This window comes from Rhinolophus hipposideros, assembly GCF_964194185.1.
Source record: "Rhinolophus hipposideros genome assembly, chromosome: 2".
In the NCBI taxonomy this organism is placed as follows: domain Eukaryota; kingdom Metazoa; phylum Chordata; class Mammalia; order Chiroptera; family Rhinolophidae; genus Rhinolophus; species Rhinolophus hipposideros.
Window position 1 is genome coordinate 109844745 of NC_138048.1, and position 257989 is coordinate 110102733.

Genomic DNA, 257989 nt, shown 5'->3' on the forward strand with positions numbered 1-257989 from the left:
GTGACAGGGCGCCTGACCTCAAAGTAGGAGGCTCTCCTGGAGTCTCCGGGGGGCTGGCGGGATCCCGTCAGACTCTCCATGCAGAGGTGGGAGGGGAGGGCAGTCACGTGGGAGAACCGACACGCCGTGGCTGGATTGGAAGAGGTGAGGGGACATGGTGACGAGGACTTCTGACTGCCAGACACCGTGCAGCTGAAAGCCCGAGGTGCGTGATGGTCCACAGCACTCGGGGGCTTGGGGAAGCCCCCTCTTCTGAAAGACAGCTGTCCCCATGCTGGGCTTACATCACCGTCAACAGAGGGATCTGGAGACGAAGGGCAGGGCCCACACAGGACGGCGCAGGCCGCCCACCTTGCCCGCCCAGCCCGCATCGAATCACGTCTTGTAACCGGAAGTTTTGGCTGCTGACATTTATTGGGATCGGATATATTGGACTTGCCGACACTTTTCTCTGTTGTGTTTTCTCATTTGTCCTTTTCCCGTGTTTTCTTCTCCTTTCTTACCTTCCTTTGGTTTGATTCACTCTTTTTCCTCATTCGACTGACTTCTCTTCAAACTATGTTGAGCTAGACTCTACTGCGGTCATTCAGGGGGAAATCAAACCTTTGAATCTGCTGCTTACCTCACAGGCCTGAAGGCCGTCAGTCTCTTGCTTCTCCAACCTCCTGTGGTCCTTAAGACACTATCTCTGGCCACTGCTGGCCCCTGCTTGTTCCATCTTGGCTCTCAGCCCCACAAAGTACACGTTTCATTGTTCTCAGTTGTGGAATCAATGGTTTAATTTTGCTCTGTGTATGGCCGCCGTCCTTCCATGTCTCCGTTTGCACCTTAAACTTTGTGATTATTTTCTACCTTTAGAGTCTTTATAATGTCCATCAGCTCCTTCAGTGCGGTCCATTTGTGGTTTTGTTTTGTTTTGCTTTGTTTTCTGCCTGGAAATAGTCTACATTTTGCTCTAATTTTGAGAGTTTTGCTGGTAATGCGAATCCCGGCTGACAGTCGCCGTCCCCAGGTTTGAAGCCGTCACTCCCTGTCTCCAGGCCTCCAGAGCTGTGAAGACACCAGCTACGGTGTTACGGGTCACCAGGAAAGTCCCTGACTCTTGTGGACTCTTTGTACTTCTGCAATGCCATTGTCACCATCCAGGGCCTCTTGTGCGTAAGCTGCCTGAGGGGCTCACGGGCCCCTGAATATGAGGATCGCGTCTGCCAAATCCCTGCCATGAACAGCTCCTTGGACACGATGTGCCTGCGCGGCCCGTCTGTCCTTCTAGAACACCGTACGTGGAGATGAGACCGTGCTCTCTCCCATGTCCCTTTTTGTCGCCTTCATTTTCTCTCTGGCTCCTGATCCCTTTCTGGGGCTGGTGAACCCAGGACTGCGACCTGCAGGCCCAGAGGCGCCGGTCAGAGCATTCGGCCGTCAGGCGCCCATGGACTCACACTTCTTGGTGGTCTCTGGCCTCCGGGGCTCCCCTTACACGCTCCTCGGCTCCGCCTGCATCCAAGAGACGCCCCAGGACTGTGCACTGGCGTCCACAGGGTGAGCAGCTGTCTTGGGCAGCTCCCCCACGTCCTGCCCTTTGCAGCCCCCAGTGCTCCCAGCGGGGCCCACAAGGCCTGGCTGTCCTTTCCAGGTCCACCCTCTTCCCTCTGGCCATTTGCTGCAGCCCCGCCAACGAGCTGTGCGTCTGCTCACTGGGACCCCCCACTCATCCTGGCAGCAAAATGTCGCTTGTTCTACAAACACCATGTGCAGAGGCTTCTGGGTCCCTCTGTGACCTACTGCCCCATCACTGTCACTGCATCCCTCGTGTCCTTGCCACCCCCAAGGAGCTGAGGGTCCGAGAGGCAGTGGGAGGGGCCCTCACGCCCCAGCCACCACCGTCCAGCCTGTGCCGGGCACCGGTGGGCCCTGTGCTGACAGCGCCGGCCTGGGGACTGGCTGGGTGAGGGCGGCTCACAGCTTCTCGCGTGCGGGTGTTGGGGCTTTCATTTCGCTGCCTCGGGGGACACGTGTGGATGACCCTGCAGGGTCCGCATGCCTGTCCACCAATCCCAGGGCCCAGCCAGGAGGGGCATGGAACCACCCTGGTGTGTCCTGAAAAGGGGAAATGAGAGATTTAATTTGTCACAGGCCATTTCTTACGGCATCAGCCTTCATTAGTCAGCTAATGTGGCCGTGAGGAGCGATGGGACGACCGTGGGGAGCAGATGGCGCTCGGTGTGACTGCAGTGCCGCTGGCTGCCCCAGGACACAGAAACTGGGTTACTGCCCACAGCCCGTCTGCTGACTTCTCAGGGGCCCTGGGCCAGTCCTGTCCTCCCTGTGGGCCCTCGTCCTCCTCCTTTTGGGTGGCCGGCCTCTGCGTGCCACCCTCGTGCTCATGGCCAGCACTCAGGGTCCAGATGTGGTTCCCACTGTCCTGCCGAGGACCAGGGAGGACAGTGACAAGCCAGAGCACACCGGGCTGCCCACGTGGTAGCGAGTGGGGGCTCACGGCTGCCCATTTGGGGGGGGTGGAGGCACCAAGAATGTCCTGGGCTCCCGCCTGGGTGACACAGTGCTCTGCATCCTGAGGCCTGGAGCACTGCCACGGTCACCCCAGCCGGAAGGTTATCTCCAGGTCAAATCCAGTGAGCCCGAACCTTCACTGTGTTTTCAGGGAGGGACACGGGATGGTCACCTGGCTCAGGACATGAGTCCCAGGTCATGCTGGTCAGCACGCAGCAGCTCTGGGATTACAGCCACGGCCACAGGGGAGGACATGGGGTTGGGGGCTCTGGCGCCCAGCGACGAGGGCACCGGATGTGCTGGGTGGTGCCTCAGGGGAGACAGAGCCCCAGCGCAGGCTGGCCCCAGTGTCGGAGGGAGGGGAGCCATGCCTGTCCCCTCCAGTACTGCTGCTCTGGGGTTCTGTGCCCAGGAAGCTTCTGGTTCTCCAGGCTGGGGCCGGGGGCGATGCCAGCTGGACCCCCAGGCCCTCAGCAGCCTCTTCAAGTGACCTCCCTGCCCCATCACCCCTCGAAACCTCAATGGTTCCCTGTACCCCGGGGCTGCTAAGTGGGTTTGATGTGGGGACAGAGCCAGGAGTGCAGTTTCCAGGCTCTCGGCCTCACGTGGAAAGGTGTTGGCTCAGGTAGTAAATGGCCATCAACTGTGACTGGATGGCCATCAGCTGTGGCTAGTTGGCCGTCAGCTGTAACCAGAGAGCCACTGGCCACTAATATAACTGCCGTGGCTACGCTAGCAGAAAATGGGGGCTAGCAAGAAGATGGTGGCTGAGCCTGCAAGCGCAGATTGCAGTTAGCAAGTGAGGTTGGTTGGCTCACAGAGAGAAGTGGACGGCAGGTTGTGGATAGTGTGGCTCCTGCCTCCTGTGTCTCCAGCCCAGCTGCCAGCGAGAATATAGTGGTGTGACTCCCCTGTCTATGGCTCCGTGGATGTTCCTTTTTGACCTCACCGTGTCCTGCGTTCTTATGTGGGGAGCAGGACCAGAGACCCTGCATGACACCCTGCATGACAATGGGCTGGTGGAAACTGCCGTCTGCAGCTTTTCCTTCTGCCCAGTGCTTAAAAAAACATGCAGACTCATTTAAAACCACACACACACAGACACACATGCTGGGTGGGTGTGGGAGTGGGAGCTGATGCTCCCTGCTGGAGGGAGGAAGGGGCTGATACTGACGGAAGGCCTGGGGCTGAGGGGCCGTCTGGGGCTGCAGCTCCACGGGCCTGAACCCCAGGGAGCACGCAGGGCGGGCCCTGCGGTCACAGCAGTGAGTCCCAGCACTGGGGCGAGGCCCCCACGAGCGAGCAGACTGAGCCCAGACCCGGGCCTGACCTCCCTCAGCAGGTGCGCCCACGTCGCGTCCAGCGGTACCCTGCCCTGGAGGGCCGGCCGTGACCTCCCTTCAAGGTCCTTCTGGCTGGAGGTCAGGACAGTGAGGTTTGCCCACGCCCCACAGTCCTTCGTCCTTGGCTGTCCTGCACGGAGGACCCCCAAACACCTCAATAGCGGGGGGTGCAGACAGACCAGCGACAGGAGCCAGCAGCTGAGTCATCACCAACAGAGCCGCTCCCTTCACTGCAGCCCCAGGAAACGTCACCTGCTGACTCTCTGGGGGCCTCCGAGCCTGAGCCGGGCAGACTGGTCATCAGAGAATCATCCTTCCGCCCCGCCCCATCCTCCACGCAAGAATGGGGACAAGGACGCCACTCACAGGTACCACCACCACCACGGGCAGTCCTCGCCCCAGGTGGTCCCCCTGGGGTCCCTCCCGGGTTCGGCCAGGGCCCCTGAAGGGCCACCTCACCCCAGCAAAGCGGCCAGCTGGTCAGCAGGACTTGTTGCGGGCGACTCCTAACCATTGGCTGGCATGCTGGGCCCCACACTGCGCGGTCACGGCCTGGCCTCTTGGGGGACTCGGGGCTGGGCTCCCAAGCTCCCCACATTCCCCGCGCCCCCACCCCTTCCCAGCAGGACACACACAGCTCAGGGCCATGCTGCCTGCTGGGCCTGAGGCTGGCAGTTCTCACAGCTGCTGCTCCGACCTTCCGATGGCGGGACAGTGGGACTTCGGCCGCCTCAGCTCTGGCCCACGGCACCCAGCACATCCCCACGTGCGGGCGAGCCTGCACGCCCACCTCGCACACTTCCCTCATCGCTCTGCAGGGCTCTCGGCCAACAGAAAATTCAAGAGTAAGACGAGGCACCACTTCCAACATCCTGCTTTCTAGAAAATTCACTTTATTAATACTATCTGCGCGTACAAACGGAAATAGAATAAATATCTCGTTACTTCACTCTGCACAGCTGACAGCATGGGACACCAGCACACTCACGTCGAGTCTGCAAGCTCGGGAGGACACAGAGAAGACCCCCAGGCTCTGGGCTGCGGCCTCGCGTGGCCAGGCACAGCCGGAGGGCCCCGTGGCCACACTCACCACCCGCGGCTGGACACCGCGTGTCCCTGTAAAGTCAGGGTCCCTGTCAGAGGAGACAGGGCCCGTGGCCGCACTGCACAGCTGACAGGTGGCCCTGGTGGCCCCTTGGTGGAGGCAGTGCTGAAGGCCTAGAGGGATCCTAGAGATACAGGGCCGAGGTGCCCCTGCTGCGAGGGGAGCACACGGGCGCTTCTCAGACAAGCAATCAGCACGATCACAGACAGAGGCAGCCAGCCGGACACAGACGTGACGATGGACGGCAGCTTCCGCAGCCGCGGGGGGTTTCCGTGTGAGCAAGAGAAGTCACTGAAGATCTGCCGTGGAACTTTCTGGCACTCGGTTAAGGGGAGGAGAGAGAGAACGGCTTCACAGGCCCCGAAGGCCTCGACCGGCTCTGCGAGACCGCAGGCCCCGTGCCCTCCAACTCACACCAAGTCTCAGTCAGGACAGAGGCCACCACGGAGTCACGACGGCCGCACCAGGCTCCAACCACACCATGTCCCAAGGCACAGCCAGCTCTGCGAGGGGAGCCGTTCGCAGGCCACACCTGCCCGTGATACACGCACCAGGGGAAACAACCACGGGCCCTGCTGGCGGGTCACACACAGGGTCACATCCCAACAGGAGACACAAGCAGGGGCCCCAGGAAGCGGCAGCTTTTTCACAGGTGGCAGGCAGCTGGCAGAGACACAGAGCGGACGCAACTCCAGACACAACGGGGCCCCCGCCGTGGCTCACGTGGCCGTGAGCTGTGCCCACATGTGGCCTATGGGCCTGACACCCGAGAAGTGACAGTCTGACTGCCCAGCCACGGGCCGGGAGCAGGGGCGACCCCACGGTGACACGTTATCAGTCCATTGCATGTAAAACGGGTCCAGGCAGTGGCCCACGGGCCTGCTCAGTACGCGATCCTCCAGTGTGTGGGCTGCTCGCACACTGTCTCCTGGTCCCCACAAAACCGGTTGTACGTCGTGCTGGGGTCCAGGCCCAGGATCTCTCTCTCCTCGTGAATCCGGAAAGAAAATGTGGACACAGACGTGCCGATGAAGAACCTGCAAAGCGACACCAGAAGTCACACGAGTTGCTCGCGCCCACACACCTCTGGGCCCGGCTCCCAGCGGCTGGCACCACCGCCGAGTGGCCTGGGCAGGCAGCACGGATCAGAAACCGGGAGAGCGCCAACAGGGCAGGGGGGCCCCCAGCTGCGAGTCTCAGGAGACAGACAGGTTCTGCGTGGGGGCAGACTCCAGACGTCGGGAAGAAATGGCCTGCAGCCCCCTCCAGATGGCGGTCTTGCAATAAATGCAACAGAATCTGTCCCCAAGGACGTCCGCCAGAGCTGGGTCTACCTAAGGCAGGCAGCAGAGCCAAGCTCACAACCTCCACGGAACCCAGGGGCCCAGAGCACAGCTGCCAGGCTCTCACTCCAAGGCCCAGGGTGCCCGGCGGGGGCACAGGCTGTCAGCCGACCCGCCTCCATCCCCGCGGGCTGAGCCCGCCCCTCACCCCGCAGGCAGCCCCTGGGGCCGTCCCCGCAGCTCCCAGCACACAGACCCTTGTGCAAGGGCAGATGTATACGTCTACGTCGAGCCGTTAAAACCAAACGCGCGCCCCGCCCAGAGCACCTGGCGTGCGAGCAGACCCACTGATCGATGATAGCCACGCCGCCATCCTTGTAGAGCTCCAGCTCTTCCCACGTGGGCTCAAACCTCACCATCTCGGGTAACAGCCTCTTGAGCTCCTCATACTCTGCAAAGCAAAAGGAGAGGCCGTCCAAATGGGAGGTGCAGGCGCCAACAGACAGGCGTGTGCCTAACGGGTGACGTGCGTGCCCTGTGCCATGCCAGCTCTTCATTCCTCCCGCACCCAGCTCCGCGGGGTCCCCACGTCCGGGTCTGCCCAGAAGCCCAGCAGGAGGGAAGGGACACACAGCAGCCCAAGGGGCGGCCGACCTGTCCTGACGGCGTCGGTGGCCACGAACACCTTGCCCAGCCCGTGGGTCTCCATGAGGCTGCGGATCTTCTCCACAGCTCCACCCAGACTGGGCACGTCCTCACGGTGTCCCCAGATGAAATCCTTCCTTCTCAGGTGAACGCCGAGGTACGGGCCCCCCAGCGAGGAGCCCAGCTTGACCTGGCAAAGCAGGACCACACACACTGACATGGACCTTCGAGCTGGGTCAGCGCCCAGGCCCAGAACAGCAGCAGGACGGGGGACGCAGAGCGGATGAGCGTGCCACACGCAGCGTCCAGCACCGGGGACGCTCAGGGGACAGGATGTGTTTCTAGGGCTGCGGAGCAGTTAAATACCACACTCTTCAATCTGAGTGCAATAAAAAACACCAAAGAAACACTAGGAAAAAACACAAGTGGGATAAAAGACAAAACCCTGCTATTTCATATTGTATCTTCCCAGTAACGACCGCCCAAACACCTAATCGTCTTGGCTGGAACGATGCCATTCCACCGGCCAACAGTCTAGTGAAAGAACAGGGAGGCTGGTGCTCTCTACGGAACAGTTTGCTGGTAAAATCCACACTACAAGGAGACCCTTAGAACCACATGGCGCTGGAAATGCGTAAAGACAATGCCAATTTGAAAAAGCAGTGTGTATTTGTTGAAATTAAACTACAGGAAAACCTTTCCTTGCAGAAAAGATTTTTAAAAAGGATGACGCTAGGCCAAACGTGACGGGGAGAGCTCGTGAGTCGCCTTTTCTTTCTCCAGTGCTCGTGTAGCATGAGGAAAAACACACGGACGTGACTCTCTCGCTTTCTGCTCTGGCATCTGTTACTGGGCTTTACTCTAAGAGCAGCCAGACCTCTGCGCTGCCCGACCTGCAGTATTTCTCCGTGAACCAAAGGGAAAGCTGAATGGAGCGATTCCCCAGGAGCCGCCTCCACGGTAATCATGGTAACACTGACTGTGTAAGGGAGGTGACACCTTCCGTAAATTCATTATTCGGTTCAGTATTATGCAACTGAAGAGACCATTTCCTGTGCTCTGATCAGAAAGTGGACTCTACCTTCATCTTGGTCCAGTCCTCCTGGAAGGGGATCCTGTCGGCCTCGTCGGTGGAGTTAAGGTATCTGCTTCTGAACTCGTCACCCACAGCCCGCAGCTGCTTGGCAAACACCATGCTCCTCCGAGTCTGGGCAGAGACAGGCTGCTGAGCGCCCTGCACCCCGCGCTCTGCACCAAGCCCCTGGGGACCAGCCGCCTCCCAGTCCAGCCAGGGAATCTGATGGAAATGCCCAGGACGACAAGCGGGCTCTCGGGAGGGCGGTTACTTTTAAAGCAGTTACTTTACCATTAAGAAGCATACAGATCACAGAACACAGACTGCAGTTTCCTGAACGCAAAATACTGTGTTTTCCTTTTTAAAAAATTAGCCCATGAAACCATTTGTGGCTCAGTCAACACACCTTGGAGCCGTGAGGACGACAAAAATCAAGCCAACTATGTGGTGGAAACCATGCTGCCGCGGGGCAGCCGGGGGACAGGGCGCCCGCATGCAGAGGGGTCTGGGAACCAGTCTGCAGGCGGGGCCTCTGGGCGGCAGCCGGGGGAGGGCGCAGGCCCGGGCGGGACAGGCACACAAATCCAACTGTGAGCACAGAAACAGCTGCTTTGGGGGTGGGCCCAGTGCGAGTCAATTCCAGCAGGAATTTACCTAAAAAGGTCTATTTCTCTTCAGCAGCAAATAACGCACCTTCTAAGCGTGTTTCTCTCCACAGACTAAGACCTGGGTGAGGCTGGGAGTCGAGTGGGGCTGGGCTGATCTGAAGGGGCACGTGCCCCCGCCCCCCAGGGTCCCTTGTCCCCATCCTTGCAGAGGCTGTGCTCCCCTCGTCCACAGAGCCCCCTGCAGGCCGGGCCCCCAGCTCACAGCCGTAGGACACATTTCATGCTTTGGTCCCACCAGCAAGGACCGCGCCTCTTTTCCCAACCAGACGCCAGGCGCACCCGCCACCACCCACACCAGGGCGTCAGCGGCATGCCATAGCCGGGAAGCCGTTTTCCAGGGCTGTGCCACCGCTCCCTCTGATGACGTGGCAGCAGGTCACCCAGAGCCAGCTCCCCATCAAGGCGGAGGTGGAGCCCAACAGGAAGGGGTCGGGGCAGGAAATGCCCCACCTATCTTTCCAAGCTGGGGTGAAACGAGCAGGAAGAGCCCTAAATCCAGCCACTGGAAGCGGCAGCGGGAAAAGACTGCCCGATGCAGGGACAGCCGAGGCCGGGGCTGGCGGGCACCGAGGTGCCCTGCGTGCGGTGGGCAGAAATCTCCGCGGTGCCCACGCCCGCTCAGCCCTTGCGGTCTCAGCCAGCGAGGCTGAAAACAAGAGTTCTCGACGGCCTCACGCTTTCACACGCGAAACAAACTACGGAAGTGGCTCGGGAGGCGCCGGTGACACTCACGTCCCAGTACTCCTTCCCTCCGTAGTGGTCGTGCAGGAGGTTCTCGGCTCTGTCCAGCATCACCGACCTGCGCACAGCATGGAAGAGAGGCTCCCTTTAGAAATGGCGCCAGCCCCTCGCTGCGGAAGACGTCAGAGTGGGGGGCCCTGGGCCAGGGAGCCACAGGATGACCTGGTAGGGTCAGCAGCGTGCACGGGGGCAAGTTACTGCCCAGCCTGGGAGGCAGCGGCCTGGCCCCACACACATTCGGAGGCTTCTGGGCTCCCCGTGTGCTGCCTTTCCCTTAGCCATGGTGCCTTCCGATGGACAGAAACCCGAAATCCTAATGTAACTGAATGCTGATCTTTTCTCTTTTGGTTCGTGCTTTCCACGCCTGGTTTAAGAACTCTCCCCACCCGTGGTCTTGAGGCTTTTCTCTCTTCAAAGCTTCGGGGTTTTGCGTCCACACCAGCTTTCTCCTCCTGGAGCGGAGTCTGCTGTGTGGTGGGGTGAGCCCCTCCCTGTCTCTGGCTGCTGCCCCCCCCACCGCTCGCAGGGGCCTTGCTCCTGACCCGAGGCTGCTTCCAGGCACGAGTCCTCCTCTGGGCTCAGCTCCATTATGATCCATAAATGAGACCCAGGGAAAGTGACCGGCGAGCTTACACATCCCACAGGCCCACACTTCAGGCCGATCTGCTTCTGAAACCCAAAGGTGTCTCGTGAGGACGCTGCCCTGGGCACCAGTAAAGCCAGAGCTCAACAACTGGGGCCTCGGCTTCTCCGCGAGTGCCAATCTGATTCCTTGAGCAGAGGTGGACTAGCCTCTGACGCACCCACGTGCATCTGTTTCCAAAGGCCCAGCATGCCCCACGCTGGTCCTAACACGGAAAAAACGGGCTAAGGGGACGGGGGGGGGGGGCATGCCCAGAGCCCTGGCACCAGGGGCAGTGCCGTGACCCTGCCCGTCATCTGCAGACACTCACGCGGGCCTTCGAGACGCACAGTAGGCGGCACTGGGCTCCCGGGAGTCCCAGGGGCATGAGCGGGGCGGTCGGAAGCCTGCCCTGTGCACCTCCTTCAAACTCGGAGGGGGCCTGAGGGTCGCTAGCAGAAGGGGCTCCTATTTCAGGGTCCCCATGGCCCCAAGCACCTCCACCTACAGAAGAACTAAGAACATGGCTGCCTGGCTGCCAAGCCGGTGTCGCCCTCCTGTCAATGTCACAAACCAAGCCATTCCACTGTCCCTTCCCGCTGAGCCCTCGGTGCCACCTAGTGGCGAGGGAGGGAAACTGCGTCCCAAGACGGGGCTGGGACTTCCCGGGGGGGGCTGGGAGCAGCCGCGCTCCTCTGACCCTCCAGGGTCAGGCTTTAGGGGTTCATGGGAACACCTCATTTCCGAAGTGACCCTGACGGAAAGTGTGTGCTCATCCCCTGTGGAGCCCTCACCATGGAGCCAGCTGTCAGTCATTTTAAACACCCACTGGCCCTGCTCGTCCCACTCCTATCGTTGCCCTCACCTGCCTCAGCCCCACGACCCCACAGCCATGGGTGCACTTTGCCATTATCCAGGCAGGAATGAAGTAACTAAATGAGAAGGGTGCCCCCTTCCATTCAACCTACTTCCTTCATCCTCGTGCCTACCTCCCCCAGGCTCCCCGCACACCCACTGCACCCAGCTGGGCCCTGCTGGCCACCATCATCTCACACAGGGACCCTGGCGCAAACCGAGTTTGACAACGGTCACCAGCAGTGTGACCCCTGAGGACAGCAGGCTGCGCTGGTCAACCTGGGACCCCCTGGCCTCGCCCCAAGAACAATGCCAGGCCGCCTCGCTGTGGCGTGGCTGTGGGGCAGGGGACGAGGTCACACAGGCCCCCGCCAGGTGTTCCGACGCCAGCAGGACAGCGCACGTGCGCACACCGTGGCCCCAGGCTGGTCCCTGGGCCCTGCAGGCACCTACCGTGCCGACGTGTTCCTCAGAAGCACAGGTGCAATGACAGAAGCCGATCCCTGAACAGACAGACAGGAGACGTTCAGACCCCTCGTTTCTTCATATCCCCAAAACCATCCCCTGGAAAAGAAGAGCCAGAAAGCCCTGTTACTGCAGCTCGTTTCACTCGGGCAGTGAGGAGCACCCAGAGGCCTGTGCAGCCTGGCCCCGGATGAGCAGCTGGTCCTTAGTGAGACCTCCGGGCTGTGACTAAGGTACTGATAGTCCTGGGAGATTTTTAAAGCATCCATGCACTTCACTTCAGGGCCACTGAAGCGCTTCTGAGGAACAGACGGCACAGTGGTGGGGAGAGGGGCAGTCCGGAAGGAACCTGCTGGAACCGACACACGCTTGGGTGCCAGAGCCGTGATGGCGACGGTCCCTAAAACCACGCTCTTCCAAAGAGCTGTCCCTCGAGTCGTGAGAGCTGCTGAGGTGGCAGCCCTTCCACAGGAAGGCTCCTGACAGCAACTTACTACTGGGGTGACAAGAGCGCCGTCCCCAGGGCCTCAGCAACACAGTCACCATGTGGGGAGAGGTGAACGTGTCTCAGGTGTTTCACACGCCCGGACCCGGGACGAGGCCGCTGCTGGCAGCAGACCGCAGACCCAGCACGGCACAGGTGCCCCGCAGCCGCACCTGTAGTACTCGTGCTTGTCCTGTGAGTACAGTGGTGGGTCGATGCAGGACCGGTCGTCAACCTTCTCCTCCCAGGTGCCCTCTTTCCACCCTTCTGCGTAACCTTGCAGAACATAAACCTGGTCGATGAAGGGCCCGCCGGACTCTAGAAGAGACCAAGAATCGAGAGTGTTAACAGTACCCGAAGCGCATGGGTGGCACCTGTCAGACTGCCACAGACACAGAGAACTGTCACTTTATGTAATGCTACTTCCTCCCAAAAAAGACGAGAAAGCTTATGAAAATGGAGACAGGACAGAATAAATGGTATCAGGGCACAGGGTCCCTGTAGCAGGTGAGTGGGTCAGCCCGGGGGGTGGAGGAGCAGCTTGTCCAGGCCCTGGCTCGGCCATGGGCTCCCCACCCTGGGCTTGCCCTCTGTCCTCGCCTCTTCCTGCCTGCGCCCCACTTCCCTCCGACAGGGCTGGGCCTCCCGATGGCCATCCTTCTCCTGGGCAGGCCTCCATGGGGCCCCCACGGCATCAGCATGCTCCCAGCCAGGACTGTCCCTCCCGGGGTCCCAGGGCTGTGCCCGCCTTCACCGTCCCCTCTAGGGTTTGCTCTGGATCTGTGTGGCCATTCACACTTCCCCTCCCTGGGACACCTTCCCGGGCCATGGTCTCCCACCCCTCTAACACTCCACACCCCTTCCCACTTTTCTTTTGCTCCTTGGCATCCAGCACCTGGACACTGCACATTTCCATCACTTGCTTATATTCTTGCTTTCTGCTCCCACAGCCCACAGGAGCCCCAGAAGATCAGGGTCTGTGTCCCTCTCACCCAGCACTCCTGCCCACACCTACATGGCGGCCACGTCTGTGGGGGTCAAAGATTTGTCCAAAGATGGAATGAACGAGCCCAGTGACAAGAGAGCCACAGCAAGTGAAACTTGGTCTTTCCCACATTCGCTCTTGCACAGGCACTGACATCCGCACTAAGGATGGTACCTGATGCCATCCTCGAACGGTAGGGGACAGTAATGGGACACTTGAGAGGCTGGCCAGGTGCCCTGCTGCACACATCCCAGGATGGGCACCCATGTCTGTCCCCCTTTGTCGGGGAGGAAATAGCTGAGCAGTCAGCTGGTCAGACAGGTGGAGGCAAAGCCCATCTGCTGTCGCCCAAGGCGTTCCGTCCTCCCTGCCCCCAGCAGATACGGCTCCAGGGGTCAAGTCTGGACAGCAGCAGGAAGGACACCTGTCTCCCATCCCCACACACCCTAAGCACTATTTCAGGTGGCTAAGGCCCTGACCTGTCCCATGCCCACTTGTCAGGAATGTATGGCCCACCCCGCAGGGAGGAGCCATAACCAGGCTTCAGAAGGGCAGACAGCTTCCCAGAAGGCAGGCCGACTACACACCCAGCTACAAGCTCGTCTAGGGCCGGGCGCGTCTAGGATCAGGCGACAAAGAGTTCCCAGAATGCTTCGTACAGTCTCAGAGTTTGCCCGTAAGCCTGAATGAGATGTGAGAAGGTACACTCCTCTGCCATTCTAGGCCTGCAGCGTTCACAGGGCCGATTCTGACACCGAAACATTTCAGAGACAGGGACAAAGGTGCAGCAAAAAGAGAACTTGAAAAACAAAGTTGTGTAAGCCACCGTCCTCATTGGGAGCACAGGTCTGAGGGGCCCAGGCCCTTAGACTCAATCTACGTCACAGAGTATCTGCCACTTGGAGACAGGGACCCATCGACTGTTACAGAGTATCGGCCCCTGATAGACAGGACCCAACACTGGATGTCAGAGTATCCTCTGCTTAGACACAGGACCCATCAATCAGTGTTCCAGAGTGTGGGCCACTTAGAGACTGGGACCCACCATCAATAAGGGATACAGAGCCTCTGCCTCTTGGAGACTGGGACTCTTCTCAGGAAGCAGAAAAGAAGTTCCAGTGACTTTTTAAGTTTATGTCTCCTAAACAAAACAACGGTAAACTCTGCATGCCGTTCCTCTAAGAAAAGTCTTTAACTATTCACTCTTGAAAGAATTAGAAAGGGAAGGGTAAGCTGGACTAAATGACACAATGCATCATTACAAGTCCTCCCTGCGGTGACGTAGCACAAGGTCAGTGTCACACACGCCGTGTTTTCCTTCAGGTGAAAACGGCCTTTTCTACGCAGGAAGCCAGCGGTCTTGCTAGGACGGCCGGCCTCGTGGCAGCGGCTGTGTCGCGGCGGCTCTAACTGCACGTCCCGATGCACCAGGCTGCCACGGGTGCCAGAGGCAGGGGGCAGGGCCCTGACACTTGAGATCTACTTCCCTGGGGGGTTACACAGACCGACTGCGGGTCGTGTGGGAGTAGAAGCGGCGCCCCTCTGCAGACAAGGCTACCATCACAGCCAGGGACAGGCCGCCAGCCGACCCGCCTTACCCGCAATGAACTGCTCGTACTCGATGACCGGGATGTTTCTGTTGAGACTCGGAAGATCGAAAAAGTCGGCCCAGGGAATCCGGACCTGGTGGATGTCGGGGCTCTGCCAGTGGTAGAGGCGGCCCCAGGGCGGCAGCACGAGCACCCAGTCCTCAGTCTTCAGCAGCGTCTTCAGCAGGGAGGCAACGCGGATGTACACGTCCCTGCGCAGGTTGAAGCCCTCGGGGGGGTTGACGTCGTACAGCAGGTACCTGCCAGGGGACAGGGGGGCCCCGCGTCGGCCGGGCCACGAGCGGACGCGTCGGCACAGAGGCTTAGAACCGTTCTCATTTCCCTTCAGAACAACACCAACCCTGCTGTGCCGGTGCTCATTTCTAAGTGAAGAGTGAGTGTGTGTCTTCAACATAGAGAGACAGGAGTGACAGTGCGTCACTTTGGAAACAAACGTCCTTTCGGGGGCGCGGGCGCCGCCTTCCGCGTGCCGCGCCGGGTGTGCGTGTGGCGGGCGGGGGCGGGGGGGGCGCGGGGGCGGGGGCGGGGGGGGGCGGGGGGGGGGCGGGAACCGGCACGTGGCGCCCCGGGCCCCGGGCCCCGAGAACCGCCGCCCGAGCCCCCCAGGCGCGGGCCTCCCCCGCACAGCTCTCCGCACGCCTCCTCCGCAGCCCCAGCCGCCCGGGGCCCGTCCTGCCCCCGACGGCCAGCCCGACCCCGGCTGAGGCCGGCGCCCCCGCCCCCCCCGCGTCCCCGCCCCCCCCCGCGTCCCCGCCCCCCCCGCCCTCGGCCCCGCCGCCCCGCCTTCCCGCCGGCGCTCGGGCGCGCGTTTACCGCCTGCGGGACGCCGCCCCCGACAGGATGTCCGCCGCCGACTGGCCGGGCCAGAACTCCTCGCCCGAGGCCGAGGCCGACGGCCAGGACGCCGCCCCGAGCAGCAGACAGACGACGCCGAGCGCCGCCATGGCCCCGGGCGGCCACGCACTTCCGTCAACCGCGCCCCGCCCCGGAAGCGCCCTCCCGCTTGTCCCCACGGAGCGCGTCACCCGTAGCCACGGCAACGCCGCGGGCCCCGCCCCGCGCATGCGTCGTGCGTCTTCCCGAGCCCGCTGGTCTCCGGGGCGGGTTGCGCAGGGAAGCCTGGGGCCTGGGACGAGCCTGTGGGCGGGGCCGGGTGGGCGGGGTCTGGGCGGGGCCGGGCGGGCGGGCCCGGACCTGGGGGAGGGCGGGGCCGCGCGTAGGGAGCACGGAACCCCACGGCCCGAGGCTGGGAGCGCGGCCTCGGGTCGGTAGCTCCTCCCGGCCGGTGAGGCGGGAACGCGGCGGTGCCGGGCCTTGCTCCAGACCCGACGCCCGCATGGTGCCGACTCCCGCCTGCCTACTCCAGGCGTCGAGGGGCGCTCTGCGGCCCCCGCAATGGTGTCTTCCGGGAACACCCCCGGGGAAAGAGGCCCGGGAACGGGCGAGCCCCGCGGGCCGCCGGCGGCCCGGTCCGTCCCCCGAGGGGGGCGCCTCCGCTGATGGACGCGTGGGTCGTGGCGCTTCACGAGGAGGCACCGGAGAGGCTTCGCGCATTTCGTTACGAGGACGAGGACGCCTTCACACCACTCGGGGAATGGCCGCCTCCGCGTCGGGACCTGCCGCGCCCGCCGCGCCCGCCGCCAGAGGGCAGCGCGGCCCTTCCCCGCTCCTCCGCGGGGCGCAGGCTGCCCGGCGCGGGCTCCCAGAGCCGCCCTCCGGCCCGGCCCACCCGGCCCCTCGAGGGGGACGGGAACCTCGTTGGCCTGCGGTCTTCAATCCCGAGGCCACACCGCCTAAAGCCGGTGCCCTGGGGGCCCCGCGTCTCGTCCCCCCACGCGTCTCAGGACTGGGGCGGGGGACACACGGGAACAACTGCGTCCGGTGGGAGGGAGGGCCGTGTCCCAGCGGAGCACAGGCAGGGCGAGGGGATAAGGACTCGCAGGGGTTCCTCGGCAGAAGGGACACACGGTGACCAGAGGAGCCCAGCGCTCGGCCCCTCGGCTCGGTCCAGTCCAGTCGTGTCCCCAGGTTGCTGCCACATTCACAGACACCCCCCAGCACAACCTGGGGTGTCCCCAGGGGTGGGACAGAGTCAGGGAGAGAAGGGGCAACCTTAGGACTGCCTGGGCAGCAGTCACAATGCTTGAGGGTGGTGACAGGGAGGATAGTCAGCCGGCATCACCATCACCCCTCTGACAACACTGCAAAGTTGCAGTGAATCAGCACAAAGCCGTGATATTTGACCATGAGGCACAGGCTGGCGGCCACCACGGAGGGAGACCCGACAGTGGAAGAGGACGCAGCTGTGGCCAGGCTGAGAGTGTCGGAGGCCAGGCCCCCTGAGTGGCTGTCCTGGGCACAGACACCCCAAATGCACATATCAGGGTACAAAGTGAGTTTCCTGGATCCATGTGGTACGGCTTCTGGGCTGGGTGTGGGATTTCACCCCCTTGCTTGTCACAGACCCCTGGCCAGAAAGTCCTGGCTTGTGTCCCTGGAAATGCACAGGGGAGCTGACCGCTATGTGAGTCACCATAAGGGCGAGGGACTTCTGGTTTGGATTCTGTGGCCACGGACCATGCACCAGAAAGTGTTCTTAACAGGAGCATCTGGGGGCCACCTGCCAGGACACATCATGAAGGCTGCCTGGTTTCCTGGAGGCATGCCAATTCCTGTGGCCAGCGTGTGGGTACAGCACCCACAGGTGACCTGCCGTCTAGGATACTGGTTTGCCAGGACCTGCAGGAAGTCTATTCCCAGGGTCCCAGGGGTCCACAGCAAGTGTGACACGTGGTGTCCTGACGACCACAGCAGGCCACCTTCCCCCGAAGCAGACAGGACATAGCTTTTCTCTTTGGGGTGCACATGGGCACCTGGACACGTCCGTCAGTCGGCCTACGTGGGGTGTGGTTGGTGTGGGCAGGGAAGGCCTGGGGTGGGGGCTCATTCAGGGACAGGCCAGCTGCAGGGATGCTGGATCTGGGGGCACGGCCTCGGAAGTCCCCTGCCTGTGTTCCCCAGCCTGACCTCCTCTCCTGCGATGTGAGGGCCTCTCCCTCCTGGGGGCAGTGGGGAAAGCTGGACTCAGAGTGTTGGGGGGTGAACTGTAGTTGTGGGAAAGCTGTGAGTGTGAGCGACAGAGCACGTGGGGGTGAGACTGCCCACAGCCTTTCCGGAGTCAGGACACTGGCAAATGTCAGTGTGCACTTTGTTTTATTAAACAGGCTGCTTATTTATGTTTGGAGGCCGGTTTCAAGGACTAGTCTTCAGCCCTCTCAAATGCTAGCATCAACAGAACCACAAGCAGACGGTGGGGGGCCTGGGGGCCCTCCTTGGAATGAAGCACAGAACAGGGACTCTGTATGGATTTGCAAGAAGATGCCGCCACAGGACTCCTGCCCTCTTTGCTTTGGGCGCTGCCTCTGCCTAGGATTGCAGATTCTTCTAGCTGAGTCCCCAAAACTGCAGCGGTGGAATTTGGGGGGCTGCTTCAGACCCAGCCCATGAGAACCCGGGAAGGGGTGGAGGGATAAAGGTGCAAATTCCCCCAGACCCCCAGAACAGGCCTGGCTGGGGACTCAGGCAGCACCTACAAGCACCTATAAGTGGGGTACAGCCTGCCCATCTTCAGGGCTCTCAGAGAAGCCGCAGCCACGTGGAAGGGACAGTGAGGGGCAGGTCTCCACATGTTGGTGGGTTTAACGTTTTCTTTTTCAAACGCACAGTCAACTGTCACATCACCATTTATTGAAAAAGGTATACTTTTTTATTATTATTAGTTTCAGGTGTACAAAGCAATGTAATAGTTAGACATTTACACCCCTCACAAAGTGATAACCCCCCAATCTACTGCCCCTGTGACATCGTATATAGCTATTACAATACCATTGACTATTTCCCTATACTGTACTCCACATAATGTGAATATATGTATTAAGCTATAGTTGACATTCAGTATTATTCACCTTCAGCTCTTCAAGTGTACAGTGCACTGGTCAGGCATCTACACCGTCTATGAAGTGAGCCCCTGATAAGTCCAGTGCCCATCTGGCACCTTACATAATCCTTACAACATTATTGATTATATTCCCCAAACTGTATTTCATATCCCCGTGACTATATTGTGTCTACTAATTTGTACTTTCTAATCCTTTCACCTTCTTCCCCCTCCCCGCCCCCTCCCATCTAGCAACCATCAGTTTTTGTCCCCCATATCTCTGAGTCTATCTCTGTTTTGTTTGCTCATTTACTCTGTTCTTTAGATTCCACGTAGAAGTGAGATCATATGGTATTTGTCTTTCTCAGTCTGAAAAAAGAAAAAGGCATCGTTTCTTCCCTGACGTGAAATGCTACTTCACCATAAATTAAATTCCCAGGAATGGACAGGTGGCGCTGCCCTTGCTCTTTCAGTGCTGAGCTGTCACCTGTTTGTCAATTCTACCCAGGAGCAGCGCATTCACGGTGATGGCCTCACAGCGCGGTCCCTCTCCATCCTTCGAGAAGTCTGTCCCAGCTCCTCTGGCTACTTTCCTCTCTCACATGGCGTTTGGAATCTGTTGTTTCAAAGCAGCCGTGTTAGGAATCTCACCGGATCGCAGCGACGCTGACGGGGTGTGGGGTCCTGCGTGGGGGTGGGCCTGTCTCAGCTTATTTAGAACGTCAGTAGTTTTCTGGTTTTCTTTTATGATGTCAGATTTGCTTATTTATTCATTTATTCTTGTGTTTTATTGCTATCATGAATGGGACCTTTTTCTTCATAAAACGTTATGTATGTTTTCATAAATGCTATTGTTTTTGTAGATTGATCTTGAAGTTGGCTACTTTTCATTCTAATGGTTTTCCAGTTAATTATTTTAATTTTCTAGGCAAATAGTCATATAATTATGCAAATAATTGTATTTTTACCTTTGCCTTTTTAGTATTTATACTTCACATATATTTCCTGGTACTACAACATTCGCTTGGATTCAAGCATAAAATCAGGCATCTTTCTCTTGTTTCTGCCTATAATGTGAATGGTTCTAGTGCAGGGCTCTGCAAACCATGGCTGGGTGCCAAGTCCTGCCCCTGGTGGTCTTTACGAATAAAGTTTTATTGGCACGCAGCCAGGCCCATTCCTTTATGTAGTCTAATGGCTACTTTCATATGGTAACATCGGTGTTAAGTGGTTGGGACAGAGACCATATGGCTCGAAAAACCTAAAGTATTTGCTATCTGACCCTTTCCAGAAGTTTGCTCACCCCTGTTTTCATGTATTAAGTACGATGTTTGTTAGCAGTTGAGGAATTTTCCCACTGTTCTCAGCTTCCTGGAGACCCTGTGCTGTGTGTGCTCCTTCAGTAATAAGCATTCCGCTGACCAGATGCTTTCTGGGGACTGGCCGTCTGGGAGGATGGAGGATTTCCCTCCTAATCTCAAGAGAGCTGTGCGAACGGATTTTACAGTGTTGACTCATCCAGCGTCCCTGAGCAGGGCTTCACTGGCTCCTGGTGCACTGGGCTGCTGGTCAGCGCCTCTGTTTAGAGTGATTCTGTTCCTGTTATAAATTATATGCGGATGTCTGCATCGCGCCACCCTGGTTTTGCAGCTTTTTGACTCGCTGTGTAGAGTGAGTTGTGATGCTTCTGTCTTTTTCTGGGCTTGGGAACAATAGCAACACTCCATGACAAATCCGCTGTTCCCACTTCTTACTATGCAGTGGGCCCAGTTCTGTATCTTTTACATGAGTTAGGCCTTTAAACTTCAGATCATCCCTGTGAGTTACGGACTACTTTCGCACCCACTTGATGGATGAGGAAACAGGCACAGAGGGTTAACGGAGCCTGCCCAAGGTCGCGTGAGGGTGAGAGGTGGATGTGGGATCTGAACTCAGCACTGGTCTCCAGAGGCCCTGCTGCTAACCGCAGGCCATCCTGTCTCTCCCTGGCACACAGATTGTCTCTGACAGGTTGTGCAAACACGCATGGAACTACAATAACTGCCTATGCTTGGTGCCTTCTTAAGGCTAAACCTTTGGCCCCTTCCCACCATTTCACTAATCAGATTTTCTATTTCTACTTGAGTCAATTTTTAAAATTAAATGTGGTGGGGTGATACAGGTTACTAAGATTATATAAGTTTCAAGTGTGCAATTCCTCAATACATCATCTGTGTTTTCCATTGTGTGCTCGGCACCCAAAGCCTGGTGTCCTGTCACCACGTATCTGACCCCCTTTACCCTCTTCATCCTCCCCCTTCCGCTTCCCCTCTGGTCACCACCATTCTGATGTGTGTGTCTATGAGGTTTGTTGGTTGGTTTCTTTTGTTTGTTCATTAGTTGCTTTCTGTTTTATACCCCACACATGAGTGAATTTGTACTTTGTATTTTCCAAGAAAGCCATCCATTTAAGCTAGCTTTTAAAATTGATCGTTATAAACTAAAACATGATAGTTTCATAATTTTTAAATCCCCATTCTCTTCTCCTTTTTCCCTTTTTTGGGGGGTGGGGAGACAGCGGGTGTGTCCCTGACGTGGGCCTCTGTCACACCGGGTCTCCTGGGTGAGGCTGGGGAGCAGGGAGCCAGCTGAGAACTGCAGGCCTCGAGTGTGGTCTGTGCTGCCCGGGTGGTGCCTGCCCACCTGCAGGACGTGCTGGGGAAATTGCTGCAGTCCCGGAGGCTCTCTGGCCCTCAGCATTTATGCACGTCTCATTTATCGCAGAGACTGGTGCATAACTGGGCTTGCGGACACCCCGCAGGGAATGCGCCTGATGGCCCAGGGAAAACAATGGTCAGCAAGAAGTTACCGAACATTTGTCAGTGAGGACACATATGCAGTTTTAAAAACAACCCATTTAAAGTTACTTGAAGTGTCTCCTTCTCCGAGTTTTGTTAATCGGTGGAAATGCACGGAGGAAGGCACTTATCATAAGATGTGTGTGACACCTACTAGTCCCAGTTCAAACTCTGGGAACCATCTAGTTAAGCGGTGAGGCACACATGCTGCAACCCCACGGCACAGACAAGGTCTCGAAGGATGAAAGGGAGTGACGGGAGCCTGTGGTCAGCTGTGGCCGGAGGGCCTGGCTGACTCAGCATTGCAGACCACACCGGCTGGCCCACTGCCCTTTGGGAAAGATAACGTGGTTTAACGTAGTCTGGGGGAAGCTGCTGCAGCAGAGTGAGGGCTGGAGAGGCTGCAGAGGCTGGCCGGGGTGGGGGCTGGGATGGGGGGCTGCTTATCACAGTCCTCTGTGTGGGAACCTTCCCAACCAGAGAGTCACATCTGGGCAAATGTCTCCAAAGGGGCTTAGACTCAGAGCCAAAACAGTGCCTGGAGATATGAGATGCTGGGTGATTTCACAATCAAACGGACTTGCTGTCAAATATCAACTATTAAAGCACAAAAATGAAAGCCAACATGTGCTGAAGTCTTGCCCAGTGACCCCTGGGCTGCTGCCCACGTGCGCGCAGTGGCTTCTCTGAGCTCCTTGGACCCCTTGGTGCCCTTGGGCTGCAAGCACGGAGCTGAACTCCAAGGGGCTTGGGCTAAGAGAAGAATGCTCTGGAGTTTAGAGGTAAATAGCAGTGGGGGAGAGACTAACGAAATCTGGGCGCTCTGATGCTCCCTAGTCCTCAATATACTAATATCTGCCTCTGTCCCCTCCTCGCTCCTCCCCCTCATCTCTCGTCTCTCCATCTCTCTCTCTCTGTCTCTCCCCCATGTCTCCCCTCCCCACCCTCCGTCTCTGTCTATCCCTCCTCTCCTCTCCCCTCCCCTCGCTCCCCTCCCTGTCTCTCGCCTCCCCTCCCTTCCTCTCTCTCCCTTCCCCTCTCTCCCTCCATCTCTCTCCCTGCACACATAGACACGCACTGCTCAGGGGACAGCCACATGAGAAGTTGGCAGGACACACCTCTGGGAAGATGGGCTGGGGCACAGGGCACGAGGCACCAGGGAAAGCCTGGAGCCACCCATACGTCGATGACAGGTGGCAGAGACACTCGAATTAGGGGCTGTGGGAAAGTGTCTGGTTTTGCAGACACAGAATATTATAAAACAATCAGGCCCTGCTACACCTGACCGTCCAGTGACCCACGCCGCAGGCCCCTGAGCAAGTGCGAGTCCACACTTGTACCGGCACCACCCAACCCCCCGCTGGTCCCCGAAAGGTGCAGACCCCCGTCTGGGGGAGGTTTCCCAGAGCTGGCCCGTCCATGCAAACCCCTGCAGGCAAGTGTGATCCTGTCACAGGGCAGGATGGAATGTCCATCGTCTCAGTGGACAGCTTACTGCAAACCACAACTTTCTATCTTAATCTCACCGAACTGGGAAAGCCCATGTCATGAGAACATCAGAAAAATTCCTTTGACAGCTAGCGGACGCTGGGAGCGGCTGAGGGATGTCAGGGTCCTGGGAACCTCCTCTGTCCCAGAACCCCTCTGCCCCTGGCCCCTGGGAGAGGCGGGCGCTCAAGGCCCCATCCATCTGCCCCCGTGCGGCCCCCATCCTCACCCAGACTCTCCGCCTCGCTGCCTCCCAGGGAGCCGCACCCCGACACCCCCCATCTTGCAGCTGATACCCTGAGGAATCTCACTGAGCACTGTCCCAGTGTCACCCGCACCCACGCCTGTCCCAGACACCTGACACCCCGGGTCCCATTCCCTGGGCCACTCCCTCATAAGTGACCCTTCCCTATGATTCACGCCAGCATAAGTATACCCTACAGTACTTCTCACCCCAAACAAAGCAAACCACACAGGAGGCTGTGCTGGGGGGAGCCGGGGTCTCGTGTGCCCTCTGTGCTGTCTCTCCCCCAGGTCCTCACGGCCCACCCCTGCCGCCCTGAACTCGGTGAGCGGCCAGTTCCACATTTTAAATCCGGGTGACTGTGACCTCACCACAACTAAACCCGATGGTCTCCGTTGTCTCTGCTGTTGTATTTGGTTTCCCAGGAAGGGGTGCTCTTCGTCGCCGTGCGTTGGTGTCTTTCCCCATGGCTTCCCTCTCGTGTCACATGCCAGGTCCTCTGTAGATTTTGTGGAAACTGGGGAAGGGAGCATCCCGGCCCCAGTGTACCGTGGGATCTGTGGGTCCTGCCTCCCAGGGCCCTGTCCTCCTGCCCTGGAGGAGGGGTCAGGCAGGGTCACACGTGGGGTCACCCGCCATGCTTGTCTCACCTGACCGTGTGTCCTTCACTCCCCAGGGCAGCCTGGGGAGTCGCCCTCCCCAGGTCATGGGGACCCACAGGAGGTAGGAGATACCCCCTGTGCCTGTCTCCCTGGGGTCCCCACGCCCAGCCTCCCACCCCCCGGGGTCCTCAGGGCAGACATGGGACCCAGATCTGACTGACCAATTGGAATGACAGCCTCTGGGCACTGAGGAGCTCGGCTCTGGCCAGGACCCAGGCCTGGGAGTTAAGGGCCGTGGTCGGTGCTGATTCTGCCTCTCACGAGTGTGCAGCTTTGGGCAGTCTGGTTGCCTTCTCCGGGACTCAGTTTCTTCTCAGTGGGACGAGGGACCAAGCCAGTGTGTTCCCAGTGTGGCGACTCACTGTCATTTGGGGGCTTGGACAAAATCAGAGTCCTGGGCCTGGCCTGGGCTTCCTGGGGTGACCAGGAGACATCTGACAGTGGAGGCCAGACAGTGCTGACCTGCAGGGGCGGGCCCTGGCTCAAGTGGCCACCACGCCTGCACTGACCATGAACCCAGGGACAGGGCCTGTGGCAGCGGGCAGCCGAGTCCTGTGGTTGGTGGGAGGGCGCCCTGATTCCCGCCCGCTTGTGGCGTGCTCCCGAGACGAGGCTGCCGGCTCACGCACCCAGGACAGGCTCACGCACCCTCCTCTGGCGTCCGCTGACGCTGGCAGCCGTTCACACAGCCAGGACCATCGTGGGTGCTGCCCACCACGTTCTGAGTCACGCTGTCAGCCAACTGCCCCAGGGCTGTGACACTGGCTCGACCCAGAGGAACCAGGCTTCTCTGGGCAGCCTCCAGGACCGGGACCCCCATGGCCGGGCAGCTCGGACACACGCCGATGAGGCCAATGTGCGCCTTGTGGACGCTGGGCCTCGTCTGGCCGCTGGTGTTTGCCATGGAGATGGTCCGATGTGCCTGGGGCGGGGGGGGGCAAGACTGACCGGCGGGGGTGGGCGGGAAGTGAGGATGTCGACATGACTCCTAATGAATGATTTCAGAATCAGCCCTTGCGTCCCTGCACTCAGCAGTTAAAATATTTACTTAGAGACGCTGGCGCGTTTTGAAGCCCAACTTCCCAGCAGCTGGGGGAAGGGGCGGGAGGAGGGGCTAGGAGCGTTTGTAGGTGGTTTTACCCCCAAAATATTCAGTGCAGCAGCCACCCTCCCACACAAAGGAAGTAGCCCAGCCCTCAGCAGGTCGACAGGGGAACTGTCCCCCCAGCCTCGCTCAGTTGCCGTAATAAGGCCGCAGGGGTTGTCCCCAAATGCTGGCCTCACACCCTGGAGTGTGGATGGGTCCTGAGCGTCTTGAGGGAGACTGTCATGGCTCAGATCAGGGCCGGATGGAAGGAGCAGGGCTGCCCACGCCAAAGTCTGCTGCACCCAGGGCCCCAGGCGTGCGGGGGAACCATCAGCTTGTGTGTGGGGGCTGGAGGCTGGCCTCCTTTGCCTTCTGTTCCTGTAAACTCGTCTCCATGGGACTGGCCAGCGCCGGTGAGGCCAGTGGCTGTTTGTGGAGCACTGGGCACCCAGCTCCGGGCCAGCTGCACCCACAGAACAGACCCCACGGAAAGGGCCGTTGGGCACACTGCTGGGGGCACAGAGTGCTGGCATGTGAACCCACGTCTGCCCTGTGGCCGTATTATTGGGCAACCTCACCTGGCTTCTCAGGGCCTCGCTGTTTCGTGTCCCCTAAGCAGGAGAAAAGACGATGCTGGGGGCCCAAGGGTGGCAGTCCTTGAGTGGAAGATGGGGACCTCACTCTGCACCACCCCTGGGGGCAAAGGGGCGGGTTCTGCTGGTCCTAGGGGAGCCCCGTGGTCAGGCCGGGCAACAGAGGAGGGGAAGCAGAGGCACTTGGTGGGGGGCGACCCTGTTCTGCCCTCGCTATCCCCGCCTCACATGAGGCCATGGGGGCCACACAGGTGCTTGCTGGTCTGTAGTCCCTCACAATTTATTCCCAACTCAGACCCTGGGACGGGGCCTCAGCCAAAGCCACTCAGACCATCCATTTGCAAGTGTGGGAGCCTCTCTGAGCACCCAGCACAGTGACCACATCTAGGAAGACTGTAGCCTGGAACTGTCCCCCTGGGGACTAAGTGCCCTGACTGCAGCCAGTGTCTCGGGCTCCCCTGCAGCCTGGGGACAGGGCTCAGCCTGTTGGGGGGGGCCGCAGACACTGATGTGACAAGTGGGAGAACTGTCCTCCCCAGGGCAGGCCAGGCGGCCAGAGGCCCAGCTGCCCCAGCAGCACACAAAGGGACCTTGTTCGCAGGCATGTGCACTGCCCACTCCCGACCTCTCTGGACGTGATTAGGTATGGGAACCACTTTCCCTGGGCTGCCTTTGACATTTGCCATTCACCCTGGAGGAGGCATGTGGACTGAAGGGGGTTCCCCAGCCCCCACCCGCAGTTAGCTCACTGCAGAGGGTCCAGGAGCAGGTGGCCCTGAGCTCCTGCTGACCCCCCAGCACCATCGAGGGGTGGCCTTGCCTGCTACTTCAGAATGGGAAAGGCTGGTCTGGGGGCAGAGAGTGAGAGAAGGGGAGAAATATAGAGCTAGGGCACAAGCACACACACACACACACATACACACACACACGTGCACACACACGCATACACACCCAGAAATATGGAGCAATCCACGGAGTGGTGAGAGGAAATGGGCACACGGACGCCCACTCTCTGGCCCCAGCTCCAGCACAGCCACAATCTCAATGAAATCAGGGGGCCTGGTGTCCCCAGGAGCAGGGGGAGAGGTGGAGCTGGGGGGAGTGCCGCGCTCCCCTCTGTGCGATTCTAGCACCGTCCAGGATGACCGTGGGCCAGAGCTGTTGGAACTGCCCACCCAAACCGCAACTGCACAGCCTGCATGTTTACAGGGCCTGGGGTAACAGAAGAGCCTCTTGTAAACATTACAGGGGAATTGCAACATCCCGCTTTCAGTCCCAAATGCAAAGCGGGCGTCATTGTGGCGTGCAAGGGTCCTGGGCACCGGGGCCATGCGGTAGCCTGTGTTCAGGCTGGCCGGCCAGCGGCCCTCAGGACCCCACAGGCCACTGACCTGCAGACAGCTGCCAGGCAGGTGAAGAGCTGAGCCCAGTGGGCAGGGATGGCTGGCCACCTAGCTCGTCCTGCTGTCTGGCCCTCCTGAGCGGTGGCCCCAGCAGCCCCAGCCACGCCCCTCCCTCCAGGTGGCCTCGGCAGGACCTTTCCCCTGCCCTCTGCACAAGGGCTATGACCACCCACAGCAAGGTGTCCCCCAAGGCACATGTCCAACCCCTGGAGCCCATGAACGTGACCTAATAAGGACAAGGCATAGTTTAGGCTCCTGGGGTGAGGCTGTCCTGGGGGGTCCGGTGGACCCCACACACCTACAGAGAGAAGACAGGACAGACACTCAGGCAGAGGCCACAGGTCCACAAACACTGAGCTGGAGCCACCAGGAGCTGGGTGGCAGGGGGGACCCTGACCTCAGAGGACTTCCAGCCCCTGCACTGTTTCTGTTGCTGGAGACCCAGGCTGAGGTGTTCTGTTTCAGCCGCCCTGGGACACTGAGGCAGACTCTCACCTCAGAACCACAGGGGCACTTTTGTTCAAATTCCTCCAGAACGAAGGGTGACAGGCTGTTCAGAGAAATGCTCATCCAGCTCTTCTCCAAGGAAATTCCCTGTGGACAATGAGTTACGACTTTTGAAATTTCCAAAATTATCTTTTTCCTGGACTTTTAGTCCTCTCTACATGGATCAGAAAAATTACAATAAAACAGCCACGCCCGAGCAGCCAGCAGCCACCCTCTACTGTGGCTGGGCCGGCCCCAGAGGGGCGCCCGGGACGGGGGGCCTGGTCGGGACGCCGGGACCGGCCTGTGACTCCAGCCTGACTTGTGTGTCGGGCCTCTGCAGCTCCAGGGGCCAGGCTGGCGAGCCTTGCTTGCTGAGAGCTCAGTGCCGATGGCACACCTGCCCTGGCCAGCAGCACACCCAGAGCCTGCCTGCCCATAAGCTGGGAGGAAACATTCCTGAAACCGGGCAGTGACTGTGCTGAGGTCCAACGGCTGCTCCAGAGGAGCCAGTCCTTCCCACGCACAGGGCCACCTGCCCAGGTGCTTGAACTCCTAGACACACCCGGGAATCCCAGTGTCTCTAATGCTGGCATTGGACATGGCAGGAGGGTGCTGTCCCCAGCTAGAGATAGACGGGGCACCCATGGCCGCACTGTCCTGGGTGATGGGCTTATAGCGGGAACATACATGTACACACCTGCACACCTGCTCATGCACAAACAACCTGCTCACACACCACACACACACCTACCTGCACACCAGCTCACACCTGCTCACACATGTTTACACACAACCATACACACCTGCACACCAGCTCACACACACCTGCAGTTGCACACACACAGTATGTCCGTACATAGAAGTGAGTGGGGAAGACGTCCCAGTCGGAGTGATAATAAGAGCGCAGGTGTGCCCGGGGACAGCTGTGCAGGCAGCGGTGGCATGTGTTTGCTTTCGGATACCCAGGGTGCCTGAGATTGTCCAGACCGCTGACTCCCTGGCTGCTCCCGGCCGAGGTGAAGTGGGCTAAGTGCTCGGAGGAGAAAGGGCAACCCTGAGTCCGGGTGAAGCTCCCCATGCACCGGAAGCTCCCTTCCCGGCAGCCCAGCTGACCCCAACACCAGGGCTGGGCACCCTGGTCTTTCCCAGAGCCAGTAGAATGATGGAAGACTAAACAATTTCATCCACTTCTCATTTCCCGAAAAATCCTTTCAGCTAAAATAAATAGACGTCAATCAGCTGCCGGGTCGGCCATAGAAACACTGGTCGTCTCCAGAGACAGAAGCAGAAGAGCCAAATGGTGGAAGAATCCGGAATGGCTCAAGGCTCCTGCGACACTTGCCTTTGCCTGTGGAGCAGGTGGGCAGCTGCTTCTTCATCCTTGGGCACAGGAAACCCAGCTCAACCGGAGGTGCAGCTGCACAACCCCCTGAAAAGCGCAGGGCAGGGCTTTTGCACCCAGCCCCCCTCAGTGACAAGGCCATCTGAGCACGCCCAGCTTGGGCTCAGAGACCTGGCCTCCACGTGCCAACCCCCTCAGAGGCCCTACGCACCTTCCCCCAGGTGGAGCGTGGGAATGCAACCTGGGTCCCCACCCCTCATGGACCCTGCCATTCTTAACCAATGTGCAGCTCTGGGGGGTCCTGCCCAGGTCGGAGGTTTCACCCTGTCAGCTCGGAACACTAGCCCCCACCTTCCCCCAAACTTGGTTCTCCGCGATCCCCTCTGTGGGCTGTTTCCTTCAACGGGGGGTGGGTCAGAACAGCAGACTCATATGCATTTCGAAACTCCAAACTGAGAAAATGTCTCTTCTCCTCACACTGACACCTGTGTGAGAAGCAATCGTAGCCAAATCCACAAAGATTTTGATGGAACCTGACAGTAGGAGACAATCAGTGTGTAAGGAGAACCAAGGCAGTTCTGAAAAACATCGAGGAAGCCAACTCAGCACTGAAGGAGGAGAACCAAATTGGAAGACCGACACTGCCCGACATTGACTTACTGTCAAACTACCGTGATCAGGAGAGTGCGGTATTGGTGACAGACAAGTCTATCGATGGCGCAGAACAGAGAGCCCAGGAGGAGACCGACTTGGACACAGTAACTGACCTTGACGAAGGAGCAACGGCAACACGATGGAGCCAGAAGGTCTCTCCAACAAACGGTGCTGGAACCACTGGCGCCCACGTGCAAGATGCGAACCCAGACACAGATCCTACACCCGCCACAGAAACTAACTCAAAGTGGATCACGGGCCTAAATGTGAAATGCAAACCTCTAAAACTCATAGAAGAAAACACAGGAGAAAACCTAGACGACCTTGGGTTTGGTAATGATGACGTTTTAGGTACAACACCAAAGGCAGGATCCACGACAGAAAGGACTGATAAGGTGGCCGCATTACAATGAAAACCTTCGCTCTGTGAAAGACAGTGTCAAGAGAACGAGAAGAAAAACTACTGACAGAGAAAATATCTGCAAAATGCATCTGATAAAGGACCGTTACCAAAATATACAAAACACGACACCCTAAGAAAACAGACAACCGATGAAACACTGAGCCGCAGACCTTCACAGACACCTCACCGAAGAAGGCACGCAGATGGCAGACAAGCACATGAAGATGCCCCCGTCACGTGTCACCAGGAAAACGCAAGTACAAACGACGGGACAGCAGCACACCCCCAGCAGAACGGCCCCCACCCGGGACACTGACAGCACCAGGCGCGGCAGGACGAGGACCCACAGAAGTCTCCCTCACTGCCGGTGGGACGGCAGGGGGTGCAGCCACAGGAGGACAGTGGCTGGTTTCTTCCCACAGTGGACGTCCTCTCACCATAGGACCCAGCGATCACACTACTTGGTATTGACCCAAAGGAGCTGCAAACTTACGTCCACACAAAACCTGCCCACGGACGTTTACCGCAGCTTTATTCATGACGGCCAAACCTGGAGCCGCCCAGACGCCCGTCCGTGGGCGATGGACAAACTGTGGTCCATCCAGGCGATGGGCTGTTATTCAGTGAGAAAGCGCAATGAGCCACGAAGCCCTGAACAGACGCGGGGCACCGTAAGTGCATACGCCTGCGTGAAAGACGCCCATCTGAGAAGGCGTCCAGTTCTGTGACATTCTGGAAAAGGCAGAACTGTGGAGACAGTGAGAGGTCAGGGGTCGCCAGGGGACAGAGGGAGGGGTGAGTAGGAGGAGCACAGGGGGTGCTCAGGGCAGTGACACGCTCTGTAGGACACTGACAGTGGACACATGTCACTGTACATCTGTCCAAACCCAGGGGAGGCACAGCACCAAGAGTGACCGAACGTAAATTGCATAATGATGATGTGCCAGAGTTGGTTTATCGAGTGTAACCAGCACACCCTCTGGTGGGAGTGTGACAGGGGGCAGCTGGCTGAATTTGGGGACACTCTGTACCTTCTGCTCAATTCTGCTGTGAACCTATAACTGCCCTGGAAGGCTATAAAGAAATAGCTGAGAAGTGCCGTGATAGACATTTAGACACATAAGAAAAGCAGAGTAAATAGAAGAGGGTTTTCTGGCTGCAGGAATAGAGAGAAGACGATGGAGCAGAGCACTGCACGGTGGGCGCTCTGTACAGGACAGGGACAGCTCCCTCCCTCACTGGGACCTCCAGGGCCCCCCAACTACTGACCTCCACCAACGAGAGGGAGGCCTTGGCTCTGGCAGGGTGGGGTGCTGTCCTCTTAGCGAGAGCCCCACCCAAGGGGAATGTGTCAGGGAGCAGAAGGGCTCAGGTCTGAGGCGAGCCAGTCTGGTGGGCCAGGCAGCCTGGGGTGGAGTCCTGGGGTGGGCAGCCACGGCCAGGGTTACAAGAGGTCCCCTTCAGGCCTCACTCCTGCCCCCTCAGCCACGCCCCTGCCCCCCAGGCCTCACCGCTGCCCCTAGGCCCTCACTCTTGCAGTTTTCGGCACTACACTGGCTATGGGACCTTTCCAGGTCTCAGTGCACCCTGGCAGTTCTCCTGGGCTGGGCTCCAGGATTTGGGGCGCCTCCTGGCCTGGAGGTGGAGTCACTGCCACCCTGTCCCAAAAGGCCATCTGGATGGGAGGTGGCCAGACATCCTGCAGACCCCGGGCACTGAGTGCCTTCCCTGGATGGAAGGGCTTTGGATGACTCATTTCTGAGTCAGGCCAGGGTCAGAGGGCACCAGATGCTTGTTCCACAGACACAGGGAGCTGGGTGGGGCACTGGGTACCGAGTGGGAGGGGCTGTGTCGGGGTAGGGAGAGTGTGTGACCGTACAAGTGTGTGTGTGTGAGAATGTGAGCTTGTGAGCATGTCAGAGCAAATGAGTGGTCCTGTGTCAGCGTGTGAGTGTGTCAGTGCAAATGTGTGAGCGTGGGAGCTATTGTCCTGGCCCCACTTGTGTAAATGTGTGAGCGTGTGTGTGTGTGTGTGTGTGTGCAGATGGAAAGTTAGGTGGAGAAACAGACAGGAAATGGGCTTATTTCTTACTGGTGACAAAACCCTGTGAGGTGTCAGATCTGAAAGCCCCCAAGACAAGTTCCCGCCCGGGCCCTGGGGGAGTCTGAGGGTTTGTGACACTGGGTGGGAGAGGACTGGCAGCCACCAGACTCAAGCCTGACACTACTGTTCAGCGTCCCCACAGAGAGCACGTGCACTCACCCACACACCAGGAAGCACTTTGTGGGTGTATGTCCACAGGTTTTCATTCTTTGTTTTTATTCTCTGCGTTCTGAAACAACATTCTAAGAATCTGCCGTCTTCACAGATGGCCAGAGGGACCACAGCACATGAAAAGGTTAAGCAGCCCTGGGGTGGCCCCCGTGGGCAGTGACGGGCCCAGGGGCCAGGACAATAGCCCGGGTCAAGCAGCCAGCTCTTCCCCTCTGCCCGCTTCCTGTGGCCGCCAGGAGGAAGGAAGCCAGTCTGAGTGGGCCTGGCCAGCCTCCGGCCTCGCTGCCCTGGCGCTCTCCTCGGGACCCTGGCGCCGGCCCGGCCATAGGCCAAGCGAGGCTATTCTGGGAGCCTATGTGGAGGCCCCGGGAGGCCCTTATAAGGCTCTGCCCAGCAGCTCAGTGCTGTCCAGATCTGAGGTCCACCCGCCATTTGGCCTGCAACTGGACCTGAGGCCTGCAGAGGCCCCACTGCTGTCAGTCCACCTCCGGAGGTTTAATGAGTTGACCTCTGGTCTTGGGGCACCTGGGAGAGCCGTGGGGAGCAGAGCTCAGGGCAGCTCAGCCTTCCACGTCCTTATATGATGAAGCGTCTGGTCCGAGCTTAGTCACAAGTATGGAGAGGTTGGCCGTGGGAGCCAGTGATCCACTTATTTTTAGAGCCTCTTACCAGAACACCTGGGTTGAGCCCAAATTATACAAGCGTTTTAGCAGTTCCACAAAATAACTTTATGACAAGTCATCCAATGGGGAGACCATCGGGGAGAACAACACAGCGGTTCCTGAAACTCACGGGCCTATTTCCTCCCCTCACAGCTCTCCAGGGACCGAAGTGGACACAACTCTGTCCAGGTGTATTCCAGGAGGACACACAGCTGCACCTCAACACACCATCATTTCTGTTCCTCTCACAAGGAATCGGGAGAAGGAGCAGACAGTAGACATGAAACCAGCAGCAAGCTGTTTTTTTTTTTTTTTTTTTTAAAGATTTTATTGGGGAAGGGGAACAGGACTTTATCAGGGAACAGTGTGTACTTCCAGGACTTTTCCAAGTCAAGTTGTTGTCCTTTCAGTCTTAGTTGTGGAGGGCGCAGCTCAGCTCCAGGTCCAGTTGCCGTTGCTAGTTGCAGGGGGCACAGCCCACCGTCCCTTGTGGGAGTTGAGGAATCGAACTGTCAACCTTGTGGTTGACAGCCCACTGGCCCATGTGGGAATCGGACCGGCAAGAGTTAGGAGAACAGAGCTCTAACCGCCTGAGCCACCGGGCCGGCCCCCAGGAGTAGATTTTAACTGTTTTCCACGAGAAGGTTTACGGCTCGACCCCTGCCACCTAGTGTTGAACCTGGCACCTGAGGGTGTTCTGATGACACTGGGAATGGAATGAACAAAGAATGGACGAGAGGAGCGAGCAGGCATCTTCAGAGCCCTGTGCGAGGTGGCTCTACACAGCAGCTGCTCCAGGTCCTGTTGGGTGGTGCCCAGGGCCGTCCTGCAGGGGCTGACAGGCAGCAGGCTGTGCTTACTGCCCAGGCGTGCGGCAGTCATACCACCTCCCCAGGTGCCCCCAGGTGTTTTCACAGGACTGAACGAGGCAGGCATTGCTAGGAAGTGCCCAGGACACATCAGTGACAAGGAACTGTTGGTCCTCCCCTTGCCACTGTGAAAAGCATGTGCCCCCAATTTTAGGCTGAGCCCTTTGGATGCCGCCATGGTGGTGCCTGGCCAGCCTCGGTGGCACCTTCCCAGAGCTCCCGAAAGGCAGCCTTGCGCCCAAGCCGATGTGCTGCTCTTCCTGCGGCGCCCTGGAAGGTTCAGCGGGCGGCTGTGGCCCTTTGCTGCCCACCCAGGCCCCTCCTGTAGGCCTGTCCTCTCGCCCCTTCAGCCGATGGCCCCTTCCAATCAGCGCCTCAGACACATCGAGTGCCAGCTTCCCAGTAACCGGAGAGTCCACCCCAAGCTCCCGGGGCCCTGCTGTCTGTGCTCATTTGTGTCCCACCTGCAGAGCTGAACCGCTCCGCCAGCCGCCTCCCGCCTTCGCCCGTGGGTCCCACCTGCCTCGTGGGCCCCACACACTCGGACGCCATCTCTACTTTTGCTTTCTGCACACCTGTCCCCTTCCACACACACGACGTGCGTCGGCTCTTTATGAGGTGTTACTCATGGCTTGGCCCGCTGTGAGACACTTGCAGGGTGGTGGGAGGTGTGTCTGCTTCGCTCCTGACGTGTCCCTAGGGCCAGGACAGAGAAGCCAACACGTGGAGGACTCCACAAACCCTCGTGGGACGAGTGAAGGCCATGTGACATCCTCCACGGGACTTTGAGGGTTGAGGCGGGGATTTGCCCTTCAGATGCCCTTTAGCCACTGCACGTCTGGCTGCGTTGTCTGTACAGCACCTGTGGGCTCCAGGCGGCCGCTTCTCCATCTGCAGTCCTGACAGGTGGAAGCTGCCCAGCCAGATGTCAGCCGTGGACAGAAGCTGGCCTGGCGCTCGTTCACTTGTCCCTGAAACAACCAGGGAAGAGACAGGATAGGAGGTCCGGCCCCCCCCTCAGGAAGGTCCGGAGTTACTGCCCAGGAGGACCTCCCAAGCCACCCGGGGTCCCGACAGGGCCCTCGGGGATAAGGTGCCAGCTTGCTTCTGTGTCACTGGCTGCCTGGCGCTAGCTGGAGCCACTGGAGCCACGGGCCTTGTCTGCTCTGCAGAGAAGCACTTCAGTCATCCTTTCCCGAGACCACGGCTGGGCTGGGCTGGGCTGGGGCAGCGTGTCTCCCACCCCAGGGCACCCTCCAGGGCCTGCACCAGCCTCACCCGCTGGTCCCTGGCCTGCCCGCCCTCCACCCACCCCACACACACCAGAAAGAGCCCTCCCGCCCCCCTTCCCCTTCTTCCCAAACCTGGTCTTACCTCACCAACCCCACTAGGCCCTGACCTACTGCAGGCCCGAGACAGGAGAGCCAGGGAACCGAAGCTCAGGAGCCTCCATGTGGGGGGTGGGAGTCCCACAACAGAGGGGAAAAATGGAGGTTCAGGCAGGGAGGAGTGCAGCCAGGGCACTGTCGTATGCGGGGACACCCACATAACGAGGTAGGGGGCAGGCCCTGGACGAATGATGGGGAGCAGGCTGGCAGACATTGGGAAACAGTTCACCCTGGACAGGAAAATCACGGACCCCGGCTGTGTCCCTACAAGCGGACTCAGTGCTTCGCAGGTTTCCTGTCAGGGGAGGGGACCATGAGGATGCTGTGAGCACAGCTGAGTGGTCAGCTGCCTTGAACAATCAAGGAAGGCTCACTAAGCTGCCTGTGGAAAAGCCAGGAGAGCCGGGGGAGGACCGGGCATGAGACTGGGGGGAAGGGCTCAGGAGAAAGGTCCCGGGGCCAGACTGCTGGCGGGGATGGTGGGGCAGTCGGATTGGGAAGATGCCTGGGGACTGACGGTGGATTGAATGGAGTGTAGGGAAAGGTGGGAGGGAGGACGGGGTGTGGACAGAGGGGGACGGGGTGTGGACAGGGGGGGACGGGGTGTGGACAGAGGGGGATGGGGTGTGAACAGAGGGGGACGGGGTGTGGACAGAGGGGGACGGGGTGTGGACCGAGGGGGACGGGGTGTGGACAGAGGGGGACGGGGTGTGGACAGGGGGAGGAAGATGGGGTGTGGACAGAGGGGGACGGGGTGTGGACAGGGGGAGGAAGATGGGGTGTGGGTAGCTGGAGACAGCTAAGATTAGATAAAGCAGAGGCCATTCCCTAAGATGTCCTCTGGCCATGGGTGTCCTGTGAATGACTGGGTTGTGGCCACCACGTCAGCCTATCCCCAGGAGCCAGGAGACCACGCTGGCCTAGGAAGTGGAAGTACTGGCATTGAAAGGGGCTCTGTCCTCCACAGGGGCCTCGCCTGGAACGGCACAGAAGGGCTTTGTCCTCCAGCCTGGGCCCAGGAAGACCCCTCCTCCAGGGCCCTTGGGGCTGTCTGGCAGGACAGGACACTTCTCCACAGGGCCCGTGCAGGCTGCTGGGGTCCCTCAGAGTCACTGCCTGACTGGTGGCACATTCACCTTCTTCCCTGGGACCTGGCCCAGGCCATGCCGTCTCATAATTTCTGCACAGACCCAGCACCCCAGTCAGCAGGCGACACACCAGAAACAACACTGCACAGGACATGCACACAGACAACTCAGAACTTGCTGGAAGGAGGCTCAGAGGCCACCTTGACCCCCAGGATCCCCACGACCCTTCCTGGGAGGGACCAGGGCTCCAATCCTCTCTCCTGGGCCCGGTTGTCAGTATTTTCTAACTTTTCTTCACGACACCTGTGGTGCTTTGAAATAAACATAGGGCTAAAACATTAGCAGATGGGCCCTGTCCATCACGTCTGAATCCCAGGTCACCCAGCGCCTGCTGCCCTTGGTCCCACCTGATTCTGTCACTTTGGCTCAGAAATGGCCCAGCTGCGACATTCAGGGCCCCGGGACCCTGACCGCCATCCCACACTGGCCTTATTCATAAGCTTCCCCCCAAAACACAGGTCATGTCTTCTCTCTCAGTCATCGCTGCTGACTCTCATCTCTGTGTGGTTGGGCACCAAGGTCCCCACGGTCCTTCCTAGCTCATTTTGTTCCCTCCCTTTCTTCTCTTCTCCTCTCCACCACCCCCTACGTAGCTACAGTTGGCCACAGAATGTGTGGACTCTTGTTTGCAGACGGCTTCCTTATGCTTTGCACTTGGAGAGGTTAGTTCAGCCTTCGAAGCCCGGTTCGCGTGGCACTTCTTCCAGAAAGCCTCCCCTGACTGCCTGGAGGAAAATCAATCCTCCCCATCGAGGTGTAATGGAAGAGCAAGGATTTCGGAGTCCAATGCACAGAGAGCCCCTCAAGGTTGCAGCCGGCCCCCTGCACCCCTCAGATGTCAGCCCCAGAGAGGCTCCCTGAGCCATGGCACCGATGCCACCGAGTGGCCGGTGGCCCCTCAGACTTCGGGGGCAAGGCAGACCCCCTGGGTGTGGCCAGGGAGTGGGAGGGTTGAATTTGGGGAGATGGTGCATCTTCAAGGAACAGGAGATCAAGAAAGCCACGTGTTGCCCATGTATAAGGCCCCAGGGAAGACCCACGGAGGTGTTTTGCTCCTGGAAGGACGTTCCTGATGCTAGAGAAACGTTCGCTCCAGGACGCAGGCCTTTTCAGCGGGGGAGAAAAAGTTTTCAGGTACAGCTGGCCAGATTATGGCACACAGAGTGAAACGGGAATCTTCTTGGTCTGTTTAAAATGGCCTCAGTCCCTAGAAGTGCCACGGGGTCCCTTCCAAGTTTCTGTCCCAATTTTGCAAGAACAGCTGACTGCCCACATTTCCCTAAAAGTGTCATTTGACAGATTGGAAAAAAGCTTTGCCTTGAATGTCGTTCGCTTCTCAGAAGAACTGCAAGGACAGCAGCGTTCAGGTCCCGCCCGCCAGTTTCCCGCGTGGGAACATTTACGTGACCACTGGCAGCACAGCACATGGGCCCACACCAGAGAACTGTCACCTGCGTGTCACTATGGGTAAACACCGGCCTCTGTTGGCATCTCAGCAGCCTTTTCCCAGTGCCCCTTTGTGGTGCAGGGTCTTGCCCAGGACCCACAGTGCGTGATGCAGTCCCTCCGTCTTTCCCGGCGCCCTGGCAGCCCTGCTCGGGCACTCTGTGGAACGTCTGCACATTATACTTGTCTCACGTTTCCTCACAACTAGACGGAAGTTGTGGATGGATGTTCAGCCAGAATGCCCCAGAGGTGAGGTACCCCGCCCGACATGTCACACCAGGGGCTCACGATATCCTCCTACAGGTATCGCGGACCTTGATCGTGGGGTCAGGTGCTGCCTGCCGGGTCTCCCCACAAAGTACCCATTTTCCCTTTTCCCCACTTTATTCGTTGGAAGCTGTCACTAACTCCAGCCCCCGGGAGGGGCGGGGAAGGGGTCCACCTCCTGAAAGGAGCAGTGTCAAAGAACGACGGACACATGTCAGAACCAGGAGCAGGTCACAGCACTGGCAGGCGTTTGCAGGCTGTGCGACCACCTGCTTCTCCCCAGAGGGTCCCTGTGGCTTGGGCAGCGGCGATGACTGCTGAGGGGGTTGGATGCTGATTTCCGGCGTCCCCACTCCTGGACGCTCCCCTCTGGGGTGCTCGGTGAGGAAGGAGGCCTCTTCCTTCTCCTGCCCTTACACACTGGTCACGACTCATTCACATCAGCGTGTGCTGTGAGCATGTATTTCACCCTCGAGTTGCCGCCCAGTAGTTTGCGAGCCTTCACGATTACCTCTATCATGTTGCTTATGGCGTCCCACTGATGGAAGACATGAGGGAATGTGCATAAACACCCCACAATCAGGGTCCTGAACCAAACACTCCTCTCACTCGTAACCCTGGCAACCGCTGACCTCTTCCTCACTGTAATTTTGTCTTTTCAAGCATGACCATAATAACTGCAGTCACACAGCACATACTTTTGTCCCTGTCATTCAGCAACATACTCTGGCCCGTGCAGGCAGGTCAAGTGCGTTCCTTTCCTTACTGAGCAGCGTCCATGGTGCAGCTGGGCCACAGTTTGCTGAGCCCCTCACTGTGGAAGGACACTGGTGGTTTCCAGTCTGGGGCAGCTGCCAACCCAGCTGCTGTGAGAGCCCGCCGGGTGCTGTGTGCAGACACGAGCGTTGGCCCCATCTTCGTCCCTCTGGGTGCCCCCAAGTACGACAGTGGTTGTGTGGGAGCTGCGTGTTTAGTGTTATGAGAAAGTGCCAGACCGTTTCCTGACATGGCTGCCCTGTCACGTTCCCATGTTTGGGAGGTACACAGATCCTGCGCTACAGGGAGTCCCTCCCACTGTGGGTGCTGCTCCCATGGAAAGCTCCAAACGCCTGCGGCCTTACCTGGGTTTGTCCCCCACCCCCACCCCGTAGCCTTGGGGCCTTGCTCTCTGAGTGTCCACTCGTTCAGCCTTACCCACAGGGGATGGGAAGGTCGTTTTCTGATGTTCCATCTGCCTCAGCCTTAGGTACTAGGATTAGGTACTAGGAACCTGGTCTCAGGTGTGCCTTCTCCAGCCGTCCTGCCCCCTCCAGGGGCCCCTGCCTCAGACCTTCAGGAACAAGAAACGGGAACTTCAGCAAAGACCCTCCCTTGGATATCAATGCCCACTGATCAGCCTTAAAACCTGTGATGTGATCATGGCTTTTGGACAAATCTCCTAGAATACAAGGAATATGCTTGCCTCCGTTTGAGGCACAAAATTTAGAAAGTTCTGTGGTTTTCACACCTGGGAGAAAAAAGGAAAATCTCCCAGGTGTGTTCATTGTTCCAAAAAAGGAGCACTCCCGGGCCACAGGTATGTCTGGAAACCCTGCGGCCTGCACAGGCCGCCTGCGGGATCGTGAGGAATGTTCCCAGGACACAGGAGCCGCCCGCTCTTCTCCCTGGAGGCAGCAGAAGGGTGAGAGCCCGGATGTGAGAGCTGACATCACCCCCGTGCGTGGGCGGAAACCCAGCCGCCAGGCACGCAGTGGACCTCCCACCAGTGCCAGCCCCAACCTGCGAGCCCCAGGAGTGAGTCACCCCCACTCTGCAGCCCCGGTGAACCCCGAATGAGGCACCAGGGACAACCTGCCGCGACCTGCGCGAGCTGAGCCGGGAGCACCCAGCTGGCCGCTGAGGACAGAGAAGGTGACTGCCGGTCACCTTGTTCTGCAGCTTGCTCTGCTAGCACACCACGCGGAAGGCAGTCTCCCGGCTGGGGCACAAAGTCCTTTCCAAGTCCTTGCTCAGCCCTCGCTCACAGAGACGTTTTCCTGTAGGTTGCACTGCGTCTCCCCAAAACGATGTCTTGTAGTCGTGGCCCCAGCACCTGTGCATGTGGCCTGACTTGGACAGAGAGCTTTGGCAGACGCCCAGGTCAAGATGAGGTCATGGTGGGGCCTAGGCCAATCGGCCTGTGTCCTTATAAAAGGGAAAATGGACACAGAGACCGACAAATACGGGCGAAGATGAGGCAGAGACTGGAGGGGTGTGGCCACAGCCTAGGGACGCCTGGGGTCGCAGGGGCTCGACGGCACAGGAAGGAACCTCCCTGGAGCCTCTGAGGGGCGCTGCCCCGGGACACCTGGACCTCGGACTCTTGGCCTCCAGACCTGTGGGAGGACGAACGTCTGGTGTTTTAAGCCCCCGAGTTTGTGGCATTTTGTTGCAGCCGCCTCAGGGCACTCACACCGATTTGTACACCTTCTGAGAGTAAATATAAAATCCAAATAAACTGAACAGCCCTTTTTGTGGAGTAAACCATCGCTGACGTAGTTCTCGCCATCTGACAAGGAGAAGGGCCGTAGTCTGAGAACCTTAAACGCTTGCAGCGTTTAGAGAGTAAACTTACTCTCAGTGGCCGCAGGTTGTTTACTGTCCACGTTCAGGTTGTCTCTACCAGACCAGTATGAGCTTCTTGAACTGGCACCACCTCCACCTGAAAGACCCGGGAGGCTTCTGCACCTGTTGTTCCGGGTCACCACCAGGCCGGCCTCGAGACGCCTCCGGTCCTGACACCCCAGCGGCAGACCCTGAACACGGCCTTGAACTCATGAGTACCCCCAAGAGGTGTAATGCAGCTGCCGCGCCATATATGACAGCGGCCTGAGGACCCATGCTGGCGTGTTACCCTGCTGGGGAATAATTTTAGGATGTTACAAGTTTTTCTCCAACTAAACACCTTGATTCCGGTGAACACGATTGCCTGTTGGTTGTGTTGTTGGCAGAACAAATGAGTGTGAAACGATAGAAACATCCATAGTAACACGAAAGTAGTGGAGAAGGAGATTTATGTTACAGATGGCTGTGTGATCTGCGGTGGAGTAGATTTCTTCAATAATATACAGTCCCATTGCTTTGTGTGTGCATGATATTTTGCGGTGATTGTGGCTGTTTAAGCCCTTCTGTGGCTTAAGCTTCTGCCCGGTTATTAAATGTTGCATTTGGTGGTGCTGGCGTTTTAGGATCAGGAGCGCCTGCCCACAAGCAGCTTTCAGTCGCGAGCTCTCCCTGGGCCCTGGGAGCGGCTCTGTCTCGTCCCCTGTGAGGCGGCAGGCTCACTGCACATTCAGAGTGCTGGGCGGGGTTCCTGGGGCCCAGGGCCACCTGGGACGGACAGGTACAAGGTGCACACATGCAAGGGTTACGCTAGACAAACCCACTCCGTTTTCCTGCTCACAGGAATAAAACGTGTAGTAGAACTGTGGGGAGATATAAAGGGAGGTGCCACGCTGCGGGTTATAAACGGCGGGCAGCAAGCGAGGCCCAGGAACTGTCCGTTCTTTCCTCATCTGTTTTCACATAGAAGCCTTTAAATGGATTGCTCTGACTTTTCTGGTTAACCAGTCTTTTCCTCCCCCGTCCCACTGAGCTGTTTTCTCAGTCATGTTCATACACCACCTTATACTTACATGGTCCGCCTGACATTACACCCTGAAGTGGTCGATAAGCCTCCACTTAAAATGCAACTGAACCTCATTTAAACACATTCAGAGGTGACGCTTTGGATATCAGTTGTGTTGCCACTTCATTCTGAATTTAGGAAAAGCCCCCGTGCCTGACGCAGAGAAGGACAGGGTCTGGTTCCCCAGGGACACTGTGGTGACGCCTGGCCTTCTCCCTTTTTTCCTTTTGCCCGAGTATCTTGGGATTGGACTCAGAGCGATACGGGAGGTGGTTATCCCTGGGAGTGCTATTTAAAACAACACAGCTCTCTGAGAAGAGAAAAGGCGTCTTTATCTTCAGACAGCCAGGGAGGGTCCCGTGTTTCAGTAGAATGTGAAACCTCAACACCGAGGGGGCTGGACGTGCAGGCTGGCATTTGCCTGGAATTTGTCTTTCTTTTTTTTTTCCAAATAACCTACAGTTTGGTGTTGAATGCTAATACTTTAAAGAAACTCAGGCATTTATGTCTTAATGTGGGATTTGTACAACGGCCGTCTGAGAATGCCGAGGACCATAAGAAGCCACATGAAAGCAGCACGATTCCCATTCACGCCATCGGAGAGTTTACACTGCGCCCTGGACATCGTGGTGTGGGCTGAAAGTCTGCGTCCCCCCGAATTCACATGTGCATTCTTCACCCCCAGGGTGGCGGTGTGAGGAGGCAGGGCCTTTGGGAGGTGACTCCAGAATGGGATCAGTGCCCAAATCTCTCCCTGACCCTTCCCCATCAGAGGACACGGGGAGAGTGCCCTGGCACCCTCATCTCAGATGTCCAGCGTCCAGGGCTGTGAGCAATAAATTTCTGTTGTTTATAAGCTACCCCATGTGTGTTATTTTACTACAGCAGCCTGAACAGACTAAGATAATTCAGGTGAAGCAATTGCATAGATCTTTATAATATCATAACACAATCTGTGCTCCTACAAATTCCTGTTTCTAAATGAAAGAAAAGGGAGCAGTTGCGTATGTTACAAGTCACTTACAGGCATTTACTTTGTAACATTAGGTAATGAAATGACTAAACAAAGAATTACTAAAATGCCCAGTCTTCTTATACCCTATGTTTCAAAAAGTTGACATGAAAGACTCCACATTTGACAACTAAATTGATTAATATTACCATTAGGAAAAAACATATCGGGTTTAGCAAAGAAGGAGTCTGAGGTTTGGCTCCCTTTAAACATTTTTTAAAAAATTATTAAACTTTATTTTTCAGGGCAGTTTTGGGTTTATAGAAAAGCTGAGTGGAAAATGCTGTGTCCCCACGTACCCCTGTCCCATACACTGGGCTTCCACCCTTACTAACATCTTGCATTCGTTCGCATGCTACCTTGTTACAATGAAGAGGCCTATTGCTACATGATTATAAGAGAAAATCCATGGTTTACATTAGGGTTTACTCTTTGTGTCAAACATTCAATGGGTTTTGACAAAAGTGCAGTGACACGTGTGCACGAGTTTGGCTCCTTCTTATTTGGTTAAAAATAAATGGGGCTTTCTAGAGATTTAAATGTGGTGGTAATAACCTTTGTTATATTTCTCCTTCTGAAAATATTGGCCTTGGAAGGAAATGTTGTAACACCTGGCCACTGTTCCGCGTTTTGGGCACAAATCCAGAGGCATGTTATCTTATCTGTTTTGTGGCATGTTGCCAGTTTACAGACGAGTAGCTCAGAGGCTGTTTTTCTCTTCTGAGTGTGAGCTTATGTTCAAAACAGCATCTTTGATTCAAAATACAGTTTAGTTTCATGAGAATATTTTGTTTTACTGGTTGGAATTCGTATGGAAACTGATGAAACTTATAATCTCTTCCTTTGTAAACAGCCACCCACTCACCCACTTATTCGCTCATTTGTTCGTGCTTTTCTGCCAGGAGTCCATCAGTCTTTCATACTGAGATTCCAACATCAATTCTTCCTCTTAGGAAGCCCCTGCTTTGTTGAAACAGACCAAAGCCCAGGAGAGCTCTCACAGCCAGGTGGGACTCAGAGCAGGCCCTGGCCACCTTTGCCCCTCAGCCTATTGTTCCAGAAACCCCAAGATAGGAAGGGAGAGGACAGTGAGGGGAAGGGAGAAATCAGCAAAGGGGATGTCGCTCTCATTGGAGGAGTTTGTTTGCTCAGTCTTCCCTGGAAATTTAATTTTAGCTCTTAAAACTTGCCACTTGATACAATTGTGTGTAGCAAAATTATAACACGTGCAAACTTGTCCACGTGAAAATTCCTGCGTTGTTACTGACAATATTTCTCCTGAAAGACGCGAGCTCTGTGACTTGCTGTGTACCCTGCGGACGCAGAAATTCTCTTAGAGTTTCTTGCTCCCAGTGTACCCGAGGTAGACACAGAAACAACACTTCAGCACAGAGAGGCTCTCTTCCTCTTACCTGTTCAAGGCACCTGGAGGTTGGGAGCAGCCCCAGAGCTGAGGGCACATGCTTTCCCTCTCCAAGGACCACTGGGAATGACCCCTGGCCGGCCATTGCCTATGCCTCTTCTGGGAGGAGGCTTGCGTGCATCTGCTCCAGGTGACCCGCGTGGCAGCTCCCCAGAGCACAGCTGCCAGAAGCTAAGGTTTGCCTGGGGACCCTTGGCCTGCCAGCAGCGCACGTGGGAGGACAGCTTGGCCACCTCATCCCATCTCTAGCTCTGCCCTTGGGGACCTGCGCATTTAAACTCTGGGCAGGGAAGGAGATGCACTTGGAGAGGCAGGGCCCTCGGGAGCTCGCACTGGGGTCCCCTACCCCGCCCAAAGCTTTGACACTGTTGATGTCCGGCAGAATATTGACCCATACCTAGGATCAGAAGGCACACTTCAGTGAGCCTGCCTGGAGCACGTACGCACACGCACGCACGTGCACACGCACACACGCTTGCACCGTGCCCCCACTCTGTCTGCAAAGGGGCACATGTAAACTGAGCCTCTCCTTTCTAAGCTCAATTTGTTTCCATCACCAGCAGACACACGTTTTATTGACATTCTATGGGTCCTTGCAGGTTTCGCACAGAGGAGTGTGTAGAAAAGCCGGAAGCATCTGCAGATAAATGCTCAGTGAGTTTGGCACAGGCAGAGGTTGGGGGAGGAGGACATGTTCTAAAATTGGTTGTGCGGCTGCGGAAAATCCCGTGAAAATGCTAAAGACATTGAGCTGTACACCTTGAAGTAGTGAATTATATGGCTTGCAAGTTATATCTCAATAAAGCCATTACTTTTAAAAGTAAATTTAGCAAGTACACTGGATACACGATAATATAAACAGTGACTTGTATTTATATAGACCTGCAACGAATAATTAGGAAAATGAGAATTTTAAAATGATAGCATTTCAATAGGATAAAAATATCAACTGCCCAGTAATAAATCTGACAGAAGATTCTGACCCCTCTGAAACATTTATTCAGGTGGATTAGCAAGGCCCAAGTACATGAAGGCAGATGACATTTACAGACTAGAAGACCAATGTGACAAAGACATACAAGTTGATCTATAGATTCAAGGTAACCCCAGTGAGAGTCCCAGCAGATGTGCATGTCTGTGGCAGGAAATGCAAAGGGACAGGAGTCGCTAAGACAACCTTGCTGCCAGGGACAGGGTGGGGTCAGGAAAGGCTGATCTGGGACAAAACCGGCAGGAGGAGGCAGCTCAGGGCAGCTCCGCAGCCGCCCTTTCACACTCGGAGGAAGGCACTGCTGCTGAGCAACAGCCGAGTTCAGCACACTGGCCTGAGTGGTGGGCAGAGGCCCGCAGCCTGGGTGGGATCTGAGGCCCCAGCCAGGTGTGCGTCCAGCTCCCACCGGCGCCCAACTGAGCATCTTGGGTCTGAGGCCAGGCCTCCCGCCTCCCCACCTGCAACACAGCCAGACAGCGCTGGGGGCAGGGAGGGGAGCCCCTGCTTTCAGAGTACACTTGGTCTGTGTGCGGCCTTGGTGGGCCGGACTCCCTCCCCACCTGACCCCACAGGTCCCTGGGGTCAACCTGCGCCCATGGTTTCTAGGGAAAGAAGGGTCCAGACGAATCAGTGTGGCCCACCCTTCCTGTGGGGGCCAGAGGGCTCGTCTGCCCCTCCCAGGACTGCTTCCTTCTTCCCACACTAGTGACCCCAGGGGCACAGCCTGGAAAATCTGACCAGCCACTGCAGCTGACCTTGTCTTTCCATACATTGCAAGGCTCATGCCTGGTCCCCCTCTCCAGCATCTGGCCCCCATTTCCTGCTGGTTGCTCACTGTCCGTCCTGCGCCGGGGCTCGCTGGCCGGTCTGCATGCCCTTTGCTGCCAGTCAGCCCGGCAGCCAACAGCCCACACAGAAACCGCCCGAGGCCAGGCATCTCCTTCTCCTCAGAGTGGCCACCGGTGTCTGGGGGCCCAAGAAGTAAAAGGGGCTGTGAGGGGCTGAGTGACACCTGAAATGAACACACCAGAACCGGTGCTGCCCGCAGGGCCTTGTGGGAAAGGAGGGCGGACCCCACACTCTGGTCCTGCTGTCCCCCTCCTGCCCCCCCAGGACTGCGTGGGGCCCCTCACCACCCCATCTGGCTCTCGGCTTCGCAGCTCTGTCCTGGAGCTGGGCAGTCACCTTTGGCCAACCACATGTGGTGCTAGTTCAAGTCTCTGTGTCATCGTCACACTCCTGCCCTGTCACACAGGGCTTCTCGGCACATGGCTGGAGGAACGAGTGGCCCGAAGGAAAGTCAGCCCTGGGGGAGGGGGGGCAGTGCGAGGGGAGGCCATTTGCTTGGCCTCTGAGTTCCCTGGTAGGTGCTCTTTCTTCACGTGTGTCCTTTCCAGAGTTGTATGGTTTACGCACACAAATACACACACGTGCACATGTCACATATATATACGTGTCCCCCTCAAATTCACATGTGAAGTCCTGACCCCCAGCAGCACATAAAGGGGTGCTAGTCAGAGATAAGGTCTTTATAGAGTGTGGTCGTGTCTTGGGGTGACTGTAATACCAGGAATCGGCTTACACAGCAGACATTCCTTCCCCCCAGGCCTGGAGGCCAGAGTCCGAGTCTCTGCATAAGACAAAGACTAAGGCTAAATTGGAACTTACTCTTCCGACATGGGCCACTCATGACACGTCCACAGCTAAAATCACATTTCATGGTGAAGTAGGGAGTGTTTACCCCCACGTTTGGGAATAAGGGCAGGCTGTGTGCTCTGACCATGTCCACTTAGCACAGTGCTGGAGACTGTAGCCAATGCAATACAGCAGGACCGGGAAGCCCGAGACAGGTGGCGTGCAGAGTGGGCCTGCCTGTCAACAGGGTTGCCTTTCAGCCAGACCTGACCTCGGATCTCAGCTCTGGGTGCAGACTCTGCAAACAGATCCACTGGTTCCCTCTCACACTCCACACACTTATATTCAGAAGCGGGTGCTAGAGAGATTGCCACAGCCCCAAAGGACAAAAAGGCCAAGCGACTGAAGGAGACGTTATGATTCCACTCAGTGTATACTCCCGGACAGCACCCTTGACAGGAGGGAACGTGATTGGGACCAGTGACAAAAACTGAATGTGGACGTCAGTGAGATGAGTGTATTATGCCATTTGGCAATTGTACAAGGATTTGTAGGAGAATGTCTGTGCCCCTAGGAGATGCACCCTGAAGTATTTAGGGGTGAAGGGACATGATGTCTCCCCCCTACTTTCCATCGGTTTTAAAAACACTTCAGAGAGAGGGCGAGGGAGAGAGCTGAAGGAAATGGCACATGATCTAGGCTATATAGAAGTCTGAAATTATTTCAAAATAAAACACTAAAACAACACAAAAGCATCTAAGTCAGGAAAACAACGACTGTTTCTTTCAAAAGGAACTGGCCGTAGGTTTGTAACCACAACAGAGAGGCTCCGACTCCCAGCTCACTGCTTTAGTGTCAGAAGTGCTGAGGCTGCACGTTTCAAAGCCGGCCTCCGCTCGCCGCAGGCCCGTTCCCGTCAGGTGTGCTGCACAGAGCAGGAATGTTCAGTTTTCGCGTTGCTCTCGCTGTCAGCGATGCTTTCCTGTGGGGCACACCTGCACACCCACCACCTGTTTCTGTACGGTTTGGAAGTCCCACGCCACGCAAGGCATCAGGCTTGGGCATGCCTTGAGGGGGACGATGAGCTCTGGAGCCTGGCGCAGCTCTGGGCTGCTGGGTGGAGAGACCGAGTTCATCTCCTGTCAAGCACAGAAGGAGCAGCCCAGGTCTCCCAGTAATGTGCTTTTCAAACTTCTCAATCTGTTTGCCCACAGCAGCATCGACGTAATGAAGGTAAAGAAACAACGGTCCCGGCTTAACAGGGGGCTGGCCGGAGCCCTGCCCCTAGGAGGGAGGGCCCCACTGGCAGCCAGGGACCGGCCCAGTGTCACAGAGTGGCGTCTCCTTTGCCCAGGGCGGCCGACAAATGCCACCCAGGGACACAGCCTGTCCTGAGCCATCCGTCAGCACACCTCCCGCCCGGCCCTTCATCATCTTGCTTGTGTCTTGTGGGCACCAGCAAGTTCCTCCCACTGGGAGATCTGACTGGCGGGGACAATGGCTGTCCAGGCTCTCGGTGACCAGGGCCCCTTGCACATCACCCTGAGTAAGGCAAGGGCGCGGACCCACAACCAGCTCCAGGACAGAGGTGGGTGCTCAGAACCCACGGTCAGCCGTCTGCACTCCTCTACACAGGACAGAGCTGGGCGCAGGGCTGGGGGAGAGGGGCTGGGGTCATTATTTGATTCCAATGTGGCCATGACGGTGAGCCTTTAGTCAGCACTGTCTGGGTGCCAGCTCTATGTGCTAACTCACCCATCCTCTCAGAAGGAGGGACTGCAGGAGAGTGGGGCGCAGGGAGGCCACGTAGCTGGGTGGCATGGCGCCTGGAGCTGAAGCCCTAAACCACCCGCAGCAAGGGCCGCTGAGGACCACGCAGGACACTGTGCCTGAGGTTCCCGGTGGTTGGGGGCCTGGGCAGCGCAGGAACGAGGAACTGACGAGTGGGCGTCCTGGGGGCTGTGCTCAGAGGCCGCTAGGAGCGCAGGGTCAAACACACAGGGACCTCCCCCAGAACCCAGGCCCCACGGGGCGCCTTCCTTAGCACTGTGGTTACAGCCAGGCTGGCCCCCACTCCCGCTCTGCCCCGGAACCGCAGGCTCCGTCTCCCACACCAGCCAGAAAATGTGAGAAACAAACAGGCCCTACCCACAACTGCAATCACCATCCCAGCTTTAGGAAGGGAGAGTCACAACGTGTGTGGCCCGAGAAAGGAGACTTTCAAACTGCATCACTGGCTGGACAAGGAGATTTCAGCCTGCAGAGCCTTTGTCCTTGGGGAGGGGGTGGTGTTCTCCCTACTCCATTCACCCATAATTATGGGGACTGCGGGGTGCCAGCCACACGAGGCTCTGGGGGGTCCTGCCAGACCCCCACGTCCTGGTAAGTGACAGGACGTGAGACCATAGTGACAGCTAGCTTAGGGTAGGAAGGAGATAAACAGGGGCCACTCCAGTGTGGGTGGGAGGCCCCTCTGGGGCGCTGTCTTTCTCAGGAGACCCAGACAATGACAAGCCATGGGTCGTTTGAAGATGGGACAGTGACTTTCTTGGCTGAGGGGACAGTAGAGGCACAGGACTTTCTTTATCATGATGATAATCCCAGAAGGACTCCTGTAGAAGCTTAAAGTGAGAGTAAAATGCATTTTATACCTAAAATTAAAGAATATAGGAGTATTTTAATGAACAGAACAGTGAGGGGCGAGAAGCCTTACTGGAAAGACAAACACCCCAACATTAGGGTAAGGGATGGCATCTCGGGGGATGGTTACAGGTTCATCCCCCAATCTGTGGCCCAGGGCACGTGGCACTGCACCAGCCATCACCTGGGGAGGGGAGGGGCTTCCAGCACGATGGCACCGTGTTGGAAATGTCACCCTTCCAGGGGTTAGTGATGGTGTCAGCTCTGAGAAGGAGACGGGGCAGCAGCCTTTGAAAGCTGGAGAAGGCAAGGGGAGGGGTCCCCCGGAGCCAGTGGCTCCCTACCTACCGCCCCGTGACTCGGACTCCGGGACTGTCAGGGAGTAACTTTGTGTGGTCATTTGTCTTCGTGGCCACAGGAAACTACTACAAACATTGAAAGCAAATCACTTGGGGGGAATTGAAAATAAATTACAAAGAGGAAAACGTCAGGAGCAAAAGGCCTTAATTCCGTAAATACCGCATAGATGGATAGATAAACTGCTACCATCTGTAAAACACAGTAGTGGTGGGTCTGCAGTCCTCAGGAGTTGTCCCATTTCCACACTGCAGCTGGGCACACGGTTGGGCCAGAGCTGGGGACATCCCAACAGGTGCCAGGATTGGACTCCTGGTGTGTCGGGGGTGAGGGGCCCGGGCACACAGCCTCTGCGTGTCCTCCCTCTGCTGGGCCAGGAGCCTTCAGGCTGCGGGAAGTCAGAGCTGGGGGCGGGGCGGGGCGCTGAGGAGCCTGGGGACTTCAGTGAGTCTCAGAGCCCCATGGTGGCATGAGAGGCCAGCTCCTCTGAGCAGGACGATGGGGACGGAGCTGAGCCTGCCGCCAGGAGAGTGGAGTGGAGGCTGCCACAGGCTCCTTCTCAAGTGAGGTCCGGCCAGGACTGGGCAGCAGGGGACAGGCCAAGGGATGGAGGCCCAGAGTTTGGTGTCTGATCTGGAGTTGGGCAGGAGAGAAGCTGAGTTTGGGCGCTGGCCAGGGATTGGGGTGGCACGCTCTGCCATCTGGGGCGCAGGGCGCTCCTCCCAGAGCCAGGACTGTGTGAGGGGTGACAGGCCAGAGAGTGGACAAGAACAGTCATGGACCCGGCATGGGGGCTGGAGGGTGGAGAGGCCGGGAAGCTCCGGGAACGCTGCCTGAGCTGAGGATGCACCCCGGCTCCTGGAGCAGGGTGGCCCCTGCCAGCCAGCAGCAAGGGCGGCCTGGCCTTTGGCCCCAAAACATTGCATGGGTGTCCAGGTTCTCTGGGACATTTGAACTGAGAGCCAGGCTGGGGCGTGAGAAGGAAACTGAGTCTCTGGGCTTCACGGACAGGTAGAGAGGGAGCTGGGGGAGCCCTGCCTGCTGCCGGCCATGGTCCTGTGTGGTCCTGCTCCCATCAGGCCCCGCCCCTCCCTCCTTCTTCCTTCTGCACAGCGGCTCCTGGCCCCCGGCCCTCCTGTGTGGGCCTCCTGCATGGCAGTCATAAACAAGGCCAAGTGGGGGCCCCAGGTGGGGGCCCAGCAGGGTCCCGTCTCTCCTGTGGGGCGGAGGTGGTGAAAGCAGAGTGAGCCCCTCAGAGCCACACGCAATGCCCCGGAACACCCCGTGTTCCACCGCCTTCTACGCAAGGCTGACTCAACGGGCCCACGAGCAGCCAGCGGCCCTGCCCAGGGTGGTGAGCGCCAGCAGGTGTGAGGGTGGTGAAGAGGGGGGGTTGAGCTCATGTGACTCCCCTGTGGGCGTCCCAGGGCTCCTGGGCTGGGCTCTTTGAGCTTAAGTGGGGGTGGCTGGCCCCGGAGGCCCCCCAGCTGTCCGACTCACCCATCCCATCCTGTACCTCTCACCATTGGTGCCTTTGGGGTGAGGTCAGGGCTTTGGGGACACAGTAGGACAGATGAGGGATGTGTAGGGGACTCTTCAGTGTGAGAAGGAGGAGAACCTCAGTGACCTCATTCTGGGAGGAGAGGCCACTGGGAATGACAGCCAGCTGGGTCCCTCCCGCTGCTGGGGGCCCAGGGCTCTGCAGGTGGCTGGGGACAGTGACTGGGGAGTGAGACAGAGCGTCTGGCCAACCGTCTGGCCAACGGAGCTGTGGAGTTTTGTTCATCAGCATTTCTTTAAACTGATTTTTCCTTAAAAATCCCTGATCTGGTTTTGGATTAAAGGGGATCAGAACATGCCACCCCTAAACATGTCACTTCGGCTTGAAAATTATTTAGAGCTGAAGACAATTAGGAAACAGCAGACACGGGAGGAGCTTCCTGCCCCCTTCCTCTGCCTAAAAGCTGAGCGTCCAGGGCGTTTGCACAGGTACCCCCAGGAGACCGCAGAAGGGGTGTCACTAATCTACCCTCAGCGCCCGCATTTCCCACCCAGAGCCCCCAACCCTCTCCTTTCCTGCCTCTTCTCCATGCCTCACCCTTTGTTAAAACAGTGAGTGACCCTTCCGGGGTCTAGCCATTTGTTTGGAGTTTTCACTTCTTGTCTGTGAGGCCGCCCTGTGCATATGAAATAAATCTTTTCTTCCATTAATCTGGCTTTAGTCAGTTTAATTCGCAGACTTCAGTCACTGAAAGCAAGAGTGTAGACGAAGGGTTCCCTCCCCTGCAGTTGTTTGCAGGACAATACACCTCCACCCCTCTCAGCCCTTGGTACCCACCCAGAGTCCTTGTGACTTTAAACTCTGAGAGGAAACCCTCAAGGATGTTTCCTTTTCTTTTAAAAATAAGTGTAGTGCACCCCTTACCCCCAGGCAGGCAGCGTGTCCCACAGGCGACATGGTGACCAGGAGGTGAGAGGACGGCCACTGCCCCCAGGGGTGTCTGCACAGATGTCCTGACTCCCAGACCCTCCACACGAGAGCTAGAGGCCATGCCATCACCCCAAGCACATCACGTCACGTGTCTGGAAGCTCAGTTTGAACTTTTACAGGAAATGATTCCGTAGGGCTGGGGTGCAGCGTGTGAGTGGACACTTCCCCGCGTATGCAGCCTGCCTGCGACCCTCCAGCCTGAGTCACCGGTGGCTCGCTGGGTGTCCTCGGTCCTGGGCTCAGTGAGAACTCCCCACACAGGGCTGTGATTTGGGGGGTGTTGGACTCTTACCAGGAACCCCGTCAGCCTTTTCTCCTGCCAGAGAACGGGTTGGGAAGGCAGCTGTGATATGGGCCAAGTGAGTAGCCCTCCCTGCCCACTAAAAAACTTTAAGTTTTCTTTCCTATAGAGATTTTAAGTTCCCTTTTCCTTAAGTTTTCTTTTCCCTAGTTTCTTATCTCCTACCCCCTGTTTTAAATAATTAACCTAAAACTTGTGATTTATACTTCTTCATTGTAATCATTGAAGCCTAATGTTCTTTCCAACACATTCTGGGCCCAGATCCTGGACAATTGACACCACCTGAGTGACCGGCTGAATGGCCACAGGCTCCATGGAGCTGACAGACTTTCCATCACATGGCCACCTCGCATCAATGGTGTGGGGACAGAGCCAGGACTGCAGTTTCCAGGCTCTCGGCCTCACGTGGAAAGGTGCTGGCTCAGGTAGTAGATGGTCATCAGCTGTGATTGGATGGCCGTCAGCTGTGGCTAGTTGGCCGTCTACGCTAGCAGAAAATCGGGGCTAGCAGGAAGATGGTGGTTGGGCTGGCAAGAGGCGGAGTGTGGATCGCGGATTGCAGTTAGCAAGCGAGGTTGGTTGGCAGAGAGAAGTGGACAGCAGGTTGCAGATCCTGTGGCTCCTGCTTCCTGTGTCTCCAGCCCAGCCGCCAGCGAGACTCTAGTGGGATGACTCCCCTTTCTGTGGCTCCGTGGGTGTTCCTTTTTGGCCTCACCATGTCCTGCGTTCTTATGTGGGGAGTGGGAGCAGAGACCTCGCCTTACACCCTGCACGACACATGGTTTTAAGCTTTCCTCATTAAGCCGACACTTTTAAATTTATTAATTGAAATCTGTTTTTCCTCATTCAGGGGCCTTGGGGACGCAGGATGCCCCAGCAAGATTGCCAGTCCCAACCAAAGACGCCAACGCCATCTTCCAAGCAGATCTGTCTTCCGGGCGGATGTTGAGACCCCTTCTCATCTGAGATCAGATAGGGCGAGAGTTCTGTGAATCCCCCAATAGGCAGGGACAGCTCTACGCCCCTGCCCAGCAGGAAGCAGATACAGAAAAAAAGACCTTCTGACCCTCAACTGCCCATAGAGCTTTTATGAGGATCACGTCTCTCAAGGGGAAAACTAGGCAGGCAGTTAGACAGGCATCGGGACTCTGCATTCCTGCACCACCACAGGATGTGACTTCCCAAAAGACCTCCCCTCTCCGCCCAAAACTTGCCCTTTTCATTGTAATTATCTACCCCTAATGGGAACAAATGGGAAACAAAATACCCAACTAGATTAAACCGGCCACTCACACCTGCGCAGTAAAGGCCACAATGATCTTCATTTCACCTGGGCCTCATTATACCGTCATTATAATATCATACATATGCCCGGAAGTTCATTAATATCATTACGACAGACTGAATTCTGGGAAGGAACATGCGCAGTTTACAAAGATGGGATAATAGCCTCTTGTCAATCATAGGTGTCAGTCAAGTGGTCCCACGCCTGGAGAGGAACAGCCCATCCCAGAGAAAGAAAGAGAACCCCAGACTCCTGTGAGCTGCTGCCCCTCTTGAGCCTTGCCTTTGCTTGGACCCACTCCAAACCCTTTGGAGTGTACTTTTTCTTCTAATAAACTGTTCTTTCACGACATTACCTTGGTATCTCGTTCAATTCTTTGCTCAAGATGCCAAGAACCTGGACACCACGCTGAAGAGGGCCCACCCTCCGGCAGCCAGTTTTGCTTAAAGGCCCAGTTTTGCTTAAAGGCCCAGGTTTGATTCCCCAGTCTGGGAACCTAGCCGGGGAACCGCCGGGGTTCGACCCCCGGTGTGAAAGCCAAGCCTGGACACAGCTCAGAGAAGGGCCCACTTTCTGGTAACAGCTGGGCAGTGACCCAGACTTGCCCTTTACCAACCTTCTCACAAAGTGGAGTGGGGGTCAGCCCCAGGGCTTCATCCTCTCCCTGCTGGCTCTGCTCCTGCTGGCTCTGCTCATCCTACAAACCTCTCACTCCTGCACCCCTGCCTGCTGGGGGCCACCCTTGGGTCACCAGTGGGGAACTCTAGGGAAATACAATTTCTTCCCTGTTGAAAATAGCAGAAGGGACTCCCCACCCTTCCTTCTTTCAGGATTGCTTTCTCTGTTCTTTGTGCATAAATCTTAATGGCCCCATAAGCCCCGGCCAGTCTCGGCATTCAGGAATGTTTCCTGAAGCCTGGAGCCAGCTCTTTGAACTGTAATCAGCAGTGAGGGGGAGCCCTCCCCAGTTTCCTGGGAGGACTGGGCTAATGTGTCACCTGACTCCAAACTGCAAGACCTATTTGAAAGTCAAGATCCCTTATGTTTTCATCACTTTAGCGGGCCGTACCCCATTCGGGTTTAATGCTTATTCCAGAACAGAATTGTGTTCATTTTTTCATCCCCTTCTTCCCCCAGAGCTCTGGTGGGCCATGGCAGTGGGAGGAGAGATGGCTTGAGGCAACCCCTCTCTGGGCCAGGTAACTGCTCACTGCCTCACCCTGCAGGCCTCTGCTGTTGCTGATCCTGGCTACTGCAACAGTCCTTGTAAACAGCCCTTTGTCAAACTTTCCCCCCATTCTGGGTTGTCTCCCTTGGCCAGGTCTCCCACCCCAAACAGGAGGCCACCTTTTCAGAGCTGGTCTCTGTGTTAGCTGCATTTGGTGGTCAGGAACGGCCCAGCAGATGGAAGGCCACACGGTGTCTCAGGTTCCAAGGCTGGAACTCACCACGGACCCACCCCCTGCCTGCTTGTCTCGTGTGCTGTGCCTGGTGTCAGGCGATGGGACCCTGGGCACCAGGACTCTGCCCTGTGCTTTTCTGTCAGGACGAGTGTGGACCTTTCCTCTTCTGTCTAAGAGCTCTTTATCACACTGGTGGGTCGACAATTTAGACTAGCTGTCCCCACTCTGGGGGGGACAGTCCCAGGTAAACCCAGTCACGCTAGTCACCGGCCAGAGCACCAGCTGCCTCTCAGCTCCATCAACCCAAACCCCCCACCCCCAGACTGGCCGCCCTTCCCACCTTAGGGGCACCCTGTAAGGAATGCTGTCCCCAGCGCCACTCCCTCCCTCAGGTCTCTGGTTGTGGGGGAGTTCTGGGACAGAAGATGGCAAGGAGCATCTTCAGTGGCAGAAGGACAGCCCACAGCCTGGTCTGGGGAGCCCACGTGGGTGCAGCCAGCCTCACACATGCACGCGCCCAGGCAGGCTTCCTCACACGCACGCTCATGCATGACACACATGTTCATGCACTCACACACTCATGACCACACACACCGCCATATGTTCATTCACATACACATGCTCACACAGTTATACATGCATGTGCCCACACACATGGACCTGGAATGAGTGGCTGGGGCAGGGTGCCCACCAGGCCAGGTGTCTCAGGAGCTGGCACAGAGGTCCTTGAGGGCCCAGCTATGGGAGGAGGGCCCCTTGGCACCACCCTAGGCCGGAAGTGCCCTTGAGAACAGAAGCCTGGAGATTTAGCAGCTGTCTTGGGTGGGCCTGGGATTCCCACGGAACTGGGATATAGGCAGAGAGCCAGACTGGTTTTTCATCTCAAAGGCCCAAGGCCGGGACGGTGCGGCCATCTGGGTAGCAGCTCCCCCTTCTCCTCCCACCAGTGCAGAGAGGGCCTGCGCTGCACCTCAGAAGCTGCTCCTGTTCCCAGGCCCCCTGACCCATCCGCCGACTCAGCTCTGAGCCTGGAGGGCTGCCCAGTGCACAGACCTTCCTTCCCTGACCTCCAGCCCCGAGCCCAGTGCCTTCTGCTCTCACCCACCCTCGGGGAAATAGATGACGGGTACCCTGAGGACCAGGCTGGGGTGCAGCGTCTGGCTTTTGACTTCTCCCTTCCATCTGGTGAGCTCTCTCTCAACGTGCAGCTAACACATCCGAGGTCCCTGTTGTGCCTAACCAGCCCCAGGCCTGAGGGAAGGACCTCACTCAGCAGGAAGGAGGTCCCACAAGTGACCAGGCCTCGCCCATCTCCCCACCTCTCAGTGGGAACAACCTCCCCAAAAGTAACTGGCTATCCGTCAACTCTCGTGTCCCCAGGGTCCTTGAAGTTTGTACATGTCAAAGGGGACTGGCTGGAAGGCTGTCCCACGGCCTGTGCCACCTCAGTCCTCGTCGAGTCTGTGGGCATCAGGGATGACAGAGGTGAACGATGCATGGCCCCCTCATCCCCAATCAACCACGCCTTGAGGTTTTCTTATTTAGTCAAAGCACAGGTAAAAGAAAGCTGCAAAGAGGCAAACCAATGTGCCCGGAACTTTAATTTCTTTTGTGGGGGCTAGCCCCCAAATGTCAGGAAAGAGGCACAAGCCGACAGAATTGGGAAGTCGGTTTGATTTGATGAGAGAGGCGGTGCTTCCAGACCCCCCAGGCTCTGTGCCTGAGGACCACGCAGGGGGAGAGGAATGGCAAAGGAGCCCCTCTCCCTGCCGGTCCCGAACCAGTCGTCACAGATGCTGAGCATCTCAGGCATACACGGAAACTAGGCTAAAGGACAGCGGATGGTGGAAACAGTGCTACTCTGTCTCTGGTCACCGTGCCAGGGATCTCACACTGAAAGGGGCTTCCTAGGACCCGGGACAATGGGCTGATTCCGCTGAGGTGGCTGCAATGGCCCCACGCTGGGCCAGACGTGCACCAGGAGACCCTGGCACCATTCAGGGTGATCTGGTCTCTCCTGGGCCAACACCGGCCTCTCTCCAGCTGGCACACTCTGTCACTGCCGCTCCGCTCCCTGCAGGCGGGACAGCAAGCCCGACTGTCCCATCTGTGGGTCGATGCACGTGGTCCACTGGGCTCCACATGGCCCAGTCTCTGCGAGAAGTGCCCTTGGGGACACGATTTCTCTGCCAAAGCCAGTCCCGACCTCCCCAAGCCTCATGAAGGATGTTGTTGGGGGTCAAAATCCTTCACTCACTTCTCAAACTCCCGTTTGCTCCCTGAGGCAGCTCGTCCAAACCCCAAACTATTCCAACGAAGCCCTTTTGGCTTCCACGACCTTGGACCGCTGATCACTAGCTCCTGACTCTCGCCATGTCCTTCTCTCTCATCCTCTCTCCCTGTGCTTTCTCTATAGCACATCCAGGCCTGGCTCCCCTTCCCTGGGCCATCTAATTGATTGTTAAGGCAAATGTTGACAGGGTGATTTTGTCAGCCCATCTCCCCGGGTCATTCCACATTACAAGAGTCACGGGATCCCCGTGTGATGGGAAAAACCTAGAACTAGGCCGTTCAGAGTCGGCTGGTCTCCACCCCCCTGTTCACACCCCAGCTCCCAACTTTCTTTGGTGCTAAATGAGCAGAAATTGTTGAAGGCTGTTTACCCCATCAGAGCTCACAGGGCCTGTGTGACTCATCCTTCAGACACTTCCTTCTGGTTGCATTTACCAAATACCCACTGTTTCAGTCCTGGAGGCCAAGAAATGTCCATCTGTTCAGAGCACATAGTCAAGAATATGTCCAAACCCATCCACATGCAAGGAACCTGTGAGTCAGCAGGATCCGCGGCACTGAATAAACCTGGCCGTGACGCTGCTGGCCGAAACTTCCTGTTCACTCCCTAGGCCCCTGACAAGCTGCCTCCAGGCCAGGAGCTCAGGGTCCAGTGAGGGGAGAAGCCTAATCAAAGATACTTTTAGAGAAAAGATCTTCACCTAGGACGGTGCTCACACAAGTGGAGCTGTGCCTGGGCCAGCCAGGACCAGGGACAGGGAGTGAGGGCCAGCACAGCACTTCAGGGCTCCCTTTTGGGCTCTGGCTGCCCCTGCGCCACTCTCGTGCATCAGCTCCCCACCTGGCTGCAGGTCCGTGAGATACGCCACACTGCTGCATGGAACTGGCCCCATGGCTGCCGTGTCCCACTGCATGATTAGGCCACAATCATCCCACCCTCACGTGTCCCATGTAGGGCACAGTGCACAGGCAGCTGTGAATGCCCCTAAGCAAACCTTTGTGTGAACGAGCATGAACAGGTGCTTCTGCAGCCACACACCAGGGAGCAGAGCCACTGTCACACTGTGAGAAGGTGAAGCTTTAGTCAGTAGTGACAGTGGCTTTCCAGAGTGGTTGTCCCAATCTGCCCGTCTGCCAGCGCCGTGTGAGGGCTCCAGTGTGTCATGACCTGGCGACAGCTGGCGCTGCCCATCCCCCACGTGGTCGTCTGAGGGCACGGAACCTCGTTTCCCTGATGAAATGGGGTGGAGCTCTGCCCCACATGTTTACTAGGTCTTCCCACCGTGAGGAACTGTTTTATTCTCCGGCCATGTTTAGTCTACAACCCAAGTCCACGGGGCTGTGTACTTCATTCTTCTCGATCTGAGTTCTTCCTAATTCTCTAGACAAACCTCTTATGAATTCTACGCCGTGATGTGCACAGAACCCCACTCTCTCTCAGCTCACACCTTCCATCTTTCCAGACAGTCTTTATGGACTGTTTACATCATGATTACGTATTTCTTTGTGTCATATTCCAAATCTTTTTTGTTTCACTTTTCACCATTAGGGCAACAATCCACGATGTGAGGTGGGGTCGAGCTTCCTTGTTTCTGGGATGGACATCCAATCAAGTCCGCAGCAGGCCCCACCCCACCCCCGCCCCCGCCCCTCGCACAGTGGGCCATCCTCATCATTTGTGTAGTTGCACTGCTCTCTTTCCGCTCGTGTTTGGACGGTATGTTTTTGCATCTCTTACTGTGATCCCTTCTGTGTGTTTTCTGTGGTATCCCTCATAAGCAGAATAGTATTAGTTTCATTTGCTATTTCAATCCAGTCTGACAGTCTTTGAGAGTACTTGGTTAATTTGCCATCAATGTAATTTCCATTGTATTAGGGGTGACAACCCTCATCTCACAATTTATTTCCTTTCTTCCCGCCTGTTCTGTGTTCCTTCTCCTCTCCTTAATTATCCTCTTTTTAACTTTATCAACTATCTTTTTAGTTATTCCATATTCTTCCTCCATTAGCTTGCCTGTTATACCTTTTAATTGTTCTGTCAGTGGTTACTTTAGAAATTACAAAAAGCACATTTGACTTTTAAGAGTCTGATAGAAGTCGGTCCTTTTAGTGAGTGCCCGGACGCTGTCAAGACCTTGGAGCCCTTGTCGTCCCTTTATGACCCATGGAAGGTAGAATGCCTGCCCCCACCCCAAGACGTCCACGTTTTAATAGCAAAGAACCCATGAATATGTTATGTCACATAGAAAAGAGACGTTCCAGGTGTAATTAGGGTACGGACCTTAAAATACAGACATTACCCGGATTATCCAGTGGCCCAATCTAAGCACAAGAGCCCTTAGGATGAACTTTCGGTGGCTTCCATCAGAGATTCCGAGCAGTGAGCAGCAGAAGGTCTCGATGTGTGCTGCCAGTTCACGATGGAAGGAACAATAAGGAATGCAGCAGCCTTCAGGAGCAGAAGCCCCAGCTGACAGCCGCACAGGAAAGAGAACATCAGCCCTACAATGGTGAGAACAGGAAGTCCGCCAACAATGGGGACGCTGGGACCTGGGTTCCCCCAGGCCTGCCGGCAGGAGCGGCCCAGCTGGCTCCTCGACTCTGGCTGTGTGCGACCCCAAGCAGAGACCCCAGTCCAGCCCCCCAGATCTAGGACCTTCAGAGCTGTGAGATAATAAATTCATGTTGTTTGAAGCCACTAAATCTGTGGTAATTTCTTATTCAGCAATGGAAACCTTCCCCTCCTGCCTTTTGTGCTACTGTAACCACCAAGTTCAGTCCCACCTACGCTGTGTCCTACCAGACATTCTTATTGGATGGATTCAGTCGCCATTCACTGCCACCACCTCTGTGTGCTGCCTCAGGCTGCCTGCATTTGGGTCACATGTATGCAGGGCTACCTTCATCAGAACAACATTGCCCTCTGCAATTCCCCTTTAGTGCCGGTTTGTTGGGGGCAAATTCCCTCTGTTTTTGTTTATCTGAAAGTACCTTTATTTTGCCTGGTTTTTGCAAGTATTTTTGCAGATTTATTGTACTTGGAGCAAAAACATACGTGATGATATTATTGACTTAGAGCTCAAAGAATGAGATAAATATCCACGAGTCCCTATTGACTTAAATGATGATTGAATATGTAAATAAATAAGAGAGAATGAGCAACTACTCCTTACAGTAAATTCCAATTAATATACGTAGGAGGCATGAGGGAACCAGGAAAATTATTATGACACTACAGAAATTATTGCCGTAGCCAAGATCCCCTGATAAACACTAAGATTGATGGGCTTGCGCCAAGCGCGGAGTGTGGAGGATAAAAAAAAGTAGGGGAGAACTTTGAAGGAAACCAGGATATTTGCTCAAATATAGCTCAAAATAGTCATTGTGGTGGTGGTTCTAGCAGGAGCCACAGATTCCGTCAGCCGGCCGTCTGCCGGAGGCGGACACAACTTACTGGCCCTGTCCCCCAGTGTGAACTGCACTGAGCGATTTGCTTCCAATGAACAGAGCAGCAGGGGAAACTCATCACCTCGTGTGGAGGGCGCAGAAGCTGCCACATGGCCCAGGCGGTGAAGATTAACCTGCCATCCGGCCCACTGTGCCCTTCCTCCGTGGGGGTCCTTCCCAAAGCCTGGGACCCCACTGTAATGGCAAGGCAGCATCAAACCAACCCCAACTGACAGTTATTCTACGAAATGCCCTTGCTTGTCAAGAATGTCCCGGTCGTGAAAGACAAGGAAAGGCTGAGAAACTGTCCGATTGGAGGAGACTAAGGAGATCTGACAGTAAATGCAGCAGGGGGTCCTAGAGCAGACAGAGGACATCAGTGAAAGCTGGTGAGACCCTCACGAAGTCCGTTGTCTAGTTAATAGTGTTATTGCCTCAGCGATGGTTTCCGGGTTCTGATCACTGTCCTGTGGTTACGTAACGTGTTAACGTTAGGGACACTCAGTGAGGGCCTGTGAGGAGCTTTGTGACGCTCTCTACGAATAAAGCTACCTTGTCTCAAAATGGAAGTTAAATTAATTAAAACGTCATGAAATCCTTGCTTGGAACTTACATTCTTTCGGCACTTGAAGGATCTTGTTCCATCATGCCCTCACCTCCATTGTTTCCTTAGGAAAGTTAGCTGTAGTCTTGGTTCCCTCTGAAAGAAGTTGCCTTTTCTCCTGCTTCTAAGATTACCTCTTTGTCTTTATTTCCGGTGGTCTGGCTGTGATGTGCATAGGTGTGTTTACCTTGGTCTTGTCTGGGCGTGCTCACCTGCAGGGGCTGGATGGCTGAGCACTGAGCCCTGCAGCACAGGCTCCCGCGCCCAGCAGACAAGCCCGGGCACGGTCTGATGGTGGTGGCACACCCATGGGCACACGCCCAGCTGCACATGCGTTCCTCAGGCCTCTGCTGACACCCCATTGGCTGGAGGGTCACATGGCTGGGCCAGGGCACAACAGACCCCAACTCGCACGGCAAATGTGGGGACCTAGGATCATTGCTTCAATCTATATATGCACCTGATCACAGCCAATGAGAGGCCTGTTCCCACGGGTGGAGTGCTGTCAGGGAACACATAAATGACAGGCACTCAGTTAGACTGATTGGGTGAGGGGCACCCCCGTGAGGCAGGGTTATCACACGTTCCCATCTGACAGAGCAGTCAGGTCTCTTGCCCACGTCACACACCAGTTTGGACCGTCCAGCTCCAGAGCTGCTGGGTTGGCCACCACAGTCTTCTGGGCACTTAGTAGACAGGTGCCCCTGCCCCACGGCCCTCTGTGTGGGTAACACCCAAGCTGACCAATTGAGAAGGGCCACCCTACTTCATTCAACTCCAGGCAACACCCCATCACCCCACTTCCACCATTCTTTTTCACACTCAGAGAATGACAGTACTGTGCAAAACCTGTGGGTGGCCCACCTCAAGGGAACCATCCCCTTAGCTGCCAGGAGCCCGTGGCCTGCCATGTTCTTGGCCTGACGGTCAGGGTCAGCATGTCAAGGAGGACAAGGCCCCTGTCAACCCCCCTCCAGTTCACACCGGGCCTGGACCAGTCCTCAGGCAGGACCCTCAGGGTGGTGTGGCTGTGGACCCATCTCCACAAAGCCCACCTGAAAGGTGAGGATCTCGAGGAGGGCCTGGGGGTCTGTGTGGTGAGCAAGCGGCCGGAGCCCCTGGCAGCTGAATCCAGAGAGGCTTGTGGGAATCCAGGAGGTTAGGCCGGAGCCTGAGGCTGGGCCTTCGTGAGGTGAGGGCGTTTGTGAGCCGTCGGTCACCCTGCACACTGTCCCCTGCTGCTTGCAGAGGGCCCAGCCCAGGCTGGGGCAGCTCCTTGGTACATCAAGAAGAATCCGCCTTAGGAGGGTGCGAGGCGGATGGGCAGCTTTGGGGAAACTGAGTAACCCAGCAGGTGCACCCAACCCCAGCCTGGAGTGGGTCCACCATGAGGTTCCCAGCACTGCCCAAAGCAGAAGGACCCCCTGGAAGTGGGTGCCGTCCAGAGCACAGCCCACCCAGGAGGGCTGCCCGGGGAAGCAGAACCGGCGACCCAGACACAGTGTCCACCCTCTGGTGGACGCCTCCAGCCACAGCCCAGGCTCTTGAATCAGTGATAACAGCAGAAGCTCCCAAAGGTCCTGGAGACTCCGCGGGACCAGGGAGGCCTCCGGGCAGCCAGCTGCTTGCACACAGCATCAGACAGGTGTTTTGACTACTTTGTTTCTTCCAAGGAGGAGAGCTGGCTGTGCGGGCGGCACCTGCCTGGGGGGCAGGTGTGCGTGGAACCCTGGTCACAGCCATGTGTCCTTTGTCTGTGGTAGTTGGCCCCAACTGTTGGAACGTTTTCTGTTTTCCCTCCCGTTACATGGCCTTGGCACGGAGGGGAGGGGTGGCCTCCTGGAAATGTGTGCTGCCTTTATTGTTGCAGAGGCCCAACTGACGCGGCCGTGGTTATGAGTCAGGGGGCCGCGTCATCCTTTCCCTATCACAAACCTGACTTTCCACACCAGCCTCCGTGTCTCGTGACACAAGTGAACGAGGTCTGGAGAAGCTGGGGCACACAGAGGCTGTGTGTGTGTGTGTGTGTGTGTGTGTGAGTGTGTGTGAGTGAGTGTAAGAGGGAGTGTGATTCTTCTTGGACACCCTCCTTTGCTCTTGTTCAGGCAGTTTCTCCTGTCAGAAACCCAGATTAGCGGTCACACTAGCTGGGGGAGGACGCAGGACCGTGTTTAGGTGCGTCCCCCACAGGCTCTGAGGCCAACGTGTGCCTGGCCACCTGGCAGGCCTTCGTGGAGGGCTGTGGGTGTTGGCGGCTGCCACTCGCCCTTGGCGGGCATGGAGTCTAAGGACTGAACCTCTGATGGGGGCTACTTGGAAGGACCGTCCCAGACCCAGGGGTCAGAGGGCAATGAGCCAGCCGTCTTATACTTTCTAAGACGCAAATGTGACATCAGCACTGGCGAGTACAGGGCCTTCCCTTGGAGGTCAGGGGTCCCAGCCTCTCAGTACGGCTGGGAAACAGTAGGTCAAGGGCTTTGGGACAGGGGCCACCCCAAGCCAGAGTGTGGAAACCCACCCAGTCCTGAAGGGCCCAGGACAGGATAGAAGCCCTGGGGTGTGACTTCCCTGGACAAGCCACCCTGGGGACCTGTGCTGTGAGGGAAAGTGCCTCAGAGAGCCGTTTTCTCCCTCCATGCATTGGAAGCCTTGGGTTTATTTTTGTAGCCTGTCTCTGACATTTGTTGGAGCCAATATTTATTTGCTAAAGGAAAACAAACATTAAAACATTTGCTTTGTTACAAGTAAAAGCCACATTCCAGGAAGCAGACAAGGGTTTTATCCACAGAGATGACTTTAAAAGCCTGCCTTGTGACCACAGCCCGTGACACGCCTCCACACAGAAGAGATTCCAGCGAGCCCCAGAGTCTCCTGACTCCTCCTTCAAAGACCCAAAGGGAACACAAGCTTCAGGAACAAACAAACACTCACCGAGCGGGATTCAGAATGTACACAAGCCTCCTGGAGGGTCCTGGGCACGCTCACTGGGGTTTCAGGCCCAGAGGCTCTGCTGGTGCTTGGGGCAACGGGGGGGGGGGGCTGCCTGGCTCCCCAGCCCCCCTGCAGGACAGCCAGGCTGTGGTCTCAGGCCCACGCGGGCCTGACCGCTGAATCCTCCCAGGTCCTCCCCCTGGCTTGGGCTGCCCCCCTTCAGGGCACCGATGTGAGGGAGCCCTGCCACTCAGGAAATGGGAGACTGGTGGTGATGTCACCACCAGTCGGTTCCCGGACTTCTGTGCGTGTAGGTGAGAAAGATAACTCTTTAGTCCTGGATCAGAGTCTGGTCTGTGTCTCCAGCTTGAGGCTTGCCTGTGCCTCCCCACCCAGGACACTGTCGTCCCCGCCTCTACACCCATGTCCCTGTGCCCCTTTGCTGAGCCCGCCTGTCTAGCCCTTAGACCAGCAGTCCCAGACTGAACCCTCGCCTCTGCCCTAAGCCACATCTGCGCACCTTGACCCCACGGGCACGGCTACGGCACAGCCAGCATGCAGCCAGGCTCTGAGCCCAGGAGCTTGCCCAGAGCTCTCTCAACAAGCTCCTCAAACAACCACCCAATGCCACCACAGTGGTGGGTATTCTTCTCAGGAAAAACACACACTCCTTTTCCGTTCCTCCTGCCTCCATTTTTCCTTTTGGCATCTAACTCCAGGGTCGTTGTGCCTGCATTGGCATAGAAATGTCACTGTGCTTCATAGATTTCAGACGCCATCCCAGCTTCAACCTCTCCGTATAGCGACGTATTACCTATCTATCCATCTATCTAATCTGCCATCATCTGTCATCTATCTATCCACCCATCCAGCTATACACACACATACACCCCCTGCCACGCACAATCACTTGCCCTCTTTGCACCTTTACTCTGTTGTGACACAAGAAGACAGCAGGAGCTCCGGTATTTCCTCCTAAACACACAGCCCTGCAGTCTTGGGGACACATTTGACAGGCACAAGCTGACCCTTTCGCTGTGTCTCAGGAACTGCTCTGTGTTCTGCTAGCCCCAAACTCCCCCATCTTCCCACTGCTCCCCCCCTCCCCATCTGCCCCTCCTTCAGACACATCCAGTGGCCCCTGTCCTTCCACTGTGCCCATCTCTGCCACCTTGGCCTGGGTCTCCAGAACACTGGAAGGGAGGCCTATATGCAGAAGCTTTTTGGGGTGCAATCTCGCAGGAGGGAGATGGAAGAAACGGGAAGTAGAACAGCGTGGGACAAAAAAGGAGCAGAAAGAAGTGACAAATGCAGGAACCAGGGTGTCCCCCCAGGAGACAAAGACACCAGCCTGAGAGGACGCATCAGGGGGCCTCGGCCATCTGCCACATGATGACAGAGCCTCATTTCCTGCAGGGCCAGGGCTGGCCACCCTCCACGGACCTCGACCAGCTGGTCATGGCCAGGCTGCTGTGCTACCATGAGGTCCCTGAAGGCAGGCACCGGTCAGCAGAGAAGAATGAGGCAGGTCCACAGGAACATGTGCCCTCCCTGTTGGGGGACGGGAAATGGCCAGACCTGCAGGGAGCACCCTGACACTCCAGTGTAGGTATAAAGAGCGTGATCAGTGAAAAGTAGCCCCCAAAGATAGCAAGGCCTAACCTGTGGACCCGTGAATGTGACCTCATTTAAAGAAGGGTCTTAGCTGATGAGATTAAGTTAAGGGTCTTGAGATGGGGAGACCATCCTGGATTTCCCACGGGGTCCCTAAATGCCATCATCTGTCCTTATAAGAGGAAGTCAGAGAGAGATGTGACACGGACGGAGAGGCCGTGTGACCAGACAGACAGAGGTGGAGAGATGTGAAGACGCTGCCCTTTAAGACTGGACGTGGCGAAACAGACAAGAGGTGCCCGGAGCTGTCAGGACCTGGGAGAGGCAGGAGGAAGCCTGCCGCCCCTGGGGCCTCTGGAGGGAGCATGGCCTGCCCTTACCATGGGCTTGGACACCCAGCCTCCAGAACTGAGACGATACATTTCTGTGGTTTCAAGTCACCCAGTTGGTAGTGATGAGTTCAGGCCACCCCAAGACACTCACAGAGAGGGCAGGTGTGAAGAGGAAGGGGTCTTGGCAGAGCTGTCAGTGGGAGGGGCGCCTGGAAAAGGGAGCTGGGGAGGGGCTGCCAGTATGTGTGAGTGAGGCAGAGATTTCCCACTGAGGGGCTGCTGGCTTCCACTCTGTGAGAGCAGCGCCTGCTGAAGGAGCTGTCAGCCCACCATTGCACATGCCTGTGCCCGTCACTTCTCCCCTGGGAGGGACCCACCGACTCCAGCCTTACACACTCCCATGTCCCGTCTCCCAGATGAGTGCTATCCTGCTAACATAGTACTGGCTTGATCTGCTCTTTGTAGAAGGGGAGCTGCGGAGTGTGGGGGCTCTGTCACTCCAGTAGGTATTGCCCAGTGGGGCACACCCCACTGTCCTCTGACCCACACTCCCCCAGGCCCCTGGGGTAGGGTTGGCAGAAATGCTGGGCTGATCACTGGTCACTTGTGGGAATGGAACAGGACAGTCCCTTCAATGGCACAGAGGCTGGGCACCCAGCACCCCAGGAGTAGATGCTGAGGGGGCAGCAGGACTGTGTTATGAGGGTGACAGCAGTCGTTCTGGTGCTCCATGCTGCGCCCACACTAGGGTGCACCACTTGCTCTTAGGTAAGGCACTCTCTCCCTCCCTGTGCCATCTTCAGGCACACTCCCTCTGGTCCAGGGTCCTCAGCCCTGGCCACACATTTGCATCAGAGCAAATTGTCAAACACACTGATGCCCAGTCCCGCCACCCAACACCTGGCCCCTGGTCCCTGCAGGTGGGGCCTGGCATCGGGATGGAGTGGGGGTCAGTTCCCAGGGGACTTTCCACTGATTCCCAGGCCTGAGCAACATGGCCACGTTGCTCCCAGCTTCAGTAGAGAGGGACTCTGTCAACCCCAGTCAGACAAGGACCCTGGTGTGGCAGGGACACAACCGCAGAGGGCACGCAGCCCGCAATGTCATTGCCCAGATAGCGGCCCCAGCTTCCTGCATCCTTTCTCTGTGTGAAGGCAGCTACGTCCTCTCAGAGTTCCCAGGAGAGTCAGTGAGGGGCAGCCTACACCCAGCACAAGCAGAAGGTCCAAGAATCAAAGCAGCTGGTATCATGCCTAGGAGGTAAATTTTTTAGATGAACTAAAATAAGAAAACCATACGGGTCAGAAATAGAGGAGTCTGATTTCTCTAACTCAGTTAACAGCAGTGCCAATAGAAACACAGTTAGTGATGTCAATATTAGAAAGCCCGGAAATGCTCAGCGATGAAGGAAGGGTGCTTTGGGACCCGACCTTACTTTGAGGTGGTTGGACTGGGGGTAAAAGAAAACTTCTGTTCACCCGGGGCTCAGACCCGCAGAGCCGGGCAGACACACTGCTATCAATAATTTCCAACTCCTGCAGGAAACTCTGTCCCCACGTTCATTATTCCTCACCAGAAGCTTTTACTGGAGCCACTGCCAATTCTCGCTCCCTATCCTCTGCCACCAGAGCCAAGTATGAAGCCACAAAAGTCAGCATGGGAAGCTCAGTAGTTGGGAGACCTGGGACTGGCCTGCGCTCATGGTGACAGGATCTCAGTTTCCTTGTGTGCAGCCTGGGTTGGTCACCATAACCATTTCCAGGGGCTTTCAGCCCCAAAGGGTTTGTGGCCCCCTTGGAGGCTACTTATTTATTGATAAAGATAGGTGGAGCCACACTTAGGAATAGAGATGGAGAAAAAGATGAAGTTGGAGATGATGTGGAAATGAGATGAGATGGGGTGAGATGAGATGAGATGAGGTGAGATGAGGTGAGATGAGATAAGATGAGGTGAGGTAAGGTGAGATGAGATGAGATGAGATGAGATGAGGTGAGGTGAGGTGAGGTGAGGTGAGGTGAGGTGAGATGAGGTGAGGTGAGGTGAGGTGAGGTGAGGTGAGGTGAGGTGAGATGAGATGAGATGAGGTGAGATGAGATGAGATGAGGTGAGGTGAGGTGAGGTGAGGTGAGATGAGGTGAGATGAGATGAGATGAGGTGAGATGAGATGAGATGAGGTGAGGTGAGGTGAGATGAGGTGAGATGAGATGAGATGAGGTGAGATGAGATGAGGTAAGATGAGATGAGATGAGGTGAGGTGAGGTGAGGTGAGGTGAGATGAGATGAGATGAGATGAGATGATAAGATGGAGATGCGATGAGATGGAATGAGAAGAGATGGAATGAGATGGGAATAGAGATGGACATAGGTATAGGAGTAACGATGGAGTTGGAGGTAGAGGTGGAGAGAGGGAGAGGGATTGGGGTGGGGTATGGTGGACACAGGGGTGGATCCATGCCCAGTGGACTGTGGGAGTCCCAGTGGGGAGGGCTCAGAGAAGGGGAAGTGAGATTCCGCCTCTGTGCTGCCCAAGGCAGGGCCCTTCTTGTTGCTGAGGGGTGCTGTCAGGCAGGTGTCCTAGCCAGGAGCCCTTGTAGGTTAGAGGGAGTAGGCTTTGACCCCTCCCCCCACCCAGTAGCTGCTTTAAGGTCCAGTGGGGCGCAGGGCCACTCAGACCATGCTCTTGAGGGAACCCCCTTCAGATGTGCTCTGCCTTCTCCAGAGGTGCCTGTGGGTGTCCCTCAATGCCTTGCTGGGCATGGCAGACATGCCAGACGCTCCATGGGGCAGCAGAGCCTACTGGGACAGGGCGGCCTCACTGTGCTCTGACTTGTGCACACAGATGTGACTTTATCAATGGGAAGGGGCAATTTTATTTAAAAAATAACAACGGAAACCTATAGATGATGTAAAAATCTATGTAATTTTACTAACAATTGTCACCCCAATAAGTTAAAAAAAGAAATAAAAATGTAGAAAGTGGAAAAGGTTCAAGATGATGGAATAGGTAAATGCTATGCATGTCACCTCCCATGATCACATTAAAATAAAAACAAACAAACAAACAAAAAAACCAAACCGGAAACCGTACTTGAGGGACTACTTCCTACATAGAGCCTAGTTCCCCCAGATTGTAGCAATTCCTGCATGTCAGTCCCCTTGGACTGTGACGCTGCCCTGAGGTGACCTGGGGCACAGGAGCCAGTTTGAAATGCACAGGCATGTTCTCCAAGGAGCCCTTTCTTTGCGGAAGCAAATTCCAAGCGTGGCCCTGCTCTGGGCTCCCCCCCCCAGGGATCCTCGGCTATGTGAGGAATCCTGTCCCGGCAGCCCCCACACGAATAGTCTGGCTGTCCCTGGGAACTGCACGGTTGGGGTCGGGTGGGGTGTATCCCTCCCATTAGGAATTCCCCGGCCAGCGGTCAGGCCTTCCAGGCAGGCTCATGGCTTGGGCGGCCACCTGAGTTGGCCCTGGCCTGCCGCTCAGAGCTGCGGGCTGCATCAGGTCTGCGGGTGCCAGTGGGGACACACATGCGCTGCTTTCTTGGGTGTTTTCACAGAAAGAACTTCAAGGTCTGATCGTGTTTCCATGTGGCAGGTCCGCTGAGCACTGTGCAGATAAAAGGTGCTGTTTTGAGGGTGGGGAAGGCCGGAGCCGAAGCTAAATATCTAGTGAGCCCGGAAAGCGGGGTCCACCGTACGCTCTGGACAGCCCTGCAAGGGCCCATCTGCTCCCTGGCTCTTAGAGCTAACTTCACACTCGAATAGACCACGAGTGTCACTGTGACCTTGCAAAAGTTCCGACTATTTTTACATCAGCTGTCCCAAGGGACAGCACAGATGATTCATCCGTGACAAATCTGGCCTTAATGTTCCTCTTAAACCCACCATCCCTGGTCACACAGCCTCACAGGAGGCCCCACTGAGCTTGAACTCAGTGCCACGGACTAGGTTTCACACGGGGGGTGGGGAGAGAATTCGCTTCGTAAGTGGCATCATGAGGCTGACCCGGAAGAAGACACAGCAATGGCGTCACCCCAGCAGGCTGCGCCAGGTACCCGGGGCTCCTGTGGCAAGGCAGCCGGAGCGTCTCCTGGAGAAGCTGATGGGAGGTGGCAGTGTCGCTGGGAACTCGCGCCTCAGACACCTGGCACGGGGCCAGCCTGTAGGTGCGGGCTCCACGCAGCACCCATTCAGGACGGACCTTGGATGGCGGGCGTCCCAACACGGTTTCCCTGTTACTTCTAATCCAAGTTCTCCTTTAAGGAAATTTCACTTGTTATTCACAAGTTCCACGTCTGCAAACTCGCCACTCGCTAAAATTTATCTGTAATCACAAAATTAATGTGTGCGCTTTTGTGGTCACGGGAGGACGCCCACAGAGCTGTGAACTGGCTGGGTCACAGCGCGTTCCCAGGCTGACGGCTGTGCTCTGCCGTCCTGGTGCGGCCCTCAGAATGTGAACACGACCTTCCGGGCTGTGTTTTTGCCATTTTTGCCCCAAGCCATGCCAAAGTGCTGTCCAGTGTGTGAAGCACAAGAAGGCCGTGCCCAGCCGCGCAGAGGATGCAGTCTGATGGGCGCCCTTCAGGCCTGAGCGGTGTGCCACCACACGAGTCCAGCGTTCACGCGCCAATGCTGTGTATCAAGTCAGGTGTCTTCCAGCAGAAACTCACGTTCGGCAGCTTATCCATCGGTGGGGTGATGCAAGCATGACCAGAGGCGAACCCTGTATTTCCCCTGGCGACAGTCCAGTGCTCGCTATTCGGTTTTTGAGACGATTTCATAGAACATGACCCCACAAATAACTGCGTGGGCCATGCTGAGAACGTCTGTGAACCTCACAGATTTCAGTCTCCCATCAGATTCAACCGTTTCATGTTCTATCTCACTTTCAACATCAAGGTGTCCTGAAGCCAGAGGCCTGGCTGGGACCAGAACAGGGACGTGCAGTGCGAGGGGAGCCGCTGTGGATGTGAGGTAGTAAAGGGTTGTTCTCACCGTGACACAAACACTGGGGAGGGTGCCGCAGTCACCTCCTGGCACACGTGGGCTCCTCTCTGTGCCGGATGGGCTCACCAGTTCAAACTGGGAACAAAGGGAAAGAGTAGAAGTGACTGTTACCCCCCGCTCCTCCTTCTGGGCCCAAAGGAAGTTTACACGTCACATGTGGCTCTCAGGAATCAGGGTGTTTTCTGAAAACTGTGGTGCCTCTGAGCCCCTGAACTCCCTGAAGACAGTGATGGGGCCAGCTGTGGGCAGTGACTGCTGGTGACTGCTTCTGCCCACTTCTGCCCTTCCCATGTCTGCTGGATACTGTCCCTGGTCCCCAGGGGACCGTGTGCAAGCCTCCTGACCCCCACTTGTGAACCAGCCCACCCGCCTTGTGTGCTCATTTGTTCCAGGCAGGCCCCTCCTCCAAGGTGGTCTCAGCTGGCCTGGGCACTGCCCTTAAAAGGAGCTCCATGTGACCCCATCGTAGGACTCCCAAGCGGGAGTTGGACCCTCTGTCCTCAGAGGTCTTCTCTGCCCAAGGTCACAGCTCTCCGGGTCTGAGGAATTATGGATGCTCCCCAGAGTGGCTGGCTGAGACAGGCAGGATTGTCCAGCATATTCGAGTGCTCTGTACATGCCACCTTGCAGCCACGGGGAGTGGAGCGGGCAGTGAAGCTGGGAACCACTCGCTCAGAAAGAGTGAAAGGCATGAGGACGCCCGCCTGCCCTGAGCTGGTTCATCACCAAACTTGACCAGAGACACCCCTCCCCACTGGTCCACACGACCCTGCTAGTATGTTGTTGTTACTTTGTTACCTTAAGCAAGGGTCCACCCCAGGGAACAGTGGGGACCCTGCAGGACCTCCCTGCCACCCCAAGGCCCCTCCATTTCCTGCCCCACCAGAAAGACCGTTGCGTCCCACCGGCCCCACTCCTTTGCTTTCTGTCTTAACTTGGTTCAATTGCATGTTGTGCCTTTCTTAAAAAAAGATATTTTCTGTTTCAGTTGCTTCTAACCACGCTGCATGTGACCTGTAAGCTTTCCTTTCCTCCCGTGTGTGGAGCTGTGACGCATGGGTGGGGCTGCTGCTTCTCACCCATGGCTGGGCACCTCCGGGCTTCTCGCCCGGGTGCTTCTCAGGCTTCACTGCTATGAGCACACGTTCATGGGCCCCTGTTACTCCTAGACGTGCAAGTACAGGGCCATGGGCTCAGACTCAGAAGAGTATCAGAGTATTTCCCACAGTGGCCACATTGAACTCCCCCAGCAGTGACAGGAATCGAAGATGGTTATTCTTTCTGACCCTTGGTATTACCAGATTTTCAGTTTTTCTCGAAACACATGGGCGTAAAGCAGCGTCCAGTGCATGCCTGCTTGGCTTCCTGCCACGAGCTTCCCATTCTGGGCGCTGTGTGTGTGTTTCCCTGTTTCTTTATTGATGACAGTGATGTCACTGCCAATTCAGGGACGTTCTGCCTGCCCTTTTCCAGTTGCGTGCACTGTAAACATCTTCTCTCCATCACGGCTCGTCTTCCAGCTCCTCGGGATTCCCTTTGTGCACCACCCTGCTTCACACCGTCGCACGTGCTGAGCCTTCCTCTCCAGGTGGGCATGTGGCCCCCATCTGCGTGTCCAGCTCCCTCTCTTCTTCCAACTGCTCCAGCCACGGTGTGAGGAGGGCCTGCACTGGCCGCTGCCCTTTGGCTTGTGGTGGGTTCAGCTTCAGGGGGCGCCGGCAAGAGTGGAGACTGGGACAAGGTCAGGGACAGACGCCCCAGGGCGCCCCATTGGGTCACTGAGGGTCCTGCCACCAAAGGCCACAGCTCCTGAAGGGGCCATTCTCCAAAGCTCCCTCTGGGTTCTGGCCAATGTCCCTCCCTGCTTCCTGTGTGCCTGTCACTGCCCCGGGGGCCGCATATCCCATATTGGGTTCCTTCAACCTTGCCCACACCTTTGCTATGGGGCCCAGAAAGTCCGCTGACTGGTGTATATGCGTCTTACACCTGTGACTTCGCCATGCTCCCCTATTACTTATAACGACATGTCTGTGGACTCTTGGGTTTTAATGTGGACAGTGTCCCACACTGCCCTGCCCTGCCCTTGGGCGGTTCCCCAGACTGACCCATCATCAGAACTGCACGAGATTCCCCAGCTGTGCCTCATCTCTGTGGATTCTGACCTTGGGCAGAGCCCTGGAATCGGTATTTCTAAAAGCAGCACGTGAAGGTGACTCTGGCCATCAGGACCAGACCCGTGCTAGGGACCACCCGTGATGAGCTGACGGGCTCTGGGTGAACCTCCCACCCACGAGTCTGCACTAATGAGAATTTGCTACTTTGGGCCAATGGTAGAAGTGTGCCCCACCCGCCTGTGAGAAGGAGATTTCTGGAGAACTGGGAGAGGATTCCAGGCTGGCTCCAGGGGGTGTAGGAGAGGCAGTCATTCGCTGGTGGCACAGCTGACTCACGCCCTCCACTGCCCCTTCCCCACGCACTGCTACGGGACCCCGGGTCTGCAGCCAACAGCTGGGCTGGTCACATCTGTTGTCTGAGGAAGTCCTGGTGGCCACCTGGTCTCCGTCACACCCTGACATCCCGACTGGAAGTCTCCAGAGGGCAGCCATCCACGCTCAGCTGCACCTTTATTCCAACATAACACAGCCCAGCAGTGCACAGTGATAGGTTACATGACGTCCAAGAGCAAACATGGTGACAACACGTGGTCACCTAGGCAGGGCAATAACTACAAGGGACATGAGGACTTCCAGGGTCCTGTCACATCCCATTTCTTGATCTCAGTTACATGGGTGTGTTTTCTGTGAACATTCATGGAGCTAGGCACTTATAACTTGTGCACTTGTCATATGCACGAGAGCTTCAACAAAAAGTTTACTTTTGAACAAGTGACACGTAAGGTCACTAAAATAAGAACAGTCCATATCACAACTTACGTAAGTGCCCCAGCGATGCTCAGAGAGAAATTCATGCATTAAATGCTTTTATTATTAAATAAGAAAGAGTGAAAATAAATTGTATAAGCACTCAGTACTAGAAGTTTCTAAAAGAGGAACAAAATAAACCTAAGGAAAGTAAAAGGAAGTAATTAAAAGGAAGAGTTTGGGCCCTTATAATTTCTCACCCACAACTGGCAAACTACCCATCTCATCTTGCTGTCCCCATGCGTCCTCTTCCGCACGTCCTCCTCACTGCCCCTGAAATGGCCTTTCTAACATACAGATGTTCAGAAGCCTCAGCAGGTCCCGGTTGCCACCCAGCTTCTTGGCAAGTGCCATGAAATCCTGGGAAAGCAGGGCTCCCCACGGTCCCCAGACGGGGCTGTAGACTGACTGCCTCATGGTCAGGGATCCATTTTAATGGTCCCTGGGACTTGATTTAATCAGAAACGGTGAGACCTGCACACACGGAAAGGACTGTCATGAAGGAAGAAGTGTGTCCTCACAGGTCCCTAGAAAGAGAAGGCAGGCCACCTGATGCAGGCTGCACCGGAAGCACCAGGGTGGGTCAGGAGGCAGAGGTCTGAGCATGGGGGCAAGAGGTTAATTGTGGGTCAGCAGGTTTCGATGGGCAGGCTCTGGGACAGAGGGGCTGTCCCTCATTGGTTCCTGGCCCTGTGTGACCGGGGCAGGAGGACAGTGGCCCAGAGCTAGGGCCCGTAGAGGAGGGGGGTGGGCTGTGGGCTCTGATTGGTGGGTTTGCATGTTAATGGAGCCCCCTCCCAGAGGGGGGGCATTGTTTATCTTCTCTCTAAGAATTGGCTGACTCTAGGACAGCCCTCCAGGGTCCTGAAGGCCCAGGAGTCTGAGCGAGAGAACACAGAAAATCAAGACACTCTCAGGGCACACGCACCGGGACCTCCTGCCCCACCCTGGGGCACCAGTGACATACAGACCAGGTGGTAGCGGCTTAATGTCAGCACTGGCCTGAGCTGCACAAAGCTGTGTGTCTTCAACGCCACCTGCTTCTGTCCTTTCCAGACACCTTTCTTTCTACCAAACAGTCCCCACAGCGAAGTGAGTTCTCCAAGTCAGTCCCAGATGAAGCATGGCCTCTCGGATGGGGCCGTCCCCAGCGAGTTAGTTGCTGCCTCCTGAGCAGCCTGTGGACACTGCAGTGTCCCGTGTCCTGGCTCTCCAGGCATAGTCACGCATGTTGTCCGGGTGTAGCTTCACTCTCTCATGAGTGTCCGGGTTTACACAGTAAATGACATGGTCAGCCTATCCAAATATGACCTTATCGTAACACTTGTCACTCTTTTGAAATTGTATATGGCTCTCTTCTAACAGAATATACGTTCCTAGATGTCATGCAGGGTGTCATGTAGGGTCTCAGCTCCTGCTCCCCACATAAGGACACAGGACACGGTGAGGCCAAAAAGGAACACCCACGGAGCCATAGATGGGGAGTCACACCACTATATTCTCGCTGGCGGCTGGGTTGGAGACACAGGGAGCAGGACCCACACTATCCACACTCCACCGTCCACTTCTCCCTGCCAACCTACCTCACTTGCTAATTGTAATCCGCTTTTGCTAGCTCAGCCACCATCTTCTTGCTAGCCCCCATTTTCTGCTAGCGTAGCCACAGCAGTTATATCAGTGGCCAGTTGCTCACTGGTTACAGCTGACGGCCAACTAGCCACAGCTGACGGCCATCCAATCACAGCTGATGGCCATTTACTATCTGAGCCAGCACCTTTCCACGTGAGGCCGAGAGCCTGGAAACTGCACTCCTGGCTCTGTCCCCACACTAAAGATGGGGGTTTATTTTCTATTATTTTACTCCCGACCCTGGTGGTGTAAATACAGTAAGAATCAATAAATACCTGTTAAAGCATGGCTGAAATGCTAGACATAATTCTTTAAAGTGTGTCTCCCTTCCTCCTTGTAAAGGGGAGGGTGGAGGAGGTGTACAAACAGGTGGGGGAAGTGGGGAAGGAAACTGAGAGAGAGGAGGGCAGGGAGATCCCCCCTGTTTCACACACTGTAGCGTGTGTGTACTTGTCTTTGCTCCCCCCCCCCCACACACACACAGTTTTCTGTATCTGCGTTCTGCTGTAGTTTGGGCCATACCATGTGTTCACAGTTGTGATTCCCCCCCCCCTTTTTTTTTTTTTTAAAAAGGATAGTTTATTGAAAGCAAAGAGTCAAAGCTCCTGAGCGGGAGGGGGTCCCGCCGAATGGGGAAGTCCCCTATGATCCGTTTTATTTAATGCAAAGGATATGTCACACATATTGTACAGACTTTATTATAGTCATTTTCAACATTGCATAATGTTCCATTTGTTGATGTACCTGAACTTCCAAGTAATTTCCAACAGTTGATGATCTAAATTTCTTGTGAGTGGAAATAGTATCACCAGTATGAGGGGTGGTGCCCAGACACCCCCAGGAAGGGTTCGAGCTCAGACCTTCCAAACACGGCGGGGCTGGGCCATGGGGCAGGGAGGCAGGTGGGTGCAGGCGCCACCAAGGCTGACTCCCTGTCACCGTATTTCTATAGCTTGCAGCCTGTGACTTCAGGCGGGCGGCCTTCCCAGGCTGGTTCCCTTTTCCTTTTGCCATAAATAAAACTAAGACAAGCTAAAGGCATCTCTACAGGGATCTTTGCACCGACTTGTCAACTGCACAGAGAAAGGGTTCTGCTGCTGGAACAGCTTCAGGGCAGACACGGAGCGTGAGCACAAACTAAGAACTCTTCTAGAACCTCCATCTCCATGCAGACAGAGCCCTAAAGCAAAGGTGGCTGGAAGGAAGTGCCAAGCCCGGGCATCCCACAGGCCATGGGTCCCCCCTCTTCTGCCTGGCCTCGTGCTTGCCCTTTCCTTTTCCTTCATAGACAGAAACCCCTGGAGGGAGGCTGAGGTGGAGAGAAGAGAAGGGCGGACAAAAAACAGGAAAAGGGGAAGCAGATGGGGGAGCCGCCCGAGCTCAGAGGAAGGGGTACAATAGAGACAGGAGGGCAGGAAAGGAAGAGCGTGCTGGGGGGGCCTAGGGGAGGCTTGGGGAGAGGCAAAGGCATCTGGGCCCTGCCCTCCTGGGCTCAATCCTCACCAGCCCCTGCCCCATCTGGGACATCACAGCCCCTGGTTTTTCTCTGCAGCCCCTGCCAGCACCCCAGTTCTTCCATGATTTAGGGCCAGGAGTGTTCACATGCCCCCATCACAGCTCCCAGTGGCACAGGAGGGGAGCCTGGTGTGGATGGCCCTTCTTCAACTAAGAATTTTCCTGGAGAGTTCACATTTATCAGAAATATTTATTCACATTTGTAATTCTGGTCTTACGTTTTTGTTTTTTGTTTTTAATTTACTTTTCTTAGTGTAAGGGGCACTATACACCAGAAGTGTGTTTATAATGCATATGTGGAGTTTAAAGAATAACAACAATAATTGCCCCAAACACACCACTGTGTCTTCAGGTTGCTCCAGAAGCCGGCTCTAAGACCTGAGTTCCTGGGAAGGAGGTGATCCCTGGGGACACAGGCAGGGCGGTGGGCATGTGACCAAACCAGGCTGCCCGGGGTCTGTAGACATCTGGTAGACCCCACTGGATGGGTGATGGGCAAGGGAGCAGGCACTCCGGCTAGCTGCATGCATGGGAGGAAGCCCTCAGGCGGGGCTGTCATCCAGGGTGTGCCCTGAACTTGGAGGGCCCTGGGGTTCGGGTGGGGCCTCAAAGGTGTCGGCTGCCAGTCACCTCAAGAACATTCCAGCTCCATGAACCCCTCCCCATGACTGTTCATTAGTTTCACCCCATCAGCATGGACACTTATAAATCATTCAGTTTTGCTCTTTGAGCTTTATAAAGAATCATGCTGTATGTCTTCTACTAACTTTCCCCTCCAGGTTATATTTCTGAGGCCCATTCATGTTGGTGCACGTTCCTGTGTTACTCAGGCTATGAAATGTCAGGAAGACAACCCACACCAAGTAGGTCAACAGAGGGAGTTTAATATGGGGCTCCGCACACAGAGCCATGCAAAGGGCTGGAAAATGAAGCGGGTGCAGTGAGGCAGCCAGAATGTAGCAACAGCAGGACCACTACTGTCCCCGAGCTGGAGGGAGAAGCGAGGAGGTAGTGTTACCGGAGCCAGGAGCCAGGCCACCTGCCAGGAACCAAGGCAGACTGCCAGGTGGGAGTTGGGACCATGGAGGAAATACACCACTGGTGGACATGCCACCTTGAGATAAGACAAATGGAGAAAGACCCTGGCTTCTCCCTTCCTCCTACCTTCCAGTCTCTTGCCAGCCCCTCCCATTGGCTGAAACTCTATAACAACCAGTTGACAAGGGAGGGAGCCTGGGAAATATAGTGTTCAGGTACAGAACAGAGTGGAGCACGGAAAGGGTGGTGAATGGTTTCTGCCTGAGCACAAGCAGGCAGTTGTCTCTAGTTCATGTTCATGTTTGTATAGTATTCCATGTCTGAAGGACCCTGGTTGGTTCCAGCTTTTTTTTTCCTATAAGCCCTTTTGTGCATGTCACCTGGTACACATGTGTATACATGTTTCTCTAAGATGGTGTTTTCCATACTTTCTGACTGCAATATTTTCATGGTGATCCGTGCATACACACACAACTGAAACCAATGGTTACAGAACAATACTTGACCTTAGAATGTTCAGTACTTGCTGATACTTTCTGTTCTGGTTTTCATTATTGCTGTTTCATTATTGTTGTTATTACCATCACCACCATCACCACCACCACCACCATCACCACCACCATCACCGTCACCCTCATCATCACCCTCATCACCACCACCATCATCACCATCCTCATCATCATCACCATCACCACCATCACCATCCTCATCACCACCATCACCACCACCACCACCATCACCACCAGCATCATCACCACCCTCATCACCCTCATCACCATCCTCATCACCACCACCATCATCACCATCACCGTCATCATCACCATTACTGCTGTACTCCACTAAGTTGATTTCATCACTCACTAATGGGTCTGAAGTTTGAAAAACACTGCTCCAGGGTATGGATCTAAGAATGGCGTCATAGCAGCGTTGAGTATGCATGCTTTTAATTTTACTGGGAAATGTCAAGTAGCTGTCCAAGGCAGCGCCACCCCACATACCTACCAGCAAAGTGGAAGTGTTCCAGTCTCTGCCCATCCTCACTGACATGGGCGGGTACCCAGGGAAGCTTATTGTGGGTTTGATTTGCATTGTTTTCTAACGAGGGAGAGCTAGCATTCATTTCTCTATGAGCCAGTCCTACATCTTTTCTGTGACATTTGTTCTTAACACCATCTTTCTTTTGCATGTTGGATTTTTTTCTCTTTTTAGTTTGTAGAAGTTCTTTGTAGATTCAGGATACTAATCCTTTGTGACAAGTGTCTTTTCTCACTTTGCAGCTGGTCTTCTCACTTCTATTTTTGTGTCTTTTTTTGAATAGTTCTTTAATGTAGTTGAATGTATCGATCTTGTTAATGAATGAATGTTTTGTGTCGTCTTTAAGAAATCCTTCCTCCCCTTGTAATCATAAAACATTCTTCTATATATACAGTTTAAAATCTTTCCTTTTCCATCTATTTGGAATTTATTATTATTTAAGGGTCATGATCTGACAGATTCAGTTTCCTTCTTAGCCACATGGATACTCACCATCCTGTGCCATTTGTAAGGTCTCTCCCTGCCCACTGAGCCCTAAGTACCTGGTTTGTTTCCATATCTGTGAGGCTGTGTTTTGGTTTTTTCTATCCTGTTTGGTTAATCGCTTTGTCTGTCCCTTTGCCGACATGAGACTATCCTGATTACTCTGTTTTTTAAGCCATCTTGATACCCAGCAGTGCTAATTCCCCAGCTGGTTCTTCTTCTAGAATGTCTTAAAAATTCTTGGGCTTTTGTTCTGTCATATAAATCTTAGATTTGATTTGTGAAATTCCATAAAACTTCTCTGGTATTTTATTTGAACTGCACTGAGTCTGAACATCGGTTTAGAGAGACTTGACACCTTACAGAGATCTGGGCTTCTGATTCATGAGCATGGCTTGTCTACCCACTTATAGATGTCTTCTTTAATGAAGGTCCCGGGGAAGAGGTCTGCTGCGTTTCTTCAATGGCTTGAGAGCTGCTCATGGGGTGGGGTGAGGATGGTATGAATTCCTCTTGTGAACCCCGGGAAGGAATCTATCTTTCGCGATGGACTCCCTGTGGTTAACTGGGCCTAAATTCCACACTCGAGTCTAGAGGCTGTTTGCTGATGGAGGCCACTCCCGGAGTCTGCATTCTGGGAAGACACACAGCCTGAACTTCACCCTCCCACTCTGTGCCCTGCCTGTTTGCCACTCCTGCTGCAACCACGTAGGGAAGTTCCATAACACCACTTAACTAATAGACTGTGACTTGCCCTGACTAATCAGAACTATGCAAATTGTACCCTCATTTGCATCTATACTGACCACACAGAACCAATCAGACTTGAGGTTCTTATTTGCATAAACAGACCTGAACGGGAATCTGGGAGGAAACTTTCTCTATAAAAGAGGGACTCTCTCCTTTATCTCAGGAGCGCACTTTCAGTTTCCACTGGAGGCTGTGTCTCCCTGGTTTGCAAACCTTCTCTGAGATAGACTTTGTCCCTTTTGTATCTTCCTGGGAATTTTGACTGACACTCTGTACTTCCAGCCTGGCTCTGGATGAAGGATGCGTTGGGCTAAGAGTTGCAGATGCCAGCAACAAACTGCAGTGGTCTTTGCTGAATTCCTGGGGGACGGGGTGGCAGTCAGAGCTGGGACGGCACAGCATCTGCCATCTGCAAGGAGCAAGATTTTCAAAAGTCATTCCTGCAACTGCAAGAAAAATCCACTTGTTCACAGCCCATCATTTGCTGCAATGAGCTCTTAATTACTTCACATGCAGACACAAATCAAGCATTCCATCTGTCACATTTCAGAGTGGCCTTCTAGGAAACAGTGGCCTTTTCATCTGCCCCACTGTTGCCATGCCACTGCAGTGCTTGGTGTACTGAGTCAAGTAGTGTGCCCACAAAACCCGTGCCCTTCCCAGCAGCTCACTACGTGGACTTATTTGGAAACAGGGTCACTGAAGATATAATTAGCTAAGAGGCGATGAGGTCAGACTGTTGAAGGGCAGGCCCCCAATCCAATGACTGGTGTCCTTATAAGAAAGGGGAAGACAGACAGAGGTGGCTATTGGGGTGATATGTCCACAAGCAGGGAGTGCCAGGGGTTGCCAGCAGCCTGCAGGAGCTGGGAGACCCCTGGAATTCTCCTCAGCCTCAGAAAGAAGCAGCCCTGCCCACACCTTGGTCTTGGATGCTGGCCTTCAGGCTGAGACGATGGATTTCTGTTGTGTAGTCATGACTGCAGCAGGACACTCCCATAGCGGGGATGGCTGTCTCTCACCTGATCTGATTTGTCTTCGGTACCATGCGGGGCCCAGATCAGGAAAGTCTGGAGCCTAGGACAGACCTGGACCTTCTGTGGTCACATAGTAAGATGGGCTACCAGCCTGCACTTGCTGCAGAGAGAGCGGGAAAGAGAGACAGTGTGGCAGGAACTTGTGGACTCTCAGGAGCAGCGTGAGGAGCCACGCCCTGGCCGGGACCTTGTCATTGTGTCCAGCATGGTTAAGGATTGTTCAGGAAGGCCAGCAGTCCTGGGGTGAGGATGAAAGAGCTCTGCTCACTCCCATGTGAGGAGAGAGAAAAAGCATTTGGCTTCTCCTGGAGCCAACCGTGTAATCACGTGGCTGGTTCTTTTGGGGACCAGTTCCCATTCTCCAAGAGTCACCTCATTAGTATAAACTCAGGTTGAAAAAGGGCTTGTTCCCTATCACCCAGGGAATTCCAAGGGTTTTAGAAGCTATTGTCCAGGAACCGGAGCAGAGACTGAATGTCACAGGTGGGGCCCAGCCCAGCTCTCTTGCTCCTTGCAAGGAAGTTCTGCACCCCATTTCCGAAGGGCTTTCTGTCCTGTCCTCCACCTGTGTCATCCCAGAGCCCATGGCCACGCTGTGGTGTTCTCCCTCCCACTTCACCACCCGGTCGTCCCACCTGGCCTGAGGCTTGAGTGGCAGCTTGAAGTTTGTAGGGAAGCTCCTGCCCTGGGTCCTTACGTCTGTCTTCAGAAAGACACAAATCTCAAGCTGGTCTTTAGGTGCTGTTTTACCTTCTGAAGTTTAAATAAAGTTCATGTGTTTTGACCACCGCCACCACCACCAACACAGGGTAGTGTTGGTTCCAACCCCAACCAGCTATCAAATGACCAGCGGCTGAGAGGCAGTGTTTTTAAACAGTCTTACTGACGTGTAATCGGCACACGATAAACTGCACGCAAGGCGCCATGTCAGGTGGTTGACATCTGGGGAGCCCTTACCACCCCCGCACAGCGGACAAACCACTCCGGGATTTGCGAGAGCTGCCTGTGCCCCCGTCCCCTGTCTTCCTGCCCCACCCGCTCTCGGTCGCACAGGTTCGTCTGTGTCTCCTAGGCTGTCACCCCAATGCGATCAGTGCGCAGTCTGGTCCAGCTTCTCTCTGTCCGCACAGCGCCCTGACATTTCCTGCGCTGTGCTGCGCGGCAGGGATGAATTCCCTTCTGTCGTCGAGCGCTTTCCATGGTAGAGGAATTTCAGTAGCTCATCCACTCACTGCTGGACGATGTTTGTTTCCAGTTTGGAGCTGTGACATGTAAAGCTCTGTGCATGTCGGTGCAAATCTCAGTGTGGACGTGTCCTTCCAATCTCGGGAGTGAGCGTCTACCAGTGAATGTGGGGACCGTGTAGTCACTGTATGTCTAACTTTGGAGAAACTGGGAAACTCTTTTCCAAAGTGGTTGCTCCCCTTACATTCCCTGACCGGTGGCGAGCGTTCGGCTCCCCCATTCGGCCTTGCTAACACTCAGGATAGTCGGTCTTCTAATTTTGGCCATTCTGATGGGGAGTGTCGGGTATCTCACGGCTGGGTCTTAGCTGGGTCTCCCTACTCAATGACTAATGGTGTGCAGCATCTCCTCAGGTTCAGGCGGCACACATGGCACCTCTCTGCGTTGTCACAGGACACCATTCGCCCCACAGTGTCACTGGTCTTCCCCAGGGCCCTGGCATGAGGAAATTCAGAGAGAGGTTAAGAAACTTTCCAGGTCACAGACCTAGTAAGTGCTACAGCCAAAGGTCCTCTGAGACGAAAGCTGAGCTGGTGAGCATTGGTCCCTTGTGTCAGCTGGAAAGTGTTCCTGTCCCCAATAGCAGCTTCAGAAGGACCTACAATGTTTCCCAGAAGCTGTGGCCCACCGGTCCTCACTGGACAGAGATGTCCACATTACACGTGGCATCTGAGCTGCTCCTGCAGAGCCAGAGCCCCTGCATGCAGGCAGGGCTGTCTGCAACAGAGAAGGTCATGTGAGCAGCTGTGTGAAGGGCCACAGAGCTGGGGAGGAGGTGTGAGCCCGACCTGAGATGCACTGGGTGCTCTGCTGCTCATCATCCTGTCAGGGCTTTGCTCAGCTCTGCCAACAGGGGATGCAGTCACGCTCGTGTTTGCTTGAATTCTTGAGGAAAGAAGCCCATGATGTCCAGAGGACATGGGATTCAGACCTGGGATTAAATTAGAAGAACGGGGGCCATGGGCCCCGCTCGTGTTGGTTCCTTCCTTGCACACACTCCCCAGTTATCACTCGTTGCACCAAGCTGTCCTCCAGACGGCCAGGCCCTCGGGCAGGGTGAGTCAGCGCCCATTTCTCATGACCCCAGGCGATGTCTTCCTCCCCATGCAGGCTGCCTGAGCCCAGACTGACTTAGCAAGCATGGGTGTGGGTGCTTCTGAGCGAGCCAGCCAGCTGCCAAGGGGAGGGTGCTCCTGGAAGAGGAGCCTGGTGACAGCATCAGGCTGTGAACCATTTGTCTGCACCACCTGAGAAGAAATGATGTGGGTGAGTGTGCAGGAATGCGGTGATACCATCTCTACAGTGAAACTCTCAACAAGAAGCCGTGCTTCTGGAACTATCCGGGAGCCTCTGGACACTGGCACATTGAAACACACTCACTAACAGGCAAACACACCAGGAAAGGCAGGTTTTAAACACATTGCACTCAATCCACACCCAACACTAAGCCAGGTTGTCACTCAGATATTAAGGCAACCAGCATACATTGTCAAACGTGAAAGAACTTTAGGAAAACCCATCCGTGAGCAGAGAGAAGCTAAGAATGACATCCTGCCAGAGGACAGCTGAGAAAGGCCAGCACGTGCCCCGTGCTGAGGCTATGGGGGTCCATATCATAGTCAGGATGGGAATATGGTGCCATGAGGGGGACAGAGGGGCTCCATGGCTAAGACCTGAGGAGCCGACACAGTGACCTCGTGAAGAGAGGGGGTAGACATCCTGGAACAGGGAACAGCATGAGCAAAGCTCAGAGCAGGAGGGAGCACGGCCAGATGGAGGGAGGTTGAAGGGGGAGCTGGAAAGAGGCAGGGCCAGCAGCCATGGTCTGCCTGCTGCGACACCGAGCTTTAAGAGTGACATTTAACTTTCTAGCTCTGTTCCGCTGGGAATCTGATGAAAGTGGAACATTACCCAGGAACAATATAAGTGAGAAAAATGGCCCTCTTGACACGGTCCAGCGGGGCTGGTAGGTGTCTGCAGGCACGGGGGACGCCTGGTGGGCTTGCCACCCATTGAAGTCCCCTCAGAGTGTGACCTGTCACTGGGCATATTTCTTGATGGAAGCTGTGCCAATCCCTCTTGAGCTGTGTTTGGGACATGGGGCTTTGAAGCTGGGTGGCTTCATTCATTCTCTCAGGTCTGAGCTGTCACCTGGTGGGCGAGGGGGACACAAAAGATAGTTCGGCACCGTGGCTGAAAATCGGTTGACCATATACACATAGATCTATTTCTTGATTCTCTGTTCAGTTCTGTTAGATCATTCTGTCACCAATATTGCACTGTTTTGATGACTGTAGCTTTATAATAAATTATTGAAGTCAGGTAGGTACATTTTCCAACTTTTTTTTCCAGCATTGCTTTGACAATTCTTGGGTTTTTTTGCATTTTTATATAAATTTTATAATTAGCTTATGAATATTACCAAAAAGCCTGCTGGGCTTAGCTTGATATTGTGATATGTGTATGTGTGTGTATGTATATATATATATATATGTGTGTGTGTGTGTGTGTGTGTGTAATGTATATATATATCACAATATATATGTATATATGTATATATATACATGTATATATATATTTCCATATATTGTTTTAACTTTTAATTTCCAATTGTTCGTTGCTGGTATGTAGAAATACAATCAATCGCTTTTGCGTTGCTCTTATATCCTGCAGCCTTGCCCAACTCACTTATTAATTCTAATAGCTTATATGTAGATTCCTTAGGATTTTTGACATGTGACCCATCTCATGTGTGAACAGGCACTTTTATTTCCTCCTATCCACTCTATAATCCCTTTCTTTTTTTCATTTTTGACTAAAGACCTTTCTTGTCTAAGATCTCCAGAACAATATTGAATGGAAAGGATGAGCATATTATTTTGTTTTATTCTTTGTCTTAGGGAGAAATGATTCATTTTTTTCAACATGAAGTATGATGTTATCTATAATAATAACTATTATTATTATAATACATTGCATACTGAATTACATTGGTTTTTGAATGCTAAGCCAACCTTACACTCCTAAAATAAATCCTACATGGCTGTGATGTACAATTCTTTTTATACAATACTGGGCTTTATTTATTAACATTTTGTTAGGGATTTTTGCATGTATGTTCATGAAGGATATTGGTGTATAGTTTTCTTTTCTTGCAGTGTGGTACTTTCTTTTCTTTGTCTGGTACCAGGGTAATACGGGCCTTATGAAATGAATAGGGAAGTGTCCCCTCTTCTATTTTCTGAAAGAGCTTGTATAGGTTTGCAATTATTTCCTCAATAAACATTTCAAAATAGTCATCAATGAAGCTCCTTGGGTTAGGGGTTTTTTTTCTAAGAAGGTTTTTAGTTATGATTTCAATTTTTTCAACAGATTTAGAGCTATTTGGATTTTTAAATTTTCTTCTTGTATCAATATGGATGATCTGTGTCTTTCAAGGAATTTGCGTACTTCATCTAAGCTACACAATATATTAGCATAGAATAAAACTCTTTATAATATTCTTACATTATCTTTTGAAAAGGTGCAGGATCTGTAGTGATGTTCACTCTTTTGTGCTTGATATTGGCGATCTATGCTAGCGCTCTTTCTTTCTTGATTAGTCCAGCTATTGTGTCTAAAACAAACAAAAGAACCAAAACACAGCCAGCGTTTGATTTCAATAATTTTCTGTTGTCTGCTTTCTATTTTATCGGTTTCTGTCCTGATCTGTATTATTTCCTTTCTTCTACTTCCTTTGGGCTCAATTGGCTCTATTTTCCCTAGTTTTGTAAGCTGGAAGCTAAGGTAATTTTGAGATCTTTCTTCTTTTCTAACATGAACATTTGGTGCTATAAATTTCCCACTAAGCACTGCTTTACCTTCTTCCCCCAAATTTTGACCTGTTGTGTTTTCATTTCCAATTAATTAAAAATATATTCCCTGAGATTCTGTTCTGACTTATGGCATTTAGAAATGTTTAAAGTTTCCAAATATTTTGGGACTTTATAGGTATCCATTCTTGGTTTCTTGTTCTATGCCCTGAAAGCATACTTTATGTGACTTACATTCTTTTAAATTTGTGAAGGTATATTTTGTGGCCCAGAATATGGTCCATCTTAGTGAATGTGCATGTACCCTTGAGAAGAATATGTTCTTTTCAAGCACTGTTGTTGGGTGGTGTGTCCTATAAACATCAGTGAGTCTAGGTGTTGACATCTCGTTCACGTCTTCTACGTCCTTACTGGATTTTCTGTCAACTTGTTCTAGCAATTACTGAGAATAGAGTTGACATTTTCAACTATAATTGGGAGTCTGTCCATTTCTCCTTCTAGTCTAACCAGTTTTTGCTTCATATATTTTAAAGCTTATTATTTAGAAACAGGCATGCTTATTATAATTGTTATGTCCTCAGAAAACCGACTCCTTCATCATTCTGGAACGTCCCTCTGGGATAATAGGCCTTTTTCTGAAGTCTGTCTGATATTCTAGCTTTCCTTGGCTAGTGACTGAAGGGTGTATCTTTTCTCATCCTTAGGCGTTAAATCTACATATGTCTTTGTATTTAACATGGATTTTTTGTAGACATAATATAGTTGGGGTTTTCATCCAATCTGACCACCTCTACCTTTTAACTGCTGTGTTTAGACCATCCACACTTAATATGAGTATTGATAAGATTGGATTAAAATTATAATTTTGTTAGATGCCTTTTATTTGTTTCATCTATTTTTTGTTTCTCTTTTACTATCTCTTGCTTTCCCTTGGTTGAGTATTTTTTTATCTTTCTGCTTTATGTTCTCTTGACTTATTACTCTTACCTCTTTGCAAAAAATTTAGCTGCCCTATGGTTTAAAATAGAAATCCTAAATTAATCAGAATTTATATTCAGATAGTATTAAACCACTTCACAACAATGTTTTCCCAATTCCACCCTCCCATTCTTGCTTTTTTTACTTTATGTATGCTATCAACACAATACAATGTTACTATTTTTCCTTTAGATAGAACCTATCATTGATAGCAGTTAAAAATAAGGGAGAAAAGAATTGTATCTTCATTTCTTCCATCTCATATATTCTTCATTTCTTTGTGAAGACCCAGTTGGCAGACTCCTACTACATTCTTTCTGATGGCTGACCGTCATTTATCACTTCTTGAAGAGCAGGTATGCCAGCAATAAATTCCCATCATTCTTGTTTCTCTATGGTAGTCTTTTTTTTTTAATCCTTATTTTTTTAGAAGACATTTTCACTGATACAGAATTCTGAGTCTATATATATATATATTTTTTTTTTTTTTTCTCTCTCAGGCCTATAAAGATACCACTTCATTGCCATCTAGCTTGCATGGTTTTTGAAGAGAATTCTGCTGTAATTCTTCACTTTATTTCTCTGCATGTATCTGTTATTCTGCTTGCCTTCAAGATGTTTCTGTCTCTTTTTCCTTGCAATCTGAATATGCTACTCATATGGGTTTTTTGTTTGGTTTTGTCTGTTTGTTTTACCTTTGGGGGACATTTATCCTGCTGCATGTTCTTTTTGCTTCTTTGATCCATGGTTTGGTGTCTGTCATTAATCTTGGAAATTTTCAGCCATGTTGTTTCAAATATTTCCTCTGCCCGCCCCCCTCCTTTCCTTCTGTGATTACAATTATATGTACATTAGGCTGTTAGATATTGTCCCACAGCTCTTGGGTGCACACCTCGATTTTTTTCTATTCTTTTTTCTTTGTTTCAATTTGTATAATTTCTGTAGTGCTATTTTCAGATTTACCAAGTCTTTCCTTGGGTAAGTTAAGTTTGCTGATGAGCCTGTCAAAACCACTCTTCATCCTTTTTGCTGTGCTTTTCATCTTTAGCGTTTCCGTTTCATTCTTTCCACTGCTTCTATCTCTTTTCAATGCAATACATTACTTTAAGCAAAAACAATGGAAAACAACGCAAGTCTCATTATGGTGGGACCACTCAGTATGCTATTTCCACACCATGGAACACATGTGCCATCATGTAAGGAAATGGGCATACACTGACATGGACAGAGTGACAACATATATTGTGTTAATAGAGCAAGTTTGAGAACCATATTATCTAACGTATGTTTTTAAAATTTCACAAAACAACTTTCTACCAATATCTATAAAATGCTTTTTATAAAAACCAGCAGAGGGATAACGGGTACTATGCTTGGCAGGAGGCTGACATGCGGAGGCAGGCTGGTCAAGTGGGAATTTAGCCTTATTACTAACATTTGGAATTTTCACAATGAGTTATAATCATGTCAGTTGTGTATCTTGAAAGGGCGCAGGATTAGGCTGGGGAAAGTGAATGGGGGAGGGGTGTACAAACCATGCAGCCCTGAAGGTCTCACAGGGGGCTCTAGTGCCACTCCTGAGAAGGGGCACTTTGACACGCCTGTGTCTCTGTAGTATGCCTGCCTGCCTCTCTCCTTCCCTCCCTTCCTTTTGTTCAGTGTGAACAAAGCAGGATGCTGTGTGTGGGGGCTGAATTCCAGCGGAGGGAAGTGGGAGGCCCATAAGCAAATAAATGAGCAAATGAACAAATAAAGGAACGAGCATGTTGGACAGCAGTGAGTGCCCTGCAGAAAAGTGAATGAGGTGGTGTGGTGGCGGGTGCTGGATCCTGCATGAGCCCAGTGGTCAAGCTGAGTTCTGAGTGAAGGTGCTCAGACAGTGAGGGACGCAGGGACCAGAGGGCCAAAGGCCACACACCTCATTGAAGGTGGTCAGGAACTGACTAGGTGTTATGCAGGGTGTCATGTGGGGTCTCAGCTCCCGCTCCCCACGTAAGAACGCAGGATATGGTGAGGCCAAAAAGGAACACCCACGGAGCCTCAGATAAGGGAATCATACCACTATAGTCTCACTGGTGGCTGGGTTGGAGACACAGGAAGCAGGAGCCACATGATCTGAAACCTGCCGTCCCTTTTCTCTGCCAACCAACTCCCCTTGCTAGCTGCAATCCCCCGTGCTAACTGCAATACGCACCTGCCAGCTCAGCCACCATCTTCTTGCTAGCCCCCATTTGCTGCTAGCGTAGCCACAGCAGTTATATTAGTGGCCAATGGCTCACTGGTTACAGCTGATGGCCAACTAGCCACAGCTGATGGCCATCCGGTCAGAGTTGGTGGCCATTTACTACCCAAGCCAGCACCTTTCCACGTGAGGCCGAGAGCCTGGAAACTGCACTCCTGGCTCTGTCCCCACACTAGGGTTGGAAATGTTTCAATACTGAGTGTGAACAGGTTGTGTGTGTGTGGGGGGAGGGGTTGGGAGGAATTGTCTCAGCTCACGGCTGGGGAACAGGCATGGAGTGAGGCCACACTCAGGTTAACTTGTCTGTGGAGGCTGTGACGTGGCTGCCTTTCAGGAAGGAAAGGGGCTGGCCTGGGCTGCTGTGCTGGAAGGTTGCCAGGCTGGCAGGAAGGAATCACCTGGACCTCTAGCTCCCGCCCACGTGTGTTGGCAACACCATGCAAAACACCAAAGCTGGTGTTTCCCTTGGTATGGATGTACCTCAGTGCGGTCTCCATGGGGACGAGGCCATCCTGAGAAACAGGACAGTCCAGGTTGCTCAGTGATGCACTTGAGAATCGGGGCCCCGCCCCTCCCCTGGATGACTCAGTGTGAGCCCGGGCATCTCCTTGCTGCAGTGACACGAGGCAATGGCATGCTCTGACATTTATAAAAATGTTTATTATGAACCTTTGAGAATGTGGAAAGAAAGGGAAAGAGACAAATCTCCCTGTCATCCCAGCCCCTCTCCCAGGCCCAGGGGTGTTCACTGCCTGCTGCCAGGCAAGCTTTTCCCCGTGAACATTTCGTAGGTTTCTCCATGGCAGTGTAAGATTCCATTGTATGGACATCTCATCATTCACTTTCCAAATTCTGCTAGACTAAACCTCCACAAACGCTGCCCTGCCCAGCACCCGGTATCCACCTCGGCTGGCTGGAGGCTGCTGCCCAGCCGAGCCACCACCACGGGCGAGGTCTTTTACTTGGCGGATATTTACCGATACCAGAGGCCGGCGTCACCCCAGGGGCCACGGTGCTGCCTGAGTGCCGAGAGCGCACGGCCGCGCGGGCAGCAGGCACCAAGGCCACTGAGCATGAACCGTCTCTCATGGTGAAAAGTGTGGTGGGGAGAACGAGGCAGGGCACTGGAGCCAAGTGATGGGAGTGTGAGAGGCGCGTGTGGGGTGACAGAGGCCAGAGGGTAGGGCCCAGTTGCGTCTCGTATGGACCGTGTGACCAGGGCCTGAGGACAGAAGTGTGTGACCTGGTGTGGAACCAGATGGGTACTCTGTTTTCCGCAGCCTGCTTTGCCCGCACATGCCCTCCTTTCCTGAAGAAAAGTGACTGGCAGCACATGGCAAGCTCCCTGGCACCTCCAGACACAGGGTCAAGGGATGGCCTGGGCAGAGGGCATATGTCCTGCCCTGTCCATGTCCCTAACCTTGCTCAGCTCTCCCTGCGGCCCTTTCCCTGTTGTCCTACCTCTGTCCCCTCATAAATCCACAGCCCCCACCCGGAGCCCACCCAACAGGAAAGACACCCAAGCACAAGCCCTGGACTTGAGGAAATCTACTGTCATTTGGAAATCCTTGTCAACTTAAAACAAAAGCCAATTTGAAAACAATGTCAAAAACAAGCCCAGGTTGGGCGTGAATGGCCCCGGAGCCTCTGGGGGGCGGGGGAAGGAGGGCCCTTCAGTGAAGCCTCGGGGGCAGCGCTGACCCACCACTGCTGGACCAGTGTCCATTTCATGAAGCAAAGCTGGGGACAGCACTTCTGTCATTTCTATCATTTCTCCCTCGTAAGGACATGTGAGACCCACAGCATTGGAGCAAACAGGAAATCAACACGAGGAACGATGAGAATGTGGCGGGAGCCAGCGCCCAGGCACTCCCACCCTCCACCACCCTCCACGCGCCCCACCGCACCCGAGGGTCAGCACGCGGGGACTAGGCCTCTCTGGGGCCTCTGCTCGGACCTCGCTCCCACCCCGGTGTCTCCACCTGTCTCCTCCACCCAGTTGAAGAGACCTCGCCTCACACCCCCTGTTGCCCGACCCCCCAGGCTGTGCTGGGATCCCAACCCCAGCACTGGGTATGCTGGGACTTCAGCGTCTTTGGGGTGAGTTGACCGTGTCCACCCCTCCTGAGGCAAGGAGGTCTTTGTGCACAAGGGCGGGCAAACACAAAGCACAGTGTCAGCGAGGGGGTCTGGGGTCTCTTTCCAAGGGCATGCCTATATTTTCTATTTTTCCTACAGTGATCACATGTTACTTGTGTGCTGTGGGGGAAGGATAAACTTCCCTCTACCCTCAAGATTCTTCCAGCTGGTCTAATAATTAAATCTACATGAGAGATTAACAGGAGATAACACCCAAATTTAACACATATATACGTATGGAAACTCCACATCTAGGACACGTTTAGGGGCAGATGGGAAATAAGGTGTCTGTGACATTGTGAGCTAAGGACGAGGTAAGGCGCCTGGGGCTTCAGAAGGGAGGAAGGTCACTGCAGGACCATAAGAGCAGATGTCCAGTCATTACTAGGTTGCCCTGCCCTGCAGGTAGGGCCAAAAAGTTATTTCTGGTGATAGGTCTTATTATGAGCAAGGCCCCACTTTAAATTCTTCTAGGTAGTTAAGGGGCAGAAGTTTCTCTTGAGCCCACGGAGTCTGGGTTGCTTTCAGCTCCAAATAATCTGCATACCACCCAGGTCCATCTTGGGGTCACTCATTCTGAGCCCCTACAGTAAATAAAGGAAAAAATAAAACTTGAATAAGGAAAAGGTGTGAATGCCATGGGAACTGTGAGAGCATCCAGCAATGACTTGATGGTAAAATACAAAGTGAAAAGAATGAGCCTGAAATTAATTTTTTTAGACCTGTGAGTTGAGAACTCAAGCGTTTCAGAGTAGAAAACCCTTTGTCCTTTGTGTTGTTGGCAGCACTTTTCATGACACAGCTGCCCGTGGAAGCTGGCCTTCCACCAAAGCCCACAAAGGTGTGCTCACCCTGCTCTGGGGCCTCCAACCAGGGAGGAGAGAGGCGAGAGGTGGTGACCGGAGGACAGTGGACAGCAGGGTACTGACCCCAGGTCCCTGCTGGTCCTGCTCCTGGAGCTGCAGACAGGCCTGGGGCCAGTGCGTCACATGTGGAGGCAAGTCCTCTGACTGCAGATTCAAGAGTGGGTGGGGTTGGGTGGAAGCAGGATGGGCCTGCGGACAGGTGAGATGGAAGTGACAGAAGGGCCCTGCACTTCAGATTGTTTCCTGGAGCAGGACTTTGGCCCAGGGACAGATGGATCCACAGACAGGCAGACAGACTGGAGCCGCAGGGAAGGGTGCGTCAGGCCCCAGGGCATGCTAACCACACGCGTGCCTGTGCACACACCACACAGTCACAGACCCACCACCCCCACTGCACAAGTGCCCCTGGGACACAGACATACACTCCACAAGGGTCCCCATCCAACACCTCCACCTACATAGGAAACAAGAGTAGATGCTAATCCTTTCTACTCTTATCATGTTCTGTTTCATTTTTTAAAAAATGTGGGTCACAACCCTCTAAGTGGATTTCTCTCCCTGCCCTGGACCACGAGTGCCCTTGTCAAATAAGCCAGAGGACTCCAGGTGCCAGGGCAGAGCTGACGGAGGCGTGGGGTGGGTGGACCAGCAGGGCCTGGGGTCCAGGGCAGCATTTGGCCTTTGAAGAGCATAGCAGCAGGGTGGTGGTGGGGAATGATGGACTGGGTGGGGGTCCTGGCAGGCCCCTCTGGGGCAGTGTGGGGAGCAGCTGGGCTGGGGGAGGCGCTGAAGGCAGCTGTCAGGTTGGTCCAGCCCTGGGAGGTGGTGGTGGAAGGGAACGTGGGTGAGGCTGCCTTCAGCGTGGAGGGCGTGTGTCTTGGGCCTGGTCAGGGACTAGTTCTCTAGGCTGGTTGGAGAGGGAGGTCAGGGGGCGTCCAGCAGGATGTAGGGGGGGGGGAGGGGGTTACAGTAGAGGCCTAGAGGGGCTGGGATGGCAGAAGTCTACCTGCAGACCCTGCTCAGGGCGCAGGCAGGGGACGCTGGCCAGGAAGGGCATGAGGAAAGCAGGACACTCGGTAGTAACCCAGAAGGTGCAGCACAGAGTCACTAAGCCCGGAGCGGGAGCGGGGAGTCACAGTGCCCGCCCAAGCTGAGGATAGGTTCCTGCAAACCCCGAGGTGACCAAGTCCATGGAAATGCGAGTTTGCTGTAAGAAGTCCGTCTGCGTGGGGAGACTATCAGGTGGACTTGAGGACAGGACCCCACGTACAGGACCCCATGTACAGCTGGCTGCCTGGAGGAAGGGGCTGAGAACTGGGCCAGGAGCACTGGTCTGAGGAAATGGAAGCAGAGTGGACTTAAGTGGGGGCGGAAAGCTGGGAAGGTTCTGGTGCGGGGCAGCTGGGCCTCCGGGAAGGAGAGGGGCCCACTGGGCAGTGCGTGCTGGCCTCAGAGTCCCTCCGGGAGCCCTCGTCTCTCTACAAGGTGGGGGCAGGGCGCCTCGGGGGCGCGGGCGCTCGTGGGGGCGGCCCTCGGAGGCTTAGGGGGCGCAGGGACCATCCTCCCGCAGGAGACGACGGTGGCCGCAGCCTGAGGAGCAGGGCCGAGGACCAGCGCCGTCCTGGGCTCGAGCCCGCGGAGGCGGCCAGGCTGGACGCGCCACCACCAAGCGGCTACCGCGCCCACGAGGCTGGGCCGGAGCCCAGCTTCCTCCCCCTCCATCCATTGTCCGCCGGCGATAAACGTCTTTGTTTAAATCGCCCGCCTTCCCGCTGCCCCCACCGGACTCAGGGCCTGAGAACGACTCCCCTGGGGGGTGCGGGGGGCACCTTCCCGAACAAACACCGGCTGGACACGATGCGTGTGCCCGGACCTTGCCCCGGACTTGGAGCGGGGACCCCACGTGCCACCTCGGGCAGCTACAGGAGCACGTCCTCCGGGGGCGGGCCACGTGAGCTGGGGACGGGGGTGGGGAGCGCCCCGGCTGCCGCTCTGGGGCGCTCGGACCTGGGCGAGCGGAGGGTCAGCGGGCTGCGAGTCCCTCCGCTGCGCACGGTTTGGCCCAGCGCTCCCCCCCCACCCCCACCCCCACCCCCCACCCCGCCCACTGTCCGGGTCCAGCCCCGCGCCCCGGCCCCGCTTCCTGGCCCCTCGCGCTCCGGCCCCGCGCCCCGCCCCGCCCCGCCCCGCGTCCCGCCCCCTGCCCGTCCGGGCGGCGGCCGGAGCGCGGGGGCCGAGCGGGCGCACCGCGGCGGAGGGCGCAGCATCCGCGGCGCAGACAGTCCGGCCGGCCGAGCATGGCGCCGAGGTGCGGGCCGCCCGGCCGCGGGGCGCGCGGGGGCCGCGGGGTCGACCGGGCGGGCGGGGGACGCCTGTGGCGCGCTAACCTGTCGCCTGTTGTCCGCAGGTGGCCGCGCCTCCTGGACGTGCTGGCGCCCCTTGTCCTGCTCCTTGGGGTCCGCGCTGCCTCGGCGGAGCCAGGTAATACCCGCGGGGCGCGGGAGCTCCCGCGCCAGGCCGCCCGCCCCGGCGCTTTGTGCGGGTGTCCGGCGGCGGGTCCGGCGGCCGCAGCCTGCGCCCCCTCAGCCGTCTCCGCTTGGGGCCCGAGAGGCGGCCCCAGCACTTCCCACGCACGCAGGTGGCCCGCGAGCGGACGGTGGAGGGGGCGAGGGTGGGGCCGGAGTCCCGTGTCCCGAGTGCCTCGCGCCGGCCATTCATTCTTTGGCTGCGGGGGTTCGCGCCCCCGCGCCCCGCAGGATTCGGGGAGTGTGCGGGGCTGCGGGGCTGCGGGCCGTGCGCGCCGTGAGTCCCACGCATGGTGACCAAACTTCGGCGACTCTGCGGGGAAGTTGGTGCGCTCGGTGGCCGAGCTGCCGGCTGAGGGCCGGCGAGGGGCGGGGGCTGTGGTCCTGGGGGGCTGTTCCCCGCGCAGAGGCTCGGGGACGCCTGCGTACCCTCCGCGCGCCCTCCCCGCCTGGGTCACCGTCACGGGCCTCGTCCCCCCCAGCTCCGCAGCGGCCGCCGTGAGGTGCGCCTCCGGGCCCCGGGGGTGACCGCGCAGCGGGCCGGCAGGTCTCCGGGGAAGGCCGCGCGTCGCGGAGCAGAGCCACGTAGCGCCCAGCCTGTGGAGGCAGAGCTGCCCGGGTCCCCAGGGCCGGCCTTTGTGCGCCGCCGGGCGCCAGGCCTCTGTCCCCGCGGTCGCCGCGGTGTCGGGTTGCGCGCGCTCCCTTTTGATGCGGCCGCCCGCGGGCGCAGCCCGGAGAACAATGCGCGGAGGTCCGTGGAGTGGCCGCGCCCCTGCCCTTCCCGCGGGCGCCGAGCTGTGCGAGGGAGCCCTCCTGCTGCCACCGGCTTCGGGGACCCGGTTCCTGACCACGCAGCCGCCGGGCTTCTTCCAGTCACGCGCAACAGGGTCCGGGAGGAGGCCGCTTGGGGGGGGGCATGCCAGGCTGGGGGGGGGCGCCTCAAATGGTCGGTGTTTCATCCCCGGTGGAACTAGGATGCCGTGCGTGCGGCGCAGTGACATTCGTCAGCCGTCTCCTCGAGGTTCCCGCGAAAGCAGGGGGCGGGCACTGTGGTCAGCACGGCAGCGCCACACCTGCTGGCCACAGCTGGCCAGGGAGGAGGGACCCACCACAGGGAGGTCACTCCGGGGAGACAGAAGTGCTCATTTGTTTCATTGTTTCCAATCGGTTTAGTCACAAGGTTAAACAGCAGTTCAGAACTTTGTAAAAGTAACTACGTCATAAACATCTGCTGAAAGCACCTGTCCTTGGGGTGGCAGGTAATTCCTCATTCATTTGTGTGACCGCCAAGGGGGACTTAGGGAACCTGCTTGTCCTTTCACGGTTCTGTGGGCCCCTGGGTTCCTAATGACGTGGTTGCCAATTTGTTACCGTGTTAAAGGTCCGGCTGCTCGCAGCACGAAAGCCAAAACTCCAGAGGCGAGGTTGGTGGAAAGAAAAGCAAGTTTATTCAAAATGCCAGCGTTCTGGGAGGACGGCGGCTGCTGACCGAAGGCCCCCCCCTCCAGCATTCTGGGACGATGGTGGACCGGCCCCAGGGCCACTTGGAGCCACTAATCATGGCTTGAGGGGCCGTCCCCTCAGCTCAGCAAGGACAAGGACACCCACAGGCCCAGGCTGCTTGAGCAGGAACTTGTAAGCCTGAGCCATTTTATAATTAAGAGCAAAATGAGTAACGACACCGTGGAGTCCAGTCCCCAGATGAGGGAACATTGCAATCAAGGAGAGGAAACAAGGGCTTTTAGCAGAGAAAGTAAAATGTCATGTCAGTCAGTTTTGGTGAGATGTAGGGTGTTGGCATTAATGGGTGGGGGTGACTTTTATCTCTGTTCCATCACTGGGGCTGCCCTGGGGGGGGGGTTGCTGCAGAAGGAAGGAAGGCCCCTTCCCAGGTGCCTAATGGATGAGGCTCTTTCTTTCTGTACCTGAACGTTAAAGCAGGAAGCAGGTTCCGTGGGGGCAGTGTGCTGCCCCCCCCCCCGTCCCCACCCTCTCCTGATAGGGAGGACACAGGTTCCACTCTCTACCGGGACAAGTCTCCTGGAAATGGGATAATTCCCACCTGTGGGTGTTACCAGAGAGGAACTAATGTGTGTGAAATCCTGACTTAGCAGTGGCTTAATTTGTTCCTGGAAACCCTTAAAAATCACCCTTGGGAAGCAAATCATTGAGGCCCACTTTGCTGATTTGCACATTTTTTCTAACCAAAAATGATGCATTTTTCCATGTCTCCGTCTGTGCTGCACTTGACCTAAATAAATAAATAAATAGTCTTGCTGTTTCATGCAAGGATGGATTGCTGTGGTCCTGATGCTCGGAGCGGCGTTTTGCACAACCCCGTAACCGTAACGGTAACCCTAACCGGCGCCCAGTGGGTGGGCCCTGTGGCTCAGCAGTGCTGGAGTGCTGTCAGCCCTGGGAGGCGTTTGTCTATAGAGACCTCAGAGTCTGGGGAAGGACAGTGTCCACTGGTCTCCACAGTGTCCTGTCTCCTGCCTTCCACGTGTGACCTCTACACCAGGCTCTGTCAGCTCCCCCACCGTAGGTCCTCTGTCTCTGGGCCACCCACGGTCAAGCACGGGTCCCTGCCCCCACCCCCCTTTCCTTGGTGGGGGCGTGGTTGCCAGGATTGGGCTTGAACAAGACACAGCCTAGGCCCTGTGGGCCCTGTCGGTGCTGTCACCCTGGGCTGATGGACCTCAGCTGATGGGAAAGTGGTCTGATCTTGTCCCCTCTGGTCTGTTCCCAGTGAAGCTGTTGCCAGGGCTTACCCACCTTACCCACCGGGGAGTCTTCAGGGTTCAGCTGTAGGACCTCTAAGACAGTTTTGAATTTCAGCAAAACCTGTTTTTCAGGGTACTTCTGTTTCCCTTTAAAAAAAGGAGAGGGGGAAGTCCTGGGTAGGGGAACCTTGAAGGAGCGAAACTGACTCCAGACAGAGTGTGAGAGATGGAAGAGCTTCCTCCACCTTAAAAAGCACACGTATGCACACGCACACGTCAGTGCATGCACAGGTGCGCTACACACATGCACACACACATGCACACACATCGGTGTACACATGCACACACGTGCACATGAACACACTCACACACATACATGCACACGTGCACAAGCACACGTACGCACACATACATGCACACGTGTGCACATGCACCCACATCCATGTGCACATGTGTTTGTGCACATACACACCTGCATGCACACAGACTTGCTCTCTGCACCAAAGTGCCTGGTTCTCTCTTCACCCAGGTTGTTGAAAAAGCTTGGTTCTCTGGGCCCCTGGGAGAGCTGATGGACCCTGTGTGGGTGTCAGCCCCTCCCTCTCTGGGTGGGCAGTGGCACTAGGTCGCAGGGACTGACTGGAGGTGGAACTGGCAGGGAACACCACAGCCCATGTGCAGCCCAGAGGCAGGAGTCCCCATGATGCCCCACTGCTCAGCTGTCCATCCAGGGTCCGGGGTGACCCAGCTGCTTTCCAGGAAGGTGCGGTCCACCCAGCCCTATAGGGGACCCTGTCAGGCTGTCCACGCTGCTGAGGTTAGTGCCTGGGGTTGGAGCATGTGTCGGAGACACTTGTCCACTCTGACACTTTGCTAGTGAGGCCCAGGGCTCCCCAGATCCTCGCAGTGGGGCAAAACCGAGTCCTCTGATTCAACATCCAGGGAGCCTCCTCCTGCTGGGCCTGAGGCCTGCTGGGGAGGGCCAGCCTGCTGAGGAGGTGGCCTGTGGGCTGGGTGGACCTCCCAGCAGCCCCACCAGCCTCAGGGATCAGATGAGGGACAGATGAGGACCTGTCCACAGGTCCTCCCCCACAGGCCCACCTGCAGCCCTGGTGGGGGCGGACCACCCAGGTGCCTTCAAGGGAAGCCTGGTCACAGATGTCACATTCCTCTGCCCAGAGGCTCTGGGTTAGCTGGTGTCTGTAAGGGAAGCATATGATGCCCCAAGGCGGAGCCGGTGGCCCCTCCCCGAGAACACAGCTGGCTAAGCACAGCTGTCAGCCTGGGAGAACGTGGACATCACAGGACCTGACCAGGACCTGAGACGTGAAACTCCTTGAGACTTGATACAGATGGGGGGGGGAGTAAACTATTCAGAAAATTAAAATATATGTTTGGTGTGCTTATAAGAGTCTTAGAGCTGGCACATTTCGATGGTCATCCAGAAACACGATGAGAACAGATGGGGGTGCCCCCGTGTGCTCTGGGGCCTCCAAAGCTGCACACCTCGCCAGGTCACATGGCTTCTCTGGACCCCACGCCTGCCATCCTTGATGGTTTAGGGTGGGGGCCTAGCCCTCTGCCAGGCCCCACTGGGCCCCTGCGCCCCTTCCCTGCCCGCCTGCCAGTCCTGGAAGGAGCCGGCACTAGGGGTGGTTGGCACAGGCCTGGGTCCTCCCGGGGCAGCAGAGACCTGGGCCAGCTGTGCCTGACCTCCGTGGCTGATCCCTCCCCAAGCTGGGCAGGAATAGCTCCTCCTTGGGGGCGCTGGATGCAGCAGTGGTCATTTTGCAAAGCCACACAATGTATATGAGGTACATTGTACTTTACACCCCCCCCCCCACTGTATCTTTCCATCATACAGTGTATCTGGACCACACAATGTATCTCCACGCACCAGGTAGTCTATCTCAGGGAGGCCGGAAGCCTCAGGGAGGCAGAGGGGGTCCTGTTCTGTTCCTTGGCACTGCCCAGTGGGAGCCGGGGGTGGGGTAGTGATGCCAGTTGGCTGGTGGCATAATGCTTGAGGTTGGTGGGTCTTGGCCACTGCAGAATGGCTGTCAGGAGCATTGATTGTGGATGTGCTGAGTCAGATTCAGCTTGGAGGCTGCAGGGCAGTGTCTGCTCCGTGTCTGCCAGGGTGTGTCCTGCCTGCCCGGCTCCTGCTGCAGGGGCTGCAGCTCGGCCCTCCTGATGGCCTCAGCAAGAGCCCCAGAAGGGAGAACCTGTGTGCAGGCCTCTTCCTTGTTCTGGAATCCTGTGCCGGCAGACGGGGTCACTCCCAGGCTGACTGGTGACGAGGCAGTATGGGGCAGGGGCACCTCACACTGGGCCCTGGTGGAGTGACTGGTCAGGCTCTGGCCACCCCCAGTTCATGGCAGACCAGGAGGCCCTGCGCTGAGCACGAACCACAGCTGCGTCCAGTGGCCCAGGCCCTCGCCGTGGGTCAGCACTGACCTTTACGGGGTTTTTCCTGGGGAAGGATATCAGACCAGAGCCCAAGGCTCAGGGACGGTGGGGTGGGGACGGTGATGAGCGAGCCTGGCAGGGCCTGGGTCTGTACTGCACACACCACGTGCCACTGCTGGGTCCACTAACTGGTTGTGGAGGAGCCTGGACTGCAAATCTGCAGACATCACACACTGTTTATTCTTTTATTTAGTCTGAAATACTCGTTTTTACATTTTACACTCTACCTTGAGTAGGTTCAGAATTAGCCACAGTTAGGCGTCCTCCGTTTTGAAGCCAAGATTAGAAATCTGTGTGATAGTACCAGGCTTTGGCAGCCGGGTCTCCTCCGTCTGCAGAGAACCTGCTAGCCTGGGCTGCTCTCCGTGAACGAGAGGCGCCCTGCTATTTTGGGGTGACTGGAGCTGGTGCGAAGTGAGTGTGGGGAGGGTGCGTCTCAGCCACGGTTAACCACATCTTGAGGCCTGCCGTCCAGAGTGTGAAGGGGTCGGGAAGAGTGGCCGGTTCAGCTGTTTGGGAGCCAGAAGCCGGGCTACCTCTGTAGGGGCCTGAATCCAGGTGCCCAGGGCCGCCAAGGTGAACGGGGAGCTTTACTCCATGGGAACATTTAGACACCAGGGGACTGCATGTTGGAAGAAATCACATGATTCAGTGCCGGGGGCAGAGTGGTCCCACCAGGGACTGCAGGGGACCTGGGAGGAGAGTCGGGGACGACCCAGGACCCCTGGGGGGCCGGTCAGCTGGCAGAGACCCAGCCCACCCAATGGGCTGGTGCATGGTGGGCTTGGGGGTGGAAGGAGATCACCTGAGATGGCCCTGCCTTCCTCTGAGGTCACTTGTCCTGTTGACCCCATGGAGCTAGTGTCTGATGTCTTCCAAGCTAGGCCTGAAGAGGCCGGGGTTCGGGGCTGGCGTGACTGGACAACTTCGGAAGGCCTTGCTTTCACCCCTGGCTGGTCTCTGCCACGTCCCTTGGGCGAGTCCAGCCACCCGACCTCTTTGTTCACCTGGCCATTGACTTCCTGTCGCCTGTGTGCACGACTGAGCCCCTTCTGTGTGCAGGCACCCTGACTGCCCCCAAAGACAGGGAAGTGACTGGCAGTCTCCCCTGGGGCCCGTGGTGAGTGAAGGATGATACGGGGGCAGACCGTTCCCCCAGCGGGCGGGAGAGCACATGCACTGCGGGGTCTGGCTTCCACTGAGCACCTCGCGTTCTCACGCTTTCCGCCTTGGCACCCCTCGGCCAGCGTTGGGCTGAGTGTGGGGGCTGTGGCTGGGGACCTCCGCGGGCATCTGTCCAGTTGGACAGCGTTAATTTACAGCAGCTTTCCAGCCCAGGTCTCTGGCTGGGCACTATCACTGAAACTCTTGCTAGTTTGACAAATGGAAAAACCCACTTCAGTGTCGTGTCTTGTGAGTTCTTAATCACTGGTGAGGGGTCTAAAGCGTTAACTGGCCACTGAGTTTGTGCGGGACCTGCCATCCACTCTAGGTGCGCTGTCTTTCCTCATGGATTTGTTGCTTTTGGGGTCAGCCCTGCAGTGGCAGATTTGGGGTATTTTTCTCATTTGTGGTCAGTCAGCCTTTAATTGGAGATGTTTCTTGAAGCATGGAGTAGTTTTTTCTCTAGTTTTCATGGCCTGTTCCGGTAGAAGTGAGACATAGGTGGCAGCACGGCTCGGGGACCACTGCCGAGCTCATCGCAGTGCTTGGGTGATGGGGGCAGTGAGGATTCTGTGAGTGAAGTCGGGTGAGGCTGGTCTGTGCCTGGGGGGGCCGGGGGGTGCGGTGCACGTCGGCTGTGGCCCTCTGCCTTGACGAGTGTGGAGCTGGAGCTGGTCCTTGCGGAAACGACGATGGAGTCGCTGAATCGTGGACTGTCACAGCCGGAAGGCGCCCGGTGTTCACTCTGTGTTCATGGATGGGACGTGTCTGTCATCACATGCCCAGGCGCCAGGCGTTCACTCCAGCAGTGCCCCTGACTTGGGCAGGCTCCCCACCCTGCCTCTGACCTGTGAAACGGGGAGGACGACGGTGGTTCCACAGTGAGCAGTGGGAGACTGACTAGCACATCCATGCAGGGCCCCCATTGCGTGTCAGCTTCCTGGGCTGTGTCCTGATCATTCCTCCTGGCTCTGGGGACACCACGGTGGGGAAGGCTCTGACCCAGCTGTAGGGCCTGGTGTGCACCGCGAGCCACAAGTGTGTCCGTGTGACCAGCAGGTGGCCGTGGGCCTTGCCTACTGAGACACTCATGTCTTAGATGGAGCGGCCCACTTGCTCCCACCACCCGAGTCGTCCAAGAGTCTGGGCCATGCCCACCACACGCTGCAGGGACCCAGGGAGCACACTCCTGCCTCTGCGCGTGGGATCTCGTTCCCAGGCTGCTGTGTTTTTAAGAAATCTCCCACTGAGATGCCGCGAGGCTGTCAGGAGACGCCTGAGACGGCGGGCCTCGTGTTCTCTGTGAACGGCGGGGCGTCTGGCAAACTGGCCTGCGCCTGGTTGGAGGCCCCGTCTGCTTTGTAAATCTGGATGCAGCCTGATGTGCTGCCCCCACAGAGCTCGGAGGCACAGCTTCCTTTCTGTCACCTGTCACATCAGCCTTCCGACCAGAAGAAAGGTGCCATCAGTCCCCATCTGTGCTCCCTGTGGGGTCCCCTCCAGCTGGCCAAACGGCTGCCTCCACCCCAGGGCCCCCAGGCACCACCTCTACGCCCAACTTAGACACCTTCCTCCCCTCGTGTGCAGCCTGAGGGTTTCAAAAAGGCAGGTCCCCTAGGCTGTCCCCTAGGATGGGATGGAAGAAGCTCCTCCTGTTCCAGGCAGGCAGGTGCCGGTGTCCTGTGCAGCCAGCCCGTCGCTGGAGCTGGGAGAGGCTTTTTCTAAAGAATTATTCCAGCTAAACAGCCTTCCATCACCCCCAGCTTGTGTGCACCTGGCCGGCGCTGAGCCATTGCTCGCCCCTCCCCGTCCCTGGGGGAGAAGGCACTTTCTGAGCCCAGATGCATGTCCAGGGCCCCAGGCCCTCCTGCCCCCCCTTCAATGATCTGGCTGTCACTTTGCTCCCTTCTCTGGGTCTCCAGGCTGACCCTCACCAAGTTACAGTGGCACTGGGAGTGACCCACCTTCATCCAGGGTCACCAGTGCCCTCGGGCAGCCAGAATCTTCCTGTCTTCTGGCAAAAATGAGCCTCCAGCCCTAGAGAACCTGGGGCCCAGCCAGTGCTCTGTCTCAGTACCAGGTGTCATTTATAAGTTTACATTGTGACAATACTTAGGATTGCCACGAAAGGTTTGGAAACCAGAAAGGGAAAAGCACCCATCCTAACACAACCTTTTCTGTCGCTGTGGGAAAAATCTAGACATCTTAGACAGCCCCAGGCCATCGCTTGGGGCTCCTGACCCCAGCCATGCCTGTGGACACCCCCTCTCTGGATGCCAAAGCATGAGGGCCCCGACAGCAGCCGTGTGACAACAGCCCCACCCGCCAGTGAGAGGGCCCATGACGAGCAGGTGTTCTGGACATCCAGCATCTCCACATTTAGGATGAAGACAAAGACCCCGTTCGTACTTCCAGTTCCATGGCACACGTGGGCGGCTGAATGACAGCCTCCGCAGACCGTGTCCTAACCCACAGAGCCTGTGAGCACTGCTCACGTTGTAGGAAGGGCTATGCAGCTGTGAGTGAGGCCGTGAGCTGGGGAGGTGGTCCTGGATTATCTAGTTGTGCCCTACCTGTCATCCAGGGTCCATAAGGGACAGGGCAGGAGGGTCAGAGTCAGGGAAAGGAGGTGCAGTGATGGAGGCGGAGCTGGCGGAGAGATTGGAAGACGGACCCCCACTGGCTTTGAGGCTGCAGGAGGTGGCCACGAGCTAAGGCTGCAGGTGGCTTCCAGAGGCTGGGTCCTCCCCTGGAACCTCTGGAAGGAAGGTAGTCCTGCCGACGTCTGGCTCCAGAATCATCGGTGGGAGAACTAACGTGTGGGGTTTTAAGCCACTAGCAGTGGACAGCATATCATTAGGTCATTTCAAGGGGTAGAATGATAGTACGCAAAGCCTGTCATTGGTCAAGTGTGGCTTCAGTTTGGTGTGAACCCCTGATATGTCCCAAGGCCTTGGGACACCCCCCCGCCTGTGCAGGACCCCCGGAATGCCCTTCTGACCGCTGAGACTGGAAGGTCAGCTCCTCCATCCTGCACACGAGCACCCCAGGCTGTGGGCAGAGAGAAGTGACAGGTGAGGGCCCAGCCTCGGAACCTTTCAGGGCGCAGTGGAACCTCCTGTTCCCAGGCCCCGGGATGACCTCAGGAACAGCTGACCGAAGGGCTGTCTGGGGCCACAGTGACCTTGGAGGAATGGGAGGCTTAAACCAGGGAGGGAGGTGGGTGGACAGAGAGCAGATAAGGGGATCGGGTCAATGACAATGGACAGTGAGAGAAGCCTGGATGGCCTCCCTGCCCGTGCAGTGCCGCCTGTTACTCAGGCCCCACTGGGGGGCTGTCCTGGGCCCCACAGCCTTCACATGGTGGCGGGCGTGTGTCATCCTCCACAAGGTCAGACAGTGACCCGCTCTGTTGTACTTTTGGAGAGTGAGGCAAATGGTACAAAGCAGGCTCCCAGAACGCCCATTCTGCCCAGGGCGCCGCCCTGTAGGAGTTTGTATGAGAGCCTGAGCAGGTGTGTGGAGCGCTCGGTGACTGCCACGCGGTCAAGCGTATGGGGGCTCTCGATTGTCCACATGCTGCGATGGGCCTCCAGTTATCTGGGATGGCGCATGGGACCTGGGGACCAGACGGGGCTTACTTAGGAAAATAGCCAAGGTGGCCACATGCCTGAGACTGGGCTCTTGAGAATTTTAAGTTACATCTTTCATTTTCTCCATAGATTGGACAGTTTTCATCTATCTTCGTTGCAGGGGCCTTTTCTGGGAGTTCACGCATTTAGCAAAAGCAGTGGACATCCAGGCTGGGCGCGTGGCCAAGAGCTGCCTGTCCCCGGCCTGGCTTTGTGTCCTGAGGGCAGCAAGGAGAGACCGCAGTGCAGGGGCTGCTGGGACAGGGGGGCTGCCCCGCCGCTTTGTGGGCACAGTTAGCTCTCATTCCCACCCCTCACTGGGAAGCGGATAGGCCTCCCTGGGCCCTTCCAGGGGTCAGCAGCAGCCAGGGCTGGCCCAGTCCTGGCCAGAGAGCTGGAGCTGTGGGCAACCTCCGTGTCCTCTGTGAAACAGGCCTTCGGACCTAAAGGGACCTTGGGGGAGGGGAGGGTCATTTTTTTCTCAAATTTGGAAATCCAGGCCCTGATGACTGTGGGTACAGCCCTCCCTCTGTGGGGCCTCCTCCAGACCCACGCTTGCCCTTCCCCCCAATGATCTCTTGCCTCAGTTTCTCCATTTTGCCCCCCTTGTCTGGGGTGCCCAGGGAGCCTCTCCTCTGGTAGCGAGTCAGATGGACGGAAGATTTAGGGAGCATCGCGGTTGACCTTTGCCCCCTCTCTTTAGCAGAAACAGTTCTACTTCCTCATGGCGCTTTCCCCCAAGGGCGTCGCTGAGCGACTCCGTGGTGGTCAGAGCTCAGGACTCACACTTCCTAACAGCTGACCCTGGACCTCTGAGGGAACGCCAGCTTCTCTACCTGGGCTCAGTCTGTCCGGAAGCCCCGAGCGCAGAGATGGCGGGGCCGCAGGAGACCCTCCTCACTGCTTTTCTTCTGACGCAGAACTGTCGTCCTCATGTGGATACAGGGCTGCCTGTGTCGCAGCTGCGGTACCTGTTGCTAGGCTTGCTGCTGGCCGAGCCTGGGCTCCGCCTTCTTTTCCTGTGGTGGTTATTGTGGTCTGGGGGGGCCTGACCATGCCTGTTCCTGTGCCAGGGCCTCGGGGTCACCTGGGTCCCCCTCAGCTGCTGGAGCCATCGCTCGTGGGCTCATCCCTCCTATCTGCCATCTCCTGGGCCACGTGTGTCCTCGCACTGTGCCAAGGTCCATAGAGCTAGGTCCTGACAGGCGCTTGGCCCGGCCGCCCTCCCCTCCCATAAGAGTCCCCTTGTAGAAACCATCATCTGTGTCCACTTTCTTTTCTAAAAAAGTAAATTAAGTGTTTCAGTGTCATCTGTGCAGCAATTGAGAGACCTGGCACATGAAGCACCGTAAGACCGGGCACTCAGGGACCTCATGTCCAGTTCTTTACTGGCCACAGACCTGACCACTGGCCTCAAACACCTATAAATCAGGTGGCCGGTTAGGGCCTCCTCAGCTCTGTCATCGCTGTGGGCAGCTGGACAGATGACTGTTAGGATCCAAACGCTTGTTTGGAGGGTCCTGCACGTCCCTGGGTCCTTGTGCTTTGAGGCCTGGGCGCTGGCCTCCTGATGGGACTGGTCTCTACTCTCCCCGCAGAGCCCGTCCTAGAGAATGCGCTTCTGGGAAACATTTGCACAATCCAGGTGTCATGGGGTTTTTAAAAATTTCCTTAAAAACGTTTTTCTTTATTGTGGAAAAGTATCTATAACATAAGATTTGCCAACTGACCCATTTTTAAGTGTCCATTCTTCAGCGGCCCTAAGCACCTTCATATGGTTGTGCCGTCGTCACCACCATCATTTCCAGAACTTGAAGTAGAACATTTAACGTGAGAAGGTGACTCAGAAAGTTTGTCTCTCAGTCCTGAGTCCCTCGTGCGCGCCAGCTCAGCGTGTGGGTGTCAGGCAGCCCTTCTGGGGACGGTGGGCCAGACCCTCAGAGCGAGCCTTTGCTGGGCTCCAACCTGAGGGAAGGTTTCATGATTTTTAAAATGATTTCCCTTTGTAAAATTATGCAAGTCAAATAGGAATGCGCACTTACTATTTGAACCCCAAACAATACAGGACACAGGATACACGGTGACACGCTCCCTCCCTGAGGTCACCCTGCCAACCCTGCTCACAGCTTCACTTTTCAAATATGGTAATTTAAATTGTTAAATGAGACAGTGGCCGGGGCTGGGGGGGGCAGTGGGAGGGGCTAGGCCCACGTGATTCTGAGTCAAAATGGGAAGTTGTTTAGATGCTTTTAAGGGCATAAAGAAGAACGAAAGACCAGCTTCTGGAGAAAACTGCAATTGGACACATGGCACGATCCCAGGCCACGCCACGAGCTGACAACAGGCTCTTAGGTGCTCAGGGCTCCCCATAAGCCCCCAGGGTCCACGTGAGCCCCACAGCAGCCCCTGGCGTCAGGTGGCGATGGCGGGAGCCGCTGGTGGCCCCTGTCAGATGTGTCCAGCCTGCGGGGACCGTGGACAACACAGAGTTAATGGGGCGCCTCCACGGGTGCCAGTATCTGTGAGTTCTTTCATCGCTAATTGACGACGTGAGGTCCCCTGGGATGAAAGCCCTTTTGTGCCCAGCCTGGGCTCGGCTGGCAGCCCTGGGCTCCGCTCGCACGGCACCCCAGGAGCAGGTAATGGATGGCCCTCGCTGCAGGAATGTCCCCACGAGGCACTGCAAACAACTTCCTCCTTTATTCGTGCTATCAGCTCATGATGCTGGATGATTTGGGTCCAATTATATCTGGAGAAAGAGGGGAAAGGTCGCGCTGTCTAGACTCTAACCCAGCACGATTGCGATTCTTCCTTGGCCGGTATCCTGGCAACAGGACTCTGGCTGGTGGGGACCGGCATTCCCAAGGCCCTGCGAGTCCTCCTGCTCTCAGGAGCCTTCTGGGGCCAGCAATGGGGCATGGGCAGGGAAGACTGCACAGAGAAGGCCGGCTGGCCACCAAGAGACAGCGGTGAGAAGGAGCCAGAGCTGCTGGGACCCTGGGGCTGGGGCGATGCCACGCGGTGGTGGAGAGACTCGGGGAGGCTCGGCCTTAGCTGGGAGCTGTATGCGCCCCCAGCCCCATGCCATGGGTCCTGCCTTTCACCGGGATGGGCACTGTAGCTGAAGCCCCTCTCTGCTCCTCACCCACGTGCCCCCAAAGCTGAAAACTGGCCCCTCCCTCCAGAGGCTCCAGAGTGCTCCCTAGAGGAATCTGCACTGGGTCCCACTGTGTTACGTTGGTTGGTACCTGTGCGTATCCTGCTCCGTACCTCTGGGCTCCTGGAGGACAGACGGACAGACAGATGGGCTCTGGGCAACACTAGACTGTGCCCGGGAAACATTTGCTGTCCCTGCTGAGATTTTAAATTTAAATCCTGTGCCAAGTGCTTAACCCCCTGCAAACACCCTGTGCCAAAGATTCGGGGCCTGTGCATGTGATTCCAGGAGGGAGCAGCGGGACGTGGGGGCCAGCTGTAAAGTGACATTCACAGTGGCTGTAGTGCTTAGAAGGGGCGGGAAGGGGGCCCCAGCAAGTGGGAGCTGGTCAATAACAAGTGCTCCCCGCTTCTCACTAGCAGGGCTCAGCTCCTGGCGGTCCACAGGCCCCTCCTCTGACTCTTGGGGACATCAGTCCATGACTTGTCCCGGCTCCGTCACGAGGTCTCCGGTGCAGTCCGGGGCAGGCGGGAGGTGGGGGCGCTGGATGTAGCTGAGGGCATGGGCACCCCCGTCCTCAGGGCACAGCTGCGCCTGCCTCTGCCCTGATCCTTAAGGGTGGGCACCGCTGGGCGTGGGCAAATCTGAAAGTCGCTCAGTACGAGAAGCTGGGCTCTCCACCTGCTTGTCCTGCTGTTCGTTTGACTGGAAAACCTCGTCTTCCAGGTTCTGGAAGGTCTGGCTCGCATGGGCTGTGGGGGTCAGCAGGGGAATGAGGCTCAGGTCATTTCAAGGTCGGTCCTAAACGGTGGTGTCTTCCTTGTACAGAGACCTCTCCTGCCAGCTCCCAGGAATTAGGCAGCCAGACAGGTGGATGGCAGAGCTGGAGGGCACCCAGGCCCGAGGACCGGCTTTACAGGAGACAGCAAGTGCACCCCATAAGTGTATTCTGGAGGGCCCTTGGGGTAAGTGCGCCTTCAGGATCTCCAGGCACTTGAACCTATTACCTGTGCAGGGGCACGTTTTGCTGAACCCCCGACATTCAAGTTCAAGTCCAAAGACTGGCCTGGACGCCTGCCTCCGCTGGGATGAGTGTGGTCATTTGACTTTCTTCAGGACAGTGGGTCAGCACCCTTCTCTGAGTCCTTGTCTCCATAGGGTGAGCCCAGGTCAGTACCTTCTCCCCGCCCTGCCGTGGGGCCCTGCGCGAGTCACCCAGGTTAACGCTGAGCGAGTGAGCCCAGGCTTGGCCAAACATTAACACACCAGTTATCCAGAGCGTCTCCCCCTTTTTTTGGAAGGATGACTTCATTTTCACCCTGATGATTGTCTGGTCCTGATGGTGACCCTGCACTGGCTCCAAGCTTGTGGGGTGGAGACGTCACCGGTCAGTTTGCGGCTGTCTCTGCAGCGTCGTCCCTGTGGGCAGTGGCTGGGTACAGCCAGCTCCCCTGCACTGGTAACCCCTGTCCGGCATTTTGATTTGGAATCTAAGGCGGAACATCTGCTTCCACAGGACTGGCCGGCTGGCAGACTCGGCCTGGGGAAGCTGGGCAGCCACTGCCAGGCCTGGTGGGACAGTCCCGAGGGAGTTGGGTGCTGGCACCATGGGGGCGGGAGAGGGTCTCAGGTTGGAGGACCCAGCAGGCAGCCTCCCTGCTGGGCGCCGGATCTGACACCCCTGCTAAGGAACACTTACTTGCACAGCAAATGAAAGTTTACTGTTTCCTGAGCGCCTTCTGTATGGACTGCAGTGTGAGCACGCCTGGTGCCGTCGGAGGACAGGGCTCAGACTGGGAGGTCAGAGGGACGGTCTGGGTACTCGGAGTGCTTGGGGTGGTGACCACATAGGCAGCCTGCTGCTGGCCTGCAGGCCCCTGCAGAGAATGTCACCTCGAGTGACTGAGTGGCCTCTGTGACTCGAGCTGCTCTGGGCAGGAGAACTCAGGAAGATGATGGTGACGGAGGGGGTCCGTCTCCAAGGCTAGCCTCCAAAACCTAGTTTGAGGTGTGGGCCGTGCCCCTGAATTCAGAGCATGGGGGCACTGGGCCACATTCTGTGGTTTTCGCCCTGCAGTTTGGAAGGAAGGCGCCGACCTCCACGCACAGCTCCTGAGAAGCCCCTCCCTCTGGGTGACTTTTGGTCCTAAAGGTTTGCTAGGGCTACTACTCCTGGGCCCTGGTTCTCCCCGTGGGTCTGCAAACGGAGGCTCAAGGCCATCTGTCCATCCCCTCTTCCTGCCTCATGACCATCCGCTGATTGCCTTGGGCAGCACAGTGCAGCCATCCCCTGGAGAGTCACAGCCATGGCCCCACCCTAGGGCCCCCTGGAAATCGCTGTGTCACAGTGGGGCCTCGGGGAGGAGAGGGCGGGTGCCAGCCCAGGCTCGGCACACTGTCCAGTTCACGGCTGTCCCTGAGGGCCATGGAGCAGGGCCCACAACCCCTGGTAGCAGCCTGGGCTGGGCTGGGGGTGCCTGCCAGGCCGGTCAGCAGGCTCCGTGCCGACTGAGCAGTGACGACCACAGAAACAGACTTCCCTGCGGTGGGGCTGGAAGCTGGCGGCTTTACTGTTACTTTGGGAAGGATTTTAAACTGTGTAACTTCTGGCCCACATACCTTTGGTTCAGGCCCCCTTCTGGATGTGCGATCCTGGCCCGTCTATGACTTCTCACTTTCTGAGCCTCCTTCTCTCGTCGGGGTCGGTCCTACACCGTCTTTGTGTTTAATGCCTTGCGGTGCCCGAGGGATGCCCGCAGAAGGGAGGGAGCCTGGGCAGGATGGGCTAACATGTGGGGGTCAGGCTGCCCCCAGGGCCGCCCGCGGGGACTCTGGCTTCTGAAGCCCAAAGGTCTCCTCAGCATATCCTGCCTCCCTACCTTTCCCAATGGTTCATTGTTGGGGGGAAGGTGTAGAGCTCGGGAGCTCCAGATGTGGGGTGCCAGAAGGAACACTCCTCCCGGAGGGCTTGGTGTGGAGGTGATTATGAGGGCCTGTGGGACCCCAATAACCCCCAACTGACCGGGAGAGCACATGGTTTTACAAAATAGACCCAGAAGCTGAGGGCTCTTCCCAGGGACCTGACAGGAGTGGATAAACCTTCACGGGAACTGAGCGCTGTCTGTTAAACCCTCATAACATTGGGAGAGATGGAGATGGAGACGGAGATGATGGAGGTGGAGATGATGGAGGTGGAGATGATGGAGGTGGAGACGGAGCTGGAGAGAGATGGCGATGGGGCACGTAGAGAGAAAAGAAGGCGCACTGAGCACCCGATGTTCAGTCAGGATTCATACTCATCAACTGAAAAGCGCAAACAGCACAATTGTGTTCACAGACTCCCGCGTGGGGTAGTGGACCTGCTCTCAGTGTCCTTTTGTCTGAATACCAAGCACGTGGCGCATGGCTCCTGTTGGCCTCTTTAACGCGGGGCAAGACCTCGGAGGGCCTGCATGAGAACCCTTCCTGATTTCCCCGTCTTTCCTCAGTCACCTTGCCTAGGTGTAAACTGACAGCAATTGTTCTAAGATTTTTATCTTTAACCAAGTCTCTCCAAAGCATTCGCCTCACTTTCAGAGAGGCTGATCCTCCTTTTCGGGGCCAGCCCGGTGGACTGTGTGTTGGCCAACACGCTGGAACCAGGCTGACTGCGGCTCGGCTCAGGGCCGTGGTTCAGGCTGTGATGACTCTGGGCCAGGGGAGGGGAGGCTGTGACCCCTGGAGACTGGAAAGCATGAAGGCTTCCTCTGAGGGGTCCTCCGTCCGGGGGAACCTGAGGGGGACCCAGCTGCTGAGCAGGCATCTGCCTGCCCCCTCCTGCAAGTTCTTCCCGGAGGGACACAGGGCACGGCACCCACCTTCATGCCAAGCATTTTCCTGGGCAGTTAGGAGCATGCCAGGTCCATTAAAAGTCTGGAGCTGAGACGTGTGTCTGAGAGCAGGGCTGTGTCTGGAGCAGCAGGGCCTCTGGCTCTGGCTTCTGTATTGTGTGTGTGTCCCTCCCTGTGTCGGCTGGGCTGTGTCTGCTGGCCACAGAGGCCATGCCCTTTGGGTAGTGACTTGGGTACCTCTGGGCTTAGGGTTTGGCAGTGATTTGTTGGTGCGAAGCCTTGTTCCCTGGGGTGGAAGCCGCCCTGCTGCCAGCACACACATACCCATGGGGGCCTACCACTGCCCTTGCTCCCTGCAGTGTCCAGTGGTCCCAGGGCTGCTGGCTGCTGGGGGAGGGCAGGACCCCAGACCTTGGGAGGCGGCTGAGACTCCCTCAGGACGCTGGTGGTGGAAGGAGCTGCCGAGCAGCTGTGTGCAGCTGGGCTGAGCAGCGGTGTGTGTGTAGGAGGGGATGGCCACTGTGCCCCAGGTGTTCTCCAGAACGCAAGGTGGACAGCCGTGAGAGAAGAGAAGTCCCTCCTTGCAGAGACTGTGTATGTGCATGTGTTCTGTGTGCACGTACGTGCACGTGAGTATACATGTGTGTACGTGTGTAGTGTCTGCTTGCCTGTGTGTGTGGTATGTACATGTGTGTAAATGTGTAGTGTGTGTGCATGTGTGGCGTGTACTTCTATATATGTGCATGTGTGTGGTGTGATGTGTATATGGTGTGGTGTGTACATGCATGTGGGTGCACTGTGGTGTTTGTAGCTGTGTGTGTACATGTGTGGTGTGTGCATGAGCGTGTGCACGCACGTGTGTGTGTGTGTGTGTGTGGAACCGGGCCTCCTTTGGAGCACTTACACGGGGCCAAGTCAGCTGCAGCACCTGGGCTTGTGTGATGGTGCAGAGGCCCCGAGAGGGGGAGGGGCGAACGGCTGTTTATATTTTCATGTTTTCTCCCTGTCTCATCACAACAGAGCTTGTACATCACAACATCACATTCCTTCCCCCACTGTCCCTCTTTCCTACATGAGCGCAAGGTTCCCAGAGAGGACCGGTGCCCTGGGCCCCTCTCTGCTGTCATCCCCAGTCACTTCTGGGCGTGGACCCCGGGAGGCAGGTGTAGAGCCTCTCTCCAGTCACTGGCAGCCCCAAGGGTGTGTTTTCCCGCCCCGGCGCTGGCTGGGATGCTGCGTGGGGAGGGCGCTGAGCCTGTGGGCCGGGCGCTGCCTCCTCCTGGGCAGGCCCCCTCCTGCCCGTGGCCCATTGGCCCTGACCTCACCATCTGCCTGCGTGTCGGGACACTGCCATCCTCGGCCAGGCGGGAGCTCTGGGAGGCTCTGCACTGAGGCTGGGCTCCATGATTGGGTGTGGACCTTTCCCTCTCCTGACGGAGGTCGGTGCATCAGCTCTCCTGGATGTTGGGGTCCCATGGCCCTGAGCACCCAGGCTGGCTGCCGTTCTGGGTTCCCCCAGGCTCTGGGTTTTGATTTCCGTGCTCAGTAGACAGTTTGCTGTGGCTTGTTTCCAGTCAGCCGGGGGAGCGGAGCGCTGGGCCTGTGGGGCTGGCAGGACAGGGAGGGGCGAGGCCTCGGGAATGCCGGCTGGCACCTGGGCTACCCGCTCAGGTCTGACTAACGGGTGCGGTGCGGTGACTCACGGCCCCGGTGCCTCCAGCGGCTCCAGCTGCTCCCAGCACCCTCCAGACTCCTGGTCGGGCGAGGTGGACGGATGTGCTCACAGCACCTCCCCCATGCAGCCGTCCCGACTGCCTCCTCCTGTCCCTCCACGAGCAGCCTGGCTGTGCTGTGCGGGGGTAACCACTCTCAGTCCAGGGTGCAAGTGGTGACCGGCCAGGCGAGGCCAGGGGCCAGCCTGGAGGTTAGGAGGCTCCAGGACACGAGGGGCAGTGTCCACGCACTCCTGCCCCCTCTTCTGTCAGCTGGGGAATAATCAGCTGGGGAATAATCAGGCTCCCTCTTTTTATTGGGGTAAAAGTCACACAGCAGAAAATTAACCGTGTTGCAGTGAATGACTCAGTGACTCAGTGACTTCACTACGTGATGTCACCGTCATCACCTCTGGTTCCAGAACATTCTCACCTCTGACATGCTGCCCTGGATCCGTGAGACCGCCGCCCTGTCCCTGCCCCCAGTGCCTGGCAGCCACTACCTGCTTCCGTGTCTGGACATGTCACATAACTGGGGTCCTACAGGACTTGTCCTTCAGGGCCTGACCCCTGTCACTGAGCACCACGTTCCCAGGCCCATCCACGCAGCCTGTGGCGCTGCCCTGTTCCTTTTCACGGCTGATGGCACTCCAGCACAGAATCCTTACCTTTTAAACCAGGTTTTATGTAACGAAATGTCCCTGGACTAGGGCTGTGGCTTTCAAGCAGGTGACGCAGGACCCCAGGCCGGGGGGGGATGCAGTTGGGGGGTGCAGAAAGCAGGTGCCCCTAGGGCTGGGGGCTCTTCTGTGCAGCTCCCCTCGGCGGCTGTCTCGTGTCTAGCGTGGCTCTGCACAGACAGACAGACAGACTGTGGGCATGTCCTCTTCCTGCCGTCGTGTCCCCTTCACTAGTGTCCTCAGCTGCCACCTTAGCAGCTTTGGGAAGCTGGTCACGGCTGCTATGGAACCCTCAGCTGCTGGTCCCTGGGCCATACGCACCTGAGCTGGCTCCCGGGCTGTGGCTCCAACCCACCTGTTCCCAGCTGCCTTGCTTGTCATTTCTCTACTCATCACGGTGCAGAGCCCTTGGTGTGGGGGTGGGACCCGGGGGTCTTGGTGTCAATGTATGTCGCTGTGCCTTCCCATAGGGCAGGCTGTATGAAAAGGTCAGCATGGCAGGAAGGGGGCCTCCCGCCACCCGAGGCCCTCAGCCACCTGCCTGGTTGCCCGGGAGGGGTTTCCAGGTGGGGTGCCCTGGCCTCTGCCCAGAGGAGGGACTGGGTCCACCAGGTCAGGCCCAGGGTCACTCCTGGCGACCCTGGGTCTGGTTACAAAGGCGGGTGGAGCACGTGGGTGGCTTGCTTTCTAAGCCTCTGGATGTCCGAGAACGTGGAGAGGGCTCGTCCTGGTCTCAGGTCTCGTGGTTTTTGGGGCGAGTTTGCTTTCATTTCTAAGCAGAGACCACACGGCGTGGCCTTCAATGGCTGGGCAGACTTCCGGCAGATGGCCCAGCCAGCCCTGTAATCAGGCCAGCCCTCAGTGGGGACAGGCAGCCCAGGAAGCCAGGTCCGTGAAGCTCCATCAGCATGGTCACCCCATACTCACCCCACACACGGCGTGTCTGTGGGCAGCGGCAGCGCGGGACCAAGGCAGGGGGCAGGAATGCGAGGGAACCAGCAGAAATGCAGGCCTGCGTAGCCCGCTGTCCAGCAGGAGCCTGGTCATTTGTCTTCCAGGTGATTTATTTGCCAGGCTGGTCTCTGACATCCCAGGAGGTCACATTCCACTCATAGCAGCTTATCTGGGCTGTCAGCAGGCCTGGGAGGGGCCTGAGGCAGAACAGAGCCCTCGAGGCCTGGCCTCTCCTCTGCCCCATCCCTGGGGTTTGCAGAGACCTCCGACCTCACCTCCCATTGCTTACAATGGGAAGGGTGTTCGGGGTAGGCCAGACCCTGAGGGGGGAATGAAGAGGAGACTCATTCTCGCAGTGGTTCCTGATGCCTCCAGAACATGGTGACATTCTGAAGGCTTCAGTCGTGCTGGGTACATGTCCAGGCCCCACCAAAAGCTCCCGAGGCCCCCAGGGGAACCCCAGCTGCTCTCTCTGGCTTTCAATGTCTGTTCCTTGAGGCAGTTTCAGGCCTGGGCCGGGACTAGTGCAAGGGGCGGGGGCTGGGGCAGAGATGGGCCTTGCAGTAAAGCGGGTGTGAGAGCGCCCCAGAGAGGCCAGCTGGCTTGTGGGCCTGTGGTGGGAGGCATTTCCAGATGGCTTCAGGGGCCCAGCCTTCATGTCTTCGGGACACCTGGTCCAACCTCTGCATCTGGACCTGCCTGCTGAGGGGCGCGGCCTAGGGTGGGAGGGAGTCCTGCAGGTCGGGGGGCCTGGGAGCCTGGGGTCAGGACCAGCCCAGTGGGGCATGGAGCAGTGGGCCTCCCCGGCTGGGCACCCCCCATCTCCCCTGAGGTTGTGTATATGGGATGTCTCTTCCTGCACCTCGTCCTTCAGGGCTCTGGAGCAGGTCACCCCACTGAAACCCCTGTCAGACCCCTGAGGGCTCCACGCTATGAACACGCATCTTGTGACTTGTGACCTGTTTGAGGCGCCTGCTGGGAAGGGAGCAGCCTGGTCCCCTCCTGCCCGAAGCCCACTCACTGCCCCCTTGTCCACCCATCAGACTTACGGAGTTACATCAAATGTGCCATTAAGTTCACCCCAAGAATTGCCCCCTACAGGGCGCCTCTGTTGTCCCCTTTTCCTATAATGATTGTCTGGGAAAATTCCAGCTAGGTTCTAGAGAAAACCAGCGATTGCACAGATGTTAATCCTCTTTGAAATTACTTAATAGTTTAGCCAAAGAAAATAATAACAAGTTTCATTTTGAAAGGGGTCACACATCTCTTTCATGTTTAATTTCCCGTGACCTGTAAGTATTATAGAAGAATAAGGAGAAAGAGACACATCAAGTTTGTTCAGATGTAAGGACGAAGTTTGGGCGATGAGATAGAACATTTCGTTCAATTTTTTAAAATGAAAAGAATTCTTTATTTTTAAAGGTACACTCCTAAAAGGCTTTCAAATAGGAAGTCAGTGCCACCCCCTGTGTGTGTGACTGGGACACTCTGGTCCTTTTTGGGAGATGAGACGCTGAGCTGGGTGGGGCGCTGCCTGGGGGCAAGAAGGCCTGGGGCTGGGGTCCTAACAGGAACGTACTTCCTTCCATAACCCAGGGCACCCTCCTGGCATGTGAGCCTGGTGCAAGCACTGGGGTGGTTAAGTCTCCCACCCTTTATACCGTAACTGCAATGTGGCCCAGTGAGGGTGTGTCGGGGTCTCCAGCTCTTCTGGGGACGCTCTATAAAGCCAGGACAACTTGGGACCTTTGTAGACAATGTTCCCTCTGAGAAAGAACAGGCATCCACCTAAAATCCTGCCTTCAGTGCCTGTTCAGTTCCTCTGTCATCTCTTCAGTGAAACGTCCACCTGCACCAGGGTGATACTGACTGTGACAGTCAGTTGCTTGGGCCGCAAGGTGGGGACCTCGTTTGAGAAGCGGGCCCTTTGGGAAGGCCCTCATGCACACTGCATCTTCCTCTCGTGGGGTGTGGCAGTCTCTGTCTGGGGCCCCCTCCAGCCATACCGGGCTGGCCCCCATGAGCCAGATGGGTGTGAAGAAGGGCTGTGGCTGGTGCCCCAGTAAAACCACCCGTCTTCAGATTAATCAATGCTCTTTTTTTTAACTGGGGACTATTGGGGAACAGTGTGTTTCTCCAGGGCCCATCAGCTCCAAGTCGTTGTCCTTCAATCTAGTTGTGGAGGGCGCAGCTCAGCTCCAGGTCCAGTCGCCGTTTTCAATCTAGTTGCAGGGAGTGCAGCCCACCCTCCCATGCGGGAATTGAACCGGTAACCTTGTTGAGAGCTCGCGCTCCAGCCACTGGCTGCCCTCAATGCTCATTTTTATAACTTCCTACAGACCACATTTCTTGTGATTTTAAAGTTTAATGAAATATCCATTTCCAGCTTTTATCTGGAATGAGAAGGGCTTTTCATTAGGTGAAAAGGTCGACTTTGTCGGACGCCAGCTGGGCTGAGGCCGTGGACGGAGCTGCCCAGGCTGCAGACAGGAAGGGGCCATTAGGACTGATGGAGTGTCCCCTGAGCATGCAGTGGGAGGCACCGCCCCTCCGAGATTTTCCTGACTCGAGGGCCTGAGTTTAAGGCACCCACTCTCACACTCACTCCCTCTCACACTGACACTCGCACAACCTCACAGTCACACTCAGTCTTGCACACTGTCACACACACACACACACACACGCATGCGCGTGCACCCACAGCCAGGTGGAGCTCCCAGTGGGGATGGGCGCCTGTCTCCGGCCTCCTCCTCTCAGAGCTCTTACCGACATCTCCTTCCTCTTCCTCCAGCCTTGCCAGACGGCCCTCCGCCTTGCCTTCCCCGGGGTGGGGCCCACCTGAATGGCTGGTGGGTCTGGTTTGCATGGGCAGCTTCCCCCCAGGAAAGGGAGGGCGGCCCTCAGGGGTCGAGCTTTGCGATGGCCACTTGTTTACCGGCCATTGAGGACACAGCAGTGTGTATTACCTGGGATGATGGAGCTTTGTCGTTCTCCTGGAGGAGCAGTTTCCTGGTTAATGGGCGAGAGCAGCGTTCTCTGGAAGGACACAGATTAGACCCCACTGTGACAGGACAAAGGTGGATTCCAGATGCTGACCCAGTCAGTGCCCCTGAGAGTGGGTGAGGCTCGGGGGCCACGCAGCATCCGTTTCCATCTGTGCTGAGGTGGATGGAGCCACAGCAGCGACTTAGAGAAATTTATAGCCGTTCAGCATCACCAGGACCTTTTTACTGTGTTTTACAAAAGTATTTGCCACAACGGATTGAGGGGAAAAACTGGTCCTTGACCATAGTTTGAGAAGCACTGACTTGAAGGTCCTGATGTCCAAAGGAAACTGAACATGTTAGGGTGCCGTTTAGGGGAACATTCCAGTGGCCTCATGGTGGGGGGTGGGGGCTAACATGACAGGACCCTCAGAAGATGAGGATGGAGGGTCAGTGTAAGTTCAGGAGAAAAACCAGGACAAACTGGAAGGAAGCATGTGCCCTGAAAACAGGGTGTATGTGACACGAGTGGCCAGAGAAGCCCCTGGAATATTGGGGTGAGGATGGAGAAGGGGCCCCTGAACAAGGAGATGCAGGTGCTGGCGATCACAGGTGAAGGGCCCCACCTCAGAGCAGGTGGGAAGTGCCGGGTGGACACGTGTCCTGGGGCCGCTGTAGCAAATGACCACAAAGTTAGTGCCTTCACACAGCAAACGTCTTCTCTTAGCGTTCTCGGGGTCGGAGTCTGGGGTGGGTCTCCTTGGGCGGAAATCCGGGTGTCCGCAGGGCTGGTTCCCCTGCAGGCTCTGGGGGAGAATCTGTTTCCTGCCTTTTCCAGCTTCTAGAGGCGCCCACTTTCCTTGGCTTGTGGCCCCTCCTCCTTCTTTAAAACCAGCAGTGACGAGTTCAGTCGTCTTTGTGGTGCCATCTCTTTGGTCCTGGCTCTTCGGCCTCCCTCTTTCCCACTATAGGACCCTTGTGAGGACAGTGGGCCGATCCGATGATCCAGAAGAATCTAAGGTCAGCTGATGAGCAGCACCCTTAATCCACCTGCAGCCTCAATTCCCCTTTGCTGAGTAATGTAACCTATTCACTGGGGTGTGGGCATTATTCTGCCCTGTGGCCCCCAAACATTCATGCCCGTCCACATGTAAACACACCCATCCCGTGCCTGCAGGCCCACAGAGGAAACAAATGCACCGGTCCCAGCGCCGGTTGGCACTACCCAGGGGCTGCTTCCTGCACAGGGGCACGTACATGATGGGGTGTCATCGTTGGAAGAGACTGCACCCTCTGTTAGGTTCTGGGATCTTCATCCCGCTAACCAGGTGACCCCATTTTGGGAAGCTGTGCTCCACAAAGCAAAGCACCCACCTGTCGGGACATGAGCTCAGCATCACTGAGTCACCCAGCCAGACACCGGGGAGGGGAGGAAGCAAGCCCCGGCGGGGCTGGGGCATGGGCCGCCTTCGGAACAGCGCCTGTCGGCCTGGGGCCTCCTGAGTGACGGAGGTTCAGCATGTGCAGGGGGCGGGCTTCCTCCCTGCGCCTGTGGCAGAGAAGAGGTCACCTGGCCGTGGGACCCGGGGGTTAGTAACTCGTACTTCCTGGGCCTTTATGTAGCACAACGTGTGCACTGCTGTTACACTTTGAAAACCCGGCCCAGTGAAGAACCAAGCGACCTTGGGTTCAGCTGTCGCGTCCCGAGCGCCACCTGGGGGAGAAATCCCGGCCTGGGCCGCCCCCTGGTGGCCAGTCGCGGGCATGCCAGCCTGTCGCCTGCGCGGGACCCAGGGCGTCCCGTCCCCCGTGCACGGTCTCCGTCAGCGTTTGCTCTCCTCTTCACACTCAGCCAGGTTTGCTGCCACTTTGGACAGATTTGGACGCGTGAAGCGATTGTGGCTCGGGATTTGGAGGGACAGCTTTACCTGCGGTGACCCCCAGGCTGGCGTTGGAGGCCGGCTCCCTGCGTGGGGACTGGACACCCTGGGCCCTGGGTACGAGTCTGCGACGTGATTCGGCCGCGGCGTGTGTCCAGCCAGAAGGGAAAACTGGAGCGGGGCAGACAAGTGTGTCTGGGTGACTTCCCGTGACAGCAAACAGAAATCCTGGACCAGCAGGTGGCTCTGCCACGCTGTTCCTGCCACCCCTTCTGTGTCGCCAGCAGCTGTGACAGGGCTGGGAGCAGGGACCCACGTGGGGTGGCGCCGGCTTGGCCATTCCGGGTTTTCTGGAGTCCTGGCACCAACTTACCGCCCTGATTGCGTTCCCCGGATTCCTAGAGGAATTACCTTTTCCCAGCGTGCACCATTCCTGCGGCAGCGGGTCATTAAAGTCACCTGGGTTATGATGTCCCCCTGGCTTCCTGACCGGTGGAGAGGGCCCCCAAGTGGGTGGTCGCGCTCTGGACCAGGGCCAGGCTCTCTGTTCCACGGGCGGGAGGCAGCAGGGCCTGTGTGATTTTATTTCATGCCCACCTGCCCGTGGGAGTCACCTGGGAGCTTTTCAAAATGTGGAGGCCAGACCCACCCCCAGCCCAGCAGAGACCTCTGGCCACGCCCAGGCTGCTGTGGCGTCTAAGGCCCCCGGTGACCAGGTAGGAGCAGGGCTGCGGCCCTGATGGGAAGGCGGCTTCTCCTGCCGGAATCCAGTGCAGAAGCGCATTTGGAGGAGAGGCGCTATGCTGCCGTGGACACTGGCACCTCCTGCCATCTTCCTGCCTGCCATCCTCCTGCCTGCCATCCTCCTGCCTGCCATCCTCCTGCCTGCCGTCCTCCTGCCTGCCGTCCTCCTGCCTGCCGTCCTCCTGCCTGCCGTCCTCCTGCCTGCCGTCCTCCTGCCTGCTGTCCTCCTGCCGGACGGGGGTTACACAGACCGTCCTCGTGGGAGCCCACCTCTCCAGCGCCGTTCTTTGGGCAGAATCTGCCCAGATCCTCCGGACTCTCTCCCGTCTTCACCAGAAGCCCCGCTTTGTCATTTTCAGGGGGTGGGACCATTGACTGCCCCACCCCCTCTGTATCCTTGGACACATTTCCCTTCTTGCCACCCCTTTGGTTTACTAGGTGGAACAAAGTCGGTTTTATTTTTCTCTGGTGGGGGGCTGTGTCAGCAGAAGGTGGTCTGTCCCCGACTACAGATCCTGGCAGATCCAGCGTGTTGAGGGGGTCTGGCCATAGTGTAGGGAGGGCAGAGTCCACTCCCTGATGCGTCCTCTTCTGGAGGTGGGGGAGGCTGGTCTTCCCTTACGGAGACAACTACATTTGCTGCAGTTTGCTTCATCCTTTTAAGAAAATAGGACAATTGTTCCTGGAAATAGTTTCCCCGCAGTGGGATGGGCGTTTCAAGGGAGCCAGGTGAGGAGGCCGAGCTTGGCACTGGGACCCAGACCACATGCCCCAAGCCCAGTGATGGAGGGCAAGAGGCTAAAATTTGGGAAACACATTGTCATATTTTACTGCAACGCCAGTGCAGGCAGGGACCCTCCACCTCACCTGCCTGGGAGCCTGTTACTCTCTTGCCTTCCCAACGTAAAACACGGCAGCATCTCTGAGTGAAGATGGCGAGTAAACAGAGAAAAGGGGCTGAGAACAAATGAAGCCCCCGGGATGCTCGTGAGTGCAGGTGACGAAGGCAGGTGAGGGGGTGCCATGGGGCCTGAGTAGCCCCTCAGTTGGGGTCCTGGTGGAGCAGCCTGGAGACAGCTGCTGGTGCGCAGGGGGTAGAGTGGGCATTTGGGCATTTTGCTGTTTTCAAACAAAAACATTGAGCCCCCCAGGTGTCTGCGCACTCCCACATCTTACGTCCTATTCCCTACAATCCAAACCACAACCAGGAGGTCCCCCAAGCTCTTTAGTTGTTTCTCATCCCTGGATTTGCCTGCATTCTTGCTGTGAAGATTTCACAGCGAAGAGAAAACAGAACTTGTTGCAGCCTGCCTCTGCGGAGCATGTGGCCGGCGGGCGGGGGCAGGGCACAGGCTTCCTTCCCCCTGCTTCCTGACCTGAGCAAGCTGAAGGGCACCCTGCACTCCCCCCAAGCTGGTGGCCGAGCTCCATGAAGGTGAGGTCACGTTCTTGCCAGGAGAGTCAGCAAAGAGTGAGACCACCTCCCAGTAGAGGCCACCGCATAGAGGAGCCTGGGTTGACATCGAGAGGTGACCCATGCGATCCTCCTGCCTGGGAGTGCCATACGCACTGTCCCCAGTGCTGTGCTGTGGTCGTCCTTGGGAGGGCCAGCTGGGCTTTGGTGGCCACTGGGCCTTTGCTCTGCTCCAGACGGCCTCACTTCACACAGACAGCTGGTCATGGCCCCAGTAAGCCTGGTGCCTGGACAGGGGCTGTTTCCACTACAGACGAGGGTGCCAGCACTGGCAGTGGGCAGGTCGCAGGGTCGCGGCCCTGCCTGCTCAACAAAGCCTTCAGCCTCCAGTGGGCTCTGCTGCTTCCCTCCCCCTGCCCCCTCCCTCGGCCCCCGCTGCTCCCACCTGTCCTGGCAGTCCCTGGGAGCCCCTGGGGTTGCCGTCGCCATTACCTCACTCGGGGACCTAAAACAGCAGAAACAGATTCTCTCCCAGTTCAGGGGCCAGGAGTCTGAGGTCCGGGTGTCGCAGGGCCTGCTGCCTCCGGGGCCCCCGGGGAGGGCCCTGCCGGCCTCTTCCAGCTTCTGGGGCTCCAGGCGTCTCTGGCATGTGGCTGTGTCACCCAGTCTCGGCTCCATCACCTCGTGGCTTCTGCTCTGCATGTGACTCTCCTTCTCTCTCTTATAAGGACACTTGTCATGGATTCAGGGCCCACTCTGGAGGATGTCATCGTGAGATCCGTAACGTTGCGTCAGCAAACACCCTTTTTCCTGATAAGGCCTTGTTCACAGGTACTGTGGGGTTTAGGCAGATCTTTTGGGGGCCACCATTCAACCTGCTGCAGCATTTCCGACACTTTTTGTCTCCCCGTGCGCCCCCAGACCCCTGTGACATGGCGTGGACGTGCACGTGGTCAGCCTTTGGGTCACGCCACCCGGTGACCCAGGAGGGCAGGAGGGGAAAGTACACTCTGCCAGGGCAGCTTGGGGCTCCACAGTGCCTGGCCTCGGCACTGCCCTCACCTGCCCGTGCCCTGTGCAGCCCTGTGGGCTGGCATTCAGGCCTGGGGGCACCAGCCCAAAGCTGGTTCTGCTGTGTCTGAACCCAGAGATGCACTCACCCGGCCCTCCAGATCCCTCCTCTGCGGACTCTGCGTCCCCTCCCCCAAGGCACGGCCTGTGGAGTGAGTCAGGGCCCTGCTGTTGACGAAATGCCCTGGGAGGCGTCCGAGGACTCGCGTGGGTGTGACGTGCCAGAGGCGCTGCACTTCCAGGCACCGTGCTCCTGCCCTGACTGGCCGCGGTGCGGGCCCCGGAGGGTGGCGCCTGGCGGTGGCACTGCCCTGGAATCCGCAGGGGCACCGGGGGCCCGCCAGCCGTCTGGGCGGCTGTGCTGAGGCAGTCCCTGTGGGTGGCCCCCTCTGTCTCTGGAGGAGACACCTGTTGCATGCTGGGTGTTCCACTTTCAAGTGGCTGTTTCTGAGTTCCTGCTGTGCCTGGAAACGGGCGAGGAGCAGACCTGAGTGCTGCCCGTGTGGTGCTCGGTACTCAGAGCGGGGTTCGGGGACCCCCAGTTGCCCTTGTCAGCCGTATGGCCCTGGCCAGGCCCAGTGGTTGTGGTGTGCGACCTGGGGGTGTTGGTGGACTTGGGGTGTTGCACGTGGAGGTGCTTGACTCGTCACCGCTACCTGACTGCATCGGCCGTCACAGGTGGGGGCTGAGCAGATCAGCTGCTCCACACCCTCCCTGGGGAACCTGGCACAGGAGCCTGACCTCCAGTCTCCATTAAACCCAGTTAATGAACAACCTGCGAAACCCTTGAAACCTGACCAGACCCTTTCACTGCTGACTGTCTCTGCCGGTCCCCGTCTTCTCTGCTGGTCGCCCCTCAGCCCCACCTCGGGAGCCCAACTCACAAGTGGAGCTGAGTTCTGGGGGTCCCTTGTGGTGGTTGGGCCACCTGCCCTGTGGCCAAGGCCTCCTGTCCTTCCATGTCTTCATGAGTTCTAGAGGGTCACAGGCTGGGGCTATGCTGTGCCCCTATTTTGGGGGTTGTGAGGATGAGCCCACATTTAGCACTCACTTTTTCCCCACATCTGGAGGATGAAGCAGCAATGTGACACTGCAATGCCGTGTGTCATGCTGGGCCTCTGGTCCCGCTCCCCACATAAGAACGCAGAATATGGTGAGGCCAAAAAGGAACACCCACGGAGCCATAGGTAGGGGAGTCATACACTGTATTCTCGCTGGCGGCTGGGCTGGAGACACAGGAGGCAGGAGCCACATGACGCACAACCCGCCATCCGTTTCTCTGCAATCCACGCTTGCTAGCTCAGCCCCATCCACTGCTAGTGTAGCCACGGCAGTTATGTTAGTGGCCAATGGCTCACTGGTTACAGCTGACGGCCAACTAGCCACAGCTGATGGCCATCAATCACAGCTGATGGCCATCTACTACCTGAGCCAGCACCTTTCCATGTGAGGCTGAGAGCCTGGAAACTGCTCTCCTGGCTCTGTCCCCACACCAGGTTTCCCAGACACTCCGATGGAAACCCTGGTCAAGTATTAACTTCCTGGGTCAAGAGCCTCTATTGGAACAAACACCAGCCCTGTGTGCCCCGTCGCGTGGCTGGATTCATGGACAGGACACTTGAACTTTCTTCCTAGTAAAGAATTCATTAAGCAAGACTCTTGAGGACACTGGAATGACACTGGTCCTAGAAAGGGAGCCACCCTCCCTGCTGGCCGCCGGCTGCCCATCCCCCTCCTGGGAGGCTGAGCAGGTGTCTGGCCCTTCCAAGGGGGAGACCACATTACTGCATAAGAATTTGGTGTCCCGCTGTGGGGAGCCTGCCCCCTGTGGGGGGGTGAGGGACACGCTGCTTCTTTCCATTGTCTTTTGTCCCACACCCTCGTCTGCGGTCATCACTCTGTGTCCTCTGCTGTCTCTCGCCGGCTTTATCTCCTTCCTGTCCACGCGGGGTGGCTTCCCTGCACTATAACTGAATGCCCAGAGCAGGGCTGGACACACAGGAGCCAGTATTTGTTGAATGAAAGAAGGAAAGTGTGTCCCTGCAAGGTGAAGAACTAACACATAGCCATGCAGTTTGTGTGGGGCCCAGAGCCGGGGGGTCCTCACTGCCCTGTACCCGCTGTAGGACCAGCCACCCCCTGCCCTGAGCTCCGGTGGTGGATTGTTAGGTTTACATCCTCGGGGACGTGGAGTGCCGTTCTGATGCGCCTTGTACACAGTGCCCACTAAATGTCAGCCTCCAGCGCGTAGGAGTGAACACACGACTGTGCGCAGACGGAGCGGGGAGGGAAAAGGAAGACTGCGTTTCCGGAAAGGACCGCACCGAGCTTGCCAAACGTCATTAGCAGCAAAGATGACCCGTGTCCACTCCCCAGTTATTAAAAGATGGCAAATACTCCTTTAGAAAATGAATACAATTGCACAGGAATTTGTAAAGGAAAGAAATGCTTACATCAAATATATTTTTAAAAACTATTGCACCAACAGTCAAATAAATGCAAATTAAGCAGAGTTTAGGGTTGTGTGGCTTGAAAACTCTGACGCAGTCTCCCTGGGTTCTTTTTGTAACCGGCTCTGTCAACCTGCTAGCTTACCGTCTGCAGTTCAGTGCTTTTGTGAATTCAAAGACAAGGTGCGACTTCAACACAGCCAATTTAGAACATTTCCATTATTTCAGAATTTCAGAAAGAAGCCCTTTCGTTTTCATCCCCGCCCTGAGCGATCATGAGCCTACCTGGCATGGATTTGCTTGTTCGGGACCGTTCGTGTACAGGGGGCCATACTGTGTGGCCTTCTGTGTCAGCACGTTGTAGCCAGTGTCAGGGTCTCCTTTTTATGGCCGAGTGACACTCGAGTGTGTGGATGGGCCATGTTTTCTTTGTCTACTCAGCAGTTGATGAACGTTTGGGATGTTCCCACCTTGTGGTTGTTGTGAATAATGCTGCATGGACACTCATGTACAAGTTTGTGTGGCATATTTTCATTTCTCTTGTGTTCACATCTAGAGTGGCATTTCTGGGACAGAGGATGGCTCTATGTTTGATGGTTTGAGGAACCGCCAGACCGATTCCCTAAGTGGCTTCATTTCACATCCCCACCAGCAGCGTGAGTGTTGTGACCGCCACATCCTCGCCAGCACTTGTGATTTATTGTCTGTCTTTTTGATCCTAGTCTTGCTAGTGGGTGTGAGGGGGGCTCTCACTGTGGTTTTGCTTGGCATCTCCCTGACGACTGAAACCAGTGAGCACCTTTTCCTGTGCTGCTGGGTCGCTTCCGTGTCTTCCTCGGAGCTGCCGCGTTGCCCCTAAATAAGACCGAGCCAGACCACCAGCTCTAATGCGTCTTTTGGAGCAAAAATTCATATAAGACCCAGTCTTATATAAGATTGGGTCTTATATTTTATTATATTATAAGACCCGGTCTTGTATTAAAATAAGACCGGGTCTTATATGAATTTTTGCTCCAAAAGACGCATTAGAGCTGATGGTACGCCTAGGTCTTATTTTCAGGGAAACACAGTATGTGTACTCAAGGCTTTGCACACTTTTTAACTGGGTTGTCTATCGTTTTATTGTTGGGTTGTATGTGTTCATTATATATTTTAGATACAAATCCTTTATCAAATATGATTTGCAAATATTTTCTCCCAACTGTGGGTTTTATTTTCACTTTCTTGATGGTATTCTTTGAAGCACAAATGTTTTAAGTTTTGATGAAGTTCAACTTATCTGTTTTTTTCTTGTGTCGCTTAGGCATTTGGTGTCATGTAAGAATCCTTTGCCAAACCCAACGTCATGAAGATTTATTCCTGTGTTTTCTTCTAAGAGTTTTATAGTTTTACGTCTTCCATTTAAGTCTTTGATCCATTTTAAATTTGTGTGTGGTGTGAGATAGGGGTCTGATTTCATTCTTTTGCTTGTTGCTCTTCTGTTTTTCCAGCACTATTTGTTGAAATACTTTTCTTTCCCCACTGAATGGTGCGGGCACTCTTGTCAAATATCCGTTTATTATAGATGCATGAGTTTCTTTCAGAACTCTCAGTTCTATTCCACTGACCTCTGTGTCTATCCTTGGCTGATACCACGCTGTCTTGGTTACTTAGCTTTGTAGTAAGTTTTGAAAGTTGTAAGAGTGAGTCCTCCAGCTTTGTTCCAACCTCAATGTTCTAACCCAATACTATCAACAACAGTAGGTGGACAAATTAGATAACCTAGATGGAGTTGACAAATTTCTAGAAAGATACAAACTACTGAAACTTAATAAGAAATAGGCAACTTAAATAGATCTTAACAAGTGAAGAAATTGATTTAACAATCCAAAAACTAACCATAAAGAGAAGCCCGGCTTCACTGCTGAATTCTACCAAAGATTTAAAGAAGAATTAAAACCAGTTCTTGGGGCAGCCGGATGGCTCAGTTGGTTAGAGCATGAGCTCTCAACAACAAGGTTGCCGGTTCAATTAAAAAAAACAAACGAGGGCAAAACACTCATTTTGTGAGGCCCGTATTACCTGGATTCCAGAACCAGACAAAGAAAGACATCACACACACAAAAGAAAAACTACAGATCAATATCTTGTATGAATGTGGACACAAAAATGCTTAAAGACTAGCAACATAGAAGAACAGTTATATCCCATGACCAAGTAGGCTTTGTCCCAGGATTGCAAGACTGGTTTAATGTCTGAAAATCTATGTCATTCAGCATAGCAATAGAATAAAAAATGCAGATCACATGATCATCTCAATAGACACTGCAAAGGCATATGACAAAGTTCAACACCCTTTCATGATAAAAACATTCAACAAAGTAGGACTAGAAGGGAACTTCCTCAACCCTATAAAAGGCATCTCTGAAAAGCCCACACCTAACATCAGACTTACTGGTGAAAGGCTGGTGCTTCCACAAGATCTCGAAACAGACAAGGACGTCCCCTCACACATTGTGCTCTGTTCTCAGATGACGTCTTACATGTATGAGCCCTAAGGAATCCACTAAAAACCTATTAAAACTAATAAATAAGTTCAGTAAGGTTGCAGGATACAAGATCAATTTTAAAAATCAATTGTTTCTATACACATTTTGAACAATCCAAAAATTAAAAAAACTCCATTTATGGAAGTCTCAAAAAAAATGAAATACTTAGGAGTAAATTCAACAAAAGAAGTGCAAAACTTATAAACTGAAAACTAAAAAGCACTTTAGAGTAAAACTGAGGAAAATGTAAGGAAATGTAAACCCTCCCTTGTTCATAAATCAGAAGACTGGACGTTAAGATGGCATGCCACCCCCCACCAGAATCCCCGCTGATGTCTTTGTAGGAGTTGCCAAATCAACCCTAATATGCATACGGAATGTCAAGGTACCCTGAATAGCCAAACAATCTTGAAAAAAGAGGAGCAAAGTAGGAGGACCCCTTGGTTCTTAAAGGAGGTACTAAGGTCAGTAAAAATTTCTGCTTTGTTTTGGGTAGGGGCTTGAAAGACTCCTGTGGAGACTAAAACCTGAGTCTGAGAAGGCACTTGAGGTCTTTCGTTTTGTGTACATGAAGGTAAATGACAACATCCAGGGCAGTTGGTGATTCACTGGCCCCGTGGTGTCGGTGGCACACAGGGAGGCCCCTGCCTCCAGCCCCTCCTGGCAGCCTGCGAGGGGTTTGGCAGGTGGGATTGACACCCGTGGGGCTGGGGACTGGGGACGTGGGCTGCTGCCTGGAAAGCAGCTCTTACCACCTCTGCTGAGTCACCTGCGTTTCTGGAGATAAAGCTCTTGAGAGGGTCTTCCAAGAGCTGAAGGGAAGAAATCGATGAAGTTCCCTAGAAACTTTTCACATCAGAACACCTCAAACATACAGAACATTTGAAAGGACCCTGCAATGTTTGCTCACGGACGTCCTTCACCTCTGCTCACCAGTGTTAACACTCGCCCCACTTTCCAGCCACTCTCTTCACCTGTCTGTGTCCATATCCTTGTCTGTACCCATGCATGAGTGTGTCCATGTGCGTGCATACCTGTAGACACACGTGCACAGGCACCCATGTGTGAGGACACGCACGTTATCTTGGCAATGGGAGTGGCAGCACTCTGACCCGTCCTGCCCGTTGCCCTCACTCTTCCATATGTACCTCCTAAAGCGAGGACGCTCGTGCCAAGTCTGTCCTGCCCTCTGACATACGGGCCCTACTGCAGTGTCATCCGTGGTCCCAGGAACGTCCTGCACGAGGCTGGCTGGCAGCTCCGCTCGGTGGCCCTGGCGCCATCCCAGTGCGCACTCGGTGGTCGTGACCGCTCGGCCTCTTGCCTCGTCCAGCTTCTTCCTCACAGTTGCATTCAGTCTTTTGGTGAACTCCTGTGCAGGTGACCCCATGTCCTCCCCATGACCTTCCATCAGGCAGGCATAGGGCGCAGGTGTTACAGTGGCTGCCAGGCTGCTCTAGACGGTATCCTTTCGCCAAGATACTTAACTCCCGAGAATGTCTGCTTTCTACCACCTTTCGCCTCCATGGTGACTTTTCCTAACAGTTGGTCTCCCATCTGCCCTGGTGGCTTCTCAAGGGCCGGTTCCAGGGCACTGGGGAGGCCCAGGGTCAGCCTTAGGCCAGTGGTGGGGTTCTCGGAGTGGCCCACCCAGCTGAGGCCTGGGCAGTGACTGGTGTTTATTTAGGAGCCAAAAGGGAGGGTTCTTTTGGTTCCGCCGTTATCCCACAGAGGAATTGGGGGCTGGGAGCTGGGAGACACTTCTTCCCACCAGGCAGCACCACCGCCCCAAACACTGGGGGCTAAGGGGAGTGACGTGTGTCTGGCAGACATAAGAAAGAGCCCACTGTGTGCATGGGGTCTGCTTGCCCCACTGGGGAGGACATGGGTTTGGACCTCACTGAGGCACAGAGCAGGCCTAGACAGCCTGCTGGTTAGAAATTATTAATAGATGGTGTTGCAACATTCCTGCTGCCACCTTAGATCTTTCGGCTGTCACTTGGCAGTGGGACCAGGAGGGTTCCTCGGTGACTGAGCACCCACCAGGGAGGGGAGGTGCCCATGACGTCCTGCTGCACGAACACCTACTCGTCACAGCAACCCCGAGGCTCAGTGGCTGCTGGAAGGGGAGGCGGGGGAGGTGCCTGGCTGTGCAGTGACCGTCCAGAGGCTGCTGAGAGCTCGCCCAGCAGCCCCCCGCACCCCCAGCCACAGCACCTCCATGGGGCATCTCAGGAGCTGGGTCCTTTATCACTGTGGCTCGAAAAACTTACCACATAATGCGGAGTTCAGGCAGAGCATTTGGACACTTAGCATGATTGTAAGCTAATTGCACCTCAGAAAGATGAGATCCTGTTTGCATTTCGGAAGAGCTGGATATGTGCACACAGTGTACAGACCTTCATGGAACGTGTCGCCACCCAGGGGAGTGTCCCCAGGCAGTGGGTGCTGGGAACATGGTTCCTGGATCTGCTCCATGGAGGCTCACGGACCCCTGCCAGGCCAGGGCTGGTCATCGGGCAGGGGACAGGGACCTGTGCCAGGGCTGACCAGCTCCTCTCAGGCCCACATGTCTTGGACAATCTCTGGTCTTCAAGTGAGGAAAAAGAGAGAGGATCCAGGGCACCAAAGAGGGGTCTCTGGAGGAGTGTCCACGGGCAGGGGACAGTGTAAGGGGTAGGTCCGGGCAATGTCTGAGCTCACAACACAAGGGTCTCTGAGAGCTGAGCAAACTGAACGCCGGTCTCTGAGGTCCTGAGGCAGGATTGCTTCCAGGTGCTCAGAGCTGATTTTCTCTGTCAGTGCCCCTATCCCAGTGCCCCTTCTGGGATGCAGAAGGACAGTGCTCCTGTGCCCTGGGTTGTGTACAGGCCCCAGGCAGACGTGTGGAAGAGCAGGGTCAGCCTACATGGCCAGGGGGTGGCAAGAGGGCTTAGGAGCACTGAGAACCTGCGGGTCATTCAGCATGACAGGCATGCAGATGGGTGTGTGTGCTCATCTGACCACACCTCCTTAGGGCTCCTGCTGTGCAGATCCCAGGGATGACCGTCCAGCCGGCCCAGCAGGACTTCCCATGTCAGCCCAACCGCCTCCCATGCATCCAGGAATCCGTCTGCACGGGAGTGAGTGGAGGCATGCAGACACAGACAACACATGCGTGTGCACACAGACACGCACACGCACACACACACCTCATGTGCATGTACACAGATACACATGCACACATGTGCACACAGACACAGGCGCATGACAGATACATGCCGACACACGTGCGTGCACACGTGCTCACAGACACACATCCACACCTAGACACTCACACGCACGTACACGTGGAAAGCCCTGGGGGTGGATTAACAGGAAACGGGTGGGGAGACCATCTGACTCAGGCTGTGAGCTGTGTGTGTCATGGATGGAGATGAGGAGAGGGCGTTCCGGGAGGGAGGGATGGTCCCTGCGTGAGGGGAGACAAAGGCAGAGGAAGGCGCTCTGCTGGGGGTCAGCGGCTCCCATAGACACAGCGAGTGAGTTTTGGTTTGTTGCAAGGATGCTGTCAGAATCCTGTGCAAGAGGCAGCCATCCCTTGTGACTCTCGGTGCCACTTACCTGTCTCCACTCAGATCCAGGACTCTCTTCCATGATTTAAAATTCCCTCGCTGTCTGAGAACATCCTGGAGACGGAGGTCCGGTGTGTCCCTCCAGCGGGATTCGACGGCCGTCAGAGGCAGCTCTGCCGACTCGGGGCAGGGCAGGCCGGTGCATGTGGGACATGCAGGAGCACTCCGAGGCGGCAGTGGCTTGCAGGCGTGGGCAGCAAGGGCACGCTCTGGAGGGTGGGGCGCAGCATGGACAGCCTCCCCGCCCCCACAGTACAGTGGCAGAAGTGCCTCCTGAGCCTCGCGCCTCACGCCTGGCTCTGTGCCCAGGGCCATCGGGACAGCCAGCGGGAAATGGGCGCTGCCACAGAGCCCAGCCCCATCACCATCCAGACCTTTGGAATTTCTGTCCTGATTTTCCAGACACATTAGGCGTAAAATCACATTAGTGGCGGGAATTTCTAAGAATTCTCAGCATTGTGGGGCTGAGTGTTGGGAACAAGGCCTCGCCGAGACGGGTGTTCCCATGTGAGATGTCCCCATCTTTCAAGAGGGGACATGTTTCAGCTGTCCTAAAAATGTGAGTTCTCATCCCAGACAGCTAAGCCCTGCCCTTGGGATGGAATGCAATTGATCGAATACTCTGTACTGAGTCGGGGACATGTCTTCAGGGCTGTGTCATCAGAGCTGCTGTCACTGCTGAACATTGCTTTGGGGGGGGTGGACCAAGACCCCAGTACACCCTGGAGAGGGGCCCTGGGCAGAAGAGACGGATAGCTGGCCTGCAGAGCACACGTGGGGCCTCGTGTGCAATGTGCTGCTAAAAGCAGTGTGTGAGTGTGTGTGTGTGTGTGTGTGTGTATGTGAGCGTGTGAATGTGAGGGTGAGAGTGCGTGCTAATCTCATCCTGGCTTGGGCTCTCCTGGGCTCTACCTTCTGGAGCCAGGCCTCTGGCCTGCTGCCTCAGTTTTCTCAGTCATATGTTCATACAACGGCTGATGGCCATGCCGGGCTCAGGCTCCCAGAATGGAGGAGGCACTGGGCACTGAGCCTGGGGCTGTGCCCACCCTGCCTTGCAGCCTTGTAGCAGCTGCAGCATGGCAGGGAGCTTGGGGCAGTGTCTGTCTACTAGGGGCACTCCTCCAGCCACTGCCCAGAGCTGGGGACCCCACTTGGGCTGGGAATTCATAGGGCAGCATAGAGGGTGGGTGCTGGGTGGGCACTGGGGCCGGCCCGGCACTGTGGGGTGGGTGACAGCCATCATCAAAGTCGGACACCAGTGCACGTAGTAGGTCCCAAGCAACCCCAGTGCGGGCACTGGCAGGACCTACGGCCACATAGCAGCACCCTTCCAGTGTCTTGCACAGAAGGAAGTGCTATCTGCGGTTTTACAAAGGGAGAGAGTTGGGACACAGTGGGAACTGTCCAGCCGCAGGCTGACCTGGCTAACACCCTCTGGAGCAGTGGCAATGCCCAGGTCCCCTCCCTTCCTGGGACACTGCCCGAAAGAGGTGCCTGGTCAAGACGCAGCCGAGAGGAGGTAGCTCCAGGGCCCCACCCTGGGCTGGCACCAGGGCTGTGGGCAGGACTCGTGCAGCTGGGGTGCTCTGCACACGGGTGGCGGAGCTCTGGGGGCGGTGGTGGCCGTGGCCATGGTTGTGGCGGTGGTGGCGGTGGTGGCGGTGGTGGCGGGGGAAGATGTCTGTCCATGTGGAACCTGCTGTCGATGGTGACGAGTCAATACATCCCATAATCTCCTTTCCCCTTGTGCCCAACTGCTGCTGTGTTCTGTCCCTTTCAAGCAGTCAGTCCCCAGGGGTTAACTGAGACCCCCCACTTGCAGGACTTCGAGGAGGAGTGGAGAAAGGGGGCCCGGGGGCCAGGGTGTTACAAAAGGTGGTGTGTCCCCAATGCTGGACCCCAACGCATGGTCTCTGGTCAGATGGAGTGAGGGCAGGCTGGTGTCTGTGATGGGGTGGGGGTGATGGGCGCCTGAGGAGGGGGTTCTCTAAGCAGGTGGGGAGCCCTTGTCCCTCACGGCCCCTCCCAGGTCGGATGTCTCAAGCAACAATTGCAGTAGAATTGGGCTTGGAACAAGTTTAACATTTTCAGGTTGTGGTTTTTGCCCCAGGCCAGGCTTCCCAGGCTGTTCTCAGTTGGAGGGGCTCCAGTCACAGGTGGGCAAGTGTGGCCGGCGGCTGCTGCCTCCATATCCCGGGGTGCCCAGCCTGTCCGGAGCAGACGACCCCACGGGATGTGCCAGGCCCTTCTCCTGGGGCGGGGCTCTGCGGAGGGTGCCCAAGCTGCAGGGCCAGGAGGGGCTGCCCTGGGATGGGGTGCTGCCCGGAGCCCTCACACCCCACGCAGGGACCCGCGGCGGTGTGCTGGGGCCCCCTCCAGCTCACAGCCCGAGGAGTTGGGCATTCCGTTGAATGTGCTTAAATGTCCTCTTGGCCTCTTGGAGTCTGGCCGCTTTAAGGAGGGGTGCTGACTCCCCAGGGTGACTGTCGCCTTGATGTGGAGACTTGCGTCTTCTTCCTGCTGTGAGAGTGAGAAGGTGGAAGAGAGCTGCTCGGAACCCCGAATGGGGAGCCGGTCCTGCCCGGCGGGGGGCGGAGCCGCGCTGGCCCCGCCCCCGCCCCGCCCCCGGCCCCGCCCCGCCCGCAGCCCCGCCCCCGGCCCGGCCCCGCCCCCGGCCCGGCCCGCGCGCCGCGCGCACAACCCCGATGGCTCCGCACCGCGGCGGCCGCTGCCCGCTGCTGCTGCTGCTGCTCGCCTGCTGCCCGGGTGCCGCGCGGTCCGATGGGCTGTGGCCCTTCCCCAGGGACGCCGAGCCCACGGCCGCGCCGGTCTCCGGGCCCCCGGGCAGCTCACCCGCGCGGCCCACGGAGGTTAGCACCACGCACGTGGCCCCTCAGGGTGGCCCCACCGAGCAGGGGACCGCCCCGGCCAGCGCTGAGCTGCCCCCGGAGAGGCTGGCGGCGGGCGGGGGCAAGGCCGCCGCTGCCCCCAGCGCCTCTACCGCGAGCCCGGACGTGAAGGAGGAAAACATCGCTGGCGTCGGAGCCAAGATCCTGAATGTGGCCCTGGGCATCCGGACCTTCCTCCAGCTGTGGGGTGACATCACCCCCACCGAGAGCACGAACCTCACGGTGGCCCCCACGCCCCCCCTCACTCTTCCTGGGCCCTCGGGCGCCTCCCAGGAGGACCGCACCGCTCTCTGGCTGAGCAGCGGGACCCCAAGCTCTCCGGACACGCAGAGGACGGAGGCTGGCACGCTGCCAGTGCCCACCCGGCCACCGCTGTCCCCGGGCAGACCCCGGGCGCTGCTCGGGGAGCCCTTGGTGCCGCCAACATCCCCAGGTAGAACGCTCTCCTCCGTGCGGGCCGGGCCCCCTCCTCGGGGAAGCCGGCGGTCTCCGGGGTGGCCGCAGGATCTGGGCCGCAGAGGAGCCTGGCCTGTGGCAGCCCGTCCGCCCCAGCAGCACCGACGCCCTGACACCCGAAGGCGCTCGCTACTTCTGCTTCCCCTGGTGACGGGCTCCCCGGGTGTGCACACCGGCCCTGCGGCTCTCTCCTCCGACTCCCCTGCCCAGCTGTCTCAGATCTCACTCTCAGCTTTAACTGGGGACAGTGGTGCTTGGGTTCCCCACGTGGCTAATTCTGTGGGGCCTGGTCTTGCTAATAACTCTGCACTGCTTGGGGCCAGGCCGCTGACCCCCACCGGGCAACCTCTCCGCCCCGCGGTGGGCCGCTGCCTGCCCCTGCCGCCTTCACTGCCGGTCTGCGGCCACCTGGGCATTGGGCACTCCTGGCTGCCCAACCACCTCCACCACGTGAGCAGAGAGGAGGTGCTGGTGGCCTGGAGGGCCTGGGGGGGCCTCCTCCGGACGCACTGCCACCGCTTCCTCTCCTGGTTCTTCTGCCTGCTGTTGGCCCCCCCCTGCGGTGCTGGCCCCCCACCCGCCCCGCCGCCTTGCCGCCAGTTCTGTGAGGCCCTGGAGGATGCGTGCTGGAGCCACCTGGATGGGGGCAGGCTGCCGGTTACCTGCGCCTCCCTCCCAGCCCAGGAGGACGGGGACTGTGTGTTCATTGGGCCGGCTGCAGGTAATGGCCGGCCCGCCTGCCTTTCCCCTCTTTCCTTTTTGCCCTGCCAGGCAAGCTCGGCCAAGGCTGGTGTGAACCTGGCACAGAGTCCTCCACCCCCAATGCTGGGTCTTTATGGTCTGTCACACATCTAAGTGCTTATTACACCCTTGGGCAGGAGGGGTGCAATGCCTCCTCTGCAGGGGGGAGGCTGAGGTCTGGAGAGGCCTACAGTGGCCCCTAACAGAGCAACTCCTGCCCAAGCCTTTTAATTCATTTTGTCCTCCCCACGCTCTGAGACAGCCCGTTACACACCCAGTCATGGAGGGGAAACTGAGGCACAGTGGCACCAGCCAGGATTGGGACATAATTCTGGCCACTACCACCGTAGTGTCTAATGTCCTTCCTGTGGCCCCAGCCTGTGGGCAGAGGGGGCTGCAGGGTGGGGGCATTTGCTGCTCTGAAGGTCGAGAGGTCACCACCATGCCAACGGTCTGTGAGTGCAGAGCTCACATGGGGCCACTCCAGCCCAGGTCCGTGAGCCCCAGAGCACAGCCTCTCTGCCCCTCGGATCTGGGGGGAGGAGAGGACAGCTGCAGCCTTTCAGGCCCCACCAGCCCCCTCTGCGCTCAGGAGGGGGCCCTGAGCTGAGCCTGCCCCCCGATTGCCCTTCAAGGACTCAGCCCCATCCACGTTGGGCTGTGCGTCTCCCTCCCTTCCCCCCGGTAGGAAGCAGCCTTGCCCGCTCATCCGACCCTGACCCTGCGGTCACTGGGCTTTGGACTGGGCTGTGGGGGTGGGGTGGCAGCAGTGGCCCCCGAGAGGGAGTGTTCTCATGCTGGGCCCCTGAGGGATGTGTGTGGGTGACTCCCTGGCACACTGTGCCAGGCCCGGAGTGAAGGGAGGGGGACTGCCAGTGCCCAGGCTCTGGCCAGAGCTGGGAAAAGTGCCAATGATGGGTGTGGCCCGGCCCCAAGGAAGGGGCACAGCAGGGGCTGAGCTGGAGGGGCACTGGGCTGGAGGGGCGCTGGGCTGGAGGGACACCGAGCCCTGTTCACGAGCAGGAATAGACAGGAGGGTGTCAGGCAGGGCTGTTCTGGGAGGCCTGGTATGTGCAGAGAGGGGCCCTGTGGCTGCTCCTGTGAGCTGGGGGGGTGGTAGAGGCAGGGCTGGGGGGCAGGGGTGTCATCCACAGCCGTTGGCACTGTGGGCTCTGATTTGGGGCCACTGGGAGCTGCCTATTCCCACATCCCACACACACTGGTGCCTAGAACACCCAAACATTGGGCTAGCAGAGAACCCCTTCCTTGCCCTGTGCCCCCCACCCCCGGTCACCAGCTCCCCACAGCCCACCTGCTGCTCGTCCTCCAGGGGCCACTGGTGGACACAGCAGACCTGCTGCTGGGCCTCACACAAGGCCCCAGGTCTCCTTCAGAGGGGGAATGTGGGCCACACGGGGGCGTGGGATGTGGAATCTCTAACCGCAGTGGCTCCGTCAGCTGAGTGGCTGTGTTCTGAGCCCGGCCCTGGGACTCTCCCGCCAGTGCTCACTGAAGGTGGGCTTCAGACGTTCACCTCACCAGGGACGCTCCTGGGTGTGGCCTGGCTGGGGAGGTCCCACAGGGAGCCAGGGCTGGGGGCTGGGAGTGATGCCCCTTCTCTGGCCTCAGCCACCGCCTGGCCCTCCCACGCCTCCATGCTGGGGGCAGGCTGAGATGGAGGAAAGCCTGATGGGGAGGGAAGAGACTGAGGAAGGCGCCAGCCCCTCTCCCAGGGATGGAATTGGGGACCTGGTCGTCATGCTGGGCCAGAGAGGTGTGAATGGGTCACCTGGTCCCCGCACACCAGCCTGAGGCCACAGCTCTGTCCAGACACTTGAAGGGCCTTCCCCTGTATCTGCTTCTTCCCTTTCCCCACAAGGAGAGTGGAGTGGGGGAGGGGTCAGGCAGGTGGTCAGGAGGGCAGGGCTACGTGGGAGCTCCATGCTGTGACTGACGCTGGCTGTCCTTCAGCACATGTTGGGGACCCCTACAGGCCTTTGCAGCCTGTGGGCGTGTCCCTCAGGGCCCAGAGAAAAGGGAGTGAGGGCCCACTCTGGGGAGGGCCAGAGCTACTCCTAGGTCACCACTGTGTCCCTCCTGAGTGGGCCAGCAGGGGGACTGTCTGCCTTGAGAGAGCTCAGATCAGAGGTGGAGGGGGTGGCTCTGGGGGCCAGACGGCTGTGGGCAGCCCTCCTGGAAGGGGCACGTGCTGCCCACGTGTGGCCCAGTCCTGAGTGGGGGGAAGCGTGCCGAGCGGTAAATGCTGGCTCTGAGGGGACCACCTTTGTCTGCTACTGTCACCCTCAGGACCACCCGCCCCTCATCTTGTCCTCAGCTGCTTCTGTCCTATGTGAGGTTTTTATCTGAGAACTGGCTCGCAGACACACTGTGTGAGGGCTGATGGCAGCTCCCAAGCCCCTCGCCGGGACGGGGCACCTTCTGTACATGCGTGTGTGGGCGTGACCTGGGGCTGCTGGGACGACAACCGCACTTACTGGCTGACTACCATGCAGGTGTGCTCCTGTGACTTCTGGAGGCCAGAAGTCCAACACCACGTCACTGAAGGGGCCCCGGGGGCTCCTCCTGGGGGGCTCCTCCTGGGGGGCTCCTCCTGGGGGCTCCTGAGAACACTGTCCCTGCCCTTCCCAGCTCCTGGAGGCTACGGGCTCCTGGCCCCGCATCCATCTTCAAAGCCACCAAAGTCGGCCAGGTCCTCATGCTGCCATCGCGGCGGTTCTCTTCCTTTGTCACCACTCTCTGTGTCCCCGCTGGAGAGCTTCCCTGCTGGAAAGGATGTGTGTGGTTGGGTTTGGAGAATGTCCAAGGGCCATAGCCAGTCACATCTGCAAACTCCTGTTGGCTGTGTAAAGTGACAGCCACAGGTTTAGACATCTTTGGGGCCATCGTCCTGCCTAGTGCAGCACGTGTGTACTCGCGACTCTTGTTCTGCACAAAAGGGGTCACTTCTGTGTCTGACACATCTCTCCCTGTGTCACTACAGGCAGACGCCCTCGTTCTGCACGGCTCTAGTATTTCTTTCGGTCCTCTCCTCAGTGACAGACCTTTCCAGCTCCGCTGGGAACACAGGATGCCCTGAGGGCCCCGCACGTCCCCTCATTCACGTCTGTTACCCATACCCTGGCCCGGCGCCCCTGTGGCCCTGACGCGGGCACTGGGTGGCAGCCTGCTCAACGCGGCCCGCGCTCAGTGAATCACAGCTTCAGAGACCATCGCATGTCCTTGGGCGTTTTCTGGACTGTCAGAAATACCCCACTGAGGCCTTTGTGGTGGTGTCAGGTTGGGTGTTCTAAACGGGGCACCCTGCGTGGTACCTACTCAGGGACGCGGGACACCTCCATTGGCTCGGCGTGAGTCTCGGTCCTTCAGCCAGTGTGACCATCGTCACTGCTCCTTGAGGTGTGTGCTGTCTGTTTCTCTGCCATCGAGGTCAGGTTCTGCGCCAAACGCCGCCGACAGCGTCCTTCACTCTGTCTGCTCAGAGCTCTTACCAGGCGGTCTGCTCTCTGTTCACAGGAGAGGGGGTGGGTGGGTGTCTCAGGCTCAGACCTGAACGAGGTCCCTCCCACTCACCGTGTGTATTGGGGACACCAGGGTGGTACAGGGCCCATCATGTGGCGGGAGTGTGAAAAATATCACTTCCTCGTCCCATTCAAAGGCTTTCAACGTGAATTCTGTTTTATCTGATGTTAGTGTTGCAATCTTTGCTTACTTTTCATCATTTGCCTGATTTTTTAAAAGACTTTATTTTTTTAGAGCAGTTTTAGGTTAGAACAAAACTGAGGGAAGTACAGAGATTTCCCATGTACCCCCTGGCCCCCCCCACAGGCACATCCCCCACCGTCAGCGTCCCCACCGGGTGGGGCCTCTGTTACAACTGATGGACCCGCAGTGACACACACACGTCATCACCCAGGGCCCACACTTTACACGGGGGCCCCTCTTGGTGCTGTGCCTCCCCTGGGTTTGGACAGATGCACAGTGACGTGTGTCCACTGTCAGTGTCCTACAGAGCGTGTCACTGCCCTGAGCACCCCCTGTGCTCCTCCTACTCACCTCTCCCTCTGTCCCCTGGCGACCCCTGACCTCTCACTGTCTCCGCAATTCTGCCTTTTCCAGAATGTCACAGAACTGGACGCCTTCTCAGATGGGCGTCTTTCACGCAGGCGTATGCACTTACGGTGCCCCGCGTCTGTCCAGGGCTTCGTGGCTCATTGCGCTTTCTCACTGAATAACAGCCCATTGCCTGGATGGACCGCAGTTTGTCCATCGCCCACGGACGGGCGTCTGGGCAGCTCCAGGTTTGGCCGTCATGAATAAAGCTGCGGTAAACGTCCGTGGGCAGGTTTTGTGTGGACGTAAGTTTGCAGCTCCTTTGGGTCAATACCAAGTAGTGTGATCGCTGGGTCCTATGGTGAGAGGACGTCCACTGTGGGAAGAAACCAGCCACTGTCCTCCTGTGGCTGCACCCCCTGCCGTCCCACCGGCAGTGAGGGAGACTTCTGTGGGTCCTCGTCCTGCCGCGCCTGGTGCTGTCAGTGTCCCGGGTGGGGGCCGTTCTGCTGGGGGTGTGCTGCTGTCCCGTCGTTTGTACTTGCGTTTTCCTGGTGACACGTGACGGGGGCATCTTCATGTGCTTGTCTGCCATCTGCGTGCCTTCTTCGGTGAGGTGTCTGTGAAGGTCTCCGGCTCAGTGTTTCATCGGTTGTCTGTTTTCTTAGGGTGTCGTGTTTTGTATATTTTGGTAACGGTCCTTTATCAGATGCATTTTGCAGATATTTTCTCTGTCAGTAGTTTTTCTTCTCGTTCTCTTGACACTGTCTTTCACAGAGCGAAGGTTTTCATTGTAATGCAGCCACCTTATCAGTCCTTTCTGTCGTGGATCCTGCCTTTGGTGTTGTACCTAAAACGTCATCATTACCAAACCCAAGGTCGTCTAGGTTTTCTCCTGTGTTTTCTTCTATGAGTTTTAGAGGTTTGCATTTCACATTTAGGCCCGTGATCCACTTTGAGTTAGTTTCTGTGGCGGGTGTAGGATCTGTGTCTGGGTTCGCATCTTGCACGTGGGCGCCAGTGGTTCCAGCACCGTTTGTTGGAGAGACCTTCTGGCTCCATCGTGTTGCCGTTGCTCCTTCGTCAAGGTCAGTTACTGTGTCCAAGTCGGTCTATTCCTGGGCTCTCTCCTTTGCTCCATGGACCTGTTGCCTGTTTCTTTCAACAGACCACACTGTCCTGATTGCTACAGCAGTAGAGTAAGTCTGGAAGTCGGGTGTTGTCAGTCCCCCAGCTTTGTTCTTCTTCCGTCCTGAGTTGGCTATTCCGGTCTTCTGCTTCTCCCCGTAAATTTTAGAATCAGTTTGTCAATAGCCACAAAACACCTTGCTGGGGTTTTGGTTGGGATTGCATTGAATCTACAGATTGAGTTGGAAAGAACTGACGTCTTGACAAGATTGAGTTTCCTACGTATGAATGTGGGTCATCTCTTCATTTATTTAGTTCTTGATTTCTTTTATCTGTGTTTTATAGTTTTTCTCGTATGGAACTTGTACATATTTTCTTTAATTTATACCTAAGTATTTAATGTTGAGGGGTGGTAATGTAAATAGTGTTGTGTGTTTTATTTCAAATTCCACTTGTTCATTGCTGGTACACAGGAAAGTGATTGACTTTTGTGTATTAACCTTGTAGACTGCAACCTTGCTGTCATCACTTATTAGCTCCAGGAGGGAGGTGTGTGTGTGTGTGTGTGAATTCTTTTGGATTTTCTACATAGATTACATCTGCTAACAGACAGTTTTATTTCTTCCCAGTCTGTGTACTTTTATTTCCTTTTCTTGCTTTATTGCATTAGCAAGCACTTCCAGTACGGTGTGACGAGGAGGAGTGGTAAGAGGGCCATCCTTGCCCTGTACCTGATCTTAGTGGCAAACCTAGTTTCTCACCATGAAGTGTGATGTCAGCTGTAGGTTTTTGTAGAGGTTCTTTATCAGTGGAGGAAATTCTGCTCTATTCCTAGTTTCCTGAGGTTTTTAATCACGAATGGCTGCTGGACTTATCAGATGCTATCTGCATCTATTGATAAGATCATGGTTTTCTTTTTTAGCCTGTTGATGTGATGAATTCCATTAACTGACTTTTGAATGTTGCACCAGCCTTGCAGGCCTGGGATAAATCCCACTTGGTCATGGCTGGCCTGTTTGCTGAAAGGGAAACTGTCTTCAACTAGGCAAGTCTTCTGATTCCTTGATCTGAGGGGAATGTGGGCCGATGAGCGGGCTGCAGCTTGCCAGAGGTGTCGCCCACCGTGTTCTGGGAAGGTGTTCCTCTGAGCTCTGAGGGCATGGCATTTGCTTTTTGGAGAGATGTTAGTTTCCTGCCCAGGACAGCAGGCCGGCACCTCAGGCCACGCCTCCCGCGCAGCAGCTGCCAAAAGGACTGCAGGGAGGTGGCCATAGCCCCGCTCATGGTTCCTGATCGCAGCATTGGGAGGCTTGCTTCCAAAGGGAACCTGAGGAATTTTGTGCAGAGGAAATGGGAGAACTTTGGGAAGGAACCGCTCATGCTTTGCAGGACCCTGGGACTGCCCATGTCGCACGCTGCTCTCTTCCAACCCAGGTAGTCGACAGCTGCTGCATCTTGTATTCTTAATTTGGAAAAGTTCTAGCTGCCCAGAAGGAAGGGTGGTGGTGGAGCATAACCATGTTTAACTTTGGGGACAGCTGAGTCAGGGCACCAGTGCTTCTGGCACCCAAGCTGGTGAGAGTCCTCTTTCCCAGTCTTCAAACATTTCCCTGAGTGGACACTTGGGCCCTGGGTACTTCTGATACAAAGGGACCATCATAGCAATTGCCACCCTGGTGGACAGCAGTGTCTTCCTTTGAGTGGGAAGTGACCACTGGCCTCCCAGAGCCCAGGGTCTTTCTGTAAGGTCCCCTTGCTCCCGTGAGGGGCCTTCTGCCCTCAGCAGGCGCAGAGGCCAGGCCATTGTTCCACCAAGGCTGCTGTCTGTGCTGTGCTTACGTTCCCCACTTCCCATCTGCATGAGGGACTTACCTGCAAGGGACGGGGGAGGCCAAGGGGATTCCCCCGTGGTATGTGGTGCTGCCCACATAATGGGAAGTTGGGCTATGCAGAGTGACCCCAGGGAACCAGCCCTGGCACAGTGCATGTCCCGGCGGTGGCCATTGTCTCTTCCTTGTTTTCCGTTTTTGTTCTCAGGGAGCTCTTGAAAGACCTGACTTAGGAAGTTGGGGTATGGCATTTCTTCCCTCTGTGTGCCCCAGGAAGTCCCAGGTCAGCCTGGCCCTGCTCGGAGGTCCGGCCCCCCCCAAAGACACACACATTCACACTCATTGTCACACACGCACACATTCACGCTCAGTCACTCAGTCTCGCTCACATACACACATTCATGCTCACTGTCACGGTCACACATTCTCACATTCACGCTCACTTACACTCACACACACGCCATTGTCACGCCCACATTCATGCTGTCATGTTCACACACGCACACATTCACACTCACTGTCACACACACGCCCGATCACCGCAGCTCTCCTCAGGACACGTACATGTCACAGCCCTCTCCCAGAGGAGCAGCTTGCCGTGTGACTCACATTTTGGAGGTAGGCCCCACCAGACTGCAGTTGGGGGGTCTTGAGAGGAAAGGCCTTAGGTCAGGGCTCTTGGCCAGAGCATGGCTCCAAAGTCCAGAATCTGCCTGGCAAAGGGGACATGTGGGAAAGTCACCGATGAATGGGTCTCTCCTTGAGTTGGTGTCTGTCCCTCTCCTGTGTCCGGCAGTGACCACACTCTCTGGACAGGGAGGTGAGAGCCCTGCCCTCAGCCCCAGCGCTCATCACCACTGGTCCCCAGGGTGTGGGGTCCGGCCACTAGTGGCGCCCACATGCCCAGGAAGCAGTCTGCTCTGTGCTGCACCCCGGGGCTCAGGCGGGTCCAGGTGCATGGTCAGATTCCACCCTGCCCCAGAGGCATGGATGGCAGCGCCTCTGGTCCCTCCGGGGAGGAGAAGCAGTGAGGGGAGAGAACCAGGCACTGCCGCTGCCATCCCTAGCCTGGGCTCACACTGCCGAGGGGTCTCCGAATGGTGGCATGTGGGTAGGAACTCATGCTCCGGGACAGTGATGACCGAGGAGGAGCACGCACGGGCTGGTCTGACCGTGGGCTCCTGTGGAGAGTGAACAAAAGGGCCCGGAGAGCCGCCTATCGTTCAGGAGGCAGGATGGCACCGCGTGTGGCCATGCTGGTGTGAGTGTCAGTGGGTTAGGGAGAGAGCAGACCTCCCGCGGGTGGTTCCCCCGGGACACAGTTGCTCTCAGGTCACCCCAGTGTGGACGTGGCCGGAGGGGAGGAAAGCCCCCACCTCCCAGGAGTCCCACTAGCAGTCATGGCTGGGCTGTCACACACTGTAACCGCCCCCCCACACACACACCAACAACAACAACCGGGGGCCTGGGAGCAACTGACTGTATTGAGTGTCAGGCTTAGCTTGGGGTGTCCTTGAGGACGTACATACAGCCTCTGGTTTTCCACCTTCCCAGGAGTTAAATTTGTTTTCAGGCTGGTTCCTGATGTCAATGAGGCTGCAGGGAACTCTCCACTGTGCAGTTTTATTTTCCTTTTTTGTAAGGGAGTGACGTCATTAAGGTGTAACCGCCGGGGATGGGGGTGCCCAGCCTTGCCCTGCATTGCTCCTGCGGGATCCCAGCGTGGGGTGAGGGTGGGGTTCCAGCTTGGCGGTGGGAGTGGGTGACACGGTCCGAGTGTGAGGATGAGGAGTAGGAGTGAAGGGCAGGGTCCGAATGTGGGGGTAGGCGTGGGGGCGGGTCCCAGCGTGGGGTGAGGACAGGTGCAGGGCAGGGGTGCAGTGGGATGTCCCTGCCCCTGGAAGGAGCCTCCATGCTCTGATGGAACACCCTGCCCCCTTCTGCCAGGCTGATCTGGGGTGGTCCCTGCTGTGTCCACCTTGGACTTGCAGGCAGGTTGATGGCAGTGTGCCGTGGCTGTGGCCACTGTGTCCTGGCCCAGCGAGGCGCCTGGATGACACGCGGTGGCGGTCCACGTCCAGGCCAGCGGAACCCAGATGAGCTGGGCGGTTGCCAGGCATGAGACTCGGTCTCCTTGCACGCAGCCTCATGCGGTGTCTTTCTTCTCTTCACAGGGAGCGTGGGCATAGAAGTGGGGCTCCTGCAGCTGCTCGGGGATCCCCTACCCCAGCAGGTCACCCAGATCGACGACCCCGACGTGGGGCCGGCCTACGTCTTCGGCCCAGACGCCAACAGCGGCCTGGTGGCCCAGTACCACTTCCCCAACCCGTTCTTCCGCGACTTCTCGCTGTTCTTCCACGTGCGGCCGGCCACCGAGGGCGCGGGGGTGCTGTTCGCCATCACGGATGCGGCGCAGGCAGTGGTCTCCGTGGGCGTGAAGCTGTCGGCTGTGAGTGACAGCCACCAGCACGTGCAGCTGCTGTACACTGAGCCCGGCGCAGCTGAGACGCACACGGCCGCCAGCTTCCGCCTGCCTGCCTTCGCCGGCCAGTGGACGCGCTTTGCACTCAGCGTGGACGGCAACAGTGCGGCGCTCTTCGTGGACTGCGAGGTGTTCCAGACGGTACCATTGGCGCGGTCCCCACAGGGCTTGGCGCTGGAGCCGGGCTCTGGCCTCTTTGTGGCTCAGGCCGGAGGAGCGGACCCCGACAAGTTTCAGGTAACGCAGGGCTGCTCGGGGAGGGCTGGCTCGGCCCTGGGCGTGGGGCCCGGCCACCTGGACAACAGACAGTGGCGCTCAGTGTCCACTGATTGTAGTCCCCAGGGGGCCTTGCTCCTTGGCCTCCTGGCTCTAGTGTGCCTTTTATCCCCTGGTGTCCTGGCCCCGTGGCCGCCCCCAATAAGTGTCTCCCCGGGCTGCACTGGCCCCTGAGGCCCTTTCCGGACCATCTTCCTAACTGGATGCCGGCCCTGCAACCGTCTGTGCACAAGTGAGGGACCCTCATTCCAAATGAAGAATTTCAAGATGGCAACATTGGAGGGTAGAAGTGGGGCCGGGTCAGGACTTCATGCCCAGAGCCAACGTCAGTCGTCCTGATTATTATTATTTTTACCAAGCTGCTGAGCGGCCTGCAGCTCCGAGTTGGTCTTCCCCAGTGGTGCTGGGCAAATGGCTGTGTCCACTGTGTCCCCAGGGAAGGCCCTTCTCCCTGGGCTTGGCCCATGTGGGGACAGGCAGATCCCAGAGCCCGAGTAGGGTCTTTCTCCTGGGCCCTCAGGCCCTACACTCCTTAGAATCTCTAGCTGGAGCCACGGCCTCCGAGATGCACTGCGTGGACACCCTCCAGGGGTGCTGATGCAGCCGGCACACCCCTACCCAGTGGTCCAGACAGGGGTCCCTGTGTCTGCTAATGGGGGATGTGTCCCCAGAGGACAGAAAGTTAATTATTGCCCAGACAAAAGCTACTTGATGAGAGTTGTTCTAAGGCCTGGTGACTCAGGTTCTGAAAGCTGGCCTTTCCCCTTTGGCAGAAACTTACACCAGTGGGGTCTGGGAGCTAGCGGGACCTTGCTACCAAACTGGGCCTTTTTGTGTTTTCCTTTTGATCCTCAAACATGATTAACTGGAAGAAATCAGAGAAAGTCATCCCATCCAGGGAGGGGCTGTGTTTACTGGCAATTTGCTGTGTGATGTGTCAGGCATTTCTAGATGGAAAAGTATGCTACAGTTCCCTCTGCCTTTGACACGGCAACAAAAAGCTGCCCGTGTGCCAGTGGGGACAGGGGCTGCCAAGCTCTCAGGGTGCTAACGTGCAGCGTGCCCCCCCATGCCTCGTCAGACCTGCATGTCATCAATGCTTGCCAGTTGGACACGTAGGCGACCGATGGTGTTTTCATTGGCATTTCTTGGTTGTGATTGAAGACAGACTGATTTTTCACATGTTTGCTGCTGCTGTCTGTCTTTCTTCGTGATTGGCTTGTTTATGTTCCTGGTTTTGATGGCTTCTACCATCTCTTATTGGTTTATACAAGCTTTTTACACATGAAAGAAACCAATCCTTGGTTCTGTGTGCTACAAATTTTATTTCCCAGTTTGTCATTTGCCTATTTATCTTGTCATTTTTTAAAAACCTTTGGGATATTTCAAGTGTTTATATGGTGAAATCTGGCCTGGAGAAGAGCCCCAGGGCACTGACCGTCCCCTCAGCGTGTCTGAAGGGTAGAAAGATGCAGACACATTCATGGCCGGCCCTGTGTTTGGCTCTGGGCGGTGGCCCTGCCTCCCGGGGGCGCTGTGGCCTCTTCCCATTGATTCCACTGTCACACCTGGTCTGGCTCCTGTGTCCCCACAGACTAGAAGCTTCAGGAATTTTCCATGTAGGTGTCTGGTCAGATTCCAGTTAGGTGGGAAGAGAAACACATTGTCTGGTGGAACTGAAGACCAAATCAACTTAGTACAGTGTTTTTCCGACTTTCGAATTGAGATTCTTGGGAAAGAATCACTCAGGTTGTGTGATTTATAAGATTTGGCAGAAACAGAAGCTCAGAGTGCTGGGAGGGAAGGGGGTGCCCCCTTGATGGTGTCTGCACGCCCTGCCCGGTGCTGACCCCACGGGTCCTCGCAGAACCTTTAACTCTGTCTTGTTGGGAAGGTCCTGGCACCTCGCTGGGCTCTTCCGGCTCATCCTGGAGTCGGGTTTGGTAACTAGTGTTCCGGGGACATGTCTGTCCCACCCGTTGCTGCAGTGTTTTGCTTATTGATACGTCACTTGCAGCTCCCTGGCACTGTTTTGGTGCCTTTCCTTTTTGTGCCATTTCAAAGGTTCTGCAGTCACTCTTCCCTCGACTTGGCTTCTCTGTGGACAGGGTCCCGTTTCCCCTGTTTGCCTCCGTCTGGGGAGCCACCTCCTCTTCGCCTGGGGTTTCTTTGAGCTTTTCTTGGCCTCAGTCGTCTGTTAGCAGACGAACCGCCCACGAATTGCCTTGGACCCTTGTCTGTAGCCTCCAGGCGGGCAGGGCTGGGCCTGCCCCCATTCCCAGCACCTTCCACATTCACTTCTGTGTTCGGTGAGGCGCGTGGATTGCCGCTGCTTCACACGGGGCTCTGTTGGTCTTGTTACATAAAAATGAGTGCCTGGCCACTGAAGACGAGCTTTCCCACCGGCCACCTAGGCTTGGGCCACCGGAACAGGCTTGACGCTGACGGTGGCGGGGAGCAAGAGGGAAAGCATGGCCCCTAAGCACAGACCCCTCTTACGACAAACACGTGGAGCCCTGTTGTTCATCAGAAGTGACATTTGCTGGCATAACCGAGACACAGTGCCAGCAATCACACGATGACCTGACTCCACGGAATGGAGAAGTAGAAGAAAGTGTGTTTGTAATGGAGGGATGTGCCTGGGCGTGACCCCACGGGAGGAAACCGCAAGGCGGCCAGAGGCAGATAGTCAAGGAGGAATCTGGGCGGGATGCCGGCCAGGGGGTCCCAAGATCAGGAAATGGGACAGTGGGGGCGTGGCCCGGTCACAGGTACAGCTGTGACGGGTGACAAGGGATCAGGCCCACTTAAGGGGTCAGCCAGCAGAGGAAGGAGGGGCCAGGAGGTGGAGGGGAGGCAGGCCTAGGAGTGCTGTGTTCCCCCTTACAGGCTCCCCAGCCCCCCTGCCCCAGCCAGGACATGGATTTCCAGGTCAGAGGTCACCCCCAGGAGATACTGGGGCACCGTGGGGTCGGGGTCCCGGGGAGGGAGCCCCCACATCCTCCAATGACATGCTTGCACAGTGTGTGGTTCTGACCGTCTACACACAACTTTAAGACGTGTGGTGTGGCAGTGACAAGCTTTTTAAATGGTCTTTATTAACAAAACCTGGATTTCCTAACATTAGGTTCTAAGTCCATTCAATATTTGCAGTGGGTCTCGTGGCTTTTGCACTAGTGACGTCTTCCCCAACTAACCATGTCCTTGGGAAAGCACCTACCCCCAGACAGGTAGCTGGGACCCACGCTCTTCTGCCCTCTTCACTCAGGTTGCCGTGAGCCTGGTCTGTCGGAGGTTCAGAGCCTCAGAAACGGTGTTGGGGTAGGGAAGGCCATAGCGGGACATCTAGCACCCTGACCCCCCACCTGCCAGAGCGCCCCTGCCCTCTCCCCACATACAGAGTGCCCCCAAGGAATGTTCAGAAGTATGGTTTTCTGGAATTTTAGCATCTGGCCCCTCCTGCCATCCCACAGGCCTCACCTGGAGCAGTGGGGGTGGAGCGGGCGCTGTGGAGTCAGGGAGAACTGGCCCCCAGAGGGCCTAACCCTCCCCGGGAGGGAGTTCAGGAGTGCTTCCTGGAGGAGGCAGCCTGAGCCAAGCTGAGAGACCAGAGACAGTGGGGCCTTCAAGCGAGAGCTCAGCTGGGGACACTCGGGGGTGTTTGTTTGGTTTGTTGTCACATGTTCCTTGTTGGTGTGGAGCAGGAAGGTCGTGAGGTTGAAGGTCAGCTGATAAAGGGTGTTTGGAGGAATAACCAGAATGACCTAGGTGGGTATCAGCACAGGGCCCGAGGACACGTCCAGCCTGCTGCCCGTTTCCCCACAGCCTGTGCGATGGAAAGCCTTTACGTGTTTAAGTGGTTGGGAAAAAAGAATGTTTTGTGACAGGTGAAAATTGTATGAAATAAGAATTGCAGTGTCCCTACAGTTTGACTGACAGCCACTCCCGTATTTTACTTATTGTCCTCATCGATTACCGGGTACAACACAGTCCTTGTGACAGACGCCTGGACATGCTGACCACCTGCCCTTCGCAGAGAGCGTTTGCTGCCCTCTGACCCAGGCCGTTCTGCTGTAAGAGTGGTTAAAATGTGCACCTTACAGTTGGCGAAACATGCTCGCTGTTAGGAAAAAAATGCACTGAAGTCAATCTCAGTGGATGAAAAAGTTAAGTGAAAAACAGACAATGCAGCAAAAGCATGTGAACACATTCATAATTTCCCAGTGGGGAGAACCTTTCAGCAAGTGGCATCTAAGACAAAATCGTGAGCAGCTCGGCCTGCTTTCTGTGTCCTGGGGATGTCATCTGCCAAAGGCCCAGGGTCCACCTCGCTTTGTGGGAGCCCTGAGGGCGCTGGGAGGCGCAGGGTCCACAGCCTCACCTGCAGGCCCGTCATCCCGGCCCGTTAGGGACCACGGAGCCTCGCAGAGAAGGCCCTGGTGCAGTGGTTCAGGTCCTCGTCACCCACGCTGCCCCCGCCGGCGCTGTCCCCTGCTCCCTGCCTCAGGCTCGGGGCCTCCTGCTGAGGTGGGCGTCCTGTGTCCTCTCTGTACGCTGGACCCTCTGCTCTCACACGTGAGGACATCGTCTGGCTGCGTCTGCTTCCCTGCTGTCCTCCCCGCGCAGCGCCTCACGCCCCTCCGGGCACCACATCCACCGACATGCCTCGTCCCGCTCTGACCCCTGCCTGGGCTCGCTCCCCTCTTCTCCTCACCCAGGGCCCTGTCCCTGCCGTGGCCTGGTGCCTCACGTGAAGGAGCCTGTGGAGGGGTAGAGAGGGCGAGCGAGTGAGTGAGTGAGCGAGTCTGACGCGTGCGCTCGGAGAACCTAGAGCTGTGCCCAGTGCTGCGAGCTCAGTTTTCTCCTCGGTATCTGACTCGTTTTACGAGAAGGTGACGTCAGGATTCCCCCCAGCTGATCTGACGCTGTTTCCTGGTGCGTCTGAGGTCGGGCCCATTCAGGGGCCCGTCTCGTTCCGGTGTGTATCACCGGCTGACATCTTGACCTCGAACGGTGCCAGGCTCCCAGCTGGCTGCCAGAGTAAGGTGGAGCCGCCAGTGACCTCTCTGTCCCTCTGTGTCCAGGGCATGATTGCAGAGCTGAGGGTGCGTGGGGACCCCCACGTGGGCCCCCAGCACTGCCTGGACGATGACGACGATGCCGACGACGGGGTGAGTCTCTCCTCCCCTCCCTCAACCCCGGGGAAGGTGCCCAGGCAGAGGGGCTGGCCTTTCCCAGGAGCCCCAAAGTGATGGGGCCACAATGGTCTCTTTGAAAGACGCCATTTCGGGTACAGGAACATGGTGACATTTTTAATTACCTGTAGCGTCAGAAAGAGCCTCCCCTTCCCTGCAGAACACACGGAATGTAAAGCAAATGTGGGAAGCTGCCCCAGCATGCCAGTGGGTGGCACAGGCGACAGCAGTCACCGTGGCGAAGGTGTGAGTGTGAGTGTTCATTGGAGACTGTGTGTGTGAGGATGTTTGTCACAGACTGAGTAAGCATGAGTGAGTGTTTATCACAGACTGTGGGTGTGTGTGAGGATGTGTGAGTGTGCCTGAGAATGTGCGTGCACACAATCCTGTGGGACCTGAGGAAAAGCAACTCCACCTGTTCCGGGTGTGGGGTCAGGACCGGGGGACAGCTGTGTCCCCAGGGAGGCTTCAGATCACAAACGCATCACCCGGGGACCCCGCTGTGACTGGAGTGGGGTCGTCCAGTCACAGCCCAGGGCCGCCTGCTTTCTGCTCCACGTCCACTGTGCGTCCCACACGTGGAGAGACGCGTGCCCAAGTACCCCTTGGCTGGGCTTCTCCTCTGGGCCGTTTCCTAGGACAGTGTCCCAGGAACAGAATCGCAAGTGGAAAGAAAGGAACATGTTTTTCACGGTTCTCTGAATGTCTGGCCAGGAGCCAAACTCATTTCCAAAGGGTCGTCCTAATTGGTCTGATCGGTTGTGCCTCATTGATGACCAGCTGACGCCACTCAGGGGAGCGTGCTGGGCTCCTCCCCCCACGGCCACTCAAGGACCCCACTCCCTCCGCCTCCCACCAGCTGGGCTGCTTTGCTCTCCAGGCCCTGCTGACGCAAGGGCTTCGATCAGCAGCTGCTTCCTGTCCCTGTGAACCTTTCAGGTGTCAGGAGACTTCGGAAGCGGGCAGGCGGAGAACCAGGAGCTGCTCAGGGAGGAAGTGGTGAGTGCTGAAGCCAAACCCACCCTGCTAGCAGCCGGCACAGTCTCCAGGCCCGTCCCAGCCTGGGCTGGCTTCCTCTCGTCTTGGCACAGGAATGTTCTTTGAAAGTTGGTTTCTGATTCTAAATGTTCCTTGGGTCTCTGAGGTGACCTTGACATTCTGATCATTGACATATTGGGATCCCAATAGCTGGGAGGGCCCCAAGGTACTAGTGTGTCTGTAAGTCAGGAGGGGAAAGCTGTGTGGGCAGCAGGCAAGGCCAGAGCAGTGAGTGTCCCCAGCTCATGCCACCCGAAATGACACAGGAGGCGGAGGCAGCAGGAGGGGGGTGTCAGGGGTGTGAAAGGGGCCAGCCCCTTTGCTCCCGCCATCTGTCTCACATTTCTTCCCAGGGCTTGGCACCAAAATGGGCTGGATGGTGGCGGACGCCCAGGCATGGCGTGGGGACCCTTGGTCTCGCCCGGTGGAGGGGGCTGGCCCCTCTTTGGGAAGCAGGGCCAGCATGCACACCCACATGTGTGTAGGGCTCTGGTGCCTGGAAGGTCCCGAGACCCGGGTCTGTGGTGGTGGCCTGTGACCGCCCTCCAGGGTCCGACGGCCTGAAACTTATTCCTGCCTCAGATGAAGTCCTCGTGGCTTCTTATCTTTCCTAAAATCTGGAAAACTCTTATTTTACAAACAAGCCCACACCTGACATTGGCCAGCACACGTGTTCACAGGTCATCGCCTTCGCTGAGTAGCGAAGATGTTGTCCCTCTCTCCCCTTCCAGGGCGCGTCCCTAAAACCCAGCCTCCCCGACGCGGCCCCAGTCACATCTCCACCCATGGCCGGCGGCAGCAACTCAGAAGATTCCAGAACTGAAGAAATTGAGAAGACCACAGTGTCTTCATCAGGAGGTAAAGCTCACTTCTGGGTGTGCTGTGTGCTGTGTGCTGTGTGTGGCCGGGTGAGGGGCTCCCATCACAAATACGCCCCAGCCTGGGCTGATCAGCACCTGCCTGCGTCCCTCGCCTCCCTGGCTGTGGGGTCGTCCACAGCACGAGCTGCCACAGGAGATGGCAGGGTAGAGTGGCTGCGTGGATTCCTGGTTTGTTTCTTGTTTCGGAGGATCTGTGGCACCGTCTGAGGGTGCTGCTGCAGTGGCATGCCACTTCCCAGCCTGGGGCCAGCGGGGCGCAAGGAGGACATGAGAGGGGCTGGTGATGGTGGAGGTGGCCTTGGAGCAAAGACGGGTCTGCCCAGGACCTCTGTGAAATGGGCCCACGTGGGTCGCCATTTGGGGGCAGGGCTTCCCCCCGTGGCCTTGGAGGTGGGCTGGCCCAAAGGGGCACCAACGCAGACCTGCTGGGGACCCCGGGGAGGGTCGGTTCCCACGGCTGTAGGATGAGGTCCAGGTCCCCTGCTGCTCGGCCAGGACCATTCTCAGGTGCCACCTTCCTCAGCTCCTGGCCCATCTCCCGGGTTCCCCTCCTCAGAACCTCCTCTCCCACCTCACCTCTCCTGCCTTCCCCTTGTGTTGGGGCCTCGTGTGATTACTGGGTTGCACCCCGACAATCCAGGATAATCGCCCTGTCTTAAAGTCAGCTAGTTAGTAAGCCGATTACATCTGCAAAGTCCCTTCTCAGCGGAGCCTAGGCTGGTGTCCCACTGCGTAAGAGGGGACAGGGATCTCGGGACATGCGTACACTTCTGCCTGCACACAGACTCCCACGTGCCACATATTAACACACACACAACACACTTCTGCCTGCACACAGACTCCCACGTGCCACATATTAACACACATAATACACTTCTGCCTGCAGACTCCCACGTGCCACGTATTAACACACACACACAACACACTTCTGCCGGCACATTGATGTCAAGGTTTTAGACAATTAGGTAGACTTTAAATAAGAGCAGTGACTGCTTTTTACATTACAGCAATAAAACACGTTCAGTGCAGCCAACTTAGGAGCAGCAAACAATGCACGAGACTAAGCCAGCCGTCGGCCCCTGAGTTTGTGGTGCCCGTGGCATTTGTCACTGACGTGCTTCCCACGGGCACAGCAGGAGTCCTGAGGAGTCCAGCCCCTCGGAGTCCTGAGGGAGGGGCACCCAGCTGCTGTGCTGTCAGCCCGGGTCCCCGCTCAGGGCCGTCTAGCTGGACGGGGTGGGTCTAAGCGCGTCCCTTGTTTGCACCCGCACATCCACTTGTTCCAGCTCCCTTCAGCGGAAGCCTGTTTCTGGACGCTGCTGTGGCCATGCCTACTTGTCGTGACGACAGGGCTCACTGCCATGTTGCTGCGTCCTGCGCGTTGCCCGCCCCTCACAGTGCTCTTGTCCTTGGCATGTTTGTGGGAAGCTTTGAATCAGTTTGTCACTTTCTACAAAAGCAGCTGGGGTTTGGGTTGGATGTCGTTGGATCCGTAAGTCAGGGTTGGGAGAGGGCACGGACATTTCAAGACGATAGAATCTCCAGACCCCGGAACACGCACCAGCTCCCCGTGTACTCAGGTCTTGGCTTTCTCTTCTTCTCTTAGTGATGTCTTGCAGTTCCCCCCGGCAGGGGTTCAAGTCTGCCTTAAATCATGCCAATACTTAGAAACCGCCAGGGCTGTTTCCACCCCACGCCATCCATGGGGAAGGGGCTGAGCTGCTTCCCTGGCCGACCTGTGACTCATGCTGGGTCCTGGGGCGGGGGCTTCGTGCTGGCTGAGGCCTCAGCGGGGCCGGGAGGCGGGCTCTGAGCAGACTGAGGGTAGTGTGCTGGTCGGGGGGCTTGCCACCCCCCACTGCTGAGCAAGCACAGTGGCCACACATGGGTGCAGCTGGAAATGGGGCAGGTGCCATCAGAGCTGAGCTCACGGAGACGCTGGTGCAGCTCCGACAGCGTGCTCCCTCGGGAGTCATCTGGTCCCCTTGGGCTGAAGGGCCTCAAACACTGTTCCCTCCCTGAGCTCTGTCCCCAGCATGCTGATCGAACTCTGGGCAGGGCAGACACTCTTGCAAACTGCCCTTGGCAGATGGGCGTCCGCCAGCCCCAGGAGCCCGCGGCATGTCACCGTGGTGGGAGTCCCGTGTTTTCCCCACGACTCAGTGGTGCTGTGCTGCCAGGTGAAAAGTTTGGGGAAGCGGCTTCAAATTTCACTCCACAAATTACTTGTCAGTCACAGAGAGGAAGATGTCAGCCCTGCCCCCAGTGAGGAAATGGGGGAACTGGGGACAGGACGGGGCAGGGCCGAGGGAGGGCAGAGCCAGGCGCAGAGCCAGGCGCAAACACTGCTGTGCTGCTGGCGTCTCGGACCCGGCTCTTCCCCTCTGCTGGTGGTGTTGTCATCTCTCTGGCGACGTCCGCCTCTCAGGCAGGGGGCTGATTTTGCTGGAGTTCAGGCAGGACCCTGGGTGAGGTCCCGGTTCCCCCATTGTCACCATCCAGCAAAAAGAACCTACAAAGGACATTGCTGGCTGTTAGGTCACCGTATGTGACAACGCTGAGTTTCCCTAATGTGACCATCAGGTCGACAGAAAACGTTCTCGCTCTTAGGAGACGTGTGACTGAATTTCAGATGGGAAGGGTGGTGATGAATACAAGGGACTCGGGTGGCACAGCGAGGAGAAGTGGCCAAGTGTGCAAGTGAGCGAGAGAGTATGAGTCTGCGTGTGTGTGAGTGTGAGCTGAAGTGTGTGCTCAGGGGCGGCTGGGCTCCGGGCAGGACGAGAGCTGAGAGCAGGGCCACCGCTCAGGGTCTGACCTCTTCGCGCCCCCCCCACCCCCTCAGATCAGACACTCTCTGGCTCAAATGCAGTCACCTCCTGGGACGAGAGTGTCCGGAGCCCTGGGGACAGGATGGAAGAGGTGAGGCCACCTTCCTGACTCAGAACCGGGGGTCCCCAGAGCAGTCGGTGCCTCTGATCCCTGGGGACCTGACAAAGCCCTGGGCTCACACCCTTCTCTGATGCCCCTCCACCCATGCCTGGCACCAGTGGGTGTAGCTGGGGAGGCTCGGGCCCGAGCACGAGGAGCATGTGGGCAGGGGTAGGGCAGACCCCTGTTGGTGTCAGTGCCACCAGCCTCGCCCATGCATGTCCACTCTGTGTGTCCCTGTGTGGTGCTGAGCCCAGCCCGGGAAGCTGGAGAGCACAGTAGTGGGCCCCCCAGCCTGTGCCCTCTGCCCCTCCCAGGGTCCTGTAGGCCCAGTGGTGCAGAGCCCTGGTGTACAGCCTGTCCCCGGACCACAGGGACCCCCGGGACCCCCAGGGCCACCAGGGAAGGATGGCGCCCCCGGAAGGGACGGTGAGCCGGTGAGTACACATCTCCCCTCGGTTCAGCTGGGGCAGGAGGCTTGACCGGAGGGGGAGAGAGTGTGGCAGAACAGCTCGGCTCTGAGGACCCTGGAGACCCCAAGATGGCACGTCCTGCGCTGGCCGCTCCCCTGCTGTGGGAGAGCTGGAGGGTGTCGGGCAGGCAGGAGGCAGAGCCAGCTCAGGCCCGCCCACCGCGGACAACGGCACTCAGACATTAGCTGGAAGGTTGCAAACCCACAGACAGCTCTCCCATGGGAGTCAGGTCTGCAGAGGGCCTTGGAGCCCCGGCCGCATTTCCAGGTCAGATCGTGTGGGGAAATGGAGCCTGAAATTTCATCACTAACGCTTTCTCCTACACATTTCAGGGTGGTCCTGGGGAAGACGGAAAACCTGTAAGTTTTTTCTTCTCTCAGAGCCAGATGTTTTCGGTGACGTTTGCATGAGTCCAGCAGGACTGTTTCATCCTGTGACACCTAAAACAGTGCAGTGAAGAGATTTTGCAATGAAGCCATTCTGAAAATACAACTTAACTTTGTTAAAAAACAAATATAACTGTTGACAGAAAAATTGAGACGTTTAGGCTAACTACCAGAAAACAAGAAAAGGAAAGAACTAAGTACAGCTTCCAGGTTTCAGAGGGAAAACACACGTAACAGAGATAGCAAGGCTGCCCGTTGTGGGCGAGGGGAGCACAGCACCACGGACAGAAGACACATCCACAGGCGTCAGAGCAGACTTCTTAGCTGTCACAGTCAATGTGAGAGTTTCTATCTTAAAACACTTAATTCACATTTTTAAAGACCAACAAATTCTATTTCCAAGGAACACGATAAAATGACACAAAAAGCTCACAACTAAAGGTTCTGAGAAGCAACAGATCAGCAAATGGGCAGAGAAGGCAGGAAGGCACGTTGCACAAGCAGCGCTGGACATGACAAACTCAAGTTTAACAACATTCTGAACAAGAAGGGCTGTTTCATGTTGACACCAAAATGACCCTTTACTAACTTCACAACTGACGGCAAAGCTTTGCAAGGAGACCAGTAAGGTGTGCCAGGAGAGTGGCCAGTGCTGTGTGGGGGCTTTGACAGAGCGGGCGTGAGCGTGTGTGTGTGCGTGCCTGTGTGCGTACAGCCCAGGATCCAAATGACGCAGATACTGGCTCGCTCTGACAGTGTGTTACCACTCCACGCTCGCAAACCCTGAACAGTCTGCTCCAAGTACACACGGACATTCAAACACATTGACGGTCATTTAGGTCGTGAAGGCCTGTTGCCCACGGCACACATCCGCTTGCCCACGGCACACACACATGTGCACACGCTTGCACACATAACGGACAGAGCCCTGCTCTCTGCTGAGGTTGTCCACAGGACGCCACAGTGAGCTCTGCAGGGCAATGGACATTCAGGGTACAAAGTCACGTGTCTGGTGCTTGGATGGTGGTGGCAGAGGTGCCTTCTCCCTGACGGGGCTGCCCACCTGTCTTCCAGGGTGACACTGGGCCACAGGGCTTCCCGGGAACCCCAGGAGACATGGGCCCCAAGGGTGAGAAGGTGAGCATGCACCCTGGCTGGGGCCCAGGGGGGAGCACGTTACTGTCTCCCCCCCCCCCCGACCCACTGTAGGGCTGTGCTTCCTGGTGTGACACTGTCTTCTGTCCCAGGGGGATCCTGGAGTTGGGGCCAAAGGACCCCCAGGACCCCGAGGGCCTCCAGGGCCCCCAGGACCCGCTTTCAGACCTGACAAGCTGGTGAGTCTGTCCTTTTCCTCCCTGGAGGTCGGCCTGCTGTCCTAGCGGAGGGACCCTCCCGTCCTCTGCTTAGCTTCTCAGTGCCTCGCCCCTCAAATCCGTAACCGGCCTCCCCAGGTGTCCTGGCCCAGGGGAGTCGGCTCTTGTGTGTGGGGCTCCCCAGAACCAGGCGTGGCCTCAGGTGTGCCAGAGCCCGCTGGGCCATCGGGGCCTCAGGCGGGCCTCTTTCCCTTGGTGGGGAGCCCGTGTTCACTCTCTCTTTGCTTCCCGTTGTAAACGTCTTGACCTGTTGGAGATGTGGGACAGCGCTGTGTGCAGGGCGGGTGGACAGGTGGCTGGATTTGGGCCTGGGTGACGCGTCTCTGGGCTCTTTCCCGCAGACCTTCATTGACATGGAGGGGTCCGGCTTCGGCGGTGACCTGGAGAGCCTCCGAGTGAGTGTCCTTCAGCCCGGTGGCTGCTGCCCCGCCCTGTCTGTGCACAAGTGGACCCCGTGGGTCTGGCAGGGGCCTGATCAGGCTGTGGTCGACCCTCTGCGAGTGCTGCCTGCATGCCTATTCCCTGTTTCTCCCTGTCCAGGGCCCAAGAGGCTTCCCCGGCCCTCCAGGGCCCCCCGGCGTCCCCGGCATGCCCGGAGAGCCAGGCCGCTTTGGGATGAACAGCTCGGTCATCTCAGGACCCGCGGGCCTTCCCGGTGTGCCTGGGCGGGATGGGCGCCCTGGGATCCCTGGTCCCCAGGTAAGGCCTGCCCCCCTTGGCTGCCCTTTTCCCATCAAGGTCGACTGGGAATAGGGGTGAATGCCAGGGTGGGGTTCTCTTCCTGTCTGGGCATAAGCCCCCATCACCACATCTACTCCACAGCTCTTGCCACTGTTCCCACCTCTGGGCCCCACGGTGGGGCTGAGCCTGAACCGCTGGGTGATGGCGCGCAATGCTGCTCACCTCTCTGGCCTTCGTGGCAGCTGGCCTCATAGCAGCCATTGCTGGGAGTGTTTCCCATGGGTCAGGGTGGGCCCCACTGCCCAAGCATGGGGCCGTGGAAGCCCGCCTTTGGCCAACTCACTGTTCACGGGGACCTCAGAGCCTGGTCGACCCCTGCTCCCCGCACTGGGGACACAGTGGCTTGGGGGTGCCCACGGATGTCACTGTTGTAATCGGGTCATGGAACCAGGTGTGCACAGCCTGGTTTCTACTCGACACCGCACTCGGGCCATGTGTCCACTTTAGTGAGAGTCCTCCCGACATCACGGGTAAGGCAGCCCCTCGCCAAGGGTCTGGCAGTCCTTTCCATCCTCCCCACAATTTGGTCAGCATCTCAAAAAAAAAAAAAGAAAGAAATTTAGAAATGTAAAAACTGAGCAGAGAGGCATGAGTACACTGACCCATGTTACTGCGAGGTCCCCTGTAGCCACTGACTGTGACGTGGCCGCAATTCCCAGGACATCTGTGGGTGCCCAGCTTACCGGCTAACCCACCACTCTTTCTCAGTGGCTGAATTCCTCGGGGCCCACACACTGCTTTCTCTCCCCCAGGGACCCCCAGGTGTTCCAGGAAAAGATGGGCGACCAGGAGAAGCCGGCCAGAAAGGCAGCCTCGTAAGTCACTTCCTTGGGTGTCCAAGGTGGATGTGACCTAGAGCCACATAGTAGAGCCAGAGAGTGACCAAACCCTGGGTGTGTGGGGCTGAGGCCGTGGTAACCTCGTGGGGGGGGAAATGCCATAAGGTCACCCAATGTGGTGGGTGGCTTCACTTCAACATACAACTGTTGCCTGCTACGGCCATCACGGCGCAGCAGCTGGGGGCCTGGGGCTGCCAGTTTGCTTAGAGCTGCGCTAGCTGGGGCTTGTGTGGAAACTAAGGACCTCATTGTCACTGCTTCTTCATGACAGTTGGATTAGTGGTTTTTTAAAAAATATTGATGCTTCACTTGATTTGGAAATTTTATTTCAAGTTTCAATTCTGGTTGCATTGATAACAGAGACACTTGTGAGGCTGCGTAAACTTTGAACCATTGCTGTGGTTTCCGGTGATGAAACGGGGATGAGGGGGGGGTTGAGGTGCCGACCTACAGCCATTTGGAGACACTTCGTGTGGAACCTTCCGTGAGCACCTGGCTGCTTTGCACTGAGCCAAGGGGACGCATTTTAAGTGAACCCTCTCTGGCCAATGCTTTTGTTTTGGCAGCAACTGAGCTGGAAGGGCTCACGTCCTGGGGAAACATCTGCAGCTCAGCACCCAGTCTGGGGGTGATAGGGGGCACGCTCATGGCAGTGGGTCAGTCCTGCCCCCCATGCTGAGCCCCTCCCTGACACGGGCCGATGGCGTGAACAGCCCGAGGTGCCAGCCCGAGGTGGCAGCGCCGAGAGGTGCACTTGGGGTTTCAGGCTCACGTGTTCTGGGAGTGGCGCTCAGGCAGCAGCTCCCAGGACCAGGAGAGGAAGATCAGAAGCAATGAAATCCTCGTAGGTGGGAAACAGGCCTCATGGCCGGCATGAGTGAGTGCAGCGCTTATGCTTTTCTCTTGCTGGCTGCACCCTGGCCTGATTTGTAGTAATTGTTCTCTTTTCCCCGCAGGGCAAAGCGGGTACCCCAGGACCTAAGGTACAGAATCTTCCAGGTCGGGATGGCCCCTTGGAGGAAGTGCCTCCTTGAGGGCGCTGGGGTGGGGCAGGTGGCAGTGGGAGCTCTCCGTGGTGCTGGTCGGGGGCTGGAACTGCCCTGGAGGTGGGCACCACGCTTGCCCTGCTTGGTCCAGAGTGGGTCCCTGATGCTCTCAGAAGGGAGACCAGTCCAGCAGAGGCCTCACTGCTGCGCCCACGCCACCCCCACAGCCAGCCCTGAGGTCCCCTCGAGGAGCCCAGCCCTCTGTGGGCCACACCCGATGGGCCTACCCGGAAACTCCCCCAGCTCCTCCAAGGGTCTGTCCCCTGGGGAAGCTGCCCAACATGAGGAGGAGGGTGGCATCGGAACAGCGGGTTAGAGGTCAGGAGGAGCGTCCGAGCAGATGTGTGTGTGCATAGATGTGTGTGCACGTGTGCGTGTGTAGACATGTGCACACACGCAACTACGGGCCTTGGATGGTGAGGGTTATGCAGGGTGGGGGCTGCAGCCGGGATTGGAGGTGAGATCGCAGCCTGAGACCAGATCCCGCTGTACTTAGGCCTGAGGGCCCTGAACACCGAAGGGAGATGTTCAGGTACAGAGATAACAAAGAAAAAGCTCGAGGAGAGTGAAGGACGATTCTAGACCCCTGCCACCTGAGTGGGAAATGGGCGGGGGGAAAGCACTGGACTACTCAGAGGTTTCAAAGAGCAACCTTTTTAAGGGGATTCTTTTAAAGATCACAAATTAGATGACGTTTTTAAATATAGGATATAATCGGAGATTCCAATAAAACTAGCCCCTAGGTGAAGTGGGTGGTAAAAAGCCAAGAACATTAAATATCTGTTAAAATAGAAGCAGACGTTGAGTGGGGCTAAGATGCAGCCGGACAAGCGAGGAGGTGGTGCCTGAGGGTGCACATGGGCGAGGCTGGGGGCAGAGCGGCAGGCGAGAGCCAGGCCCCGCCCAGGGGACCCTCCTCACTGTGGGGCCAGTGCAGGAGTGGAGCGGGCCAGGCAGAGCACGGGGAGGGGCTCTGGGAGGACCTGGGAGGTCAGGCCATGGAGGTGTAGCACTGCCCGGGCCTTGGGAAGGCGGCCAGCGGTCACGCTCATGCCCTTGCTGTGGCCAGTGGGCTCGGTTCATCCCTTATCACCGTTTACAGATGAGGAAACTGAGGCTGCGGGGTTAGGTGGCCATAAGGGGTGGGGCTGTGCCCTGCTGACGACTTGGCATGAGGTGTCCCTGCCTCGTGTCCCAGCGTCCCCACCCTGCTTCCCTGCCTGGCCCTTGGGACCTCCTTGTTCTGAGTGGCAAGTCCGCGTCTGAGGCCGAGCCTCATGTCAAACGTGCCTCTGGCTCTTGCTCCTCCCTGAGGCTGTGCCTCGTGTCCCCCACACCCCAGCCCCAACTTCGCAGTGGTTTTGGGGTCCCGGCCCCCTCCTGCCTCCTCCCTGGCTCCTCCCAGCAGTGCCCTCCCCATTTACCTGCCACAACACCTGTGCTATGAAGTTCGCTTGCTTCAAGGCGTTTTGCGTATCTCTGGGGCTGCAGGTTTATAGAAGGCTCTGTGAGGAAACGTAGGTGTGTTGGGGCGCAGTGGCTGACTCGGGGTTCAGCTGACACCCTGGTGGCTAACAGTGATGACATTCTCCTTCCCACCTGTGCAGGGAACCAAGGGGGACCCTGGTCCTATTGGCGCTCCTGGGGAGAACGGCTTGACGGGACCCCCTGGACCAACAGGACCACCAGGGCCCCCCGGCCCCCCCGGGCCCCCAGGACCAGGACTGGCTGCAGGGTTTGTGAGTACCAGCTGCTCCTGGCCCCCAGAAAGTGGGTCTGCACCCCATAGCGCCCTCTTGGCATCCCATTCTGACTGGCACTTCTGGGCAGCAGCCAAACGCATGTTGCCCCCGGCCCCATGGTGGATGGAGTCCTCACGTGTGGCCTGTGAGCAGCTGGGAGGGCTCAGCAGGACAGGCTGCTTGGTCTCAGGGTGCAGTGGATGTGGGGTGCGTTCTGCGTGGCGGAGCCTCGGGCAGCGGCTGGGAGCAGGACCATGTCCTGTGTGATGATGAAAGGCTGCTCAAAGGGACAAAAGCACAAACTAAACACCATCGCACAGCCAGGCCCCCGGCACACCAGGAATAAAAACCTAAACCCAGGAGAGGCTGAACCGGTGCCCACCCAGCAGCCCCTGTCCGCGGGCAGACGCTTCTTCTCCGAGGACGAGGACGGCTGGGGGCTGTCAGGCCACCCGGCCCTTGGGGTCTGCCCCGCTGAGCCGTGGCTGGGTCTCTGCTTTGGGCCGGCGGCCGGCCTCAGGGAGGGTATCTTCCTATAAGAGGAGACGCAAACCCTCGTGTCCCTCCTGTGTGTTCACCCAGGATGACATGGAAGGCTCTGGGGGACCCTTCTGGTCGCCAGCCCGAGGCGCCGATGGGCTGCAGGTACTGCCTGACTGACCACTGGCCTGGTCAGCTCTGGGGGTGGGCACGCCTGGGGCCGGGGCATCCCTGGGACTGGCCGGAGTGGGGACCAGGAGTGGCCTCGCACAGCTGGCGAGGCCACCTGTCCGACGTGGGACACGGCCTGATGGCCGAGCCGAGAAACGGGCACAGTGATCCCCGAGAAGTGGCCGCTGTGACATCTCAGTCACCGAGTTCTCCTATGGTTCTAATTTGGGGAAGTAACATGTTTTCAATCCGAGTAGAGTTTTAATTAAGTAAACGGGGCGCTCCTGTGGAGGTGCCACCGTGTTCTGCCCTGACCTGGACACGGTCAAGAATCGGAACAGCTCGCTCTAGGTGGCGCTGAGGACAGGCCCCTGCTTGTGGCGTTTGGGGGAGGGGTGCTGGTGCCTGGTGACTCAGTCTGTTTCCCGCGCCCACTGGGGGCCGGTGGCACTGGGAAGGCCTGGGCTTGTGGGACAAGGGTCCTCCCAGCTGCACTGAGGCCTGTTCCTTTCCTGCCAACAGGGACCCCCCGGCCTGCCCGGAATCAAGGTCAGTGCAAGATCAGTTAGCCGCCGCCCCTGCCACACTGCCCCCGCCAGAGTTACGTGGGAAATGGCAGATTTCAGAGAAGCCCAATGGGGGACCCCCATCACACTCCCCTGTCTCAGAGCTCGCATGTTGGGGGGTATCTGGTCCATCTTTCTAAAGCCGCGTGACTCAAGACCCCTGGCTTCATACATCTGAAGTGTTTACTGGCTTGGGGAGCAGAGGGGCTTCGGGAAGGAACCCCCACAACCTCCAGGACAGCAGATGGCTCCCCGAGCCCCCGGGGGCTCCTCTCAGGCTGCCCCCCATGTTTCCTCCTACCTGCTTGCTCTCTGCTCCTCCACCTGCCCCGAGGACACCAGCCCTTCTCCCTGGCAGGTGTCCCTCCCGCAGGTGGTGAGAGTGGGAGGGGCCCCCCTCGGGCCACTCTGTGCTACTGCCACCCGCATGGGTTCGAGGGTGCAGGGCCCGCTGTAAGACCAACTCCTGCTGTCACACCCCTTCCTTTTAGAATGTTTTGCTTTGATTTGCAAAACTTTGGGACATTTTGAAAGTTGAGTTTTTAGAAGGAGTACTTAGTAGCTTTCTTAAATTGTACAAAATGAAGTCATCTCCTAGAAAGAGATGATGGCATGGGCTCCAGATCGGTCCGTGTGCCCTTAGCGTGTGGCCAACCCCCAGCCATGCAGGGGTTCTTGCACACGCTGCTCAGTGTCCTGGGGACCCTCAGTCCTGAGCTGGGGGAGGGGAGCAGTGTGAGAGGCCACCTGACTAACCCTCTCCTGCTTTCCTTTGGAGGACGGGTGGGCACCACTGTGTGGGGGCCGCGCGGCACTGCACTCACACAGCCCCTTTTCCACTGTAGGGGGATCCTGGAATAGCCGGGCCAACAGGGCCCAAGGTAAGAACCTCTTTTTGGGTTCACGAAATCGGCTATCTTTCCCAGTCCTGGTCTGGGGCGGGGAGGGGTCCCCAGGCTCGGGCCAGAAGCCTGGCTGGGCTGGGCCCCCTCGGAGCCTTGGTAATGGGTGAGTCTACACGGGGCCCCCCTCAAGCCAGGCTCAGCATCGTTCTCCCCGTCCCCTGGTTCATCCTTGTGTCGCCTGGGCCCTGACTTCATTCCTTAGAATTGAACACATGCCTGTCCCAAGAGCACCCACCCCAGGTTTTCCCAAGTCCTGGACCAGCTTCCTCTGGCTCCCAGCACCGTGAGAGCCACACGAGTCCTCTGACACCCACGTGCCCAGCCCGCACGTGCTCCGAGGAGGCCAACCAGGTCGAATCACCCTTGGGTGTGAGCTGGTGACCCACAGAAGCCTCGGCCTAGTACCTCCCCAAGGCCAGGTCACGGGCAGGGCCTGACACACGGCTCTCTCGTGTCTTCTGCAGGGAGAGGTTGGTGCAGATGGGCCCCCTGGTTTCCCTGGCCTCCCCGGAAGAGAAGGCGTGGCCGGAGCCCAGGTAGGCGACTGCCCAGGGCTGCTGGGGGGGGTGACACCCTGAAGATGAGATCTGGTACCACAGTGTCTCATAGGGTCCCCCGACCCAGTTCTCTGCACCCCCAAGAGGCCCAGAGACCCACTCCGTGGGATGAGTCAGAGGTCCAGGCTGCCCGAGGGGATTTTCTGCAGTTGCCTGCCTCACTCCCACTGCATTTGGTCTGGGGTCTCTGGGAAGAGGGCTCATGTTCTGTTTATGATGAAACATTTCCTTCCTGTCTGCAGGGTCCAAAAGGAGAAAAAGGGACCCAGGGAGAGAAAGTGAGTGGGGGCTCAGGGTACACAGGCGGGGCCTTGGGAGGCTGCCCTCTATCCCACACCACCTGAGGACCCTCTGGGGACCCTCAAGACTGGGGGTCTCTCAGGGTACCACCTCACAGCCTGGGAACTGGGGCACTGGGAACCCCTCCCAAGTCTTGGGTGGACTGTGGGTTCCCAGTTGAACGTGGGCTTCCTCTTCCAGGGCGACCCAGGGAAGGATGGAGTGGGCAAGCCAGGCCCCCCCGGGCCCCCCGGAGCTCCAGGCCCCATCATCTACCTGTCAGAGCAGGACGTAAGGACACAGCATGGTTGGGCACGTGTTCTGCCCGGACCCCCAGGGGCCACGCTCTGACTCCAATGGGAGCTAAGAGGATGTCAGTTGGGCCACCGGCCCTCCCCCCATAGGGCGGCCCCCAAAGCACCGTGCTGTCCAGTCTGTGGTTCTAAGGGGGCTTCTCGGCCATCGAAGCAGGGCCTTCCTGAGCTGCCCTGTTGGCAGCGCGTCCCGTTTGTCCAAGTGTCACCCCGCCAGATGTTGATGTGTCCCCTCTGACCCCCCACACACAGCATGGGAGACAGGGCACTGGTCCCCTGGTCCCAGGGTCATGGATGGTACAGGAGGTGGGCTCCCAAGAGTGGCTTCACTTCTTGTCCGAGGGACTTTGAGGCAATAGCCAGAGAGACTATTGAAAGCAAGATTGTGTCCCACATTTAATTTCTGGTGGTGTTCTTGGGTCTTGTGGCGGTGATGTAACGAGAGTGGGATCTGAGTTGTAAACGTGGCTTTCCTTTCCTCCGTTACCCTGTGTCTCTGCTGCTGTGCCGACAGAGAGCCGTGGCTCTCACCCATGGAGCCAAGGTACGTGCCGTCCCGCCTGGAGTGCGGACGACTGGGGGTGCAGCTGCTGTGGCGTCTCGTGTCGCCCACTGATGCTGTCGCTCTCTCCCACAGGGCCAGCCGGGGTATGCGGGTCTCCCAGTAAGTAGCCTCAGCCCCCGCTCTGCCCGGCGGAGAGGGGCTCTCCATGTGGTGAGGGAGCCCAGCGCCCGGTGGGTGCCCGCAAGGCTGAAGAACCTTCTGGTCTCTGAGCAGATGCCCCAGGGTCCAGTGTGGGGGGGGTCGGGCCGGGTGGAGCACGTCCTCCTCCGCCTGTAACTGGTCAGGACCGAGAGGCAGGCACTCCTGGGAGAGAGAGTGGCCATTTCAGGGATGGGGTCACTGGCGCAGCCCCTCATTCCTGCCTGTCTCCCTGCAGGGACCGGCTGGGCCAGTGGGAGATGTGGGGTCCAGAGGCCAGCAGGGACCCCCAGGAGCCAAGGTGAGGGGCTCGGCGCCATCACCTCAGGGCCCCCTCTGTGACCCTGAGGGGCATTCTCAGTCTGCCCAGGTGACCACTCTCTGTGGTGGGGAACCGGCAGCACCCACAGCGAATCCAGACAAAGCCTGTGACAATTCTGACATGGGTTCTCCTCTCGGTCACTTCCCTGTGGCCCATGGAGGGGTGACCCATGGAGGACCTCGCAAGACGCCCGGCCACAGAGCCCCCCGAGGGGGAGGCTTGCTCCCTGTGCCTGTTCTGGGTGTTGGTGTGGAGGCCGAGTTGAGGCTTCACTGCGGTGGGTGTGACCCCTCCCTGACCCTGCCGCCTGACGTTCCAGGGTGAGAAGGGTGAACCGGGCGTGGTCTTTGGCCCCGATGGCAGAGTGCTGGCCCCTGCCCAGAAAGGAGCCAAGGTGAGGCAGCCACCTGGCGTTTCACCCCTTGTCCAGGCCGGGGGAGGGGGAGGCGGTGGGTGGGGTTTCCAGGGGCTGTGGAGACAGCATGGGGAGTTATCTTCCTGAGAGGGGCAGCTCATGCCATGCACAGGAGCCTCTCCTAGGCAAGATTCCGGAACCTTCCGCAGCCTGGGCCCCTCGCCCTTCCCTGTCTAATCCTCTCTCACAACCGCATTGGGAGGGCCCCCGAGGCCCCCAAGCCTGCATGCTCAGGTGGCCGAGGCCTGGCCAGCCCCTGGTCGTCCCCTGCCCCTGTAGGCTGAGCCCGCCCTGCAGAGGGACGGGGGAACTCGGGGCCGCAGCTCTGGGCTCACTCCTCGGCCTGGCGTCGCCTGCAGGGGCTGGAACCCCCAGTTTTGCCCACCAGGAGCTGCCCCTCAGCCTCCGGGGACGGCTGTGAGGGGCAGAAGCCCTCCTTCCTCCAGCAGGAGCCAAGCAGGACTGGGGCCAGAAGTGGGCTACTTGAGGAGCACGTGCCCGGGGTGCCCTGCCCCCAGCATCTGACCCTCAGACGTGCCGGTCCTGGGGAGCAACTGGGGGTAGCTGTGGGCATAAGCTTGCTGGGGCCCCAAGGTCCCCCAGGATTGCTGGGAAGGGCAATGGGACCTTGGACCCCAGGCCGAGAGAGAACTGCCAGCCCCACCTGGCATCATAGGGGGGCTGATGCTGCACTTACTCCAGCCAGCGCGCTGCCGGGCAGCCGTCCCAAGCTTCAGGCCCAGGGTGCACCTCATCCATGTGCCTGCACCCCACACAAAGCTCTCTGCCGTTTCCGTCCGTCCCTGGTGGTCAGCACTTTGGGTGCAGCCCGGGTGCAGCCCGATGGGCACAGGGACCTCTCGGGGGCTGCCTGGGCGGGATGACCTGCAGCCACCTAACACTGCTTCTGGTTTCTTCTATTCAGGGAGAGCCTGGCTCCCGAGGACCCCCGGTGAGTAGGCCACACCGCCCCATGTCACACGTGTCAGAAAGGCGCCCGTTACTGCCAGACTGGTCCAGCTGCACCTTTAAAGCTTGGGACGGGTGTTGGCAGGAAAGCAGCAGGTGGTGTCTGCTCCCCTCACACCAGGCGCTTCCTCTCCACAGGGTCCGTACGGACGGCCTGGGCACAAGGGAGAGATTGGCTTCCCTGGGCGGCCGGTAAGGACCTGGGGTCTCCTGTGGGGGCAGCAGGCAGGGAGCGGCCCAGGCCCGGGGGAGTGGCCTGCGCCCTTCCCATTGTCCTGCCCCGGGCGGCCCTGTCTGGGCGCACACATCTCTCGGGGGCGTGGGCCAGGAGCCCTGGCCCTGCTCATGGGCAGGTAGCGCCCCGAGGGGCTGACATCCCCAGAGGCCCTCTGTGTAGACAGGAGCTGCTGGGCTGAAGGCTGGGGTGGTGCAAGGCTGGGTGTGGGCCAGACTCCTGGTGGGGTCCGAGATGCCAGCTGAGGCCACAGTGCTGGCCAGCTCCCAGCATCCCCCCACCATGCTCTCCCCAGGGTCGCCCCGGGATGAACGGATTCAAAGGGGAGAAAGGGGAGCCGGGAGAAGCCAGTGTCGGATTTGGTGTGAGGGTGAGTGTCCCGTTAAGTGGTGGGTGGGCACGCCTGGGACGCCCAGGACCCAAATGGCCTGGTGGGAACGGCCTTGGGTTCCCAAGCTCATCCTCAGGAGGCTGCTTCTGAGCGACCCCATGATGACCACTGTGTGCTGGTCCTCCGCCACACACACACACGGGTGGACGACACGCAGCACGCACACACAGCACAGGGAACAGATAACCAGCGTGGTTTTCTCACGAGGGCATCCAGGCGGCCATGAGTCCTGAGCTATGGGTTCTCATCACTCAACACCACGTTATAACTCGCAGTAACTCTGCCGTCCTTTGAGCCACGGGTTTTATTGCAGTAACGTCGGAAGCGAAAGGCACTTGTAGCTGTGTCTACCCGAGACTCGGCGTGCTTGTAACACACTGGTGCCCTGCCTGCCACACTCGTTCTCTCTCCTGGAGGTCCAGCCCGGCTCTGTGAACCCCCCCGCATCTTGGCCCAAGCCCCCACACACATACTCCCTGTGAACCCAGCCTGAGCCAGGGACCGGGGTCCTGAGCTCAGGGTTTCAGGCAGTCCGCTCTTATGTTTTTTCCTTCGTGGCTAGTTCTCCTCCGAGGCGTCCTTCCTTCTTTTGGACTGAAACTCAGCTTTCATTCCGTGAGAAATCAGGAGCAGAGGTGATATTTTGCAGGTTCTGAGGCAGCAGCAGAATCCTAGGCCACATTTGTCAACAGGAACACAGACTCTAGAATTCTCTTTGGCTTGAGTCTCAGAGCCGGACATGGCATGGCTGTTCCTGCACATGCCCCTGCAGGGGTCCCACTCCCGTCCTGCTGCCTGTCCCACCCTCCTTGGCCACTCCGACAATGGCTCAGGGAGTGACCACTGTGATTGTCAGGAGCGCTGCTGCCCACATCAGCCACACTGGCCAGTGTTGATGGCCTGGCTGTGAGCATGGCTGACCACAGCTTTCTGTTCCCCCCACTCAGGGTCCACCTGGCCCCCCAGGACCTCCGGGGCCCCCAGGCCTCCCGGGGACCCCTGTGTATGACAGCAATGTAAGTCCTCAGCACTCGCTCTTCCCGCTGCCCCGCCCCTGTGCTCCTCGTACAGAGCCCTCTGTGGCTGCTGCCTGCCTTCCCACTGCCACCGCCAACCTCCAGGAAGGGACAGCCAAACCGTGGGGGGTGGGGGGCTTCTGGGAAGGAGCTGGGTGGTGGGACCCGAGCCGCCCGTCTCATGGTTGCCGTAGAAGACAAACCCCTGGGGAAGTGCAAGGTGGGGGCAGGGAGGGCTGTGGTGCTTAGGAGGGCAACGTCCCCATTTCACAAGGCTCAGACGTGAAGTGACCCTGAGGAGCATGTCATGTCACGGCCAGGGCTCCTCATTACAAACTCTATGTCCTCCCTTCCCTTCTCTGAACCCTGTCTTGTGTGGGGGTGGCTGAGGGGTGGGGGTGTCTGTGTGGCCTCCCAGGGGGTGCTGGGCCTTCTGGGCTCAGAGCACCCCGGGAGGGTCGTGACCTCGGCTCCAGAGCGGCTTCCTGAGTGGCGTCTTTGGCCTTGTTTGTAGGCGTTTGTGGGGTCTCGCCCCGCTGGAACTCCAGGATCTCCAGGTGAGGGCCCCGGGGGCCTGGGGACAGCTGGGGTGCTGGAAGCTCTAGGACATGGCTCTTCCTGCTCCCCCAGCTCTGAGGCAGCATGGATTCCCCAGGGCCTGACTGTGGACGGGAAGGGACACTGAGCGGCCACCCCTTGCTGTCCACAATTTAGATCCGCTCGCTGCCAAGCAGGGGTGGACATACCCAGCCTGTGTCTGCCCCATAGGAGTGGCCTCCGGGCGCCACTGCAGAGTGCCTCGGCTCATCTTGCTCTGATGGTCCCCAAGTCCCCATACTGTCCCCTTCCTGGGTCCAGGCCCTTCCCCATGCACTCAGTGCCCACCAGGGTAAGGGGCATGTCCCTGTCAAACAGTCAGTAATGGGCACTGGGGTGTCTGTCCCTATAGGGCTGCCGGGGCCTTCAGGACCAAAGGGTGACAAAGGAGAAGTGGGCCCGCCTGGCTCACCAGGTGAGTGGTCTGGGCAGCCTCAGGCCGAGGGGCTGCACGTGTGCTTACCTGTCCCTCCCTCCTGGAGGAAGGAAGTCCCTTGTGGGCACCCGGAGCTCTAACAGGATCTCGGGCTGGGGCTGGACTCGGGGATTCCCAGCTGAGCTGGCCCCACAGCCCCCACGGCCCAGGGGAGCAGTGCATTGCAAGGACAGTGGAGCCAAGGCAGTGGACAGGCAGGTGTCCTGTCACCCCACCCACTGAGGAGCAGGGCACCCCCTGAGCACCGGGGTCCTGGGTGCCCCTTTCTTCTCATGGTCTGTACAGGGCCTCGTTGGAGCCCCGTGGGTGACGTTCCCTCGGATGGTGAGAATCTGCTGCTGGATAAAATACAAGAAACAACTGTGTGATGTTGGGGGAAGCAGGCCCTCCTGACCCCCGGCACTGCCGACTACAAGGTGGCCCAGTGACGAGGGACTGCAGCCCAGAGCAGGGAGGGACTGAGCAGGTACCCGGCGCGGCCAGGATGGGCCAGGATTCCAGAGGCAAAGCGGATGACAGACCGACCCCAGGGCCCCAGCTAACAGCGTTTCCAGACCTGGGCTTCCCTGAGGTGATGTACAAGGTCAACAGAAGGTGGACACGTGGGCAGAGAGCTAGAACCCGCAGCAACAAATCGGGTCTAGTTCTGGAACCAAAACTGTGCCCCCGGACCTGAGGGCTCTGCTGAGTTTGTGCGGATGACGCGGGGTGGAGCAGAGTGGCCCGGAGGTCGGCACCGTCCGGCACACGCTCGGGACGGACAGTCCCAAGGGAGGGAGGATACACTGCTGGCGGGCCAGGAATGGATGGCCACCAGCACAAGAGCGTGCGAAGGCGAAAGGGCCAAGTCTCCCCAAGCTGAGGACACATTCAAGGAGCGCTTTACACAAAGGCTCGACAAGACCATCAGGAGTTCCCAACAAAAGGAGACAAGCCACAGATGATAAAAGGTTTCAAAATGTGCAGAGAAAGTAACTGCTGACTTAACTTCATAAGGAGCATGAAGGAGGCGGCGCGGCCGTCAGGGACACCGGCCCCGATGGTGAGGGGCCCCTGGGAGGAGGCAGTGCGCTGCTGAGACGCGGGAGGAAGCCGGGTGACTGCCGGCGCATTCAGGGCACGGCAGTGGGTGTGCGAGGCCCTGAGACCAACCCCGCCCTCATGTGCACGGGACCCCACATCGGGGATGTGCCGTCCCCTGGGCGAGCCAAGAGTGGAAAAGGAGCATGCAGCTCCTACCCTAGCAGAAAGGAATAGCAGCACAGAAGGCTTGACCTGAGGAAGGCAAGAAAAGAGGAAAAGGAGCACAGAGCAGGTGGAACAAGTAGGAAACGGGAAGTAAACGTTGATTTAACCCAAAGTTACCAGTAAGTGCACAAAACCTGAATAGGCTGACTGTGCCTGTTAGCATACGAGAATCAGTGAGATACAAACAAAATTGCTGCTGACCAGACACTCCCGAAATGTGAGGACACGAGTGTGTATGTGCAACTGCAGGACTCGGACGAGTGTATCGTGAGGCAGAAACACTGCCAGAAATAAAACATTCACAATGGCAACAGAAAACCCAGCACAAAAGGGGAAATACAGCCAGTCCAAATCTGTATGCACTTAACAACAGGTTCAAGATATAAAAAGCAAGAACAACAGAATTAAAGGGAAAACCCACAAACCAACCACTATAAGGGAAATTTTAACCCGGCTCTCAGTTAAGTGATAGGACTAGGAGATACAGGACAGGTCAGTAGGGAGATGGAGGTGACACCCTGGCACCAACACGGGGGACGTGGCATGCTCACCACAGGGGCCCACACCAGGCGGGAGCAAGTCTGCAAGTTGTGAAGAGGTGACGTCATGCAGATTCTGTTCTCTGGGCAGTGGACAACGCAGGAGGTCACACCAGGGACATAACTGGAACGTGCCCACGGTGTGGTACCTTCCAGACAGACACTGCGGAACCAAGCAGACGCTGAACAGCCTGCAGTGAAGGAGAGGACGCTGGCACGTAGGGGCTCTCAGCCCTCGCTGTGCGCCCGCAGTGGCCCTGACGCAGCGGGACCCCCCCCAGAGGGGAGGACCCACAACCGGAGCCGGTGACAGCATGTCAGCTGCCGCCCTGCGTGGGCATGGACTGGCGCGTGACAGCTGAGCCGAGCACAGAGTTGGGGCTCCCACCAGCCCTCGCAGGCCCCGCGGTGTCACCCAGTGGTGTCACCCAGTGGTGTCACCCAGTGGTGTCACCCAGTGGTCCCGCCTTCCAGCTCTGTCAGGTGTCCAGGGGGAAGGTCGTGGGAGAAGGTTAACCCAAGGTCACTTTGTTAACTATTCACAAAATCAGCACCTTTCTAAGCATCCAGATCAAGAAATTAGAAAACAAATGGCAAATTTAAATTGAAGCAAATAGATGGAAAGATATAGTAAAGATCAGAAGTGAATGAAAAAATATGTAACAGGAAGCATCAACAAATGAAAACATCGAAAGTGAGCCCTTTGAAAAGTCTAATGACACTGACATGCCCTTGCAGAGTGACAATGAAAGAGAGGCAGCAAGTGACGGGGGAGACAGCTCCGTGATGGTTTGGTGACATGTCACCGGGCATGAAGTGGGTGTCTGACCATCACTGCAGGTGGTCGGGCCGCAGGACAGAGGCAGGGGTGGGAAACACGTGTGCGTTTTGGGAAGAGAAGAAATAAACCCACTATTTTCACAGGTGACGTTTTTGAACATCAACCCAAAAGGAGCTACAGATAAACTGTTAAAAATTTACCAAGGTCACAGGGCCATTTACAAAGTCATGACCAGCCATAAACCCTGAAATTTTTGAAGGGCTCCTTTTAGAAAAAGAAGAGATCAGATCAGTGATTACAAGTGGGGGGATGGAATCAGATGACAGGGGCAACGGGGCCGCTTGCAGTTCTAAGATGAGCTCTGGGGTGTGCCGCATGGCGTGGGCTAAGTTACACTTCTGTGTGGCTGTTAGCTGCTAAGAGAGTGGATCTCTCACAAGGGAAAGAAACACTTTTTCTCGTTGTGCCCGCGCAAGAGGACGAAGTTAGCTAAACTGTGCTGATCATTGCACAGTATGCCGTCAGGCCGTTCAGCCACACACCCTAACTTACAGTGATGTCAGTAAACCTGAAATAAAAAAGGCACCGTTAACAAAAACACCCCAAAAATCAACTAACTGGGAGTAAGTGTAACAAAATCAGTACCGGTCACCACAGAGATTAGAGACAGAGCCGTAGGTAGGGCTGGGGTGGGGTGAGCCGGAGACGCTGCACTGAGACGTCTCGCTGAGCCCTCCACTCTCTTCTGTAGGGCAGTTTCTGTTCGACATGCTCCGGCTGGGGGCTGAATTGAAGGTAGGTGACACGGCCGGTCCCTGTGCTCAGCCCTCAGACCACGTTCCCCCAGCACGGCCCTCTGCCCACCCCACGAGGGGCCCTGGCTGGCCATGGCTCGGCTTTGCCCTTGTGGGGGTCTCACTCGGACACAGCAGGAGGCCTGGGCTCTAGGAGCTCCTGCTGCTTCACCCTGCCCACCACGGCTCCTGAGGTCAGCCCCCACCCCTCCCCACGCCAGCACGGAGAGCTGGGCTGTCACAGACGAGCGTTTCCACCCACAGGGGGAGAAAGGCGACCGAGGCGATGCCGGGCAGAAAGGAGAGAGAGGAGAGCCCGGGGGTGGTGGCTTCTTTGGCTCCAGCGTACCTGGACCCCCCGGCCCACCAGGCTACCCTGGGATCCCGGTAAGTCTGGGCCCCAGGCCACCCCTCAGGTGCCCACACACAGGCCCAGGCCTGTGCCAGAGCCCAAGTCACTGGATGTCCCTGGGACAGGAGCCCAGGGCAGGGCCAACCCGACCTGGACGGCCGCTGAGTCCCGCAAGCTGGCCCCCAAACACCCCCATCCGTGTTCCCTGCCCTGTGGGGACACAGCCATTGCCTGTTAGGGTAGGCACACTGACCGGGGTGCCTCCAGCAGCAGAAGCAGTGGGGGGACAGGGTCCTCGTACCTTATCTGCTGGCACTGTTCTTCCAGAGAAGGACCCACGGAGGTCCCTCGGGGACCATTGCACTGAAAGACTCCAGGGGACAGCAGACCCAACTCTTCCTGGGGGATGGAGGGGCCTGAGTGCCTTTGCTTTGGGGCTACTGTGGTCTGTGTGCTGCGATCGAAGCCCAACAAAGGGGCGTGGGTTTGGTGGGGCCAGGCGTCCCAGACTCAGGCCTGGGCAGAGGGCTGACGTGGCTCAGAGACCATGCCCCTGCATGTACAACCCAGCCCCGCAGACTTCTGTATCCCTGCCGAGGGGACCTAGGTGATAGTGCCATGTGTTTTGTCATCCCTAGGGTCCTAAAGGAGAGAGTATCAGGGGCCAGCCCGGCCCACCTGGACCTCAGGGACCCCCTGGCATCGGCTACGAGGGGCGCCAGGGGCCTCCTGGGCCCCCAGGCCCCCCAGGGCCCCCAGGCCCTCCTTCCTTTCCTGGCCCTTACAGGCAGAGTAAGTCCAGTGGGCAGTGGGCCTGGGCTCCAGCCTTGTGCAGCTGGGGCTGCCATGTTCCCACCTCTGGTTCTCTCTCGTAGCTATCAGCGTTCCTGGGCCCCCAGGTCCACCTGGCCCCCCAGGACCCCCTGGAACCATGGGCACCTCCTCAGGGGTAAGTGCCTCTGCCCCGTTAGACCCTCACTGTGGGTGGGACTGTCTCAGAGGAGCCCTGGGTGGACCCCACAGGGCCCCCAACACGAGGCTGCTTTGCCCTGGACAGGCACACAGGAGCCCTGAGCTATGGTTTCGGAAGCAGAAGTGGGGTGCAGAGGGGCGGCTGGGATTGAGATGGCAGGGGGAGGACCGTCCCTGGACCACTGTGCAGAGGCTGGTGGCCCAGGGGCTCGCGGTGCTCATGGGTAACTGTGGACTTTGTGCCAAGCCCTCACCTTCCCGAGGGCGGCCTCCGCCACCTGGCCTTCGCAAGGCGTTCTCAGGGGCCAGCCTGACGACACAGTGCCCACTTAAGTCTTAAGGACTGTCCCTTGTCAGGGCGTCCACGTCCCCAGCCTTGCACCCTGAAATGTTCAAACTCAGCCCCCGACTGCCCCCCCACCCGTGAGCCCATGCTGCCTGGGTGTCAGTGGGTCCCCACGCACTGGGCCTCCCGCAGGTCAGGATGTGGCCCACGTACCAGGCTATGCTGGACAAGGTCCCTGAGGTGCCCGAGGGCTGGCTCATGTTCGTGGCCGAGAGGGAGGAGCTGTATGTCCGCGTCCGGAACGGGTTCCGGAAGGTGCTGGTGAGTTCTGCGGGTGGCCTTCTCGGCACATGGAAGGGGCGGTGGCCTCCGCCCTCATGTTTTGGGGGAGGACATGGGAGAAGATGCAAGGTGGGGAGGGCCTGGTAGAGGAGGTGGGCCCCACGCCCCAGGACCCTCAGACCCATCCTGTTGGGTGGGCCCCACGCCCATGCCGGGGCAGGTGACAGGTGACAGCCAGCACTCCTCACACGCTTTTATTACATCAGTAGACTATGCTGAGCAGTTTCAGGCGTGTGGATCAGTGACCCTCTCACAGTTTACAAGGACGTAGTAGATGTGGGGGGCTGCCAGGCAGTGGGCGGGCGCCGTAGGCAGGCCTCCCATGGGCGGGGGCCGCGGGCTGGGTGCTGGCATTCAGCTGCTGGGCTGACCCTGTGTGTCTTCTTCCAGCTGGAGGCCCGGACGCCCCTCCCACGTGGGATGGTAAGCTCTTCTCCACAGCCCCAGCCTAGCAATGCGTGTCTCCAAGCCTGAGGGGCAGGCCTGGGGGCTCGGCCAGAGCCACTTGGTGCTTTGGGGCCCTGGGCTCACCCCTGCTGGAGAGGGGCCTGCACAGACCACAAGGGGCTCCCTTCAGCCCACACTGGCCATCTGTGGTGTCCCTCATCGAGAGTGCAGGGTGCAGGGACAGACCCTTCTGGGGTGGCTGGAGGTGAGGGGGCGGGGTAGATGGATGGACTGAGTCACTATTCTGTCCCACTACTGTGGGATCTTTGAGTAGAAGTCACAACTCAAACGGCCCCGGACGGGGCTCTGTCAAGTAGCGAGTTAGGGGCTCTGTGTGAGCCTGTGGTAAGTCCATTCCCTGGTTCATCCGTTCGTTTCTCCGTTCATTCAGCACAGTCGGGCCCCTCCCACATGCAGGGCACTGTTCTGGACATAGGGTCCAGCTGTGCACGAAACAGGCAAAGACCCCCTCACCTCCCATCCCCCGCCAGCATTGTACAGGGGGATGGGCAGTAAGGATAATAGGTTTGTCATTTTGTTATATGAAGCATAATGCATAATCATATAAATGTATTTTATGTAAATATGTGTAAGTTAATTGTATGAACTATATTCGCATTATAAACAGGTGATAGGTGCCTAATAGGTATGTAGGTAATGGGAATGAATTATGTGGTGTGTCTGGCTTTCGGTGCTGTGGGAAGAAAGACAGTTGGGGCTCAGGTGGGAGCCTAGGGTTGGGACTTTAAGGTGGAGGTGGCCTCTGCAGTGGGAATGGAGCCAAGGCTCCCACTGGGCGGGGATCCCAGCCCAGTGTCTGAGCTGTGGCCAGGAGACCTCAAGGTCAGGGCGTGTGGTCGCCCAAGGGCCCCAGGCCATCACAAGGAGGAATCCTCCAAGAGCAGGGGAGCTGGGGGTTCATGAGCAGAGGGCCATCAGTGTGGGCAGGCTGGCCGGGATTTACCCCCCGGCACCCCCGGCTCCCCCGCCCGGCACCCCCAGCTCCCCCGCCCTGCACCCCCAGCTCCCCCACCCGGCACCCCCAGCTCCCCCGCCCGGCACCCCCAGCTCCCCCACCCAGCACCCCCAGCTCCCCCGCCCGGCACCCCCGCTCCCCCGCCCGGCACCCCCGGCTCCCCCGCCCGGCACCCCCGGCTCCCCCGCCCGGCACCCCCGGCTCCCCCGCCCGGCACCCCCGGCTCCCCTGCCCAGCACCCCCAGCTCACCACTGCAGTGTAGCCCTCTCCCCACCAAGAGCACGAACGGAGTGCAGGTGAAGGGCTGCTCTGGGCCCAGGCAGGAGAGGAGCCTGAGAGCAGCCCAGGGCCTCACTGGGGCTGACAGGTGCAGGAGCCCATGTGCTGTCCACCCCTTGGTCTACAGGACAACGAAGTGGCCGCCTTGCAGCCGCCCCTGGTGCAGCTGCACGAGGGCAACCCACACCCCCGGTGGGAGCCACCCCCTTCCACAGTGCGGTCCTGGCGGGCAGACGACATCCTGGCCAGCCCCCCGCGCTTGCTGGACCCCCAGCCCTACCCTGGAGTCCCTCACCATGGCTCCTACGTGCACCCCCGGCCAGCCCACCCCACTGGCTCTCCTGCCCACACCCACCAAGACTTCCATCCTGTGGTGAGTGACCCCAGGGGCTGTGTGCCCACCGGCCCGACCTCACAGGGTCGGCTTTCCTGGCCTGGGACTGCCCTCCGCTGCCTTCCTCCTTCGCCGACATCAGTCCCTGCTTATGTCCTGGAGAAGCCTGGCCAGTGGAGGTGGCAGCATTGGGCACACAGACCCTGCAGAGCCTTGCTCAGGAGGTGGACCGGGGAGGGTGGCCGCTCCACGTAGACCGCAGCCTGCTCCCTGGCCCCCAGTGCACATCTGCCGCCCTGGGCCGAGGGACCTCGGGCAGGGTGTCCGGGGCCTGGCCTCTGCTCCGACTTACCCCTCCTGTCCACTCGGAGCGGGGGCGGTGCCAGGTCTGAGCACACTGACCATGGCTCCCCCACAGCTGCACCTGGCTGCGCTCAACGGGCCGCAGCCTGGCGGCCTCCGTGGCATCCGTGGTGCCGACCTGCAGTGCTTCCAGCAGGCGCGAGCCGCGGGGCTGGCCGGCACCTTCCGCGCCTTCCTGTCCTCGCGCCTGCAGGACCTCTACAGTATCGTGCGCCGTGCCGACCGCGCCTCCGTGCCCATCGTCAACCTCAGGGTGCGTGGGGCAGCCCGAGCTGCAGGAGGGGTCTGGGGGTCGGGGGAGACACTGGGGTCAGGAAGTGTCCCTGGGCTGCCCTCACTCATGTGTAGTGCCACGGCCACTGCCGGAGGCCCCATCCCGTGGCTCTCCCCCATCATTCGCCTTCTGGGTGCTGTGGAGCAGCACCGTTTCAGGCCGTAGGCGGTGGGGTTGCCCCATCTGGGGTCCAGGCTGGGGACAGTGCTAGTAGCTGCCCACCCTCGGACAGGTGCCTAGCCACGTGCTGTGGTGGGGATGGCTGGGGTCAGAATGAGCACACCCCACTTGTCTCCGCAGGACGAGGAACTGTTTCCCAGCTGGGGGGCCCTGTTCTCCGGCTCGCAGGGCCAGCTGAAGCCCGGGGCCCGCATCTTCTCCTTTGATGGCAGAGACGTCCTGCAGCACCCTACCTGGTAGGTGCCCCCCGAGGGAGCACAGCAGTGGGGGCCCCTGCTCTGGTCTGACCTTACACCTGACCTGTGCTTGCTGTTTAAAGCTCACAAAATCCAGAAGAGCATGAATAATAAAAAGCGTTCTTTGCGGTAGTGTACGAAACACCCTCACCAGCTGCTCTCAGGCAGGCTCCACCCCTCCTGTTGGGGAGCCCGGCGAGACTGACAGCGCCCGGCCTGCATGGCCACCCGGCTCCCCGTCCGTCACGTGGACCTCACAGCCAGTCATTTCTAATGTAAATCCCCCAACATGGAATTCCCACGTCAGGACGTGCACCTCAAATGCTGGCAGAAGTACTGGTTGCCCACACTTGTCCTTCCTCTGGCCAGGTGTGAGGTGCCTGTCCCCCCAACATTCATGCTCTCAAAAGGGTGGCGTGGGTGTCAGACTAGTGCGTGGCCCCCCCTCCTCACTGAGAAGCGTCCAGCCCCCAAGGACCAACCCTCCAGGTTAGCGGTCTTGCTCCCCAGGCTGTGCCTCCAAAAGCAGTGGCAGCATCGGTGCCGTCTGGGAGGTGGTGCCCCCGTGGCTGGGGACGTCCCTCCCAGTGACCCCCGCAGCACGCCACCAGCTCCGCCCTTTCTGCCCGGGGAGGAGTAGGGCCCAGGTGACTGAGGGCTGCTGTACCCTCTAGGCCCCAGAAGAGCGTGTGGCATGGCTCAGATCCCAGTGGGCGCCGGCTGACCGAGAGCTATTGTGAGACCTGGCGGACTGAGGCTGGCACGGCCACAGGCCAGGCCTCCTCGCTGCTGGAGGGCAAGCTTCTGGGACAGAAAGCCGTGAGCTGTCACAATGCCTTCATCGTCCTCTGCGTGGAGAACAGCTTCACAACCTCCTCCTCCAAGTAGGGCTTGTGCCAGCGCGCTTGGACAGCTGGACAGATGGATAGACAGACGGCCGGGGAGGAGGCCAGGTGGCGGGGCAGTGGAGAAGCCCCCAGTGCCGGGAGGGAGTGTCGGCGGGCACCCCAGGGTGGGGACCCGGCTGGGACACATTCCTGTGTGGTTCACATTTCATGTAATCCTCCAGAAATAAAAGGAAGCCAAAGAGTATTTTTTAAAAAGTTTAAAACCGAAAGCCTGGTGCCAAGACTTTTTCTCCTGTCCCACCCTCTGCCACAAGCCCCCTCTGGCCTGGCCTGGTCATGCAGGGCGCTGTCCTCAGTGCCCGGGGAGCCGTCTTGGCTCGTATCAGACCAGGGGGTACACCCAGCTCCGTTACAGCAAGAGGCCGGCTCACTCACTCACTGCCCTGGGGAGGTGCTGTTTCCTGCTGGAAGCCCTTCTTGTGCTCAAAGCCCGGACCCCGCTTGCAATCCAGCCATGGCCTCTCCTCCCCCCCCCCCCCCCCCCGACCTGGCCCCGGAGCGACACCAGCAACGCCCCTGGCTGGAGCAGTTCCCAGGCTCAGCGGCCCCAGGACCCGGCTCCCGGGGATCCCTTGCCCTGGATGTTTCATGTACAGGTGGCTTGTGCGTCCTGGAGCCAGCCTTGTCCTTAGGGGTCTCTGTCCCATGCTGGCTTCCGAGGTGGGCTGTGAGGTCAAGCCCAGCGCAGAACCAAGGCTGTGCTGGGTGTCGTGCGGGGTCCATGAACCAGGGTGTGGCAGTGTCCTGTTCCCAGGCCCCAACCCCACACCCAGTACTCCTTTTGCAGGATAAGGATCCCCAACGCCCACACTTGCCCAGCTCTGCCCAGGAGCATATCTGGGGGGACCCCAGGTCCCTGGTCAGACTGCCTCCTTCTGAGCCAGCACCTGGGGAGCTGTCACTGTAGGCCACGGCGCTCGGAAACCACAGAAGCAAAGGGGACGGCCACGTGTGCCCCGCCCCCACGAGGACACAGCACAGCCAGCATGGGGCTGCCCAGTGAAGCCCCGGACAGAGGCTGTGTGGAGGGGCTGTGGCTGGTGCGGGTCGCAACTGGGCCGTGTCCATGAGCAGGCCACACGTGCTTGGCCCCCGCTCACCACTGTCTGCACTTCAGAACCCATGTTATCATCCTGTGGGAAGACAGACGTTTGGGGTGCACATGGGTATCTCTGGGGGAGCTGGCAGGGGTCACTGTTGGTCGCCACACTGGGAAGGGTGGTGGGTCAGAGCCCAACCGTCTGGACCGGAGGGCTCGTCCTGGTGGCTGACAGGGTTCCAAATAGGCTCCCAACAAAAATGACCATTTCCACAGACACTGGTTTGCAAGCAGCCATGATGAGCCGAGTCCTTGCAACCCATCCTTACACCACCGAGGTGGCAGAGCACGGTGGTGCACGGGTACAGAGTGATATGGCCATTTGTGGGTGTGTGTGCCAGTCCATGGGTACACACGATGTACCCGATGTGCGTGGATGACCTCTTGGGTCTCCCTGGAGAGCAGCAACCCTCAGGCTTACTTCCCAGCCGTGCAGGTATCTGCCCTGGGATGGAACCCATGCCTAGCACTGTGCACCCCCACAGCTGCTGCAGCCCGCCAGGCTCCAGGGTCTGACCCGAAGGTGCTGGGACCTGCAGGCACAGGCAGGACAGCAGGCCAGTGCAGAGCGGCTGCGCAGGAAGCAGCAGCCCTGACTTCAGACCTGGACAGAGTAGGAGCCCCTCAGCGGTCCTGCCTGCCCTGCTCAAGGACAGGGGTGGGTGTGGGTCCCTGCTTGGGCCTGGGGCCAGGAGCTGGGCCCTTTCTTGGCCACCCAATGGACTGCCCCCTCTCCCCACAGACCGGCACAGAATTGCGAGCCCCTCACACTCGGGTGGTGTGGTTTGTTTAATGTTTCAGGTCTCACATCTCAGAGCAAGGCTGGTTTACAGAACTCCATCCAGGTGGCATGTCCTCCAGGCTGGCGTGGAGAGCAGCCCCACACGGCCCCGTCACCCGTGAGGGAGGTGAGTGTTAACCCACTTCAGGAAGGGGTGGTGGGGACGAAGGCTCCACACCCAGCTTCTCCCACAGAAACAGAAGCCCAATGAGGATTCTCATTTATGTCACTTAAGAATGAAAAGGAACGCAGCACTGTTTAAAATGCGAGTACCTAGACACTGGAAATGTCAGTTTGGTCATGGGCCCCTGGAATCCGGGCTCCCACCTCCACCACCCCTACAGAGTCCATGACACTCTGCAGGGTCCATGACACTCTACAGGGGCTGGTGTTCCCTGGATTGGCATCGGGAGCCACCTCACCGGTCCCCAAGGACAAGTAGGATCTGCCTTCCAAGGAGGGTGAAGGCCTGGTGGGCACATGTAGGCAGGGGACACAGTAGCCCACAGTGGCCCAGCAGCTGCTGGAGTGTCCCCAGTGGGGTACAGGTACTGTCAGAACATGAAGCCTGAGGGGCTCAGGGCTCGGGCTGACGCTTGTGGCTCCCGAGGTCTGCAGCACGGGGACAGACCACACGGGCCTGCCCCACTCGTCATCGGTTCCATAATCTGAACAATGGAATTCCAACAATGCCGTCCAACCTAGCTTGCTGACTCCAAGACGACGGGCAGCTTGCCAGGGACGTGACAGTCTGAGATGTCACCTGAGATGTGAAGGCCCCAAGCTCAGTGAGGGGGTTGTTGGAGGACCAATGGCAGGTTGCCTCTGGTGTCAGGCAGGTCATGCCCTGGCCTCGGGCTGCTGGCTCTGCTCCCTGGAGGCTGGTCCTGAGGGCCGCGTCCTAGCCTCAGGGATCAGTGGCGGGGCTTCGGGCTGCAAGCTGTGAAGGTCCCCATCATGTATGCTCAGCACCTGGGCAGCCGTCTCCTCCAAGGGGCTCCCCAGCTCCTGGGACAGGGGCACGGACTGGTGGCGGCCCCGCTGGAAGTGCCACAGGCTCCAGAGCGCCGCCCCCAAATAGGCAACAGACAGCACCAGGAAGTACACAAAGTAGACGAGGAACTGGAAGAAAGAGGTGCAGGATGGTGGGTGAAGGGCAGCATGACACGGCCCTGGGGGCAGGGGCCATGGGAAAGGGGAGCAACAGTTGGGGGCAGGCCCCGTGGATCCCGCCCTCCCTCTCCCTCCTCCGGCTCAGAGGCCAGGGCACCAGCCAGGGGACCCCTGCAGGTGGGCGCCCAGGGGTCAGGCCAGCCCAGGAGCAGCTCCCATAGTGCACAAGGCCTGCCTCTGCCTTGCTCCTGCCACATGGGACACCGCCCTGAGGGGCTCCCACTGCTCTCACGGAGACCCCGGCACTGCTGCCCCCATGTGGCCTCTGTGGTCCTCCCAGGTGCTTTGCTCATTTTGCGTGACCACAACCATGCACTTCATTCCATTGGCAGAGTTCCCACACTGCTAAGGGCTTGTGGATATCCATGCGTGCCGTGGAGCTGGTCGAGGACAGGTAGCCTGAGACCTAGGCAGCCCCTGTGCACCGAGCCAGTGGCCACCCTGGTGACGGGTGAAGCTGCAGAGTAGTAATGCAAAGGGGTGCATGCTCCGCCGTGGAAATGTCCCTCCTGATTCTCAGGACCATGAGGAGATAGGTCGGGGCGGGGGTGAGGTGTCTGTGGGCCAGACCAGGCTCAAGGCCCTCCCCAGACCCCTCCCAGCACCAGTGTCCTCAGCTCTTTTAGGAAAACTGCTTGTCTCACAACAAAACCAAGAAGGGAACTGGAGGTCTTTGCTCCAGGAAGATGGAGTCGCTGGGTTTCCCTTATTCTTTCCAGTGTGACCAAAACCTTGGTTGTTGCAGAGCACATATAAGACTCTGAAGGTGGAGGCAGCCCAGTCAGAGACCCCCAGAGCCTGAGGCGCAGTATGATGACATGTTACAGGTCCTAGGCTTTCTTTCCTTTTTGCAGTAGGTATTTTGGGACCAAAGAAGCCAGCAACCCAGAAATGCCAACAAATGCAGAAAAAAGCCCAAAAGAAGCTGTTATCTCTGTCAATAGACCAGGACAGGGACAGCTCAGCAGGACAGGAAGCGACAGGAACTGCCCTGATCCCAGACCCCACTCTCGTTCCCCAGGCCGTAAGGAGGGTGGTGGGGTTGCTCAAGGGCCAGTGGGGACCTGGAACGGTCACTCTGCAGAGACCACATGGAAAGTCTGGCCATTCACTCCTACCAGGTGGTAATGACCCCCCAACCCCACCCCTGTGGACTCCAGCAGTAGTGAGTATAGCGTACCCCATAGTCGAACTTCTGGAAACTAAAGACAAAGAGAAAAAAATCTTGAAAGTATCTATAAAAAAACAAATGACACCTCAGGGGGAAAACAATTAGGATGACAGAATTTTTCATCACAAACCATGAAGGCCACAAGGAAGTGGCACATTTTTCATAAGCTAAAGAAAACTGTCAGCCCCGAAGCCTATATCCAATGATAGCATCCTTCAGGAATGAAATCAAGACTTTCCCAGATGAAAAAAAAAAAAGCAAGGAGTTTGTCACAAGCAGACCTGCCCTGAAATGAAAACAATGCCTAAAGGAGGTTCGCTAAGCTGAAAAGAAATGATAAAGAGCAGCCTTGGAGCAACAGGAAGGGGAAAGACCGCAGTGGGCGAAATCGGGGGTAAATGGAATACCTTCCTCCTCTCGTTTCCTGAATGTAATGGTTAAAGCAAGACTTACAACACTTACGACAGCTGTACTATAAAACAGTGGGGGAAAGGTGACATAAAAGGAGGTAAGATTTCTACACTTCCCTCAAACTGGCTATTCAATACATAAAGCCATCATCAAAAAATGCTCTAACACGAGATACACTCAAAAACACAACTGATAAATCAAAATAAAATCCTAAAGAATGTGCAATCAACACATAGGAATGCACAAAAAAGAAAACAAACAAAAAACAGAATAAAGGGAAAGCAAAAAATGAAATGGCAGACATAAGCTCTGATAGATCAACAATTACACTAATTACAACAAATGACCTAAACACACCAATTATAAGACAGAGATTAGCCAAGTAGATTTTTAAAAAATAACAGCTATGTACTGTCTATAAGAAACTCAATTCAGAAATACATAATATAGTCAGATTAAAAAAAAAGTATGGAGAAGGATATATAATGTGAATATTTATCAAAGGAAAGCAGAGGTACCCTGTTTATTAATCAGGTAAAGTAGAATTCAGAGAAAAGAAAATGACCAGAGACAGAAGGACATTGTATACGGATAAAAGGCTCAATCCACCAAGACACACAACAATCCCAAATTTACATGCAATAAATCAAAGAGCTGCAAAGGTGAAGCAAAATCATGATGGAACTAAAAGAAGAAATTGACAAATCCATAATTATAGATGGAGATATCAACACCCCTCTCTCAACAATAGAACAAGACAGAAAATACACAAGGGCAGAGAAGAAATCAACAACAGGATCTAACTGGCACTTACGGAGCACTCTGCCCAATGACGAGTGTCCATGGAACAGGTAACAAGATAGACCACATCCTGGGCCGTAAAACAAACCTCAACAAATTTAACATGATTGAAATCACATAGACTGTGATCACAAAGCAGAATCAGAATAGAAATCAGTAACAGAAAGATAACAGAAAAATATCAAAACACTTGCAAACTACACAATACACTTTGAAATAATCATAGGTCAAAAAGAAAGTCTCAAGGGATTTCAAAAATACAAAGAAGTGAATGAAAATGAAAATACAACATATCAAAATCTGTGGGATGCAGCTAAAGCAGTGCTGAGGGAAATGTCTAGCACTAAATGCAAACACTGGAAAAGAAGTCTCAGATCATTATCTAAGCTCCCAATCCAGAAAAAGAGGAGCAAAATAAACCCAAAGCAAGCAGAAGAAAGGAAATTATAAAAGCAAAGTTCCAGCCAGTGCAATTAGGCAAGAAAAGGAAATAAAAGGTATACTGAAAAGGCGGGTGCAGAAACATGTCACCAAAGAGGAGGTACAGATGGCAAACGAGCAAGTGGAGAGAAACATCACTTGCCATCAGAGAAAGGCAAGTCAAAACCACAGAACTGTCACTGCATACCTATCAGAATGACTAAGGAAAAAAGTGACACAACCAAAAGCGGACAACAATGTGGAGAAACTGGCTTTCTCACACATGGCTTGTGGGAACGTAAAATGGTGCGGCTGTGGAAAACAGGTTGGCAGTTTCTGAAAAAACATGCAACCACCATATAACTCAGCAACTGCACTTCTGGACATTTATCCAGAGAAATGAAGAAGTACATTCACAGAACACCTGTCACAAGTTTCGTAGCAGGTTTATTCGTAACAGCCAAGAGCTAGACAAACCCAGAGTCCTCCATGGCAGGCATAGACAAGCTGTGGCCCCCTCACAGCATGGAGCATCACTGAACAGGAATGGATTAGATGCACACAGGACCTGCATCCATCTCACGGGAACTAGGCCAAGTGCAAAAAGCCAGTCCCCAGAGGTTACGTACTATGTGATTCCATTTAAATAACACTCTGGACATGAGAAAATTATAGAAATACGGGTAGACAGTGGTTGCCAGGGGTTGGGGAGGAGATGGAGTGGGGGTCAGGTAGTATGACCATGAAAGGGCAGCCTGAGGGTCCCTGAGGGGAGGGAACCTTCTGTCTCTTGACCTTATAAGGTCACTATCCTGGTAGTGACATTGTACCAGAGAACTGCAAGTTGTGACCAGTGGGGACCCTGGGAACAGGGTACATGGATCTCTGCATTCCCCCTTACACTACATGTGAACGGACAGATACCCAAAACTAAAAAGTTTACTTTAAAAGACAAGCACACCAGGCCAGCCCCAGGCCACCGACGCCAAGCGCTGTGGCCCCTTTAAGCCTGAACACCTGCCCCTGTTCTCAGTATTCAGGATGAAGTGAAGGGACACACAGAGTTCCGACCAGAAAGGAAGTGCAGGGTGAGCTGGAGGACTGACCTCCTGGACCCCATCAGTATTGCTGATTATGAAACAACTGCCCCACTTCTAGAACTACTTTTTAACTCAGACATGAAACCAGCCATTGAAAAATCAACGCATTGTTCTCGATTTGACCCAACGTTGAGCCGCCATGTGGGAGGGGCTGCGACCAGCGCTCTTGAGGAACGCCTAGCCCTTGGGGAAGACTCTCTAGGCCCTTCGCACCCAGCCGTGCCCCCCCCCCGGAAGCCCCACTGCCAAGCAGGGACAACTGGGGGTCCACAGAAAGGAAGGGGCTGTGAGGACAGGTGCTGGGGCCTCTCCCAGGCCAACTGGATGGCTGCCAGGCAAGGCTCCATGGAAAGGCCCAGGCCAACGGTTCTGCCCCTTTTGGGGCGGTGGGGTGGTGGTGAGGAGTAGCATCTCTGAAGTAGGCCCCGACTGGCCAGCTCTCTCCTGGGCACAGGGCTCACGCCATCCCAAAGGTGCAACTGCATACACACCTGTGGACTCAGCTTGGCCAGCCCTGCTCGGGGTGACCAGTGCCTGTGCTCAGCCAGGGAGGCTGGGGCAGGAACCTGGAGGGCCCTGTACAAGCAGAAACTGCCTGCCTGCGTGGACACGGGGCACAAGAGGCTCTGATGTTTTTCACCTAAAGGGCATTTCCAAACCCCGCCATCTAAAAAGCCTGTTTTCAGTCAGGAGTGTCTGCCTCCTTCCTGATCGGCTACGGGGTCCCCGAGGCAGTGCTGACTGAGGGTCAGGACATCTCATGGGCCCTCCAAGGCCAACAGACGTCCCACCAATGAGGCCCAGGCTCCAAGCAGGTGGAACCTGTGTCCCCCTCAGGCCAGTTACTGAGGACCCAGGTATGACCCTCGTGTTGGCTGTCCTCTGCTAACCAGCTCGCTCAGAGAGGTCCTGCCTTGGCTGAGGACACCAGGAGTCCCACGCGTGAGTGTCCCCACCTCACAGAGGACAGGCGTTCTCAAGCTCTTCTCAGGAGTACCAAGAACCTGACTAGGGTTCGGCAAAGGGAGGGGAGCTGGAGAGGACCCCGCACATACCACCGCAAGCCCACCGGCCCTGCTTTCACCTGTCCTCTGTAAAGAAGACAGCTGCCACGTGACCCAGGGCCCAGGTCTAACAGGTCTTAACATCATAGGCAGAGACCTGAAATGAGGGTAAGGAGCTATGGCAGCACAGGGAAATGGCTCACAGCACACCTCCATCCTTCCTGTGATGTCAGCCAGTGGGGGGACACCCAGGGCCAGGAAGGCCTCCAGAAGTGACCTGCACCCAGACCACACTCGGACGCCATGCCTTGGCCAGACCTGGGGAGCGTGACAGCCCTAACCTGGGCCCCAGGAGGGAGCAGAGTAGGTGGGCACAGCGGTGGCCGGATCGTGGCTTCCTGGCACCCTGCTCTCTGACCTTCGCCTCCCTGCTCAGGGCCTCTCACTTCCTGCTTCTGCTCTGACCCACCAAGTCTAGCACATCCAGCTGGAGGTGCCCAGGCCACCCTGGCATGCCCCTGCCCTCGGTGGATTTGTGGTCTGGGTCCCACAGAGGGGGCAACACTGCGGTTTGGGTGGGCGCCAGAGGCCTCCCTCCCTGAGGCAGCAGGCCTGACACGGGGACTGACCTGTGAGTGGACGGAGAGGCCCAGGCCCCGCTTGTCGGAGACGATGAGGGTGATGATGGTATTCAGGATGGTGGCAAGCAACGTGTTGATTCCAAAGACCAGGGCACAGAGCTCTTTGGAGAGAGAAGACGCAATCTGAAAACTGAAAGGGAAAGCAGGCCAAGATCAGCCTCAGCTACGAGGGAGCAGGGTTTGATGCAGGCTCTGAAAGACAGGGGAGGTGCGGGCCAAAAGGGGAGAGGGCAGTGTGTGCTGGGTGCTTCTGTGAGCTGGCACGGGACAGGCCACCGCACCATGGGGGTCGGCTGCACTGCGCCAGGAGGCTGAGGACACTGAGCACAAGACAAGGAGCATACAATGTTCTGACACAGGTGTTACTGGGAGGACAGGACTGGAGATGGGGGGGGTGCGATGGTGGCAGACACAACTGCTAGGGGTGGGAGGCGGGCTCCTGGGTGCCTGTGGCATGAGCGTGTGTGGTGACTGTGCAGCTTTGTGGGAAGGTCAGTTCAAAGGAACACAGGGTCTTAAGAGCAAGCAGGGTGGGGGAAGGTCCTGGAAAGCACAGGCAGGCCAATGGGCAGCTCTCAGGACGTCCTTGGGCAGGTACAGGAGGGTCCCAAGGGTGAGGAGAGCCCTGGGCAGAAGGCGAGTTGGGACAGCTGGTCACGCTGGCCGTGAGCCACCACTGCCCACAGTGGGAGCAGGGAGTATGAGAAGGGCCATGGGGCTCCCCAAGACGGCACTGCCTCGGTGGGAGGAAGAGGATATGCCGCAGGGAGGGCTCCTTGCTGAGCCTCAGGGTCACGGCAGCCAGCCTGGAGGTCACACCATGGACAAGGGGGCAACGGACCCCTGGCCGAAGGTGTCCAGGGTTCACGGCTCCTCGCACCACCCAATCTGCGTGGCGCTGCCTGGCACACAGCGCTTCTCCTCCCCAAGGTTCCGGAACGGAGAGAACACACAGGCGCCCGCCAGCCCCTACCCCGCAGAACAGCAGTGCGAGGCCCTCCAGCGACCCGCTGTCCACCAGGGCCTGGGCCAGGGGCCAGCGTCCACCCCGCACGGCCCAACTCACGTGGCGATGGGCACGAGGAACTGGTAAAAGCCACGGAAGAGCACGACGGCCGCGTAGCACAGCCAGATGCTGCTCGTGCTGGACAAGAGGAAGACCAGCCCGGCCTGCACCGCCGTCACGACCCCGATGACCAGCTTCGCCCACAGGTCCCAGCGGATCTCCACAAAGCCCGCGGCAAAGGAGGTGATGGCACCTGGGGAGACAGGGCGCGTCACTGCGCGTCCTCCGGGGGGCGGGGAGAGGGGCGGGGCCTACTCAGCGGCGGGGGGCACGAGGGGCGGGGCAAGGAGGGGCGGGGCCTACTCAGCAGCGGGGGGCGGGGCGAGGGCGGGGCCTACTCAGCAGCGGGGGCGGGGCGAGGGCGGGGGCTACTCAGCGGCGGGGGGCGGGGCGAGGGGCGGGGCGTACTGAGCAGCGTGGCGGCGGCGTCCGCCCCGCCGTTGTAGACCGCCGCGGAGTCTGCGGCGGGGTGGACGGCGGCCCACAGGACGTGCGCGTAGTACATGACGAGGTAGTAGCCGGTGGAGTTCAGGACCCACCAGAGGCTCCAGAGGCGCAGCGGCGGCGCGCGCAGCCCGGCCCCCAGCTCGCGGAGCATGCGCGCCAGGACGCAGTCCCCGCGGCCGCCCCGCCGCCCCGGGTGCCCGCGGTCCGCCTCGCGGGGCCCCGCCGCGCCGCTCCCAGGCTCGCGGCGGTTGAAGAAGAGGCTGCGCTTCGGGCGCTTCAGGAAGAGCGCGAGGACCAGGCTGAAGACGAGGAAGCCCAGCGAGATGTGGTTGAGCCTGGTGAAGGACACCCCGCCCACGGTGACGAGCAGCTGGCCCAGCACCGAACTGCTGAAGACGCCCAGCAGCACGGCGGCCCGCGAGTAGCCGGCCATGCGCTGGTAGTGCGCGGGCCGCACGAGCGAGAAGATGTAGGGGGAGTAGGCGATGCGCGCGGCCATGGTGACGCTGTAGAAGAACTCCAGGAGCTGCATGTGCAGCACCGTCGTGCCCAGCAGCAGCAGCAGCCACGCGGACACGTAGCTCAGGCCCTGCAGCACCAGCACCGGCTTGTAGCGCACGTAGTCGGTCAGCAGGAAGATGGGCACCAGCACGGCCATGTAGGAGTAGGACAGCACCGGCGTGATCTCGTTGGTGATCTGCGGGAGAGCGGGCTGCTGACGCCGGCCGGCTGGGCGGTCAGCCCCCCGGGCCCTTCAGCCGCCAGGACCGCCCAGGGCTGCGGGGGAGACGGGGAGACAGCGGGTCCCAAACCTCCCTCCACCCCGACGGCACCCTGGCCACAGGCGTGCTTGGCACAGCGGCAGGGCGCTGACACCTTAACCTAGTGAGGACACGTCTGCCTGTCCAAACTGGTGACGACCACGAAAATAATCGCCAGTGGCATGCTGGGTCATGCTGCTCTAGGCTTACCTGTTATTAATAGAATAAAAACATGATTTGATTTCACCTTAAATCTAACAATAACGGGAACAGAGCTGCAACCAACATACACTCACTAACGCAAGCTGCCTCAGTTGTGGAAGGACAGGCAAAAACGAGACTCAGATAAGGACAGCAGAAAGATAACGGGTGGCTTCATGTGAGGGGGTACAGACAACATGAAGGCAAGGAACAGAGAGAAAAGCACAGTGAGAAGGGAAGAGGGTCACAGGGCACAACGGCAGGCTCACCCAGAGCGAGAGCCAAACGTCCGCCTAACTGCCCAGGGCCTGCTCTGGAAGAAGCGGCCCCAGCCTCGTGAGGCCCAGGTCCCTGGCCTTGCCCGCTTCCTGGGGTGGACATGAAATTTCGGTGCCTGTGCTTGAAGCGTCTCCTGAAGCTGAGGCCCAGGCCTGGTGACTTTTAGCAGGTGGCTCCACCAGACCCCACCAAGGGGCCCCAGCCATGGCTCGTATCTGTCCCGGTGGGCACCAGGTGAGCTGCCGGCCTTGATGAACATGAAGGTGTGGCCTCCCTCCTGCAACCTGACAGGGCCCTAACCCGCCTGCCTCAGGCCTGGTAGCCCATAACACCAGCGCAGGTGGCTTTAGGCCCTGCAAGGCCAGCAGACTCCCAGGCCCCACTGCACAGATGGAAACCGGGGCCAGAGTCAAGCGCCGGTCAGCACGTGGGATCCTGCTCCACCCACTGCTTACCAGCTGCTGGGAGGCTGGTTGGACCCCCACATTCCAGCCAGTTCACCCATAGTTTCTACAGCCTGGGCACCTGCCTGACCAGCCGGCTGGTGCAGCACGTCAAAGTCTGTGCCCAGGACCCCAAGAGACACGCACGCCAGTCCACAGGTTTAGAAGGAGGCTAAGGGAAGACCGCGACCAAAGCTCCCTGCCTGGAAACTTTGAACCCACACGCCCATGGGAAACCAAGGCTGACCCCAAAGGCTGTGGTTCCTACAACATGGAGCATGGAAAGACTGGGAATTCCGGAACATTCTGAGTGTTGGTCCATCCCCTGGAGGAGCTGAATAACCTGCGCTGGGTCACAGAGAGCCATAGACCGTGGTTTTTTAAAATTCTGGGAACATCAAACAGCCCCTCAATGAGACTTCTTAGCAGAGCGCTTGCTCGGAAGTGGGGGGATGGGGCACTTGCTGTCAGAGCCCCAGGGGCAGGATGGGGTCAGAGCAGAGGATCAGCTGGTATTTCCTCTCCCCACCTCCTTCTCCTCCCTTTCCCCACTGCAGCTCTGTGTCCTCCCTCTGGCAAACAGACAGGGAGACCAACCACGTCAAACTTGGAAGGTGCTGGGGGTGGGCTGGGGAAGGTGCTGGGGAGTGGGCTGGGGAAGGTTCTGGGGGTGGGCGCCCATGAAGTCCCTGGGGCAGGTGGGGTCTGTCAAGTGACCCTGCACCTGCACGAAGTCAGCCTCCTACTGGCCTACGCCGAGTCTCCTGCATGCATTCCCAGCACCTGAGTGTTTGGATGGCAAGGTCGAGGCTGCTGGGCAGAGCGCACGAGAGCATGGGTGCTGTGCCCAGATCTAAATCCAGGGGGCTTCAGGGCCGCTTCTCTGAAGGGGGGAGGCTTGGTTGGGGACCAAGGCAACCAGGACAGGCAGGGGTGGGGCCAGGGCCGTGGGGAGGGAGAGGCGCCAGGATGGGTTCTGAGGACCAGTGGGATGAGGGGAACAGGGCAGGGCCAGGCCACAGTTGACTGGAAATCCAAGAGGAGGCAGCAGTGGCTGACACCTGTCAGTGCCTGGAGTGGAGTGGAGACCCCTGACTGCAGGGACAGGACAGGGACCACGTGGAGGAGGACGCCAAGAATCCCGCCAGTGATTGGAGGTGTCGGGCACGAGTCAGGAAGGACTGCCTGTGGGGCGGGACTGCAGGACCTGACCCGCAGCTCAGGTGCAGAGCCTGGCTGTCATGCGTCAGGGAGGGCATGTGAGGCAGCACCAGTAAAGCATCGGAGGGAAATGTGGCTGAGAGGAAGCTAGAAGCTCCAGCCGAGGACACCACCAGCCTGCAGGAGGCAATGCGTGACCCACACAAGCACGAGGGCACCCCAAGGCATGAGAGGGCACGGCTCAGGGAGGCCAGGAAACACAGCGGCACAAATCGAGGAAACGCAAATCTAGCAGCTATCATATGGGCGGAAAGTGACAGCAGCCTTCCCCGTAGGGGTGACAAACTGGAGCAGAGGCACTGGGTAACCTCTGGTTTGATCCCCTACGTTGGGGGTAATGTCCCAAGCCAGGCCCAGCAGCCCTGCTCACGTGCCCTTACTTCCCAGAAACAAGCCTGCCATCCCTCCAATATCATGCAAGATTGGTGGACCGGCCTAATTTCTGGCACCTACTATGTAATCAGTTAATGTGCACCCAGAGGCAAGTAGATGGGACTTACAACTTCTCTGGTATGGAGATCTTCCTACTGTTTCTTAACAGACAGCCACACATATGGTGAGCCCCCTAAGTAATCTGCACAGCAGATGACGGCCACCTATAAGGTCAGGACACTGTTCTAAGGAGGGAGAGCCCTCTCCTGATCAGGGCAAGGGGTGTGAGGGACTGGCTACTCAGAGGAGCACCGGGAGGGTCAGGGGGGCACAGATGTCCAAGCCCCCACCCCTGGCCTCAGCTGGGAGGTTAGCACTGGCCATGGGATCAGATGCCATCACGCACGGGCAGGACTCTGAGTTCGTGTGGGCCAGTCACGTGGGCATTTCCATCTTAAGGATGGCTGCCTTGAGGAGACAGGCCTTGTTTGCACAGCCGCTCCATTTGACTTAAACAATTCGTGGGTCTACAGGGGGTGGGGGCTGAGCTCCGGGCAAGGGAGAGGCAGGAGCTTCCCAAAGAAATCAAGGGGCACAGCAGGGTCCAGCAACAGTAACATAGAGAAACAGAGGCGGTTGGTCATGCTGGAGGAGCAGATGGAGGCTGGGGGCCTGGGGTGGGCAGCCCAGGACCAGCTCTGGGGCAGCGCTTGGTCCGCAGGTGGACGGGCTTGGACGGAAGCCCTGGCTGTGTCATCAGCCCGCAGCCTCCTTCGTTGTGTTATTCTATGGAGAAGCAAACCCTGCGCTGGAGCCTGCCTGCCCCGTTTCCCCCAGAACCCACCTCTGCGATCAGTTTACCAGTCAGGTTCCAACGGTCCTCTGCCCCCTTGTGGGTCCCGCTAGGAGCTCTGCTGGGAGCTGGTGTTGGGCGGGTGAGCGTCAGCCCACACTCTTCCTTCAGACCCACAGCTACACGGAGCCCTTAGGACTACCACCACTCTTCAAGTGGCCTGGTCACTAAGTGAGGGGCCCCTCAGCACCCTGGGGGGACGGGGCAAGGCCCAGGACGCCACATGGCTGCCCAAGCTCTGCAGCCTCAGCTGTTCCCCATCCGGGGAGCACTGCCTGCTGGTGCCCTTGTCCCCAGGCCAGTCCTGCCCCTACTGCACGCACGTGCCTGCTTCTGTGTGAAGTTCTTGTCAGGGCTGAGGAGGTAGGGCGTGATGAAGCTCTCCCCCGGCCGCATCTGGGCCACAAAGCCATAGAAGCAGAGGAAGGATACCAGGAACCACCGGGACTTCAGCTCGCGGCCCGGCCCGTCCTCCAGAGTCACTGGCTTCTCCACCACCTGGCCAGAGGGCACCATGCTGTCCAGGCCCCCCATGGCCTCTGCAAGGAAAAGCCGAGAGTCAGGGCAGCTCAGCCAACAACCCGCAGACACCTCCTCTGCACCCCAGACCTTGGCTGAAAGGGAACCCACTTCTCACTCAATCAGGACCCTACCTGGAGACCTCAGCCCCATGCTCTCAACCTGGAGCTGGTAACAATCCGATGCCAGGCCAGGCTGTCCCCATCTCTAGGAGTCCCCAAAGCTGCAGTCCCACATGACAACCACCAGCCTTGTAGTTAACTAAATGTTAACTAAAACTGAATGAAATTTAAAAATGGGTTCCTGGGCATAGCAGACTCATTTCAAGTGCTCACAGCAGGTGGCTGTGGCTGCTGGGGTGGGCACATGTCCCCCCAGGGAGGGCTCAGGGATAGCCTGATCTGGCCATCCTATTGGCCCCGGGGGGCTTCATGGACAAGACTGGGTGACAGACGGGCTTTGCAGATAGAGTCCAGAGCAGACAAGGGCACAAAGGGAAGGCAGGAGCCCACGAGGGGCGGGCCCATGACAGGAAGGGGCCGCAGGGGACAGAGGCCCAGACCTGAGCCTGGAAGCAGGGCAGCCTTGCCCGGGGGCACTTGGGATGACGCCAGAAGCAGCGCCAGCTAGAGGGCTTTCTGGTTCTGTCCAGAAGCCTCTGTTTGGAGCAGGCCTGACAGCACCTTTCCTGGGGTCACCCATCGCCCCTACTGACAGAGGGGCCGTTAATGCATCTGTTCATCCCAATACTTACCTGCTGTTTATTTTTGTCTATATGCCACATGACCTGGCTGCCCATTAAGGCACTGATATAAAGCTCCTTTTAAGTGAGTCAAAAAGCAAGCTGCCATGCAAACCGTGTCATGCGAAGAAGGGGACCCATGCAGAGCAGACACATAGAGAATGAGGAAGAGCCTACTCCCCGTGGCTAAGATGTGGTGGGGATGGCCTGGGTGCAGAGAGCGTCTGGGCTGCAAGATGCTGGCACAGCTCTGTGCTCCGTCCCTCACAGCCTGTCCTGAGGACCACCGCAGACGGCCGGGGTTTGGGGCATAAAAACTCCCTCCGAGTGGGACCAGCAGCCTGGGTGCTCTGGAAAAGCCCCGCTGTCCTCTGCACTTAACACATGTGGCTCAGAGATCATCTGAGCAGGAAGTGCTCCCACAGTCCTCCCAGGATGAGGTGGAGAAGCCAGGTGACAGCACACCCCAGGGGCCACCAAGGGCAGAGTAAGCCCTCGCCCCAGGCTGATTATTCTGCCAGGCCCAGGGCCTCAGCAAAGGGACTGTGTCCCGATGAGCGAAATTCCCTGGCCTTTTAAGCCCCTGTGTTTATTTCTGTGACTCAGGGGGAAGGGGTGATAGTGAAAGCCCTCAAGAAGCCAGGCCTGATGGGTTTGTGGGGCCACAAGGAAAGGCAGGGTGGGGGCAACGGGCAGCCATAGGAATTCAAGAGAATTTCAAACGGAGGGGGCAATGGAGGCAACAGGAGTCCCGGTAGTTACAGGGTTGCAGGACTGCTCCCCACCATTTCATTGAGCCAAATGAAACAATCAGCCAGGCAGGGGAGCACAAACTCGGCCCTCTCCCCAGGCACCCAGAGGCACCTGAGAAAGAGCTGGCCCCCAGAGCTCACAGACCCCCCAGCTGCTTTTCCAAGCCCCCTGGAATTTGCACAAACAGCTGGGAGGGCCTTGGCCCCTTCAACAATGGGGTTGGGGCTGTCCCCCTTCTCTCTCCCCCTTCCGCCCCCCCCAGCCTTAGGGTGCATACAGGAAGAGCACCTTGGGTACACACACCCCCAACACCCTTTTCCGGCCCCAAGACGCCCACTCTGTTCACTTTCCCACTCCTAGTGCACGTCAGAGCAACGGAACAGTCATCCAGGTTCGCCTACCTTGCCATGGCGGACAACAAAGAACTTAACTAGGCCCAGGGTCCCCAGGAGCGAGACCCTCCCTCCCCCAGGGTCCCCAGGAGCGAGGCCCCCACCCTCCCCTCCCCCAGGGTCCCCAGGAGCCCTGCATACTTGGCCCTCCAGAAAGCATCATCTCCAGAAGCGATAGGAACTTCGCCTACTCTGTGCCCCCATATCCTGGGACAATGGCACAGGTCTCAGGCACCAGTGCCAAGCACACGTGGTTTCATTTCTACATCCTGCATTCCTGTAGCTTCTGAAACCCACAGCTGCTGCTTCTCAAACTAGTGATAACTGGAAATGGGCTCAGAGCCCCGCCCCAGGTGGCCTTCTGAAGGTCTGGGGTGTGGCCCAGGAGTCTGCACCTTAACACGTCCCTCAGGCACGCCTGGAGGGTGACCACGCAGGCCCCGAACAAACCTGGAAGACACTGCCTCAGGAGTCCTGGCTGGTCTGGACCAGTGTGCCACCTGGACACTCAGTATCCAGGCTGCAGGAAAAACCCGACTCCCAACTGCCACTCAGATTCTCCAGGGTGACAATGCAGGTGGACCAGCCTCACTCCCCAGAAGGATGGACGTGCAGGGAGCCACCCCAGGTGATGGCCAGGGAGCCCCTAATGTGGGTGGAGCCCAGAGTGGGGGGACTATCTGCATATGTCGAGGACCTGGGCAGGAGGGCTGGGAGCTCACATGGGACTCTCCTGGTGGCTCTCCAAGCTGCCTCCTCAGTCCTATGGGCTCTGCCCCTGCCCTCTCAGCCCTGATCCCCTCAGGGCTGATCCCATCAAGTGCCTGGCCTCACAGGCCACTCCTCCAGCTCCAGCCCTGCAATCTGGAACACTGCCCAGTGCAGGCAGGACTCAACCTGCTGGGCCACATAAACACCACAATCCCCCATAACCAGCTAGCCCTGCAGGCCTAGGCAAGACCACCACATGGGGAGGCCAGTGATTACACTTCTTTGAACTAAAGGGATGTCCTGGGGACTCGCTTGTGTCCGCTCTGGAATGTGCCTCTCTCCTGTGTGCATTTCCTGCACTATGCTGGCACTGTTGTACACACCCCTTCAGAAACTTATGAAACAGGCTGACGGCTGGATGACAGGGTGGCCCCACAGAATGGGGTTACGGGGGAAGGCAGGGCCGTATTCCAGGAGCACTGGGGGCCACACAAGAGCAGGGGCCAAAATTCCAGGGTTTTATCTGAAATCCATTTTTAACACTAGCCATTATGAAAGACATGTGGAGCACCTCAGGACCAAAGGGTGTTTACAGAGCAGACTCCAGCCCCGCACCGCGGATGGCCTCAAGCCATTACTCAGCATCTCCAGGAGAAACGGCCATCTGTGTGGGGACTGAAGTCCAAAGAAAAGCACTGACGCAGGAGCCAGGCTGGGCCCTGCCCATTCACGGTGGTGTTCGTCTGCCTTGAGTCTATTCTGGCTGTTTATGCAACTCATGTGAGCATAACCGCCAACATTGGCAGGCAGTCAGCTGTCCCAGCTGAGCCCCAAAGTCCTCTGCCTGGAAAGCAGATGGCTCTCTGAACATACAAGCCCTCCCAGCCTTCTGCTCCAGGAAGGTGACGTGGGGGGCTCTGTCATGCTCACAGCACAGAAACGGGCACAGAAGGCTAGTGAGGTGCCCGAACTCAGGGCCAGCGGGTGGCAGGCCTGGCCTGGCCACCACATGTGCTGACCACAGCCCAGCCCCGTGTACCTGCATGCCTGCCTTCCGAAGGCTCTCACAGCACTACCACCCCCCCATCTGCACCTGCCTTGGGGGAGTGTGGGGCTGCTCTCCTAGTTCTCCTCCCAGCAGCTCCTGGGACCCAGGATCACAACAAAAGCAAATGGCACCTCTCTCATTTCGTTTTACACCAGCTACTACTCTCGCAGGTTAACCAGGGAGGTTCCTTACATTTTAAAAACACCTGATAGTGAAAAAGAAAAAACCTTTGCACCCTCATCCCAAATCACACGGCAGAGTTGTGTTCCAAAGAGTAAAATTAAACCCTCTAGCCACCACTTCTGTAGACACCCAACTCACAAGTGTAAGACACCCCGAGGCATTGGTCATCTGTGCCCAGCACCAAAGGGAGCGATAGCAGTAACAGTCAGTGCAGGAGGACCCAAAGGTGAAGGGGTGCAGTCCAGCCGAGGCAGCAGGTGACACACCATCTGGGAACCCTGGGGCCTGGGCACTGGGCTCCCAGACCTGCAGACGGAGGCCATTGATCTGGGCCAGAGACCCTGGTTTTGCAAATTCAACCTGGGCTGCAGGGGGTCCTCCAGTCTGCGTTAGTGCAGGGCTGCCTGGTCACTGCTTTGCAGGGCACCCAGCAGGCGGCTGCAAAAACTGTATCCCAGCTGCTCTTTGGGCAGCCTGGAAAACAGCTTTTAGATGCATTCTAGATTTCTGAGCCAGCTCAGATTCTAACCGGTATCCTGAGACCAGGCAGGCTGGGGCCAGACACCCCCTTAGGTGAATGCACAGCATGCGTCCGAGCCACTCCTCTGGATTTTCCAGAACAAGCGCTTCACACAGGGAAGCAGCCAGTACCGTCAGGGACAGTACAGGGTGGAAGGACCCACTGGGGAAAGGGCTGCAGGCACTGGAGCGCAGCGCGCTCAGTGACACCCGCGCCCAGAGCTGCTCCATGGGGAAATCCTTCGGCACTTACAGAGCTTCAGGCGCGCAGGAGGCGGACAAGAGCCGGCATAGGACAGTCAGGGCGTCAGGGACCACACAGGCGCATGGGTGGGCGGGGCTCCCCGCCCCCCCTCTCCTGCCCAAGCGACGCTTTCGCAGAGCTCCAGCATGCTCCATCGCAGCAACGTGCCAGAGCGCGTGCGGTGTCCAAGCTGTTCTGCCCCAACCCGAGGAGGCACCCGGAGGTCCGCTGGGCCAGAGAGGGGTCCAGGCAGCACTCACGGCTAGGGGCGACACTCACAGCACCAACTAGCCGTGTCACCCTGTCACCGTAGGCAGAAAGAAGAGGGCCACAGGGAGAGCGTGGAGGGAGGGAAGGAAGGAGGACGTGAGGGGAGACAAAGGAGAGGAGGTGAGATCATTCTGAAGAAAAGGTGCAGCCACAGCTCATTGTAAAGGACTGTCACAGTATTCGCGCTGCAGGAGCAATTTCCACCCCCAATCGCCATGACAGTTCGGACAAGGGTTGAGTAAGAACGCGGGAATCCCACCTCCCCGTGGGGGAGGCCCGGTAGGGAGGTGACTCGGAGGTGAGCCCGCCCCGTCACGAGGTTCAGAGCGTGGGCGCCCAAAGCACAGGGCAGAACAGCGGCAGCAGGCGCGGCCGGGCAAGCCCTGGGTCCCCACGTGGGCAGAGGCGGAGTTGGGGGCTGCACGTGGGGCCCCGGCCACCACCGCGGGCGGGAACGGTCCGTGTCCCCGTGCGCCCAGGGCGCCCTGCACAAGCCCCGTGACCCGCGCCCCTGGCCCTCGTTCCTCTGCAGTCACGCCTGAGACACAGAACCCGCGCCCCACGCGTCCACTCCAGGGCCCCCCGGACACCCGCCGCCCCGGCCCGCGCCCCCCCGGCCCCGGCGCGCAGGCCAGTTACCTGGGCAGCGGAGCCCGGACCCGCCGCGCGGGGCGCGCACCACCGCACCCACAATGCTCTGCGCCGCGCGCTGCCCAGAAAGGGGCGGAGTGGCAGTCGCGGGCCACATCCCCGCGGCGAGCACGCCGGTGACAGCGCTCCTGCTGGCGGACAGGCCATCTCGTGGGCTCACACTCGCATGCCCGCGCGTCTCGTGCCGCGGTCCCTACCGGCCGCCCTCGTCGCCCTGCAGGTCACGCAGCCCCGTGGCGCAGGCCTAGGCGTAGCACGGAGCGGGGCCTGGCTCACCCCGGTGCGTCCCCGGATCCAGCTGCAGCCCCCACTGGACCACTCTCCCGGAGCCCCGTCCCGATCCCCGCCGGACCAACCCTCCCTCCGACCCCAACCCCTTCCCCCATCCCCCAGTGTCCACCCCGCAACCGGCTGCAGCTCCCACTGAACAGCCCCCCCACAGTCCCCTCGCGCCTACCCACGCGGCGCCCTGGTCACAGCTCGTGGACGTCCAGGAACCCTCCCGGACCTATTTGGAGAGAGGCACTCCCCGCCCCCACCCCAGCTGTGACGCCCCTTGGACGAGTGCCAGCCCCTGCCGCGCCTACCATCCTGAGCAAGAAGTTCCTGTGCTTTTTCTTTTAGTCTCATTTTAAAACGTTCCATTCCTGGCTTACCCCCAAGCTCAAGCCAGGGACACTGGCCACTGTGCCAGGCAGGACAGAGCTGGTGGGGTTTTTCGCAGTTGCCCTCCCCCACCCAGCAGCAGACCCACATTTGGTCTGGTGGGTCAGGTGGCTGCCTCGGGACTCCAACCAGGCACAGACGCCTGCTCTTGGGGTCCTGGACAGCAAACCTCCCACCACACCAGGCCCAGTGCCTGGGCCTCACTGATGCTTCCCCCCCCTTTCCTGTCCCCTCCTAGGACTGAGCATGAGCCAGCCAGGCTCTGTGCAAGGAGGCAGGAAGCTGAGGAATCGGGGTGAAGGGAGGGGGGTCTAGCTACCCGGCCTCCCAGCAGGGAAAGCCAATGGGGAGAGAAGCAGGTGCAGGCCTCAGAATGCATTAGGTAATGGGGCCCCTGTCCTGGCTGTTCACTGGCAGGCTGTGAAAGAATTCACGAGTCAGATAGAAATATAGAAGATTTATTAAAGTAAGAGGAGAGCTGGCTGGGCAGAGTCTGCTGGAAACTAATGGCCGAATCTTTGTTTCATCTTTAGTTTTATGTTTTCTAGTCAGGATGTAAATTTCTTAAGCCTGTAGTGGAATTTTCTACAGTTCGGCTTTGTCAGTTGGGGTGGGGGAAGGTGCAGTTAAACCGGTTATCGCCACCTTTGCATATGTTATGTAGATTTAATCTGGAGTCAGGAATGGATCCTTGTCTTGCGGGGCGGCCTGCGGGGTCTCAGCTTCCGCTCCCCACACAAGAACGCAGGACATGGTGAGGCCAAAAAGGAACACCCACGGAGCCATAAGCAGGGGAGTCATATCACTATATTCTCACCAGCGGCATCCGCCTCTCTGCAATCCGCTCTTGCTAGCCCCCATTTTCTGCTAGCTTAGCCACAGCCATTATATTAGTGGCCAATGGTTCACTGGTTACAGCTGACGGCCAACTAGCCACATCTGATGGCCATCCAATCACAGTTGATGGCCTTTTTCTACCTGAGCTCTCGTTCTATGTGAGAACGAGAGCCTGGAAACTGCTTTCTGGGGCTTTGTCCCCAGAATCCTACACAGAGGCAAAGCCTTTCCCAAGTCACAGGGCTAGCACTGAGCAGAAGTAAATAGAAACATTGAAACTGGTCTGCATAGTAGGTGTAGTGTATAGGAAGCAGAGCAAGTAACAGTTGAAAGGAGGCAAAGGAAAGAAGGGAAAAAGCTTTCCAAAAGTCCCAAGCTAAATTACACTTGTTAAATTATACCAGAGATTTAAACCTCAAGACAGAAGATTTAGTGCCACCAATACAATCCCTCTGTCTTAACAGTCACTGCAGGACACATGCAGGGAGAGGACAAAGGGAGAAAGGGAACCACTGGCTACCAACCATTCTAGAGAGGCCCTGGGGGCCAAAAGCCCAATGCCGTGTGCAGCATGCAAGAGGGGCCCTGCGGTCACTCTACCCTGACCACTATGTGGGGGCAGGCCCAGGCCTCACCCATTGGGATGGACAAAACGGGGGGAGGGGCACAAAGACAAAGGGATGATAGATAGAGGTCTGGCTGGACAGACCAGAAAGGGAGGCCAGCCTGGGGGATCCACCCCCAGGAAAGAAACAGCGGATCCATACTTAGGCACCCAGTCTCCCTGCCAGTGGCCCTCCCTCCCCACAGCCAGCCCCCACATCTGGACTGGGCCTGTCTGTGGTGCAGTGAGGACCAGGACAGGTAAGTAGCAGTGGCCAGCCAGGTCACTGGACAGTGAGCTCCACCCAGGCTGCCTGCAGGTTGGGGCACTACCAGGGAGGTTGGGGTTGCCCAGGCTGTGACACTTGGGCTTGAAGTGTGTGGAGCCCTCACTGATCTCCCCTTTTCTCTGCTGGGAAGGGAAGAACCCAAGCCTGGACTCACAGTCTCGGAAGTGTCTGCTACACCTTCACACCGCTGGAAACAACCACAGTCACAAAGGGGCATGGCCACCAGGCACCCACCGCAAAGAGAGCCATTCCAGGTTCGCACGTCAGGGAACGGGCCTGGTCATCTGTCCAGAGGATGGTGGGAGCTTGTGCTCAGCGGGCCTACCATGGCTGTGTGAGGACTGTGGAGTGCCTGTCGGAGCCCTCCAGGAACCCGGCCCAGGGTCCCACACATGAGCTCCAGCCTTGGGCTGCCCTGAGGCCTTCCAGAACGGCTCCCTAGTGGGGCCTGGTGTGGCTCGGAGTAAGGGAGCTGAGGAAGCAACAGGGTCCCTGGTGCCACGTGGCTTTGTGTTCCTCAACCCGTGCTGGCTTCTCCACAAGTGGGTGGGAACCTGGCCACCCTCGGGGCCCCCACTCAGCAAACTGTGCCCGGTTTGAACACAACTGTATCCGCTCCTCCAGCCTCACAGGGAGGCCACGCTAGCTCTCCCAGGCTCTGGGGTGGCCAGAGGTAGAATCCCGCTCCCAGCAGCCGGCCCCTGCCCAGGCCCCTCAGACTCTGCCTGGACGAGCTGCCCTCTAATTCAGAGAGTGGGCCCACCGCCAAAAGAAGGGTCCATGGGATGGGGTGGGGGTGGGGGGTGACCTTGAACTGCACTTTGGAGAGAGCAGGAAGGAATGAAATCTTTAAAACCTATTTCTTAGTTTTATTGAAATTAAAGAAACATAGCAGTTCGTTCAGAAACTAGAACAGAAAAGGAACAAAATGAACAAAGTAGAGAAGAATGAAATGAGAAAAGCAGAAATTCATTACTATAATTGGAAAGCAAATAAAACTTGATTTTTCTTTTTTACCCAAAAGATAGTTCCTAAAAACAAACAACACATGGCATAGTGAATGCTCTGGACGACTTGACCAAGAAATACAATAAAAAACGAATGACACGATTAGGACAGAGGCAGCAGCACTGTAGTCTGGGGCCTGCGACCGCAACGGGCAGCGAAGCAGCACCCCCTGCCCGTCCCGCACGTGGAAATGGAAACAACGTCCAGCACCTGCGAAAACCTGAGTACTAACTGCGCCTGCGCAGAATGCAGCCTGGGGGCCAGGTGCGGCCGCGGGTTGGGGCCCAGGCTGCGCACACCAGGCCCTCACGCACCGCGGGAGCTTCGTGCTGGGCCCTTGGCTGTGAACCAGCAGTTCTTAGTCCGCAGAGGTCAGTGCTTATTAGTCATTCGTGTATCTTTGTTGTGAGTCTGTTCAAATCTTTTGTGTATTTTAAATATTGAGTAGTGAGTTGTGAAGGTTATTTATGTATTGTAGAAGGGAGTCCCGTGTTAGGTGCATGGAATATGAATATTTTCGCCTATGTGTGACTTGTCTTGTTGGCTTAATGGCACTCTTTGAAGAGCAGAAGGATTTAATTTTGATGAAGTGCAGTCTATCCATTTTTCCTTTCATTGCTTTCTGTAGCCTGAGAACTATTGGCCCACCCTACGGTTGGGATAACCTTCTCCTGTGTTTTAGTACGTAACAGTACTGTCCAGTGGACTTTTCTGCAATGATGGAAATGTTCCATGTGTGTTCGGTCCAACCTGGTGGCCTCTGGCTACATGTGAGCACAAGTAATGTGGCTACAAATTGAAATTGTTACTTAATTTAAATGTAAGTACCACGTGTAGCTAATGGCTGCCGCAATGGAGAACACAGGCCCACAAGTTTTACAGGTTTCACTTTTAAACATAGGTCCACCACCCATTTCCAGTGAGTGGTATGTGCATATCCCGTGGTCCTTGTGCTATTTGGTCTAGAGACTTCCTTCCCAAGACGAGTTATATCGACACCTCTGTTGAAATCAGTTGTCCACGCTGAGTCTGTTTCTGGACTTTTCTCTCCCTGTGATTGTCCCTGTGTAGGAGCCCTCCCGCTCTGCTCTCCTTTCTCAAAATTGTGGCCACTGAATGTCCCTTACATTTCCATGTACATTTTGAATCAGCGTCTTAATTTGTACAAAATCAAAAGCCTGTTGAGATTTGAGTGGATCGCACTGAATGTATAGCTCAGTCTGGAGAGAATTTTCACCCTTCTGATCCCTGAAGATGGCATATTGCCCCATTTCTTTAGCTATTCTTTCATTCCTCTCAGCAATGTTTTGTAGTTTTCACTGTAAAGAACATGCACATTTTTTATTAAATTAATTCTCAGATATTTTATGATTTTAATGTTACTGTAGACGCGTTTTTAAAATTTTGTTTAGGGGCGGTCTGTTAGCTCAGCTGGTCAGAGCGTGATGCTCTTAACAAGATTGCCGGTTCCATCCCCACATGGGCCACTGTGAGCTGCGCCCTCCACAACTGGATTGAAACAACTAGGTACTTGAGTTGGATGGGTCCTGGAAAACCACACTTAAAATAAATAAAAGTTTAAAAAATTTTTTTTTTGCTTACCAACTATTTGTTGCTAGCATATGGAAACACAGTTGATTTTTGTATATTAACTTTGTATCCTGTAACCTTGCTAAATTCACTTATTAATTCTATTTTTTGATAGGTTTCTTAGTATTTCCTGCACTGACAATTGTCATGCCTTCTATTTCTTTTTCTTGCCTTATTACATCAGCTCTCAGGTGAGAGCCAACATCCTTACCTTATTCCCAACATAAGTAGCAAAGCATCCAGTGGTCTTTTGCAACTAAAAACATTGTTATGTGTTATGTTTCTTTAAATACCTCGTTTGCAACCAGCATCTACTGCCAGTGATTTGGGGGCTGGATGCAAACCCCTTTTTGTCCCCAGAGGCTTTGTGTAGGCAGGCTGTCACTGCACGTGGGAACAGGTGCTAGGATACCAGTGCTTCTGCAGGGCGGGAGCATTCTTACCTGTTCTGGAAATTAGAACCAAGCAGGGCAGGCTTCAAAAGTGCTCACATTCAAACTCTACCTTGCTCTGGACGTTTTTTCCACTGGGTATTTGAATGTCTTTTAAACACTTTCCTCTTGTTATTTGATATTATTATTCTGTCAGCTTCATTGTGATTCCAAAGAGGTTTAAACATCCCTGTAGTTATTGGAGAGTGGGCTCTTGGCGAGGTGTGCAGGTTCTTCGTGCCGAGAGCAAAGATTGAACGAGATCCCAAGAGATCCTGAGGTAAAGTAGTGAAAAAGCAGTTTATTAGAACACTTCAAAGAAATTGGAGCGGACCCAGGCAGAAAGCTGTGACTCAAGGGCCATTATTAAAAAGGATAGTACACTCCAAAGAGTTTGGAGAGGACTGAGCAAAGGAGGAGGCTCAAAAAGCCAAAAGGCCCAGAGGACCAAGGGCCTGGGTTCAAAAAAGGGACTGACTGGCGAAAACTTGGAGCTTTTATCTTTTTTTCTCTAGAATGGCCTTTATTTTCTGGGTATGGGACCACTTGATTGACACCTGTGATTGACAACAGGCTATTACCTCATCTTTTTAGACTGCACATGTTTTCCCAGAATTCAGTCTGTTATAATGAATGATACTGTGATGATGTATGGTATTGTAATCATGGCATAATGCGGCCCAGGTGAAATGAAGGTCGTTGTGGCCTTTACTGCGCAGGTGTGAGTGGCCGGTTTAATCTAGTTGGGTATTTTGTACCCATTTGTTTCCTCATAGGGATAGATATTTGCAATGAAAAGGGGAAGTTTTGGGCGGAGAGGGGAGGTCTTTTGGGCGGTCACATCCTGTGGGTGGTGCAGGAATGCAGAGTCCCGATGCCTGTCTAACTGCCTGCCTTGTTTTTCCCTGGAGAGACGTGATCCCCATAAAAGCTCTGTGGGAAGTTGAGGGACAGAAGGTCCTTTCTTCTGTATCTGCTTCCTGCTGGACAGGGGCGTAGAGCTGTCCCTGCCTATTGGGGGATTCACGGAACTCTCGCCCTATCTGATCTCAGATGAGAGGAAGGGGTCTCGAGATCTACCTGGAAGACGGTGTTGGCTTCTTTGGTTGGGACTGGTGATCTTGCTGGGGTATGCTCTGCATCCCCAAGGCCCCTAAATGAGGAAAAATAGATTTTAATTAATAAATCCATTAGCTCGATGGAGCCTGTGCCCATTCAACCAGTCATTTAGGTAGACTCAATTGACCTGGAGCTGGGCCCAGAATGGGTTGGAAAGAACATTAGGCTTCAGTGATTACAATCAACAAGTATATTGGCCTGGGGGTGGGGGCGGATAGTGGAGGGGGGTCCGGAATGGCTTCTGTGATTCAGGCTAGGAGCAATCTTTAGTCTAGAATTCAAAAACTGATTAGAAGAGTAATCAAAGCCAGGGGCTAAGGAGCTAAGAAACTAGGGAAACTGAGACTTACAATTTCTATAATGTGGGGGCTCCCCCGTATCATTTCCCCCCATCAGTAACTGTTGGGGAATTGTGGCCCATTTGGTCTCAGTGTGAGAGCTGGAGCTCTGAATTAGCTCCAACCACTGAAACTGGCCCAGAGCCCCCTGTTGAAGTGTCATTTGGAAGTTGATGAAGAAATAAATTTTGTTAAAATATTTAGGCTGCAGGGCCCCAAAAGCAAGGGTTAAAATGATCATTAGCAATGGTCCCACAAAGGGAAGAAGCCAGGATGCCCAGTTCCAAATCTTGTACCAGGATCCCCAAGATTTGCTTAATTGTTGGTGGATCCTACAGGCTCTATCTTTGAACTTTGGGGACTACGTCAGGCTGAAACAACAGTCTTTTTCTAAATAGCCCCCCCTTTTTTCAGCGGTTTTTCAAAGGAATGGTTAGGGACTGATTATTGGGGGCTATTTTGATCTTTGGAGCCAAGTAGAGGAAGGTATAGGTTGCTATCCAGTTAGCTGGACGGCACAGATAAGACATAGTCCTGCAGAGAAAAAATATAAATCAATCATGAGCAGCTCCAGCAATTCTGTTTGAAGAGGAGCTTAAGATCTTCAGTTGGCTCACAGGAACAGGAGTGACAGTCTTCCTTTTGGGGGGAGTCCTGTGGAGACTTAAATAAAATAAGTTAGATTTGAGGGAAGTGGACTCAGCCACTGACTCTTTGTAGCATGACAGTATTTGGGGTGCTCAGAAGACTATAAAGGGTCCCTTCCATTTGGGAGCTAACTGGTCTGTTGGAGACTTCTCCTTTTAGGAGTACTTGGTCCCCTATATTTCTTAAGTGACTGTTGAACCTTTCCCAAGCTAACAACATAGGAGATAACAGAATTGAGGTTAGAACGTAAAACAATGGGCAGCAATTAGAGCCAGAGGTTAGAGGTCTTCTGACAAAACTTTTCCAGAGTCCTTTTTAAGTTTAATTTGTTTATTCTACTTTTCCTCTAAGGTACAGACCAATGATAAGGAAAAGGCTGAGTAAAATAAGCCCAAATCCAGGGGCTGCCTTCGTCTTTATAACCGAGCAGTTTTCAGAGGAGAAAGATCCAGAGTGAGCAGTTGAGACAGAATAAAAGGCTTTTATGTCAATTAGGAAATTAACAGGCTTACCTGCCACGTCAGGGTCACCCACAGTTTTACCTCTGGGATAAAAATACCTTGGAGCCTCTGGGAACTTCAGGCCGGTTAGTGAATCACAGCTGTTTGTGGGAAAGGAGTTGCTTTCTGTTCCCTTCAGAATAAGGGGCAATCCTTCTCCGGTGCCCTTTAGTTTGCACAGTGGGCATGGCTGCTTTGGAGGATTAGGTTTTCACTGCTCTCGGCTTCCACATCCAAAGCAGGCTCCTTTATCTGGCGTTTCCTCTTCTGGGGCTTTTGGGGTGCCTTGAGGTGGCTTCAGCCCTGGGTTGTTTATAACTGTGGCCAAAAGTCTGGCCTGTCTCTGGTCTCACTGTTCCTTTATTCCTCGTTTTCCTGTCTTGGTTGTTAAAGACATTTAAACAAATTCCTGGCCTTCTCTAGGATCTGAGCCTCTTAATCAGGGTGTAACAGTGGGTCAGAACTGTTACAATTCCCTGCCAGTTAGGGGAAGACATTAGGCTAAGCTTCCTTATATTGGCCTGTAGCTGATACCAAGGAAAGCACATGAGCTCTAGCAGTTTTAAAATACAGAAGTTTCCATAGCTATTAGCAAAACTTCGTTCTTAGATTTAATTTTCTTGAGTAACTAAGGATCTGATTAGGACAATATAAAACTTAGAAGTTATTTTGATGACACATATGGACAGAAAACTTTCGGTAGCAGACCAATAGTCTAACAAACTTTCTCTTAGTAGAGAGAGAAAACTTAACTTGAATTTTGCACCAGCTTACTTTTGCACAACCTTAATTTTTACTGACCAAGCAATTGCAGAGAAGGCCTAAGATCTTACAGTTGCCTCTACAACACTTCAAAGAGGCTGTAACAGGGAAGTGGGGGGACTTGCCGCTTGGGTTTAAAAGTGCAACAGCCCCTTTTGTTTACATTTCAGGTTATCTGCAAGATCTTAGAGCAAAATAAACAAGTTACATAAGCCAGAGTACCCACAGAACCAAATCCCCCTGAAATGAGGAGCGGGGGTTTGAATTGGCCAGTTTTCTTGGTCACCCAGTTTGTATTGGGGCCAAATTACATTGCGAAAGAAAAGGCTTTTTTGTTTCTTTAGGTTATTGGGATCTAATTTGTCCCAGTGGTTAAGGATGCAGCCAAGTGGTAGTCTGACGGGGTTGAGGTTGATGGAAAGGTCAATTAGTCCAAAACGGAGCCACCAGAGTATCCTCCTGAGGTCCTGACTCAGCCAGATTCCCAGAGTGGGGATCGAACCCGGGCATTCCAGCAGAACTGGGAATCTAGAGGTGGAACCCCCAGGGCGTCCCCTGGAGAAGTCCCTGACTTAGAATGCCAAATGTCTCTGGCCTTAGGTGGTGCCGGCATCCCTTTGACCTGGGCTTAGACGTGGCACTCTTCCAAAGACTGTGCCCTACAACAACCTTTGGTATTCCTGGGTGGTGTGCTTCGCTCTTGGCATCTTGCCGGCTGCGGAAACATTCCTCAGCTATGGCTCCGTGAGTGGCCACGGTCTGAGCAATAACTGTTAGGGAAGTTTGGAACAAAGAGAATGGGGATGGCTCAACACCTTTCCGGTTACTCTTTAAAATTTATAGGTAAGCAAAGAACCTACAGGTAAGCAAATGACCCTAAATCTTGGGGGGTTTTTTTTAGGAAGAGAAGGAAGAGGTTTGAGGAGATCCTCTGAGTTGAGGAGACCACAAGGGCTGGCAAAAGAAAAGATGCCTGAGTGCCGCTCGCAGAGGCCTGGCTCTTGAGGCTGCTCTCCTGGGCTGTGTGCCAAGCTGAGGGAGGAGGAGCCAGGTGGCAGAGGAGTGGCAGGCTAAGGTCCCCAGAGGAGTTCAGCGATAGAAGAGAGGGGATGAAAGATCACGTCTCCAGAGACACATTATGCCGTACAAACACAGACCTCACTGGTGCTTGGATTTGTCTTGAGCCCGGCAGGTTCTAAATGACCTGTTCCAAGACCGGGTTATCCTGTCACAGGAGTCTTCAAATGGCAGACACCGTAACGGCCATTTAACTGTCTGACCCATACCCACAAAGGACGGCAAACAAAAGAGGTTATAGAAGAATGAGCAAGAGGTTTTGGGGTCCCCTAAACGGGGCTTATCCTGCCTGGCTCGCCAAAATATGTTATCGGACAGGGGGCCCTCTTCAGCACAGTGTCCAGGTTCTTGGCGTCTCGAGCAAAGAATTGAAGGAGATACCGAGGTAAAGTAGTGAAAAAGCACTTTATTAGAAGAGAATGGCTCAAGGGCCTAAGATGGCATTATTAGGAGAAAAAGTCCACTCCAAAGAGTTTGGAGCAGGCCAAGCAAAAGAAGAGGCTCAAAAGGCCCAAAGGCTCAAAGGCCCAAAGGCTCAAAGGCCCAAGGACCCAGGATCAAAAAAAAGGGGCTGATTGGCGAGGATTTGGAGTTTTTATCCTTTTTTTTTTTTTCCTATAATGGGCTGTGGGACCACTTGATTGACACCTGTGATTGACAAGAGGCTGTTATCTTTTTAGACTGCGCACGTTCTTTCCCAGAATTCAGTCTGTTATAACGAACGTCCGGGCATATGTACAATGTTATACCGTCATCGGTATAATGAGGCCCAGGTGAAATGGTCGTTGTCGCATTTACTGTGCAGGTGTGAGTGGCTGGTCTAATCTAGTCGGGTATTTTGTCCCCATTTCTTCCTCATAAGGGTAGATAATTATAGTGAAAAGGGGAAGTTTTGGGCAGAGAGGGGAGGTCTTTTGGGGGGTAATACAGAGACCCGATGCCTGTCTAACTGCCTGCCTTGTTTTTCCCTGGAGAGACGTGATCCCCATAACATCTCTATGGGAAGTTGAGGGACAGGGGGTCTGTTCTTCTGTATCTGCTTCCTGCTGGGCAGGGGCGTAAAGCTGTCCCTGCCTATTGGAGAGTCACAGAACTCTCACCCTATCTGATTTCAGATGAGAGGAAGGGGTCTGCCTGGAAGACCATATTGGCTTTTTTGGTTGTGACTGGCAATCTTGCTGGGGTATCCTCTGCCTCCCCAAGGCCCCTGAATGAGGAAAAATAGATTTTAATTAATAAATCCATTAGCTCTGTAGAGCCTGTGGCCATTTAACCAGTCATTCAGGTGGCATTAATTGTCCAGGAGTTAGGCCCAGAACAGGTAGGAGAGAACATTAGGCTTCAATGATTACAATCAACTAGTATGAATCACAAGTTTTAGGGTAATTGTCCAAAGCAGTGGTAGGAGCTAAAAAAGTGGGGGAAAGGAAACTTAAGGAGAAGGAAACTTAAAATTTCTGTAGGAAAGAAGTTTTACAGTGTTGGGGGGCTACTCGTTGGCCTGTATCACTTTCTCTCATTAGATGGGCTATTCAGCCATACATTTGTAACAGTGGATCTTTGGGAAACTTTGGGGAGGGGTCAGTGTGAATGGCCTGGAGACCACTTAAGGCTGTGCTGCTGCTGGGCCAGAGGCTGTCAACAAAGGCTGTTGCTTGCCAGGAGGGAAGGGAAGAGGGGACAGACATTCTAAGGATGATGTAGGTAGGACCCTGCTCCGGGACAGGGAAGGGAGTGGAGGCAGGGGTGGGCCAGGGCGGGAGGACTGGCTTCATGCTTGGGGTCCTGCTCACCTGCCGTAAGGAGGGCCGAGAGAGGCAGGGGCTCGTGGGCTGCTCGCTCGGAGGTTTATTGACCGCTCAGCCACTGCCTGACCTCAAGGGCTTCAAGGTGGGGTAGTAAGGTCCATGGGGCCCCTGGCTCAGCCTCCCACAGTTCCCTCCTACCCCCTGCATCTCTCCTGAGGGTGGGGGTTCCCCTGGCCGGTGACCTGAGCACGGGGCCTGGAGAGACCACGCTCACAGCATTCTGTAGACAAAAAAGGGATCACATGTGAAACCTGGGAGGCCAGCATGGCAGGCCTTACAAACCCAGAGACCAAAGTAACTGCACAGGGTGATCTGAACACAAAAAATCCCCAACTAAAAGTGGGTTGGAGGGACAGAGTCTCAGACAGCAGTTTCCAGGCTCTCGGCCTCACGTGGAAAGGTGCTGGCTCGGGTAGTAGATGGCCATCAGCTGTGACTAGCTGGCCATCAGCTGTAACCAGTGAGCCGCTGGCCACTGATAGAACTGCCGTGGCTGTGTTGTTTGGTGGTTTGGTTGGTTGGTTGCTTGGTTGGTTGGCAGAGAAGCAGTCAGTGGATTGCGGATCGTGTGGATCTTACTTCGTGTTTCTCGCCTGGCCACCAGCGAGATGGGTGAAGGAAGACCCCTTGTTGGGGCACTGGCGAATGTTTGCTCCCTGTGTTTCCAACCCAGCCAACATCGAGAAGATAGTGGTCTGACTCCCCTATCTATGGCTCCATGGGTGTTCCTTTTTGGCCTCACCGTATCCTGCGTTCTCATGTGGGAAGTGGGACCAGAGACCCTGCACGACACGGTTCATGGCTGGTAGTCACTTCTAGGCCTGTAGCTTCCTTCACGAAGATCTGTGTTTACCTATGAAATTGCCTTTTGTGTCTGCGCATCTAAGATAACAGATCTTTGGAATGTCGAGTACTCTCCTTTCCAGACCCCTCAGGGCACAACCTCACCCCAGAGCACAGACCACAGAACCCCTCCTTGTTACCTTGTCCCTGCGTACCATCTCTATGTGCTGTAAATATGAATTATTGTCTATCCCGCACCCACCAGCGTAAAAGAAGTATGTGTCTCTTGTGTTGCTTTTGATCGAACCCCAGAGATTTCCCCACTTTGCTTTCTCCCACCCCCTTGTCAACAAAAACCATCCAGCCTAAGAGAAAGTTTATAAGAGTTTATTTGAGCCAAATTGACGACAATGGCCGGGAAGCAAAATCTCAATGGATTGAGAAAATGCTCCACAAAATGCTGGTTTGCATTTGCAGCCTGTTTTATACATAGAATCAAAAAAGGAATGTTACATGAAATCCATCGGTGGTAGATTAAGGAGTAGGAGAAAGCAAAGCCGGATATCTCTGGATTGGATAAAAGTAAATTGGAGAGACAGATATTTCTTTTACACAGGTAATATAGGATAGTTAATAGTTCACTTTTTATAGCTCACAGAGATGGTAATCCGGGCAAGAATAATAATGAGGGATTCTATAGTTTCCTGCTCTGGTCCAGAAAAAGGGATTACTGACATTCCAAGAATGTCACCTTAGGTGCAAAAAGACAATAGACAGGGCCACTTAAGGTGAAGATTGACTTTATGAAGGAAGCTTCAAACTAAAGATGTGACTTCCTGCCATGGCCCACCTTAGTTATGAAATTTTTTTATGCTCATGTCATCTTATGTGGTTATTTTCAGTCTCCTGAGCTTGTCAGATTTAATATGTGGCCCCTTTTCCGTCCACACTTCCCCCTTTTGGTCATAATTCAATCCGAAGAGTGCACTGATGACCAACCTTTTAGTTGGATAGTGCTAGTGCTAGGCAGGCTCATTCCTAGGAAGTCTTAGTGTCAGCGTTTGTCTTGCTGAATATTGGACCATTAGGGGTAGGGCAAGACCATAACCTTGGATGGCAGTCAAGGCTGAATTATTTATTTATTTATTTAAAAGAAAAGGTGAGTAGGGCCGGCCTGGTGGCTCAGGTGGTTGGAGCGCTATGCTCCTAACACCGAGGTCACCACTGTGATTCCCACATGAGCCAGTGAGCTGCGCCCTCTGCAGCTCAGATTGTGAACAACAGCTGTCCCTGCGGCTGGGCTGCTGTGAGCAGCCAGAAGTTGGCATGAGCTGCTGTGGGCTGCTGTGTTGCAGTGGGTTACCGTGGGCTGCAGCCATCATGAGTGAACGGCAGCCGACGAGAGCTGCCGTGAGCTGTTGTGAGCGGCCAACCGACGACCGACTGCCTCAGCCGGGGGGAGCGCAAGGCTCATAACACCAGCGTGGGCCAGGGAGCTGTGACCTACACAACTAGACTGAGAGACAACGGCTTGAACCGGAGTTGGGGGGGGAGGTGGAAGAAAGGGGGGAACGTTGAACAAATGAGAAGCAGTCAGAGCCTATATGTCTTCATTAAATATATCCTGGATCATTTCTAATGTTTGAGCTATCATGATCCGAGTTTTTTCCTCTGTCTTATGTTGCTTTTTTGTATCCAGTATAACATGTACAAACTAGGGCCAAGATCAATAGTATTAAACCAATAACACCGATGAGGAGCAGAAAATGTCCAATATTAGACAAGTATGAGTCTGAGCAGAGCAACCATCCTAGCCAATGAAAGAACCATTTACATGCATTATTATAATTTGTTTTTATTAAGCTAATTATCTGTTTCTTCCCTCGTCTACTTCTGTTTGTACCTTATGATTAAGTTTGGCCAGTGAAGGAAGACTGTCTATTATTTTATGATCTAGGGCAGGGGTGTCCAAACTGCGGTCCTCAATCCATTGTTAATTGGCCCGCAGCAAATTCCAAAAATATATTTAGTTTACTTAAATAAACCAGGTGAGGCAATACGTACTTCACCTCAAGTGAGTGGCCCGGCTGTTTGTGTATTTTACCGCATATGGCCCTTGGTGAAAAACGTTGAAAAAGTTTGGACACCCCTGGTCTAGAGGTTCTAATTTTTCTTTTGGCCAATTAGTTTCCATAGAAATGACTTCATGGGGAGGATTCAGTTAAATTTCCCAATATGTTGGATTTTCTGTATCAATATTATGTGTTTTATTAACATCAGGCAAAGTTAATTTGCTTATGATTTTTGTGTTACCCCATATTCCTATAGCATATACTGTAAACCTGGTGTCATTACCATAGAAATCAGTTAGTATGACACAAGAATTTTCTAAAGATGATTTCATGGAGTAAAGAATATTATTGGCATCCTCCTACAGTAGCTCATAAAGTATATAACAGATGTTCTATCTGTCCAAAATACAACCCTGGAAAATCACTGCATGGGTCCCAAGGACATTTCCCTTTTCCTTTAGGTCCATTTGAGGTATGGTAATTGGATTTTATCCAAATGCCACCATCTCAAGGATACAAATATGCATTAGTCATGATTTATATGTTGTCTCACTGGGTTGAGACATTTCAAGGAAATTGAATTTTCCAAAGATGACTTAAACAATATCTTTACAACATGTGGATTTCTAGAAATGGGCCACTACCCCACTAAGAGTGGAGTTTAATTCCCGTCCTCTTTAATCTGGAAAGGAAGGAAGGTTTTGGTATGCTTGCTGTTAAGGTTTTCATTCAAATGACACTTGGGTTATCTTAACCCTTAATCTTTAATGCCACCTCAATGATTTTTTTTTTTTTAAAAAAACAGCTCAAATAAAGTCAGGGCCTCCTACCCTAAAAGAGGGAGGTCTGGGGACCGGACTGGTGGCTCAGGCGGTTAGAGCTCTTTGTTCCTAACTCCAAAGGCTGCCGGTTCAATTCCCACATGGGCCAGTGGGCTCTCAACCACAAGGTTGCCAGTTCGATTCCTCGACTCCCACAAGGAATGGTGGGCAGCGCCCCCTGCAACTAAAATTGAACATGGCACCTTGAGCTGAGCTGCCGCTGACCTCCTGGATGGCTCAGTTGGTTGGAGCGCATCCTCTCAACCACAAGGTTGCTGGTTCGACTCCCCCGAGGGATGGTGGGCTGTGCCCCCTGCTACTAGAAAACAGCAACTGGACCTGGAGCTGAGCTGCACCCTCCACAACTAAGACTGAAAGGACAACAACTTGACTTGGAAAAAAAAAGTCCTGGAAGTACACACTGTTCCCCAATAAAATCCTGTTCCCCTTCCCCAATAAAACCTTAAAAATCAAATGAGGGAGGTCTGGAAAAACTCACCCAAGTTCACCTGTGCGAAGCAGGGAGCCAGTGGGGCACAATGGACCTCTGCTGGTACCTAGCACTGAATCTGGTTCTGCAGGGTGGTCCTAGATGGGCTGCTTTGGAATCCTGCTGACTACACCAAGTAATGTCAAAAAAAACCATCCAGCCTAAGAGAAAGCTTATAAGAGCTTATTTGAGCCAAACTGACGACAGTTGCGAGGAAGCCGAGTCTCAACGGATTGAGAAAATGCTTCAAAAAATGCCGTTTTGCAGCTTGTTTGCAGCTTGTTTTATACGTAGAATCAAAGGAGAAAGGTTACATGAAATCCATTGGTGGTAGATTAAGGGGGTGGGAGAAAGCAAAGTGGGGAAATCTCTGGGATTGGATAAAAGTAAATTGGAAAGACAGGTACTTCTTTCACATAGGTGGTACAGGATAGTTAACAGTTCACATAGAGATAGTAATCAAGGGACAAGAATAATAATGAGGGATTCTGTAGTTTCCTGGTCTGGTCCAGACAAAGGGATTACTGACATGCCAAGGATGTCATTTCCCGTGATGGACCACCTTAGAATTTTTTTATGTTCACACCATCCTATGTGGTTATTTTCAGTCTCCTGACTGTCAGGTTTAACCTGTGGCCCCTTTTCCGCCCTCACTCTTAACCTACCACCCATGGATTCCATGAGTAGAACCTCTGGTAGCCCCCGCGGCTCCTTTGACTCTAATGTATAAAATAAGCTGCACAACTGCTGCTCTCTGGAGCATTTTCTCAACCTGTTGAGATTTTGCTTCCCAGCAATTATCATCCATTTGGCTCAGATAAACTCTTGTCAGACATTTTCTCAGGCTGGACATTCCTTCCTGGAGAGTCTGGATAACGTCCTTGTCCCTGGAGCTTTGGAACACACTGCCCCCAACCAACTGTCAGAATGTGTGAGATCAGCTGGGGGGCTGGGGCCCCTCACAGATGAGGGCAGGGCGGCTCTCCCAAGCCCTCGGGATACCCAACATCACCACCGCAGAGCTAGGGGAGCAGGCTTGGCCCCTGCACGACCCCTGGTGACCCCTGGGGGGAGGGGACAGGGTGGAGAAGAGGCACTTCTCAGTGCTAAGAGGACAGACTAGCAGGAACCTCACTAACTGCTTGTGCTAACACTGAACCAAAGGCTTTCCCTCTGGGGTGAAGCGTACCCTATGAAGTTGAACTGGCCAGGAGAGTCTATTGTTGGGGCACGGTGCTATTTAAAAGGAAATGTTTGGGCAACTCAGATGTAGCTAAGGTTGGCCTGGGCTATGTGAGTGGTGACGCAGCGGCACTGGGATATGCCCGCAGATGTTGGAACCACATCCAGGATGTGGGCACAGGGACTGCAGAACAGGCAGTGTGTCATACAGGTGCAACTGCAGGATACCCTTCCATTATGTCCTTCCGGTGTGTGCTGCTGCGAGCTGGGGAGCCAAAGATGGCCACCCCAAAACGTGCCTCTGTGATATTGATTATCTTAGGCTGGTAATTTTTAAGGAACAAAAGACTCAAGAAGACCCTATGACCATCCCTCTAACTAGCTAAAGGGATTCTGATGGGGCACTCGCTCCAGGAATGGAACTGTCATCACAGAACTGCAGGTTACTAGGAAGCAGTGTGACAGCAGGAACCTACCAAGGCCCGTTTGTTCAGTCCTTTTTGTGTCCCATCAGTAAAGGTGTCTCGGCAAACATTTGTCTACCAAACATTTGCTTTTCAATCTCCGTGTGAATCAGCTTCCAGCCCTGTGAAGGCCCACACCACATTCTCCCCACCGTCCCTCCCCTTACCCCATCTGCCCCACATTCTTTGGGGACCCCGTGTTTCCCAAATGTTGCGAGCGACTCCTAGGCTCACCGTCCATGCTGCAGTCTCTTCAGGCAGGTCAGGGGGACTGACCCCAAAGAGACTCCCAGACCCCCAGGATCGACCTGGCACTGACTGAGGCTCCGCGGTAGCCGTGACATGAGCAAAAAACAGAGGACGCAAGATCTTACATGCCTGTCAGTGTGCTCGTTACTCATTAGTCGTCAACGCACCACACAGTGAGGCATCAGTCATCCATACACCACACAATGAGGCGTCAGTCATCAATACACCACACAGTGAGGTGTCAGTCATCAATGCACCACACAGTGAGGCGTCAGTCATCAACACACCACACAGTGAGGCGTCAGTCATCAATACACCACACAGTGAGGCGTCAGTCATCAATACACCACACAGTGAGGCGTCAGTCATCAACACACCACACAGTGAGGCGTCAGTCATCAACACACCACACAGTGAGGCGTCAGTCATCCATACACACACAGTAAAGCACACAGATAATCATAAAGTATACAATAGTTGGGTAAAATAGAATAATGAGGTCAGTCAGAATCCTGGTGGAGCGAGAAAGGGCGGCTAGTCCAGGAGATTGGTCCGGCAGAGGTTCTGTCCAAGCCGAGCAGAGCTGAGTGGCAGTGGGGTCACCTCTCAGTCGAGACCAGCTCTCTGAGCTGCAGAAGTCCTCAGTTCTTACATAGTTCTGAGAGCCTTCCTGACGTCACCTTGTGGGGCAGCCAGCCAGCGACCCTGAGGTCATCATATCTTCAGTAGCAAACTTTCAGAGTGTAGATGGTTATACCCAGTTACCAGGGCAACCGGGCCGCTTCCTGGGTATTGTCTGCTAAGTTCTCTGTGCATGTCCAACATGGAGTCACTCTTGCTCACACAAAACTCATTCTGACAGCTTCCAGAGGTGCTCTACACAATGTACATAATACATTTGGGCGTTTTCTCCTGTGAATCTGCCTAATGGTCATGTGATTAGCCAGAAAAACCCAGGAGGGTGGAGGGAAATGTAGTCTTCCTCCCCAAAGGCATATGGGTGAGTGTGTAAGGGATCTGAGAGGGCTTACGATCTCCAGGTCCAGCCGTGGAGACCCACAGATCGGCAGTGCTCCCGCCCTCCGCCTCTCCCAGATGCTGACTCTGGTTCTCCCACCTGTTGATGTGTGTCACCTCCTACCAGCCCCTTGCAGTCCCAAAGGCCAGTCCCCTCACCAGGTCCCAATGCATGCAGACCTGAGTAGCTGCTGGCTCCAGGACAAGCCCTAAGGACCATCGATGGTGGTTCCTGTGCTGTGTGACTTATGCTGCTTGTGCAGCTGTTCCATACACGAGGAAGCAGAATGGACACGTGTTAGTGACAGCCTCAGTGCAGGAGTGAGTGACCACCACTAGGGGGCAGTGTGGCTCTGCCAACGGTAGCGTGGTGCGCTGGTCCTGGGGACTCGTAGGGGACCGCTGGGGACCAAATAGGCTGGCCACCGCTGCCCTGGGAGTGCAGCTGGGGAGGGCAGGCCTCCTGCTTGGTATTTGGCCCAGGGCCAGGGCCAGTGCCAAGGGTTCGGAGACCTGGCCCCAGGGTGCAGGACCTTCTGAGGATCCCGGTGGAGGGACAATTGGGCCACTGTCATCAGGGACAGGAGCAGGTGTCTTGCCCAGAGCAGTGCCTGGAGGCAGAATGTGCAGAGCCTGAGCTGCGGGCACCATCCCTGGCCCCTCGCTGAGCCCTGCCTGGGTCCCACGACTGTCCTTGCAGCCAGGCCACGGGGCTCTGCCCACCTGCCCAGCCTGTGCCTGTGTCTGGGGTGTAGGCGGGCGCCTCAAAAAACACATAGCTGCTTTGTGTTCATTTTTAACATAAGACCTCGGCCACTAGAAGCTCTTTTTCTCCAGAAAAAAACAAGCGAACAGATTTCCCCAAACTGGAGAGGTGCGTGTTGCGGTACCGTAAGTCTCCATGGCCCGACCTTCCCGTGAGGAGGGGTCAGCAGGACCCAGCTGTGGCTAGGTGACTGGTCAGGACCCGGCCCTAGCCCCGGAACAGGCCCATGGTGGCTCGGGGCTGGAGGGCAGGGGGGCACTGCCGCCCACAGAAGGGCTGGGGGCAGGCACCTGTGGTCATGGGTCCTGTGGCTCCCTCCTTCTGTGGGTGCCTGAGGTGCATCCTGCCGTCAAGGGGGCAAGAGTCCCTGCCTGGCCAGGATCTGCCTGAGTGACGCAGTCCCCTGTCAGGTTGTAATGGACGTATCTGAGGCCAAGTCCTCTGCCAGCCCTCCAGCACGTCCCAGGACAGAGTCCCAGAGGAGCTGGCTGGCGGCACCTGCACTCCCCACCTGCTCCCCCCACCCACCCCAAAGGCAGAGCCACAGCCCCATTGTATCACCAGCTCCCAGCCTTCCTGCCATTGCTTTTATATTGTGTTAAAATACACATAACGTATTATAAAATTCACCATCTTAACCACTTTAAGTGCACGGTTCATTCACATTGTGTGGCCATCGCCATCATCTCCAGAACCTTCCATCTCCCCACACTGAAACTCCGTCCACTATCTACTTTCTGTCTATGAATCTGGGTAGCCATCAGCTGTTACCGGTTAGCCATTAACCACTAATATAAGTGCCATGTCTACGCTAGGGGGTTGGTTGGTTGGCAGAGAAGCAGATGGCAGATTGCGGCTCGTGCGGCTCCTGCTTCCTGTGTCTCACCCGGCTGCCAGCGAGACGGGTACAGGAAGACCCCTTGTTGGGGTACTGGTGGATTGTTTGCTCCCTGTATCTTCAACCCAGCCGCCAGAAAGAATATAGTGGTATAAACCCCCCATGGCTCCGTGGGTGTTCCTTTTTGGCCTCGCCATGTCCTGTGTTCTGGTGCGGGGAACGGGACCAGAATCCCTGCAGGACAGTGACTAATGCTCTGCTGCAGTTTTTACTATTATTGTTATTAATAAATTGATAGGTGGAAACTCTGGTGATTGAGTTTTGTTTTACTTTGAACCTACTACCCAGATTTATGAAACCCTGGCATTATACCTTGTTTCCATTTTTCAGTGGAAACCATGGGGAGCTAGCACTCCCCACCCCCATCCCTTCTCCTCTCCCCAAAGGACGTGTCATGAATTTGGGGCCACAGGCTGTTCTATGCTTTTATGTCTTCAAAATGTTTGACCCTGGTATTTCACGACTTTGAAATTTTTAAGTGGCACCATGCTGGCTCTGGAACTCTTTTCTTTTAGTCCTTTTTCTGAATGCAGAGCTGTCGAGAGGTGCCCGGGTTGGGGACATGGCCACCAGGTGGCAGGAGGCTACTGGCGACAGGTCCTGGCTCCGGCTCCCCCTGGGCGACCAGGCGCAGCACTGCACATTGGAGCCTAAGAACGGGGCTGGATGTGGGCGCCAGCCAGGCCCCCCCTCTACCGCCCCACCGACTGCAATCCGGCCAGCAGTGGGCAGGGAGGGGTGTGGAAGGGTGGGCTCCACTCAAGGGCAGACACCTTGGCACAAAATGACCGACAGGGAATTCCCCGAAGCTGAGGGGCAAAGTGAGGTATCAGGTCCCTCCTGTAGGAGGGAGAGTGGACAGAGCTGTGCCGGGGGTCCCCATGGGCAAGCCTGGCAGGTATGGGTATGTGAGGGAGGGTTTCAGACCTTGACGCTGTAACCCAGGGGTAGCCGTCACTGGTCGCACTGTTGGCAGACGGTCAGTGAGTAGTAAGAGTGCTCAGTGATGGACATGATGAGCTTGGCACCTGTGTCTAAAAATACGTCTATGGGGGGGCGTCTGGGTGGTTCAGTTGGTTAGAGTGTAAGCTCTGAATAACAGGGTTGCCTGTTCGATTCCCACATGGGCCAGTGAGCTACACCCTCCACAACTAGATTGAAGACAGACACCTGCCACTGAGCTGCCAGAGGGGCAGCCGGTGGCTCAGTTGGTTAGAGCATAAGCTCTCGACTCCATGGTTGCCAGTTCAATTCCCACATGGGAGGGTGGGCTGCGCCCCCTGCAACTGAGATTGAAAATGGCGACTAGACTTGGAGCTGAACTGCACCCTGGAAAAACACACTGTTCCCTAATAGTCACCAATAAAAGAAATTTAAAAAATTAAAAATAAATGTGTCTGTGGGCGGAGCAGTTGGACTCAGCACTGGAAGCAGGTTTGCAGGAAGACATGGGATTGGAGGAGCCCCGGAGTCCCATACGGCCCTCACCCACTGTCACCTGCCTTACCTGCTCATTCCTGCCCATACCTGCCCTCGCTTGCCCATACCTACCTACCCATATCTGCCTATACCTGCCCTCACGCGCCCTCACCTGTACTCAGTGGCCCTCACGCACCTTCATCTGCCCTCACCTGTCCATACCTACTCTCACCTGCCCTCCCGGCTCTGGGACCTTCACTGACCCAGGCCCCTGGGGCCCTCAGAGCTGACAGCAGCCAGGTGGGGCAGTGTGATGGCCCTGAGGGTGGGGGTGCCCCTCCTGGGACCAGGCGGCTTGCTGACTCCTGAGGCCGTGGGCTCCACCACCACGTTTTGCTGAGCCTGAGCGGTCACTGCGTCCCCTGAGATGGCCCCGTGTGGTAGTGCTGCTGACTTCTCAAGCGAAGCCTGAAATCGGACGTGTTTATGGGAAAGCCCTGATTTTTAACTAATTAAAACTTTTAAATTAGTTAAAACTAATTAAAATTGACTAAATTTGTACCAATTAAAACTAATTGAAATCTTTTCAGAACAGTGGGCGGACTGAACCCCAGCAAGGCAGGCAGGGCGTGGTGGCTGAGCGGGGCCTGAGGGCCTGAGCCAGCACCAGCCTGGTACCCAGGACAGGGCAACAGAAAAGAGGTGATCGGTGTTGCTGTCACTCATGCCTGTTGGCCACGCCGAGGTTTCTAAACGGACGCCCCCAGCCTGGACAGAAACAGAGGTTTCTGGGAGGTGCTGGGTTAGGGCCAGGGAAGACCTGGGCTGGGTGGCCGTCCTTGCAGCAACCCCTGTGCACGCCCATGTCTCTTTTCTCTGGGACAGCGTCCTCCCAGGCCTCCCTTGGCCCAGGCTGGCCTGCTGCTGCTCCTCTGCCCGCCAAGGGGTGCAGCTGTGTGAATGCCTTTTCCCTCAGGTGACAAAATCCTGACATGCCTGGGGCAGGTGGGGGCCAGCTGGCACGGGGTGAGCCACCAGGCACATCATGGACTGCGCACCCTGGGAGGGGTGGGGGCCCTTGTGACGGTTGTCCTCACTGCCCTCCAGCTGCCTGCCCTGAAGGGATTTGATGGCCCTCAGGGTGACGAGAGGGAAGGGCTCATCACAGCTCAGGAGAGGAACCACAGCTGAGCTAAGAATGCAGAGCCACTCAGGCCCAGCAGAAACAACCCCGCGAGGCCTGGGTGACGGCCTGGGCCTTGGCCCTGAGACTAGGGCGGGGCCTTCCATGGCTAATAGAGAGGGCGCTCATTGTTTCAACGCTTGCTCCCTGCTTGGAGGGTACAAGCGGGCCACCTGCTCAGGGGCAGTTTCGGGGTCATGCTCTCCAAGTTAGGCTGCTGAATAGCTTGATTCTTTATTTAACTGTTCTGCTCTTGTAGCTTCATTGTCCCTTTTCTTTTTCCTGCTTCACTTTACCCCTCATCATTTTTTTTAAATGAGGAATATTGGGGAACAGTGTGCTTCTCCAGGGCCCATCAGCTCCAAGTTGTCCTTCAATCTGGTTGTGGAGGGCGCAGCTCAGCTCCAGGTCCAGTCGCCGTTTTCAATCTAGTTGCAGGGGGCGCTGACCACCATCCCATGTGGGAATTGAACTGGCAACCTTGTTGAGAGCTCGTGCTCTAACCAACTGAGCCATGCGGCTGCCCCTACCCCTCATCATTTTTAAACATTGTATTCCCATCCCCACCCCTTCCCTTTGTCAACCATCAGTTTGTTCTCTGTATCTATGGGTCTGTTTCTGTTTTGTTTATTCATTTGTTTGGTTTTTTTTTTTTTAGATTCCACATATGTGGTCATATGGTATTTGTCTTTTTTTTTAAGTCTTAAAATGTATTTTAATAAGTTGATGCCTCATGACTGCTTCATTTCTCAGAAAAACTCCAATGGCATCAAGGACAAATCAACATGGTAAACCGATAAAAAATGCACAGCATAACTACTAAGATAGGCAAGGCTAAGAGCTACTGTCAGTCTTTCTGCATACAGCAACCCTGTTCCAAGATTGTACTAGGCCTGTCAAGAAAAGCTATGAACAGCAACAGCAGACACAAAAGGGCCACTCCTGGGTTGTCCTCACCCAAGAAAAAGATGGAGGCCAGTTAACACAAGATTTTTTAAAGATATACTAAAATGAAAATCTCTAAGAGAAAATGTCTTCCTTAGGACATGGAGGGGTAATATATGGGGTATAACAGAACCGTACATGTGTTATCTGCGACCTCTGCGGACATTTGCCTGAATTCCCCCCGGGGAGTGAATGGAGAATGAGACTAAGGTCATTGGGGGATGTAGCGTTTTTGTGGTACATGTGGCAGTGTCTCTGGGGTTGGGGGATTAGAAAGAATGAGAACCCATGGAGAAACAGGATGGACGAAGAATGGAATGATCAAGATTAATGGGGGCTGTAACTGGATCCATTTTGCCACGATCCCCCACCCCCCAATAATCACGAGACTTCAGGAATGCACCACAGTTTAGATTAGTTAATTGACACACCACATAATTGACTTGTTAAATACGGCCCCTCCCTTGCCCCCTGCCTTCAGCATACTCCCTAGAGTAGTACAGGCAGGGAAGACCTAACTATTGGAGGAATCCCTAACACTTTTCCAGGGGGGAATTCTGGCTAGTCCAAAAAGCGTCCTTCTTTTAAAGGTGTTGGGAAACTAGACACTGCAACTTTATTAGTATCGGTGACGTTTGGTTGGAGCGAATTCAGCTCCAGGAGCTGCACGGTTGAATGCAGGAGTGGTTCCACCGATTGCCCCAGTTCCTTCCATTGCAGCAGCTTGGCCAAAGCGTTCAGTTGTCGGTGGGGTCAGCCCCAAGGTTCCGTCTGGCATCAGAGGGGCAGACCCTGCAGGAGCTGGGGTACCAGTTGGCACAGCAGCAGGAGGCCTGGCGCCTCTGTTGTTTCTGCCATAGCTCCTCCCACAGCCCTCGGCCCATCCGAATCTCCTGCTCTCTCGCATCAGGGAAGGCTCCCTTGAATCCTTCCTGTGGTCGCCGCATCTCTTCCTCAGGGCGCCTGCGCTCCTCCTCCTGCCCGAGCTCTAGCTGCTTTCGTTTTTGCACTTCTGGGTTGCGCAGCTCTTCCATCCTCCGCAGTTCTTCTTGACGCCACATCAGACCCTGCCTCCTTACCATGACCTGGTGCTCATGGCGGGCGGCCTCCAGCTCCATCTCCAGCCTCTCACGGGCCTCCTCGAGGTGGCCGTCCACCTGGTCCTGCTGCTGCTTCTCCACCTCAGTGAGTGCCTTCCAGCGCCTGCCAGGCTCCTCAAAGGAGCCAGGCTGTGCGAATCCAGGTGGCTGCTCGCGCTCCTTGTGAAAATGCTGGTTCTTTACAACCAGCTTCTCTGGAAGTCCCTCTTCATCATCTAACTGGTCCATGGGCTCTACGGTCTCAGGGTGAGGAAATGTGGTTCGCAGGAAAGAGCCTTCACTGCATCTGTCCAGAGCTTTCCCAGCAGCTGGCTTCCCTGAGAACTCAACGGTGCCTTTCCCTGAGGGCCTTCCGCAGTCGTCCACAATGACCGCAGCCCTCTCCACGTGCTGAACCCAGAAAAGGCTTCCTCCAGCAGCTTGTTGGACACATACTGAGGAAGGTATCGGACTGTAAGGTATGCGCTATGGCAGGCGAAGCGCACGCCAGCTGCTTTCCACCGAGGGGCATGTTGTCCAGCTCCACTTTGGCTGGATCTCTGCTAGGCTTTGTGTTTCCAGTCGGATAAAGCCCTTAGCCTTCTGAATGAAGACTTTGCCTGCCTTCCCGTATTTCTCAAACAGTTTTCTCATTTCCCCTCAGTGATGTCAGGGGGAAGGTTGCCCACAAAGAGCTGGCTCTGTTGGGTGAAGCTGGGACTCTTCTGGTTTCCTAAAATTCTTCAGGTCAATAGTCAAGCCTTCATTTTGGCTGCTGGCTTGCTGCCCATTTGCAGGTATTGATGGCGGCGGTGGCTGCTGCTGGTGCTGCTGGTGGTGCTTCCTTTCAGCATGGATTTGCTTCTCCAAGTTAAAGGTTTTATTACTCTGCATTTCTGCACCCCTCTATCGATGGTTCTCTCTCCTCGGAGTAATGGCGACGGTATTTGTTTTTTTCTGTCTGACTTATTTCACTTAGCATGATACCCTCACAGTCCATCCATGTTGTCGCAAATGATAAGATTTCATTCTTTGTAATGGCTGAGTAGTAATCCATCGTACAACCTCTTCTTTATCCAGTTGTCTATCGCTGGGCACCCGGGTTGCTTCCATGTCTTGCCTATTGTGAATAACGCTGCAGTGAACATGGGGGTGCAGATATCTTTTCAAATAAGTGTTTTGGATTTCTTCAGATAAATGCCCTGAGGTAGAATTGCCTCGTTATGAGGTAGTTCTCTCTTGAACTTTTTGAGGACCCTCCACACTGTTTTCCATGGTGGCTGCACCAATTTGCAATCCCACCAACAGTGCCCAGGGTTCCCTTTCTAAACCGCATCCTCGCCAGCGCTTGTTATCTCTGGTCTCTCTGATGGCCCTGCTGACAGGTATGAGGTGGTATCTCACTGGTGTGGCTCGATATTTTCAACAGTGGCCACCCCCTTATCCCAGCCTGTCTCAGTGGTAAAGGGGTGGTTGACTCCCATGCCCTCATCGTGGTGGTCCCCAAATCCACACCTTTATGAGGGCTGTGACATGGGCCATCCAGAACCACTGAGGTCATGGGAGAGGCGCTGGGACTCTGGAGCCTGAGGACAAGCTGTGGCCATCCCTGAGGGTGACTTGCCGGGGTCCCCGGGCAACCTGGACATGGCCCAGGACAGAGAGGAGCCACATACATGCCGTCTGCCAGCATCTGCACCAACCGCCTTGAGCCCAGCGCAGCCCGCACCGGGCTGCTCTCCCGCCTTCACGGGGAACTCCTGTCTAGAAGATGGAGGAGCATCAGCCCAAACCCAGCTTGGGCTGGGCTCCATCAGCTGTGGTACTGCCTGGACAACCGTGTCCAAGGTTCCCCACCTTCTCCTGGACCTGCATTGTCCCCCACGGTGTCTGCTAGCCACCTTGTCTTTTCACGGTAATTGAATGGAACCTGAAGTCAGTCAGTTCCTCAACTGCATGAGTCACATTTTGGTGCTCATGATTGGGCAGCGCAGACACAGACCATGTCCATCACTGCAGGGAGCCCTGCGGACAGCACTGACCCAAGTGACCTTCCACAGCTGCCTGGACGTGCCCCCCCAACTAAGGCTCCCCATGCCAGCCACTCCAATGCCCAGATAGGGTCCCTCCCCACCCAGCTGTGTACGGCAGGAGAGAAAAGAATGGGTGACCACAGGGGCGTGAGAAGAAAGAGGTGCCCAGGAGCCCAGTGGTCAGTGTTGGAGGGTCCTGCCTCTCCCCATCCCACCAGCAGCTGCTTCTCCCTGAGGTGGGGGAGCCACCAAGGTGGGTGGGCAGGGGCGTAGAGGTGCCCTCGACATGCAGCAAGGTGGGAACATGGAAGGGGCCCAAGGTCCCATGTCCCACACCAGACTTGTCTATCTGCAACTGGCTGTGGATTCAGACAACCCTCAAGAGCCAAACGAAACACCAAGCAATGCTAGAATCGTGAGGATGAAGTGACCCAGCTGGTTAAACATGTGCGTACGGACATACTTTATATACAAAATGAGGTATGCTTAGAGATCACGTGAAGCAAAACGGCTGGAATTATAGGATGTGGACAGTCTTCCCATCCACAATTATAGCTGGCGATTTCAAAGCCCTGTCTCAACAAATTGACAGAGAACTCAGAAAATGCATATCCAACTGAATGATACCATCAACTAAATTAGTGCATCTAGAACGTGCCACCCAACAGCAACAGAGCACACAACGTGGGGAGACGGGCGGGCGGGGTGCTGCCCCGAGTCACCCGGAGATGAGCAGATTCTGTAAGAGCAAAGGCAAGAGGGACTGCGCAAGACGTGAGCTGTGCCTGTGACGCAGGACCCGAGCACCTGAGGGAGCGGATGGCGACGGGCCAGGTGTCTCCTGTGGGAGGGGAGGCTGCACGTAGCAAGGGCAGGAGGCTGGATGGTCCCTGTGCGGTGGCTCCAGCTTGGCTCAGCGTAGATGCCGACAGCTGCATACAGGAGCACGGAGGGATGTGTGTAGACACAGGCGCGCACGCACACACGGCTCCCCGCTCTGTCAGCTGAGAGCTCCTGGAAGCAACACCACCCGGCAGCAAATCACACACACACCGGCGCCCACCTTTCTTCCGTTCTCGAACACCTTTCTTCCCTGAGAGGAACCAGGCTCCTTGGAGAAGTGACAGATTCTGGGAAAGGGCAGGGAATATGCAAATGAGCCTGGAGCAGCTTGTGGGGCCAGGAAGTAGGAAAGTGCTAAACACTCACAAACAAAATGCCCCAGGCTGATGGGGGGCGTCAAAGAGTTACAGGAGTCAACTGAAAGCCTCCCATGACGGAAGCTGCAGCAGGTCCCGCCCCAGGTCTAAAATCAACATCCACGCGTCACACAGACGTGAATGAACAACTGACGAGTCCGTGGGAAGAAGAGGAAACTCCCGTGTAGACGCTCCACGTGCCTTCTGTGGCCGCCCCGTCCTCCAGGAGGGGCGCACCGTCCCCCTAGGTGTGGGCTGTGCACGGTGACCTCCGGCCACAGAGAACTGGGGGGGAAAAGTGGTGTGGAGTGGAGGGGCTGGACAGACTCCCCTCCGCTGGGGCCCCGGTCAGCACCAAGGACGGTCATGGTGATGAGACGGAGCCTTGATGTGTGATGGGAACGCACGTGACCGCTGTGGCCTCCCTCCCGACAACCTGTGTCCCCAGTCCAATCACGAGAAGTCATCATGCTGACCCCAGGGGAGGGACATCCTACAAAATGCCTGACCAGCCCTTCTCACCACGGTCAGGGTCACCAAGGCCATCAAGAAAAGTCTCAGAAACTGTCATAGCCCAGAGGAGCCCTCGGGACACGGCAACCAAATGTCATGTAGTGTCCTGGCTGGGATGCTGACAGGAAAGGACAGTAAGTAAAATCTAATAATGTCTGAATAAAGAATGGACTTTAATTAGTACTAACATATCAATATTGATTCATTAACTGCAATGAATGTACCAGATGAACGGAAAATGTTTATAAAGTGGGAGATGGATGCGTGTCGTATAGAAAACCTTTGTATTATCGTTATAATTTTCTCTGTAAATCTAAAACTTTTATAAAATAGTTTATTTTTTTAAAGAAAAAACTATATTAAAGGGAAAAAAACAGCCAAGATTTTGCCCATGGCAAATAAGCACATGTACAGGGGTCATTATTCATTAGGGACAAGCAGACTGAGCCCCACGAGACAGCAGTGCACAGCTGCTAGGTGCCTGAATGGAAAGCCTGAACGTTCCAAGTGTTGGCCAGGTGGAGGGCCTGGCACTGCCCCTCTGTGGTGGGAGGTCGCAGGCAGGACACCGGCATGGCCCAGCCACTCCACTCCCGGGTATGTACCCAAGAGAAACAGAGCATACGTTCAGCGCAGCTCTAGCTGTAATGGCCAGAAGCTAGCACTCACCCAAGGTCATCACGGGATCACTGCAGAGTGGCGCGTTCACACTGGGGCAGACAGCGGCAGGGGAAGAGACAGACGGTGTCCACCTGGCACCGCGGGGTGTCTCAGGGTGACCTCCCTGTGTCACACCAGAGGCCCCCCGACAGCTGTACTTGCCGTTGATCCCAGGTACAGGGCATTGTGGGGCATGTGGGTCAGACGGTCGTGGCAGGGCAGGAAGACACTTGGGGTGCAAGTGTGTGCAAATCAACTGTCCGCTTTAAGGCTGTGCAGTTTATCCGTGTTCCCACTAAAGCTGCAGGGAAAAGCACACAGCAACCCGAGAAACCAGAATTGTGGGTTTTGGTAAAATCTGTGAGTCGCTGGTGTTGCAGGCAGGGGGACGGTCGTGCACAACCAAGGCACAGCGCTGCCTCTGGTGTTTGTCTCGAGTGTGCGAAAGTCTTCTCGGGGTTTTAAAATGATAAACGTGCTGTGAAAATGCCCCGATCGCAAACACAAATGATTGAAACTGGCCCCCACTGAGAGGAGCTGTGTCACTGGACCTGATTAAGCGTCATCCGGCCTCGGCCTCGTGGCACAGCAAGCAGCTCCGATGGAGGAAGTCATCATTTTTAAAGCAAACGTGTCGTCTGAATTCCGCCTTTGAACCGGCTCATGTTTAAAAAGGAGCCCATGTAAGAGCTGCCTTTTTCTTCCCCACTTCTTCCGCACCCCCCCCCCTCCGGTTCAAGCCGTTGTCTCTCGGTCTAGTTGTGTAGGACGCGGCTCCCTGGCCCAGGCTGGTGTCATGAGCCTTGCGCCCCCCTTCCCACCGCCCTGCTGAGGCAGTCTCACGCTGGCTGGCCGCAGGTCGCTCATGCAACTCACGGCGGCTCACACCGACCTCCAGCTGCTCACGGCAGCCCAGCTCCAGGGAGAGTCGTTGTTCCCAGTCTTCGCCGTAGAGGGCGCAGCTCACTGGCCCACGCGGGAATCGAGCTGGCGACCTCGGCCTTAGGAGCACGGCGCTCCCACCACCTGAGCCTCCCGGCCGGCCGGAGCCGGCTTTTCCTTAGCAGCTGTGTGGAACCGCCCCACTGAGTTCCTTGGCAGGAAGACAGCAGCCTGGGTTGGCATCCTGATTGGGGGAGGGGGGTAACCAGATTTGGTCCCAGAACTCAAATGGAAATTTCCAGAGACTTTTTTCCTTCGTCACATCTTTAATTTATCAAATGGGTCTCTGCTGCTCTGATTGCCAGCTCTGCACAGCTGCCAAGGCAAGGGCTGGAATGCTTCCCTGGGAAGCGTTTGGATCTCAGTGCTCCATCTGCACATCCAGATACCAGGACCAGAGGGCCATGAGGACCGGGGCCGGGCTCCCAGCCCTGCTGCAGGCCTACCTCCCAGACCACCCCTGAGAGCACAGCTTCCTCTGCGAACAGCAAGAGTGGGGTGCTCCTGGACTCGGGCAGCTGTGCTCCAGGCCAGGGTGGGTGGCATGGGTTCTGGTCACTCTACCCAACCTGGAGAACTGATTGACTGTCTCTGGAACCCACTTTCTCCCCGCAGGTGAGGGCTCCCTCCTGATCCAACATCCCAGGGCTCTGTGGCCTAGATTGGTGCTTTTATGGAGTGCTGTGGCTGTGTTAGAGGTCAGTGGTCAGCAACTGGGCCCCACTGGACAGAGGGCACCTGGCGTTCCAGCAGAGGCAAGAGATTTAACTTAAACTTGGGGAGGGGCGCCATCTGAGAACAGCTCTGGGTCCTAGGATAGGATGGAGCTGAGGGTGAAGAGCTGGGTGAGGCCAGCCTCCCCACTGGCCCTGGACGCCCCACTGGCTGGACTCCCGCCACCTTACACGGGATCTGGGGCTGTCAGCCCAGCCGCCTTCTCCTGTTGTTTGGTAACTACCCCGATTTCCGTGGGGGTCCCTGCTCCTCCAAGCAGACTAGGGACACTCACCCTTCCTCAGCGAGGGTGCCCTCGATGGCAGGGCTCTCATGTTCCTATTCTCTCTCTCTTTCTCCCCCACTCCTCCTCTCTCCCTGTCCCCCCACCCCTGTGGGTGTGATGCTGGAACCAACAGCTGCATGGATCGTGAGGGAAGCCACGCTGAGGGTGAGACTGGTGGGGGAGGGCATGCGCCGCTGTCTGTAGACACGTGACTGGAAACCTGATTACTCCGAGCCTGAAGTCCGCCTGCCTTGACTGCCTGGTCACCTGAGTCGGCGTCTGCCACCGAGTGCGTGGGGAGCCAGTTTGAGTTGGGCATTCTGTTTCTCAGAACCTAGAGTGTTCACCCGCCTCTAGCACAGGGAAGCACGTTTTCTAGAACGAGAGGGTACCTTGACCCCTCAGGTCGCTAAAGTTGATCCTGTGTTGGTTCACACACAGAAATAATCATATAATCACACCGTGACCAGCCCCACCGTGGGGAGCGCCTCTGTGTGACAGGTCTTCATGGCAGTAACACGTCACCTGCCAGCAGCTTTATGAGGTAGGAACTATAATTACCTCTGTCTGCAGAGGGGAGGAGGCTGGAGAAGACGCGGGGCTACCACCAAGTCCCCAGGCAAGAGGGGAAGGCTGGGGCCACTGAGCCGCCACCTGCCGCCAACCCCTCAGGCCCCATGTGGCATGCACGGGGCAGTGGCCACCGGCTGGCTTTCTCTCGCTGGCTGGCTCTGTGCTGTACTCCAGGTTTTCTTTCTTCGTGGGAGACCCGTGGGTGTCTTTAGAATGCCTGTGGCCCAAATTCCTTCCCATCATGCGTCTGGGTTTCTTGGTTTTGATGCTCTAATCTATAGCTGGTGGGTCAGAAGCACAGGTGACCATGTGGACTTGTGATTGGCATCACAAGTGAGGGGGCAGGGCCGATTGTGGGACTGAGCCCTCACCTGTGGGACCTGCCGCGCTCCCAGGGTAGATGGTGTCAGGACTGGACTGAGCTGTAGGAACCGGCAGGAGTTGGAGACCCGCGTGTGGTTGTGGGGAGCAGCAGCCTCCCCCCCCCCAAGGAAATGTCCTTGTGAGAGTGAAGGAGACACAGGAGTATTTTCCCAGCTCACCTGGGTCTCACAGGACAGGGACGGAAGGTCAGACCAGGACATGTGGGACCAGTCTCGGTGGGATAATCTGCGACAGCGTTTGCACGAATCCTGTGTCTATTGGTGAGTCAGTGCCCACAGGTGCCCTGAACTTGTGTGGGCCTCACTATTCCAGTAGAGAGGACCTGTGAGAAGATGGCTGGCGAAACTGGTGGGGTGGCTGGATCCCAAATGTCAGACCTGCACCCCTAGACCTGGCTGCTGCTTTGAAGGTCCGTAGTCCGCCAGCCCGGCCCACAGCTGCCATCCCCTTCGAATGGAGAAACGCACATGGGTCTGCTGGCCTCGCTTCTCTCTGCCAGGAGGGGCGGCAGTTACAGGCCCTGTGCACCTGCTCACCTCCGTGGTCAGAAGCACGTTCCAGAATGGAGGCTTCAGACAGGCCTGGGGCAGAGAGCTGACCCCTCCTAGCAAGACCACAGTGCCCACCTGCCCGGTGCTCCTACTGACCCGAAGGTTGTAAGTCTCTCCACTGTGTGACTCTGTCCGCTCCTCGGAGGATCAGCTTTGGGCTGACGCCCCCTCCTGTCCCTGAAGGCTGGGGGAGTGTAATGCAGGGTCTCGGCTCCCTCTCCCCACTCCCCGCACAAGAACGCAGGATATGGTGAAGCCAAAAAGGAACACCCACGGAGCCATAGATAGGGGAGTCATACCACTATATTCTCAATGGCGGCTGGTCAAGACACAAAAACAAATATCTGCCGATACCCCTACAAGGGGTCTGTCCTGCTCACCAGTCTCGTTGGTGGCAGGGCAAGACACAGGAAGTAGGATCCACACGATCTGCAATCCTCCATCCGCGCTTGCTAACCCCACTTGCTAGCCGGATTCTGCTGCCCGCTTCTTTGCCAACCAACCAACCAACCAAGTAGCCTAGCCATGGCACTTATATTAGTGGTTAATGGCTAACCGGTAACAGCTGATGGCCACCCAGCCACAGCGGATGACCATCTGATCACAGCTGATGACCATCTAATAACCGAGCTAGCACCTTTCCACGTGAGGCTGACAGCCTGGAAACTGCTTTCTGGGACTCTGTCCCGACAGGGAGCCCTGCACCCTGTGTGCTGGCTGGGCTCCAAAGCGCCTGGCTCTGGATTCTGCCATCTGCGCCCCTCCCCCATGCCCAGGGAGTGATTTGCGCCTTTTTTGCAGGCAAGAAAGGGCAGCTGTGGCCTGGTCTCACAGGGGGTTCACAGAAGCACAAAGCTTTCTGAACTCAGTTCAGCAAGAATGCAAGAAACTCAATTTGACACATGGCTTTCAAAGGCTGGGGTTGAGGGGAGGGTTCAGTGGCAGAAGCTCCCCAGGAAGTGAGGAGGGGCACATGGGGCCCCCTGACCTCTGAGGGCCGAGAGGCTCCTGCCTTCCAAAAAAGTAGTAAAAATTCTTGTCATGCAGCGTCTCTGGTCCCACTCCCCGCACAGGAACATAGGACATGGTGAGGCCAAAAAGGAACACCCACGGAGCCATAGATACGGGAGTCAGACCACTGTATTCTCACTGGTGGCTGGGTTGGAGACACAGGAGGTTGGAGACACAGGAGGCAGGAGCCACACAATCAACAATTCGCCATCCGCTTCTCTGCCAACCAACCAACCAACCCTCTAGCGTAGATATGGCAGTTATATTAGTGGCTAGTGGCTAATTGCTGATGGTAACAGCTGATGGCCACCCAGCCACAGCGGATGACCATCTGATTACAGCTGGTGGCCATCTAATAACCCAGCCAGCACCTTTCCACATGAGGCCAAGAGCCTGGAAACTGCTCTCTGGGACTCTTGTCTCTACAATTCTGTTACAACTGTGTTGATATGAACAGCAGTGTACTAATATTATGCATGAAATATGTCCTTCCAGCTGAAAGTTGTTTTTCTTATGATTTAAAAAGTAATTACAACATTGGCGTGGCCCGGGTCCAGCCTAGCAGGAGGAGCTCAGAGACACTCAGGGTGCGTATGGGGGGCAGTGGGAGGGGCGGGACTGCCGCAAGCCCAGCGGGAGAGAGTGAGCACACGTGTGGAGCACCTGGAGCCAGGGCACAGCCCCCATCCCCATCCCAGCTGGTGAAGACTGCATCTGGGAGTATTTGGACCCGAAAGCAGGGAGGGAGGTGTCTGCTGGGGGCTCCTGGGCCCCGGGCCGTTTGTGGCCTCCAGGCTGTAGTGCTGGGAAGAAGCCTTGGTGGCTGGTTGAGCTGCTGAGAACCTTCTGGCACCTTGAGTGAGCCTGTCATGGCCCTGGGGGCTGGTGTGGCTGGTGTGAGCTACACCCCAGAACTGACAGACCCGCCCACAGCCTCCCTGCCCGCAGGGGAGCGAGGCCAGCAGGGCAGCAGGGCGACGGCCCAGAAGTGGCCCTGCTGTGGACCCTGTCCCATCCTCAGCCTCCCGGGTGGGGTGGGGCTCATGCTGGGCTGAATCGTGCCCCCCCACCCAGTTCCTATGCTGAGGGCCTTATCCCCAGCAGCTCCGAATGTGGCTGCATTTGGAGGTGAGTCTCTAAGAGGTGATTAAGTTAAATGAGGTCAGTGGGGTGGGCCCCGATGCAGTAGGACTGTGTCCTTATGGGAAGGGAGATGAGGACACAGACACACAGGGACGAGCACGTGAGGACACAGGAAGCAAATGGCTGTCTGCACGCCCAGGAGTGGCCTCAGCAGGCACAGCCCTGGGACACCTGGATCTTGGGCTCCGGACTCCAGGAATCAGAGAGAATGAACTTCTGTGGCCTGAGCCACCCGTTTGTTACAGCCCATGGGCCGCATGAGCTGACCAAGACGGGCCCCCTCTCGGAGAAGGGGGGGGCGGGGGGCTGTGTGGTGGCACCAGGGTGTGAGGGACCTGCTCCCTCCCCAGGCTGCTGCTTTGTTCCCTGTGAATTCAGCACGGGCTGCTTTACCAGGATCTGTGACGAGAACGCTCACATAAGATGAATTTCCTGATGGAAGGTGTGAGGGATGAGGGCATGGGGGCCGTGTGGAGGTGCCGTGTGCCAGGCCCTGGGGGTCCGAGTAGACGAATCGGGGTGATGCCATGTGGCTCTGACTCCCACCATCTTGGGAGCAAGCGCGTTGTCTCGGCATTGAAGCTTTGTCATTTGCCCTGAGGTGGCCCTGTGCCCGCTCCTATAAGGAGAGTGAGCTTTGGTGGATCAGCCCCGCTAATTACTGGCTAGAAGTTTACTCACCCCCTCTGTGTCTCCTTGCCTCCCACTCAGCCTTGAGAACAGAGCCCAAATGTCATGACTTCAGGGTGCCTATTCTAGAGTCCTGCTCTAATCAGGTCCCTTCCCTCCCTCACATGTCACCATTGTCCTCTAATTCTTAATTCAGACAGTTATCTCCGCCCTAGACTGCAGCTGGTGGCGAGAGGGGGAGGAGTGGGACAGGGAGGTGTGTGACAAACAGACCCCACATTGCAGTGGCTGTCACACAGCAGACTGTTGTCTGCTCGGTGGTCCCACGCGGGGCTGCCAGCGGGAGTCCTCCAGGTAGAGAATGGGGGTGGGCCCCGCCATTTCATGACTCCTCCTGGCCGTATCAGTTGGCAGACGGGAGAGTGAGCCTGGGCACACTGGGAGAGCCAGGTTCAGCGCCACAATGGCCGGTGGTCAGGGCTGCAGCCTTGGAGGGCAGTCACCCCCTACCTGGCCTGTCTACTGCTCCTACAGAGACTGCGGGCGGGCGTACCCCTGAGAAGGGAGGGGACACATCCCACCTGCATGGAGCTCGTAGTGGTGGGGACACAAATGCAGACAAACATGCAGTGGGTCTCCTGGGGCTCAGGGAGGAGGTGACATTTGAGCAGGGTCCCCAGGTGGGAAATGTCACCAACATTGTTGGCCGCATGCCTATGCCCCACCCTATTAAATGCAGACCCAGAGTCTGAGCCCAGGTGTTATATGTTTTTGGTGTCTGCGGGTGGTGTGGCTCTGGGTAGGGCATCCAATGACAAGGATAGGAGCCTTCTTTAAAGCCAAGACAGCCTTTGGTCTCTGTCACCTTGTGCCAGCACATCTCTCTTTGATGAGAGAGAGAGAGAGGGAGAGAGACGTGTGATGTGGGCCAGCTCCATTTTACGGCAATGGGTCTAAGTATATCTTCATCATAACCCACATCAGAGCCGGGGAAGATGAGACGTGGGCTATGAGGGTTCTCAAGGATAAAAGGAAGTGCGAGTCATACAAGCTTGTTCCCTAAAGCTTTGTTGTTTTGGGGCACACATTTCAATTTTTTAAAATAAATTTTATTGGGGAATATTGGGGAACAGTGTGTTTCTCCAGGGCCCATCAGCTCCAAGTTGTTGTCCTTCAATCTAGTTGTGGAGGGCGCAGCTCAGCTCTATAAAGTCGCCGTTTTCAATCTTTAGTTGCCCAGGCACAGCCCACCATCCTGAACCGGCAACCTTATTGTTGAGAGCTCGATGTCTACTGCGTTTCTTTTCTCTATTGAAAACAGGATGGGAGTGATTAATTCTGTCACCCATTTGATTTTACACAGAGGCTGAGAAACCAACTGGATACCTTTTGCAAGGAGAGTTAATTAGTCAGATCTTTAGACTGGTTCTTTTTTCCGCTCCTTGTTTTTTTTAATTGGTGTAAAACTAACACGTGTGCACGATAAAATGTAAGCATGACGAAGGGAATACAATTAGAGCTACCAGTTCTGCTGTCTGGCCCCACAAACTCTGCTTCTATCCCCCCACTGTAACCAAGCGTAATCTTTCAGAAAATGCGCACGCACAGGTGTGGGTGTGTGCACACACAGCCTCAACGAGCGCACATTACGCGGCACCGCTCTACATCCTGGCACAGTGAACAAAGGACACTGAGGAGGGCTTCCCTGATGGCACAGCCAGGCCCATCACGTTCCTGTATGTCCTGCTATGGTGGGGCTGTTGTTGAGAAAGACGCATCAACTCCCACTGTGATTGTGGACTCGTGATTCCTCAGTGTTTGCACACATCCACACGCAAACACACGTGCACATGCCCCCACAGACATGCTTCTCACCTGCACCACCACACACACCCCCAGACACACACACATGTGCACACACACACTGATACCTCTGTACACATCATGCCTGGCCCCACGGCTCTCCCCTGCTGACATGGCACCCTGGTGGCCTTGCAGGGAGGCCACGGGGCAGCCAAGGGTCCCTTCTCTTCCAGGCCCCTGAATGAGGCCAGGGTTCCCTCCCCAGTGCCTTTTGGGGAGTTTTGGGCGGAGGTCCAGGTTCCCTGTAGGAGCTTTTGCATCTCCCTGGGAGACCTCAGGCCAGGAGCCAGGACACTCAGGGGCCGCTGTGCCCTCCAGCGCTGCTGGGCTCCAGACCTTCCCTAACACCTCATTTTCTAGTGGGTTGTGCCTGAAATGAAGCATTTGTGTAAATAAACGGAGGGAGTCCTCACAGAGAATGGAGCTTTCCAAACCCAAGCCCCAGTGGACATCAGCAGCCATCCTCTTGTCTCCCTGGGCAACCAAGACTGTAAACAGATGGGGCAGCAGTGCCCACGGGACAGAGTCAGGGGTGGCGGTGCCCACGGGACAGAGTCGGGGGTGGCGGTGCCCACACCACAGAGTCAGGGGTGGCGGTGCCCACGGGACAGAGTCAGGGGCGGCGGTGCCCACAGCACGCTGCCAGGGGTAGTGGTTCTTTCCTGGGACATGGTTTCTTCACTTGCCGCAGTGGTCAGCACTCAGCCCTGCACTCCCGTGGAGTCCCACAGCCGCTCTCCCGCCCCCTCTCAGCTCCCTGCTCTCCGGGACTCAGCCCTGCAAATTCTGGCCACCTCGGCTTCTCCAAACTCCCAAGTCTGCCTCCAACTCAGCAAAACAGGAAGCCAGGGGACCTAAAGGGCTCACCCTGTTTATCTCCTACCTCTCAGAATCACGATCCGGTTCTGCCGATTGTCTGGTATCTAAAAATCATTTTTCTCATGTTTTGTCCAGCTTTCTAGTTATTTGAGGTAGCAGAGTAGATCTGAGCCCACTTGTTTCATTATGGTTAGTTTTTGTTTAAATGGTTTTGGTTTACCCTCATTCTAGAAAGGTAATTTCATGAAATGAACAATCCCTAATTCAAAGTTACTTTCCCCGGGCCTTTGAAAGTGTCCCTGTCCTGTGGCTTCCACTGTTATGGCAATGTCAGTTTGATAGCTGTCTAATTGAGTTACTCTTTCTTTTCTCTCAGCCACTTTTATAATCTTTTTGTCTTGGAAATTTTCCAGTTCTGAGGAGGTATGTCTAGGTGTGGCTCTCTTCACGTTACCCCATGTAGTTCATTAAACCATTAGAATCTGACAAATGATGTCTTTTTTGTTCACTCTCTCCTCACTATTCTCCCGGCCCCATTTTATCTGCCTTCTTCTTCTGGACCCTCGATTAGGCCATGGGGGGCCTTTTGATTCCACACACAGTGCTGACCACTACAGGCAGCTTATTTCCCAACCATTGTGCAGCATTCTGGGTGACTTCTCCAACATATTCTCCACTTCACTAATCTTACATACATACATCTGCGTCTAATTTGCTGCTTTGCTGTTTGCTGAGTTTTCAATTTTAGTTATCCTGTTTTATTTTATAAGACTCTCTTGTCCATCAATTTTCAATACTTCCTTTGATTTCTTTAAGATTATCAATCAAGTTACCACCAACCTGGGGCCATGTTGAACCACATTTGAGTCTTGGGTCCCTGGGGTCACCCTACTGGCCTGCACCTGTGAGTCAGGCTTCATGCAGAGTTCTCAGAGCAGACCTCTTGTATTCTTCTGCATTTTTCTCTTTTCCTGTTCCACCCAGATCCTCCTGAGGGTCAGGGTTGTCCCTCTGAGTGTGTGTCTCTCCAGGAGACCCAGTGTTATGTGTGGGGTCTCCATCTGGAACACCCTCTTTGCCAGGCTCTAGGCTTTCCCATCCCCACTATGATCTTTCACAGTCGGGGCTCCAGGTCACAAGAGCTCAACCCCAGTGGACTCTCTACTTGCTTCTGGATTCCACTGTTTCCCTTACAGTCAGCTCAACCCTGCTTTAGAAATACTGTAAAGTCTGTTTGTCAAGATATTTAGGTATTCTGAACAGAAACGGGGCCCTTCAGTGGGACAACAGAGACTTGTTTTTCTGGAAAATGTCCATGTTCCTACCCCACTCTCCTCTAGTAGAGACGCAGAGAGAAGGGCATTTCCCACCCTGGAGAAGGAGCCACTGGTGGGAGTCCCAGTGGACATTCCCAAAGGGGCCTTCCGCCCACTTCACATGTGGGGGAAGTGAAGCTCATGAGGCTAGCTGGCCGGCCCCCAGTCACCTGTCCAGGCACAAGGCTGACTCAGGTCTTCCAGAAGGCCATGCTTTTGCTGTCTTGCTTCATGGAACTGGGGGGGGGTGGCAGGGAGCAGCAACCCAATCACAACTGCTGCGGGACCTCAGGACTCTGTCCATTGTGGTTCAGAGCTGGCAAGTCTGGTTAAGGGCAGACTGTAGGTGGGGTGCGGGGTGGGGAAGCAGGACAACCATTTAGGGGGCTCTTGGCATAATCTGAAGCCGTGATGGGGTTCAGCCTGTTGAGTGTCTGTTGGCCTTCCATTCATGACATTGAATGTGCCACTGGAGTTGAGGGGAGTCTGCATTGGGCACCCCTGTGCCATGGTGACAGTGAAGCTGATGAGCCCAGGGAGCCATGTAGGAGGCAAGAAGGGAGGGGGAGGGGAGAAAAGGGAAGGAGGAGCAGAGGAGGGCGGGGTGGGGAAGGACAGGGACGGGAAAGGGCCTGAGGCCAGGCCCTGGGCAGCCCACCATGCAGGGTCAGGGAGAATATGGTGTCCTGAGGACCCAGGAGGGATGTTTGTCCAGGAGAGAGGCAGGGTCAGCTGCTCAAACCCCAGGAAGACAAGCATGGGCTGCATTTACACAAATGGTTATTTAACAAAGTTGCCTCTTCCCTTCCTTCCTGGTGTCTTTCTGCCTGGTCCTCTCCCTGGTGGTCACGCAGTGACCCAGGGACCACCATAGCCCCATTCCAGATCCTTCCATGGTCAGGTCTCTGGCCAGGCGTGGTTGGCCTGAGCAGTTGGCAGAAGCCTGTTTCGTGTCCTGGGTCAGCCCCCAGGTGGCCGTTTCCTTCCTGCACACCTTAGGGCCCCAGCACACACGCCTCTTCACCCACAGCTGTGCCTGTGGCTCTCAGCACACACACGCACCCACACGCACACACATACAGGTGCATGTATAGACACATACAGGTGCATGTACACACGCACACACATACATATAGGTGCATGTACACACACACTCATACAGGTGCATGTACAATCACGCACCCACACGCACACACATACAGGTGCATGTACACACACCCACATGCATACACACACAGGTGCATGTACACACACGCACACACACAGGTGCATGTACACACACATACGGGTGCATTTACACACGTGCACACACATACATACAGGTGCATGTACACATGCATATACATACAGGTGCATGTACACACCCACCCACATGCATACAAATAGGTGCATGTATACACACATACAGGTGCTTGTACACACACGCACCCACACACACACACATGCACGTGCTGCAGACACATGCACAAGGATGGTCACCGTAGAGCTTGAAATAGAAAAGAAAAACCATCTACCTCTCTGTTTGTGTTTAAACTGACCCGGTAGGTTTGTGGCCAAGATGCAGCCACACTTGATCACACATGGGACATAGCCAAGAAAATTATCACCCTTGTGCCATCGTGATCAGGGTGCAAAAGCAAAATGAGACAAATAGGCACATGAATGTGACAACGATTTAAAAACTAACCCTGTGATGTCAGGGCTGCCCCAGAGAGCAGAGACCATGGGCAGTGACCTTGGTCGGGCTGCTTTCACACCTGTGGGTTGTTGTTGAAAGTATATGAGGTGCCTGCCCCACTCCAGCCCTTGTGATCTCAGCCATGGTGGGCCTGCGCAGCCTGGCGGTCACCAAGGGGTGCTATAAGTGTTCTGCAGGCTTGAGCATCTGTTTCTGCCTTTGACTGCAGTGTCTGCTTGCTAGATTTGGGGACCATACTCAGAGGCCCACTCGAAGGCCATCTTCTGGGGTGGGCTGCCTGGCTATGAGGGGACCCCTGAGGAGACCCCACTGCTGAGCCCTCCCCTCCTAGTGTCCTCACAGCCGGCCCCACAGCTGTGTTACCACGACTACACCTGTGCTCTCTGGGGACGCTCTCTGGGGTCCTGTGCCTCCATTTAGGGCTTCCCCCCACTGAGTCTAGTCTGACAAGTGTTATCTCCTTGCTGAAATCCTTGGTTCCTTTACATTTGACGTATTTAGGTTTGTTTGTTGTTCCTCTCACCTGTTTCCTGCTCTGTCTGTCGTGTTCTCTCAGTGTGATTTTTGAGTCCATGTTTATCGCCTAGTAACCTGCCAGTTATAACTTACTTTACTGTTCTTTCCGTAGCTGCTCTCGGCCAGTGTCTCTGACTGTTGAAGTCCAGTGTAATTAGCGCTGTCACCTCCTAGGGAATGGCACAGTACTCAGCAATGCTGACTCCATTTCCAACACACCTTCTGCTTTATTCTGTCAGTGATTTAACCTGGGAGTCGCTGTGATTGTTATTTTACACAATAGCATTTGCTCTATTTATTTGTTACCCTTCCTCCCACCCTCCTTCCCCTCCCCGCCTTCCTGTGCCTCCCTTGGTCACCTGTCTTCCTTGGTCCGCTCTGGGTTATTCCCTTTCACCCCAAGTGCCCCCTTTCCACATGTGTGCCCACCCATGTGACCTGATGTGTCTTCCCGCCAGCTCCTGGAGACCCGGCCTGACACGTGTGGTCTCAGCGCGCCCGGGTTCCCTCCACAGCGCCCCAATGTTCATCGAATTGTGTTTTCCAGGCTCTATCCTAAAACCAGCTTCTGCTTGATGGGACCAGTCATTCTTTTTTTTTTTTTTTTTTTTTTAAGATTTTATTGGGGAAGGGGAACAGGACTTTCCCAGTTGGGGACCAGTGTGTACTTCCAGGATTTTTTCCAAGTCAAATTGTTCTTTCAATCGTAGTTGTGGGGGGTGCAGTTCAGCTCCAGGTCCAGTTGCCATTGTTAGTTGCAGGGGGCACAGCCCACCATCCCTTGCGGGAGTCAAACCGGCAACCTTGTGGTTGAGAGCCCACTGGCCCCTGTGGGAATGGAACCGGCAGCCTTCGGAGTTAGGAGCACAGAGCTCCAACCGCCTGAGCCACCGGGCCGGCCTGGGACCAGTCATTCTGAGCCGAGTGGAAGTGGCTGTGGACTGAAGTGACAGGGCCCACGGCTGGTGGCTGACAAGGACACGCTGTGGTTTCCTCTGAGGGCTGTGGGGCAGGGGCCATGAAAGACAGAAAATCTAAGTGAGTGAAGCCTTGCGGTGCAGACGCCATAGGAGCCCCGGCTTCCTCCTGCCTGTGCAGACCCTGTTGGGAGACATGCCCACTATCTGGCTTCATTTCCTGGACGTTTATTAAGCGAGTCTGGCACTGAGGGCCCCAAACCTGGTTTCAGTGGCTGCAGTCTCATGGCTGCACTTGGTGGAGCTGTCTCTATGGGGAACACTGCCACCCACGCTGTCCTGGGCCCCACGCAGGTCCGGACGGCCCACGCACGGCTGCTCCACACTGCCGCCTGCTGCCAGCTCCTGTGAGATGCCTGCAGATCCCACTACCTGCAGCCCGGGCCCCTGCCCACCCCCTTTCTCCCCGACTTGTCCCTCCCCAGACCAGGAAGAGAGGCTGGCAAACCTTCCACCTCTCCCCCAGCTGACACTCCACCTTCTGTCCCATTGGCCCACCCACCCAGCAAACACCTGTCCATAACCCGTGCCTGCCTCACCCCCGGGCTGCAGGAGGGAGAGGAATTGATCCTCTGCTGACATGGCCAGCTTGTCACTTTTCTCACAGAGGAGCTCTGGCTTCCTGCCCTCTGTCTCCACCTCCCCATGACCCAGTCCCGCAGTGCAGTTTCATTTGCACGTCAAATTGTATTTAAGGACACGGCACTTCATAAAGCACATTTCAGAAAAATGGGAAATTTAAATATATTTAAATTAAAGTTTGAATTAAATGGTCAGTTAAAACATTGTTAAAGTTCTGGCACGTAGAACAAGCTTCAGTTTCTGGAAAGAGCACTTCTGTGCACAGCCACTCTAAAAGAGGTGACCAGAGCCTGTGTCCCCACTTGCTTGACATGGCCTTGGCTGTCACCTCCTCCTGGACATCTGGTGACCTCCTGTCTCCTAAAGGGGCCTGAGTCCTAGGGGGTCTCTGCACATTTGTGTCAGGCCTGTTTTACAAGCAAATATCCCCGCAGAGGTGTGTCTTGTGAGGGGGCTGGCGGTGGAGAAGGACCCTTCTGTGGGCTGGGGCCAGTCCTCCCCAAGTCCTGGCAAGGGGGCCCGGGTGGGGGAGGCTGGGAAAGGGCTGCTGGGGGACCCGCTGCAGGGCTCTGAGCCGGGTGGTCCTGTAGCCGCTTCCGGATTTGTTCCCCAGCGCATGCTTCACGGAGTGAGTGAACAGCTGGGTGTTACTGGCCCTTGTTAAGCAGAACCAAGGACTTAAGGAGTGTGGGTTTCAGCATTTCCTAGCTATTGCGCCCTCACACGTGGTGGGTCGTGCCTATTCCCCCCAACCTTGCCTGCTCCTCTGAGGGGCTGGGTGATGGACATCAGCTGATGGAGCGCTGGGGTCTCCCATCTCACCCACCACTCCCGTTCCCTCCCGTGGTCAGTGCACTGGTCTCCGGGGGCCACCCGAACAAAATCCCACTAACTTGGTGGCTTTTGCAAAAACAGAGAGTTGCTCTCTCACCGTTCTGGAAGCTGGAAGTCCGAAGTCAGTGTCTCTGGGCAGAACCAAGCTTTTGCAGGGCCCCCTCCCTCCTCGGCTCCTGGCGTTTCCAGCCTCTGGCTCCATCTGTGGTCTGTGCCTCCATGGTTACACTCCCCTCCCCCCCCCCCCCCCCCCCCCCGCATCCAAGCTCCCTTGGCCCCTCTCATAAGGACACTTGGGGTGTCATTTAGGCCCATCCGTATAGTCCAGGGTAATCTCTCATCTCAGAAGCTACAACTTACTTTCAGCCACAAAGCCTTTTTCCCCTATAAGATCACACGCACAGGTCCCAGGGGTGAGGATGGGGAGTGTGTGTACAGCGATCGGGCATGGTTTGCAGCGAGTGGCTGAGGCACAGGAAGCTTTCTCTCTTTGGGCAGGCAGACACCATGATTCCAGAAACTTCCTTCTGCTTCGGCGTCTGCCCTGGTCCAGACTCCAGCCAGGGTGGCCCATTTCCATGGAAACGGCTTCCACTCTTGCCAGCTTCTCCCAGCCCTGCTTCCTGTGGCTCTGCCATCATTAACTGCATCTCCCTTCAGTTTCATTTCATTAGCTTAAAGCATTAGACTCAGAATGTGAGTCCTGGGGGTCCCTCAACACACTCTCTCTTCTCCACTGTTTTATAAACGGGCACTGAGGCCTGAGTGGGCCGACCGCTTGTTTCAGCCTCCTCGGTGCAGGCTCCTACCTCAATGAGTCAGCAGAAACCCCAGGAGGACACTCATTCTGTGTTCCAGTATGTTCCAACATGTTCTGGCATGTTCCAGCATGTTCCACATGCTGGGCACACAGTTGGAAACAGGGGAGGGCCCTCCAGCTTCCGTTCTATTATAGGAAGAGGTCAGAAATCTGAGATGGTGACAAGAACAATGACAAGAACAGATGGTGACAAGGGAAGCCACAGGGACTGTGATGGAGATAAGAGGGACCCAGGCGGGGCTTTGGACCCTTGGATGCCCTAACAGTGGCCACCACTGACCGACTTTAGAGTGGAGAGGGGCTGGCCCTGGTGGTGGAGATGGAAAGGGCCAATTCTAGGGGCTTCTACGGATGATCAGAGAGGCTGCTCCAGGCAGCCTGTGCTTACCCTCCACTCTCATGGGTGAGAGGTGAGGGGACTTTCCCGAGGCCTTGCTGAGAACCAGCCCTGTGGGCGCTGCCTGGTTAGCACCACCTGCCCCCCACCCCACCACCCCCCGCCCCACCAATCGCGCCACCAGCCTGGCTGACCCCGCTCACTCCTGGGCATACTTAACACTCATATAACCTGAGCCATCTGGTTCCACGGTGACCTTGTGGCCAAGTCAGGAGACAGATGTCCACACCTCCTTTGTGGAGCGGGAAACAGGTTCAGAGAGAGGGGATGCCTGAGTCCCACAGCCAGAGGTGGCACAGCAGGGCTCTCTCTCTCCTGCTGACTGCCATCCCTGTTTGGGGACGGGAGCGGACCAAGAGATTCCTAAGGCCTGGCCCTGCCGCTTGGCCATGTTTGACTCGGCAGTGTGACCTGGTCCAGTAAGGCTGTCCCACACCTGACAGAAATGACGCAGTTGCCCTTGGAGGGTAAGGACTGTCACCAGCTGGGCAGCCTAGCAGGCTCAGTTGGGTGCGTTTCATGACTTCACTCCTCATATGAGCAGGTCATTCAAAGGGGTACAATTTTCTGCCACTCAGGAAATAAATATCTTTGCTTTGTAAAGCCAGTCTGAGGGCAAAGTATGTGCCAGGCAGCTTAAAGAGGAAAAATAAGCTTAAGCCAAATACTTTCATTTCAAGCGACAAGCAGCTCAATGTGCTGCATGTCCAGGACTGGGGTTTAATCCAAAGCCCACGCCACACCAAGATATAAACCCGGAAAGCATCAGGCACTTCATCCCCATCAAAATCATTGCAGATTTTTCCCCTCGAACATTTTAATGCTGAGTTTGATCCAAAGTAAGAGTCCTCCGTTATCATGAGTAACAGAGTCTGGCAGGACAGCCAGGGGTGCGGACGTGGTTTCCGCCTAGACGACTTGCTTGAGGGGCTCTCAGGACTGATCCTGAGGGGTGGTCTCACATCCTGGGGCGGTGTCACTGAATATCGCAGAACGAGCGTGAGCGCTGTAATACTGAGTTGTTAATCCAGGTACTTTGAGGATCTGTCCTAGCTTTGGATTTGCCTTCGTGGTTCTTTAAAAGAGCAGGCATGGTCAGAAACCTGCACTGCAGTTTCCATTATTTAACTAAAATGTGGTATGAGCGGCCCACCTGGTGACCATACACTGGGTGGGTGGACGAGGATTGAGGAGCGTCCTGGGGGGTGGGGGCCAGGTTGGGAGATGCGGCAGCAGCTTCTCTTGAGACGAAGGTCTGTGACGTCACAGACTTGATCGTGTGATGTCCCTCTGCATGTGTCATGGGTGGGCACTGGCATTGTCCCCCGTGATCCTGGCCTCCCCCGATACGGGGCTGCAGGAGGCACTGGGGTACTCAGCTGGGTACCCAACGCAAGTTAGGACTTTCTCATTCCTCAGCCCTCCCGGGGGCCTCCTGAGCTCTGGGAACCACACGGGCTGGGCACTACCCATGGGCAGTGGCAGCTGTGGTTTAAAGTCCCGGGTGCACGTTTGTCAGTACTGAGACTCAGCAAGCCACTTGGTCTAGTTATCTGGAGCTGGCACGTCACCCCAACACCCAGTGGCTCACAGAACAGCAATCATTTCTATTTGTCTGTTTGGTCCTGGGCTTGACTGGGCTCCTCTGGGCGCCTCTTACTCACTTGCACTCAGATGGTGGCTGGGGACCCCCAAAGGCTCACGCCTGTGCTGGGAGAACTCAACAGTGGGATTCCGAGGGAGCTCTCACTGTGTCCATGGGTCTCTCCGCATGGCCTCTCCACTGTGGTGAAGCGGCTCTCCTCAGGACTCCAGGTGATTGGCCCAGGAGAGACAGAGCCGGGTAAAAGATGGATGGTCTTTTCCAGCCTAACCTCAGACGTCCTGCATCCTGTCCACCATCGTCTGAACTGAGGCGTCCACAGGAGTCCACTCTGGTCCAAGGGGAGTGGACACAGGTCCTTCCTCTTCATGGGCGAGTGGCCAGTTCTGGAAGAACACATGGGCAGGAAATACTGTGGGTGCTGGGAGACTAGGTCTGCCCACTCCTTCACAGCAGGACTCGGGGCATGGGGACGCTGGTTTGTAGGTCAGACACCTGGAGTATTGGTAATTCCTGCAGTTCAGCCTCATCAGAAGAGCAGCCCTTACGTGGAGATTACCACGTGCTGGGCACTAATGACTCACGTCTATTAATTCAGTTCCCACCAGGCCCCCAGTCATACTTTATTCTCTGCTCTTCCAGATTTTCCCCTTGGTATTTTCTGTATTTTTTTAAACCTCCTTTGATTTGATGAATGGTCCTTAAAGTTTTTTGGTCACCTACTCGTCAGTAAAACGCATCTGAGCAAATTCCCCCAAATATATGTAATCTATTTAATTAAAAATATGGATATGACGAGCTGTCCTAAAATATTAAATATGCTACAAAACATATCTGAGAATGATAAAGAAAAGGTGAGGTAAAATGAAATAAGTGCTATTTCACAATGTTCATTTACTATTAAAAACATTAAAAAAAATTTTGCACTCCGTTTTACATTATTACTAATTTCAAGTTAATAATTACAGTACTATTTATAGGGCCGGTGTGAGTGAATATGCTTCATTCCTCCCAACACCTGGTTTGGCACGTGGCAAAGCTACGATTTCCAGGGTCTAAGACAGGCGTCTTTCACTACGCGGCTGTCAGAGCTCAAAAGAACACCTCTGCATAGTAATACGTGAATTCAAATAAAAAGAGCATTGTCGGCTGCACTTACAAAACCATACTGTTGTTTATTTCAGTCCATCCATCAATTATGCAACAACTTTAGCTGAAATTCAGCTGATAAATTTCCATCTACCCTGACACTGGCTGCTGGTTGCAAACTAATTGGAAATAGTTGCATTAGTATATGTTTTAAAAAATTGGTTCAAAACTCACTGGAACATTTTATTTGAAAGACTTTTTTTTTTTAACAGATTAAAAAACAATGTTTCCACATTTTAAAAACGAGCCAATGTGAGAACTGTTGCAGGTGACAAATTTAACAGCTTTAGGTAACGAGTCATGGGATGTTACAAACAGTTCAAATATCTGTTTCCAAAGGACTTCACCTGTTTTTCAAAGAGCAGGCATTTTTCTCAGTGATTGTTAAAAACTCCACATTACCTGGAAGGATAGATTGCGTGAGGTCACTGGCTTTTTGTTAAAAATAGGTGCTAACACCCCATTCTCAGGCCTGATGTGAACATCTGGTGGTTTAGCCCATTTTGCCTTCTGACGTGGCTTCTGGGAGCTGGAGGGAGTAGGCACGTGTCAGCAGCACGCTCCCACCCACCTTGGCTTGTGTTAGTGACGTTGGTTACAGGCTGTGGGGTTGTGTGTGTGTGTGTGCATGTGCGTGTGTGCGTGTGTATGCATGTGTGCGTGTGTATGCATGTGTGCGTGCGTGAGTGTGCATGTGTGCGTGTGTGCACGTGCGTGCGTGTGCGTGCGTGTGCGCGCGTGTGTATGCGTGCATGTGTGCGTGCATGTGTGCATGTGTGTGCGTGTGTGCATGTGTGTGTGTGCATGTGTATGCATGTGTGCGTGCGTGTGCGTGTGTGCATGTGCATGCGTGCGTGCATGTGCATGTGTGCGTGTGTGCATGTGTGCATGCGTGTGTGCGTGTGTGCATGTGTATGCATGTGTGCGTGCGTGCGCGTGCATGTGTGCATGTGTGCATGCGTGTGTGTGCGTGCGTGTGTATGCGTGCATATCTTTTAAAGCACTTACCTACTTTGTGAGGGATGGTTATTAAGTGAAGCAACGTCTGTGAATCCACACACCTGAGCACAGGTAACCTGGAGTGCAGCCCCCCTAGACCTGAGGGACCCCCTCACACCTCTCTGGCCCCACTCTGCCTCTCCCTGTAGAACCAGAAATCCAGGGGCTAAGGGTGTGTTTCACCTGGGTGTCCCTCCCCTCTGGACTACGCCGGAGTCCCCTGCCAGACTTCCTAGGAGCACTGTCAAGGCCTGTGTGAGCCCACTCGGTCACCAGCATGTGCCCCAGGCCTGTGGTGGGCCAACGGATGGATGTTTTCAGAGTGTGGTGGACAGTTTCACTGAGTGGGGTGGGTCGCCTACCCCAGGGTGGGACAGGGCTGGGGATGAGAAGAGAAGGCGTGGGCTTAAGGCTGCCACAGGCCACTTAAAATCCAGGTATGCCTACCACAGTAAACCCCACTGTGCCTAGAGAAGAGGGGACCACTGTCATTAGGGCTAGAAGGCTCCTTTGTGCAAAACAGAAGCACCCTCCGGTGGGGAGCCATGGGGTCTGCCTCCCCACATGGCAGTGGCCTGGGCCTGTGAGCAGCAGGAATAGCATGTCCTATGCGGTGGCCAGAGGGACAGGGTGCCTCTGCCCACCCCTCCACAGTAGAAGTCCCGCTTGTCTCTGCTCCCGTGGGCAGAAGACTGGCCTGGTATGGGGGCAGAGCTGTCACTGTTGTCATAGTGGCCCGTCACCCATCGTTACGGTGTAGGTCAGGGGCGACTGCAAAGAAGCTGCGATGTTTCTCGGCCCCCTGTGGTCACTTGTGGCGTCACCTGGTGCCCACATCTCACTTGGAAGGTGTGGGCCCCAGGGTCTGCTGTCTTAGTTCCACCTCACTTTCATGTTTCCTCAAATGGGCTGCTATGTTGTTGCTTATTTTATACCTGACACATAGTCAGACCCAGCTCCCTGCTGCTTCCGTCCCCGGCTTTCTTCTGGGTTCAGTCTCCCTCCAAGGGGCTGTGGCTCTTACTAACCACTTCAGAGGGTCTGTGATTCTCCGTCCACGCTGTCTGAGACCATCTCCAGCCTCCCTGCACGTCTCCTGGCTGACATGCTAACTCCTGGAAGAGAAGGCTCCTTCCTACCGGCTGGCACCCTCGGCTGCCAGTCACCGCCTGCCAACTGCATGCTGCCTCTTCCAGACACTGGCTTTTTCTCTCTAGTTTCTCTTCTTTTGGGGAATTCTGTTTTAGTTTTACTTGAGTCTCAGAGTGCTGCTTTCATCTTTTTTCAATCTTCAGTCATTTCTCTTATGGGTTGAACTGTGTCCCCCAAAATTTATGTGCCGGCGTCTTAACCCCAGCACCTCAGAATGTGACTGTATGTGAAACCGTGTCTTTAAGCCCATTTTGGTAAAATGAGGTCACTAGAGTGGACCCTAATCCAATAGGACTGGTGTCTTTTTTTTTGGGGGGGGGTGGTTAGGACACAAAGACGTGCAAAGAGACGACCATGTGAGGGCGTCAGAAGACCCCCTCCACACGCCCAGGAGGCACCCTGCCCCCTGGACCTTGGACTCCTGGCTGGCAGCTGGGACACAGTGCATGGGTGCTTTAAGCTGCTCGTCTATGGTGCTTGGTTATGGCGGCCCCAGCGGATTGCGGCAGTTTCCATTCTGGAAAGTTCTCAGTCATCCCGTCTTTGAACATCACCTCCTTCTCAGTGTCTCCTGACTGCCGATGTTGAATCGTGTCATTCACTTTTTCATGTCTCATCATGGCCCATATTTTAAATACTTTTGAATATTTCCGTGCTGTTTCTGGATGATGTCCTCACCTCCGCATTCTAGTTGTTGATGCTCAAATCCACACGCTCATCTGCCTCATCTGTGTCTAGCCTCTCCCTCGACGTTTTAATGCCTATGATTACAGATTTCATTTCTGGAGTTTCTGAACTCTTTGCTTCTTTAAACATTTTGGTTTGTCTTTATTTATGTTGCCTTTGATCTATTATCGTCTCCATTCTCTCCGTGATCTTCAGTTCTTGGGGGACAAGTTGTATTGTTTTCTGCAGCTGTTGTTTTTTCCCCTCATACAGCTTGAAGATTTTCGTTGTAAGCTTAGTGTCTAGGTTGTGGACGTGTCTTTAGAGGAAAATATGTGTTTTCTTCTTCCCAGGCCCCCAGGATTTCAATCGCTTAGACAAGTTTTTTTATTTTAACTTCTAAGCTGGAGATCCACGCATGAAGAATGAGTGGAAATTTAGACCTCACTCTGTCGCATGCGAGGCCCTGGCCTCATGTAGCAGGCTGCCATCCCAGCTCATGAGACCTGCAGCCATATCGCTCATCTGACTACACGTCAAGCCCAAGCTGTCGCTACCACAGGGCCAGCCTCTGACCCCTGCTCCCTGGGGGCTGCCCTGGTGTCAGCTTCCATGACCACCTTGCCTTTAACTTCTCGCTTATTTCAGACACCATCAATCTCTCTTCCTTTCTTTTGAGCAAGGATGTATAGTTAACATATTATTGTTGTTGTCTATTCTTTGCCCAGGCTCCCTAGGTAATAGAGCGGGAAGCAAAGTTTCATGTGCTAACATTTTCCTGGAAGTGCAATCCCAGAAGAGGAGAGAGGGAAGAGTGGGCTGAAGCAGGAGAACAAACATCAGGGAGGTCGCTGAGCATTACAGGCTGATTGCTGTGTCCTCAGAGATGCCACGTGGAGCTCCTGGACCTTTGAGCTGGCTGAGCAGGGAAAGGAAGAGGGTGGAGTTCCTCTGTTACTCGGCTCACTCACTGGTCAGCTTGCCCAAAAGGTGTTCAGTCTCTCACACCTGCAGGTTGCATGTGCCCAAGGGGTGACATCTTGATGCATCTCCCCCCAGAGGCAACAGGAAAACCCCAAGAAAGCAGGGAAGAGGCCTCCAGCATCAACTTGGGGGAAGGTGCTGTTGGGTGTTGTTTACATGGTTGGAAGGACTGGAAACAGCCACCCAGTGGAGCCAGTCATGTGGGCTGGCTGCAGGGGCAGCAATAGCAAGTCCACTCTGAGTGCAAAAGCAAGGCCAGCGTCACAGGGCTGTGCCAGCCAGACAGTGAGCAATTGCAGCAGCCCGGATGGTCCACAAGCCGAATCCACCACAGTCCACTCCTTGCAACCTCCCCTGAGGACAGACGCCCTTCCTTATTTCCTGAGAGGCCAGCACAAGTACGATCCTTCAAGATGTCTGGTCACAGTCTATCAGAAAGTTACAAACAGGGCCAGCAAACTGAGCCAAGGGCCCTGCTGCCGCCGTCGACCCAGTACTGGAACCGAAAGTCATCATGTCCTTCGTCCACCCTGTTCTGGATCTGTCTCCCTTGGCCAGAACTTGGCCAGTCTGAGTGGCTTGCCCTGAGGAGTTGGGTCCGTGGTCGCCTTGCCTTTCGCGGGCCGTGACTGCTGCGCTGCCCATTTACAGCTCCAGTCAGCATGGACACCGAGGGTCCCAGGGAATCTGTCGCTTCCAGACATCTTGCTCCCTGGCTCCCGGCTTAGCAGCAAATCCCCTCTTCGTGGAATTTGGGGTTAATTGCCCGTACAGGTACACTAAGCTCATTCTTTCCTTGCTTTTCCATTGGCATGAACGCCCAAAGTGGCTGGTCATGGCTTCCAGGCTGGTGGCGACCCCGACAGAAGCACTCCCCGCCCCCAACCAGGGAATCTGGACTTCCGGGCCTGAGTCTGCAGTGACGGGACCCTGCCCATGCCAGTGGTTCACCAAGACTGATGGAGCGAGGGGAAAACTGGCCTCCGTCCCTTGGTGCCTGGAATGTGTTCAAGGCACTCGGGACTCAGTGCCACTCACTAACTATTGTTCAGGCACAGATCCTGCGCCCTGGAGGACATTCACTGAGCCCTGCAGGGTGCTGTCCCAGAGCTGGCATTAACAAGACATTCCTTCATTCTTACCAGATTGGCTGCTTCTGGGTGATGGGACACATGGTAACACCAGCGAATGCCCTCGTCACATGCCGATTTTCATACCTCTTTACCTTGAAATAGGTCTCGTGCTGCCAGACAATGTGTGTGAAATACTGTTCTGTTGTCTGACTCAGCATAAAAACAAGTGAGAACACAGTGTCTTAAAACCATGATTTATTACTCACTGTTCTTGGGGGTTGGCAGATTACGGGGAGTGGCTGTCACTCTGGCCCTTCCTATGCTTGCAAAGCCTGGAACATCTGAAGGCCCCTTCTCTGGGCAGAAATGGCTGGAAAAGCTGGACCTGCAGGCATAGTTCTCTTTCCACTCAGCCTCTGCATGGGGCTAGCCTGGTCTACTCACCTCATGCAGCCCGGGGTAGTTGGGCTTGTGACTTGTCGGCTGGCCTCCCTGAGAGCAAACATTCCAAGAGAAAATTGGGAGCCACTTGAGGCCAAGCCCCAGAAATTGACAGCATCACTGCTGTCGTGGTCTGTGAGCCAAAGAGCCCACCCATCGATTTCAAAGAGAAGCAGCACAAAACTTCACCGTGTTTTTCTTCTTAATTAAAAAAAAAAAATTGTTATTGAGGAACAGTGTGTTTCTCCAGGACCCATCACTCTACGTCAAGTCGTTGTCCTTCAGTCTAGTTGTGGAGGGCGCAGCTCAGCTCCAGGTCCAGTTGCCGTTTTTCAATCATTAGTTGCAGGAGGCGCAGCCCACCATCCCATGTGGGAATTGAACCGGCAACCTTGTTGTTGAGAGCTGCGCCCTAATCAACTGAGCCATCTGGTTGCTCCTGAACGTCACCTTTTGATAGGAGGAATGCCAAAGCATTTGTGGCCATCTTGAACCTTCCACAGACAGCATGTCAATAGGTTGGGAACTCCATAAGCCATTAGATGGGTGCTGGGAAACACAGTAAGAACAAAGAAGGAAAGCCTGGACCCAAGTGCACATCAAATGCTGTAGGATAAATCACTCTGTCCTCCAAGGTCATTTGGCTGCCTCCGTGAGACTGCTGATCTCCCCGAAGTAAGGAAGCTTGTTGGTCTGCGCTGTTGGCAGGCTAGGCAACCAGCAGTGGCCGTCACTGGATCAGACTGGATGAGGGGAAGGCCTTGCTGTTGGAGCCATGCATGGCCTTCATGCCTTTTCTCCTGGCCACTGAGAGGCTGGCTGGTACCCACTGATGAGTCATCCCGTCTACTACTTCCCATTTGGTGCTTCCTGTGGAGGAGGTGCTTTGTGGAGTGTGTAAAACACAAAGAGCTTCGGTCACTGGTCCTCTTTCTCAGGGCTGTCCACACACCTCTTCTCCTAAGTTTCTTCTTTCCAATTTTCTAATCGTCTTTGTTGTAAGTCCTTGATCAACAAGCCAAGCCATTTGGGTTGCTTGCCTTGGAACCTGTAAATATCCTTACCTTGCCACATTTATCACTCTATATAAGTGGAATTATTAAGTGTCGTGCTCACAGCTCTTCTAGGAGGAGTCCCTTCACCACCTATAGGGACACCCAAGGGGGGTCATCAGGTGGCAGTAGTCGTTTCTGGCTGGCACCAACATACTGTGCTAACCCATCTGTGTTTCAGGCTGGAATTTCTTCCTCGTCTATCGTTTCCTGTAGAGAACCTCCATGAGACCATGGGTAATGTGGAGGAAGGGGCATCAGTGTCATGGAGGTAGATGACATGGGGTCTAGACCAGCGGGAACTTGCCCGTGCCTTCGGATCCTGCTCAGGCCTGATCCCCCATGCACGATTTCCGTCATGTGATGGACGGATGGCTTCTGCCCTCACCTTACCTATGACTCCATAGACCTGGAGAGACAAAGTTCGTACACGCAGTTCTGGTCACTTACCGTGTTTCCCCGAAAATAAGACCTAGCCAGACAATCAGCTCTAATGCATCTTTTGGAGCAAAAATTAATTTTACTATAATATAAGACCAGGTCTTTAATATAATATAATATAATATAATATAATATAATATAATATAATATAATATGATACCAGGTCTTATATTAATTTTTGCTTCAAAAGACGCATTAGAGCTGATTGTCCGGCTAGGTCTTATTTTCAGGAAAACACGGTAGTGCCTGATGTCTCATACTCAATCTCTACTCTCACCCCAAAGCCTGGCAGAAGCCCAGGCTTTCTGAAATGCAGGCCAGTTCCTGGCCACGGAAGGCATGGCCTCACCTGAAAACTCTTAAGGGTCTGGGCTGTGATGCTTGTACTAGGATTGACCAGAAAGTCCGCCATGTCCTTCTCACCATAAATACTTCTGGAACCACTGGCTCTGCTGATCACCTGGGACAAGAGGTTTGCGTCATGGCCTAGAGTTGCTGCAGAGCCTCCTTTCGCTTGGGGCTCCCCAGAAACTGGCTGCCTTCTGAATGTGCTGAGTGGGTCGGATCATTATTTCCAATAGTGGTATATATTATCTTATTTTTAAAATTGAAGGAGCCTTCCCAAAACCTGAGCCTCTGTCTTAGTGGCGGAGGTTTAAGGTGCAACAGCTTGTCGTTTATGTAGAGGACATGCCCAAATCACTGAATCCCTAAAACCTCTGTCAGTGGTTGGCCCCTGCATCTTCACAGGCTTAGCTCCCATCCTCTGGCATGTGGCCCATTTTGGGCAGCTAGGGGACTGGCCAATTCCTGCTTATCAGATATGATGAGCTTAATGTTGTCACTAGAATAGGCCATGCTATCAAGGTGCCCGTAGACTGTATATGACGGAGGACAGAAGGATACCGGAGCTTTTAGGGTAGCACTGTGAAAGTGTATTGCTGTCCTTGCTACGTACAGGTGTCTGGCTTTTGGTCCTTCATGTGGATGGGATTGAGAAGAAAACAGTCATGGGATGTAAAGGACAGCACAGGGAATACTCATACAGTCAATAACATGGTTATAACTCTGTGTGGTGTCAGGTGGGGACTGGACTAATAGGGGGATCACTTTGCAAGTTATATAGATGTCTAACCGCTATGCTGTGCACATGAAGCTAATATAGTATTGAATGTCAACTATAATTGAAAAATAATAAGAGCTGCATTCCCCATGCCGGAGGCTGGGCCCACCTGCCCAATGAAGATGCCACATCTGCTCCAGCTGCAGTACTTGGGCTACCTGTGCCCTTCCTCCTGGCACACGCCCTTTCTCACAAAACAGCTGGCTTGAGGAATGGAGTCAACTAACAGGCATATTAAAATGTGTGTTACTGTGAGGGTCTTACTGCAGGTTGTCACTGCATTGTGTTCCTGTTTCCAGGATTGGCACCTCTGGTGGCAGGACAGGCAGAGCACATTTACATGACTGGTGGCCGAACGTACAGGGGCGAGGGTGGGAGTGTGGCCCGGGTGCCCCCTGCTGCTGTGAGTTCTGTGTCCAGCACATGGAGTACCTGCCACATGGACAGTGGGGTTGTCAGCTCCCTCTGGGCCCATGTTCCCCTGAATGCTCCTATAGGGCAGCCTGTCCCTTCCAGTCCTGTCGACAGCACAAGCTGTCCTCCTGTTGGCCTTGGCCCAGAGGCCTCCTGGGAGGCTCATGGCTGGTCCCCCACCCCAAACCTGTGTGAAAGCTGAGGGAGCTGCAGGAGCGCCCTTTCTCCTGACACACTTCACGCAGGGGAGTCTGGGTTGTGCTGGTGTGACACCCCAGATCCCCTCCTGCCTTCAGGGATCTCGAGCTGAGAAGGAGGCACCAGTCTCTATGTTCCAGGGATGTTGTCTCACTCTCCTGAGAAGTCTGTTACTCTGCCCCACACAGGAATGGCACTCAGGGTCCCCCCACTCCAGGCTGCCTCACCCCTGCCAGCAATTCCCTTTGAGCTTCTCTCCCATTTGGTGGAGGTGGAGAGGTAGGAGGGGAAGCCTGTTGCCAATGACTGTGTCCTCCTGATAAGGCAGTGCCTCCTAGGACTTCTGCCACCCCATCCTCTCCCCATGTGTATGGGGTAGGGACAGGCATCTGGTCTTAGTTTCAGTCACGGTCTCCAGAGTGTGGGTATGTACATGTGTGTTTGTGTGTATGCATGACCGT

General features: G+C 56.1%; 3 protein-coding genes and 1 pseudogene across 11 annotated transcripts; 1 reads left to right on the forward strand and 3 right to left on the reverse strand.

Annotated features, from left to right (window-relative positions):
* Positions 1-4727: 4727 nt before the first annotated feature.
* On the reverse strand, positions 4728-15400 carry POFUT2 (protein O-fucosyltransferase 2). The gene is made up of 9 exons (XM_081070532.1): positions 15209-15400; positions 14384-14634; positions 11974-12118; positions 11305-11415; positions 9366-9432; positions 7972-8097; positions 6900-7080; positions 6573-6696; positions 4728-5999 (listed from the first exon to the last, which is right to left on the reverse strand). The coding sequence occupies exons 1-9, from the start codon at positions 15337-15339 to the stop codon at positions 5846-5848; spliced, it is 1290 nt and encodes a 429-aa protein (XP_080926658.1). The 5' UTR covers positions 15340-15400; the 3' UTR covers positions 4728-5845.
* Positions 15401-94941: 79541 nt separating this feature from the next.
* COL18A1 (collagen type XVIII alpha 1 chain) lies at positions 94942-180659 on the forward strand (the record flags this gene model as incomplete). 2 transcript variants are annotated; one of them, XM_081067331.1, is made up of 42 exons in its annotated part: positions 94942-95022; positions 95122-95195; positions 145554-146098; positions 151222-151308; positions 152272-152331; positions 153102-153228; positions 156097-156173; positions 156500-156619; positions 156988-157014; positions 158116-158178; positions 158289-158375; positions 158756-158809; positions 158955-159113; positions 159908-159970; positions 160951-160977; positions 162648-162779; positions 163365-163427; positions 163956-163982; positions 164845-164880; positions 165369-165440; positions 165704-165739; positions 165942-166031; positions 166569-166598; positions 166692-166718; positions 166996-167058; positions 167399-167473; positions 168420-168446; positions 168602-168655; positions 168994-169068; positions 170037-170105; positions 170620-170662; positions 171055-171117; positions 174458-174501; positions 174765-174887; positions 175491-175644; positions 175728-175801; positions 176303-176431; positions 176843-176875; positions 178283-178528; positions 178908-179105; positions 179427-179542; positions 180217-180659. In XM_081067331.1, the coding sequence occupies 42 exons, from the start codon at positions 95012-95014 to the stop codon at positions 180428-180430; spliced, it is 3894 nt and encodes a 1297-aa protein (XP_080923457.1). In that variant the 3' UTR covers positions 180431-180659. The 2 variants fall into 2 exon arrangements, with proteins under 2 accessions (XP_080923457.1, XP_080923456.1); XM_081067330.1 differs by lacking the exons at positions 94942-95022; positions 95122-95195 and adding an exon at positions 134951-136331.
* Positions 180660-182305: 1646 nt separating this feature from the next.
* On the reverse strand, positions 182306-201452 carry SLC19A1 (solute carrier family 19 member 1). 7 transcript variants are annotated; one of them, XM_081063645.1, is made up of 7 exons: positions 201383-201452; positions 199815-200106; positions 195022-195233; positions 190526-191261; positions 190118-190310; positions 189040-189181; positions 182306-183452 (listed from the first exon to the last, which is right to left on the reverse strand). In XM_081063645.1, exons 3-7 carry the CDS (start codon positions 195226-195228, stop codon positions 183171-183173), a joined length of 1560 nt encoding a protein of 519 aa, XP_080919771.1. In that variant the 5' UTR covers positions 195229-195233; positions 199815-200106; positions 201383-201452; the 3' UTR covers positions 182306-183170. The 7 variants fall into 7 exon arrangements, with proteins under 7 accessions (XP_080919771.1, XP_080919770.1, XP_080919774.1 ...); XM_081063644.1 differs by lacking the exon at positions 201383-201452 and adding an exon at positions 200715-200771; XM_081063648.1 differs by lacking the exon at positions 201383-201452 and adding an exon at positions 200715-200771 and having other exon boundaries at positions 195018-195233.
* Positions 201453-225311: 23859 nt separating this feature from the next.
* Positions 225312-226706, reverse strand: LOC308508361 (non-POU domain-containing octamer-binding protein-like; annotated as a pseudogene). The gene has a single exon. The product of its transcript is annotated as a non-POU domain-containing octamer-binding protein-like (transcript).
* Positions 226707-257989: the final 31283 nt, after the last annotated feature.

Excerpts from the sequence above, each read along its gene's own strand:
- POFUT2 (XM_081070532.1), bottom strand. The coding sequence starts at position 15,339 with ATGGCGGCGCTCGGCGTCGTCTGTCTGCTGCTCGGGGCGGCGTCCTGG. Across the intron at positions 14,635-15,208 it reads GGGGCGGCGTCCCGCAGGCG|GTACCTGCTGTACGACGTCA; the intron begins GTAAACGCGCGC and ends GTCCCCTGGCAG. Across the intron at positions 12,119-14,383 it reads GTACGAGCAGTTCATTGCGG|AGTCCGGCGGGCCCTTCATC; the intron begins GTAAGGCGGGTC and ends GGTCTCTTCTAG.
- SLC19A1 (XM_081063645.1), bottom strand. The coding sequence starts at position 195,228 with ATGGGGGGCCTGGACAGCATGGTGCCCTCTGGCCAGGTGGTGGAGAAG. Across the intron at positions 190,311-190,525 it reads CGCCGCCGCCACGCTGCTCA|GTGCCATCACCTCCTTTGCC; the intron begins GTACGCCCCGCC and ends CTGTCTCCCCAG. Across the intron at positions 189,182-190,117 it reads TTCCTCGTGCCCATCGCCAC|TTTTCAGATTGCGTCTTCTC; the intron begins GTGAGTTGGGCC and ends TTTCCCTTTCAG.